This window comes from Equus quagga, chromosome 9 (assembly GCF_021613505.1).
Source record: "Equus quagga isolate Etosha38 chromosome 9, UCLA_HA_Equagga_1.0, whole genome shotgun sequence".
NCBI lineage: Eukaryota > Metazoa > Chordata > Mammalia > Perissodactyla > Equidae > Equus > Equus quagga.
Window position 1 is genome coordinate 18,164,529 of NC_060275.1, and position 243,793 is coordinate 18,408,321.

At 43.1% G+C, this 243,793-nt stretch overlaps 2 protein-coding genes, 1 long non-coding RNA gene, 1 other non-coding gene and 1 pseudogene across 13 annotated transcripts; 3 read left to right on the forward strand and 2 right to left on the reverse strand.

The window, feature by feature from the left end:
• Positions 1-16,023, forward strand: part of LOC124244965 (inositol hexakisphosphate kinase 2-like) — a 78,338-nt pseudogene extending 62,315 nt beyond the window's left edge.
• Positions 16,024-22,025: 6,002 nt separating this feature from the next.
• MALT1 (MALT1 paracaspase) lies at positions 22,026-83,448 on the reverse strand. Of its 3 annotated transcripts, XM_046671684.1 has the most exons (17): positions 82,999-83,447; positions 74,026-74,192; positions 63,772-63,893; positions 59,283-59,442; positions 57,356-57,534; positions 56,840-56,936; positions 55,991-56,023; positions 53,255-53,281; positions 51,045-51,077; positions 44,680-44,883; positions 36,701-36,878; positions 35,876-35,950; positions 35,410-35,537; positions 30,953-31,102; positions 28,761-28,918; positions 27,171-27,296; positions 22,026-26,085 (listed from the first exon to the last, which is right to left on the reverse strand). In XM_046671684.1, exons 1-17 carry the CDS (start codon positions 83,271-83,273, stop codon positions 25,645-25,647), a joined length of 2,553 nt encoding a protein of 850 aa, XP_046527640.1. In that variant the 5' UTR covers positions 83,274-83,447; the 3' UTR covers positions 22,026-25,644. The 3 variants fall into 3 exon arrangements, with proteins under 3 accessions (XP_046527640.1, XP_046527641.1, XP_046527642.1); XM_046671685.1 differs by lacking the exon at positions 55,991-56,023 and having other exon boundaries at positions 82,999-83,448; XM_046671686.1 differs by lacking the exon at positions 27,171-27,296 and having other exon boundaries at positions 82,999-83,448.
• Positions 83,449-88,908: 5,460 nt separating this feature from the next.
• On the forward strand, positions 88,909-89,010 carry LOC124245221 (U6 spliceosomal RNA). Its single transcript, XR_006890225.1, has one exon. It is a non-coding gene; the product is annotated as a U6 spliceosomal RNA (small nuclear RNA).
• A 23,085-nt stretch (positions 89,011-112,095) lies between these two features.
• Positions 112,096-228,823, forward strand: ALPK2 (alpha kinase 2). 7 transcript variants are annotated; one of them, XR_006890124.1, is made up of 14 exons: positions 112,096-112,517; positions 128,336-128,463; positions 131,679-131,796; positions 155,912-157,643; positions 191,604-195,021; positions 198,010-198,157; positions 202,727-202,854; positions 202,952-202,987; positions 205,610-205,884; positions 207,324-207,412; positions 209,337-209,554; positions 214,699-214,747; positions 220,287-220,679; positions 228,028-228,164. XR_006890124.1 is itself a non-coding variant. In XM_046671798.1 (13 exons), the coding sequence occupies exons 2-13, from the start codon at positions 128,340-128,342 to the stop codon at positions 228,242-228,244; spliced, it is 6,552 nt and encodes a 2,183-aa protein (XP_046527754.1). In that variant the 5' UTR covers positions 112,096-112,517; positions 128,336-128,339; the 3' UTR covers positions 228,245-228,823. The 7 variants fall into 7 exon arrangements, 3 of the variants coding, with proteins under 3 accessions (XP_046527754.1, XP_046527756.1, XP_046527755.1); XR_006890125.1 differs by lacking the exon at positions 220,287-220,679 and adding an exon at positions 209,834-209,876 and having other exon boundaries at positions 228,028-228,105; XM_046671798.1 differs by lacking the exon at positions 220,287-220,679 and having other exon boundaries at positions 228,028-228,823.
• LOC124244851 (uncharacterized) lies at positions 172,560-185,395 on the reverse strand. Of its 2 annotated transcripts, none has more exons than XR_006890128.1 (3): positions 185,191-185,395; positions 176,140-177,464; positions 172,560-174,855 (listed from the first exon to the last, which is right to left on the reverse strand). It is a non-coding gene; the product is annotated as an uncharacterized LOC124244851 (long non-coding RNA). The 2 variants fall into 2 exon arrangements; XR_006890129.1 differs by lacking the exon at positions 185,191-185,395 and adding an exon at positions 181,722-185,132.
• Positions 228,824-243,793: the final 14,970 nt, after the last annotated feature.

Genomic DNA, 243,793 nt, shown 5'->3' on the forward strand with positions numbered 1-243,793 from the left:
TGTCGGAGCACACCTCTATGTGTTTATTTGCAGCGCCCCAGCTGCAGGTAGAAGGTGATCTGATTCATATCCACCAACGTTTTCAGACAATGAGTCAGAACCAAACAAAATCGCATCTCTTGCTAGCGCGGCCAGTTCCTCCTTGATTCCAAGGGCCGGAGAGATCAGAATGATAAAGCCCGCTAGCGGCTGGCTTTGGTCCTCCCTTCCCGTGTTAGGGAAGCAAAACTGGTGGTCTCCCTTTTTGGGGGGTTTGTGGTTGAGGAGAGGGAAGTGGAGGTGGGGCAGAAGGGAGAGGTAGGACTCGGCCTGTGGCCGCCTGCTTTCTCCGGGCCAATGGGGAGCTGCCACCTCATGCTGGCCAGGCTCCCAGCCTCCTCTGAAGCCTGGAGATTAGGGCAATTTAATCCTTTGCTCCTCTCCTCTGGCTATTTCTGTGGGGAAGGGGGCTGGGCTGGCTCTTGTTCCCTCAGCAACAGGGCCTGGCCCGGCTCCATTGTGAGGAGGGCCCCAGCTGGGAAAAGCAGTGGGGGAAGGAAGGGAGGAGCCAGCCTTTCAGAGGTGGTGGGAGCTGGAGCCACCCAAGAGCCCTGGGTTCCAGAAAGGGAGGAGAAGCATTTAGGGTCCTCAGACCCTCGCTGGGAGGAGAAGGCCAGAGGAGGAGCCTGTGGGCATAGAAGAGCTCATTGTTTACTGCTGAAATTGAGGATGCCGCCAGACTTGGGGGAGGAGGTGTTAGAAAGAGGACCAGGGCTATCTCTCCCTTTGATGGAGAGGAGGAGGCCAATCCCAGACAGTCCTGCTTGGCGGCTGGTTCTGGCCTTCAGCCCTGAGTCCTCACACTTGGCATTTTCTGACAAGCCCTGTCAAAACGACTAAGTATTTGCTTAGCATTTCTCTTCTCAGAGCTCTTAAAGGCTTCTCCCTCTAAAGTCCCCTCTGGGGCAGGGATCTCCGACTGCTCCATCTTACGTCTCTAATTTGCTGTGGTCCTCTCTCCCTCTCCCCTCCACCTCTTTCATCTCTCCTTCTTCAGGTCCATCTCTCCCTGCCTGCCTTCTTCCCATTTACCTTTTCTTTCTTTCTTTTTTTTTTTTGAGGAAGATTAGCCCTGAGCTAAAATCTGCTGCCAATCCTCCTCTTTTTGCTGAGGAAGACTGGCCCTGATCTCACATCCATGTCCATCTTCCTCCACTTTATATGTGGGACGCCTACCACAGCATGGCTTGCCAAGTGGTGCCATGTCCCCACCTGGGATCCGAAACGGTGAACCCCTGGGCTGCTGAAGCAGAATGTGCGCACTTAACCGCTGCGCCACCGGGCTGGCCCCAAACTTTTATTTCTTCCACACACACATCCATTGCAAAAACAAAGGAAAATCTCCCATCCTCTTCCCAGTCTTGGTTTTCTGTCAGAATAATAAAAGTTCTGATGGCCTTGAGCAGGTCAATAAAACCATCCAGTCTTAAAGACATTAGCGAACTTTGTGAACCAGATTTGTGACACTTTAGAAAGGTTCTGTCACTAGAAATTTTTAGATGCCTCGGTTCTTAAAGATGTGAGCCTCCATTTCTAAAAACACAGCCACTTTGAAGCGACCACTTCTGACCATACCCAAGGAGTAAAATTGGTGTACTTTACAAACGTGATTTAATTAAGCCCCTTGAAAATAAAATAAATATCTTCTGGAGGGATATCTTGCTGTTTTTAGTGACTCCCATAACGCTGTTTCCTTAGGGACCGTTGTTTCCACCTGGAAAATGTCATGATATTAAGTGTCACACTGAAGAGAGTCGGTCACCCATTTGATGAGGTTTCTTTTTATTGTTGAATGCATCACCAACACAGAGGAACAATACCCAGGGTCCAGTGGAACAGAACACGTAAACCCAAATCTGACCCCTCCTAAGACCTACTCGCCTCACCCCCGCACAAATAAAAAGATCCCAGTTCATTTCTCACGGGGAGGATGGGGATCCCTGGACCAGCATCTTTCTTGCAACTACCAGCACAGCTTCCCTTAGACAATTCAGATCACCCACAAAGCACTTAACTTTCTTAGGCTTCACTTTAGACTTCTGCAAAACAGGGTTGTTGTGAGGGTTAAGACAATTCACGGACGTGGAACATTTAACACATGCCCAGGGCCCAGGAAGCAATAGTAATATTGTCTGACCTTTTTGCCTTGGGAATGTGCCTCCATCATCTCCACGGCGCACAATAAGCTAGTGCACAAGGACTGTTAACCTCAATTTACCCACGTAGAGATGGAAGCTCAGGCAGGGGCAATAACTTGCCCAGGGTCACCCAGCCAGTTAGATGGCGTAGTCAGGATTTGAACTCAAAGCACTCAGCAACACAGAAGCCCTTTCCAAAGCATCGCCCGCCTCTCCTGCATCGTGGCAGGAGTATAAATGGCTTGCCTGACCTGAGTCCCTGGAGGTTTGTTCTATGGAGAAAAGCCCATTATGTCAGTGCATCTGAAAACTGCTGGAGGCGGTCCTTTGGTGGATGGCTCGGAATGCCTATGAAGCAGGTGGAGAAAGGACCAGATCAATGAGTGCGATGTTTTTGCAGCTCCCGCTGAGGGCTTGCAGTCCTCACTGTACTGCCCGGGTTCTGGGCCGAGGCTGGAGTGTCGAGGCCTCCGGGGAGGCGGGTTTCCCCACGCTGGTGTGATTTCAGGGGAAGCAGAAACGTTCCCTCCGGCCGGGCACCGATCCTCTAGATCCAGACGGTCTGATACGACATGTGCCCGAAGAGCCAGCATCAAGGAATCATTCTTCTGAGGCCTTTACTCTCTAGAGTCTTCTTTTCAAATGAATATGCCCACCAGAAGGAAATCACCAGAACGATGGGGCCATCTTCCCGGAAAGCAATAAAGCACCGTCTCTCTGGGGTTGGGGGGCAATGGAGGGGTGTGTTAGAAAGAACAAGCAAGGGAGAGAATGGGGTAACGAGAGAGGCGCCAGGACCTCACAGGTCTTCCCAAGGCATCTTGGGAAATACCCTTGATTTGATCTTTGTTTTATGATCTCTGTTGGGTTTTCTTGTTCCTTTCTGCTAATTTTTGACCAAGTAGGGGGATGACTGAGAAGGAGAGGATGTGGTGAATGATGGAGGTTAAGGGACAACAGGAGTTGGCTGCCTAGCTGAGTGGGGGTGGGTGGATAAGACAGAAGTTGTCTCTCACCCTCAGCACACGTGTGTGCACACATATGCCACATGCCACCACCCCCCAACCCGCCCACCCCTGCTGCGTTTTTAGAGAATAACAGTGCCACCTGGTGGCTATTTACAGGCAAAGACCCCTCTAAACTTTGAAGAATAAATAACACGTTATGTTATTCTGTACTGTACTTATTTACTTTGGTTTCCCACAGCTGAAAGTCCCTTTTCTCCCTCTTGTCTTTTTCCCAGAAAATGAGCCAAACCCTAACTGTGCTTCTGAGAAGTGCTTTACAGCATTCCCGGTGGTACTCGGGGTGGGAGAAACAATACTCAGATAACAGCCTCCGAATGGAAGTCCAAATCCTCAGGGTCTTAATACCCTGGATTGAGCTTATTTGGGGAAGAAGCAGCAGGACTGAGGAGCAGAGGACGGTGAAGAAAAGTCTTGGTTTCAGGAATTGATTCCAGCTGCTGTCCCACACGGTGCAATTTTTTCTCTCTCAATTACCAGAAGAGCAGAGAACACTCATCAATAGCATCCATTTCTGCTTCTCTGAGCCAAGCGTGGTCTCTCCAGTAATGGCTCATCTCACTTTGCTATAAGGAAGAGACATGCCACCCATTTGCATCCCTGATTCCCTCCCTGTGCCAGGCCCTGCACATGGGGGGGTCCTTCCCACTGCTGGTAACATCAGGGTAGGTGCGGACCTGGGGCTTTGCTCCCACGAACTGAGGCCGCCCAGGTCACAGGTGATCTTTATCTCCCGAAATCGATGAGATCATGTACGTCAGGAGCGTAACTCACTGCCTGGTATATCATAAGTGTTCTGTAACAGCAGCTGTGAACGCACCTAACACGCATGGAACCATATATACGTATACAACTAGTAGCTTTGCCTAGGAAGCAGCACGAAATGTTAGTGCTTTGGGATTTATAAGGACTCATTACAAGGCATCAGGACTTCCAGCTGTGAGCTTTTTTATTTATGTAGGACTTCAAGGAGTTCTTCCCAAATGCTAAGTTGTGAATCCTCGCAAAATCCCTTAGAAGTGACTGGCCAGAAAAGGGAACGCGGGTGAACCATTAATCTGAGTAATGTGGCAGTAGAGTCAGGACAAGGAACAAGCAGTTCTTCAAACCAGCCCCCCCACCGCTGCCCCAAAGTCTGCAGCAGTAAAACTCTCTTGTAAACAACCTGGTTTTGTCTGTGAGTTCCAGGTAGACTCCTTATTTGCCCCAAGGCGGGGAAGGAATAAAGTTTTGAAAAATGATTCTGGGTTCATCTGTGAGCAGGACAACTAGGATGAGAGTGAGAGGGCTCACATTTTCCCTTCTGCTCGCCAACATTTGCACACAGGTGAGATCAGGCTAAGATGAGCATCAAGAGAGCCTGCAGGCGCGGGGCTTTGTGGGAAGGATCCGTCTCCCTGCCCTTTTCGGCTTCTGTTGGCCACCTGTGTTCCTTGGCTTGTTGCCCCTTCTTCCATCTTCAAAGAGCATCCCTCCCATCTCTGCTTCTGTCGTCACATCGCCTTCTCCTTTCATCTCTCCCTACATTCCTGTTACAAGGATCTTTGTGATGACATTCGCCCACCAGATAAGACAGGATAATCTCCCCATCTCAAGAGTCTTCATCGCATCAGCAAAACTCCTTTTGCCGTGTAACATTCCCACGTTCTGGGCATTAGGACGTGGACATCTTTGGGGGCCATTGTTCGGCCTCCCAGGCTGGGACATGGGCAGGGAGACTGAATGACACTGTGAGGAGAAACTTCTGTAATAAAATCTTTCCATAATGTCAGTTTCTCTAAGTCCGAGGACTGTGGAATATTTCAGCAATGAGTTGCCCATTGGAGTTCTGAAATGTGCGAACAGGAGCTGTGTTTCTTGATATATTCCCCACCTTGAGGGGAAGGGAGGTCATTGCTGTGACTCTTCTGAGCTAGGGGTGGTGAGATCCTGGAGCAGGATAAATTTCCTCCCCCAGAAAGTAGAGAAAGTCCTTGAAAGTCCAGCTACCAACCAGGCAGGCCACACGGGTTGACAGGGAGAGGCCCTTGGCCACGGCAGTCACGGAGAATGGAAAATGGATTTTATAACAAGCAAAGCACAGCGAGTTCTTTTTGACTGTCTCCAATGAGACCGTTTCTGGCTTTCACTTAGTAAGAAGAATCCTGATGGGAGCCACATACACCACATATAAGCATTTCCTTCTGCTTTTCAAGACAACCAGGTTCAGGGTCAGAGTTCTCAGCAGAGAAAGCTGCTCAGAATGCCATCAAGCTTACAGAGTCCCCCATTCAGCACCATTCAAAAGGAGTGCAGCCTCACCTCCCCCAGAGTCAAGACAATGAGGTGGCATCCACACGTCCCAGAACCTCCAAGATGGTCCTGGTCATAAATCTTCTGCCCTGTTGTCAGATCTTGCGGTAGATTCTAGAACCTGGTCTGAGCCTTGAGCACATGGGCGCCTTTGACTCTCCCTGTACCACAGCATAAACTGCTGCCCACACAGGCCCCCAGCACAGCACATTTATTGCTGCCCTTCTCTTCCAGTATTGTGGCTTCAAAGCCCCCAATGGGAGACTGCACAAAACACGGTCCCTTGGGTCGGCATTGAGGTTATGATGACCATCCCTCCCTCAGCCCTGCTGCTCAGTTCCGCAGGAGCCCCGATTTCCCACTATCCTTTCCCTTTGAAGAGTTTAGCTCCATGTACCAAGTTCTGGATAGCTCCAAGCCCCAAGGATAAGCACACTGCCCCTCTTCAAAGTTCTTAATTTTACAGAGCTCTTCCAATCCTTTGATTGTATCAGGGAGAAAAATCTTAATGTGGGGTGTATCGGATAGGAATCTGTTAGGCTGCAAAACACAGAAGACTTGACTAATACTGGGTTAAACGGTCGGGCCAGGTTTCTCAACCTTGGCACTATGGACATTTTGGGCCAGATAATTCTGTTGTAGGGGCTCTCTTGTGTATTGTAGGATGTTTTGTGGCATCTTTGGCTTCTAACCACGAAATCAGTGATTTTCAAGCGGGGGCAATTTTGTCCCCAGAGGACATTTGGCAATATCTGGAGACATTTTTGGTTGTCACAAGTTGGGGAAGAATAGGGTGGTACTACTGGAATCTAGTGAGCGGAGGTGAGGAATGCTGCTAAAATAGCCCACAATTCACAGGACCGCTCCCAACAACAAAGAATTATCTGGCCTCACATTTCAATAATGACGAGATTGAGAAACCCCGGTTTACAGAAAATAAAATGGGCATTTAAGTTGGTCCAATGAGATGGGAGAGAAAATCCCAAGAGAATGACATCTTCCCACAATAGAATTTGTATCCTATTCTCTCTGCTGATCAAGCCAGAAACAGTTCCTTTTAACTGATAATTCTGGGATGAGTTACACACTGGAGGCACTTCCTGGCAAGAGACTCAGAGGGGGCGTGGTGCAGGAGAGAGGGTGCACACTTCATTTTAGAGATGGCTCAGAAGCACGGCAGAGGGTTAACAGATGCGTGCACTACTAATTGGGAAAAGGGGCTGCAAAAATTCTAGAAGCCACCAAATGCAGCTGCATTTAGCAACATGAGCACTGAAGATATGCTGGAAAACAATACGAAACAAATATTGAAAGGACCAGACGCAGACACGCCCCACCGGAGGGAGACAGCAGGCAGGCCCGTCTCCATCCTCTCAGTCCCTTTTGCTGTTATGGATTTATTTTTTTAGTACCTAATATCTGTTGAAACACTTATAGCTCAAAGTACATTCAAATGTCACCCACGTGTACGTACAAATGAAAGCAGGCCTCCAGTACGAAAAATAATGAGCAGATAACAAAGGGAAAAAAGGAAGAGTGTGTGCATAAATGCCTCAGCTGCAAATCAATCAGGCCCTGGGCATGAAAGCTGTATTTTTTGTTCTATAAGTTTAGCTAGGTGATGAGGAATAAATAGATGTGGGCTGTCACCAATTGGAGCAGCTGCTGGTCCCTCCCCAGTGACAATGCAGTGGGCACAAGTTAAGGGGGAAGGTCAGATAGGGAGCCGGAGAAAGGAGAGGTTGATTAAAAGCACATTGTGCTCAGCTGCCTGGTGTACCTGAAATCATGTTGTTTTCAAACCTCTTTCTTTTCCACCTACCACTGGCTTGAAGTATAAGAGCCAATGTGCGTTGTAAAAAACCAGGTACAGGAAAATAGAAAATCATTCCTCAGTTCTTGTTCTACCTTTCTCTCTGTGCTTTCGGATCCGGGGATAACATGACCTCCCTGGCCAGGTGCTCTCAGGTTCAAGTTCCTTAAAGAGCTGGGCAGCAAAGAACGAAGGAGAAGAAGGGACAGGCTGAGGAAGGTCATCCACAAGCAGCACATCCCAAGACGTGTCAGAGTGTTAAAACATTCCGGACTGTCTTAGGTCCTTTGGTGACATTTTTTTTCTTTTTTTGCACAAAGGCCAAAACAGAGGGCATGCAGTGGAAAGAGGTGGATGGTTGGTGAGCACATGTGAATGCCCCTGTGGTTGCACTGATAACTCTTGTTAAAGGTTTTCGGTGGACATTTACCAATCAAAGTGGACAGATTTAGGGCAATTCTAGCTCATCAGGACTGGTGACTCTGACATTGTTCAAAGACGGGGAACTCACCCTTCCACCTGCTTCTGAGCCCCCGGGACAGGAACTCCTCCAGTCGATCTCATCGCTGCACCCCAGCACCCAGCACAGAGGTGGGTAAAGCTGTGGCTGTTAAGCCACGTCACGGAAGCCAGTCTGTGGGGTCCGAATCCAGGCTCCACCATTTACTTCCTCTGTGACCTTGAGCAAGTCAGCCAGGCCTCGGGGCTTTAGTTTCTTCCCCTGTAAAATGGGCATAATAAGAGCGCCTCCACCAAACAGGCCTGAGTGAGAGAAGCAGTAAGCACAGCGTCAGGCTCATAGCAGGTGCTGTCTGGCTATGAGCTGTTCTTAGCATAGGGGTTCAAGTTCTGTCTTGCTCAGCCTTCTAGCTCATTGAAGCCCAAATATCTAATGCATTTTACCGGTTAAAATTTTTTTGTCATAATTACTCATTGTTTTTCTTTTACATACTGTACAGATTGTTTTCAAAGTGATATTTCAGAGGACTTTGAATAGCCTTCCGTCCTGTTTCTGAACGTGGGCAGGGCTCCCTTTGGGGTTCTCAATACAATACAGATGAGCTGCAGGTGCTGTGTGGCCGGTGCATGGGGAAGGCGTGGGCGAAGATAGGCCCCAGATGTGCAGGATATAACACCTCCCCACCCTCCCCATGCCCCAGGGCAGAAGGGTCCGGGAAAGTTCGTGGCACACGACGGCCTGAAGAACCTCTCATGCCCACCTTGGGATTCCTTCCGCATTCTTCTCAGCGAAATCATCCCCAGGACTCTGCCTTTTCTTGGAGGTTCAGGGTATCTCTCTGTGCCTCAGATTCTGTACATGAGAAATCACAACAAAAATCTAGAGTGGGAACAGTGTGAGCGCACTTAATACCACTGAACTGGACAGTTAAAATGCTGAAGGTGGTCAATTTTATGTTATGTATATTTTACTGCCATTCAAATAATTAAAAAAATATAATTATTAAAAAGAAAGGAGGGACCTAAGACTTTCATTCACGATTGGCACCCAATTCCAAGAGGCTCAGTCTGGAGTCACGTCTTCTGGGGAGCCTTCTATACTCCTCCCGTGCGTGTCCTCCTGCTGTGTGGGTGGGTTTAGGAGCTCAGCCGCACTTGTGAGTTCCTTTGCTCCTGTGTCCTGACCCTTCCCAGGAGGGGCCCTGGGGGGGGGGGGGGCACTGTTGACAGTTCCTCAAAGCAGGAGCCTTCCTCAGAGGGTCCAGTGGCACGTGGCCATGCCCATGCCCGGGAGTGGCACTTCTTACGGATTCTGTGCCTTTTTTTTTTGTTAAATTTTTATTGAGTTAATGATAGTTTACAATCTTGTGAAATTTCAATTGTACATTATTGTTTGTCAGTGATGTTGTAGGTGCACCCCTTCACCCTTTGTGCCCACCCCCACCCCCCCTTTCCCCTGGTAGCCACTAATCTGTTCTCTTTGTCCACATGTTTAAATTCCTCATATGAGTGGAGTCATACAGAGATTGTCCTTCTCTATCTGGCTTATTTCACTTAACATAATTCCCTCAAGGTCCATCCATGCCATTACGAATGGGACGATTTTATTCTTTTTACGGCTGAGTAGTATTCCATTGTATATATATACACCATATCTTCTTTATCCAATCATCAGTTGCTGGGCACTTAGGTTGCTTCCACGTCTTGGCTGTTGTAAATAATGCTGCAGTGAACATTGGGGTGCATGGGACTTTTGGAATTGCTGACTTCAAGCTCTTTGGATCAGATTCTGTGCTTTTTGGCACCATGGTCGTGGGAGTGAGAGGACAGGAGAGGAGAGAGCAATGACCACTTGTAATGGCTTGCTCAAGGCTTGGCTGAGCCTGGCTGCCCCCACGCCACTCCTGCTATGCTAGCAGCCTTTCCTTCCACGTTCCCTCGGCTGTCCCTACCTTCCCTATGGCCACCCCTATCTTCTTCCCATCACTGAAGTAAGCCGTGGGCTGGATGGGGTGGCCCTGAGTGTGTGTGGAAGCTCCGGGTGGTAAATGCAGAATTGCCCCCTCAGTGTGTTCTTCCCATGGCAGATGGGGAAGGTGCCAATTGCCTCCCCACGCGGGAGGGCCAAGGGCAAACTCAAGCCTGCACTGCCCTCTGCTGGGAAGTCCAGCTCAAGGCTCCTCAGAACTTCTGGACCAGATGGAAAGCCAAGCCAACGCCCTGCCCAGCGAGTAGGGGCAGACCCGGGAGCACTCTGCAGAGCCGGCCGTCCTGAAAGCCGGGCCTTGAATGCCCACAGGGCCCCCTGCAGCTGCCCAACTGCTTCTCCTGCTCGGGTCCCAGGGCTGCTCACTGGGGTCTGACCCACCCTGTGCTGGTGCGGGCTGGCAGCATCCATAGCAAGCCCTTTCCAGGGGACCTGGATGAGCTAGCTCCCCTTCAGGCTAGGTGAGCTTCAACTCCCCCCGGAGCAGGGGTGGAGGGGGGTGCGACTCTGGCTTCTAGCCTCTCCGGGGGTGCGGCCTCACCCTGCTTGTCCCTCCAGGGTGTGCCCTGTCATCGGCTTGTCTTTCCACCATTGCCACATGCCCCATTTCTTTTCCAAAATGGAGTTGTAGGTGCCCTGTCCACTCTCAGTGCCGCCTCGTGGCACGAGTCTCTGAAGAGCTCGCCTGCCCCCAGGCCGTTCCCACCTGACCCGGCAGCCAGACTGAATGTCCAGAACGTTAACATGATGCTGCTCCGCCCCTGTCTGACCTCCTTCAAAGTCTGCCAACTGCCAAGACGATGATTACGAAACTTAGCGTGAAATACAAAGCCCTTCGCCGTCTGGTTCCTGCCTTCCTCTCTGTTTGACGTCAACACTACCTCCTCTTGCGTCTGCCATCTTCTTGTCACTCAAACAAGACCAGCATGGTCTCTGTGGCCACACGACTGGAATTCCTATACCAGCTTTACTATTGGCTAGCTGTTTGACCTTGTGGTTACCTCTCGCACCTCAATTTCCTCATCTATAAAATGGGGATGATAATAGAAAGCGCTTCATAGAGTTGTTGGTAACATATACAGGTCTATCTCGTTTTATTGGGCTCTGCTTTATTGTGCTTCACAGAAATTGCATTTTTTACAAGACCCTCCACCAGCAAAAAGATTACGACTCACTGAAGGCTCAGATGACGGTTAGCATTTTTCAGCAATATAGTATTTTTTAATGTTACGTGTATTTTTAAATTTTCATTTATTTTTTAAAAAAATTTTATTGAGGTCATATTGGCTTATATAATTGTGTAATTTCAGGTGTACGTTATTATGTTTCAGTTTCTATATAGACTGCATTGTGTTCCCCACCAAAAGTCTAGTTTTTATCTGTCACCATACATATGTGCCCCTTTATCCTTTTTGCCTATCCCCAACCCCCTTCCCCTCTGTAACCAGTGATCTGTTCTCCTCATCTGTTTGTCTTCCACATATGAGTGAAATCATACAGTGTTTGTCTTTCTCTGTCCAACTTATTTTGCTTAGCATAATACCTCAAGGTCCATCCATGTTGTCTCAAATGGCATGATTTTGTCTTTTTTATGGCTGAATAATATTGCATTATATATATATACTGCATCTTCTTTATCCATTCATTGATGGGCACTTGGGTTGCTTCCAGGTCTTGGCTATTGTGAATAATGCTGCAATGAATTTAGGGGTGCATAAATCTCTTTGAATTGTTGACTTCATGTTCTTTGGATAAATATCCAGTAGTGGGCTAGCTGGGTCATATGGTATTTCTATTTTTAAATTTTTGAGAAATCTCCATGCTGTTTTCCATAGTGACTGCACTGTAATAAAGTATTTTTTAATTAAGGTATGTCCATTTTTTTAGGCATGATGCTATGGCACACTTAGTAAACTACAGTATAGTGTAAACCACAACTTTTCTGTGCACTAAGAAACCAAAAAATTTGTGTGACTCACTTTATCGCAATATTCTCTTTATTGCGGTGGTCTGAAGCTGAACTCGCAATATCTCCAAGATGTGTTTGTAAACAACATAATATACATAAAGCACTTAGAACAGAATCTGGCACATAGTAGGCACGTTGTAAATGTCAGTCATTCTTTGTTGAAAATGTTGGCGAAGCCTTCCCCTTGACTCCATCTTCTATTGTCAATCTGATCACCTGAATATTCAGATGAGCAACTTAGCCGGCAACCTCAGATCAGTTCCTTGATCTCCTGATCTCCTGCACTCCAGTGACTTTCACTTCCAGTTCACCTAAGCCACCCACACTCGTGACAGCCCGGAAGTAGTCGGGACTTACAACTCTTCACAACTGTCTCCGAAGCCTTCGACTTTAGGACCTTGCCTTCTGACGGCAGCCACGCCTCCTTCCAGCTCTCTCAGCGCGCACTGCTTCTACATCCGCTTGTTTTCTTCCCAAGTTATCCAGGTTTTTGGTTCCTCTTTTTCCCTCAGCCCATCAGATGTTTCTAGCGTTTAGAAATTTGTCTGCTGAGTTTATACATTATTGATCATTTGAACTCTTACTAAGATCTTTAACTCTCTTGTACATTCATTCATTCACTCAGCAAACACCCGGGAGTGCCCTCTGTGGGTCAGGCACCGCCTCAGGCAGTGGGCACACGCGATCCCTGGCCTCAAAGCTTAGGGTCTAGTGGGAAGAGGCAAAAATACATTAGCAATCCTACACTTGCAAACTGAGAACAGAGCTAGGATGGAGAATAAAGAGGAGGCCTTGTTTAGAGGGGGTCTTCAGGGATGACAACAGAAAAGTAGTCATTGAATTTGACCAAATGGAGGCCACTGGTAACTTTGACAAGGACGGTTTCAGGAGAAAAGTGCTGGGATTTGAACATTTTAAGAGTTAATAAGGGGCTGGCCTCGTGGCCGAGTGGTTAAGTTCGCACGCTCTGCTGCAGGCGGCCCAGTGTTTCGTTGGTTCGAATCCTGGGCGCGGACATGGCACTGCTCATCAAGCCACACTGAGGTGGCGTCCCACATGCCACAACTAGAAGGACCCACAACTAAGAATATACAACTAGGTACTGGGGGCTTTGGGGAGAAAAAGCAAAAAATAAAGTCTTTAAAAAAAGAAAAAAAGAGTTAATGAAAGTGAAGCTGTAGAGGTGGTTCACACGGGATATTCCTCTGGTGACTTAGCGGGGGAAGCAGAGAAAATCGGAGATACTACAGCAGGTAGGACTGGCACCTCCTTCAAAAATTATGAAGAATTTGAAGATGGTGGGGCCGACCTGGTGGCGCAGCAGTTAAGCAGTTAAGCAGTTAAGTTCGCATGTTCTCGGTGGCCTTGGGTTCACTGGTTCGGATCCTGGGTGCGGACATGGCACCGCTTGGCAAGCCACGCTGTCGCAGGCATCTCACATATAAAGTGGAGGAAGATGGGCACAGATGTCAGCTCAGGGCCAGTCTTCCTCAGCAAAAAGAGGAGGATTGGCAGCAGATGTTAAAAAAAAAAAAAAAAAAGAATTTGAAGATGGTGAGAGTAGAGCATTAAAGCAAGCACTGGGACCTGTGCAACTGAAAGGTCACATGCCCATGAAGCTGGCCCTGACAGTGGGTTTGTATGCCAATGTGAATAAGTCGTTAGAAAGACAGATATTGATTATGTAAGAAAGAGGAGGATAATGAAAGACGTAAAATTTGGGGAGGAAAATAAGGAGACAGGACCCAGAGTATCTGGGGAGGGATTAGACAGGAGGAGGTTACGTCCTCCACAGTAACAGGAAGAAAGACAAATGTATGGTATGGATGCAGCTGATTCGGTAACACAGCTGTGACGGCTCCATCTTCTCAGTGATGGCTGGGGCAAGGTTTCCAGTCAAAACACAGAGGGGACAAGGAGGAGGAATGAGGGTCTTGGAAGAAAGAAAACGTGTGTGGAAGATGGTTGGGGTTGGAGTCTTGCCAGTTAAAAGAAAATGGAGGGAGGGTGGATCAAGGGAGTTATTGGTGAGAGTGGTAGAAAGATGAACCAAAGACTCCGGGTGAGACAAGAAAACAAGCTGTCAAGAGAGGCTGTGAATGAGCCTCTCTGAGAGGGGTCAGTGAGTTAGCAGCCTTGATCAGGTTGAATGGTTACTGTGGAAGGAACACTTGGGGAAGTGAGCAAAAGCATAGGCGTTTGCGATCAGAGAGGGCAAGGTTTAACTTCTGTGGTGACAAGGGCCAGGGTGGCTCCAGGGGGATGTGTGGTTAAGTTACACGAAATGGTCCCTGTTGATGAGGAAGTCAAGCAAAGGAGAGAAAAGTTGCTGGTCGGTCATCAACACAAAGTTGAATTTACCAAGAAAGATGAGAGGACACAGGGTGGAGCCTGAGACTTCTAGACCAGTGGTAAACTCTTCACTCTGTTTTCTGAGACTGGGGAAAGAACGCACTATTAAATTTTTTTCTTCTTCAAACGTATTTCTTCTTAAGTTTTGAGATTCCCTCCATTCACCCATTTTTGCTGAAATATCAAATAGCTCTGGGGCTGGAGGGGGCACACTTCTTTCTTTGGGCCAGGAGGGGGCGCAAGAGACTGCGACAGAAGTGTTGGAGCTAAAGGCAGGCTTCTGGGAAACAAAGTGGATTGGGCTCAGGATCCGCTCTGCCTCCTCTCCCATAACGTCCTTCCGAAGGCAGGCCGGGTGGGAGCCTGTCTGAGGGTTGGTTCACCTGTGCGCCGCCCTTCTGTATTAGTTTCTTAGGGCTGTCGTAACCAACTGCCACTAGCTTGGTGGCTTAAAATAACACAAATTTATTGTCTCACAGTTCTGGAGGCCAGAAATCCAAAATTAGTATTACTAGGCAGAAATTAAGGTCTTGGCAGGGCCATGCTCCCTTGGAAGGTTCTAGACTAGGAGAACTCTTTCTTGCCCCTTCAGCATGTGGTGGCTCCGGGTATTCCTTGGCACGTGGCTGCATCGCTCCCACCCTTGCCTCCATCTTCACATGTCCTTCTCTGTGTCCACGTCTTCTCCTCTTCCGTCTCTTATAAAGGCCATTGCCACTGGATTCAGGGCCCACCTAATCCGGGATGATTTTAAGTCCAAATCCTTAACTTAATTACATCTGCTAAGACCCTATTTCCAGATAAGGTCACAGTCACAGGTTCCTGGGGTTAGGAGAGAGAGATATATTTTGGGGGGCCACCATTCAACCCACTACACCTTTCTTTTCTCTCTAGTTTAATAACTCAGTGGGTGGTCCTCATTTTATTTTGGTGAAAATGTCAGTACAGTTACTTAGTTTTGACTATAGCCTGCCCGTGCCAAGGTCTTTATGTGTTACCTTATTTAATGCTCACAATACCTCTGTGGGGCAGACAGTACTGTTGACCCATGAGGAAACCGAGACATTCAGAGGTGAGCAAGCTGCAGAGCGGGCTTTGAACCCCAGGCAGCTGCCCTCTTCATCCCATGCTGCCTCTTCTTGGTAGGATCACATTTCTCCCGAGAAGGTTCGCGCAGTTCGAAGAAGATAGTTAGAAGAAGAATTTGAGGGGCTAAAGAAATCTGAAATCTTGTGCTACAGTGTAGAGAAAACGCCGAATGTCAGTTCCCAGCTTAAACACTCTGACCCTTGGAGCATGAAGTGTCCCCAGCAACAGTTACAGAGGGTGAAGGAGAATGAAACATCAGAACCAGTACGAATTTCTCTCACTGGAGAACCTGACTTCCCGCCACGGGGTGCCTTGTGCCCTGGACCTCTAGATGGGTACACGCCAGCATGGTGACCATGCATCCGAGGAGAAGGCACCAGCTGGATGCACCAATGCCAGCAGAGCACATTGTGGTCACTGGTGTGCACCTGTGTGTCATGCCGGTGTACCAGGCAGGCAGTGAGCAGCTCACGTTTGTGAACAAGTACCAAGGATGGAGGCTGTCAGTGGAGGGCTTCAAGGAGGCGCTGTTCCAGTTCTTCCACAATGGGCGCACCTGCGCCGTGAGCTCCTGGGCCCCGTGCTTGAGAAGCCGGTGGAGGTCAAGGCAGTGTTGCAGCGACAGGAGTCCTGCTGCTTCTACTCGAGCCCCCTGCTCGTCATCTACCAGCAAGGAGCTGCCTGAGGTGGCCCTGCACTCAGATGCTGAGGACTCGGAGGGCTTGTCAGAGGAGCTGGGTGACAGGTCTGCTGGTGCCTCCGCCTTCAAGAATAGAGGTTCTCTGAAATCCTCTCCTTTCAGGGGCTGTGTCACCAATTCCTGCAGGGGACTCTGCAGACTCCCAAGTCTTCCCACTTAAGAGTCCCAAGCATCTGAGGGTGGGATCAGAGCTTCCTCAGACTCAGACAGCAGCATTGACTGGGGGAACATTTTGCATGCTCTGGACCAGATGTGAAACTTGGAGGAACGGGTCCTGCAACTGCCCTTTCATCTCTCACAGCCCTTCTGTCCCCACTCAGATTGCATTTTTGGAGATAGGCCCAGGGAGCTTCGGCTCCAGGCTGCCTGGTGACCCCAGACCCTCTGACATCTGGTCAGTGAGCTCCCGCTCAGTGTGGGCCAACCTCAGTAGCCTCCCTTCACAGAGGCCTTTTGAAAGCCAGCTGCCCATGTTGCCCACCGGAAAACAGACATGCCTCCCTCCCACCTCTCGCCAGCAGGGGGCCGGCCGTGCAGCTCAGCTGAGCAGGACCTTGTGAACAGTCTTCCTTACCCTTCCTCACTACGTTATCTGTTGACTTTCTTTTCAGTCTATGGACAAAATCAATGCTATCTAATAACTGTGCGATTTCTGCAGCCCTCCACTCTCTCTGCTGGCTAGCCTCAGCTTGAGCCTTGGTTACCCTTGTTGGTCACATGCTGTCAACAAGAGTCAGGACTTGGAAATGAGGGAAATGGTAGCCCAAGAGTCACACCGTGACCTGGACACAGCGTGGGTCAGACCTGAGATGTGTTAAGTCAGCTGATGTGGTTAAAATGGCTCCCAGACCAGCAAGGCAAGTCTGCAAGCTGGTCAAATGTATACTACTGGGGAAGAAAAACCTCTGCCAGAACGGGCGTTGGCAGCCGATGTCGGCAGTGCCCTCTGGGTGCTGTCCAGGACAGAGCGACTCTGGCCTTGGAAGCGTTCCAGGCTCATTGGCAAGGCTGGCCGATGAGATGGATATTTGCGTCATCTTAGCCTGGCGTCCTTGACCACTACATTCATCCGAGTGCCCCCCCTTGTTCCCATCACACTTACAAAAACGCCTTTGACTGTGAACTGGCCTTCCACACAGGTGTGCTTCCAGGGAGGGCATGCACGCATGTGCTGACCCAGTGTACCACACCCCTGACCTTCTCCAACAAGCACACTTTGCCTTGCTGGGGGGCCTGTCACTGTGTGGCTCAAAACCGTGTGCCTCTCGGGACCACAACTAGGTCAGGTGACACCAAAATGTAAAATCAGGTTTTAAGAAACTTAATACCTTGTTAGCAATAACTGATTCAAATGGGAAGATATCAGATGGTGTCTTGCCTTGTTAATAACTCCTACCAGCAAGTCACATCTTGAATGACAGTTGATTTAAGGGCCAAGTTCTGTGCTCTTTGCCAAAACTGCTGGTCAGTACCCGCTCATATGGCCTTTACTTGTCATCAGCAGCTCAGACTGACTGGCCTCCTGAACTGCCCCCTTTAACGGGGAGGCGAGACGCCCTCACAGCACCATAGTCTTCCCAAGGTCACCCGGCTGGTATGAGGAATGGCTGTGTGTGTGAGGGCAGGATCCCCAAGCAATGGTGGGATCTAGTGAGAGAGGAGCCGAACTGTTGTTTTTGGCTTAGGATTTTTTTACGCAAACCGAAGCACTTGGAAAGGCAGTACGTAAAACAGATAAAAGCAGAGTTGCTCTCGATGAAACAGAGGTGGGGAGCCCCAGTCCCATCCTTCAAGCGAGCAGCTACTCTGAACAGTTTGAAAACCACTGGATTCTGGTGTGAGGCCAACTGTTAGAACAGGAAATTCGGGAGGGAAACAAAGCCACTTACCCAAGCTGGGGCACAGGACAGAGGACACCAAAGCCAGATGACAATGTCAGAACCCAAGTCTGGCGGCCAGGAGGATAGATGTACATACAAGATATATATTTAAAAAATTATCAGGGTTTAGGGAAGACACTAAATCTTTGTAATGTGGTAATGACCATTCTACACAAAGTTGGAAGTAGTAAAACTTACAAAAATAAAGTGGTCCCCCTTATCCGTGGGGGATACATTCCAAGACCCCCAGTGGATAAGGAAACCTCAGATGGTACCCCACCCTATATATACTGTTTTTTCTATACACACATACCTATGATAAAGTTTGATTTGTGAATTAGGCACAGTAAGAGATTAACAGCAATAACTAATAATAAAATAGAACAATTATAACAATATACTGTAATAAAAGTTACCATAGATCTTAGCAGCCTCAGCATACAATTTTTTTTCTTCCTTTGTTAAGTCGAGAACTTTCACTTTTTCACTTAAAGGAAACACATTATGGCTTCTCTTTGGCACATCTGAATTGCCAGCATCACTACTCTTGGGGTTTGGGGCCATTATGAGGGCCATTATGAGGTAAAATAAGGGTTACTTGAACACACGCACTGCAATACCACCATCTGATAACCAAGAGGGGTACTAAGTGACTAATAGGCAGATAGTGGGTAGAGTGTGGAGACCCTGGACAAAGGGAAGATTCATGTCCCAGGAGGGATGAAGCGGGACGAGCGAGATTTCACCACACTACTCAGAATGGCTTGCAATTTAAAACTTATGATTTACTTCTGGAATTTTCCATTTAATATTTTTGGATCTCGTTGATCACAGGTAATCAAAACCTAAGAAAGCGAAACTGCAGATAAGGTGGGGGACTACTGTATTGTAAAAATATATTTTTTTAGCACCTTTCCATGTCAGAACTCTACTAAGCATAATATAGCAACATTATTAACTTTAGGTCGACTCCTTTGGAAATTTTTGGAGCGTGATCTGTGACTTTCACACTTAAAGATAAATTACTTTCTCCTTTAAGAATAATGTTTTAATATTTTAAAATTCTTTTTAGAAGAATGAAATGTTAAGCCACATTATTAACACACTTTAAGTCATCAGAAATCACTGTTGGCTCTTTTTCTGCTGTGTTGGAAAAACACCGAGAGCAAGTTATCAAATTAAAGATGCCATTCCTTCTGTTTTCACAGTAGGATGGTTTCTTGCAAACTTCAATGACTTGTATCTCTTAGATATGATCTTTATTTAATACTCCACCAAATATGAGCATTTAATGTCATATCATTTTTGCATTGATTCATTATTCAACAATGATTGCGTGTCTTCATTATTGGCTAATAATCAGTAGCACTGTGGAAAAAATAATGGGCTCTGTTCTGGGTTCGAATCATCGTGCCTCTGCCACCTGCCAGTTGGGTTATCCAGGGTAAATTAATATCTTGGGTTAGCTTAACAATTTGTTCCTTCATCTGTAAATTGCGAGGCTAAGTTCAATGAGATTGTGTGCGCGACGCGTGTACCTACCACAGAGAGTGACATGCCCCACCCCAAAGGCTTATTTGCTTTCCTTCCTTTGCATAAACGTTTACAACATCTTAAGTTCCCATGTATTTATGCGGTAATAGTGATGAAGCACTTATTCCACTAAAAGAGTAGAAGCAAGCTCCATTTTAAAAAGTCAGGTTTGGGGTGGAACAGTGAATAGGAAGGGAAATAGTTTGCCCAGAAAGGTGTCAGTTTCTTGCAATATACACAAATTAATCCAAAATTATTTTTGAATACGTGATTAGTTTAAAACATTACTTGCAATTGTACACTTCTAGTCATGATGTAACGATAGGACCGGAATTACTCTCCAACCTCAAACCACCAGAAAGTCACCAAAATATCTGAAACAATAGTTTTTAGATATTGGACAAGGAGCACTGGACAGCCATCCCTGAGGGAAGGGAACACATAAGGTTAGCACCCTGGCTGCTGGTGTGCAGGATACAGTAGGGGAAGGTTCTGGATTCCCAAGTATCATCTTGATAGTTGTACTGTGGTTATGTAGGAGAATGTTCCTGTTTTCAGGTAATATACACAAGTATTTAAGGGCAAAAGGGTAACCTACTTTCGAACAGTTCAGGAAAAAAATGTCATATATATGTATGCAGATACACCTAAAAACACACATACATTTATGAGACAAAATGATAAAACATGGAAAAATGTTAACATTTACGGGATCAGGGTGAAGGAATATGGGACTTCTTTGTACTAGTTTTGCAACTTTTCTGTAACTTTGGAAATGTTTCAAAATTTAAAAATATTCAAAGTCTGGTGCTAGCAATTGATTAATGTTGGAATACTCAGCCAACCATTTCTACTACTTAAATACTGGTCAACTAAACTCAAACATGATGCAAAAAAGTGGGAATTACTTTAGATTTTTAGGAATTACTTCAGATTTACTTATTTTGTAACAGGCAGAATAAAAAGCACCTATGTCACAACTAGAAGGACCTGCAACTAAGATATACAACTATGTACCGGGGGGGGGGGGGGGGGGGGGGAAAAAAAAGTAGAAAAAAGAAAAAAAAAGAACATTTCCTCTGTGTGTTACTCGTGACATTAAAAAAAAACATGAAGTCCTGTGCATTTTTAAACTTGATTTCATTTACGAAAAATTAATGTATTCTAAAAGCAAATTTATTGAAGCTTAGCATATTTGCATTATACAATGTGTATATCTATATATTGAAAATTATATAATAGTTGTTCAGTTTATAAAAACAGGAACATACAGGTAAGCAAAGACAAATAATCCCACCAATCAGAGAGAAACCCTGCTAATCAATTGTTTTTGTGTGTTGATATAATGCACGTTATACATAACACTAACAAGTGGTGACATTAAATTTCCATGCTTTTTGAAAAGTGATTTTGGAATGAACAAAATTGAATTGCAATTTACTTTATAAGCCGATGCTACATTGCTAATGCTATTAAAGTACTTTGTAGGAAGTACCTTAATAACAAATAATACACCCTGTATGGTGGATGGACCGGTATGGTTTTGTGAAAGCCACATTTGAAGAACGACAATCCTTTTCAAAAAGCCGGCACTTTACAGGAATTATCTTCCTCGTCCTGCCAGCCCTGTAAAGTATTATAAGCTTCTGATGTTGTATCATCATCCCCATTTTACAGATAAAGAAATAGAAGCACAGACAAGTGAAATAACACACTTCAAGGCACACTATTTAGTGGTGAAAGCTGGAGTTGACTCAGACTCCTCCACCTCAGGAAAGTCAAACTTTGAGTCTGATGCTGAAATATTTTTAATGCTGTCAAATTGGGAAAAAATTACATACGTTTGTACAAATATTCACATATTCTGGGTATATTTTTCTTTACTAATATTTTATCAATATAAGAAAGTTATATAATGCACAGGAAAGTATTAAAAATATATTTTAGTTAGGCCTGGATAGAATTTGCAATGCCAAATGAGAAAAACAGGTTGAAATGCACAAAAATAATGTGTAAATTCTGAGTATTTGGCATCACTTAACAGTTAAAAGCAATGTTAGTATGTAAATACCATAGGAATGTCCAAACAACAGCAAAAACTTACAATTTATTAGGGCTTTTGTTAAAAAAATTTTATGTAAAAAAAATCCAGACATCCTCTTGATTTTAAATTTGTGCCAATCTATGTGTCAATTTATCAATTATCTGAGCTGTGGCTATATCACTGAATTTCCTGAGTCTGACAAGTCAAAAAGATTGTGATTACTGAAGAGACCACCTCATTGTCACTTCATGTGCAAGTCAGAGGTGTGGAAAGCCATAAATATTGGAGATGGAGGAAAAAGGAGAGGTCAAATGCACCGTTTCAGAGTCAGCATTCTTTAAAGACTTTCTTTCCTTGGCTGTGGCCCTCTATTTATTGGACCTGTTCCCCTCCGGATGGACATTTTAATGTTTTATATTCAAATGATCTCATGTCTCAAGATTTGATTATTCTTTTATTAGAAAACACGTAACTCATAATTGCTACTTTATAATTTTTTAAGTTACTTTCCAGAAAAACACCCCCTTCCTCAGAATCAAATATTTGGCTCTGGATTTAGGTGAGTCTTTACTATCCTAATCTCTTCTTCACATTGTAATTGGCGTCGACAGGTTACCTTTCTGAAATTCCACCGATGTATATAAATCCTATGCTAATATTACAAAGCAATTGGTGTAAGAGAGTCAAGCAAAACAAAAGCATGGCTGATAGAAAAGACAAAAACTGCACCATTCTCTTAGTTATTTTAAAAAACTTTAACAAATTATAAATATAATACATGCTTAGTTAAAAAAAATTCAAATATACAGAAGAATATAAAGTGAAAGGGCAAAGTCCCTTTACCCTACCTAACTTCTAGCCCCATCCTCTACAGCTGCACAGTCGAATATGGAAGCCACGAGCTATATATAACTGTTTAAACTAAAAACAAAATTAAAAAAAAAAATCCAGTTGCTCTCACTAGCTGTATTTCCATTGCTCAATGACCACATGGGGATACAGGCTACCATACTGGACAGTGCAGACAGAGAAAATTTCCATCATCAGAAAGTTCTTTGCACAGTCGATTGGTTACTGCAGAGGAGTGACCATAATTAAGAACTAGCATAGCCTTGTTATTATGAGTTCTTCATATATTCTGGCTATGAGTCCCTTTTCAGACATAATTTTCAAAGATTTTCTCCCATTCTGTGGGTTGTCTTTTCACTTTCTTGATGGTGTCCTTTAAAGCACAAAACTTCATTTTGATTAACTCCAATTTTTTCCCCCTTGTTGCTGCTTGCGCTTTTGGTGTTTCATCTAAGAAATCATTGCTAAGTCCAAAGTCACAAGGATTTACTTCTGTTTTCTTGTAAGCGTTTTATAATTTTAGCTCTTATATTCAGGTATATGACTCATTTTGAGTTAAAATTTGCATTGGTCTAAGATACAGGTCCTTTAGCATGTGGCTATCCAGTTGTCCTAGGACTATCTGTTGAAAAGACTACTCTTTCTCACTGAATGGTACTGGCATCCTCGTCAAAAATCAATTGATCATAAATGTATGGATTTCTGGACTCTCAATGGTATTTTTATATTCTGTCTATCCTTATGCCAGTACCAGACTATCTTGATTAGTGTAGCTTTGTAATAAGCTTTGAAATCTACTAAATGTGAGACTTCCAACTTTGTCCTTTTTCAAGATTGTTTTGGCTGGGGGTCCTTTGCATTTCTGTATGAATTTTATCATTTTGTCAATTTCTGCCCCAAAAAAGCCAGCTTGGATTTTGATGGGAATTGCATTGAATCTGTAGAACAGTTTGGGAAGCACGCCATCTTTAGAATGTTAAGTCTTCCAATCCACGAACGGAGATGTCTTTCCATTTATTTAGGTCTCCTTCAATTCCTTTCAACAATGTTTTATAGTTTTATTTTGTTCATCTTGATGCTACTGTAAATAGATCTTTTCAAAAATCTCAATTTCAGAATGTTTATTGCTAGTATAGAAATGAAACTGATTTTTGTATACTGATCTTGTATCTATCCTGCAACTGTGGAACTCATTTATTTGTCTTTAAATGAATTCCTTAGAATTTTCTACATGACAAGATCATGTCATCTGTGGATACACACAGTCTTCCTTCTTCTTTTCCAGTCTGGTTGCCCTTTACTTCCTTTTCTTGCCTAAGCTGGAACTCTAAGGACAATGTTGAGTAGAACTGGTGAGAGTGAGCATCCTTGTCTTATTCCTGATCTTAGGAGGAAAGTCTTCAGCATTCAGTGTGCCGCCATTAAGTAGGATGTTAGGTGTGGGCTTTTTGTAGAGGTCTTTTATCATCTTGAGGAAGTTCCCTTTTACTCCTAGTTTTTTGCGTATTTTTACCACGAAAGGGTGCTGAATTTTATCAAATGCTTTTTCTGCATCTATTAAGACAATGTGGTAATTATGGTAAATTTCTCCCTTATGAACATAGTACAGTTGATCCTCGTTATTCACGATTCTGTATTTGTGAATTTGCCAATTTGTAACATTTATTCGTAATCCCAAAATCAATACTTGCAGCACTTTTACGATCATTCACGGACATGAGCAGACTGGTGAAAATTTTGCGATCTCTGACGTGCGTGTTCTCAGCCGAGGTCAAACAAGGCAACGCTTTGCCTTTTTGTTTCAGCTCTCCCACAGAGACAACCGGAGGACGGAGAAGGCAGGGGGCAGGGCAGTGTAGTACAAGCAGCTCTGGGGCCAGTTGGATGGGATGGAATCCCAACTCTGTCACCTGTTAGTGGGGTGGCTTCAGGCAAGTCACTTAATACTTCTGAACCTCATTTTCTCTTTTTTAAGATAAAGAAAACAATCTACCAGGATAAGTTGTTTTTAGGATTTAAGATTATAATCTACTTGAGTTGTGTATATGTATAAATACACACACACTCACATTTCCCCTAGAAGCAATGGCTCTGTATTCACTAATTCAGTATTCATTGTGATACTACAGAACATAACTACTGTGAATAATGAGAATTATTTGCATATTACACTGATTTTTGGATGTTAAACCAACCTTGCATTCCTAGGATAAATCTCACTTGGTCATGGTGTACAATCCTTTTTATATGTTGCTGGATTCAGTTTGCTAGCATTTTGTTGATGATTTTTGTGTCTGTATTCATAACAGATATTGGTCTGTAGTTTTCTTGTGTCGTCTTTGTCTGGTTTTCTATCAGGGTAACATTGGCCTCGTAAGAAGAGTTGGGAAGTGTTCTCTCCTATTCTATTCTTGGGGAGAGTTTGCAAAGGACTGGTATTAATTCTTTAAATGTTTGTAGAATACAGCAGTGAAGCCATCTGGGCCTGGGATTTTCTTTGTGGGCTGTTTTAAAATTATTAATTCAATCTTTTTCTTTGTTATTGCCAGTTGCCTTTTTAACTTGCTTTTAGATAGAACCAAAGGTGATAACATTATCTCCTAAGGCTAGTAAAATTCAATAATAAAATACACATTATTAAGGAAGATGTGTCCAACATTTGTAAGATTCAGATAAGCAGCTACCAAGATTATCCAGTAGCAAAATTATCCTGCTGTCTAGCTTTAACATAGACAAACATTTCATCACCTGTTATGTACTTTAATGACCTTATGAACAAGAAATTCCGGCCTGTTCAACCTAAGATTTATATACAAACCTCCTAACTGACATTTGCAGTAAAGTCCTATAATCACAAAGTAAAGTTTGTACGTTTCTAGACTATACACAGATATGCATATTTACATATCTATCTTTAAATCTATCTACAAAAATAGTACTTGTTTCAGAACCTGTTGGGAAGGCAGTGAGTAGTGGAATAAACACCGGAATAGAAATCTGGAGGTCTCAGTTCTGTTGCCAGCTCTAACTTAAAGAAGATGCCTCAATCTGTTTCTCCCACTGATAAAATTAGGTTAAGCCTGATGATCACCAAGGTTCTTTCTCTGGTTCTAGAAATACAATGACTTATTCTACAATAATGCCATTCCCATTTTAATTACTTCAGAGTGGTCAAAATGAAAGCATTTTTGTTATATACACATAAACATATACACATCCATACTTAGAGAATACACCTCCATTCTTAGAGAATAAATCAACTAATTCACAAAATTTTAAAAGAGAAAGAAGAGGAGGAAGTCGTCTGTGGTTAAATAATATAATTCCAACATCTCAAAGTCCTGAGTTTGCCATGAAACAGCTGTTATTCATTCTCTCTATATATACATATTTGCTTTTTCACAATACCTCACTTTATATAAGTACTGTTGCATAGGAGGCATCGTAATTACCATGACTTTCAAAAACAAGCAGGTCACTTTTCAGAAATTCTGAGCCCATCAGAGAAACTGAATGGTATTTCATCAGTCGTCTCTACTGGCATATTACTTCTACCAAACTGACATGAATACTGATGGGTATGATGACTTGAAAGAAATACATCTGCAGTCCGGCTGCAACGACAACTGTCTGATGGCAGAATATTACTTGAGTTACCAAGATGTGAATGGTAAACACCATGGAATGAGTCTTGAGATGAATGATAACGTCCAGCTTCTGCTGAGGTGGCCGTAGAGCTCTGGTAAGGGCCGTTACACATGATACAAGTTTGAAAGCAAGTCTTCCTTCCTAAACCTCGATGAATGTCTAGTTTAGCAATGAGAGGTTTCCCGACATTCACTTCTTGCTTTTCCTCTACAGTATCTTCCAATCCTGAGTACTGATATGATAAACATACTGTGAAGATGAGATGCTCCTGAAAAGGTAAAGAAATAAGTTTGTTATTTTTATCAACTGTGAAAGTACATCAATCTTAAAATATTATTCATACACAAAAATACAGACAAAACCAAATAACAACAAAACTCCACTCTTGCTCCCCTTCTCCAGGTTCCAAACTTCAAGGCATCCTTTACACACCTTCCCTACACTAAGAAAGGCCTTCCTTTTCCCCTATTCAATACTTTGAATTAGTAGCATTCCAGTTCTTACTACTGAAAGTAGTCAAAATCATGGAGATCTTGTATTGTATTCCTGGTAAACGGTAGAAAGGTATTTTCCAAGCAGTGGGGCGTGGGGAACTCACCTTCCCTATTACTGGAGATGAAGAATGATTCTTTAACGAAACAAGAATCTGGCTTTACATTTAGGTCAAAGTTCAGCTGTTTTTAAAATACCATGAAACAATAATCCACAATCATAGGTGGAGAAGTATAATCGAAATAAGATAATGGACTGAATTTCAAAGATAGAAATAGACTGCCAGTAGACTGCTATGAACAGGGTGACAACAGGTTTACGTCTGTTGTCCTCGTGTAATTGTCAACAGTGCCCACTTCATTCCCCAAGTTTTGGCTGATACATTCTAACGTCATGCAGCTATAAATAAATTAAAAACTCAACTTTGACAAGGATATACCTTTATTAGAAAGCTCAACCATATAGAAGTAGTTTCTGATTTGTAAGTCAATGAGAAATGAAAAAAGATCAAAATAAATTCCAATTCTAATTTGCTAAGTTTTGTAGAAAGTCAGAAGTAGGTAATGATTATTTGAAAATGCTAAGATATCTAAAAGTAGACAATGCTCTCTCTCTCAAACTTCGCAACATGGAGAGTAATCACATACATTCTCTCGCAAAAATCCTCAGCCCAGGATCAGGGACAGAAGACGATATGAAAAGCGTCACTGGTAAGACTCACTGTACATCAGTTATCTCTGTGCTAATCCAATACTCAGTGAAGCAGCACATCTAGGGACTAATACAAGGTTCATGTGCCAAAATGAATTTCCACTTTCATGAAGTTTTCCATTAGTAGTTATGAACAGGGAAAGGAATCACCTTTAACTTTTGCAGTGAACTGAGTCTAGTATAGAGGCAATGCTTGGGAAGATCCTTTGATACTAAATAGCTGCCAGTTTCTTCAGGTGTCCCTTTATTTGCATCTTTTGGATCAATATCTAAGTCCTGTGAAAATCAGTAAACGTTATTAATGAAATCAGTGAAAGTCACAACATTGTCTATGACAATAAAACACCTTAGCATGTATTGCTCCCTCATGAATTCTGGCCTAAGTAGGTAATCTCTTATCTAGGACTAAAAAAACAATGAAAACAACATTCTAGAGTAATAATAGGAATTCTAAATTCTGTACTGATACACTTAAAAAGTTAGCTCTCAAAGGATAGTGACTTTCAAACTATGCCTAGAAACACTTCTTAACCTACTCGAGTTTCCTTTTAAGTTCCAGCCTCATTAGTGTTTTGATTCCTGGATTCTCTCTCTCCTCATTCATCACTTTTGGGAAGCTGCAGGAGGATTTATATGATTCGTATATTTAGGAAGAATAAATGGACATGTCAAAGGCAGCCCTTAACTTTTTCCTCTTTTAGAGCCAACCGGCCAAGAGCAGGAGGTCTGTTCTGCAGCTCGAGAGAGAAGCCTTCAGGCTCTGCCCTGCCCAGTGCCCAGGGAGGCCCATCCTGGTCCAGCGCTGCCATGACTGGTGGACAGACTTCTCTAATTCTGGGGTGCAGTGCTGGACCATTCGCTCTCACACTAAGCAATGTCCTCCATGAAGCCTCTATCAGCAGCAAAGGTCAAGTTTTGGATTTGTCCTACTCCTTGCTTCCTTCTCAATTTACACACCTAGGTAGGAAACAGGGGCAGTGTTTATTGACTTTTTTAGGCCAACACAAAGTACATATCCTAAGTGTTTGGAAAGAACAGAACTAGATTTCTATTCTTCCAATATACTACCACAACTAGACAAGACTTACACTATTGTAATAACTTATATTGGAAACAATAGTTTCTAAAAGAAAATTATTCTTGACATACGTAGAGCACATTTTATTCCTTCACTTTTGATACCCTATTTAGGGTAAGGGAAATTAAAGGCTTCTTTCCTGGGTGAACTTTAGACATTTCTAAATTTGACAAATTTAAGGTATTTTGGCAGTTAAGTTTTTAAATATTATGATAATATTAAATATGATTTAATTTAAATATTATGCTACCGAAATACAAATAAGTATTTCTATATATGTAATATATATATGTATACATATTTCCTTTTCTATTTACCATCAACAGTAAGTTTTCAAAAATTTAGTCTTTTTTTTTTTGAGGAAGATTAGCCCTGAGCTAACTACTGCCAATCCTCCTCTTTTTGCTGAGGAAGGCTGGCCCTGAGCTAACATCCGTGTCCATCTTCCTCTACTTTATATGTGGGACGCCTACCACAGCATGGCTTTTGCCAAGCGGTGCCGTGTCTGCACCTGGGATCTGAACTGGTGAACCCTGGGTTGCCAAGAAGCAGAACGTGCAAACTTAACCGCTGCGCCACTGGGCCAGCCCCCAAAAATTAAGTCTTTAATAAGTGAGGATATATCCTTACATTTACAATGAAAGAGAAAAGGAGAGACTTACAAGTGGAAAATCAGTAACATAGGCGTCGCACATCATTATATCAGGTGGTTTGTGGACTATACTTGTATAGATTATCATGACATTGGAAAACTCAGCTGCAAATCCTAACTGAATCTGAACGCCACATTGAAATTTAAGACACATACTTTCTGGAAGTTCTGAAAAAGAACAATAAGAACAACTTATAAATAACTATTTAAAAGGTGCTTGGTAAGTTTTCTGATAAGGAGCAAACAAATATTCTTTTTTTTTTAAAGATTGGCACCTGAGCTAACATCTGTTGCCAATCTATTTTCTTTTTTTTCCTCCTCCTTCTTCTCCCCAAAGCCTCCCAGTACACAGTTGTATATTCTAGTTTTAGGTCCTTCTGGTTGTGCTGTGTGGGACGCCGCCTCAGCATGGCTTGATGAGTGGTGCTAGGTCCGCGCCCAGGATCTGAACGGTGAAACCCTGGGCCACCAAACTGCAGCATGTGAACTTAACCACTCGGCCACGGGGCCGGCCCCCAAATATTCTTTATGGGGCAAAATACAGCTAGACCTTTTTCTTTTGCTTAAAAATGTTATATAACTAACATATTACTTAAAGACACACACACATACACATAGAAGGAAAGCTCAATATTCTGCTGGTCAAGCAAAAATCTTTCATTTACTGTTTTCTTCCAGTTCTTGTCCCTCTGCATATATAATTTGTACAGTGGTAATCAAAAGTATACATACAATTGTAGATGTATTTTCACTATTGCCTCAATCTTCATGAAAATAGTTTTTAATATAGCATAATGTCACTGAATAGTTTATTACCATTAACAGTTCTGATACTCTGGAATATCTATAATATTTCTGGGTTTTACTTTGTTTTTCTGTCATAGTCTTTACTTCTTACACATACCTAATGCTTTAGGACTGTTGGATACAGCTATTTGATAGTTCCTCACATGCGACAGTTTTCCATTTATACAGAATATAAATATACTAGTTTTACATAACATTTCCAAAACAAGGTAACTTAAATTTTTAAAATGTTTGCCTATTTGACAGGATTAAAAAAGGAAAGAATTATACCATCATAGTTTTAATTTTCTTTTTAATTGAGAGGATCTTCGTGTTTTTGTCTTATGATTTTGCATAAGCTCTTCATTATAAAAAATTGTCTACTTAGCAAATTTGTTACAAATACTTTCTATCTGACCTTTTAGTTTCATTTTGAAAAAGCTTTTGTTTACCGTTGATCTTTACCACTGTGATTTTGTTACTGTTGTTGTTTAGAGCATTTTTAAAGGAAAAAAATCAATTTCAATTACTTATTCGATTATTTGAAATGTCAAGATAATATATTTATGGCATTTTACATTTTAATTTACATGTTAATTTACCAAAAATATATCTCAGAGAACAGACTGTCATGAGAAAAACGATACTATATAGAAGTTCAACAAATACAATTAATTTTCAATTATCTATAATAGGGGATTGCCAGCATAAATATTTGGGACTCATAGAAAACTGAAAAATCTTTATTTCAGTTAATAAATCAAAGTTACTTTTTCACTAAATCACATAGAATTACCAAAGGCAATTAAGCTACAGATATGATTTCTACCTCACCTTCTTTTCTCTTGATCACTAACTCACTGCTTCAAGCGTCAGAATGCTTAGGAATTTCCGAGGGAATGCTAAGTAGTATTCATAAGCAAACAGTATTTGCTGACCACCAAGCTGTCTCTTTACATGTGTGATCTTATTCAGTAGCAACAACCCTATTAAGTAAAGTACTATTTCCTGTCCCCATTTTATAGGTAACAGGCTTATCGAGTGGTTGGGAGAGACAGGATCAGAACTCAGGCCTGTCTCATTTTGGAAACAGCACACTGCAACAGCTCTCAGACAGGAAGGTCTAAGGGACTACATGAGACAAATTAAAAATTATTTTAAAAATAGAATAATTTAGAAATGATTATATTTTAACTTTACCAATGGTAAAAATAACGGGTTAAATAATATGTCCAATATCAAATAAATCAGTGTAATATCTATAATGGAAACATTTTTTAGTCTTGGATTTGCCCAGGCTAAAATATTTTCACTACAAAATTGGGAGGAAGGTTGTATATTCAGGAGGAAAAAAAATTCATGATTTAATAAAAGTTTATTATAGAAAGACTTCACAAAAAATAGGCTGTACTGTACCATGTGCCTTGGCCCACTGTAGGTTCCGCACCAGAGACTCTGCAGAATATGCTGTTCCCTGTATTGGATCCGTCAGTGCTCTCTTTTCAGATAGGCTACTTCGAATCTCTAGAGCCTGTTTGCCTTTGGTAAGGTGACATTTACCCATATCTAAAAGATAAGAAGTGAATGTTATTTTTAAGACGAAAATCTTTTCATTAGGTTTCAAATATTAGGCCAAGAACTCCCCTACCAACCAGTTTATAGTCTCAATATCACTTATTCACCCAACAAATATTTACTAAGCACCTACTATGTGCTGGGCATGGTTCAAAGTGGTTGGAATATGGCAGTGAGCAAAGAGACAAAAATATTGGACCCGTTCATTTCCTAAGGTCCCTTTCTAGCTTTTATCTTCTATAATTCTCTTAATGAATCCCTAATATTCTAAGCCTTGAAGTTCACAAAGAGCTGAAAGTATATTTCTTTACTGAAAACGCAGCCATGATAATTTTACATCTATACTCTGTTGAGAAATATGTTCAGAGTAAACAAATGACTACACATCTATGAGAAAGTTAAAATAGCATGCTGTCTTTACCTCAGATTTATTTGATTTTTTTTTTTGTTTTGAGGAAGATTAGCCCTGAGCTAACATCCACTGCCAATCCTCCTCTTTTTGCTGAGGAAGATTGGCCCAGAGCTAACATCTGTGCCCATCTTCCTCTATTTTATATGTGGGATGCTGCCACAGAATGGCTTGATAAGCGGTCCATAGGTCCGCACCTGGGATCTGACCCCCCAAACCCTAGGATGCCAAAGCAGAGTGCGTGAACTTAACCACTATGCCACCAAGCTGGCCCCACCTCAGATTTAGTTTTAAAAAAGGAAATAATGTGTTAAAACCACCAAGACAGTTAAAGCATCACCACTGCCCTCCCCTAGCTTGAAGTAATCATTACCCAACGTACTGTGTATATTCCCATACATATTTTAATTTTTGCCCATGTGTAGGTAATAGTAAATAGTATGTGTCAATGTTTTAGGTTTTGAACTTAAAAATGCTATGTTATACACATGCTTCTGGGATGTGCTATTTTCAATCAACACGGCTTAGAGACAGACTTTGGAATATTGATAAATCTCAATTTAAATTTATAAAAACACTGTATGAATAAATTACAGTTTATGATCTTATTTCTGTACACATTATTAATAAATAATAAGTTAAACAATAATATCTGGTTTAGGGAAAGTAGTTATTTATTGGGAAAAAAGATAAAATTAAGAGTATCCGTTTTATTCAGAAAAAAGATTCCAAATGTGTTTGCCATCTTTCAACATTAGTGAGATTAGAGAGAGACAGAGATAGAAATACAGAGAGAGAGAAAGAGAGAGGGAGCGAGGAATGCAGCAATCGAGAGTTGAGTCTAAGTCGCATCAGCATGTTGGAGGTTGAGGAGGGAGGCTAAGGGTGGTGAGCGTGTGCTAAAATAACTATAGTCACGAGAGAGGAGACACAGAAATCGATGAAAAAAGATGAAAAAGGAAGATGAGTCAATCACAAAAAATCAATTAAAACAGGTACAAAAAGCCCACAATAAATGTAATTGAACTAAATTTTCTAGTTGAAATACAAAGATTATCAGATTGGATTTAAAAAATCCAGTTATTCTAAACGTGAAAACATTAGAAGCATTCCCTTTAAAATCAGAAATAAGGCAAGGATGTCTACACTAATACTTCTTTTTAATAATGTCCCAGAGGTCCTAGCTAGTATGACATTAAGAACATAGAATTCCTCTAAATCAATAAGCAAAGCAAAAACACGACCATACAAAAATGGACAAAAGACATAAACAGATTTTCACATAAGAAGATATAGATATTACCATTAAAAACATGAACAGATGTTCAAATCACTAATAGTCAGGAAAAGCCAAATCAAAACCACAGTGAAATACTATTTAACATCAATTGGCAAAAATGAAAATGTCTGACATAAGAAGTGATGGAGAGAGTGCAGATTTACATCATCTCTTGTACATTATGGGGGAGGGGGTAAGTATAGATTGGTGCAACCACTTTGCAAAACAGTTTGGCATTATCTCTTAAAATTGAACACCCAGATACTACAAATATTAGATTTATATAGCAAAGAAACTCTTTTTTTTGAGGAAGATTAGCCCTGAGCTAACATCTGCTGCCAATCCTCCTCTTTTTGCTGAGGAAGACTGGCCCTGAGCTCACATCTGTGCCCATCTTCCTCTACTTTATATGTGGGACGCCTACCACAGCATGGCTTGACAAGTGGTGTGCAGGTCCACGCCTGGGATCCGAACCAGGGAACCCCGGGCTGCTAAAGCGGAACGTGCACACTTAACTGCTGTGCCACCAGCCCAGCCCCCCAAAAAACTCTTGCATAGATACTCCAGGAGACATATAAGAGAACGTTACGATAGCATTGTTTACAATAGCAAAAAAGCAGCTGTAACTCAAATGCCCGCCAACAGGAGAGCAGTTGAAAAGCCTGTAGCACCTTTGCAAAGTAGAATATCACATAGCAGTCGAAATGAGTGAACTACAGCCACACAACAATATGGATCAAGCTTAGTAATATAATATAATTAAAAAAATTCAAGTCCCAAAAGACTACACAGAGCATAACTTTTTATAAAGTTAAGAACAACTAAAATAAAAATATACATATTCTTTGCAGATATATATATAAACTCAATAAAACTATGTAAGAAGCAAATCAAGGGAATGACAAACAAGATTTAGAATGATGGTTACCACATGAGGGGAGGCAGGGAAAGAGGTAGAGGGAACATATCCTTAGATTAGCTTACTGTTAACATCTTAGATTCACATCAAACATCCACTCACAACAAAAACTGTCAACGTTATGTTCAAAGGTAATTTCATGAAAAATAACTAACCTCACTAATTGAATAAATGTTTTTTTCTAGTAGGTCTTGGAGTTTATACAGCAAGATGGTTTTTGGGTATCTTAAATGCCATACTCTAAGAATTAGATAGGTAAGCATTTATTTTGCAATTTCAATCAACTTAATAATAAGGCTGTCCAGAGTAATACAAAAACCACAATCTAGGGTTATAGACAGACAGCTGCAGTCTCACAGCAGCAACGAATTTATTTCATACTTAGTTTCACTTGGATACAATTGAACCTGGAAAGGTGGTTTTTTCCCCCTCAACTCCTTGGCTTATGATCTCTGAATACCTTTTTTTCCTTGAGGACTTTTTAATTAAGTATTCCATAAGATATGAATATATCATAAAATACATAAAATAAAAATATATTAACATATCAATATATAATAAAATATAGATAAAATAAAAAATAATCCAGAAGTTCAAATATAAACTCAAAGCTCACACTGGGATGCTATCACTGACACAAGCTGGTATACATCATATATAGGGAAACTGGTGATTTTTATTAAGTTTTAAAATAGTTACATTATATTAAAAAAAATTACAATAAAACATTTTAGAGTTTCTGAAGCCCTTCATAGATCTCAGTTTGAAAATAACTGACATATTCCAAAGGCTTTATTTTTTTAAGCAGAAGAATCTTTTCTTCAAATGAGAGCTTAAACAGAAGCCCAATACGTAAAACAGATAAAAGCGGAACTTCTCTGGTTGAAGAAGCAGGTCAAAAGCCCTGGCGTCTATGTTAAATGGGAAAGTGGTGAAGTCAAGTGATCCAGCTAAAAGATCTGCACTGATAAAAACAGGAAAATAAGCAACTATGACTAGCAGCTGTTAATGAAAAACTCAGATACTTTGTACTCAAGGTGCCATCGTTGGAACATTCATGAAACTCCATTTTCTAGTGAGCTGGCTTGCAAAGGCAGTAGCTTCTTTCTGATATGGCTTATAAAATGTATTTCAAAAAACACACGTGAATCGATTGATGTAATATGTACTTATCACACCTGACGCAAGCACAGCATTATACTGGGCAGGCAAGGAAAGGAACGGAAAGAAATGGAAGACATGGTGTCAGACCTCTAGGGTCATGTCCTTAAAGTGGCATTTTAAAACCACTGACTAAGTTCATCAAGAAAAAAAATGAACCTAGCTTTTTCCACCAGCGTCTCAAAATTTCTGTTTCATCTACCTGATCCTGGGAAAGGATGCTCATCGAACAGTTGTTTTTGCAAATAAGTAGACTGGGCAGCAACAGGCACAGAAACAAGGTAAAGAGCTCTGAGGATAAACCTCATTTATTTCACATTCGTATCTGGTCAGCCTTGTAATTCAAGCAATGCTGCACAGATGACATGCAGCGAAGTCAACAGGGAAGGAGGGAATTAAACAGGAATGTTGCTGAACACTATATGAAAAAACAGTTTAATGAAATAAATACTAATTTCAAACCTGTGCAATAACAGTAGGAATAATTACCAAACAGAGAACCCTGAGAACCTTTCTCTTCTTTATTTTACCTTCTGCAACTTCATCCAGTAACACAGTAATTTTCTTGTCTTCTAATAATCTATCTTTTAAAAATTTCATGAAGATTCCATTTGCCAATCCAGAATGCTGGATTTCAAAAGCTTCTGCTCCTTGACACCTTAAAAACAGAAAAAGAAAGAAATTTTTAAAAAGCAAACACTTGCCACATGAGGCTTCTAAAAATACTAATGAGCTTCATTCACTCCCCTGTCTCTCACATGACATCCTAATTAAAGAGTTAATCTTTAAGCAAGAACCAAACACTTTGGCCCTTAGTAAAAAAAAAAAAAGGATGCCAAGATGTAAAGTCAGTTATTTAAAATTTTTTATCAAGAATATCAAGGAGGCAAATTTATGCCTGGATGTCTATGAATATTTCTAGGCCTCTAATCTACAATCAAAGAGAAGTCATGGAAAAATGAAGGAATCATCAACACAAACATAAGATTTTCTTACGTGGCATATCCAAACACAATATTGGCAGTGACTTTCAGTGCGTCCAAGATCGGAATGGTGTCATCGTAGTCATTTCTATTTAAAAGGTAGGAGGGGAGAAGGACAGACATAAATATGAATATAATACATAATGAAAAATATGACACTATTCTATTATACATAATTTAAAATTACAGATTCAAAATTCCTTTATCTAGTCAGTTACATATTTATCAAAAATAATCCAGGGCTCCTACACTGCTGCGACAGCAGACAGTCACCTCTTTTCTCTTGTCGGCTTTAAAGCTGGAGTTATGTTCGAACTCTGGCATTGGATTTTGGTTGGTAAATGCTCAGCAAGAAAAAAACTGTATATGTGAGAGGAATCATCATTGGTTCTATTCCTTAGTAACACATTGGCAGACAGACAAGATCCAAACCTTCAAAAGTCTGGCTCAGCTAAACTTTCTATGTCTGCCAGACCAGGACTGACCAGAGGGACCACAGCCCCAACTCTACGGGTGTTGTTTCTGTCACTTCCTGGGGGACAACTGCAGCGAATGTTAGAGGCATCTGAGGAGCTGTGTCTTTTGTAGTCTGAGCAAATACCCACGCCCCCTAGTTCCTCGCTTTTGTTCTACAGCAGATAGGAAAAAAGTTAAAATAATGAAATATGCATAGAGAAAATATATTTTCCTCTAGTTTCCTCTTAATCAGTTTCAATCTATAATCTAAAATTTACAAACTGAAGTGGTCTTAGCATTCACAGGTTTGCCTTAGATTTAATATTTCAAGGTTGGTATTTAACTCCAAGCAGCTTTGTTTAATAAAGATTAGACAGTTTACCTTTTCCTACACATATCCAACAAGAACACATTGAGTCCAGTTTCTTTTTCTTGCATTAATTTCAGTATATTCTGTACACAGAGGCAGTTTTCAGACCTATATGGATTTGGAGCATCAACAGGAACCATAAAGCTGTTCCCAAAGTTTTCATAACCATGCCCTGCATAATATAATAATCCTGAAAAGGAAAACAAGAGGTAAAAGTTAATTCTAAATTGCACTCTGAACACGTATGTAGCAACTCTTTTAAAAAAAAAACCATGACTTTTTTTTTTCTTTTGAGGAAGATTAGCCCTGAGCTAACATCTGCTGCCAATCCTCCTCTTCTTGCCAAGGAAGACTGGCCCTGAGCTAACATCCATGCCCATCTTTCTCTACTTTATACATGGGACACCTGCCACAGCAGTGCCATGTCCGCACCCGGGATCCGAACCAGGGAACCCTGGGCCGCCGAAGCAGAACGTGAGCACTTAACCGCTGCGCCACTGGGCCAGCCCCAATCATGACTTTTATTTCCTTCAAGTTAATGTGAGCTTATTTAAGAGATACCCAATTATAAGTACGGTCAATGTTAACTATATTTGCATTGAAGATTATTTTGGCAACAGTCTTCATTTAAGTATTGTATTTTAAACCAACTCTAGATGCTGTCCTGAAGTCTATTTTAATTCACAGAAGTAATACATTTGTAACCAATGATATAACATGGAATGCAATTTTATTTCATCATGTATAAAAAGAAAAGGGCTAAGGACTTTGCACACTCATCTGTCTCCTCCCCGAGACCAGGAGCTCCTTCAGGACAGGGGCAGCCTTACATTACCTGTGGATTCCTGGCACAGAGCAGGAGCTTAGTTAAGTATTCAACAGGTGAACAAATAAACACAATTCCGATGAAAAGTAACTGCAGTATCAAGTGTTTAAGAAATTCCATAGGCATTTCCATACGATATAAAGCAATGGTTATATAATATAAATGTAGCTTTTTCTAAGCAGAGAGGGGAAATCTGATTTCATGGATTATTTCTTCTTTTTGTTGTGAGATATAAATATTATCAATTTTCCATTTAGCATCTCTTAAATTAATAATCTAAAATTTGGGTTAGTTTTAAAGATTTTTTATTTTTCCTTTTTCTCCCCAAAGCCCCCCGGTACATAGTTGTGTATTTTTAGTAGTGGGTCCTTCTAGTTGTGGCATGTGGGATGCTCCCTCAGCATGGCCTGATGAATGATGCCATGTCCTCGCCCAGGATTCGAACTGGCGAAACCCTGGGCCGCTGAAGCGGAGTGCGCAAACTTAACCACTCAGCCACGGGGCCAGCCACGGGGCCAGCCCCGGGTTAGTTTTAGTATTAAAGAGATGAGTCATTATTTCTTTATTGAAAAATGATATTATAAAAACTGGACCAAACAACTCTAAATACTTTTGTGGAAAGAAGTTTGTTTTGGCTGTAAAAAATAATGATGAAAATAGTAGTTTGGGCTTCCTTAAAAAAATCTTTGATCGAAATACTTGTGAAGACACATTCCCTTAAGCATGCAATCTGTAGAGTGCACTAATTTTGCTCTCTCAATCTTCTGGATGTAATGACATCGTCATGTGCTATGCTACAGTTAACAGTAAAAGGCATTTAGATAGGGAACAAAAAGCCCTAATCCTTTGTAGCTATGGTCCCAACTCCTAGCAGACAACGCGGCCTTGAATACTAAAGAAAATGTGCTTCATTTGGCCCTAGAGGGCAGGATCCAAGTCTTCTCACTTTTCTTGAACTCCTATTAAAATAAGAAAAATGGTTCTTTCATACGTAACATTTCGGATAAAAAAATGACAAAATGGACACACCTATTAATTCAGTGTGGGTTTATTCTATACCTCGTGCCCTACGTATTATCATGTAGCTATGGAGGGAACGAAAAAGAAAAGGAAGACAAAGTTTCTGGCCCTGAGGATGCTGCAACTCATTCAGGCATGCTCATGTTGTTAGCTAAGCAACAAAGAAAGTCAGCATATGATTAAATACCATAAATCATGTGATTAGCGCAATCCTGTAGGAAATGAATAAACTGCAGAGAGGAGTATGAGTGTGAGGTAAAGTACTAACGGATGGTCTTGAGAGAACGGGTACAATCCAGAAAGGCAGAGAGAGTAAGGTATGTTATAGGCAGGCAGAACAGAAACAAACAAGGCTTGGACCTGAAGCTAACAGAAAGGAGACTAGCCTGGCAAGGAATTAAATTATCTTTGTAAATGAAAGTGAGAGCGCACATACAGGGAGCATTTTGAAAATCATGACACAGGGAGTGGGATTAATTCACTAAGCAATGAAGATCACGTAAGTGGAAAGACAACCCACAAGAAAACATTTGCAAATCCTCTAAGCACAACTTGTATCCAGAATATTAAGAACAACTCTTCAACTCAACAGTAAAAAGATCACTCAATTAGAAAATGAGAACTGAATAAACATTCAGAGGATATACAAATGGCAAATAAGCACACAAAAAGATGCTCAACATCATTAACCATTAGGGAAACGCAAAACAAAACAATGAGATATCACTTTGCACTTACTAGGACAGCTACAATCAAAAAGGCAGTAAGTGTTGGCAAGGATGTAGAGAAACTGGAACTATCTTACTTCTGGCAGGAATATACAATAGTGCAGGCACTTGGGAAAGTATTAGGCAGTTCCTCCAAAAGTTAAACTTAGAATTATCATATGACCCAGCAATTCTACTCCCAGGTATATACCCAAGAGAGCTGAAAACGTGTCCAGACAAGAGTGTGTGCCCAATGTTGACAGCAGCATTATTTCTAATACCCCCAAAAAAGGAAACAACCTAAACGTCCATCTGCTGGTGAATGAATAAACAAAATGTGGCATATCCACACAACGGAAGACTATCCAACCATAAAAATAATTGTACAACATGGACGAACCGTGAAAACATGCTAAGTGAAGGAAGCCAGACAGAAAAGGAGGCATCCAGAATGATTCCATTTCTATGCAATGTCTCAAATAGGCAAATCCATAGTGATGGAAAGTAGATTTTGCTGTTGCCAGGGGGTTAGGGTGAAGAGAACAGATATGGGGTTAAGGGACACGTGATTATGGATATGGGGTTTGCTAATGCATAATGGATTTGGGGATTCTTTTTGGGGTGATGAAAATGTTCTGGAATCAGGTGACTGATGCACAACTCTGTGAATATTCTAAAAACCACTGAATTGTACACTTTAAAAGAGTAAAATTTATACTCCTTTATCAAGTATTCAAAATATGATTCTATTCCTCATCAGTCTCTTTACTGCTTCTACAGCAAGATACGCTTATTTTTAACCTGCATGGCCCCGATCATGTTACTCTATCTCTTTTCCATCTACGCAAATCACAACCAATCCTCAAGGGTTATCTCAAGTTCGGAACTCTCCGCAAGCTGTCCCCGGTGTCTAGCTTTCTAACACACTTCAGTCTCTCCGACTGTGAAAGCCAGCAGCAGCACTCTTGAACACTTAACCACATACTGGCTTTTATTGACACTTTACAGTTCTATGACTATTTAATTTCTCTGATAAAAAGCGATCATAATAAAGACATTAATCTTATACATTTGTATCATACTTTCATGGTTTTCAAAGCACCTTCATATACATGATCTGATTTTAATTCATACAACAATTTTTAAATGATTTCTATCCCTATTTTATAGATGAGAAAATTAAATATAAAAAGATTAAATGATTTGCTTAAAATCATATAGCTGATAGGCGTTTGGACTCCATATATATAGCATTTGTTTTTCACATTATATAAAGGGACTTATAATTTTCTTAAGCATATGGATCATGGTTTTTCTGTACGTTTCTCAACACCTAGCATACTCCTTATCTAGGATATAGATATAATAGGAACTCAATAAATACTTATTGAATGCATTAAATTAACAATGCCAACTGATCAGGAGACAGGTAGATCTGGAGATCTTTCCATGAAGGGTGTGATTTTCAGTAGAAATGGTACCATTTCTACAAGTGATATTAGAGACAGCCAACCAGAAAGCTTGGGTGTTGCTTCCAGTGTATTACTTAACACGTCTGGCTCTGGCAGAACAACTTGGGAGAGGCAGCAACTGCGAGGGAAGGTTTAGCCTCCTTCATCCAGGGAAAGCTAAGTGTGGTCCACAACTGTAGTTGCTGAAATTAAGGCACTTATAAGCAAATGCCTTTTCTCCACCTCAAAATGATTTATGAAAAGCATAAGCATTTTGTATCAAAGTCTAAATGCAATATAATTAAGAAATTAAACATATGATGTGAAATAAACTAGACCAAATAGTATTTTAAAAATTCCATCTTGGGGCTGGCCTGGTGGCGCAGTGGTTAAGTGTGCACGTTCCGCTTCTCAGCGGCCTGGGGTTCGCCAGTTCAGATCCCAGGTGTGGATATGGCACTGCTTGGCATGCCATGCTGTGGTAGGCGTCCCACGTATAAAGTAGAGGAAGATGGGCACGGATGATAGCTCAGGGCCAGTCTTCCTCACCGAAAAGAGGAGGATTGGCAGCAGTTAGCTCAGGGCTAATCTTCCTCAAAAAAGAAAAAAAAAAATTCCATCTCTAGTACTGCTTATTAATTTAATAAGGACAAAAAGACAAAACAGATATCTTTATAAATGACGAAGGATTTAATGTGGTTAGAAATGTCATCCTATGAATGAGATCTTTAGGGAATTTTAGTTCTTGGGAACATGATTTCCAAGAATATAGTTTGTCACAGATATTTATTTTTGTCTACATAGAAAATAACTGTTTAAGTGGAAGACTCCCACTTGAGCTAAGCTGCAGTGTACCTAGAACAGTGACTGATCACAACATCCACCACCATCACTGCCATCGACCTACACCACTCTTACTGTGTGCCGGCACTGCTTGAAGAAAGTGCTTTAATTATACATTAGCTCATATAACCCTCCTAACACACACCTCATAACAGGGTGGGTAATACTATCATCTCCCTTTCACAGAGGTAAAAACTGAGACACTGAGAGGTTTAACAGTTTACCCAAATTCACGGACTAATAAGTGCTAGAACCAGAATTTGAATGCCGGCCAGATTAACCACTGTGTTATATTATATTGTCTCTTTATAATCTGCTGTGGCTTTCTAGTTAACTTTCCTCTCAGAAAATAAAAAACAAAAGTGTACTGGTTTTTCATGGCTTCACTAGACTATCACTTTAAAAACCCATTCTTTTTTTCAAATGAAGTCTTAGGCTGAACTTTAAAATACAAAAACTTATGAAAGCTAGGTTTCTTTCTGTTTTTGAGGCCTGAAGTAGAATGCTACCTAGTTCAAATTCCCCATTTAAAGATGAAGGAAAACTTGAATTCAGGAAGTTACAATAATAACAGCTACAATATTTTGAGCACTTTTAGTGTGTCAGGCACAAGGATAATTATTTTATCTTATTTATTCTGTAACTACCTTATTTAGTCTATCCATTTTATAAATCCTTTTTGGCTTAGAAAAGTGAAATAACTTGGTCATGGTCACACAGTCAGTGAGCAGAAATGCCAGAGCGTGAAAGCAGGCTAGCCTACTCCGAGGCCCACTGCTTAACCTCCAGGCTACACTGGACGGGATGACAACTCGAGAGGGTGGACGGCTCTGCCATACTCTGACCAGACTCCTCTAACATTCTTCCCCACAAAAGCACAGCTAAGCTGCAGCCAGCAATGGATGTAGAAAGGCACTGGGTGGGGTGGATATGAGGCCAAATTGCTACTCTCTATTGTAGCCATCTGTATAAGATAACTGGAAATCTTTATCCCTATTTATCTTCAAGGACATGTAGTATAAGTCAGTTATTTCTGTTCTTAGATCGTGTTTTTTTATGTGTATATATGTTTAAAAGTGTATTACTTATTTTCTGTTCCGTTGCAACTTTTGATTCTTTGATAAACCCACGGGCTATATAATATAAAAGGGCATAAACTTGAGTGCCTAAGTTTTCCATATCTAAAGTTGTTCATGCTGAAATTGCTATGCTCTGCCTCCACCTTCCTGCCGCCCCCAAGTACCACTAGTCACCTGGGCTATCAGCTGAGGTAAAGGCACAGGCCAGGAGAAACACCCTACTCCCTTCACTACCACACTTACATGTAATGTAGATGTGTCTGATGTTTGGGATATTCACAATACTTCAAAATATAATGCAGCCACCCTGTTAAGACATGAATCAGCAGGATTTTAAAAACCTTCCGGCTTTCTTAAGCTGCCAGTTGGCTTTAATATGCCCCTTTATTCCATATTCCAAGATGATGTTTTTATACTGGGGCAAAACTTCAGCATAAAGCTGAACTCTTCTCGTCACAACTTTTTTAATATTTCTGGTTGTCTACTTTGCAGGGGCGATGAAAAGTTCGGATTTAAAAAGCTAAACAAAAGATGTAAAGCCAAGGTGACAATGTCAGTAAGAAATGAGAATAAATAATCAAGTACATAATTCTTCATAAAATTCCCTCACTCCTAAAATACTTCAGCAATTCAAAAACCTAAATTGGTTAATACTTTTTCCTTTTACCTCATTACTTTTAGTGAAGTTTTAGAAGCTTATTCCTGCTTACGCCATCTAGGCACTTTAAAAACTAGATAAATTACATAATATAAAAATAATGAAACCACCACCTTATTCTAGACTAAAACTACAAACCAATTACCAAGGGGGCACATCTGTGTAGTCTCTCCTGTTTTCATCAAAAAAATGAATGGACTCACCCAGAGTCAGCACTCTATACACTCATAAGCAGGACTGTTATTATGACATCAACGTAATATTTGAAATCCCAAATTTGAGGTATTTACTTTGTTGACTTATTTGTGGGACAACAGTAATCCTTATTATTTAAGAGGAAACTCATTTAAATAAGATTTTGAGATTCTCTCCTATCCCATACACAGTCACGTGTTAAATCTTGAAAAAAACTGGTTTTCTTCCAGTAAAAATACTCCTTTAAGACCCATTAGCAATTCCATCAAGCTTGCCTCCTCATATCAATCTAATTATAAATAAACAACTAAATTTAGAAGTTATTGGAGTAAAATAATTTCAAAGATATAGAAGCCAAATAGATACTTTTTGTTTACCACTGGCATGCCTAACAATAGACCTGAAAATGTCACTTTCCTGGCAGTCAAATGTTATTGCACAATATCATGGTAAGCACAACCCTGTGAAATACGGCTCAAATGAGCTCAACAGCTGGCCTTCCCACATTTGTGGTTATACCCATTAAAAGAAATAAGTTACCAGAGAAATTACCTATTACTGACAGCATAATCTCTTTAAAAAATCTTTACCTTAAATGTAGTGTTCTTAACATATTTAGATGAAAGGAGGAGAAAAAGCATTAAAAATTTACAGTTACAATTTTTATGGAGGTCCATCTTTAGCTCTACCTGTATTGAACTTTAGTTCACAAATTGTTTTCATATGCCTCATTCACCAACATTACCTTGTTAAATTCTAGTTCCCACTAAAATACGAGGAAATATAATAGTGCAATAGTTAGAAAAAGGAAACAAACATACAGAATGTACATTCAGTTACAACCTTTTATACTCCAAACACACACACACACACAGTAGTAGTTTACATATTTGAGCAAACAATTTGCTATTTGGTCGAGCTTTACTATACTGTAGCTCTTGTCACTAAAAAACAAAATCACGTAAGATAGCTAAGGATTCTAACAAGGACAATATTGTTTTGACAAAATAAGAGACATGAAAGTAAAGACATTAAGCTAATTAGTTATTCACATGGATCTATGGAATGAAATTCCAATCTATCTTTTTTTATAAGAATAAAACTCTTCAACAACGTGTTTATTGTAGCTTCCTGATTTTTAACTCTTAATCTAACTTGTACCATGAAAAGAACAGTGAATAATTACAAAAACAAAGGTTATAAATATCTTACCATATACTCCTTTGTCTAAAAGTAGTAAAAATTCATCCACGGCATTACGCATCTCGTATTCGGTAAGATCCAACAATGAAACAACTTTGAAATCCAGCTGTCTTAACAAGTTGGTCAATTCATACACATCCACCAAAGGAGCTTTAAGCTTGGGGTGCTCCCAGTAATTCATATTTCCTATCAAAAGAGCAACCTTGTCCTTTGCTGTTAAAAAAACGGGGGAGAGGGATTTAAAGGCGGATATGAAGATTAAAATAAAACCTATGGAAACAGTATCATTATAATAAAAAGTATGCTTTACAAATAACATTTCATTATTATTTAATTTCACCTTTGAATTATCACTTTATGTAGCAGATCAATAGTCTCTACTGTATAGAGGCTAATAAATCAAACAACTGAAATTAAACTTATTGACACTTCTCAGAATCATGGAAAGGATACTCATTAGCTGTATATGAAGCAAAATCATAACTAATATTAAAGTAATTACTTTTATCGAACCACAACAAAAGTAAAGAATATAATATTCAGCTAGACTTGGAGAGCAAATTTAGCAAGGGATATTTGGAACTGCGTTCGCATTAAGTTAGGTTCTGTTTTGCTGACAAAGAAAGAGGCTAAAAACAAAAGAAATACCAAAAAGAAGGACAGAAGGAATTCGCATCAGACCAAGTCACGGGAATGCCAAAGAGAGAGAAGCAGGAACTGGGAAAGAACTGCATCTGGATGCGATCAGGTGATGTGCTGCCTCCTCTTAGGTTCTTTAAAAAAAATTTCTTCTGTTTGCGCGAGATGCAGCTACCTTAGGCATCTGTGAAGACTTTTTTTTTAAAGACTGGCACCTGAGCTAACAACTGTTGTCAATCTTCTTTTTTCTCTCTTCTTTCTGCTTTTTCTCCCCAAAGCCCCCCAGTACATAGTTGTATATCCTAGTTGTGAGTGCCTCTGGTTGTGCTATGTAGGACTCAGCCTCACCGTGGCCTGACGAGCGGTGCCATGTCCATGCCCAGGATCTGAACCAGCGAAACCCTGGGCCGCCGCAGCGGAGCGCGCGACCTTAACCACTCGGCCACAGGGCGGGCCCCCGTGAAGACTTTTTGAATGAGTATCTTAGTTTATTTTCTGACGTTTGTGCACTGAGACTTTGCTCAAAGATGCGTTCTCATACAAAGAACGTTCTGTTTTTAAGAGGCAAAAAGATCCACATGCATCCCTTAAAAAGTACTGGCTAGTTTAACCAGCTGTAGAGGTTGTCCAAAAACAGCTGGGGAAGGCTGGACACAGCTTAGTGCTTAAGAGGTTTTCAAAATTGCACCTTCGCTAATCCGGGGTGTGGTTAAAGGTTAAGGACTTGAGACTGTGCCATGACAATAGGAACCTGTTGTGATGTTTCCCCTGAGGACTGGCAGCGGGGCGTGTGCAGCACATGTTACGGTATAAATCCGTGATGGAGACACCAGGGAGCAGAGGAGAAGGCGGAACAAGAGCATCTGGCGGTTCCAGCCAACTGGCTGAAGAGCCACACTGGGGAGGACTGCAGGCCACCTTCCGATACAGGCCAGGGCTAGGTGACCAAGCTCTGTCACAAAGTGCTAAGCAGTTTATTTATGAATTATTATGAATACTATGCTTATGAAACTGAAACAAACACAAATAATCACAATGCTGACTTGTCTGCAGTATGTAATAGAACTTCAGATGTTTCAAATCATTCAACTGATTAAATTTCACCAAAAATCTCTTTGGTGAAATTTCTTCTCTTTCCACAGAACACTTACATCTAGCGTCAAACAGGTGTGGGGAAAAACTGGCACCAATTCAAAGAATGTGACTCTTTCAAAGTGGTAGAAAACCACACTTTGTGAAAAGTCTCAATACTTTTATGTCATGGTATCCTTATTCTATACTTATTATTTTTTTTTAGGAAGATTAGCCCTGAGCTAACATCTGCCGTCAATCCTCCTCTTTTTGCTGAGGATTGCTAATATCTGAGCTAACACCTGTGCCCATCTTCCTCTACTTTATATGTGGGATGCCTGCCACAGCATGGCTGGATAAGTAGTGCATAGGTCCACACCTGGGATCTGAACCGGTGAACCTTGGGCCACTGAAGTGGAACGTGCAAACTTAACTGCTGTGCCACTGGGATGGCCCTTCTATAGCTATATTTTTAAAGATTTCTTGAAAATTGCCTATTCTTATGTGTACACACACTTTAGAAAAAAATCAAATGATACTTATGCCACATTTCTAATTCAATGAATGTCACTTCAAGTCCTATACAAATGATAATCTCTTCTTTTACCCAAAAGAAAAGGCCAATTATCAAGACTATTTCATATATAAGGATTCAGACAGAAAGCTTCTGCTAAACTACCGTTAGTTCTAAAACAATGAAAAAGTTGAGAATATTCAGGATGGAATTTAGCTTCTTCTTTTGCCAACAGAACAGGACCTAATTTAATAGGAACCCAGTTCTAAACATCCTTGTTAAATTTGCTCTAGAAGTCGAGTTCAATATTATATTCTTTACTTTTGCTGCAGTTCAGTAAAAGTTGAGAATACTCAGGAAAGGAGGCAGTATAAAATTTAACACTGCTTGTGTCTCCCTTTTTTTAGAAGTTTCTTCTTAAATAAACTAGATATGTGGTCTTATACCAAGTACTCACTATATGCAAGACTGTTAGCTGGCTAACCCATGGAAGGAAAATTCTCAGTGCACATTTTCACAGGCCCATCAACCCCATCAGAATTCAGACCCGAGTGCAATATAGTGATGGACTCAGTTGAATCTACTTCTAAGTGAGGGGAAGTAAGAGAATGTGTCTCTGGCTTATACCAAATCATGGGCTTCCCACAGTTATCAGGTGGTAAAGTGTTTGCAAATCCTAGTGGGTTTTTTTGGTAGAATATTATCATAATTCAATTCTAATATATATCCTAGACTAAGTTTTACTGGCACAAAACAATTATAAAGAATATGATAGAAAAAAATCACTGGGGTCTTTGCAGAAAAAAAGCTAGTTGTCAAACTAAGCATGTTTCTGCTAATGCCAATTTTTTATCTATTTGGAAAGAACTCTTGGTATAGTTTACAGAATGCAAGGGTTCAACAACTTGAGAACTGTGTGGCTTAAAATGTATGTGTCAACAACTGACCATAACTCTTCAAAAATTTTTCCTCAATGATAATTTTTTTAAATTTAAATTTTATTTTTCGGTGAGGAAGATTGGCCTTGGGCTAACATCTGTGGCAATCTTCCTCTACTTTGTATGTGGGGTGCCGCCTCAGCATGCTTTGATGAGTACTGCAAGGTCTGTGTCCAGGATCTGAACCCATGAACCCCAGGCCACTGAAGCGGAGCACGCGAACTTAACCACTACACCACTGGGCCAGCTCCTCCAATGATAATTGGTTCCTTCTTCTTCTCCCCAAAGCCTCGTAGTAGATAGTTGTAGATCCTTCTGGTTGTGCTATGTGGGATGCCGCCTCAGCATGGCCTGATGAGCGGTGCCATGTCGCGCCCAGGATCCGAACTGGCAAAACCCTGGGCCGCTGAAGCAGAACACAGGAACTTGGCTACAGGGCCAGCCCCTTCAGTAATAATTTTTAATACCTAGTTCCTATGTCTTAGAGTATTTTCTGAGGTTTAATGGTAATAAAGATAATGGGTAAGTAAATCTTACCTTGCCCAATCTACTTGTAAAACAGTTTCTGAATGACAGGCGAACTGGGGTGGATTGAGAAGAGAGAAGCAGAGTGCAGTGGTCAAAATAAGAGATGACAGACTCATTCCAGGAGTTAGTTGTAAGAAAGGGAAAGGAAAAGTCAGACTTTAGAGAGACGACAGACAAAGAAACTGCAAAATCTGAAGTTGAGGAGATAAGAGTGAAGAATCAAAGGAAACTTCAAAACAGCAACTATATAAGCAATTTATGATGGTTTTCAAGTGATAAAATGGAAGAAATTTTCTGTAGAAAAACATTTACTGTAAGAGCCACCCACAATTTCTTGAACACAAACCATTTATTGGAAAAAAGAAACACAAACGCCAGTTGATTAAGCAATAGAATAAAAGCACTTCAGAAAGATATTTTAACTACACGATCCTAGACATCTTCCAAAGCTTAATGCCACGTATTCTTTAAAAACCGGTACAGCGTTACAGCATTAATTCCATGTCTAATCACTCTAATAGTGTGTTACTCATCTTATCTCACCCAAAATGAATTAATATTCACAAGTACCTGAAAAAGGGCCTGGCACCTATTAAGTGCTATATAAGTATTTGTTAAATAAAAAAATCTTTGGCTGTCTATCAAAATTGAATATTAGCATCAAATCTGGTTGAAAATAGTGTCTCTGTTGGTCTCATACCTAAACTCTTAAATCTCGTGGCCTACAAAATAAGTCCAAGTTCCTCAGTCCGGCAAACAAAGCCACTCCCACTCCAGTTCATGCATCCCTCTCCAGCTGCAGTAGAGGACAGCCCCCAGTGAACCACTGCATCCTTGCCCTCACCTAGTGTGGTCATCCTCACCCCAGCCCCCGGCCCCTACTCCCAAATCTGGGCTGCGCTATGATTCTCTCTGAACAACATAATGTGGCAAAACACTCTACAAGTTCTGGGTCTAAACCTCAAGAATACTGACAGCTTCCGGTTTTGGGATCCAGCTACCCACCATATAAAGAAATTTAGCCACATGGCAAGACCATGTGGGGAAGGAAGGGAGGGGAGAGGGAGGGAGAGTAAAGACCCAATGTTCACAAGAGGAAAACGGGAGCACATGCCCCTTTTAAAGGAACAGCCACTATTACTTTTCAAAAGAACCTAGAAATCTGAACTTTATATGATATCTGATCAGTGACAACTGAGTCTAATTGTTAAAAATTAGACCCCCACCCCCCAGGTTAGCCAGTTTGTGCCCTTTTTTCTATGGCTTGTAGCAAGCTCATGTACGCTACCCTTTGGTTTTAACTTCCATGTCTATGCTGACGATGCTCATTAACTGTATCTCCAATCCTGGCCTCTCCTTAGTGTTCCAGATCCATGTACACAACTGCTTGCTATGTATCTTCACCTAGATGTGACACAAATACCTCAAACTGGTTAGAGAGCAAACTGATGGTCATCTATCCTCTGAATCTTGCATTTGATTCTGTATTGTCTAACTCAATGGGCTCTATCACCATCCGCCCAGTAGTCCAAGTGAGAATCCTTGCAGACATGGTGATTCTTCTCTATTTTTTAAAAACGTTTTCTTTTCTTTTATTTATTTATTTTTTTTGGTGAGGAAGATTGACCCTGAGCTAACATCTGTTGCCAATCTTCCTCTTTTTGCTTGAGGAAGACTATCACTGAGCTAACATCTATGCCAGTCTTCCTCTATTTTTGTATGTGGGACACTGCCACAGCATGGTTTAATGAGCAGTATGTAGGTCCACGCCTGGGATAAACCCGCGAACCTTGGGCTGCTGATACAGAGTGCACAAACTCAACCACTGCACCACTTGGCCAGACCCTCTCTCTATTTTTTAGAACCTACAGCAAGGTGACAAAAACAGCTTACTGATTCCATCACCTAAAGACTTCCTGAATTTGTTCTTTATCTTCTGAATTCTCATTGGTACCACTCTAGTTTAGATTCCCATTATTTCTTACCAAGACTATTACAACAGTCTCTTAATTTTTCGCCTAACCAAAACATCCTCTCCTTCCAGTTTATTTTCTACACTGACACAAGACTGGTCTTTCAGAGAGACAAATCTCATTCACCCTCTATCAGAGTTCCCTTCCAATGGCTTGCCTGGGAAATGGGGCTCCTCCAGATCTGGTCTCACTCTGCTTCTCTAGCCTCATTCTCTTTATGCTTCAGAGCACTGTGTGTTACTTGCAGCTCCCCAAATTCAACAGGCTGTCTCATTCTCTACAACGCTGTACTTAGGATTTCATGTTCTCTCTGCCTGTAAGGCCCTTCTCCTATTCATCCTTCAAAACATAGAGCTGCTGTGGGCAATCTCCCTGCTTTTCCGTAATCTAACCCCACCAGGAGATAGTATTTCTCACTTCTATGCAACATACATGTTTCTTTCCGTTTATAGGTTTGTTTGCATGTTGCCAAAACAAAGAAATCACTCCACAGAAGCTGACTTGGTCCCAGAAACTGAATTCATAATCTCTTTAAGCCTCCTGTCCTATAATTTCTTTTACAAATATCCAAAATAAACCATTTGGTCTCAGTGTTATTCAAATATTTATAAAAGCTGTCAAATTAAAATGTCTTAAATCCCTTCACGATCACCATAAAAGAGTTATATACTATAATGATATTTTAATCAAGCATTTTAATGCTCTACTCACCCAAAGGCTGGTCAGCTGTTTGCTCTTTATTATCTATAAAAAGATAAAAATGCAGAAAAATTAAGACGTTATTATCCATGATTCAAATATCTTCAGGGTTAGAGATGTATGGAAGCAATGAACAGTAACAAGATAGAATATGTTTTCCAACAGCTAACTTACGATTTTAAGATTTTCAGATTCTTGATAAAAACATATACCTGGCTAGACAGAGTTGGAATCAGAGCAGGGGAACGTCTTTAGTAATTAATTGCCACGGCTGGGGGTAACCATCTTTAATGTGCTAGGTGCAAATTACAGTCTGCCTGCAGTGGGTGGTGGTAATAAGAAATCGCAGGAGTAGTTAACGTTCACTGAATGCCTGCCTGGCTCTGTTCTACGTGATTTAAATACATCTGATTGACATAGACCTCCCTTCACTCTATGAAGTTTGTACTACTGTTACCTCCATTACACAGAGAAGGACTCTGAGGCAGGGAGAGATTAAGTCACTTATCCAAAGCTATCAAGCTAGCAGATCTCATTCTACAGTCCACGCTTTTGTCATTGCCTACACATAAAACGAAACACCTCCCACCCCTGAGGACCACGAGGGAAGAAATGCGGGAGCTCAATCAGTAATGTGTCTACTCTCATAGACAGGGTAACTTTGCTTGCATTTTTAATAATTCATATGCTACTGAATGATGTCTATTAAAATTCTTTTTTTTTAAAACTCAAATTTTTTGGTGTTTCTGAATCTTGAGGAGTAAGGATATAATGAAAGAGAGGGCCAAGAAAATTTTAGAGCGTAGTGGTGGCTGTTTTCAAAGGTTTTCCTGAAATAACTTTTCACAACGTTCACTGAAGGGCGAGAAATAACAGACCAGTTTAGGAAAGGAGGATTCTAACCAGGCCAAGAGAAATCACCGGCTACGTGATAGGATGGTTCTCCTGCACCATGTAGGTCTGGAGTTTGAAGCACGTCTCACCAAGGCTTCCCCTGAGCTCGAGGTTGGTTCGGCAAAACCAATGTGGTGACAGTGGCCTCTGGTCTGCCTGATTTGCTTGTATGTCATCAGCACAGCCCAACCATCACTCACAATAGATTCTATTCACAAAACATGGGCAAGGAACTAAGCAAACCAGCTAGGGTGCTAAAATAATGAGAAATAACATGTTGAGAAATAAGAGGGCTCTCTATAAACACGAAATGATATAACTGCTTTCTGAATCTACTCCTGTAAGGTCTTATTTTCAGATATACTCACAGATCCCAACACTGCCTTTCAGATTCCTCTGTGTTTATGGAATCCTCACAATCAACACCTCTTTCATCTCAGTTAAGGCTTTCCCTTTAGCTTAGCTTGTTCAGAAATCTGTTCTGATTAAAACTGGCCAAAGAATGATGAATACCTCTGCCGGCTGTCAGTCTCTTAAAGGTCACTGACCAACTACTTATCTGTATAGCGCCAACTATTCCCACTAACACACCTTTTACTTCAGATAAAGACACCACTCAACTAGTTCATATGTTCCATGATTGAGCGACTCTGAACAAGGTCCCAGGGGTCTGGCGAGTTCAGAAACGTTACCTCTGTTACTGTTCAAAGACTTGTTTCTCATCATTTCAAATTAAATGGGCACTTGCCCCATTAACTGCCTTTTATGATATAGAATCATATACAGTGATAAAAAAAATTGATATTCTACATTATCTCAGTATACTTACTTTTCTATCCTTATAGTCTTACAATCTAGAATATCTTAAATATTTCCACCTGCATGAAATTGTACTTCATGTAAGTACTAATTTCAAGCCTAAATTATGATATTATTATTTTTGTTTTTTAAAGATTGGTACCTCAGCTAACATCTGTTTCCAATCTTCTTTTTTTCTTCTCTTCTTCTCCCCAAAGCCCCCCAGTACATAGTTGTATATTCTAGCTGTAGGTCCTTCTTGCTGTGCTATGTGGGATGCCACCTCAGCATGGCCTGATGAGCAGTCCTAGGTCCACACCCAGGATCTGAACTGGCAAAACCCTGTGCTGCCAAAGCAGAGCACGCAAACTTAACCACTTGGCCACGGGGCCGGCCCCTGTGATATTATTTTAATAAAGGAAAAAAGTAACTAGTACTACTATAGCAAAAGAATATCTACAGTATCTTTAACTTACTGTATTCAATAACTCAAAAGTCTAAAACTAATGTTTTACGTTTATATTACTCACCGGGATGCCCAAGATGATTTAACTCATCTAAAATGAAATGAGAAAATTGATTAGCTTTAAATAATCTAACTGCCAATTTATAGTAAATTGTAAGTAATAGTAAGTAAACTGTAATAGTGAATTGTACAATAATCAGTAAAACTAATCAAAGGAGTATTTGGTTTCGAGTTATTAAATGTTATAATGTTTCATCAGTTTAGAACTTTTCAAATGCCTTAAAGGAGAAGCCATGCAAATACTGAATGGGAAAGCACACTGTTGTGGATATCATTTAGGACTGCTTAGCTATTATTATCTTCATTAAATGGCAAAAAGCTAAATACACTGACTCATAATTTGTTCAAAGTTTTAGATATTCTGGTCAATTATGGGACAAAAACAGTTAAGGGAGAGGTCTGTCTGTGGCCTCAACTATAAACTTCTTGAAACTAATTAACAATCTCAAATGATCTTTTTTTAATAAACTTTTAACTTTAGAACAGTTTAAGATTTACAGAACTAATGTGACGACATTGCAGAGTTCCTCTATATACCCATACCCAGTTTCCCTATTTTTAACATGTCAGTAAAGTACATTGTCACAACCATTAATGTTCTTTTTTGTTCCAAGACCCCATTCAGGACACCACATTACATTTACTCGTGGCATCTTAGGCTCCTCTTCGTTGTGACAGTTTCTCAGACTTTCCTTGCTTTTTGATGACCTTGACGGTTTTGAGGTGTACTGGTGGGGTACTGTGTAGAATGTCTCTCAATTGGGATTTGCTGATGTTTTCCTCATAGTTAGACTGGTGTAACGTGTTTTTGGAGGTAAACTGGTTTCTGAATTGTTAACCTGTACCCTCTCGCTAAAGGACACATAAAATCATCTAAGCAAATATCCACGACATTATAGTCATCTATCTTTCCTTTACAAATCTTACGAAGATAAAAGTGAACAGTAACAATAAACTACAAATGTTATACTATTCCTAAGATGTTACGCAGAAACTTATTCTTCTACGTGATGTAAGATAACTCAGGAGAGGCATCAACTGGAGTACAGGGCGATGTACGATTTCTTCAGCCTTCTGTCGTACAGACGTCACTCATTTCCAGTTACTTAGGTCAGCACGTTGTTCTTCCTCCCCCTCTTCAGAGAGGTTGCTTTAGACATTCGTAATCCGTTAAGGTTTTTTGGTCATATTTTGCATTCCATCCTGGGATCCCCCCTCCTCTGACCTCCTACTAAACGATTTTTTTAAACTTGCTCACATGTATTCATCATTACAATGATCACAGAGAATAGTTTCACTGCCCTAAAAAATCCCCTGAGCTTCACCTATTCAATCCCCACCCTGTCCCGATGAAATATCTTTAATAAGAGACGTAAAATGAAATAGATAACATCATGTTCTACAAGTAAAAAACAATACGATGCAGGACACTGTTTACGGTATGTGTCAATCCACCAATTATAAAATGCCTCAACTTTGTAGACTTTTTTACAAAGAGAAGTTGCATCTAATTTTTCCCTCTGAAATTTTTGGAGTAGATAGTTTGATTTTCATCTCTAAGTGTTCTGAACAGATTTATTTGAAAATTATTATTTAGTAGTGTGTTCCCTACTGCAGAAATTATAGGGAGAATCTTGCAGGCAAAGAGTCAGCACAGCCAGTGGTAACTTACAAGCACCACCCTGAAAACAGCAATGCTAGTTTATGTTTATTCTTAGAAGTTGCCAAAGTTAGGAAGTTTTAAAAATCATGCAACTAGGCAAAAAAAAAGTAAGAGAATGAAGAAGAGTTTGGTTAGGATTTCTTCCCATAGCTTCCCTCATGTAGGGCCCAGAGATCACGGGACTGGAATCCTCTTATGCTAGAGAATTCCGGTTCAGGATAACGTGTTGGGATGAAAGCAGTAATTATAGTATTCAAAGTGCCACCATAATGATACGAAAGACAGGAAAACCAGGAAACCTAAGATTTAACATTATTTTCTTAATTCACCCAAGTAGAGCCTAAGGTTATATAATAGTTTAAAGAGGCAGAAATTGAAAAAATACTTTGCTATCCACAAACTTAATTTTGTAAAACAATGTGATATCATACTAAGGGAAAATAAGTTTTAAAATTTACTCAATACAACTCATGTACAATGCTTTGGTTAATTACAACAAATTAGTAGCTTATGCTGAAATAGATTTTCAGTTCTCTTTATACATTACGTAAAAGTGACATGGTAGATTAATCTACAGCCTTGTAGCTTCAAAAAATGGATCTTATCAATTTTATTTTAAAACAAAATATTTAATACTTGATAAAACAAGTTAAACAATAAATCTCCTGTGCTGAAACTTTTATAGAAACTACATTTGTGTTTGAGAGGCATATTATCATGGCTCAAGGATAGATAAAATAATCTAAACAACGATCCACGATGGTACAGACATCTATCTTTTTTATAAATTTTATGAAGATAAAAATTAACATTAACAATTGCAAATTCACTGTTGAGACGATGTTGTGCAGGAATTTTATTCTTATATGCAATAGCATATCAAGTGAAAATGAGTTATTTTAATAGTGTGTCAGTTTAATGGTCTGTGGCAATTTACAAGTCCTCAAAGACTAAGATACAATATCTTTCGATGAAAATTACTTCTAATAGCTAGTATTTTTTCCATCACTGCACTCTACCAATCCCAGAGGAACCAGCATGCAGGATATTTGGTTTCAAACCAAAGGATTACACTACCTTCAGTGCACTCCACTGCCTCATCTGTTCTTCCTTGTTCCAGAGAAAACAAATGTGAATATATTGTAATTCATGATCTTAGGAAGGGCAGCCATCAAGCAAACAGAGAGATAAATATCATAGAAATATGTTGGCAAACCAACATATGCATCAACATCTCCTACTATTAACATAACTATAAATGCATTACGCTGAAATAGAACAAACTCCCAAATTATGTACTTCATAATGGGGATTGTTGTGAATAATCATTCTTTCCTTTATATGTCTGTGATTTTCCTTTTTCTTTTTTTTTAGTGAGGAAGATTGGCCCTGAGCTAACATCTGTGCCAATTTTCCTCTATTTTGTATGTGGGAAACCACGACAACATGGCTTGATGAGCGAGCGGTGTGTAGGTCTGAGCCCAAGACCTGAACTGGCGAACCCTGGGCCACTGAAGCAGAGTGCACAAACTTAACCACTACACCCCTGGGCCAGCCCCTGTGATGTTTGTTTTTTAAAAATGTTTTACTAAAAATCTTTCCCCACTATATCAAGTTTTTTATAACTAAAGTTTTAAAAAATACATTTTTGCCATAAATGTTTAAATAAACTATAAAATTCAAAAATAACTAAAATGATCTAAATAAAACAATTTTTCCTGATTCTTTCCGCTCTTTGTATGTCAACCTAGATTATAAATTTTGTATGCATTCTCTCAAATTTCTAGATAAACAATATAACTCCTGATACTTACATCATTAAATAGAACGGGGTAACAAGTAGTAGAATTTCCATTGCTCAAACTTCTCATTTCATATAGCTTGTATTATACTCCATTTGTCAGAACACTGAGTAACACTGCTTACCTATGATGATTTCTACCTTCTTGCTATGTTGACTGTCTCGATCGTTATAAACATGACACCAATAGGTTCCTTGATGTTCCAAATCCACATAAGGCACCTACATCAACATCAAAACACACACATTTCCTCTTCAATTTTAATTTAAATTTGCTTGGAGAAAAAGTTATTTTGTATTTTAAAAAACTACAAAACAAAATTTCAGAAGGCTTTAGACATTCTTAGATCATTTCCATTCAATTAGGTTAAATAGTAGCAAGCAAATGATACAATGATTCTAATAACGGTGAGTTTGCTGCAATACTTAGTATAAGCCCTTAGATGTGGGCTGGCAGTATATTCTAGCACTTTTGCAAATATAAGAATCACTTAATATCAAGGAAGGAGGGACTTGAAACAACAATACTGAACACATTAAAAAACCCCAAAGAATATGAATTTTAATGTGCACCTTAATTTTCAATTATATTATTTATTTCACCTACTAACACAAAAAATAGCCCAAAACCAACTTCCTACCATATATAGCTTTTTCGTCTCATGCGTCAACGGTGATTCATTTTTGAACCACTGGTACTGAGGAATAGGGCTTCCAACAGCGACACACTGTAAGACCAAGGTGCTACCAGGCATCAGCTTTTGGGACCTTGGTTCAACACAGATTTGCAACTTAGATTCAGAGACGCCATCCAAGCTTCCTTAAAAGAAAAACATTGAACATAAATAAAATCTCTACGTTAAAATTTTTTTAATAATTTAAAAAATAAATGTTTTCAAGTTCACCTTTCATTGTTTTACAATCTTTAATAGCATCTCCCGAACTATGTTTCATAGAACTGTAGCACTTCTAAAAATATTAAGAGATGTTCTGTGGATAAAAGGATGCTGTGGACAAATAAGTTTAGAAAATTCTGGGTTAAACAAATTTAAACAGTTTTTGTTTTTTTTTTGAGGAAGATTAGCCCTGAGCTAACATCTGCTGCCAATCCTCCTCTTTTTGCTGAGGAAGACTGGCCTTGAGCTAACATCCATGCCCATCTTCCTCTACTTTATGTGTGGGATGCCTACCACAGCATGGTGTGCCAAGCGGTGCCATGTCCGCACCCGGCATCCGAACTGGTGAACCCCGGGCTGCCGAAGCAGAACGTTTGCACTTAACCGCTGCACCACCGGGCCAGGCCCTACACAGATTTTTTTATTGCAGGACTTCTCAGAGTTCTCAAAGTGTTAGTATGCATTGTGTATTTAAGAGGAGAAAATAGTTCCAGTGGTTTCCAAATGTGCCTGGTGGCAGAATCCTCTTGGTAAGGTGAAACAACTTATTAACATCTTGAAAGATATTCACGTTAAACACAGAAAGCTCTAAATTCTGCTGTTTAACATGACATTAAAATAAAGAATTTTGTTACTAGCACTGAATAAATACAGATAGGTTATCACTAGTATTTCTTCCCAATGCAGATATCAGAAAGCAGCATTTACTGAACACTCAATTGTTACTTTTTAAGTTCCTTGAGGACAGAGGGTTTGTCAATGTTACGCTATACGCACCAAGTCCCCATCACGAAACTCAAGGTCTAACACATTGCAGGTGATCAATAATATCTGTTGAATGAACAAGATTCCATTTATAAACATACTAAAGTTCATTACATGCACAGAAATATTCTAGAAAGATGTAAATAACTCTCTTAATTAATCATGACTATTTTTAGACTATTTAGGTGTAGGAAAAGCTAAATTGAGAGAGAAGAATGCAAGACAGACAGACCGGTAACAGAAAGTCTGTTTCCCTCCTATTCTTTCTGTCTGGCAAAAATGACAAAGAATATGGTTCTTGACTATGTGTATGAATAAATAAAATAGTATCTGATGGCTGCTCTTTAGAGTAGACTGTTTTTTTCCCTTGATCAATACTAGATATTGGACTAAAAAGATGGATGACAAAGAGCAGAAAATTAGTTTGATGAAATGCTTTATTGCAGAGAATGATACACAACATGCTCTTTCATGTCAACATCAAATCTAGAGCTTTTATTCCACAACACAATGTTTTAGGAATAATGCAATAGTTTGGGAGAAAAATATACAGTGTGGAAAGGAACTGAAAAGTGAGCAAGACTATCAGATTTTTTTCTCCTCGAAAACCAGAGACCACCACCTTCAAATCCACGAGAGAAGGCAAGTGCGAAGAGGTCAGCAGCAGGACCAGAGCAAGAAGGGTTCTGTGCCATCCTAAGGCGTCTGCACTTATACACAGACATCCACAGAGAGAGAATGACAGTGCATGGGATAAAAGCTTAACAATCGGTGACCTTATGTTGGGTGAAGTACATAGGTGAGCTTTTGGTGCTATTTTTAATACTGTGAAAGTAAAAGTAAACATTTAAACTAAAACAAAATAAGGCAATTTCCATCCCAACATTCAACTTAATTCATCACTTACCCCGGAAGCTTTCTGTGACTTCTGTGACATCACAAACATCCAGCTGTGACCATTGGCTGAATTCAAAGGTGAAGTGATTATTAACTCGACAGACGTAAAAGCCTGCATCTTTTACGTGCACTGTGTTAAAAATAAGTTCTGATGCATTTCCGTTTGGAATCTGTGATAGAATCAATAAGAGAACATGTGAATGATTCATCAAAACATGCCCTATAAAACGTGCTGTGCAAAATGTGTGATTTCTTTGGAGCTTTGAAAAGTATATCTTTTTTTCCAAGTTCTAAAGTATTTGTTACTTGAAACAAACAACATTTCGAGTAATTTAGGACTGCAGTCTTAGAAATCCAGTCTTTCAGAAATCCATTAACCAGAGTTAAGCTCTCTCCCATATAGCTTCCAAAAACTCACTAATAGAAAAGTACCTGTTGTCATTTAAAACTGTTCAATCGTTAGTATTTAAAGAATCTACAAGCGCAACATTTACGAGTTAAGTAGCCACATGCCATAACAAAGGCCATGAAGTGGAGAGGAGTGCACAGAAAGTGAGGCCTGACCAAATTAGCTGTGAGCACGTGAGCAAGTTACTCCACCTCAAGACTCTCTTTTCTCATCTGCAGAATTCTCTAAGAGGACAGACTCCTTATAGTCTGTCCGATAGTCTTCTTTCCAGGTCTGACAGAGAAGCGCTATGGAAAGCGTATCTGTGATGGAGGGAGCGGCCGGCTGGCCGAGGGTTTCCCGAGCTTCCCCCCGCCCCCAACCCGAGCTTTGGTCACATTATGGTTTCTTTCATCTTTGCTGCTCCCATCAGCACCACCCAACTCTGCCAAGAGGCTTAGTTAAGTGCCTCATATGAGCTCCCTTGCAAAGTACTTTAACAAGCTCACCCCTCTCCCTGTCCAAACCCCAACCAATTGAATTCAACTCTCTCCCCTCTCAGAACCTGCAGGAGAGCAAGAGCATTTTGTTGAAGATGTGACAACTGGGATGGGAGGCTGCACTGAGCACTGCCTGACAATCCTACCATGTTAATCTACTAAATTTGCTTTCCTACCATACTGTTAATGTCTCCTTTCTCTCTCCTCAAACCTCCTGCAATTCTACTTCTCTCAGCCATTGGCTTCAGATAGAAACTCTCCTCTTCCTGCCACCAAATCACAAAACTGTCTGTGTCTCTACCTACTTATAACCACTCTCTTCCCTCCTGTTAAAATGCAAAATGCATCTTCCTAACACAGGTTACTTGGGTTCAGGATCTATGAGGACCCATTGAGAACCCCAGAGTCGGTATGAAGATTAGTTCAAGCTGAAGACATTTGGGATTCAACAGACGTAGAAAGAAGCCTTCTCAGAGCTTCCCTTATCAGACTAAATGCAGAAACTTCTGGGAAATGAGGCTGCCATAAATTCCCTCTTCAGTGCAGCTTTTACTCCCAGGAAGGAGCCCAAGAGTAAACAGACCATAAATCCCCTCCCCAGGGGAGTTTTATGGCCGTGAGGAAGATGCAGAGACCACTCACACCTGCATGAACAAAGATTATCACAGACTTTCTTATCTCCTGTTTATTCTTCTGGAAAACCCTTGTATTTCCTAAAGAAAACCATTTGCTCTTCGCATAGAGGCCTCTTCTCCCTCATCCCTTTTCCCTACTAAGTTAGGTACATAAGCCTCTAACTTTAATCACTCATGGAGCTACTTCTTTTCTAAGTTTCCATATAAATAAACATTTTTCCTTGTTAATCTGTTATTTTGTCAGTAAATTCACAGACCCCCAAGGACTGACCATGAGGGTAGAGGAAAACATTTTTCTCTGACAATCCCATTCTCTCTGACCTTGCTCCTGGAATTTTCTCTCTGCTTTAGCATCTTTTTCTCTCTTATGTCGTATCACTCTCAAAAATATACTCTAGTGCCTTGTATCTTAAAAAAACAAAAACAAAAAAACAAACCTCTCTTGACCCACACCCACTTCTGAGCAGCAATGAAAACGATGACCACTCCTTTCTTCTTGAACTCCTTTCCCTTTTAGGCTCCACACCATCCTCTCCTGGTTCTTCTCCTCTCTCTCTTGCAGATTCTTCTTAGTCTCTCTTCTACTGGTTCCTCCTCCACGACAGAAACTTTCAATGTTGTCTCACCGGATATCCAAACCGACTAGCTGATTCATTTAGAAATCTAAAACTAAACTCTTGATTTTTCTCCCTAACTCGATTCCTCTCCCAAGCTTCAATACCTCAGTATGTAACACATCCCCAGATGCTTACGTAAAAAATCTAAGGGTCATCCTTGATGTCTCTTCCTTTTTCCTCATGCTTCCCATCGAATCTATCAGCTTTGGTTAACTCTACCTCTAAAATAAACTGACTTACACACTTTGATCCATTTCCAGTGCCACACTCTAGTCCACACAACCATGACCACTATTTCTAGTGTAGCACAGGCTTACATAACTTGGTCTTCTTGTTTTTCTCTTGCTTCCCTTTGAGCAGTAAACGTGTGTTTTAAAAACATAAATGCTATCCTGTTACTTCTCCTGCTTAAGACCTGTAGTGGCTTCTCACTTTACATCACCTTGTTTATTTTCCTCACAGAACTTAACTCAAACAATTATCTTTTTTTTTTTTTCTGAAGAAGATTAGCTCTGAGCCAACATCTGTGCCAATCTTCCTCTACTCTATATATGGGTCACCACCACAGCGTGGCTGATGAGTGGTGTAGGTCTGTGCCTGGGATCCAAACCCTCAAATCCAGACCGCCGAAGCAGAACACACCAAACTTAACCACTATGCCATGGGGACAGCCCCTCAAAGAATTATCTTATTTGTTTGTTGTCTCTCTCTCCCCACTGGAGGAGGCAGGCCCCTTGTGAGTCAGTGCTCCTTCATCATGGCCTTGAACGTGGCCTGGCACAAAACAGCTGCTCATCGCGTACTCGTTAAACGAGTATTTCTTAAAATAGACCCATGAACATACAAGTGGTTTGATAAAACTCAACTTGCTGAAGCTTTGAAGTCCATTACGACTCTCCAAACCTAAGATGTACTCCCCATCCTTTACATTTCTACTATTCTCAAATCAGGACATATTTCACAAATGATAATATAGTAAGTTTTCTCCATTACTTCTCCTTCAAAAGGCATTTACAAAAATGAAAGCAACTTTGCATTTGAGAAAATATGGTAAAAAACGTTAAGTCACCATCTCGTGGAAGCCTAGGCACAGAAAACACCTGTCTGCTAAATTCTCACGACCCCTGACAACAGGAACTCACATCGCTCATAACGACAGTCAGGGTTCCACAGGGCTGTCTGGCACCAAAGCCTAAATGAGCTCTTTTTAGTACAGTCCACAGCTGCTCTACTTTACCTGTGTGTGAGGGATGTGGACAAAAAACTGTATAAAACCACACACTTCTAAGGCACAGAGTGATCCCATTAAAGGAAAGATTGTAATCTTACAACAGCTCTTTACCTAGTTTCAGGTTTGCAAATGTAGCTTTAGCATCGAGTTGGGAAGAAAGCTTAGCTATCTGACTAACAGGTTGAAAACAAAATGGAGTTTTAAGGTGCGATCTAGGAGAGAAGGGGGCAAGGGGAGATGGATGAGGGAGAAGAGAGATGCCCACCAAAGTGGGACACGACACAGGCCAGCAACACCAGTGAGAAATCCTCAGTGACAGAGGGACTCAAAGAACTTTTTTTTTTTTTGAGGAAGATTAGCCCTGAGCTAACATATGCCACCAATCCTCCTCTTTTTGCTGAGGAAGACTGGCCCTGAGCTAACAACCATGCTCATCTCCCTCTACTGTATATGTGGGATGCCTGCCACAGCATGGCTTGCCAAGCGGTGCCACGTCCACACTTGGGATCCGGACTGGCAAGCCCCGGGCCACCGAAGCAGAACGTGCTCACTTGACCGCTGCGCCACCGGGCTGGCCCCTCAAAGACCGTTGGAGAAAGAGAATTCCAATATGCGATTTTAAATTATCTGTTGGCAGTGCAGGGATACAGTGCTTCCACAAGAGGAATAAATGCCCCCTGCCACCAACCTGAATTTTACTTTAGAATCTACCACAATAGCCGGAATCTTTTGATCTAATACAGTTATGTGGAATGCTTAAATAATACTGCAGTAGCCTTGAAAATCTTGTAATTAAAGATTTTAGTTGGAACATAATTTGTTGCAAAGGAGTTTGTATAAAGATGTTAAAATGTACTCGTGATGTTTCCTATTTGTTAACGCTGTCGGTCCAAGCTATTTTCCACAATTTTTAGAGTAGAGAACTGATTTTATTATTGCTTACAATTTTTTTGTAATATGATTTTGAAACTGTCTTACCAAAATAATTATTGGATACTTCGATAATAACACAGCAATGTCTATCAGATGAAAATTCCTAAAAGCACATTGAGGATAATAATGCTAATTAATTTTCTATCATCCTCTCTTCTTATGACAAAGGAATTAAAAGACATTTAAAAATATTACCTCTTTATTCATTTTGAACCATTGATACTGTACAAAAGGATGTCCAGTTGCCCGGCAACACAGTTTCACAAACTGTCCAGCCAAGACTGCCTTTGATTCTGGGTTTACGGTGATCTTTATTCCTTAAAAAAAAAAAAAAAAGTTAAAGTCACCGAAGAGGGGTTTTCCTTGTTTACATTTCTGAAACCAAAAAAAGAAGTATTTTGGAAATAACCTGCACGTTGATCCTTGTTATAAACCACCCATTCACATCTGCTTCCCCCATCAGATTATGAGTCTGAGAGTTCCAGGCTTTGTCAAACGAGGAGGAAAGACACTCACCTGTGGAAGACTTTGATCTACTGTACTTCCCACGATTGGGGGAGAAAACTGTTTGCCATATTTCTTCAATTCTCAGAAATATGTTTTCCACACTCTAACCCCTCTGAAATCAGGATGCCCCTTATAACAGATGTCTGCTAGGCAGCAGTCATAACATCGTTTCTCAGTGCCAGCTCTTGGAATACTTGGTCATCAATGCTCACATGGGTGGCACTTCAACTGAGTTAGCTGCACTCTTAGTAAGACAAGTGTTGAGTTGAAATGCCAACGAAAATGTCTTCAAAAGACACCTGAATTTCAATGCTGTGATTCAGCATTAAAATGAAAATTATTCTCTAAGCACAAAAGCACAGAAACAGAACAGCAGGATATAAATTTGATATACGTGACTACAAACATTTCTCACATATGACTATCAGCATCAAAACTTGGAAAACTTTTGACGGGAGCTTCAAAGAAAATCGTGGAGTCAATAACGGAATACCCTCCCCGACCCTCCCTCCGGCCTCTCAGTCACTCCATCTGGGGAAGGGAAGTCTGCTGCATGTCACCGGACACTCAGGACGCCCTGCGGAGAGGCCCAAGTGGTCAGGAAAGAAACTTGGGCCTCCTGCCTACAGCCATGTGAGTGAGCCACCTGAGAAGAGGGTCTTCAGACGGCTGCAGCCCTGGTCAACAGCCTGGCTGCCCCCTCATTAGGGGCCAAAACCTGAGCCCGAACCACCCAGCTGAGCCACTTCTGGATTCTTATCCTCAGGAACTGTGTGAGATAATAAACAGTTGTTGTTCTAAGCTTCTGGTTTTTGGGTAATTTGTTATGGAGCAACTGATAACTGACAGAAAAGAAACCAAAGTTAGGAAATTTTACATCTGCCAGGGCTGTAATACAAAAAACTGGGTTAGTTGGCTTTTAGAAAGGAAGGAGAAAAGATCATTCAAACTTACAAACCTTAATTCCCCACACCTAGTTTTATTTTCTTTCCTCATCTATCCTGCATATGATCTCATAACTATCTTTTTCCTCCATAACCAACCAATCCAAAGGAACAAAACAAGATTACAACTGAAGAGGAGTTAGTCTAAATAGCAGCAATCGTATTACAGCAAAGGTACTAAACTGTCTAGGAAAAAAATAGTCTATAAGGTAAAATAGGTGTGTGAAATCCATACCAAAAAGACACGAAATAAACCCCAAATCCAAAATAAGTAAACATTTATTGCATACCTACTACATTTCAGGGTCTGGAGAAACCCTAGAAAATCTTTAGTAAATCAAGTAGAGCCTCTTAAAAAAGAACTTAAAACTTTTGTCCAGGGAGAGCTTTCATATTTATTAATTCTTTATGTTGATTCCAAATCTGCACAGGATGGATGAGGTAAGAGTTTTCTGAATTCTGTAACACATGTTGGTAGGAAAGTACACGTGGAAGTCAGAAAATGGGATGAGCACTCTCACTTAAGCCAGCAAATTCACAACACTGTATTTTCATGCTCCCATATACCATTCCTCTGCCAGGAGAGACTGACATCGCAATTTTAAGATACAATGATTCTGATTTTCAAAGTTCAGGTGTGGTAAGAGGGAAAAAAGTTGCTATAACGAGAGAAGGGAACAGGTATAAATCTGAAAAACACAAGGGTTGTAGCCAATTCTGGCTTTAAAATGTGGCTGTGTCACAGCCATCTCAAACTCAACATGTCCCAAATCTCCCCAAACAAAATCCACTCCTCCACTTGACCCGCAGTCTTCTCCCTCTCAGAGCAGACAAACAGGTTTCCAGCCTACCCGACCTGTCCAGTTACTCAGGACAGAAACTCAGCAGCCATCCCAGAATCCCTCCTTCTCACTTGCTGATTCTCCACATGTAATTTATCTGCAAGTCCTGTCAGTTAAGCTTTTCCAAGTCTCACCACATTCAACGCCACGGTCTTCATCCAGGCCACTACCAGCTCTCAACTCAACTACTGCTACAGCCTGTGAACTGGTTTCCTTGCTTCCAACCAGCAGCCCAGATGTCTCTTTAAAACATAAATTAATCCACATCACTCCTCTGGTTAAAACCCTCTACAGGGGCTGGCCCCGTGGCCGAGTGGTTAAGTTCGCGCGCTCCGCTGCAGGCGGCCCAGTGTTTCGTTGGTTTGAATCCTGGGTGTGGACATGGCACTGCTCATCAAGCCACACTGTGGCAGCGTCCCACGTGCCACAACTAGAAGGACCCACAACGAAGAATATACAACTATGTACTGGGGGGCTTTGGGGAGAAAAAGGAAAAAAATAAAATCTTTAAAAAAAAAAAAAACAAAAAACCCTCTACAGACCTCCCACTGTACTCAGAATAAAACCCAAACTCCTCACACGGCCTACAAGGCCCTACCTGAACGGACCTGCCTGACCTCGGCCCCTACCATTCTCCTTGCTCACCATGCTCCAGCCACATTGGTCCCCTTTCCTGGGAAACTAAGCTATTTTCTGCCTTTCCATTTACTAGTCCTCTGCTGGATTTTCCCCGCAAGCCCCCACTGTTTCATGGCTGGCTCACTCTTTCTCATCATCTAGGTCTCCAGTTTCCCTGGGCAACATCTCTAAATTAGCCACTCCCCCACCCCCGGGTCTCTATTACATTCCCCTCACTTTGTGGTCTTCACTGTACGAATCATCTGAAATTCCTGTTTCTGATTGTCTGTCGCACCCACTAAAACAGAGGCTCTGTGAGAGCAAGCACCTTGTTTGTCTCAGTCACCAGTTTATAACCTACAATAGTGCCTGGCACGTGAGGATACAGTGGGTGTTCAACACGTATTTGTTGAATGAATATATATAATAATAATAAAAGTCACTTTAGCAGCAATTTACTGACTGCTTTATAAGTGTTAGCAATTTGGATCTCTAACCTTCAAAATAACCATATGAGTTAGATATTAATTAGACCTATATTACAATGAAGAAAATGAAATTAAGTAATTTGTAGGTGGTCACCCAAAATTACCTTGAGTAAACTGTTTAACCTCTCTGAGACTAATTTGTTTTCATTGTAAAATGGCAGAACTAGGGCGCAAACCTAGGTTTTCTTGGGCTTTAAAATCCTCATGCTTGTTAGCCCAGTGATTCTTTTTCTTTTCCCCTCCACCTTTATTGAGATATAACTGACAGAGGCCGGCCTGGTGGCACAGCAGTTAAGTGCGCACGTTCCGCTTCGGCGGCCCAGGGTTCACTGGTTTGGATCCCGGGTGCGGACATGGCACGGCTTGTCAAGCCATGCTGTGGTAGGCGTCCCAAATATAAAGTAGAGGAAGATGGGCTCGGATGTTAGCTCAGGGTCAGTCTTCCTCAGCAAAAAGAGGAGGATTGGCAGTAGATGTTAGCTCAGGGCTAATATTCCTCAAAAAAAAAAGATATAACTGACAAATAAAAACTGTATATATTGAGGGTGTACGGCATGATGATTTAATATACATGTAGGTTGTGAAATGATTACCACAATCAAGTTAATCAACACATCCATCACCTCACATAGTTATTTTCCAGTGATTCTTTTTCTTTTTAAGGATTTTATTTTTTCCTTTTTCTCCCCAAAGCCCCCTGGTACATAGCTGTGCATTTTTAGTTGTGGCTCCCTCCAGCTGTGGCACGTGGGACAGCATGGCTTGATGGGCAGTGCCATGTCCGCGTCGAGAATTCGAACCAGCGAAACCCTGGGCCGCTGAAGCAGAGCGCGCGAACTTAACAACTCAGCCACAAGGCCAGCCCCTCCAGTGCTTCTTAATGCGTCTCCCAATGCTAATCCCATCTTCTGCCACAGTGAGCCTCTCTTACTAGAGGGAGTGTATGGGGCAGAGTGCAGTGGCTTGCACCATGACAGTGCTTATAAAGTGACTGTGGCAAATGTTCTCTGCTATTATACAAAGAGACGAGACAGAGTGATGGAAAGTAAAAGGCTTCTTCCCTAGAGGGTCTTACAAAGGAATGAGCGACCTTTCTGGAAAGGGTCCATATGGCCAGGATGTTCTAAACGGCATCATTTGTGTGGGACACAGGACTAAAGGATTTTTAATGTACATTCAAATTCAGTTTATACATCTATCCTCTACCAACAACTCTAGTAGTCTAGTCTTCAGCCAGCAAGTACATAACACATATTTATCACTTATTGCTTCAAAGACTGAGAACTGAAAGGCAAAATGTGATTTGGAAACCACTCTTGGTGAGTAGTAAAGAAAAGAAGTCACAATACCTCCCATGTTTTAACCACACTCATTTCCTTCCTCCCACGTAGCGTTGTGTGACAGGGAACCATGGTCATCCTTTAACCACCCTCCTGCAGAGCCCACTAGTGAGAAGGTGCTGACAAAGGTAAGGAAAGAGCCTGGCATGGCGCTATGGAGGGCACACGTAGGCACACAAATAAAAGTTCTGTTTTAAAGGGTGAATGCACAGCTTCCTGGCAAACAAGCCTATTTTCAGATAACATCTGCAAAGAAGTCAAAGAGGTTACTTGATTTCCTGTAAGCTGGGGAGAATCTGACTAGGTATGATGGAACCTGAGGATTGCGCTTTCGACACACACCTATGCAGATCAACAAATACATGACATTAAACAATAAAACCAAAAACCCTGCTGGAACTACAAGACAGACAAATTAGGGACGATTCCTGACTTGACAAAAGGACTCATCATGGGCTCCCTTTAAGTTACTCTCTCTCGAAATGCACTTAAATATTGATGCAATTCACAAACAGCTTTTCCAGGAGATTTATTCCATACGTTCCAGTCCAGCTATCTTCAGAGACCACGAACCAAAAAATTTTTTCCATCAGCTTCCATCTAAAACTCTCCCTCAACATTATTCTGAAACTTTCTAAGTCATTGTTGAAAAGCGCCCATAGAGTCCCAGAATACCTTCCTCTTCCGCCAACAATCTCCCATTACACACCGAAGTATGTCCATGTTATGGTCCCTTTTACAACGTTCTACAACCAACGTACGTCCATGCAGTTTCTTCTTACATGTCAATTTACATGTGCACCTACTGTGGTTAACCCTAGCCTCCTCAGCATCCCATATTCTTCTACCTCGCCCAATGACCCTGCACACCCAGGCGCAGAAACACATTCCTTCACACCTCACTTACCACAGCCTTTCTCTCTCTCTACTTCCTCCTCATCCTTATTCCTAGCCATACCATCTTTGCCTCTTCATTTCTTGATATTTTCCTTTTGGGAATTTTTATTGCTCATGAAACAAGAAAAGTCCCTTATAAATAAGATCTAGTATTTGTGTACTTTTTAATTTGACAAGAAGAAAAAAACTGAAGTCCATGCATTAAACAGGCAGAAGAGGTAATCATCTATACTTAAGTTCCTCAAACAACCCAGAAATTTCCTAGAATTACGGAAATGACCTTGAGTTCAGGTCAGAGTCAGCAGACTTGGGTTCTAATCTACCTTTGTCAATAACCGTGACTCTGGCCAAATGATAACTTCCAGAAATCTCATTTTTCTACATATATATTTGCTCACATTTAAAATTTAAATGTTCATAATAGTACTGTTCTCTTCCTTCACGGAATTGTGAAGATAAAATGTGAAGTAAAGGTATTTTGGTTAAATTAAAAAATAACATTCAAAGATCTTTGCTCTTGTCTTAGAGATAATAAAAGTAATAAAAAATAAAATTGACATCAGAAACATAATGAGTGTGCCACAAAAGATTAAAGAAAAAAAGTAAAGTGATCTGAAAGAAAAAAGGGGTGGGGGGGGGGGGTGAATGGAAAAGATGCCCCGAGGATCTCACATGACTCTGCCGTAGCTGTCTGAGACAAACCGAGAGCAAAGCACCTACATGAAGAATGAAATAAAACAGCAACATCATAAAACTGGAGTTGGAAAGAACCTTAGGATTCACCTAAGGAAAACCACATAAAAATGTTAATGATCTCTATATATCCCCCACTGTCTAGCTTCTGCTTAACCAATTTCAGGTCAGGGCATTACTTCCTTGGCAACCATTTCATGATCTACATAACTCTAATTGATAAAGCCTATAAATCTGCACTCAAAACGTTTTCACTTAAGACAAAAGAAACAAAAGCATCTTGAACTGCACATTTGAGTCTATCTACACTTTTTTTTTTTTGAGGAAGATTAGCCCTGAACTAACTGCTGCCAATCCTCCTCTTTTTGCTGAGGAAGACTGGCCTTGAGCTAACATTCGTGCCCATCTTCCTCTACTTTATATGTGGGACGCCTACCACAGCATGGCTTGCCAAGCAATGCCATGTCTGCACCGGGGATCCGAACTGGTGAACCCCAGGCCGCTGAGGCGGAACGTGCGCACTTAACTGCTGCGCCACCGGGCCGCCCCCAGTCTATCTACATTTGCCAAGCACACAGATGCCAATATCAGTTGCTTTAGGGATCAGGGTTTTTGATCCTTTGATAAAAAAGTAATGGTCTAAAAAATTGTTATGAACTTCTGGTTCAAACAATTTCAGCAAATTCATTTAACATCTCCACCCCCGCCAATTCCCACTGAGATGACCAAAGGAATAAAAACAGGGAAACAATTAATCAGCGCTGGAAATGGGGATGCACATCATCCATGCATAAAAACTATAAGCAATTTCTCGAACATAAAACACAGGCAAAAGCAGACTGAGGGGCAAGCTGGCCAACACATGTGCTGTGGAAAAGCCCAGTTAGAGAGAAAGCAGAAGGTAAACCTCAATCCCATGGGGCTCCTTAAGAAAATACATTAGGTGTCACGGCCCATGGAGACCAAGAATTTGGGGGTGAGTTACCCTCAGCTTACAGCTCATGCTAGGTGAGGGACCACTGAAGCTGGCTCCTAATCAAGGGAATCATTCCAGTCAGAGATGGGGGGATGCTGCTCCAGCTACTTCTGGGCTATGAAAACAAATACATCAGTTTCTCAATAGCAGATGAAGTCCCTTCTACAGCCATCTCCTATGGCGATCTCTGGCTGTGATCCCACGTACAACTGAAATCTGGTAAAATAAGTCTACAGTTTCCCCTTCTCTCTACATTTAGGTCTGAAAGACCTGTACAGAGGTTCTCAGCATCCTTGACAGAACTCATCTTACTCACCCAAACCAGACTGCTTCATAAAGACAATTCGGAGAAAAGTCATTGGACTTTCTGTGGAATAAAACCTAATGTCCTCCTATGAAACTGCATTACTCAAACAGAAAGAAATATTAGAATAGTTCTATTTTGTATTTTCACCAAGATTCTGGAATACACCAAAAAGGAAAAACTAGAGATCAGATCAAACTTACTCTGTATATACTTGTTTTTATGATTGTATTGGATGTGATCATTTACAGGTTTGTCTCCTCTACTAGACTATGAACTCTAAACAGGCAGGAACTATGGTTTCAGTCATCTTTGAATTCACAGTACCAAGCACAACATCTTGAACAGCAAAGGTACTGGAATAAAATAAATGTTTATTGAATGAATGAGCAAAATCCCAAATTAAGTTGATTCTATCAGAGCTTACATTCTTAATTACAATGGTTTTTATTCTCAGTATCCTTATTAAAATATTAAAATTATTCTCTATAAGTCTTATATTTCCTTATTCTAATATCTGTAAATACAGTAAGTTTTAGATTACCCACATAAGATGCAGATAGAAAACTAACAGTAATTACTTCTTCCTGAAATTACTGAGCTTTATTAGATCCCAAAATATTTCCTCTTAAATCAGTAATTAACATTCAAGAAACAAGTGATTCCTACTGGATACTATATGGCTAATATGACATAAAACTTCACAGAAACAGTGCATAAGTGGTAACGTAGAAACTGCTTTCCTTTTCCTATTCTCCCCTCAAATGTGAAAAGGTCCCCGGGTACCTTTGAAAAAGCCTGTAGGCCAGATATCACGATGACCTGCACAGGGGAACACTGACAGTAAAGTGCTAATCCTACTATTTGGAGAAAAACACAAAGAGCAGAAATGGACTTTTCCAAAGAAGATTACTGACGTTTATTAGGATGGCACTGTATTCACTGCTGGATTGTCAAAAATCAAAATGTAAAATACTGTTTAAAATTTCAGGCAGATCGTTACACATATATATGTGACTCCATTTCAGTCAAGCCCAGTTTCGTATATGGGAAACTTTGACAAATCAGAAACTAGATCTCAGGCCAGTGATTGCACCACAGATCATGAGATGTGAGGCCTCTGCTCTTGTCCAGATGCAATTCAATTCCACACAGCATTATTCCACATAATTCTTACAACTCTGCGAGGTAGAGAACACTTAGGCTCATTTTATAGATTTGGTAACTGATGGTCAGAGTATTACGTGTAATTATTGACAAAGATAACGAGACATAAACATTCTATTTATTTCCCAGGGAGGTTTCTTAAGTTTTTAGAGGCTCTGGTATTCTATAAAGTTTGAGAACTGAGAAGTTAACTGAGTGCCCCGGACTGGCAGATTTCAGTCATCACAACTTCTGAGTACTATTCAAGGCACTGGGGATATAAAAACTAATAAATGTCACCTGAAGAAGTAGCTTACTAATTGGTGACAGACAACAATTTTCTCTAGACAGGATGTTCATTAGCAGCTGGTGATAGAAGTGTTAGAAGGATGTTCATTAGCAGCTAATGATACCTACCCCACACCTCTTGGTACAAAGAGGCACTGAGAAACTTAGGTCAAGCATCCAACACAGGATGTGACACAAAGGAGGCATTTTCAGGAGGTTTCTGGAAAGCTAACTCAACCCAACTCCACTCCCGGCTCTAAACCAGGCGAATCAGCACATTCCATCTCCCTGGCCACAGTGACAGGTGCAGGGACAGGCACGTGGCCAAAATTAGTTAACTAGAGTGAATCTTATGATTTTTGCTGGGTCAAAGATGAATGCAAGGAACAGCTAGTAGATATCTTGTGACAATGTAGAAAGTCAATCTCGGAAGAAAGATAATGACAGGAAAGGAAGAGCAAAAATGAAAAAAACCAACTCCTGGGGAACAGGGTTTCCCCTGCCTCTCTTGCAGCCCAACCTGTTTCAAGATTTTTCCATTAGGACGGCCAACATATTCCCTTTATTACGGCAATGTGAGGTGGGGTTTCTGGTACATGTAACTGATAGTACACCACTCCCCTGTGTCCCTAATTCCCCAACCCCAGAACTGACAAAGTTAAAAATAAGATCTGGATTATAATGTTAGGTTCCTCATGTTAACTTAAAAATATATCACAAACAATTTGTTATGTAATGAAAACTGCATCCATCACAACCATGTAAAATGAAAGCATCATGTCCTTAGTCTACGGCCCTCCGGATCTTCACTGGCTTCTTTGCTTCTACTGGGTCCTATAATGGCAAAGTGGACCCCTGAGAAAAGGCTGCAGTGCTGCTGTCATCAGGTGACTTAGAGGGTATGGTCTGTCCTGCCTGATACTACTTTAGTTGACCAACTCTATCTGTAGTTGTGGGGAGGAGGGACTGTTTCCAAGTCCTCACATCTGACCTTGGAAGTGAGAAACCTCACCCCATATTGGTATATTCAGGAAAAAATCATATGGTTAAGTCAACCAACACTTCAAAATCATCATGTTGGCAACTGTAATAAAGACATTCTTCTGTAGAACTACAACACCATTATCACACGATAACTCTCTAATATCGAACATGCAGGTTATATCTGAATTGTTCTACTTGTCCCCAAAATGTCTTCTGTAGCTGATTTTTTGAACCACAATCCAATCAATGCATTTTATTGTCTTTTTATGTGTTCTTTAGCCTTAAGCTGTGGAAAAAAATGAGATTCCAGACATTGACATTTTCTAAAAACATTTAACACAATTGATCTGGTCAAATGAGATATTTTCCTCTAAGTTTGCCTCCATGAACTCCTGGAGAACATACCCAAGAGAGAAACCTACCTGGGGGGCTGAGAAGCTGAAGAACTTCAGTGTGGTCCATAGCCTGCAGGAAGTCACTCAAGTCCGTGACCGTACAACCTTTTTCACCCATTAGCTTCAGTAAACATAGGCTCGGGCTTCCTTCAGGCTCCAAGACCTTAAGAGAACACTGTTCCAAGTCCAGGCCACTGGAAACAACAGATTTAATCCAAGTCAACAATTTTCTTCAATATATGCCTGCTGTATGTTTGGCACCATCATAGGTGTTGTAGGGAATAAACCACGAGTTGCTGAGTGATGAAAAACTGTTTACATTATGACTGCTACTGTCCTTTCCTCTTCCTCCTGCCACTACAGGGGATTCCTCTTTATTCCCTTTTCCAACTCAGCTCCGAATGACTACTAAATCAGGACAATGAGGGAAATCTCGAAACAGGATATGAGAAAAATTTGGCCTTGATATTGATAAAAATTTCCACCTTTAATTTCAGAATAGGGAATAGGAAAAACAGATAAATTACTCTTTCTTGTACTTACATAAAGTATAAGATGACTCAAAAAAGAGGCATCAATCTTTGAGACATACTGAAAAATGAAAAAAATTAACACAGTATTTTGTATTAACAAAGTAATGTCTACGTGTGTATTCACATGAAAAAACTAAGATACAGAACAGTTTATGTTCTGTATGATACTATTTTTATTAACAAGAATATATACGTGTTCTTATATAGGCAGAGTAACTTTGAAGAGACAGCCAAGAAGTTGGTAGCAGTGGTTGCACTAGAGAGAGGAGCCAAGGGAGCAGAGCTCACACCTGGATGATTCATTTTTCACTATAAATCCTTTCGTATCACTGAATTTTTTACTATGTGCACTGATTTTTGCAACAATTTTTCTAAAAAGACACTTAGTGCTGTTGACATTCAAAGTACTTCTAAGCACCTAGAAACACCCTAATGGGTGGGCAGGCAGACTACGGTCTGTGGGCCAAACGTGTCCAGTCGCCTGATTTTGCAAATAGTTTTGTTGGAACACAGCTATGCTCATTCATTTGCACATTTACACACGTATATGGCTGCTTTCCTGTTACGACAGCAGAGTTGAGTAGTTGCCCTGCAAAGCTGAAAACATTTACTATATGGCTCCTTACAGAAAAAGTTTGCTGACTCCTGCTCTAAAGAATCTTTACATTCTGTCTCATTCTCCTTTTGCTAAAACTATTCTCCTTTTTGTATTAGCATTTTCTTTTTTTTAAAGATTGGCACCTGAGCTAACATCTGTTGCCAATCTTCTTTTTTTCTTTTTTTCCTTCTTCTTCTGCGCCCCCGCCCCCGCCCCCGTACATAGTTGTATATTCTAGTTGTGAGTGCCTCTGGTTGTGCTATGTGGGACACCGCCTCAGCGTGGCCTGATGAGCGGTGCCATGTCCGGCCCAGGATCCAAACCCGTGAAACCCTGGGCCACTGGAGCCAAGCACGCGAACTTAACCACTTGGCCATGGGGCTGGCCCCTTTTGTATCAGTTTAACAGTATTTATCAATATTTAACATACATTGCAATTTCCTTTTCAGTGTGACTGTGCTCAGTAGTGATGTACAAAGTTAGAAAGACAGGTTAAGATCAGACTGTAGAAGGCCATAAACAATGGGACAAGGAAGGAGTATGGACTTCAACTGTTTCAGAGGAAGAGAAAGTATAAGTAAAAAATATTCAAAAGAAGAAAAAAAAATACAGTAAAATCAAGCAACCAAAACAATAAAAACCTTCCCAATGAGACCTAATAAACAACCAAGACCAAACAAAATCCAATGGTGCTCATCTCACAGACCAGAGGTTGGCAAACTGCTCCTGTAAAGTGCCAGAGAGGAAATATTTTAGGCTTTATGGGCCAGTCTCTGTCAGATATTCTTCTTTCTTGGTTTTTTTGTTGTTTTATAATTTTTAAAATATAAACACCATTCTTAGCTCATAAGCTGTATAAAAACAGGCAGTGGCCCAAACTTGGCCCATGGGCCATTGTTTGCAGACCCCTGTTGTATGTTTTGTTTGACACAATTTTGCCCTAAAACTGTGAGCTTTTCTTTCATAAGCATGTCTTCTCTACCCAACTAGATTACAGTACTCCTTGAAAACAGAAACCCCATCATATATATATATTTCTTATATATATTCTTCTTTCATGCTTACTTATGAGAAATATATATCTATTTCTTAATCCCTCAACGCCTAAAAATCTGTCTTGCCCATATTAATTACTCATACCTGAATTCCAATCAAAACTGAAGAGCCTGAAAGCCTGGGTAGGTGGAAGGGGACAAACACAAAGTACCACAGCCATGGCAGAGTCAAGGTCAACAAGCTTTCCTTTGACTTGAAATACTCTTAATCCACATTCATTTTGATCAGTTTTATTAAAAGGCTGCCATAGCACTTAGATAATGGTCACCCAAGATTCACACTTCTCCGATAAAGTTGGTTATCTCATAAAGAAAAAACTGTATCCAACCAAAACGATGTCACTAGTAATATCATCTATCTCATAGGATGGTTAGAATTAAATTAGATAATGCAAGTGAAAAGTACTTACCACAGTGCTCAGCAAATAATAAGTACTCAACAAAAGTTAGCTCTCATTATGCAACAAAATGAGGAGATATTAAAAGAATATTAAGGTTAATTTATTTTTTATTTTTTAAAGATTTTACTTTTTTCCTCTGTCTCCCAAAGCCCCCCGGTACATAGTTGTGTATTTTTTTTTTTAGTTGTGGGTCCTCCTAGTTGTGGCATGTGGGACACCGCCTCAGCGTGGCCTGATGAGCAGTGCCATGTCCATGCCCAGGATTCGAACTGGTGAAACCTTGGGCTGCCAAAGCAGAGAGCGGGAACTTAACCACTTGGCCATGGGGCCCGCCCCAAAGGTTCATTTCTTAATTATGCTTATTTCTGAAACTGTTTTAGCTTTTCCTTGAAAAAGTTTTTGAGTAGCTACTATTTTGGTAAGCTGATAATGTCCTCCAAGGTCCCCCAGTCACTATATTAACTAGGAATTCTTTTCTAAGTATCCTAATTAACCTTGTATATTCAATACTTTATTCTTGTTAAACGTGAATCATCATAATACAGAGGAACCATTCCCAATTCTGCACTGTAGACCAGTGGCAGCACAATCTGAAGTCCATGGTAAAATGATCAAAATAAGGACAATAAGACTGTCTTTTACTCTAAGATCGTCTTTCCTTCTTCTTCTTCTTCTTCTTTTTTTTTTTTGGTGAGGAAGATTGGCCCTGAGCGAACATCTGTTGTCAATTTTCCTCTTTTTTTCCCCCCTCTCCAAAGCCCCACTACATAGTTGTATACCCAAGTTGTAGGTCATTAGAGTTTTTCTATGTGGGATGCTGCCACAGCATGGCTTGATGAGCAGTGTGTAGGTCTGTGCCCAAGATCCAAACCAACGAATCCCAGGCCACTGAAGCAGAGTGCGTGAACTTAACCACTCAGCCATGGGGCTGGCCCCTCTTTCCTATTTTTTTTTAGTGTTAATCTGTCCTTTCTTTTATGAAATAACGGTGACTATGATGGTAGCTAAAACAAAAACTGAAGATGCCTGTTGGTCCTGTTTTGTAAAATTTTCTTGCACTAGTCCCTGTAATGCCCAGGTCAAGGAACCAGTATTACAGATAGTATAAGGAGTACCAACTTTTCAAATAATTAGAATATGAGATCTATAAAGACAAGGATGCTGTATGCTAAATATAGTTTTTACCAGGATCTGATACATGAAATTAAAAAGCCATCTTGGGGCTGTCCCCATGGCCAAGGGGTTAAGTTTGCGCGCTCTGCTGCAGGTGGCCCAGTGTTTCGTTGGTTTGAATCCTGGGCGCGGACATGGCACTGCTCATCAAACCACGCTGAGGCAGCGTCCCACATGCCACAACTAGAAGGACCCACAACGAAGAAAATACAACTATGTACTGGGGGGCTTTGGGGAGAAAAAGGAAAAAAATAAAATCTTTAAAAAGCCATCTTATCAAATGCAACCAAGTCATGCTTTAATTAAAGTTTACATTGACATAGAGAAAATGAAAAAGGAGTTGAACTTTTCCCCCCAAATGAAGAAAGATCAAATTGAAGCAGACATGATTTCTCTTCCAATAAAAGAGGCAGAGAAGAAAAACAAGACTCCCCTTCTCCTTTCCTTTCACTGATTTTCCGCATGGGCGCTGGCTTTCAGCCAAGATGGTGCTTATACATACCCAACTTTTATTTCTTTCCTTTTTTAGTTACATTCCTGTAAGATTATGCTTTGAAGTGGTTTCTACCAGCCCTAATTTAGAATTTCTGATCTAATTTAAAAGACTTACTGAAACAAAAAGACTTTACTTTTAAAAAAATACATCTATATTTATCTTTACTTTTAAGAATATATAATCAAATAGAACACGATACACCCTTTAGGGTACAAACCATGGCATGCTTTCAGGGTTCTCTGCTTTTCTTCTTGGTACATTTACTCTTTGGAATCTTTACTCATTAATTCAACAGCTACTTACTAATCACCTAAAATAGGCCAACCATTTTTCTTAGGTATTGAGGATACAGCAGCCAACAAAATAAAATTTCCTATCCTCCTGGATTTTTCTAGAGGAGAGGGACGGATATATATATACTGATATAGACAGACAGATAGATACACAGAGACAGAGAGAGGGAGATTTCTCTCTGTAGGTGGTATGTGTGTATCCATCCATCCAATGGTCATGAGTGCTTTGGAGAAAAACAAAGCAAAGCAGCGGTACAGGTAGCGTGGAGCAGATGCAGGGGTAACTGTGAATAATGTGATCAGAGAAGACCTCAGTGAGAAGGTGACTTTTAAGCAAACACTCAAAGAGGTGAAGGAGGAAGTCATGTGGTCATCTGTGGAGACCATTTCAGGCTGAGTAAACAGCAGGTACAAACACCCTACTGTGTTCAAGGAAAAACCAGAAAGCAAGTGTGACCAGAGTAGAGAGAGGGAGGGAGATAATAATAGCATATCACTGGTAGCTAAATGGTGTTTTCATGGCAAGACGGCAAAGTAGTTGGAGGGTTTTGAGCAGAGGAAGGACAAGACCTGACCTAATGTTCTAAAAGAATCATTCTTACTGCTATCTGGAGAAGAGACTGGAGGTGAGGGCAAAGCAGGTGGAAGAGAAGTCAGGCAGCTATTGGAACAGTCCAGGTTAGAGACAGTGGTGGTTTGCCCCAGTGTTGTAGCAGCGGAGGCTGGCTTCTAGATCTACACTGAAGGCACAGCACACAGGATCTGCTGATAAAACGCGTGTGGTGTATAAAAGTGGACTTAGGAATGCCTCTCAAGTTTTTGGCTTAGCAACTGGATGGATGCAGTTGCCACTCACTGAGACGCAGAAAACAGCAAGAAAAAGAGGTTCATGGAGGAAGAAGCTAAATTTTGGACATGTTCCGTTTCATTCAAAAGGAGATGGCAAACAGGCATCTACTCATAAGAATCCAGGGAGTTCAAAGCAAAGATATGGGCTGAAGATATGAGCTGAGAGTGATCAATCTAAATATATGTCAAGTTATGAGACTAAAAGATAACACCAAGAAGGAGATTAGGTGAAGAAGTGTAGATAAAGAGACACAAAGCCTGGGCCCTAGGGCACTCCAAAACTCAGAGACCTAAGAGATAGGGAGACAGAAGACCTAGAGACAGGAGGAAGCCTTTTGTTGCAACTTTTCACACTCGTTCTCATTCCTATCACAAAGTGCTTGAGGGCAGGATTTCTGCAGCTCAAAGGACACCTTCAATATAGTAGGTAGGCAATGACTGACTGTTTTCCTTGGTCCACGTTCCACAGCCTATTTCTAAGTTCTCTCCTTCATGGAAGTTAGACAGTATTAGAGCCCCTTGAAAGCTCTGTCATTTTTGGGGCTCTGATGTTCTATGCCACCAGAGAATTTACATAGCTTGGGTAAGACTCTCAGAACTGTGGCTATCTACAATGACAGCAAAGGGTGTTCAATATTAGGTCAGTGTGGAATGGAATTAGGGCTGAGTTTGTATTTAGGGCATTCCCATATGTCCATGGTTGTGGGAAACTAAACTATATGCAAGGATTTATTCTGAGTCATCAATAACCATCTGGAAACAAATTATTCTTAATCCCTGATAGACAGTTCAGAATCGATGTTTGTGGTGTATTTATTAAATTCTCATCTAGTTTGCAGAAAATGTATAGAGTCAGAAAAAAAGTGAAGAGAAACAGAATAGGCAACTTTTTGAGATTTCAGGGTGGTGAATCCAGCAACTCTGAGGAAAGCACTTCATACCTTCACGGGAAGTGTTATCCACTTGGACTCTCACACCGCAACTCCCAGGTCTGATACTAGAGAAAGCCTCCCTTAGGACCTTCTACCATCATAGATGCTCTTCTGTCATCAGTATTGAATAGTTTTAGAATAACTTTCTTTGTCTTAAGTAGAGTAAGCATGACCAGCTTACCTTGCCCCTTCTGTTGTCACTCTTGAGTCTCTAAGTTCTCAGTGCTAACCTCTATTATATCAGTTTACTTCTGATTTCAAAAGGTATATGAGCTTAACAGTCCCCAATTCTCCAACCTTCTGGGTTGCCCTCACACACTCCTTAACTAACCTACTCTGAACTAACCTTCACCATCTGAGGAGACTGGTGAAACTCCCTCTGTGTCTTATCAGACTTCCCACCCCGAAATTCCCAGATTCCACCACCCCATGCCCCTTGTTGTCTGTCACCTCAGGCTAGGCAACTTCCCTTCTCTCTATCCCGCCTTCACCAGAAATGTGGACTCAAACCTTTCCGTTAGTTTCGCAAACAAAGCAAACACCATTCTGTAGTCTTTAACAAAACGTGACTGAAGGCTTGGGGAGGAAAACTGAACACCTGATGTCAGGTATCCACTACTTCTAGATTCCAGCAGCCTCGCTTCTTCAGTGGCAGGGCCTTACTGACTTTTTTCTCTCTCCTTGATCACCAAATAGGAGTCTTTGCTCCCAGGGCCTCTTCAGGAAAGCCTAGACCCTTCCCTAACTAGAGTACTAACTCAGTTAATAATAAAACTCAGTTAATATCACAAATTAACCAATCACAGATCTGGTAATCTGAGCCCCTGCCTCCAAAAAGACAACTTTTTATATTATCATAAGTCTAGAAATTCAGAAATCTATGGGCCTAAAATAACAGTATTTTGGATTTTCTTTACACAGCCAAAAGCACAATGTGTTTTCCTAGAACAGAAAGAAAGTATGCCATTTGTCTGCTCAACTTTGCAAGTTTACCAATTCCTGATTCCATCCTCACATCATTATTCCTCTGTATGGCCAAATAATCCCAATTCTCTGAAACACAAGGTTGTTGTGAGGTAGATAAAGCGGATAATGCATGTAAACACTTAGTACACTGGTATACACTAAGTGCTTAGTAAAGGATTAAAACCCATTATTATTATTATTTACACCCAACATGGCAGTCAACACGTTGTTTGTGAATGTCCCACAATAACAGTCCATTACTAGATGAGCCGTTATGAATAGGAGTTAAAAATGTGTCATCTTTTTACCTTCTGGAACTTTTAGCAAATAACAGGCACTCAAGTTGTGAATGAATGAGTCCCCTGTCAATTCAAAGTATTTACAGAACTCTAAGATAGGTTCTATGCATAACATACAAAACCTTAAGTGATGGTTCCTGTTCTCAAGGAGTTCATAAAGATGTGTACAAATAATTATAGTATAAGACAAAGTCATAGGAGAAGCTAAAAAAACCGCTAAGGGGTTCAAAACAGACTGAATCATAACAATGGTATAGAATGGCGGGTGTAAGTGTGGTCTAGGAAGCACGAGTGCAGTTCCTGAGATCCTGTCACTCGATCTACAAGTCAGAGACGTTATTTATTTATTTCATTCGCTCTCTCGGGAGTGTATGTGGGAGCACCCAGTGTTGTACAACCTGTGACAGTGCAAGAGAGACTGAATGTAGAAGCACACAGAAGCAGCCAGCTCTCTGCAACTAAGCCAAGACGTTAAAGAGATTTTCAAAATGTCAAACAGTGCCACTTTTCTTTTTTTTTTTTTGTTTTGGAAATATTTGTTTTTCCAGAAAACACGTAATTTCTGTTAACATATAATGAGTTATTCTTTTCAGGTAATATTTTAAGAATTTCTCAGTTTTAATTTCTCACGTGGTAAATACCAGTATATATTATATGTATGTAATACATTTAAAGCCACATTAAAAACTCTCTGGGGTCCTCAATAATTCTTAAGAGTGTAAAGGAACCTGAGACCAAAAGTTCAAGCAGCGCTAGTACAGCGGTTCCAAGCACGGTAACAGGAAAACAGTTTTACTTATAGTTTAACGTTCACGGTGAAGTCAAGAAGAGAACTTGGTAAGCTGTTTCGACCGAGGAAGATGGTGAGTTAAGTTTGTCTTTCCCACCATCCTTCTCTCGCTGCATAAAAACCTTCACGAATTCCTGCACCCCAAAGCCTTCGCTTCCATTCTCTCTTTACCTGCACTTCTCTTTCCTAACCTTCCTAAGGCTTCCAGGTCTGTGCCCACATCCTGTTCTTCTGTATTTTAGTATTAAGTGCTTTGGAATTACTGCCCTATCATAACGGTCTCCAGATGGCTTTCCTTCTCTCCATATTCTCCTTGGTCAACCTGGACTTCTCTCTCTCAGCTCATCGGGAGGCGGGTAGGGAAGGGGTGTGAACGCCTGGGGTCCACTCCCGAGCCTCACGCCTTCCCAGGACCTTCCTGGGTTCAGGCTCTTCTCTAGATTATTCGCGTCCTTCCCTCTGCGCTCCCGCCACACCAGCGGCCCCTGCACCATCCCGCTTGCCCCCAACGCTCGCCAGTCCCTCCCACAACAGTGTCCACCGTCCCACCCGCGCGCCCCCCGCCAGGTCCGCCCCACGTGACCCCGCCCCGCCCCCGCGCCCCCGGCGCCTCACCTGAGCCGGAGGCGCCCCCGACTCGCGGCCACCTCGGCCAGCCTCCTCCAGCCGCGGCCCTCGGGCGCTCGGTCCAAGCTCCCGCTGAGCCTCCGCAGCAGCGGCTCCGGAAGGCGGTTGAGGGTCGCGCCGGCGGGGGCGGAGAGCGGCGGCCCCGAGGGCGCGGCCGGAGGCGGCTGCGAGGCCGGGGGCGGCGGGGCCTGCAGCAGCTCCCCGCACAGCGACGTGTCCCGCGCCGGCGACCCCGCGACGGCCGCCGCTACCGCCGGCCGCATCACGGGCCTCGGCTCCGCGCCCCTTCCGCTCGCCCCCTCGCTCGGCCCGGCGCCGCGGCGGCAGCGGCGGAAGGACAAATCGGGCGGCGCTGCACCGCACGGCCAGGAGGAAGCTCCGCTCCCCGCCCCGCCGAGACAGGTTTGCCAGGGGAAGCCGGGCCGGCCGGCCGCGCCAGCCGCGCCGAGGGGGCGGGGCCTCGGGCGGGGGCGGGGCCTCCCTGCGCGCGTGCGCGCGGCCGCGTGTCTCCCTCGTCCTCCCCGCTGCCGCCGGGCTCGCAGAGGCGCGCGCTTCAAACCCGGGGAGGTGGAGTCCTGGCCGAGCAGGAAGGGTCGGGTGGTTGCAGCTGGAGGAGGAAGCGGCGGAGGAACTACGCCCGGGCGGCTCCACTCCGGCGAGGAAGCCTGCGGCGTCGGGGCTTCCCAAGACTGCGAGAGGAGGATTGCCTCACGCCAAAAGAGAGGCGCACGCGGCTCTCCACTGCCGGCCCCCGGCCTGCTACTCCAGGGGCGCGTTCGGCTGACTCAGTGACTTGCGTGTGCCGGGCGACGCGAGGAGCACCCGCCGTGGGCAACCTCAGCGGAGGCTTCCTCTTTAGGGTTAGATGTCTATGGCATTGCTAGGGGAAGTGGTCCTAGAGATCCAGATACCTAATGGAACTTTCCCGAAATCTGTGCCTAGACTTTTTTTTTTTTTTTTGACTGGGCTGTGGTGTATTTAAACCTAATCAGATCTTGGAAATGATTGTTCTTCGCAGGAATCGTCTGGTTTCCTCCGAGTCGGACTGCCACCCACAATCTTCATAAATCAAAGCAGGCAGCCTAATAGAGGATGCCCACCCCTGGAAGGGTCCAGAATAGATGAAATAATAAATGCAGACTGCGCTTGAGCTCTCTCTCCCAATGTTAGCAATATCGAAGGCCATTGTCGCATTGAAAGCTGTAGGGACAAAAGCAAGTAAGCAGCTTATGAAAGGTGACCAGCCAGGAAGCGCCCAGACCCAGGCCTCCTGGCCGAATTTCTGTTGCCGTTACTTCTTTCATCACACAGGACTATGTGTGATGCTATGTGCTATTTTCTGTAGCAATAATTTGGACACCCAAATTCCAACTACCTGTTGGCGAGGTAGTCGCTCCATACAGTCTCTAGCACAAGCCGCCGCGTTCTAGCACAAGCAGCCGCTATGCTTTTTCATTCAGTGTAAGTTCAGAGTTCAGAATGCAGTATAACGGCTAAGAGCATGACCTTTGGGTCCAGAAAGATCTGCTGGATTCTAGTTTTATGATCTTGAATAAGTTACTTAATTTCTCTGCCTCATCTGTTAAAATGGGACTGAAAATATACTATATAGAGTTGTTACCAGAATTAAAGGAGTTGATGCATGTAAAGCACTTAACTCTGCTTGACACATAGTATCTATTACCCGTACAAATGCAAAAACTTGTTCATATTCAGTCTGACTTGTTAAGCCTTTCCCAATCACTTCTGATGTTTTCCTGTTTTGTCCTAAATCATGGAACAAATATTTTATGAGTCTAGTCCCTGCAGGTGCCAATTATGGAAATCAAGTCTTCTAGCCTTTATTGGTCTAATCTGGATCTGTCTTGTCTTCTAGTCTTTTAAAATTGAGATTCAACAGATGTCTTTTTTCTAAATCTACCATGTGCAACGTGTTGCTTATGCCGATTCTCAGATGTGCATAAGGGTTAAAACAGGTGCCTGTGTTGTACCCTGTGAGTATCCTTCCCAATTTGATTAGGTGCTGTTTTATCCAGTCCAGCTCAGCTGGGCACTGTGTTCACCCCTCCTCTCCTCTCCTCTGCTTCTCCTCCTACCCCTAGGCGGGTGCCTCCCTCATTTCTCTCTAGTCCTGGCCCTGTTTGCCGCCTCGCAGTTTTATAACCTATGCAGTCACCCCATCCACCAGTCTCCAACCTCTACCTTGGACTGACATTACATTTTATGACTGGACTTTTCCTACTCTCAATAAAATGTTAATATTTTTATTACATAATTTCACTCCTGCGGTTCTCTGGGCATAATGGTATAGAAAGAATGTGACCTTTAGAGTTAGCCCTGAATTTGAATCTTGATGCTGCCACTTGTTAGTGGTATGACCTAAGGCAAGTCACTTCACCTCTCAGCTTCAATTTCCACATCTGTAAAAAGTGGAAGATAGGGGCTGGCCCGGTGGCGCAGCGGTTAAATGCTCATGTTCCGCTTTGATGGCCCAGGGTTTGCCGGTTCGGTTCCAGGGTGCAGACATGGCACCGCTTGGCAAGCCATGCTGTGGTAGGTGTCCCACATATTAAGTAGAGGAAGATGGGCACGGATGTTAGCTCAGGGCCAGTCTTCCTCAGCAAAAAGAGGAGGATTGGCAGCAGATGTTAGCTCAGGGCTAATCTTCCTCAAAAAAAAAAAAAAGTGGAAGATAATAGTACGTGCTTCAAATACTTGTGAGAATTAAATGAGAGATGATATATGTGCATATATAAAGTGTCTGGGAGAAGAAGATGCAGCAGATAGTACTCTGAAAATTGCAATGTTAATTTTGGGAACAACATAATGAACCATAATCCAGCTTCCTTTTCTATATCAACCGTTATATTTATGTAAAGGAGGAGAAAAATAGAGTGGAGATCTGGCTTTTAAATGCCCCTTAAAAGTTCACGCATGTCTATAGCTAACATACTTGGGAGTTCTTCCTCATTAGTTGAGAGTGACACAAATCTTTGTGAATCCAGACAATCTGCAGGAAGTGTGTGGTTTTATTCTATGGAAATTCATTGATGTAATCTTCAGAACACTCACAAATCTGGAAACTGACTCATAGGTTTTTTCCTTTAGACAATTTGGCTATAGATGGTACTCTAGCTAAAAATGCCAGAACAACATATTATTTCATATCTAGACAGGTTTTCAAAGGCCCAGTACAGGAGAAAACTTGCAGGTCCTGGGATCTGTCTACAACAGAGGGAAATGAAACAGTAGTCTTGTGACTTACATGGCATTCCTTGTCTCTCACCCTTAGTCTGTGCCCAGCACCCTTCATGACCTCTGACTCAGCCTCTGTGTTGAGGCCACTCAGTCCACCCTCTTTCACAATGCTCTCCACATCCCTTGCAGGCCCTTCTTGCTGCCATCTCCCAAAAGATTAGGGGACTTTTCCCATTTTGATTTCAACTTTGAAATAGTAGCTAAGTGTTGCACTCATATTCCACACCTTTCCGTCATGACGAATCATCCATGGCAAAGACTACATTTACTTGTCTGAATTCACTCATTCATTCATTCATTTGTTAACAAATATTTATTGGATGCCTACCTTTTGCCAGACTCTCTTCCAAATACTGGTAAAGGATTGTTTTTATTTTTTTAGAGCAGTTTTAGGTTCACAGCAAAAGTGAAGTAAAGGCACAGAGATTTCCCATGTACCCTCTGCTCCCACACATGCACAACCTCTCCCATTATCCACATCCCCCACCAGAGTGGTACATTTGTTACAACTGATGAACCCACATTGACACATCATAATCCCCCCAAATCCATACTTTACGTTAGGGTTCACTTGTGGTGTTGAACATTCTATGGGTTTAGACAAATGTGTAATGACATGTATCCTCTATTATAGTCTCATATGGAGTATTTTCACTGCCCTAAAAGTCCTCTGTGTTTTGCCTGTTCATCCCCTATCTCTCCCAACCCTTTGCAACCACTGGTCTTTTTACTGTCTCCCTAGTTTTGCCTTTTCTAGAATGTCATACAGTTGGAATCATAAGGTATGTAGGCTTTTCAGATTGGCTTCTTTCACTTCATAATATGCATTTAAGTTTCCTCCATGTCTTTTCATGGCTTGATAGCTCATTTGTTTTTAGCGCTGAGTAATATTCCATTGTCTGGATGTACCACAGTTTATTTTTCCATTCACCCACTTGGACTTGGTTGCTTCCAGGTGTTGGCAATTATGAATAAAGCTGCTATAAACATCTCTGTGCAGATTTTTGCATGAACATCAGTTTTCAACTCTTTTGGGTAGATACCAAGAAGCGTAATTGCTGGATCATATGATAGGACTATGTTTAATTTTGTAAGAAACTACCAAACTGTCTCCCAAAGTGGCTGTACCCTTTTGCATTCCTACCAGCAATGGATGAGAATTCCTGTTGCTCCACAACCTTGCTAGCATTTGGTGTTGTCGGTGTTCAGAATTTTGAATGGTATAGTTTTTTTAAGAAAGTTAAAATCATGACTTTCAATGAATGGATGATGAACATGTGTCAAAGATTTTATTTAATACATTAGTGAACAAGGGAACTGGAAAGGTGTTGCAACCACTTCAAAGGAGAATCCAAAGATGAGATAAATATGTAAACCTAGCAAGATGCTGAATTGAATTAGCATAACAGACGCAAAACTGGCTTCTCCCATAGTGGAGGAGGAAAACAGATTGAACCTCCACCTGACAGAATTTATTTATTTATAATTAAGAATTATTTGTCTTACTATCAATTTTCTACAACTTCTACCTCTCAGAGTAGCAAAACAGCCCAAAGACAACGAAAGGCATAGATAACCCAGAGAGATGAGGAGTCAGAGACCCACAATTCAGTCTTTGTCAGGTTTTCCTTACAGTGCTTCGAGCACAAGGTTGACTAAATCCAATCTCTGCTTGAGGCAAGGAAACGGAGTGGTGAGTACTCTCTTGGCAGCAAGAAGGAAGTGTGAACATACTGAGGAGAAAGTACCGTGTGGAGGAGCAAGAGGAAAAAAATTCCTTGCATGCAAGGGAACTCCCATGAGGCTGTCAGTGGAGAGTTTAGCAATGCTTTCTGAGATGGAAGGCACTCTTATGCGCAAGACCCTCACACAGAGATCGTCAGCTTTCCTTCCTGTTCAAGAAAACATATCTGAGCACTAGCATTATGATAGGAATAATAGTAGGTGTCATGATAGATATGGCATTATGATAGGAAAAGTCTTAAATCAGGTCTAACTTGTTATCTACAAAGCAAATCATTCAGAAACTCTGATACTTGAAAGATCAATACTAACAAATCACTGGGGACACATTTCACCTGAAGGTAGGAACTGCAGTTGAGGTGATATTTCTCATGGCCGTGAGACTCTTTGTTGGCTTTTTCAAAAGGGTACTAACTATATTAATCCACCCAATAGTCTTTTGACTTTGTGGCAATAACGACAGCATTGGGCTTCAGTGCAATTTATGAAGAAAGTCATTCAATAATGTTTACCAACTACCAATCAGTACTCTATTAATGTAAGAGGGATGCTGGCCACAGTAGTGTCCCTCATCTTTGACTGCACGTAAGACTCCTATGAGGCTATATGGCAGGCTCACCATAAAGTTAAACATGCAGGGGCTGGCCTGGTGACAGTGACATACTGGTTAAGTTTGTGTGCTCCACTTTGGTGGCCCAGGGTTCACCTTTTCAGATCCTGGGCACAGACCTATGCACTGCTCATCAAGCCGTGCTGTGGAGGCATCCCACATACAAAATAGAGGAAGGCTGGCATGGATGTTAGGTCAGGGACAGTCTTCCTCAAACCAAAAAGGGAGGATTGGCAGCAGATGTTAGGTCAGGGCCAGTCTTCCTCAAACGCACAAAAAAGTTAAATATGCTTTGGTAACACATATACTAAAATTCGAACATACGGAGAAGATTAGCATGGCCCCTGCACAAGGATGATATGCAAATTCATGAAGCGTTCTGTATTTTTTTTTGTTTGGTATCTATATGAAATGATGGATATTAACTAAACTTACTGTGATAATCATTTCAAAATATATGTAAGTCAAGTCATTATGCTGTACTCTCTAAACTTATACAGTGCTGTACGTCAATTATATCTCAGTGAAACTGGAACAAAAAGTTAAACATAGAATTACCATATGATCTAGCAATCCCACTTCTGGGATTTTTGCATACCCCAAAAAATTGAAAGCAGGGACTCAAACAGATCCTTGTACACCAATGTTCACAGCAGCATTATTCACAATGCCCAAAGGGTGAAAGCAGCCCAAATGTCCATCATCCGATGAGTGGGTAAACCAAATATGCTATATACATACAATGGAATATTCTTCACCCTTCAAAAGGAAGTTCTCACACATGCTACAACATGGATGAACCTAGAAAGCATTATGCTAAGTGAAATGAACCATTCACAAAAGGATAAATACTGTTTGATGCCACTTATATGAGGTACCTAAAAGACACAAATTCATTCTACATACAAAAAGTAGAATAGAAGTTACTAGGGCCTGGAGGGAGAGGAGAATGGGGAGTTGTTGTTTAACGGAGGCAGTTTCTGTTTGGGATGATGAAAAAGTTCTGGAAACGTGTAGTGGCAGTGGTTGGAGAACATTGTGAATGTACTTAATGCCACTGAATTGTACACTTAAAAGTGGTTAAAATGGTAAATTTTACATTACATATAGTTTACCACATACAAAAAGGATCACCCCCAGGAAGCTTAAAAACATACTGATAACCTGGGCTGCAATCCCCAGAGACTCTGAATTTAATTGATCTGGGGTGGGTCCCAGGCAACAGTAGCTTTTCAAGTCCCTCCAGTGATTCTAATGTACAGCCGGGCTTAAGAAGAGATGCTTAGTCTCCAAGGGCTCTGTGGTCAGCCTTGACTGTACATTAGAATCATTTAGGGAGTTTTAAATTACACTGATGTCTGGGTCTCACACCCAAGATTCTTATTTAATTGGCTTGGAGATGCTGCCTGGTGACTGAGATTTTTTTCTCAGTTCCCCATCTGATTCTAATGGGTAAACCAAGGTGAGAACACTTGCTCTAGGGAGAGCCCATGATCTCTGCCTTTCATTCTACCTTTGGAGAACGAGTATTTCTGTGTGTCAATGATGGAATCAAGAGCATAGTGCAGGAGGGACTTCTGATGAGAATCAAAGTGCCAAATTCTCTAAGGCCACTTGATTCTTTCTCTTTGAGTCAGAATGTTAAAAATGGGAGAAGCAAAGAAGACCAGTAGAGGGCCCAGGAGAAAGAGGTGAAGATTGATCTGTAAAGCTTACTCATAAGGGAGAAAGGCTCTTTATTCTTCTTCTAGGCACCCAGCTCCTAGCACCTTCTAATATGAGCATTGCTCCCACCCTAGCCTCAATCTCCATTTGAATTCCTCTGCCTCCCCTGGAGGGGCTCAGAGCTGCCCTGGTCAAGCAGGGTTCCAAAGAGGCAGGGCTGTTAAGAGTATCCCAGTCAAGGGACTGTAGAGCTGATGCATGAAAAATTGGCCAGTTTACCTTTAAAGGATCATGGAGATGGTGGTCATACACCATCCCCAGATTGATCCTGACTGACTTCAGCCAATCTTTTATCCTTGGTATTTGTATTTCTGTTGTTCTGTATAAATCCTGGCTCATTCTGCTTATTAGGTCTTGTTGCATCCTGCTGTCTTATTTCGGAATACCCTGCTCTAACCCTAGGTCCTTGGAACCAAGGCAATTAGACCAGGGGTGATGTGGGCATTTAGATATGCAGCTGAAAGACACTGTGTGATCAGGGCAGTACCTAGACGACAGGAAGTATGAGAGAGCAGATGAGGCCAGCTCTGCTCTAGGCCTTGAGGTAAAGTAGTGGTTCCCCGTTAGTCTATGCCATCTCATGAAGGCAGAATCCACCATAAGGATTTTGGCTGATGACTAACCCCGTGGTAAAGAGAGTACATCTGCCTGCAATGTCTCTGCCATCCATCTATACATCCCTTAGGAGCCAAGCAGACATTGGCAAGGAGAGTTGGGATTCCAGATCCCGGCTAACTCTTCAGACAGCTGACAAGGGACACAAAATGTAAAATAGAACCATATTTTCTAGGAGCCTATGATCTTGTTGAGAAGACAAATTGTACAAACATGAAAAAGTGAAAAAGCAAGGTTTTGAACCTTAGGATTTCTGCATTTTTGGTGTATGTCATTCGGTAGTTCTCCAGAGGCTTTTATCGAAGACCTAGAGATGGACCAGGAGCAAAGAGAAATAACTTTCTAGGATTAGGAATGGTGGTTTCAGAGAGGTACAGGGATTTGACCAATGAAGGCATGATTATTTCCTGGGTAATAATGGTGTTATATTTTTTAAAAATGTGACAGCTATGACCATTGCCAGTTAATGACATTAACCTCTGCAGGTGGGCACACTCAGACAGAAAGGTGGTTAAATACATTTGTGCTGGCTCTGCTCTCTGCTTCCGGAGGTGACCTGCCCTTAGTTTCCTGGTGTTACTGATGCAGGAACCTTAGCAGACTCTTCACAAGATGTTATGTGCCAAGAACTGATTCAAAGCTCCTGATTGCTCGGGCTGTCCCTTCAGAGTCTGGGAATTCTTTGGCGTGGTACCCCAAGGACACATTTGGTGGGTCAGATTTGGGGTGTGGCCTAGACATTTTCTAAGTCCCCTAAATCCTAAGGTTCTGAGTGGGAAGGGCACTAGGTCCCAGAGGGAGGAGAGCACGTGATCAAAGACTAGCCATGGAGGATGATTCAGCAGCTTCAGGATTGTGGAATACTTTGAGTTAAGCAAATTAACACGTAAATAAGATTTATTTGTATAGGGCAGAGGAGCAATATTTAAATGACTGACAGTCCAAATTGTAACGTGTTAGTTATATGCTAAAATTAGATGTTGAGAATAAGTGTAGCTATTTCAGGAGAATGGACACAGTATTACATGAAAATGCAAATAATATTTATTTGTTAGGGAAAGGGGAGAAGAAGGTGCGTGTTTAGTTGATGAACAGTTTAATTAAGGCCTTTAAATATTAGTTATATGCTATCCTCATATGCTAATTATTACTTTGTTCGTAAAGCAATATCAATGAAAATTTCAAAACATTTTTGTAGGAGGCTAGTTGAAATTATGAGTAAAATGGCATTTATTTGAAATGTTCTATAAATTAAGCTTTTCCCTAAGTGACTTTAATGAATTTAATGAGTTTTTGCTGCATATAGATCAGCGCTCTGAAGCTCCTGGAAATTTTTATAATATCTTAATAAAGATAAGCGATAATTATTTCGTGATAATGAGAATAGCCTGACACAAGTACACGTGTAGTCACCCATTATAATCACCTATAATCATGGAATGTCAGCCCTAAAGAGCACCTTAGCTGACCTAAGCCAATACCTTCAATTTCAGATGAGAGCCCTGTGGCCTAGAGAGGTTTTCTGTCTCTTCTTGAATCTCTACCAAGGTAGCTCTCAACGTGTACCTGGACCAACAGCATCAGCTTTTTTAGAAATGCAAATTCTCAGGCCCCACCCCAAACCTACTGAATAGAAACTAGGGATGGGCCCAAGAATATGTGGCTTAACAAGCCTGCAGTTGATTCTGATCCATGCTAATGTTTGAGAACTTCTCCTGCACACTTTAGCTTTAAAATATCTCAGGGCAATAACTTCTCTTAGATCACTCTCAGCCACTAGAGAATTACTTCCTGTTTTACGTCTAAATTTATCTCCCTGAAGCTTTGAAGGGCGTGGCACACAACTTCACAAGAGTAGAGACATGTCTCTCCGTTCTTTTATGCGTAGCACTGCAGCGTGGGTCTCAGCAGAAGGGGAACCAAGCCCAGAGGGGGGATGAAGACAGAACTGGGGGTGGGCAGAGAGTGGGGAACAAGGGCTGATCTTCAGCCCCTCCCCATTACCATTATTTAATAATTTGATAATCCAAAATCTACTCCAAAGAGGAGCATGGCACAGTTTAGTTTGGGGTCTGAGTTTTTAAGACAAATAACACTGAATCAAGGGGGTACAGAAGGGGGAAAACTTAGGAGCTATGTAGTAGAGATAATGGGAGTCTTGGACACTGGCCAACATTGTTCCAGAAATTGTCTGAATAAAGCAAGATAGAATAGAGAAGGGTCCTGCCCTGTGGGAGCCAAGTATTGACTGACAATCTAAAAAGGGCTGCAGATCATTGGGTATAATTCAGGGCAGGAATCTACTGCTCCCTACCCACTCCTGCCATCCCAATGTTAGCGGAGAAATCAGAGATTCAGGATGCCAAGGTAGCCAGGTAGGTAGCTGACTGTTTCTGAGGTCTTCGTAATGCTGTTTGGAAGGACTGTGCAGTGGATGGTTACTGTTTTGTCTGCCTAGAGTAGCACTCTTCTCAGCAATATTGCTTCTCAATGCATGGTTCCATGAGAGCCCCAGTTTCTTTTTTGTTTTTTTTATTTTTATTTTTTTGTTTTGTTTTTGTTTTTTGTTTTTGTTGAGGTAACTTGGTTTATAACATTATGTAAATTTCAGGTGTACATCATTATATTTCGATTTCTGTGTAGATTACATCATGTTCACCACCATAGAGCCCCAGTTTCTTACCACTCTGCTTCCTGAGCTCAGTGATTGGCTACAGGTAGGCATATTCCCCAAGCTCGGCCAGTTCTGGGGATTTCTGACCTTCAACCAGATGAAGAGGGTCTCAGGTTAGCTCAAGTGGCAAAGCTGTGAAGTATGAATCTGAGCTGTTTGGTGGCTATGTCCCCACCGGCTATGTGGAAGAAGCTAGTCTGTAGTGGGAGAAAGTGACTGATGTGCTGAGAGGAGCAGAAACGAGAGATGGAGAAAGGATTGGTGTTGTTCCAGTCCCTGGTTGTGTTCATCTCTGAGGTCCAGCTCACATCCTCCTTTCCTGCAGTTCTGTTGTCCGAGCCAACAAATTCCCTTTTCATCTTCCCTCTTAGGTTTATTACCTGGGGACTGTGAATTACACAGACAAAAGACAGATTAACAAGAGAAAAGATTTATATTGACTGTACGTGGGAACCATCAAAGGAAGTAGCTCGCTCCTTAAACAGTTAAAGGGTTATATAACTAATTTAATAGAAGAAGGGGAGAGGGGAGAAAAGGCTTCTTAGGGAAGAACAAATAGGTTTCTCTAGGAAAGGCCAATGGGTTTTTAGGAGAACAGATGGGAGATAAGAAAGTTTGCGATAATGTTTGTCTATACAAATATGAGTGGTCTTTCCATCTTCTTCAGGGTCACAACACTCCCCTGGAGAAGGGATTTGGGGTGTCTTTTATTCACGTTCTCTATTCTGGGAGTAAACTTACCCTAAAGAGGAATTTATGGCAGCCTTATTTCCCAGAAGTGACTGCTTTTAGTCAGATAAGGGAAGCTCCCAGAAGGCTTTTTTTCTTTTTCATCTGTTGAATCTCAAATGTCTTCAGCTTAAAATAATCATTTTGCCAAAGTGGCATATTTTGGGGTGGCATACTTTGATCCCTTTCCTTGCCTAAGCCAATTCGTCCCCCTAGGTGTCACCGACTAGTTGCCCAGAGAAACTCAAGGGTGGGTTTGGAAGCATTTAACTGTTTTTCCCAATTTTTTTTCCTTTTGTTAAGTTAACGAGATGCAATCACCAACCACCCTGAGCCAGACCAAGCCTCCACAAGAGTCATGCTTATGACCTTTGCCTTGTGGTTAATGCTGAGATCTCTCCAGGAGGAGCTCAGGCCTTATTACCGTAACCTGCAGTGTATGTGGAAGCATGTTTTCCAACTGAGCCTGCACAAGTGAATACCCACCTATCCCTTTTGAATATTCAGCCCTCATCTGAAATAAAAGGTCCCTGCTTCCCTTTGCTCCAGGATGCCATGACTTTAGAAATGATTCCTCATGGTCTCCTATTTGCAGAAATTATACCTTACTTTGTGAGACAACTACTTCTGGTGGAGAGTCTGATTTAGCTCACCAGGAAGGAACCCACTTTGGTTTTGGTAACGTAGGTACTGTGTCTAACTTCACAACATCTTGCTGTAGATGCTTTAACTAGTAAAACACCCAGTAGAGGTTTTTAAAAATAATTCTTTTCTTTTCCAATTGGATAAACAAATCAATTCATACTATATTTTAGACTTCGTTTTTTTAAAGCAGTTTTAGGTTTACGACAAAATTGAGAGGAAGGTACATAGATTTCCCATATAACCCTGTTCCCACACATATATAGCCTCTCGCATTATCAACCTCACTCACCAGAATGGTACATGTGTTACAACCGATGAACCTACATTATCACATCAGAATCACCAAAAGTCCATAGTTTACCTTAAAATTCGGTCTTGGTGTTTTGCATTCTATGAGTTGAGATGAATGTATAATGACGTAAAGGAGGGAGACGTTTCCTCGACCCACTCTGGGTCCTTCTGACTAGAAACGAATTAAATTAACATGAGACGGAATAACAGGAGAAAATTAAACAAAGCTTTATAACATGTATACATGGGAGAGACTCAGGCAAACTGAGCAACTTGCCAAAATGGCAGAGGTTCTCATCTTAAATACCCTCCTCAGCTGCAAAGGAGGATGTTGGGGGTGGGGGAAGTCAGTTATGGGAGATTACCAGAGAAGCACAGTAAACAAGAGTAAGGTTATTATCCTTGCCTTCTGCATAGATAACAGTTTCTAGAGATAAGGTCATCCCCCTTTCTTCCTGGTGCAGAGAGGGAGCCACCTTTACTTACGGAGATTTCCTTTACAAATGTAACTGTCTCTTAACAAAGGGTAAATTCTACTTTTCAGAGTTTCTCTCATGTCTTCAGTTTTTAAAAGTAACCAGCCCAAAATAATCCTCGTGCTAAAGAGACATATCTTGGGGTAGCCAATTCCAATCCCCCACAATGACATATATCCATTATTATAATGTAATACAGAGTATTTTCACTGCCCTAAAAATCCTCTGTGCTCCACCTATTCATCCCCCTCACTCTCATCCTTGGCAACCACTGGTCTTTTTACTGTCTCCCTAGTTTTGCTTTTTCCAGAATGTCATATAGTTGGATTCATACAGTATGTAGGCTTTTCAGATTGGCTTCTTTCACTTGATAATAAGCATTTAAGGTTCCTCCATGTCTTTTCATGGCTTGATAGCTCATTTCTTTTTCACACTGAATAATATCCCATTGCCTGAATGTACCACAGTTTATTTATTCGCCTACTGAAGGACATCTTGGTTGCTTCCGAGTGTTGGCAATTATGAACGAAGCTGCTATAAACATCTGTGTGCAGGTTCATATGTGAACCTCAGTTTTCAACTCCTTTGGGCAAATGCCAAGGCGTGTGATTGCTGGATTGTACGGTGAGAGTATATTTAGTTTTATAAGAAACTGTCAAACTGTCTTCCAAAGTGGCTGTACCCTTTTGCATCCCTACCAGCAATGAATGAGAATTCCTCTTGCTCCACAACCTGGCCAAAATTTGGTACTGGCAGTCTTCCAGTTTTTGGCTCTTCTAATAGGTGTATAGTGGTTACTTTTTTGTATTATGTCATCTGTGTTGTAAATCCTGCCTTTAAGTGCTCTCGTGCCTCTTTAGAATGTGGTGTCTGTTTCAGGAGCCTCAGCTGAAAATTTCATTTTTAACATCACATTACATTTATGTTTCTTAGCTTGGCATTTTCAGAAGCTCATTAATGTCCACAAACTTGTAGATTTTAAAGCTCACACCTCTTCATTGTATATAACAATGCCTCGGGAGGGCTATTACCTTCCTCCCTCGAGAAGTGTTTCCCTTTATTGCTACCCTTCATTTACTGTCATTGAGCCAACACTGACTCTTTGCACATTCTTTAATCTCATGATGACTATGTGTTTAGAAAAATTTTCTTTTAGGAAAATTTTGCCAAAGAATTTTATCACTATAAATAATTTACATCCACTTATTTGCACAATATTAATCAATTATGCTTTCCTTTTTCTGGATACCATCTTACTATTCACTCTATGGATTGGTTATTATTGCATTTAGATGTTCCTACATTTTGTGACAGACGCCACCAAGGCTGTCCTCTGGAACTTTTTTTTTTTTTTTTGCATGCAAGTCGTATTGGCAGCTTGACGGCCTCTAGCTCAGGGTCATTTGTAACATCAGTTTGATCAATAGTAACTCACCTTCATTCCTAGCTGTCTTCAGAGCTCTTCAATGGATACTGCCTAATTCTGGTGACTTAATATTCTGGTGATTTGTCAAGTGAGTTCTAAATAGCTCCTGTTTAATTGAATGCTTTATATCTACTTACTTCAAAAGACATTTGGGGACAAGAATGTCCCTAAAATATGGAGTAAAGAAAGACTAAGGCAAAGAAAGTTTAAATGCTCTAATCGTTTCATTCCTGGATGCACATTTGCACTGCGTTTATCTAGTAAAAAATGTAATAACATGGACTCTAAGTTTTGACTGTAAACTTTTGGTTTCACACTGTTATGTTTCCTCCCTTTGTGGTTAGACACTGGGAGGGGATTTCCGGAGATGCAGGCTATATAGTTTGTTTCCCAAAATATTTTGCATTGTTTTGGGTGAGAGAGTATATTGCCTCCTCTGTAATACCTAGGTCTCAGAGAGCTGATATGACTGATAGCCATAATCACATGATCATAATTTGTCTCAGTGGTGAGGGGAGGTGCCTCTATCATGACACATTCTTTCATAAGAAAAGAAAAGTTTTAAAAAATATATTCTTTTCTAATTTGGTAAAATAAGCATAACATAAAATTTACCATTTTAACCATTTTTAAGTGTATAATTTGATGGTATTAAGTTCTCAGTGTTGTGCAACCATCACCACTATCTATGCCCAGAACTTTTTCGTCATCCCAAACAGAAACTCTGTATCCATTTAACAATAACTCTCTGTCTCCCCCTCCCCCAGGCCCTGGTAACCTCTGTTCTACTTTCTGTTTCTATGAATTTGCCCTGTTCTGTGTACCTTATGTAAGTGGGATCTTACAATGATTGTCCTTTTGCTTCTGGCTTCTTTCACTTAATGCTTTCTACGTTCATCCATGTTTTAGCATGTATCAGAATGTCATTCCTGTTTAGGGCTGAAGAATATTCCATTGTATGTATGTAGCACACTTGGTTTATCTACTGATTTGTCTTCATCTGATGATAGATATTTGGGCTGTTTCCACCTTTTGGTTATTGTGAATGATGCTGCTATAAATATTGGTATACAAGGATCTCTTTGGTTCCCACTTTCAATTCTTTCAGGTATTTACCTAGGAATGGAATCTTATGGTAATTTAACTTTTTGAAAAATGAAGAAAGGAAAACTTTCAAGGTATCATTTTTTCTTCACTAACCACAAGTTGGCTCTGCAGGCCTCAAATGTGATGTGACAGAATGTCTTAGAACACACCACTGCCATTTAGAACCATGAGGTTTGAGGTCATGGGTACACCCCCCACAGCCTGTGAAATGCTGTAGAAACTGGTTTGGTTTTCCTGGCACAGAACATGGTGGGGGGAGGCAATTCACTTTGGGGTATCTTGTCTGAACCCATGATATCTCTTTACAGAAGAACTCTGGTTCTTTTTCCAAGAGGACCCTGATTTTCAGGATAACTCCTAAACTAACACTGTATCCTTGGATTGATCCAGATTGGGGCCTTTACAGAACTGTACTAAATCCCAGAGTTGTTCCAGGCAAGACTAGAAAACCACTTACTTCTTCCTAAACTTCCTAAACATTCATCACCAAGTCCTGCCAACTTTTATTCCTCCTTACCTTTGATCCTATTTTCTTTCCACTTCTACTGCTACCATCTTGTTCAGGGTTACCCTCATCTTGCTGGTCTTCCCTCATTCACTCGTGTTCTTCACACTGTAGCCAGAGTCATCTTTTTGCAATTCAGATCTTATCTGATAATGTCACCAATAGGAATTTGGTGGAGGGGGACCAGGCAAGATGATTATAAAGTTAAGATGGAAAAGCAAACAGGTAATAACCAGGAAGCTTTTGGAAAACAAGAATAATGAGAAAGGACCAGCCCCATCAAATATCAAAATAGATTTTTTTTTTAAAGATTTTATTTTTTCCTTTTTCTCCCCAAAGCCCCCCAGTACACAGCTGTATACTCTTCGTTGTGGGTTCTTCTAGTTGTGGCACGTGGGACACCGCCTCAGCGTGGTTTGATGAGCAGCGCCATGTCTGCGCCCAGGACTCGAACCAACGAAACACTGGGCCGCCTGCAGCGGAGCGTGCGAACTTAACCACTCGGCCACGGGGCCAGCCCCTCAAAATAGATTTTAAAAGCCATAAGGACTGAAATGGTTTTACATCAGCACAGGCAGATGGATAAGCAGATCAATGGAACAGAATAAGGAACCATAAAAGAGACCCAAAATAGATGAGAACTTAAATTATAATGAAGATGGCATTTTGAATCAGTGGGGAAAATTTGATTTTGAATAATTGGGTGTTCAGACAAATGGGAAAAAAATTGTTTCCTTAACTCATTGCATCACACCAAAACAAGGTCCCAGTGTATCAAAGATTTGGATAAATTTTAAAAAAATGAAATCATAAAAATAAAATAGAATTCAGGAGAATGTCTTCATGCCTAGTATTCTCTGAAAAACTCCTACCACCATCGCTGATTTTAAGAATTCAGGCAACTCAAAGTATCAAAACAAATGGGTAACAAATGAGTTCAGAGAAGGGAGGTACAGGAGTGTTGGATTCGGAGCTGCCAGGAGGAGGGTGCCCCTTAAGTTGAGCCATGAAGGAGATGGAAAGACGGGTGTCAGCAAAGATACAATGGGAAAGATTAATATAGAGAGTTTGGGGGAAAATGAAGAGATGAGGTTAGTCGGGATGCAGAGTGCCTATAGGGGAAGAGCAGAGTTCAGTGAAAGCATTTCTACCTACGAGTCAAGCTATTATGGTCCTGGAAATGAGCTCTTGGATAGTCTAGCTTAAGGCGAGTGTAAAATATATTCTCTTTGACAAGTCTCTGAGGTGCTAATGACATATGCCACTGATTAAACTCTGATCCATACACATTACCAATGGCCTGAGGTGAGAGTATGGCTGAAACTGATAAGAAAGTTGAGGAATCTGGGCAGGATGAATGTCTGAATACAAGGCCTGCACCCTCCTTACAGAAGAGCAGAGTAATCTAGAAACAGGACCTACATTTTCCTCAGAATTTACTTCTGGGTTGACTTTCTTCATGGGACAACAGAAGACTCAGGAATGTCAGGCTGAGATGTTTTAGCTTTATCCCATTAATGATGGGGAATCAAAGAAGATTTATAATCAAGGGAGATATGAAAAACAACAGTGTTCCTAGAGGACTGGTCCGATGGTTGTCTGCTGGCAGCCTCAGTCGGTGGTATGGTGCTGGGAAGTGGTGGTGATGGTAGCAGACCCGGAATGAGGAGGCTGGTATGCTGTTGCTGTGGTCCCATCACTAGGGGGTGGGGGGAGTTGGGTAGAAAAAAATGGACTCAAAATATTGCTCATAAAAGAAATGAATATGGAGAAGTGCTTGTGTAACACACACATGTGTTAACTGGTTGTTATATTATCTTTATTGTTACTGCCACATGCAGCCACCCTTGCAGATCGAGATGATAGTTTTTCACCCCGGAAAGAAGTTCTCTTTTTGTCCTCAGGAAGACAGGTTTGGACAAAGTCTGAGAAAGAGGGCTGTGAAATATAAAGAGAAAGAAGGGCCGTGTTCTCAAGGCGTAGTCACAGATCCTCTCATGGGGGCAGCAAAGACGGGAATCTGCTGGGTTGGTAAAGCTCAGCCCGGAACTCAGCCTGCTGAATCTTACACCACGAAAGGGATCTGACTGCATGGAGCTGGGGCAGGACTTCGGAGTTCAGGAAAGGGAGAGAGGGCACTGGGGGTAGACAGCATTTCAGAAAATGGTGACAACTCCACTGAGGGAATCTCCTTTGTGAAATTTAGCTCCAGGTAAGGAACTTACACTTTTCCTGTTGATTTATCAGTTAGAATTGGTTGATCTCTTAATTGACCGTGTAACTGTAACAGTAAATCATAGGAACATGAAGCATAATATTTTGCCAAAAAACCTGATTTAAGATCAGGTGAGTTTTACTATGGTTTTAAAGTTAATGTTATTAATGCATGATCTTGGGCATTAAAGTCTTCAAGGCGACCTGACCAGCAGGTAACACGTGATGCGAGTTCAGGAGCTCTGCCTCCTGACCTTTGCAGAGCTCCTCAGACCGCACCATTTCCCCTGCCCGCCCCGTTTCCCCTGCCGCCTTTACATTCGTCAGAGGACAGGCTCATGAGCTGTCTTGTTACGTAAGGGAGCAGCATAATAACACTGTCACACGAGCAAGTGTCACACGAGGTGGCTGGTGAGAATTCTTATCTTAGACTTTTGGCTCTCTGGGTATCTGTCATGAGGAATATCATGTTCAGGAGGATTTATTCACTAGTATCTGCTTCTCAGGCTCATGGGAATTGAAGTCCGAAGTAATCATGCAAAGTCACAAGTTTACCAAGTAGGTCTTATGCTTTTTGATATCACTCAAAAAAGAAAGGTCAGATAAAAGGCATCCAGATTGGAAAGGAGGAAGTAAAGTTATCTCTGTTTGCAGGTGACCTGATCTGTAGATCTGATACGTAGCAAACCCTAAAGACTCCTCAAAAAAACTGTTAGAACTAATAAACGAATTCAGTGAAGTTGAAGGATACAAAATCAACATGCAAAGATCAGTTGAGTTTCTGTGCACCAAGAATGAACTATCTGAAAAGGAAATTATATCCCATTTATTATAAATCCCATTTATAATAGCACCAAAAGAATAAAATACTTAGAAATAAACTTTACCAAGGAGGTAAAAGACTTATACACTGAACACTATAAAACACTGATGAAAAAAAATTAAAGCAGACACAAATAAATGGAAAGACATCTTGGGTTCATGGATTAGAAGAATTAATACTGTTAAAATGTCCATACTACCCAAACAATCTACAAATTCACTGCAATCTCTATAAAAATCCTAAAGACATTTTTTATAGAAACAGAAAGAACAATCCTAAAATTCGTATGCACCCACAAAAGACCCCAAACAGTCAAAGCAAGCTTGAGAAAGAAGCACAAAGCTAGAGGCATCACACTTCCTGACTTCAAACTATATTACGAAGCTACAGTAATCAAAACAGTATGGTACTGGCATAAAAACAGACACATAGATCATTGGAACAGAATAGAGAGCCCAGAAAAACACCCGTGAATATACGGTTAACTAATTTTTGACTAGGGCACCAAGAACACACAATGAGGAAAGGACAGTCTCTTCAATAAACAGTGTTGGGGAAACTGGATATCCACATGTGAAAGAATGAAATTGGACCCTTATCTTTCACCATAGACAAAAAGTAACTCAAAATGGATTAAAGATTTGAATGTAAATCTGAAATTGTAAAACTAGAAGAAAACGTAGGGGAAAAGCTTCTTAACATTGATCTTGGCAATGATTTCTTGGCTATGACTCCAAAAGCACAGGCAACAAAAGCAAAAATACACAAGTGAGACTACTTCAAGCCAAAAAAGCTTCTGCACAGCAAAGGAAACACTCAACAGTGAAAAGGCAGCCTACAGAGTGGGAGAAAATATTTGCAAACAATGTATGTTTATACCTCAATAAAGCTGAAAAATAAGTAAAAATAATGAAGTACAAATAAAAATATATTTTTTAAAAAGGATAGGCAAGGGGGGGCTGGCCCCGTGGCCGAGTGGTTAAGTCTGTGTGCTCCGCTGCAGGCGGCCCAGTGTTTCGTTGGTTTGAATCCTGGGCACGGACATGGCACTGCTCATGAAACCACGCTGAGGCAGCGTCCCACATGCTACAACTAGAAGGACCTACAACGAGGAATATACAACTATGTACTGGGGGGCTTTGGGGAGAAAAAGGAAAAAATAAAATCTTTAAAAAAAAAAAGGATAGGCAAGGGATCCACTAACTGTTCTATTCTATTTTTTAAAAAGCTTTACTCAAATATAATTTACATAAAATAAACTTCTCCCATTGTTAGTGTACAATTCAACAATTTTTAGTATATTTATATTTGTGCAAACATTACCATAATCCAGTTTTAGAGCACTTCCATCATCCCAAAAAGTTTGTTCGTGTCCATTTGTAGCTAATCCCCTCTCCCACCCCCCCAGGAAACTACTGATAGGTTTTCTGTCTCTATAAATTTGCCTTTTAAAGACATTTCAGATAAATGGAATAATTCAATATATAGTCTTTTGCATCTAGCTTTTTTTACTTGGCATAATATTTTTGAGTTTCATTCAAGTTGTAAGATCTATCAGTTGTCCTTTCTTTTTTATTGTTGAACACTATTCAATTGTATGGACAGATGTACCATAATTTGTTTTATCCACTCACTGATTGACGGCCACTTGGATTGTTCCCAGCGTTTGGCATACAAGTTTCTGTTTGGACATGCATTTTCATTTCTCATAGGTAGATTCCTAGGAATGGAATTCCTAGGTCATGTGATAAGGATAGGTTTAATGTTTTAAGAAATTGCCAAACTGTTTTCCAAAGTGGCTGTACCATTTTACATTCCCACCAGCAATGTATGAGAGTGCCAGTTTCTTCACATCCTCATGGACACTTGGTATTGTCTGTCTTTTTTATTCTAGCCATCCACTGGGTGTGTAGTGGTATCTCACTGTGGTTTTAATTTGTATTTCCCTAATGACTAATGATGTTGAGCATCCTTTCATGTGCTTATTAGCCATTCGTATATTTTCTTTGGTGAAATGTCTATTCAAGTCTTTTTGCCCAGTTTTTTTTTAAGATTCTATTTGCCCCTTTTTTTCCTGTTTGTCTTTTTTTTTTTTTTTTTGGTGAGGAAGATTGTTACTGAGCTAACATCTGTGCTAATCTTCCTCTATTTTTGTATGTGAGATGCCGCCACAGCATGGCTTGATGAGCACTGTGTAGGTCTGTGCCCAGGATCCAAACCAGCAAACCCCAAGCCACCAGAGTGGAGAGTGCAAACTTAACCACTATGTCACCACGCCAGCTCCTGCCCAGTTTTTAACTGGGTTATTTGTCTTTCAATTGTTGAGTTTTAAGTGGTTTTTAAAAAAATATATATATCTTCTGGATACAAGTCCCTTATGAGATATATGATTTGCAAATATTTTCTCCCAGTCTGTGGTGTGTAATGTGATGTCTTTTGAAGTAATAGAATTTTTAATTTTGATGAAAGTCAATTTCCTAATTTTTGCTTTTATGGATCATGGTTTTGGTGTCATATATAGGAACTCTTTGTCTAACCCAAAGTCACGATTTTCTCCTATGTCTTCCTCTAGAAGTTTATAATTGTAGCACTCACATTTAGGTCTGTGATTCATGTGGAGTATGGTATGAGGTAAATTTCAAAGTTCAGATTTTTTGCGTATAGATATCCAATTGTCCCAGTACCACTTATTGAAAAGACAATCGTTTCCTTTATTGAATTATCTTGGTACCTTTGTCAAAAATCAATTAACGTAAATGTAAGGGTTTATTTCTGGACTCTCAATTCTGATACATCTATATAGACTACCCATCTGTATGATAGTGTGCCAATATTGCACTGTCTTGATTACTATGGTTTTTTGGTAAGTTTTAAAATTGGGTAGTGAAAGTCCTCCAACTTCGTTGTTCTTTTTCAAAATTGTTTTGGCTATTCTAATTCCATTGCATTTCCATATAAATTGTAGGATCCATATAAATGTAATATAAATATAAAATGTATTTAAATATTTTCTAAATATAAAATCCATAAAGTATATATAAATATAAGTATATAAATAAATATACATATATTTGTATATAATTTATAAATATAAAATACATAAAATATATATCCATAAAATCCATATAAATATAAAATCAACAAAAACCCACGTAAATTCCATATAAATTTTTGATAGGGCTTGTGTTGAATATATAGATAAATATGGGGAGAATTGCAACCTTGATAATACTGAATCTTCCAATCCATAAATGTGCAATGTCTCTCCATTTATTCAATCTTCTTTTATTTTTGTTTCAGTGTATTATAGTTTTCAGTATAGAAGTCTTCTTTTACATTTATTTCTAAGTATTTTATTCTTACCGATACTACTGTGAATGGAATTGTTTTCTTAATTTCACTTTTGAATTGTTGTTAGTATATAGAAATACAATTGATTCTTGTATATTAATTTATATTTTGTGACTTTGCTAACCTTGTTTATTCATTGTAGTGGTTTCTCTGTTTAATCCTTGGGATTGACTACATACAGGATCTTGTCACCTGTAAATGAAGTCTTACTCCCTCCTTTCCAATCTGAGGCTTTAATTTGAATGTTTTTTCTTTATTGCCCTGCCTAGAACCTCCTGTACACTGTTGAATAGATGCAGCAAGAATCACGTCCTTGCTTTTTCCCCGATGTTGGGGAAATAGTAATCCATCTTTCACTGTTAAGTAGAATATTCACTGTGGGTTTTTTGTTTTGTTTTGTAGATGTCCTTTAACAGGTTGAGGAAATTCCCTTCTATTTCTAGTTTGTGAGAGTTTTTATCATGAATGGATGTTACATTTTGTCAAATGTTTTTTCTGCCTCTACTGAGATGCTCATGTGGTTTTGTCTTTTATTCTATTAACGGTGTATTACGTTGATTGGCTTTCAGATGTTAAACCATCCTTGCATTAGTAGGGTAAATCCCAGTCAGTCGTGGTGTATAATCCTTTTCATATGTTGCTCATTTCAGTTTGGTAACATATTGTTAAAGGTTTTTGCATTTATGTTTTTGAAAGATGTTGGTCTTTGGTTTTATTTTCTTGTGATGTCTTTGGCTTTGGTAGAAGGGTAACACTGGGGGCACTCAGAGAGTTTCTATTGACTGCTTTTTTTCCTGTGTAAGAGTACATTGTCCTGGTTTTTTTGTATGTTTCATAATTTCTTGTTGAAAACTTGAAAAATTTTTTTTAAGATTGGCACCAGAGCTAACAACTGTTGCCAATCTTTTTTTTATTCTTCTCCCCAAAGTCCCCCAGGACATAGTTGTATGTTCTAGTTGTGAGTGCCTCTATTGTGCCGGGTGGGACACCCCCTCATCATGGCCGGATGAGTGGTACCACGTCTGCACCCAGGATCCAAACCTGCAAAACCCTGGGCCATTGAAACAGAGCGCATGAAGTGAATTATGTGGCCACAGGGCCGGCCTCAGAAATTGTAGATAATATATTGTGGTAACTCTGAATTGCAAACGTCCCCCCAACACCCAAGGCTGTTGTTGCTGTTTGGTGTCTTTGTTAGTTTAGTAACTTGCCTGACATAAATCTGTGAAATCTGTCTCCCCCAAAGTATGTGGACACAGATATTTCTGTTCGGTTTTCTTCAAATTTTTTTAAAGCTTGGCCTCCTGAGGGTCACCCCTGTGTCTGCACAGCTTAGTGGTCAGCTAATCCTTGGACAGAAGTTGTGCTCAAACACCCTGAGCCAGTTAAACTTTCACCTTCTGCCGATGGATCTGTGTGTGGGTAGGGGAGTGCATTCAAGTTTCAGCCACGTTCGATCTGCCCTCATGTTTAAGCTAGTAGAGCTGTTGGCCTTCGCTCATCTGCTGCCAAGAGTTACTTCCATTGATAACACTGCCGGGCGTAGGTGTTGTGCACTGCCCCAAATCCAGTGAGCCCCCTTTGACCGTGGCAGTGAAGCTAGTGCTCACAGCCTGCCCTGGCAGACCCTCTGTGACACTGGAGCAGGGCGGAGGAAATGGGAGCAGCTCCAGGCAAGAATGCCATAGAGACTCATTGTTAGTGCCCAAAGTTGAGACTTGTTCAATCATAAATGTTTCTCAAATTGTTGCATGCCTTTGGTTGATTTCTAGAGCGCTAAAATGGCTGTTTGTCTGTGCTGTCCATCTTTATAGTTGCTTCTGGGGGGAGAAGACTTTCCAGCCTCCTCATTCAGTCACAGCTAAAAGTCTTAACTCCCATTTTATTCTCTTTTTAATGGGGGAAAGAACGTAGAGTGTCCAATCAAAATCCTAACTATTATATGACTCTCTTCGTTGCAAAGGGTGGAAGCCTCTAAAGCAGCCAGGAAGCTGAGAGCCTTAGCTATCTGGGTTAAGGAAAAAGACACACACTGCTCTAGTATTTTAGCACAGACCAAGTAACATGAAAAAGAGGGAGCAGGGCTGGATTTGAACCCAACTTTACTCTCTACTCTGCCTGGAAGCAGTATGGGATAGTGGGTAAGCACCTGGAGGGATGGGGGCTTTATAAGCAAAGGAAGGAAACAAAGAAAAAGATAGTTTTCTTTTTCATTGTGGTTAAAAAAAATAACAAAAATTTGCCTGGTTAACCATTTTTAAGTGTGCAGTTCAGTAGCGTTAAGTATATTCACATTGTCGTGAAACAGATCTCCAGGACTTTTTCATCTTGCAAAACTGAAACTCTGTAGCCATTAAACAACAACCCCCCTTCCCCCTCAGATAGTTTTTATTAAGTAAAAATTCATAACTTCTATATATCAAAACTTCACAAATAAAAGGGCAAGCCACAAAGTAGAAGACAGAGCCCATCTACAGCAAATTCTACATGAAGTGCTTTTGTATGTGCCAAAGGAAAACGCTGGAATAGCAAAGTTGACTCAAAAAGTTGAAAAGATAATTCATAAAAGAAAAAAGGCCAATGAACCTAAAAAATAATATTTAACCTCATTAGTAGTCAAACAAATGTATATTAAAATACTAGTTTTGCTTCTCAGATTGGCAAAAAGATTTTCAACGACAGTGCTCAGTGCCAAGAGTTACTCTCTCAGGGTGACCGGCAGGCTCGTACCTGCTGGTAGAAACATAATGCAGTACAGCTGCTGGAGTTTTATTCGACACTATGTTTCAAAATCTTAAAATAGTCCTAACTTTTGACCTAGTAATGTCACTTTTAACATCCTGTCCTCAGGCAAGAGCAATGTGCCCAAAGATTTCTTTACGAGAATGTATATCACATCATTATTTATAAAAGCAAAAATGTATAAGCAATCCAGATATCTGACTGTAGAACACTGGCTACATAAAGTATAATGCATGCAAATGACAGAATTCCTGAAGAATTTTTAATGAGAGGCTCAAGCTAAGTGGAAAAAAACAAAAGAGCAGAAAAGAAAACTGTACGTATAAGCATGCATAAAGGGAAAATAAAAGGAGTAGAAGGGAATACACCAAAATGGTGGCTATCTCTGGGTGGCAGAAGATTTGAAATTTTCAAAATCAGAATATTAAACATTTTCAGTAGCGAGTATGAGTTTTCAGTAACAAGTATGTATTGCCCTTATAATCAGAAGAAAATTGTATAAAAGGGAAACTTTTAAAAAATACTTAGTATACATAACATATGGAAATATTTTTTAAAATTTAAATTTCCATACACTGTTCAACTAATTAATCTGACTTAGTATTTGTGAAATTGGACGTAGGGCTCAATATATAAATTTGTGAAAATTGGAATTTTGCTCCTCTTCTGAGAGTTGTAATACTTTTTTGTGGCTGTTTTTAAAATGCAACTGAAACACTGGAATAAATTGTGTAAGAATTTTATCTTGGAAGGTTGGATTTTTCTCTTCAGGTAGTTAGACTCTTACATTTAGTTAAATTGAATTTTAACCTGGTTTTGATACTTGTGGTTTTAGGAACCTGAACTTACTACTTCAGGAAGTATTACTGAATAGATTAATATAAGTATTACTATGACAGATTAACTATTTCTGTCAGGTGTTCTGTGAACCTAACTACCATTTATATATATGTGTGTATACATATCTTTTTTTTGCTGAGGAAGATTAGCCCTGAGCTAACATCTGTCAGTCTTCCTTTATTTTGTATGTGGGTCGCCGCCACAGCATGGCCATCAACGAGTGGTGTAGATCCATGCCTGGAACCGAACTTAGGCCACCAAAGTGGAGCATGCTGAACTTAACCACTAGGACATGGGGCCAGCCCCTACCATTTATAATTTTGATACACTGGCAGAAAATAAAATCCCAAATTCCAAACAACATTCATATGTTTGGAAAAGTCCCTGTCAGATACATGAATTCTGATAACATTGCTTTTTGTTGTTGTTGTTGAGGAAGATTGGCCCTGAGCTAACATCTATTGCCAATCTTCCTATTTTTGCTTGAGGAAGATTGTCCCTGAGCTAATGTGTGTGCCAGTCTTCCTCTATTTTTATGTGGGACGCTGCCATAGCATGGCTTAATGAGCAGTCTGTAGGTCTACGCCTGGGATACAAACCCATGAACCCCAGGCCACCAAAGCAGAGCATGTGAACTTAACCACTACGCCACAGGGCTGGCCCCCAACATTGCATTTTTAATTATTATTTTGCAAATATTTTTAATCTTCATAGTTTCACGAAGAATTTTATAAAAATCTGTTACCTGGGATGAAAACACTATGAGAGAATGGAGTCTTATTTACATCAATATTTCTTTCAACACTGTACTTGAGGGATAAAAATGCCTGCTGAGTCGCCCAACCTGAGTGACTGGCAGCCATTTAAAATACAGAGAACTGAATGAAGGTTGCAAAGGCCTGATTCAGGTCATGTCCACTGAGCAAGTTCCCACAGATAGTGCAGAAACTTTGAGAACCTGTGGACCCTGGATAGGGATGAATTGTGGAGAGGGGGAGAGTGAATTGATGCTCTCAGTGGTCGGGGGACCCTCTCCAAATGCTAACTGCTTCCTGCAGCAGGAGTGACCCGCTCAGTTCCAGCTTGGCCCAAGGACCCTGGCAGAAAACCTGATCTGACCTGACATGTGATTGGTACCAAGCCTCAGCCAAGAATGTGCTTGCTGGGAAGGGCATCCATCACTTGTACCATTAGACACAAACGTTTGAGGGCCTTCTGTGCCAAGAGGAATAAAAGGAGCAGATAAACCCCTCACGTAGCAGTCCAAGCCCAAGTTATGGGAGTGAAGAGCAGCTTAAGAACCATGAATTTGCTTTAAATATTCAGATGAGTTGGGAACTGACCACATCCCAGTCCTCTCTGAGCCTAGAGTGGCGGGTGAATCAATCAGCACCCATTCATTCCAGAAGCCAAGAAAATAGCAAAACCCAAAAGGCCTTTCAGAGAAGGAGTTAAAAAACGCGTGATGCAAACATATATTTCCAACTCTGCTTCTTAGATGGAAAAATCTCTTCACAAATGAAGTGGGTTTTTCCCCCTTCTCTTATAGCCTCAGAAAAAGAGATTTTTTAAAACACATTTTCTTAAATCCATACTAACTTGAAATGATGCTAAACATTTTCAAGTCTTTACTCTTAATCACAAAATCATGTATTTTTTGGTGCTATAAGAGGAGCACAAACACATACCCATCTGTGTCTCCTTAACATCTCTCCTTCTATCGTCTCCTTTGAACAATCACAGAAAATTCAGAATCGTGTCCTGGCATAATTGAATTGAATCCCCGGGGTCTCTGTTTCTGATTTTCTTCCATTCCTGCTCCACTAAACCTACAATTAAAACAGAAGTTCTGTGTCTGCAGGCTAATGAGACAAATAATAAAACACACACAGGCAAATCCATATGTTTGGTTTTTTTAATCCTCTGCTCCTTAACTTTATTTTGCTAGGAGATGAATGCCAGGAGTTGAGGGAGTTTATCTTTCAACTTGTTTGCGAGGAACAAAATTCAGTTTCATAATGAGCATCAACCGTTCCATGTAAGAACTCCCCGGCAGCCCTTCTTTCATGACCACATCACGTTTATCTACTGCATTGGGATGTGGGTTCCCTTTTGGCTTTATCCTATCCTGCTGCTGTGTGATAACATTTGTTTATTTTTTATCACCACACCTTCCTCTTCACGCTCCACCTAAAGTTATCTCCTTTGATCTGGAAAGATCCTCCGTGAAGAGGATCCAGCTTTAAACAAAACCAGCTGATGCCCACAGTAACCAAGGTTTGGTAATTTCTGCATTCTGTTGCATTTCATAGCCGTGTTCCCAAAGAGACAGTCATTATTTTAGAGTCTCTCAGCTTTCAATATCTTTCGTCTCATATGAAGATACAACTGAAAATCAGAACACACCAGCCACACACTTCTTGATATTTAATACATTTAGATCATTTTTCATCTGGTGAAAAATTTCATTCCATCAAGGTATGGTGATGTACATACTGTGCTGTGTAAAAGCAGTTTGCTTTTGAGGATTATAGTCCTACTACAGATTGAATATTTACAGTTATGTTGCTTTCAAAGTCACCCAGTCAGAGTTGCTAATTTTAGCCAGCTCCGTGAGTGAGTCTCATAAGAGGTTTCTTTCTAAGCTGTCGGTTTCCAGCTGTGGCACATTAAAATACTTTTCTAGAGAGGCAGCGTAGTCACAGAATGATACTTCTGGATTTTCTGTGTTCTTTCTTGGATTTGGACAAAATTAAATAAAAGAAATGCCCACGTTACAAAACCTACTTTGCCAACAGGAACAATTCTCGGCAATTTGAAGGAACAGGGCCCATGGTATTTCTTCTATGAATTTCTTCTGGTCTTCCTCTATTCTCTTTTTACGGCTGTAGCCAAAATAGGAAGAGAGAGAGAGACAGTGTGTGTACGTGCGTGTTGGGGTTGGGGGAGAGAAAGAGAGAGGTGGGGGGGCACCTCTGGGGGAAGTGGAGAGAGGAGGGTGGGTCCTGCCTTGCTGTGGCTTCTGCTTTTCTCAGAGAACTTCAGAGAATGACTGTAATACCAGTTCTAAACGAACAACATATGACTCTTATTTTCATCTCCCCTCCACCCCTCCACGGGTTTCCTATGTGTACTTCAAATGCCTGATACCCTTGGTATGACAACTGCTCGTGTTACTCTGGCCTCAATCACTTTATCAGGCAGCAAGATTTTTTTTGCTTTTCCAAGAGGCGAGCAACTAAACCTGAGGTCCTGCAGGGGCTTTGCAAAATGCTGCTCAGTCTCTTGAGCCATCAGTGACAGCTCGTCTGGGTTTCATCAGCTCACTGGGGCTGCATTTTACCAGGCGCCTTTGCCAAGGCCTCCCCGGCAGCGTCAACAAGTATTGCACCTACTGCAGAAAGCCCTCAAGTTTCATCACGGTGATGCTAAAAAATATTCTCCAGGCTTCAGCAATGACCTAGTTCATTCAAGGGCAGGGGAAAAAAAAAATGCTCTTCTTCCAGGACTCCCCTGAGCACGGAATTTTCCCTCTTAGGAAGATAGGAGCTTTTCTGGAAACAGACCCAACTGTGCTTTGACCCGTTCGTGGAAAAGACCCTGAACCCTGTAACTCCTCTGAATCCCCAGTCCCAGGAACAGGGACACCCAATCAATGCCTCACACACAGCCTGGGGAGCCCACAGCCGAGCCAGCCCTCCTATCACGTCTCTTGGACAAAAAGTATTGAAAAGTAAGTATCTAGACTTTGGTTTTTATATAAGGAATGGCTGTGCTTTAAATATGTAGTTGTTTACATTTTCTACGGTAGGGAACAAAGCAGATTCTTTCCTTATGAAATAGAACAAGGTAAAACAAGGAGGGACTATACAGCATATTTGGGTATGTAGGGTTTTAAAGTGGCCAAATTCTCATGTTTAATTTAGGTCCACTCTGACCCTTTTTGGAAATTTTTTTTTTAATGTCTGTTTATTTTGGCTTGACAATAATTTAAAAAGATTTCTTCCACATCATGGCTATTTCAACAATTAGGAAATAAAAATATGTAGGATGATTCAAAGGAGTAATTTGTAAAGACTTTGCAAAGTAACATGAAAAACTGAGTTACCTGTCCAGAGAATTCAGGCGCTGGACACTTTTGCCTGAAATATTTGAGTATTTTAATCAAAAGTTATTCCTTTTACTTGGATTATCTGGATGATTGAAAACCCCCGCTTTCTGAATGGACACAGCAGTATCTTGTCTGACAAGAGGAATGCAAGTTGCTGAAAAGCTATCGGGCATTTGCAAATGGCTGATGCAAGCATTTGTCGGGTCGTTAAAATAGATTTTCTTTCCTTTTCCTTTTTTTTAGTGTGGTAAGAACACTTAACATGAGATCTACCCTTTTAATAAATTTGTAAGTGTGCAATAGAGTATTATTAACTGTAGGCATGACGTTGTACTTGAGTTGTTAAATAGATTTTTTAAAAATTTAAGGCAAAAAGTCAACCCCCAAAATCCATCGATCAAATGGCACCACTGTCACGTTACGTTTTGGTGAACACATCCAAACTTCAAACCACTGATTATGGGTGTCAGTTACAGACATCTAGCAATCATTTAAAAATAGATAAAAGCAAGAACAGCATTTAGAGCTGCTTCTGCTCTAATTATTTCCCTTCTACAGCATTTTCCTTAAGTAAAGGTAGCCTTCAGTTTTGAAGATTAAATAACCAGGAATGTAAGAGACGTTTTATAACAGCATACCAGCTAAGGATAAATTGAACAAGTGTCTTTGCTGTGAGGCTTCCGAACTGAAACCCAGGATGTTTTGAGCTACCTTCTGCATGGATAAACTGACGAGTCTTGTATTGAAATGCACTGATGGTCAATACACATGTTCAGATCTTGGAAATCTGGATTTAAAACAAACTAAATGTATTTTAGCTCCCAAATTACATGGCCCTGTAAAGTTTCTGCAAAAAATTCACTCACAATTTGGGGAACATTTTTAGGCAGGGTGGAATTCCTATTTTCTTCACCTGCAAAGAACCCCCTCCCCCCCATTAATTAGTTTTTAACAGCCCCATGCACACTACACGCAGATATCAGCCTATGCAAGGAGTGTGCGGTGGAGCATCCTCGTCTGGGTGGAGGTGGGGGAAGCAGCGTGGGGCTGAGGAAGAAAGCCCAGACCCTGGAGTCAGATTTGGAGACAGTTTTCCAGCCTGTCTGAACTCCAGTGTTCTCATCTGTAAAATGAAGATAACAACATCCACTTTGACAAGATCAGTGGGGGGTTAGATGAGTGAATATGCCTGACGTACCATAGTTTCTTCACAAAGGCTGGTTCTTCCCATTGATTCATGAAAAAGCTGCTCTCTCTTTTTTTGCTAACACTTCGGAATGTCTTCATAATATACACTATTAAAGTAATAGACATTACTTTCATGTCGATTAAAGTAATACCCATTTTTGACATCAGTGCAATAATTAAACAAAAATAACATAGAAAATTAGATTCTTTTGAAGAAAATTTTGTACTTAAAAACAATGTGTTTGACAGCAAAGTGAAAAAGGATTATATTTTAGAATGCCTCTACAATAAATAAGAAAAATATTTTTGTCTGAAAATGATTGATGGTGTATTTATTATCTAAAAAGAGAGAGAGAGAGATTTATCAACGTCACCTGGTAATGCTTTTTAGCGCATATCAGTCTCATATTTAAATAGGAGTTTTCATGAGTCCATAGGAATGGAAGGCAAAGGTAAATCTATGCATAGAAGATGACGTCTGTGATTACTATGAAAGTAAGGCAGGAGCCCAGCCCTTCCTCAGAGATTATAGTTGAGCCGTGCATCTGGGTCCCTTTTTGCGTAGACACAGGCATGGTAGAGTGAGGGGGTAGGAGCGGGGTGAGAATGCTCTGAAATGGACTAGCCTTTGGGGGACGGGAGCTTTGTGGGCCATCTCAGGAGCCATGGCTGGCATCTCAAGGTCAGTGATGATGGTTCACGAACAGAGTGCTCCCTTGTCCTGGGGTGAGGGGGAGTCAGGCATGGAGGGATGGAGCAGGCAGGAATCATAAGCAGGGTTCACGGGACAGCTCTGAAGAATTTTATCAGTGTCTTTATTGCCCTGTTGTCTTTACTGAGATGCCCCACAGATTTTGCCCAGGCATATCAGAACATCTTGATAAATTCTTTGCTTGAGTTACTGACAGGTTCTCAAGGAACTCTGTTATTCTGGGCTTAATTCTGCCAAAAAGGAAATCTGGAAATTCAGAAATGTAAAGAAACTTGGGAGAAAATGATCATGTCATCTTAGGTTTGGTAAAAATGAAAGAATAAACACCCGAGCCACAAGAGGGAAAAGAACATGTAAAAATGTTTAGAGCCCTCATTGAGGTTTCTGCCAACGCACACCCACCCGGCACAGACCAAACTGACCAGGAGAATTTGGACATCGAGTTGAAGAGATGGACCCAGGTTGCGGAGACGTCAGTTCTGGATAGTTTACTTCTGAATACATAGCGCCCTACCCCTCCCAGGGCCACCTCCTCCATGGCTTCTGCCAGTACATCTGGGGCCGCACAGCTCAGCTTGATCTTCACTTGGTCTTCAATCCTGTTCTTAGATAACCAGGCTCATTCACTCCTCAGTCAGTAGTTTAAGACGTTCCTCTAGTCCAGTAGTTCTCAAACTTTAAAGTGCAACAGAATTTAGAAAGCTTGTTAAAACACAGCTTACTCAGTCCCACCCCCAGAGTTTCTGATTCTGAATGTCCCAAGAATTTGCACTTCTGACAAGTTCCCAGGATGCTGGTGGTGTGGTCCAGGGACCACACTCTGAGAAACACTGCTTTAGCCATTTCTTTGGCCTGTAATTCCTGAAGAAAACCTATTTGCACGTGTTCTTTTCAATTACTAAAATTGCCTACTTCTCAGGGATGCAGAAGGCACAACCACAAGATGCTAGAGCTGAGGAGAGCACAAAAGATAAACCCATCAGGTGTCCTTCGGGCAAACAGCTTGCAGTGGAGGGTGGGGGACTGGGTGTGGGGAGAACACACTGAGGCGAGTGGTCCATCATTTGGGAGGGGGCATTTTTTCCAGCTGAGGCTCTCAGGGGAGGTTTCAAGGACAAGCTAGCACTTGAGCTAGGGTTTGAAAACTGGTGGCATTTGAATATATAAAGATGGAAGGTGGTCCATCTGTGTAAAGGAAACAACAACAAAACATGGAAGGCAGAAAGAGCTACGATGAGAATAGAAATCAGAAATTCGTTTGGTTAGGCTACGTTTTCTACAGTTGTCCCTGGAACTTTCTAGGAGAAACATTCTTTGATTAAGCCATCTAATCGTAAATCCTTTACTTCTGTCTATAGCTTGGTGAAGGCATATCCGACATAGAGATCTGGAATAGAGGCCCTCTGGTAGGAATTTCAGGCACCATGGGCCAGGGAGGGGAAGGTATGGATGCTTCAGTATGCTTTCTAGATGTAACAATCAACTCAAACTGGCTTAAACAATAGCGGGGATTTATTGCTCACAGAACTGAGAAGTCCAGGCGTTTGGTCAGGTTCTCTGCATTCCTGGAGGCTGTTTTTCTCTGTGCTTTAGTTTCCACCTCACAGCCTCACTAGTTTTCTCTCAGTCTCATATGGCTATCAGCCACCCCTTGAGTCCACAGGCTTTCTTTTTCCCGTTTAGAGGACAGAGTAAAAGACCAAAGCTTTGCCCTGATTGGATCACTGCTCAGCTACTTTCTTGAGAGAGGCATGTGCTGATTGGCTTATACCTTGGTTAATGAACCAATCACCAGGCAAGAGTACTTGATCACTCTAGACCAATCAGAGTCCACTGTCCCCAGGCTCGAGTGATGGGAGTGGCGTGGAACGGAGTTAGGAGGACCATTGAAAGGGCTGCTTTAGGAGCTTTTGGATATTTTGGAGAAAGGCCGCTAAAGTCATACTATCTTTTCCCTTAGTCATAAGGTGAGCATGGGCAGTGTTCATACTTTAAAGATGTAGGGTGGGCCAAGTTAGAATATTCTCCCACAGAATGGTCCTGCCTTTGAATGGAATGGACGCTTGGATACAGAACTATTCCACTCCTACCCCGGCGCTTTTCGCTCGGTGTGGTGCGCCTTCTCTCTCAGGCACACTTCACCAAAAAAAAAGATTAGATACAGAAAGATTAAAAAAATTCTTCAGAAAACAAGGCAAGAGGAGGCAAAAATAAAGTTTTCTCCTAAGACCTTCAGACTGGCTGGGTTGAAGGATGATGGTGGAAGGTGGCGGAGGTAAGACTGACATTCTCCACAGCACCCTGTCCCTGGTCCTCAACTAGCTGACTTATTTGAGCCGGTTTACTTACTGAGAGGTGATTGGTTCCTCGTAGTAACTCCAGGCTCAGTTCATTACACCAGGGGAGGTCTTACTCTTGCCCACTACAGGGCTGGGAGTGGGACGGAAGAGAACCTGACATTTCCCAGGTACTCCACTATACTGACTGATGCCTGAAATTCCACAGGGTGTCGCCTCTTGGTCCCATTTAAAATAAACAGTCTCCAGTAAAGTATAACTCGGAGTTGCTCTGGGGTTTTTTGTTACAGGAAAAGCCAGCATGAGGACACAGGGAGCCAGGGACAATGTAGAGGAGAAGAAGAGGAACCAGAGGGAGGGTTTCTTCACTACACAGTGATGACCCTGATGACACATGCCTAGCTTGAATGCAACCATCAGCCCACCACATTCAACCTCAAATCAAAGTCATTTTAACCAGTTAATTCACGAAAGTTGGTCTCATTAACAACACTGTCATGCTCTGCATGTTTATAGCATTATGGTCTTTCCTCTCTTCCCTGTCTTTACCCTGAGAGAGGACAAGGACAAGATAGGCAGAGGAATGTATCCTTTCAACATAGTAAATTGAAAATCAGAATCAAGAATCCTGAACTCTACCACTAACAAGCTGTGTGACCTTGGAAAACTCTTTTTTTTTTTTTTTTTTTGAGGAAGATTAGCCGTGGGCTAACATCGGCTGCCAGTCCTCCTCTTTTTTGCTGAGGAAGACTGGCCCTGAGCTAACATCCATGCCCATCTTCCTCTACTTTATATGTGGGACACCTACCACACCAGCATGGCTTGCCAAGCCGTGCCATGTCCGTACCCGGGATCTGAACTGGCAAACCCTGGGCTCCCGATGCAGAACGTGTGCACTTAACTGCTGCACCAGTGGGCTGGCCCCATGGAAAACTCTTTTAACCTGCCTATGTTTCAGGGGCATTTTTCAATTGTAAAATCAGAGAAGGTACTAAACTCTCTCAAGGGTTTCATTTAACCTTGAGCTATTTTTTACCCTCCCTTAAAGAACTGGACACTGCCACAGATTTTAAATAGCAGAGGAGAGGAGTACCAGTAGGAAGACCCTATTCCACCTAAAAAAAAAAAAAAATTCAAAACAAATCCAGAGAGAGAGAGCAGCAGCTACTGCTCAGCATTCACCATATCCATGTGTCTGGGACTTGGAATTGCTCAATATTAATATTTTAAAATTATGGGGCTGGCCTGGTGGTGTAGTGGTTATGTTCGATATGCTCCGCTTCAGTGGCCTAAGGTTTGTGGGTTTAGGTCCTGGGCATGGAGCTACACCACTCATCATGCCATGCTGTGCCGGTGCCCCACATACCAAATAGAGGAAGACTGGCACAGGTGTTAGCTCGGGGACAATCTTATTAAATTGTATTTGTTTATTAGGTAACATTTATAAATTAAAAATATCCAAAAAGATGTGCAGAGACAATCACTATCTCAACTACGTCCACTCCTTTCCCAGGACACTCAGGCCTCCTCCCCAGGGGCAGCCAGGTTACCAGTTCCTTGTGTATTTCTAGAATCATTATGTGTATAAATAAACATATTCGAATATTTTTCATTTTTTGCTTATATAAGTGATAGTAGACTATATATTCTTCTATACTTTATTTCACTTAATAATATGTCTTGGAGATTATTCCATATCAGTGCATACAGAACTGCCTTATTCTTTTTTAATGCCCATTGCTGTTAAAAATAAAAAATCCCATTGTATAGATACACTGTAACCAGATGCCTATTGATGGACGTTGAGGTCACCTCCAGTCTTCTGCAATCACAAGCAATGCGGCAAGGAATCTTGTAGGTGCTTATTAAAAGTTTGTCTCCTGGCCTCTGTTTTAAGAATTAACTTTATTGAGGCATATTTTGCATATCGTGTAATGCACCCTTTCTAAGTGTTCGATTCAATGATGTTTTTAGTTAAATTTATCAAGTTGCACAACCATTGCCATAGATCAGTTTTAGAACATTTTCATGACCCCAAAAAGATCCCTCATGCACATTTATTGTTAACTTGTGTTCTCCCCACTGCCTCCACCTCCATCAACCACTAATCTACTTTTGGTCTCTAAAGCTTCTTTTGAACATTTCATATAAGTGGAGACATGCACTATGTGGTCTCTCGTGTCTAGCTTCTGTGACTGAACGTAAGGATAATGTTTCTGAGGTTCATCCGTGTTGTGCCGTGTATCCTAGTTTGCTTTTTTTGATTGCTCTGTAGTGTTCCACTGTATGACTGTACCACATTTTGTCTATCTAGTCAATAGTTGGACATTTAGGTTGTTTCCAATGGACATTTAGGTTATTTCCAATTTTGGGTTATTATGAATAATCTTGCTAAGAACATTTGTGTGCAAGTCTGTGTATGGATATATGTTTTCATTTCTCTTGGGTAGATACCTCAGAATGGAATTTCTGGGTCTTTTGGTACATTTTTCTTTAACTTATTAAGAAACTGCCAAACTGTTTTCCAGAGTGTCTGTACCATTTTGCATTCCCACCAGCCACGTAGGAGGGTTGTTTTTTTCCGTATCCTCGCCCACATTTCGCCATCTATTTTATTATAGCCATCCTAGCAGGTGTGAAATGCTATCTCATTGTGGTTTTAATTTGTATTTCCATAATGACTAATGATGCTGCGCATCTTTTTATGGGCTTATTTTCTGGCCTCTGTTTCTCATATATAACCCTAAAGTCATATCCAAGAAAGAGCACAATGCTTGAGCTTCAGCAAACCTGGACTCGTACCTCAGCCCTGCCACTTGCGGGCAGTGAAGAATTAGGTCTGTTATATCGACTCTTTCAAGTTACCTTAAACTTACAAGTCATTGTCTGTGAAACGGGAACGAACACTTACCTAGTAGTTCACTGTAAGAATTAAATGCAATAATGTCTATGAAGTGCCCAGCCTGGGGGCTGACATGGAGAAGGCACCCAAAACGTATTAGTTGTCTCCCTCCACCTCCCAAATTTTTAGACCCCATCTTTGGAGAGAGTACTTTCCCCTAAGTAACCTAGGGGCTGGGTGTTAAGTGACAGTAGGTGTGGCATCCAAATGTATAGTAACTCAGATGGCAAATTCAGGAACCCAACTGTCATTAGATTAGGCTGGGTAATCAGAACTAATCCCTCCTGTCCCCAGTGAGAAAGCGCTCTGACAGCTGGCTTTCCTGCCAGCTCCAGGAGAGCTGGTTACCCATTATCTGCATGTGGGCTGGGAGCCCTCCCTGTCCCCTTCCGTTGACAGCAACCTTCCTGCTGACAGCAGTCACGCCGCCAGCTATCTGTGCAGGGAAGATCAGCCAAAGTAAAACTTGGCCTCAGTTGAGGGCTTAAATGTTCAAAGAATTCTCCTCTAACCTCTTACCTGTTCTCCACCAGTTTGAGAGAAAGATATTTTTGTAATTTTGCTGACGTTAAACCCAAAGCACCTGATAGCAGCTAACACTTACGTAGTGCTTACTGTGCTGTACAGAAGAGCTTTATACAAAGGCACTTAATTTTCCTAAAAACCAAATGAGGTACATACTGCTGTTATCTTAGTTTTACCAATGAAGAAACCAAGGCAGAGAGAAGATAAGCCAGTACGTGGCAGAGCTAAGATTTGAACCCAGGAATCCAGGCCCTTAATTCTGCATTTTGGAGTATCTATCAAAATGTAATATGTGAATACTTCTTCATCCAGCAATTCTATTTCTTGGCATTTAGTCTAGAGACCCACTTATGGGCCCGAGGAGGCATGTGCCAGGATGTTTTCTGAGACAGATTCGTAAGTCTAAAAAACTCCAGCCAAGCTATATGTCATCAGTACAAGAACAGACAGATTAATTGTGCTATTGACGTGCTGTGCACTACTGATATCATCGAGCAGTTTTAAAAAAATGATGCAGCCTTTGATGGATTGGGTTGATGTTGTAAGACTGCCAAAACGTATGATTAAGTAAGATAAGCCAACTGTATGGCAAGTGTATATAATTTAATGCCATGCATACAACAAAATCATATATATATTTAGATGACTATATATGTAAATGATAGAAAAATGCCCAAAAGGATAGCAAACGCTTCCTCTTGGGAAGGTATTGAGATGGAAGGATAGTGCTTGTGGAAGATTTTACCTTTATGTGTATTTTTAAGAATATGAATGTATGCCTTTAGAATCTGCATAACTAAAGGTAAACAAAATTTTTAAAAAGAAAGCAACTTGCCCTGGATCACACAGCTAAAAAACAAAAACAAAAACCTGCAAATTTTGTGTCCTTTCCAGTTAATGTGTTCTCCCTCCAAGGTTGTCTGTGAACCCCCCCACAGCCCCCTCTGCTGATATCAGTAATTCAATCTTGGTTACCCATCTCTAGCAGAGAATGATAAATCTGTCTTCAGAAGTTCTCACCTTCAGAGAAGCCACGAAACATGAACCACAGCCTGACTTAACTGTCCTTTCCTTTATAGTCAGTGCCCCGTGCCTGGGCTATGTGGTGACTGAAAGGACTATGTGAGTCAAATAGTGTGTTCGTCAACCTTGTAACCTGTGGGGCTTCGCTGTCAGGAAGCAGTCACCTGGGGAGGAGTCATAGATGACACATAAGGTCTTTAATGTCACCCCGACTCTTGATAGCTTGACTTATCCTTTCTTCCCTTTCTAACCGTAGCAGAGGACCCTGGGAATTGGAACGGAAGGAGTCATGTCTTGTAAATTACTATTAGAGGCGAATATTATACCAGGAGAAAATTTTTTTTCCTTGAGGTATAATTGGCATACAGATCCTATTAGTTTCAGGTGTACATCATAGTGATTCGATATTTATAAACATTAAGAAATGACCACTACAATAGGTCTAGCTACCGTGCAAAGCTATTACAATATTATTGACTGTATTCCCTATGCTGTACATCACATCTGACTTATTTATTTTATAACTGAAAGTTTGTACCTCTTAATTCCCTTCACCTATTTTTCCTGCCCCCTACCATTCTGCACTCTGGTAACCACCAGTTTGTTTCCTGTATCTATGAGTCTGTTTCCGTTTTACTTTGTTTGTTCATTTGTTTTGCTTTTGAGATTCCACATATAAGTGAAATTACACAGGATTTGTCTTTCTCTGTCTGACTTATTTCAGTTGGCATAATACCTTCTAAGTCCACCCATGTTGTCACAAATGGCAAGACTTCTTTCTTTTTTTTATGGCTGAGTAATATTTCATTGTGTATATACGCCACATCTTCTTTGTCTCTTCGTCAATCGATGGACACTTAGGTTGCTTCCATGTCTTGACTATTGTAAATAATGCTGCAGCGAACGTAGGGGTGCGTATATCTCTTCGAATAAGTGTTTTCGTTTTCTTTGGATAAGTACCCAGAAGTAGAATTGCTGGATCCTATGGTAGTTCTATTTTAAATTTTTTTGGGAACAACCGTACTGTTTTTCCATAGTGGCAGCACCAATTGACATTTCCACTAACAGTGCACAAGGGTTCCCGTTTCTCCACATCCTCACCAACACTTGTTATTTTTTGCCTTTTTGATAATAGCCATTCTGACAGGTGTGAGGTGATATCTCATTGTGGTTTTGATTTGCATTTCCCTGATGATCAGTGATGTTGAGCATCTTTTCATGTGCCTGCTGGCCATCTGTATGTCTTCTTTGGAAAAATATCTATTCGAGTCCTTTGCCTATTTTTTTAATTGGGTTGTTGTTCTTTGGTATTAAGTTGTGTAAATTCTTTATATATTTTGGATATCAACCTCATATTGTGTGTGTGATTTGCAAATATCTTCTCCCATTCAGTAGATTGCCTTTTTGTTTGATGGTTTTCTTTGCTGTGTAAAAGCTTCTAGTTTGATGTAGTCCAATTTGTTTATTTTTGCTTTTGTTGTCCTTGCCTGAGGGGACTGGTCCAAAAAAATATTGCTAAGACTGATGTCAAAGAGCTGACTTCCTATGTTTTCTTCCAGGAGTTTTATGGTTTCAGGTCTTACATTCAAGTCTTTAATCTATTTTGAATTTACTTTTGTATATGATGTAAGGTAGTGGTCCAGTTTCATTCTTTTCGCATGTAGCTGTCCAGTTTCCCAACACCATTTATTGAAAAGAATGTCTTTTCCTCGTTGTATATTCTTGCCTCCTTTGTCAGAGATTAATTGACTATACATGCATGTATCGTTTATTTCTGGGCTCTCTCTTCTGTTCCATTGATCTATGTGTCTGTTTTCATGCCAATACCATACTGTTTTGATTACTATAGCTTTGTAGTATAGTTTAAAATCAGGAAGCATGATACTTCCAGCTTCTTTTTTCTTTCTCAAGATTGTTTTGGTCAGGAGAAATTTTTAGACATTAATTGGTATATCACTTTAAAAAAAAATCATTGTGGTAACCCATAGAAGAAAAGGAAATTGATGAAACAAGTGAAGTCTTTCCTTAGACTCTACTGATTTATCATCTTGGAAACCAATTATAACCGATTCTTCCTAGGTCATTTGCATACATTATTCTAATCCTTAGAACATTACCTTTTCCTCTTACAGATGAAGAAATAGGCTCAATACTGCAGCCAGGTAAGTGGCAGAGCTAGATGTAGATTTGTCCCTGGCAGGTAATGAGGCCTGGTTTTTGTCTTCAGTCCTGTTATAACTCCTGGTCAGGAGAGTTTTCTAGCCATGAGAACCTCTTCCTTGCCCCCCGCACCCCTCCACTAGTCTGGGTAAGTCTCCTAGGAATGTGGAGAGCCAGGGTAGTCATCCCTCTGTGCCAATAGCTGCTCCTAAGAAGGCTTGCAGATCAGCCATAAAAAGGACTGAAGTACTGACACATACTACAATGTGGATGAACCTTGAAAAATTATGGTAAGTGAAAGAAGCCAGTCACAAAGGACCACATATCATTTGATTCTGTTTAAAACAAATGTCCAGAATAGGGAAACCCATAGCGACAGAAAGTAGATTAGTGGTTGCCTGGGGCTGGTGTGTGTTGGGGGGTGGGGGTTATGGGAAGATGAGAAGGTGAAAGCCAAGGGGTGTAGGAGTCTTTTTGGGGGTGATGAGAATGTTCTAAAATTGATTGTGGTGATGGTTGCACAACTCTGAATATATTGAAAGCCATTGACATGTACACTTTAAATGGAAGAATTGTAAGGTATGTGAATTATATCTTATTAAAGCTGTTATAGAAAGGAGAAGCACTTCAGAGACTTGAGCATCACAGCTGATCAATGAGCCAGATGACCTAGTGTTTCCAACTTGAAGCTAGACCTTTTTTTTTTTAATAATTAGTGCTAACATTTATTGAGCATTTACTTTTGTGCCAGGCAATGTACTAAGAGCTTTACAGGCAATAACTCATTTAATCTTTGCAACAATCTATGAAGTATATGCAACTGTTATGCCTCCATTTTACAGATGAGGAAACTGAGGCACAGAGAGGTTGTGACATGCTGATTGAGCTCGTAAGGAGTGGAGTCAGAATTTGAACCTACAGTATCTGGGTCTAGAGCTCTTCATCACCTTTGCTATGCTGCCATTCAAAAATTATAAAAGGAAGGGTCAGGACTAGAGCTTCTCACTCCTGGCCCACTGCTTTTCTTTGATAATAAACTCTAACTATGCTCCATGTCCAAATCAATATACTAATTGAAAATACAAAATTTGTAAGTTACATGGTTCTTATCTTTGGGAAATTTACCAGACCAGCAATAAATACACAAAATATGTTTCTGTGCAGGATGATTCTAAATCTAATACTCTTTTCTCTGTCTCTTTATTTTTTTTCCTTTTCTTTCTTTGTTTCTCTCTCTCTCTTTCTTTCTAAAGCTGCGCTTTTATATGTTTGCCAAGCCTTGTTCCATATCTTGTATTGAGTCAAGGACAGTTGATGAAATTGTGAATACAATTTGCACTTCTAGTTGCAAAATGCCAACAAAAAATTAAAATTCTGGGGCCAGCCTCATTGCCTAGTGGTTAGGTTCAGCATGCTCTGCTTTGGCAGCCTGGGTTCCATTCCCGGGCTGTGGACCTCCACCACTTGGCAGTGGCCATGCTTGGTGGTGACCCACATGCAAAACAGAGGAAGACTGGCACAGATGTTAGCTCAGGGTGAATCTTCCTCAAGCACAAAAAGAGGAAGACTGGTAATGGATGTTAGGTCAGGACAAATCTTCCTCAGCAAATAAAAAAATTAATTAATTAAAAAATAAAATTGGACTTAGATTCTGTTCTTTCTGCCTTATGCTTACATTTAGCCCTAAAATTATTTGCTCAATAATCCTGAGAAATATCAACTTTTTGTCTCAAATCAAATCCACAGCTCTAGCTCCCATCACCAGCCTGAACCTCTAAAATAGGATGAGTAAATACACTGGTGTTAACAGAAAAGCTTTTTCTTTCTGCACATGTTCTGCAAGGCTGGGCCCACCTTTCCTCAGCAGTGAGAGGACAGCATGTCCCCACTCATTTTTCTTGGTTCTTCGTTTACTGTTGGACCCATACTCATTACGGTTTATTTATTTATTCATACAGTAATTCAACAATATTCACCAAGTTGTCTCTGAACATCTTCATTTTTGTGCAAGATGGCTATCATAAACTTGTCCTTTTGAATTTTTTTTTTAGATACTTCTTTCAATGTAGTTAAGAACAACTTTTCCGTTAGATATTACTGTGATTTCTAGGTGAATAACGAGTGTCAAAGCTGGCCTTTTTATACCAATTGGAACCCTCCAATTCCTCAACTACCACATGTACTTGTCGCTTAATCTGGAAAGAAGTTGTCTATTTGCCATCTTGCGGATGAATTTTCTTCCTGTTCTGTGCAACTAATTTACCAGCTACACTGAGAGGCGCTTACGATGCTTTTAAATATAACACATGTCAACCAAGGACCCTATGTGGTCCTATCTCTGCATAGTTGCATTTAAAAAGTCCTCTAACTAAAAATAATTGGAAATGCAACTCGAGTCTTTATTAAAGAATGTCAAAGGGTCCAATTCACAATCACAGAGAAAAATTTCTTAAAATCGTCTTTTCAATCTCTCTGGCTCAATAATTCTCCCCACATCCCTACAGCTCTTCAAACTTCTCTCCCAGGCCATGCATGTGCTCTGTCTCACGCCCATGCAGTTTTCTTCCTTTTTGATGCTAACATGTGACGTCTTCAACTTGACCGCTCTTTCTACCCATTAACCTGAACCTCAGGTCTCAGCGCAAAGTTGCTTCCTGCACACACTCTTCCTGAGAGGAGAAGGCGGGGTGCTCTCCTAATTTTTTTCACCCTGATATTCACAGAGCTCGGGTGTTTCACATGGGAACAGTTTGGGAATGCTTTTTTTGCTTTTGAGGACTGACCCTATTTCTAAACAGAACATCTGGAGGTTCAGGAAATGCTGTGGGAACAGCAGGAACAGCAGGAGAGGCCTCAGAGGGAAGGACGAGCAGGCACTCATAAGCAGGATTTTCCAAGGAACACGTCTACCGGCCAGGGCTGGCTGCGTGGGCCCACCATCTGTGCCTTCACACAGGCCCTGTGCCCAGAAGGGCCCCAGCGCTCAGTTTAATGCTCTGCTGTTGCCATCTTTAATAACTTAATCATATTTGAACAAGGAGCCCCTCATTTTCATCTTGACTCACGCCCTGCAAGTTGTGTAGCCAGCCCTGCAGCAGGGGCAGAGTCCTCAGATACTGACCACCTCCCGTCCCAATTCCCTCACCTTCTACTCACTTCCCACTCATTGGAAGGTTTTCAGGTGGTGGTGAAACCTTGAACTGTTGTCAGGAAACTTGTCCCTGGCACTCTGTCTCTCAAGGTATCTGAAACAACCTGGAAAAGTGGGAGGAAAGAAGGAGGAATTGGTCCTGAATGGCTTAGAAGCTGTTACGCCCATACGGAGGGGGGTTGCCGCTTCTACAAAAGTTGTGGCCATTGAGATCCAGCCTCTACCAGCAAGAGCTTAGCTCAGGCTTCTGTTTTAGGACCCTCAGCATCCCTGGATTCACCATTGCAGCTTCTAAGCGCCCCTCACCTGTTCATGCTAAATGTGTCCTACTGTGGTGTGGGCTTTCCTTTTCCTGAGCTTCCTGGTATACGAGAACTGCTCACCTATGAAAGAAGTGGGATCCTACTGTTTGGATAGAGCAAAATGTTATTTCCAGACTTGGGCTCCACAAAGGATAGATTTGGCAGTGTGGGGCTAGCACTGTACCCAGAGGATAGAGTGGAAAGGGTCCTCTGGGTTTAGACAGACCTGCGTTCTTAGGGCTGCCACACACCTGTGTGAGTTGTGCACTGCGCAGCTTCGGGAGTACCTTACACCCTGAAGGTGTCAGCCTGCACAGCTGTGAAGGGGATCCCAGAGCTGCAGCCACGTGAGCTGTGTGCTCCTGAGCAAGCTGTTGAACCTCTCTGAGCTTCATCTGTAAGATGTAGGAGGTATTGATAACCATTTAGGTAGTTTAGGAGACATTAAATGAAATGATATACCTGGTAACTAATCAAGAGTTTAATGCCTACTTGTATCTGTGAATACGTGCTTGCTCAAAAATGCTAGCCCAGTCACCGCCCTCCCTGGGGGAACCTGTCTGGTACTCGGAAGGAGCAGTGCTTTCCCAATTTCAAAGTATCTCCTGTTTGCATTTAGTCATCTCCTTTTCTTGGAGGCAAATATACATACACATATTTTTAACTCCAATATGAAAAGTCTTTAAGGAGAGAAAGAAAGAGATGAGAGGAGGTGGCACCAGCTACAGGCTCATGCAATTCTTCCCTCTCAATCTGTGCTCTGGCTGCCCTGCGATCTACCTCAGACGATGGGTCCTCAACTGGGGCTGCCCTCCCAGGGGACATTTGGCAATATCTGCAGACATTTTTGATTGTCGTGACTTTTGGGGAAGGCCGTTACTGGCAGCTAGTGGATCGAAGCCAGGGATGCTGCTAACCATCCTACAGTGCACATGACAGCCCCGCAACCAAGCACTGGGCCCAGAGGCCAGCAGTGCCGCAGGTGACAAAACTTGCCCCAGGGCTTCCAACCTCCCCACCAGCCTGAATGCCGACACCCGGCCTTCTGTAAGCCAGGAGAGCAACTCCATGCTCCCTCTCTCCTCAAGAGCCGTCAACCGACTGCGTGGTTTCTCGAATTCCTAGGAAAGTCAGAGAAGTGTCAGAACAAATGGTGATGCCTGGGGTTCTTATTTTTCAGATTCATGTGGCATGAAAGGATGGCCGACCCAGGAGGGCCCCAGAGGCCCACACTTTGTTTTTTATCTACTTTGCTTTCCCGGAAAGTTCCTGAGAAGTCAGACACTGTGCTTCGCTGCATAATATCTGGTAATGATCACCAGCTAATCGCCGTCTGAAATCTCCCTGCAGATCAGGGTTTTTGGCTCACAAAGGCATTATTAAAACATCATTTGGGAAAATCACCTGGGAAGTTAGTTCTGAGTAACCGATTGAGCAACTAAATCCTCTATAACTTTTTTCCAAAAGATTTCCTTGAGTCACTTCCTGGATGCATTTTAGTGGTCTTCCTCGTGTCACACTGTGGTTCTTGCTTAGGCAACTCCCACGCTGGTTATTTTTCAGATGATCCACTGTAAATTTCCTGTGGCACACAGGAATGGCGTGAGTAAAGTCACTTTAGGCAATTTATTGAACTCTTCTTCCCTCGCTCTTTTACTGATAGCCTCAGGCTGGCTAAACGTGTCTTCCGCTGCTTGCTCTCTTCAGTCGTGCTCATCCGCAAGGAAGGGGTTCTATCCAAGGCACAGGTGGAGGAAAAGCAGGGACTGGAATTTCCCTTGACTGGATAATAAACGGCCTACAGCTGAGCCAGAATTGGTGCCCTCCCCACCCCAGGGGTAAAAAGGGTTTGTTATTAAAAGAAAACAGGGGGCCGGCCCCGTGGCCGAGTGGTTAAGTCTGCGCACTCTGCTTCGATGGTCCAGGGTTTCACTGGTTCGGATCCTGGGCCTGGACATGGCACTGCTCATCCAAGCCACACTGAGGCGGCATCCCACATGCCACAACTAGAAGGACCCACAACCAAAAGTATACAACTACATAGCCGGGGGGGCTTTGGGGAGAAAAAGGGGAAAAATAAAATCTTTAAAGGAAAAACAAAGGAAAATAGAAGCAAAATAATCAGGTAGGGAAGTGGTATCTTGTACCTTGTAGGTTGCTTTCTTTCTTGGATTATGTCTCTACCCTCAAAAACATGGAGGCACCAGTGGTCTTTCCTGTGAACAGACAGAAAGCTCTTCTCCCCCGATCCCTTTTTCTAAGTCCAGATAGAAGAGCCAGCCTCTGAAATGGCTGTGTTTCCTTAGCAGGAGTCGTAATCAATTTTCGTCTTCAGTCTGGAAGCTGGGGTGTAGAACTGTGTACTCAGCCTCTCTGAGCCCAGAGCTGAGCCGCCGCGCCCTTTCTCAGTGTTGTCCATAGCCATTCAAATAGCGGGACAGGCACATAGCCACTATTGAGCCTTCAGAGCAGGACCCCATGACTCCCCAGGAAGGCCCAGTGTTTGGATGTTCCCTAAACTTGGCTACTGGTCCCCATATACATTAGCCAGATACTTGTGCAACATTCTGGAGGTGGCTTTCAATATGTGACTTGCAGGTAGGCTTAAAAAACAAGGGTAGGATTTTCAGGTGAGGTTTCCAGCAAGTGGAGGGAGAAAAGAAAACACCCACAAGGTACAAGATACCACTTCCCTATGCAAGTCTCATTTCTGGCTGATTATTCAGATCTATACCCCACAGAGGGAAAAAACGAGTCAGCCATTAAGAAACTGAGGGAATCAATCAGCCCTGATTAGTCTGAATGAGAAATTGGAGTCCAGGAGATGAGCAGGAGTTCCCCAGGCCCAGCTCATGCATTCTTTATAGACACTCTTCAAAAGACACATACACACAAAAAAAGGTGCAATTAAATGCTTCCTAAGAAGGAATCTAATAAAACTGACAAAGGGGGGCAGGCAGAAGTGAATTACGATCAGCAGCTTCCTTGATGGTTTTTCAGGGAAGCTCATATTTGGTGGTTTAGTCATTTGCCTGCAAGAGACTCAGCCAAGCAGCTGCCGGAGAAGGACGTGTCCTTGCCTGCAGCTCTGTCTGCTCCTGGCTCCGGGGAATGACTACTCAGGTGCCTACCTGGAGGAGGAGGCAAAGAGAACACCTCCAGTTACCACAGGGCACATTCATGGTGTTGGCACAGAGGTGGCCTAGCTGGGAGACCCAAAATGAGATGAGACAGGGGCTCTGAGCATCCTCGGGTCCCATCCGTGGTACATGTCTCAGAAAAACATGGAGTTCTTCTCTCAGTGGTCTCTGGGATTGCTTGTCAAAAATCATGTGATAAATAAGACAGAAACACAAGAATGTTCCTGGGATGGATTCAGAATGGTGTGTTGTTTCCAGATACCGGGCTTTCCTCCTGTATGTATGGCACATTTCGATACGTTTTTCAGTGACATGGAGGCTAGTGACAAAGCTCTTTGGGACACACTGGAAACTTTCCTGCCCTGTCACAAGAGGAAAAAACCCCCAAGGGGTAAATGGAATTCCTGGGGGATTTACCAGATTAGCCAATTAGCATCCCATCCGGTTAATGATCACCAGGCGAGGAAGATCCTCTTCTGAGGGAGAAAGCATAGGTCAATTTCTGTAATGACATCAGTCACATATGCACAGTACCAGCCTGGGAAACCTGCATTCCAGACTCCTTCATCCTCAGAAGATAGGACATTTGCTAATCCACATTGTTCGACCCTCTTTTGTACCACAATGTACACTCAACTCTGAGCACTGTTGCAGTTCTCCAAAAGGTGAAGCAACCCCCATGCAAATATGAAATGAACATTTCAAAGATGTTATTCAGTTCTTTAAATAAAGAGGGAACCAGAAAGTATTAAGACCTGGTCAAAGACTGTTTGAGGAATTTGATATTTATAGGCAGTTTAATAAAGGACTGTTAGGATAAGATTGCTGGGTTAGGTAAAACACTGGTTAGTGTCCTAAAGGGCAATAAACCATAACTACCGAGTTATCTTTTCTGCCAGACAGAGATTATTTACATCTCTGTTGGAAAAAAATCTGCAAGTTTACAAGTAACTTAACTAAATCTGGGAATTTTAATCAGTGGTAATCATTGAATGAAACAAAGTACATTCCCCTAGATAATTCTGAGGTGGATCCTTGTCCCCATTTGACATCAAAAGAGGATACTATCCACATTTTTGCCTTATTTCTAAGTTTTAGATAATTTTTCTTAATAGCTCCTTGAGATTAGGGACAACACTGTTCATTTTTTATGCTCCATCTCCACCCAGAGCAGCCCCACTGTAGGCACATAACATGCTCAGTAGTGCTTATTGAATGATGCCTTTGTATCTATCGATGAGAGGAAGATTTTCCAGTTTCCCCACTGACATATCACTCATGCTCATCCCTATTGCTTATTACCCATTCTTGTTCATAACTTTATGACTTTCTTTTCTAAAAATGCTTAACGTAATAATAATATTCTTATTTCTTTATCATCAGGTCAGCCCAAGCCAGAGGTAACTTGGTATAAGAATGGTCAAGCCATAGATGAGAGCGGCATTATTTCCAGTTATGAATCCTTTGAGAATCAGTATATTCACATGTTACATCTCTTTTGGTAAGTGGGTGAGCCTCTGTGGACTGTTTATTAGGACCCCTGTATTCTCTCCTATGCTGTTACTAGAGGTAAGGCCAAAAGATTGGCTCACGTTTGCTTTTAAAGTCCTAGTGTTAGATGTTATTGTTAGGCACCAGCAAAGGCATCAGCAGTGACTCTGCTGAGCTCTGCCTGGTAACTAGTCACACTCTCCTCATTTGCTGCCACTGATGGAATTACAACTTGATCTAGAATTTTATTCAAGGTGGTCCAGCTGTCTTCATTCATTAAATGAGCTTTTAATTTAATCTCATTCTCTCTGGAAAGTTAAGAAGCACAATAGGAGACATATATATGTATATATTTGTGGTGGTGGTGGTGGTGGTTAGTTTGTTTAAATTGGTGCTGGCAAACTTTTTCTAAAAAGGGCCAGATAGTAAATATTTTAGGCTTTGAAGGCCAGATGGTCTCTGTCACAACTTCTCAACTCTGCCATTGTAGTGCAAAAAACAGCCATAGATGATACCTTTTTTTTTTCTTAAAGCATCGCTGTGTGTTCCAATAAAACTTTATTTAGAGAAATAGGTGAGGGGCCAGATTTGGCCTGTGGGCTGTAGTTTACCAACTTCTGGTCTAGATGGTGAGATCCTTGAAGATCTACACTCTGTACTACTTTGTATGCTTTCCACCCTTGCCTCTGACCCTCTGATCACTCAATACATAATTTCTTGATTGATTCATTTTAGTCTCACGCTAAGTGAAAATACTGTACTCACTTTTTAGCCAGAAGAAAAAGCTTGATGTTTCTGGAAAAAGTATTCACTCCTGATGCAAGGACTAATGGTAGGGTAATATGATAATAGACATGATTGCATTTTTCTGCTTAGTAGTAAATGTGCTGGGTAGTAATGATCTTCGTAAGTTCTGACTTTTTATACCAGTAGTTCTGCACTGTAGCTGCCCATTAGCATTGCCTGGGGAGCTTTTAAAACCCACTAATGCTTTGCCTTCACCCTTGACTAGTTCATTCCAGACCCCAGGTGATTCCAACATGTTGCCCAAGATAGAAAATGCTTTACGTCCTAAAATATTCATCTGCAAAGTAGTTTGACATCTACCAGTGTGTTAAATGCTGGTTAGGAAAATGAATGGTATTTTGTGCAAATGCCCTTCAAAGATTAAGTTAGTTGCTAGTTACAACGTTAGTCTCAAATTTTCTTGCCATTATCAATACACCATAAACCACCAGATTAGTTCATAGTTCCCCAAAGAAAAGTACTTTCCTTTATCTACTGGAGTTTAGTTTTTGGGTCATTAAATCTGCATTCTTAGATAGTTGAAAGTTCCTATTTCTGTGTTTCCCGAGGGCTTTTTCTGGTTTAACACATCTAATCTGTAGTTCTGCTTTGAGGCCCAGAGCCCTGCTGCCATGTTGATCAACCTTCTGATCTTACCTCTTTCCTCAACCTGGCAGCACCCCTTCCCCCATCCTCCCTATGCTGTCCTGCTCACACTGTTCTAATCTCATTCATCTCATGAAACTGTGTGCCTTGGACAAATGAGACTGCGTGGAAGAGATTGATCCGCACTGTTGTGACCTTCACATTACCACAGGTCAAGTGTGCTTGGCAGGCAAGAGAAATGGAAAGCCAAGAAAGCATTCCAAAGGACAGAAACATCAATAATTACAGGAGGGTTTGTACTGTAGCGTGAAAAAAATGTTTTGGTTTTTTTTTTTTCCCCAGAAGATATGGGGGTTGAGAGAAGGGGAAGAAAATGCAAATAGATGTTTTCTACCTCAGAGTGACAGCAAGTTGTCACGACCACGTGTATAAAAGTGGGGAATTGTGGTCTCTTATGAACACAATGTAAAGAAAGGCAGCAAAGCAGCAAATAAAAATCTGTCGGGGAACCCACAGTTAGAGAGAGACACTCCTCTCCACAGCAGGGAGGCATCCTTTGGTGGTGACAATCATATCCCGCTGTGCTGAGGGACAGCAGAGATTACAAGTGAGGCAGGAGGGTGGGTCAGGGAAGTTGGGTGGATGGGGCAGGAGCGCCTGGGTTAGAGGGAGGGGCAAGCACCCCTCTGGCATTGGCTGGGCTGGAGGCCTGCCCTGCAGAGGGCCAGGTGAGGACAATGGCCAGGAGAAATGAATGCACAGTCACCATAAGCCAGTCTGCCCATGGTGTGTACAGGGTTGAACAGTATCCTCCCCAAAATTCATGTCTAGTCTACTGGAGGATAAGGTCCAGGCCCCCTGGACTCTGAGAAGGTGACCTTATTTGGAAATAGGGTCTTTGCAGATGTAATTAGGTGAACTAAGAGGAGATCATACTGAGTTAATATGGGCCCTAATCCAGTGACCAGTGTCCTTATATAAAGAGAAAACAGAGATACACACAGAGGGAAAACGACTGTGTGAAGACAGAGGCAGATTGGGGTGATACACCCGCAAGCCAAGAAATGCCAAGGATTGCCAGCCACACCAGAAGTTGGTAACGGCCAACTGAAGATTCCTTCCTAGTGCCTTCCCTGCCAACACCTTGGTTTTGGACTTCTAGCCTCCAGAACTGCAAAAGAATAAATTTCTGTTGTTTTATGCTACCCTCTTTATAGTAGTTTGTTACAGCAGCTCTAGAAAACTAATATGTGATGTGTCTGAGCATTCTAATTTTAAAAACTGTGCCGCCCTTCGCCTATATTGGCATAGAGCTGACCAACTTTATCTGATAACGTAGTGCTGGTTCCCAAGATAGAAGCTGAGTTCATCCCGGCCACCTGGGAGGCATCTATGGGTCAAGGGCAAAGAACATTTTTCCAACTCTACCACCAAAGTGGGTATTGATTACTCAAGATTTTGAAGGAAAAATCAATAAGAAGGTTTCCTGGGTCACTTGCGTTTTTGCCCCCAGGGGACGTTTGGCAATGGCTGGAGACGTTTTTGATTGTCTTGACCAGGGAGGGGTGCTACTGGCATCCAGTGGGTAGAGGCCAAGGATGCTGCTAAACATTCGACATTGCCCAGGGCAGTCTCCTACAACAAAGGACTCTCCAGTCTGAAAGGTCAATAGTGAGGAAGTTGAGAAACTTTCTAACAAACCACCACAAAACAGAGTGCTTGAAACAGCAGCAGGGGCTGGCCCTGTGGCCAAGTGGTTAAGTTTGTGTGCTCTGCTTTGGCGGCCCAGGGTTTCACCGGTTCGGATTCTGGGCACAGACCTAGCACTGCTCATCAAGCCGTGCTGAGGCAGCATCTCACATAGCAGAGTCAGAAGGACCTACAACTAGAATATACAACTATGCACTGGGGGGCTTTGGGAAGAAGAAGAAGAAGAAGAAGAAAGAAGATTGGCAACAGAGATTAGCTCAGCTGCCAGTCTTTAAAAAAAAAAAACGAAACAGCAGCAGCTCATTAATTTCTCATAATTCTGTGGCCTGGCTCTGGTTCCTCTGCTGCTTTGCCTGGCCCGCTCATGCTCACATGTCTCTTGAATCAGTCTGAGGATTGGCTGGGCTGGAAGGTCCCAGATGGCTTCACCAACAGGTCCAGCGGTTGTTGCTGGCTATTGGCTGAGCCACCTCCATTCTCCTCCACATTGGCTCTTATTCTCCAGTAGGCTAGAACGGGCTTCCTCCATACCATGGTCTCAGGGCAGCATTCCAGGATGATGGAGCTGCAAGTCTTCTTGAGCTCCACCACCACACCAATCCTACCACATTCTCTTGGCCAAAGCAAATCACAGAACCAGACCAGATTTAAGAGACAGGAAAATAGATGCCACGTCTTGAAGAGCAGAGTGGCAGTCACATTGCAATGGGACATGCGTAACTGGGTGAGACGAATTCTTGGCCAAATTTTGTAATCTACTACACTCTCCATCCATCCATCTAATACCTAATTAACCTTTTAAACCACCTATTCGGGAACCTTTTTATCTAGCTCAGAAAATTTTTTATGGGGGCTGGCCTGGTGACATAGTGGTTGTGTCTGCGTGCTCCGCTTCGGCAGCCCAGGGTTCACAGGTTCAGATCCCAGGTGCAGGATCTCCAGCCCCTTTCTTCTACCTGGAGGTCAAAGGTGGGTCTGGGAGTTCCAACCCTCTAATCATGCCTTGGTCTTTCTGGTAACCAGCCCCACTTCCGAAGCTATCTAGGGGGCCCCCCAACGCCCCCCCTTCCCCCGCCACCAGTCATCTCATTAGCATACAAAAGACACACTTATCACTCCAGAGATTCCTAGGGTTTTAGGAGCCATGTGCCAGGAAGCTGGGACAAGGACCAATTATTTATTTTTTATTACACCACACCAAGTATGTGCTAAGATAGAGGTAAAGAGAAGATATCTTGCAAGACCAGAGAAAGGGCAGCTAAGTCAGACTCTGCTGGGTGAGGGATGTGTCAGGGGCTAGGGGCTAGGACAGGGAAGTTTTCTCAGAAGAAGTGCTCCCAGCAATAAGCCTCGAAGGGCATGGCAGGAGTCCACCTGGAGAAGGTGGGTAGAGAGGGAGGAGAGGATAAGCCTGTTCCCTAGGGTGGGAACAGCCTCTGGGAGGAATTGCAGTGCATTCCGTCCCTGGCAGGGTAGGGAGGGCTCCCAGAGGAGGAGAACCTCAAGGTGAGAGAGACGAGACTGAAGGGCAGGCCGGGTCTGGACCCCAGGGGCCCCACGTGCCATAGTTAAGGGGTCTGCACCTTTATCCTGAAAACAATACCCAGTCTGTGAAGGAGTTTTGGGGCAGCAGAGGGTCATGGGAGGGGTCAAACATGAGTAACATTAGGCAGTAGAAGCCCTTTCCTTCTCCAATGTTGCCCACATGGCTACGCTTCCAAACTCGGATCCCATCCCTCCTGCTCACTTGCTGTTTGGGGGACAGGTGGAGCAGCTCGCCGTCCTCACCAGCATCAGGACCAGTCCCGCCTGCCCCGATCCCTTCTCCCTGAACACCCTCCCTCCCCCACTCCACTTCTCCAAGCCCACCCATCCTGCGGGGAGGAGCGCGAGCGCACGGATCCAGGGGCTTCATGGACAAGCCCTTGACCCCTGAAAATGGTTGCTCCATTCCGGAGTATATACCACCTCAGGAAGCTTCTGAATGCCTTCTATGAAACAGCAGTCAGCATTCACCTCGTGTTAGTTTTCCTCCTGTTATTCTTTTGTTTGGCTTCCATCTGTCTCCCCAGCTAGCCTGAAGCTCCATGAGACTGCTGTCTCTTCAGTTCCTAGACCGGCACCTAGAGTGACCGGCACATAGCTTGTGCTCAATAAATATCAGTTGCATAAAGTTAGTAACTTCTGCTTTGCTTATGTCCTTTCTTCTGTGTTGAAATGTAAACTCCTGGGGGCAGGGGCTGGGATTTCTATTGCTTCCTGTCTCCATGGCCTCATGTGTTTGTAAGTGATGATAAAATTCTCCAATTCCTTCCTCAAAACCCACACTTTTCCTGTTTTCGTGCTCTGTCGCTTATTAGCTGTGTGGCCTTGAACAAGTCAATTAACTTCTTTGTGCTTCAGTTTCTTGATTCATAAAACAAGTTTTTGTAGTGATTTAAATGAGATTGTTCATGCAAAACGATGAACAAAGTGTGCATTTAAGTGTGCAATAAATATTAGTTGTTAATCTCATTTTGCTGACCATGCCCTAAAAGCACTGTGTTCCCGGAATTACTCTGAAGGAATTACTCTGTCCTGGTTTATAATACCAGGTGTGTTCGGAGCCAGAATAATTTTATATGAATAGTTTTGAAAAGTGTTAGAATCAATGGAGAAGTTTCAAAGACCAGAAGGGAACGGATATTTAACAGGAGAGCTATAACCCAGACACAAGGGTTGAAGCTGTTTTTTTTTTATATACATGTTTCTACTGGAAACTCTGTTAGGATGGTTTTTAGAAGGTGGAATCTGGACTTGAGTGAAGTCTTGGCCTTCTCTGTTATTCCTCATGTCTGGGTGGACAGACAGACCCCAGGAGCCTTGGGACACTGTTATATTCCTGAAGCCACTTTGGTTTCTAGGAGGCAGAGTTGTCATAAGTCCTTATTGTGTGAGCAAAGACTTAGGCCCCTGGTGGCGCCATCAGCCTCTTTCTACACATGATCACCCAGGGAAACACAAACGCCTTGTCAAATGTCTGAAAAACTAATTGGGGTGGTGAATGAGGCTGAGCAAATGAGGACAGTCGTCCCTAGGTATCTGCAGGGGACTGGTTCCTGGAATGCCCTCGGATACGAAAATCCCCTGAGGCCCAAGTCCTTTATACTGTACTGTAAAATGCTGTAGCCCAAGGAATACAGTTGGCCCTCAGTATCTGCAGGTTTGGCATCCATCGATTCTACCAACCACAGATGGAAATCAACCCCTAATTGGTTGAATTTGCAGATACAAAACCTGTGGAAACAGAGGGCAAGCTGTATACGTGACTCAGTTAAAAATGTCTCCGTTCCTGAAAGAAATGCCTCAAGGCACACATCCTGCTAAAGGTACAGTTGTCACCATCAACTTTACTTACAAAGGACAAGAGATTATTTCCACCATTGAGAGCAAGGATCTGAAGGCAGGTTGTCTGGATTTAACTCCCAGATCTAACTCTTAGAAGCTGTGTCATCTCAGTCAAGTTACTTAACCCCTCTGAGCCTCAGTGTCCTCATCTACAGCATGAGGATGATGTAGGACCTGCTTTATAGGGTTGGCATGGGGATTAAATCAACACATGCAAAGAATTTAGAATATTCTATGACTAACAGTTATTTTGTGCAGCTTGAAGATGTTCCCCATACTGAACTATAATTTTGGAATTGGTTAAAAATAGGACAATTTGGAGGTAAGAAAGGTAGCTTAGTTTGGCAGCATTTTTCCTCTCTGCTCTTTCCCTCTTGGAGGATAAAATATAATTAACATGTTTGATGAAGGAATCATTGGGTAGAAATAAAGATGACTGAATCTTGCTATGTCTTGGCTAAGACAGAAGAGGCATTTCATCCAAGGTTGGAAAGCATTTTGTCAACTTCGACTTCCCGTGAGCTTAAGTAGGTGTAATAAGTCTTAAGATGACTCTCTGGCACCTGGAAGGCCTCTGTGTTCCCAGCATGGAGCCGAGGCGGGCTCTTTCGGCATTCTTCCTGAATGAATTCAGCAGGCACACATCGTGACCATTCCCTAGCCCACGCCTGGAGTGTTTCTTGAATGAGCCTCAAGGGTCTGACGAGAAGCTCCCATTTAGTCCCCAGGGTGATAGGTCCTTGCCGAGAATCCACTGCCCGTCATCATATTCTGATTTTGACTTTGTACATAAGTGTCTTGCAGGAGTGAATGGTGATTGGAGCCACACCGTGGGGTGTGCGGCTTTTCCTGTGTGCTCACTCATCTTTTCCTGGGGACTGGACTTGGGCTGCTGCTCCCACCATGATGCTGACTCTCAGGGCAGGGGGCAGGTGACAGATTGATCCAAGAGCCCATCCCAAGACCTTGGAGAGCTAAAAAAATGTGCACTGATCACTGGAAACTGACACGTTCTGAATGTCCCTGAAAATGTCACTCCACAGACACTTTCTGAGAACTTAGAGCAGACCAGGGACATCAGGGAAGTTCTTGGGCCAAATGGAGTTCAGTCTCAAATAGTAATCACAGAATCATGGTCAGACATTTCTGAGGATTGAAAAGATGGGGGTCTCTCTGATGTAGAAATCATAGCCTTATGACCAGCGATCATTTGACCAACTCCCTTTTTAAAGGTGAACATCATAAAGAACTTACTTGACAAAGGTGGACAGCTAGTTAGGACCAGAGCTGGAACCAAATCAGGCCTTGTGAGTCCCTTTGCTCCAGCTCTGGGGGGAGGGCAGTGGGGGCAGGACCAAGAACAAAGTTCAATTTAGCAACATGTATCTTTGTCCTGACCAGCCCAGCCCTATTTCTCTCTCTGGTACAGTCAGCCAAGGGCCTCCCATGAAATTTCCCTCCACCTTTGCCCCATTACGCCCAGAAGCCTCTCCTGCTCCTGCCTTCCACCCATCTCCTCTCCTTGCTCTGTCTTAGAGTTCTCTGTGAACTACGGCCTGTCTTGGACCCCATTCCTCCTCTCTCCCTGCCTCCAGGCTCCATCACTCTGCCTGCCTGGATTGCTGTCTCCAAAACAGAGATGCCACTTCCCTCTTCTAGAACCTACAAGGTTGGGCCAGTGCCAGCACCTTCAACCCCTCAGCTCCCAGGGTCAACCCAGGTCTCTCAGTTTGAGTGCTATTCATATGAGTGGGGAAGGCCGATACTCTGGATCTTTCCAGCACCCCCTCAAGACCACACATGAGCCCAGATGAACCCAAGAATGTGCTCAACCTATGAGAGGGGTTTGGACTTGGCATGGCCCATCTGACCCTCCCTGTATTAACGTGTTCAAAAATGCCATAGACTAGGGGGCTTAAAAGACAGAAATTTCTTCCTCACAGTTCTGGAGGCTGGAAGTCCAAGTTCAAGGTACTAGCATGGTGAGGGTCTGGTGAGGGCCGTCTTCCAGGCTTGTAGACAACTGCCTTCTCGCTGTGTCCTCACATGGCAAGAGAGAGAGAGAGAGCAAGCTTTCTGGTATCTCTTCTTCTAAGGGCACTAATCCCATCATGAAGGCCCTACTCTCATGACTTCACCTAACCCTAATCACCTCCCAAAGGCCCCATCTCCAAATACCATCACATTGGGCGTTAGGGCTTCAACATATAAATTTTAGGGGGACACAATTCAGTCTATAGGACTGCCCCAAATATGGAAGGGGTCCCAGCCATGTACAGGGACAGGCCTGGACCAGGCCAGTGGGAGTGTCCTGGGACCTATTGGTTAAGAACCAGAGATTTGCAGCATTCTGTGAGGCCATATGTGGGTACTTACGAGGGCTGGCTCCAGAGTCGTACTGCCCAGCTGCATATCTTGGCCCTCCCTCTTAATTGGGCATGTCATTTATCCTCTATCTGCTTCAGTTTCTATATCTGTAAAGTGGCAATAATAATAGTATCTACCTTGCAGGGTTGGGTGAAAATTAAATTAAATAATGCACTTCAGATTTTTAGAACAGAGCCTGGCACTTAGCAAATGCTGAGTAAATGGTAACTCTTTGTACCCTGAGGTCTTCTGTGTTTTGTTAGACACAGTTAGTCACTCTTAGTCATAAAAATTTGAAAATGGAATCAGGCAGTCTGCCCATTTCAGAGAAGATGGAGTCAAACAGATCTCTGGAATGAGAATCTTAATGCAGATTCTCAGGCTGGTGTAGTGTGACTACTCCTTATGTAGGTGTTAAGAAGCCAGGCTCAGGCCAAAGACGTGGACTCTGCCTGGGTTGGCAGCACAGACACAAGAGAGTATATGAAACTTGGGGCAATTGGTCCAGATCTTGAAGTGTTAACTCAGGTCTGAGCTGTTACAGAGCTCAAAGATGTTCATCAGGCCTAGTGTAGGCTCCCACAGGGTCTTTGCAACTGCTCTTCCTTCTACCTGGAATGTTCTCTCCCCAGAGAGCCCCATGGCTAGTTCTCTTACTTCCTTCAGGTTTCTGCTCAAAATCGCCTGATCACTGAGACCTTCTCTGACCAGCCGTCTAAAATGGCACCGCCTGACCCCAGCATGCACATAGCACATGACATAATGTGTGTATGTGTGCAAAGACACAGCTTTGTGTAGGTATAACTGACATACAATGAACTACACATATTTAAAATGTTCAATTTGGTAAGCTTTGACACACACCCCCCCATGAAACCATCACCACCATCAAGATAGCAAACCTATCTATCACCCTCCAAAGATTTCTCGTGCCCCTTTGCAATGCCACCTTTCTGCCCCTCTCTCCCTACCCATCCTCAAACAACAGTCCATCTGCTTTTGGTCACTGGAGACTAGTTTGTCTTTTCTAGAATTTTATATAAATGAGATCATAGAGCATGTACTCTTTTGTGTCTGGCTTCTTTCACTCCACATAATTTATCTTGAGAGTCATCATGTCATTTGGTGTGTCAGTAGTTCATTCCTTTCATGGCTGAACAGTGTTGCAGTGTTTCATTGTTTGGATTTACCAGAATTTGGTATTCTGTTCACCTGTTGATGGACACTTGGGCTGTTTCCAGTCATGATGTGTATTTATTCATATTTTTGTTTCCTGTGAGTCTCCCCCACCTGGACTGTAAGTTCCATGGGAGCAGAAACTTGTCAGATCTGTTCTCTGCGGGATGTCTCACACCCAGTGCAGTGCCTGTCTCTCAGGAGACATTCAGTGAAGATCTGTGGGGTGAATTACATGACGCATTCAGTGCTCTAGTTATATTTTTCACCGAGTCTTACCCTGAGGCGAGGAGAAAGAGCTGATGGGGTTCAGGACATGCTACCCCAAAATATGGCACCTTAGCATATTAAATATTTTAAGTTGAAGGAATTTTTAAAAAAATGGCAGAAACAGGAAGGTCACTCTGATCTCCCTCTCCCCTTGCCTTTCTTCCCTGGAATAGATCATAAAACTGCCACGTGAAGGCTGCCCTCCTTGTACTGGAAGGAGGAAGACCTTCTTGTCACCAGAGTTGAGAAACTGGGGGCCAAGAAATCTGTACAATCTAACCTTGTTCAGCTCACGCTTATCTTCCTAGTTCCTTCCCCACCATTTTCCTCCCTCTAGCCCAAACCCCATTTTCTTGTCAATTCTTCACAAATTTATTGTTTCTTTGTCTAAAAGGTTTAAAAGCTTCCTGTTGTGGTGACCTCTTCGGGTCTTTATTCTCTTGTAAAGGTGCTCATGTACATGTAAAAATTCAATAAAACTTATGTGCTTCTCTCCTGTTCTTCTGTCTCTGTCAGTTTAACTTTCAGACCCAGCCAGGGACCCTAACAGAGGCGAGGAAAACCCATTCCTCCCCTCCAAACCATTTCACGGGCAGCCATCTGAACGTGGGGAAATGATTTGATTTATTGTGGCTTCTTGGTGGTCCGCCTCCTAGTAGATGCTATACGGTATAAAGGGATTGTGAAGACAGGAAATAATTTGAAAAGGCCTCCTGCAGGAGCGGTAGGAGAAGGTCACCATGTCAGCAACTCCTGTCATCCATTGAACTCCAGGGAGCCTGAGCTTCTGGTCACTGCATGGCTGTCCCCTTTCTGTCCTTGTCATTCCCCATTCCCTGGGCTGCTGCTCCAGCAGGGGGGGATTCTTCCTCCTTGCCAGCCCTGACTGGCCTTCCCCCGACATGGGGCTGCTCCTCCAGGCACCCCGCCAACTCCTCGCTTTCCTGTCTCCTGCCAGTTGCTGCGTCTGCTCACCCAGCAGGCACCAGAAGATGGGAGGAGGCAGAGGCACCATGAGATGACCTGGTAAAGATGACAAAGAGGGACACAGCAGGCACCAAGGCCCTGACAACAGAGCAGCAGGCAAAGAGAAGCAATTAAACTGTGACGGGTTTCTCCCTGACCACAAGTCTCCCAGGCTGCTTTTGAGAGAGAAGTCCTTAGGTCTGGTTTTGTGCATTCTCCCTGCCTGGGTCCAGCAATTAGTTTTTTAAAAAAGCAAAATCAACTCGAACAGCCACAGAGTTGCGTGCAGGGGCAGCTTGCCAGGCATTTACTGGGAACTCAGCTCAAATTGAGCAGCAAGTCAAGTGACAGCTGATATTTTTCTGAGAATTTAATAGAAGGACTTTCATTCTTCGTAGAAATGTTGGAGTCAGAGTTGGAAGTGACTCTAAGACCTTGCCACTCTAAGTAGATTTCAGACCACCAGCAGCACCATCCCCTGGGAGCTTGTTAGAACGCCAGAATCCCAGCCCCTACCCCAGAACTAGCCAATCAGATTCTGCATTTTAACAAGATCACAGTCGATTTGTGCGCATATTCTGGGATTCTCCCGCTCCTGGGTATATATTACGCCTGGGGAACTCTTAAAAAGTACTGATGCTCAGGTCCCATTCCTAAGAAATATTGATTTAATTGGTCTAGTCCAATCCTTTTACTCTATAGATCATCCAAGGCCCGGAGAGATCATGGGACCCATCCAAGTTCTTAACAACTGGTTAGGAACAAAGCCAGGATTAGAAGCCAAGAGTTCTGTCTCCCAGGGCCCCTGGGTCCTATTGTATCACTCACTGCATCTCATTCTACCAGAGCTGTCCTCCAAAACAAAATCTATTAACGCATGTGCTGGAGTTTAACTCAAAAAGAAGTGATCATGAGGACTTCCTTCAAAAATGACTAATTGAGGCCCTGCTATATGGCAGGGACTGTTCGAGACCCTGGGGATCCAGCAGTGAGCACAGTAAAGTCCCCTGTCTCATGGATAGGGATAGAGGAGAATTGGCACATTAGACACACCAGCAAAACCAGTAAAGTGTCAGGCGAAAACGAATAAAGGAAGGCGAGGGACAGAAGGAGTGTCAGGGAGGGAGGTCTCTCTGATGAGGTGCTAGGAGCAGAGATGTGAAGGGCAAGAATTAGGGAGGGATGTGTTCTCATCAGAGGGAACGGCAAGGGCAGAAAGAAGGCCAGAGGTGGGTGCCTGCCAGGTCACTGTGGCTGGAGAAGAGGGAGAAAGTGGGGGGGTGGGGGTGGGAAGGTAGGGGAAGGGTCTTTTTTTTTCCTCTCCCCAAAGCCCCATCACCTAGTTGTATATTCTAGTTGTAGGTCTTTCTAATTCCTCTCTGTGGGATGCTGCCTCAGCATGGCTTGATGAGCGGTGCGTAGGTCCACACCCAGGATCCAACCGACCAACCCCGGGCCACCAAAGTAGAGCACGCAAGCTTAAGCACTGGGCCATGGGGCTGGCCTGGGGGGACAGTCTGAGAGGCAGGATTGTACGGTCCTATAGGCCACAATCCATGATCACAACTTTGGATCTCTGAATGAGATGGGGACACATAGGAGGGTTTTTAAATGGAGAAATAATCTTTTCCGGCTGTACTTTAAAAGGATGATGCTGGCCGCAGCATTGTGAATGTTCCGTCTATAGAACAGACAGGATGCAGTGGGGAGACCTGTGAGCCGAGATTAGAGTAATTCAGACAAGAGATGAGATGGCCCAATCCAGGATGGTCCTGGAGAAGGCGGCAAGAAGCTGCCAGGTTCTGGATTCATCTGACAGGAGTTGCTGTTGGACTGGATGTGGGAGGGGAGTGAAAGATGGACTCCAAGGTATGCCACCTGAGCAATGGGTAGAACGGAATTGTAATTTTTTGAGACAAGAAGCAGGTTTGGATAGGAAAGTCAAGAGTTTGGATTTGGGCATTCTGAGCATTTGATGAGCGAGCAACATCAGTCCTTTAGAATTCTAAATTCACTTACTTCTGTAACAGAATGCTGAGTCCTCTGGGCCAGTGTCTAGTGGTGTGTTATTCTCTGTCCCGCTCTCAAGATGCTATGTCTTTCATGCATTTACCATTTAATCTGGGAGTTTTCTATTGTTGCAATGTCCCTTGAGATTTCTGGAGACGTACTGGGACACTAAGCCAGCTTAGTGGCCTCCTGGGAGGTGGGAGGTGGGGACTGTATTCAATTACCCTTGAATTTTCTTTTGATAAGAGGGATCAGTTGTCTGTTATCTCAGCCTGATGGTAATAAGGCTGCAGGATTTTTTCCTTTCTGAAGTCAGTTTGCTCATTTCTTGTTCAAAGAAAGTCTGGTCGGTCTGCACTGCTCCCAGAGCTCAAAAGACTGTCAAAAGCTCAGCACTTTTGTGCCAAACAAGACCTGGGAAACCGTTCCCCCTACATGCCTAGGTGAAGACCCATCCTCTACTAGTTGGCAGCATGTGCCCAGGCAGACTTGCTGCTAAGTCTGTCCCTTAACCGCTATGCCGTCCTGGTTTTGCGATCTGCCTCTCCGATCTGCTCAGAAGCGCACTTGGGCCAAGAAGAAAAGTATGATTCCCCTGCAGGTCGCATGCATGCTGCATTCCTGAGCAGAATTCTACACCTTCCAACCCACAGCTCCTGGTCTTCAGGGCGCTCTCCCCACACACCAGCTTCGTTTCTTTACCGATCCTTACACATGACCTGCTCATTCCAGCACTGGGACATCTGCCCTGAATGCCCTCCCTACTCAGCCAAAGTTTAATCCTTCCCTGTTGGGCTCAAGTTGCACGCTCCTGGCTCCGTTCCCTGAAGATCCAGGCCACTGTGAACTTCCCTCTTCTAGCCACCACAAGAGCTCACTGCCTCCACTGTGCCTTTTGGAATTCAGTGACACTAGAGTTTGCAAATTGCGTACTGCTTCGTATTTAATACCTGAAAGTCGTATCTCGGCAAAATTGGCAGTTCCCCTAGGGAAAGAGTCAAGTCTTACGCCACCAATTGCTTGTCTCCCTTCTCGAGTCCCATGCAGTGCTGGGCATATATAGTTGTAGGTCCAACAGGACTTATAAGAGAATGGGGTTTTCCTGCTCAACCAGATGCCACAGGTCGTATCAGCTGTGGTGAGCGGGAGGGCTACAGCCTCACCCCCGGTACCCTGTGCAAATGTGGCGGGCATCTTACAGAATGATTTCCATCCCTCCCTAAGTGGCTGCTTTGACCTGCTTCCCAGTGAATTAGAGCCCGAGGTCCAAAGCCCTCAGTCTGGGATGGGAAATCGCCCACCATCTGGGCCCTGCCCACCTCCTGGTAGGTGACTGTTCCTCCTGATTTGCCTGGGCCAGCCTCAGTTTCCCTGGCATGGCCCCAGTTTCTGCCTGTGGTTTGGGGTAAGTCTTAGTAGCATCCCTTTTCACTCTCTGAAGTGTCCTCTTTAAACAGTAAATAATGCCATTGTGCTACCTTTCAGCCTGCCACTCCCCCAGGTTCCAAATAAAGGAAAGTTTATTGTTTCCTGGGGGGCCTGGAGCGGTTGTACCTCCTCCAGCCCTTTAGACTATTCCTTCTGCCTGGAATGATCAGAACCCCCACCCCAACCCCAGGCATACACCATCCTTCTTGCCAAATTCTACTGTGTGTTTCCTAGGCCAGCTACAGCTTTTATGTGCCCAGGAAGACTTCCCTCATTATCTTGCATCCCTCTCCTCTGAATCTCTGCAATTAGTTTGATTTTTAATGGCTCTTCACACGTACTGTCCTATACTGTAACTATTTGTATGGACCCCTCATTTCCTTTATTGCATGGGAAGCTCCTGAGGAAGGGCCTAGGAATTTAACATCTTTTCTGAATCTCCTCCACAGTGCCTTATATATGGTAGACATTTCTTATAATTCTTTTTTCAGCTGCGTAACTTAATTCAGTCGCGTCTTCTTTGGGCCTCAGTTCCAACATCTGTAAAATGAATCATCTCTGTATCAGTCAGGGTCTAATCAGGAAGACCATTTTCAAGCCTTAAATGCAGGGTTACACAGGGGATTGAGCCAAACGGGGCAGCAAGGTCACCCAGAGATCAGCATCAGCAGGAAGCCGCCATCTCCTCGGCTACAGAGACAAAGGGAGTGGGGAGGACTGCTAGTTCCCATCAGAGGGCAGGAGCTGGAACCCTGGTGGCCTGTCCTGTGGGACCTGGAGCTACAGGAGACGTGTAGCCTACTAGAAATAGCACCTGAGGCTGGCTTCTGCCCTATTCCCATCCTCCAGTCTTCTGCCTCTCTTGGTCAAATGCAGCAGGAAGCCAGCGGTCCTGGGAGCTGGGGAGGCGCAGCCTCAAGGAGTCAGCCCCGTGTGCAGAGCAGAGTGGGTAAGAGGCACACAGGCCCAGGAGCGGCACAGCTCCAGGGCCCCTGTCACCTCTTCAGACGTATGGTTCAGTAACTGTTTGGATAAGTCACTGAACAAATTGGTAAATATATGCGGAATCTCGTCAGTTTTGAAATGCATCTAGCTGTAGAAAATATGATCAAGCAATTCTGTGTGTCTCTAGGATTAGAATTCTTCTCTTTCTATAACAAACACAGCTTTGGGGCATGAAAAAAAACCGGAGCCTTTCTCATTCCTGTAGTTACTCTGAATAATTCAATAATGAAATTATTGACAGCAGCAGTTAGGCAAGTAATAAAATACAGACAACATAAGAAAACATGATGACCTTCACCTGGTGCTATGACTGTGGCAAGGACACGGATGTCATCACATAAGTATTTATTGAGCCGAGCCCCCTCCCCCTCCCTACCGCATGGGCAGGCAGGCAGGCTCAGAAAATGTGCAGCCCAAGCCAGTGGGGGAGGGGGGGGCGGGGGGACTTGGGAGGCCTCCCCACCCCCACATTCCTGGCTGATTGGGTGAAGACATGCTGACAGTTCCTTCCCAGATCTTGTTTTCTTCCACTGGAAGGTGGAATACATAATAAAATGAAATAATATCTGAATCTTGGAGAGGATTCCAACTCTCCCCGTAGCCAACAGTTTCAGCGTCCTCCCTTCTGAACCCTGTCTTCTGGGCGCCTGGTCAGATTGCATAGTTTGAATTTCAGTTATTTTAATATTGTTGGGAGAGTTTTTTGGGAGCAGGGGAGTGACCTCAGCAAGACAAAAAGGAGAAAAGCAGCAACACAGGCCAAGGCAATCTACTTTTCAGTCCACACGGACGTAACTGATTTCATTTGTGCCAGTAGAATCACCCACCTTCATCATGAATAAGTAGATGTATGAAGTAATGCACATGAGAACACAACACCTGTTAAGGTGTTATAATGATGAGGACGATTTAAAATGATGTCAGGGTTTTTTTGGTGAGGAAGACCTGCTCTGAGCTAACATCTGTTGCCAATCTTCCTCTTTTTGCTTGAGGAAGATTGCCATGGAGCAAACATCTGTACCAGTTTTCCTCTATTTTGTATGTGGGAGATTGCGGCTGAGCTAACCTCTGTGCCAGTCTTCCTCTGTTTTGTATGTGGGACTCCATCTCAGCATGGCTTGATGAGCGGTGTGTAGGTCCAAGCCCAGGATCTGAACCCAAAAGCCCCTGGCCTGCAAAGCAGAGCATGCAAACTTAACCACTGCACCACCAGGCCGGCCCCCAACGATGTCAGTTTTGATAGGTAGCTAGAGAAAAAAATAATGATTCCATATCTTCTTTTTGCGTTTCTAATATCCTCTTCCCCGACCCTTTGTCTTCCTAACCTTTTTTTTCTTTTTTTGAGGAAGATTAGCCCTGAGCTTAAATCTGCCACCAATCCTCCTCTTTTTCTTTTTGCTGAGGAAGATTGGCCCTGAGTGAACATCTGTGCACATCTTCCTCTATTTTATATGTGAGACACCTGCCACAGCCTGGCTTGATAAGCGGTGCGTAGGTCCACATCGGTGGGCCCCTGGCTACCAAAGTGGATCATGCAAACTTAACCACTGCACCACCAGGCTGGCCCCATTGTCTTCCTATTCTTGATAGGGTTACTAGTCCTGTGGATACTTGCCCTGTGCTCTTAGTTCTCAGTCACATTTAGAACCCTTGTTCCCAAAGCACAAAACCATCCTAAGTTGTAGGGATCCTGGGGAACTTCTAGGATTAGACCCCTAGCATTGATGGAACCAGCCTCCTCCTGCCCAAAATTACAACACGTGGACCCTTGTGTTGAGTATCAAATCAGAATCTCTGGAGAGTGGAGTCCAGATATAGGTCTTCTTTCTCTTTATAAATCAGGAAATTGAGGCCCAAAGAGATTAAGTCATCTGCCTAAGACAGCACATACACAATTGTACCAAGCAAAACAGTCAACCCTCCATGCTAGTGCCACCTTCCAGCGTCCAACGGCACTTCTCTGCCACGTGTTACGCTGCAAGAGAATGCTGAGAGCATTTTAAAGCTTCTCTTGGTGAATAGCTTTCATCAGTGGTTCTCAAAGTGTGGTCCATGGATCCTTGAGGGGGGGTCCCTAAAACTCTTCCAGAGGGTCCACAAGATCAAAACTATTATCACAAAAATACTCCAACCTTATTTGCCTCTTTCACTGTGTTGACATGTGACTGATGGTACAAAGCAATGGATGGTAAAACTGTTGGTGTCTTAGCATGAATTAAGGCAGTGGTCCCGAACTATATTAGTTGTCATAGAATTCTTCACTGATGTATAGTCACGGTTAAAAACAAACCAATAAACAAAAAGTTTTACTTAATAATGCCCTTGATGCATCAGTAAAAATTGTTAATTTTATTAAATCTTGTCAACTCACGTAAAAGCCATTTTAATACCCTGTGTAATGAAATGGGAAATATGTGCAGAGTGCCTCGGCTGGAGTTCCTTGAAATGATGGTCATCTTGAGGAAAAGTGCCTGTAGGATTGTTTAAGTTGCAAGCTGAACTAACCACTTTTTTCATGGAGTACAATTTTTAGTTGAAAGAACAAATGATGGTTATTCAGCCTTGGATGTTTGGCAGACATTTTGTCAAAGACGAAGAAAGTAGGCCTGCCACTTAAGGAAAAACTAAAAGTATCTGTTGCCAGTGATAAAAAATCCAAGCTTTCAAGCTATCATTGCAATCCCTCCTCTGAACTAGGGACTTCCAGTTTCTTTGAATATTCTTTTTGCCTCTCTCTTTCTCTCTTCCCCTTCTGGGACTCTCATTATGCCAATATTATAAGCTTGATGGTGTCCCAGAGGTCTCTGAGTCTCTGTTCATTTTTCTACGTTCTTTTTTCTTTCTGTTCCTTAGACTGGATAATCTCAATTATCGTCTTCAAGTTCTTTGATTCTTTATTCTGCCTGCTGAAATCTGCTGTTGAGCCCTCTGAATTTTCTATTTTGGTTATTGACTTTTCAACTTTAGAATTTCTATATGGTTCTTATTTATAATTTCTTTGTCTTTATTGAGACATTGTTCTCATGCTTTAGCTCTTTAGACATGGTTTCCTCTAGTTCTTTGAACATACTTAAGATAACTAATTTAAAGTCTTTGTCTAGCAAGTCTATGGGCAGTTTCAGCTGACTGCTTTTTTTCCTGTATGTGGACCATACTATATTCTTTCTTTGCATGTTCTGTAGTTTTGGTGAAAACTGGATGTTACAAACAATATAATATGGCAACACTGGAAATCAGTGTTGGATTTCAATGGAAGCAATGATTTCAGTGGAAATCAATATAATATGGCAACACTGGAAATCAAATGCCTTCTCAGGGCTTGTTATTTGTTTGTTTAGTGATTTTTGTGAACTAATTCTTTAAAATCTGTATTCTTTGTTGTTTGTGGGCACTGAAGTCTCTGCTCAGTTAGCTTAGTGGTCAACTAATGATTGGACAGAGATTTCCTCAGATGCCTAGAACCAGTAAGTCTCCCAGTTTTTGTTGAGGGGCGATGTGTGCAGGTTGGGGCATGCCTTTAGTGCTCAGCCAGGCAGTTGACAACTCTGCCTTAGCCTTCACTTCCTGCTAGCACAGAGCCTTAAGGTCAGTTAGAGGTGAGAGCTTAGTGTCTTCTCAGGTCTTTCCTGAGCATATGCACATCCCAGGACATGCTCACAGCCTCACACATGTGCATGGCCTTCTAGATGCCCGGGAATATGTCACAACTTTTCAGTGCCTCCCGTGGACACCTCATTCTTCACCTTTCCCTTTTGATCTTTCTGGTTAGCCTATTGTGTGCCTCAGTTGTCACCCACTGCCTCAGATAGCCATGATGTTAAACTATTGCCTCTGAATTTTTTTCTGATAAAGACCCCCAGGTAAAATGTTCACGCTAAGTGAGCTCTGAGTCAGATCACATAAAGACAGTCTTGTGAGTGGGACCTTCCAGAGAACCACCAGACAGGTCGAACAGTTACAGTTCCCTGGGAATGGGGCTGTGGAGTTGCTCCCACCCCTGTTCTGTCCCCTCCAGTGGCTGCCAGGCCCCTGGTTTTCACCGCGATTGTGGTCTCTTGGTTTACAACACTATCATGGAGCTGAGGATGGGGATAGGATGAGGGCAAGTTAAAATGCCAGAGAATTTGTTATTCTTACTGAGATTCAGTGATTTTCCATGAATAAATGCTCCCCAGATTGCTTTTGTTTAGTTTCCAGAGTTCTGAAGAAGTTGATTCAGACAAATCTTGCTGGTGTTTCTACTGCTTTTAAGGAGGAGAAAATTTCCAGAGGTCCTTATTTCACCAGTTTTACTGATACCCTTTGCCTTCTATTTCTCCCATGGAACTTAGCACAGAATTGACTTATATCATTATGATAAATTAGTATTCATATTATTTCCCTTACTAGAAATTTGGAAAACTTGTATTCTTCATCATAAACTTGGCAGTTTCCCAATGCTTCAAAATTGTATTAATGAATGTGATTTTTAAAAATATTGTATGATGAAATATATTAATATTTAGAAGATCTCATGAACTAAGTTTTTCCAAAATGACCAATACATGATGTTACAAAATCATCATGCATAAAAGATGCATGTAAAGTGCAACATGGACTAATAGATTTTATGTAACTAGTAGGGAAAGTTCATCAGTAAGGTTTCAGATTCCACATTGCGGCTAATCTTTGTGTAGTGTCAAAAAAGATTATCTGAAATCATATGAAAAGACTATAAAAATACTCCTTCCTTTTCCAGCTATATATCTGTGTGAGGCCAGATTTTTTTCATATACTTCAACCCAAACAAAGTATTGCATCGTATTGAATGCAAAAGCAGATACAAAAATCCAGCTGTCTTCCATTAAGCCTAAAGATACATGAAAAAATGTAAAGCACTACTTATGAAATTTTACTTTGTTTTGGAAAAGTAGAGGTATTTTTCATAAAAATATGTTATTTATGCTAACATGTAATAAGTTTATTTTTGTTGTTTTAAAATGAATAGATAGTTTTAAATTTTTCTTAGTTTTCATTTTAATATAAGTCTTGATAGATATAATTCCTATGAACAAACGCTCTTTGGAGTCCTCAATTATTTTTGAAAGTGTAAAGGGGTCCTTTTTCCAAAATGTTTCAGAACCTCTGGTTTGGACCAATCCAGGGGGTTCGAACTCAGAAGAAACCCCAACCTCTTAAGGTCACATGGTCCCTCTTTTCCTTTAACATGGAAATGATTAATTTAGAAAGAACCTGGAGTATTCAAGCAAGACTTTCACAACAAGGTGAAGGAATGTGGCTGCTTCCTTCAGCCAACAGGAAAGGTATGCAAGGAGGGAACACAATTAATTGTTCAGGGAATTTCTTCCAGGATGGTTTGCATTCCTGTCAGATCACTGTGGGGCACACAGCTTACTCTGCTAGCATCTTGCAGAGATTCTAAACCCAGACCCTACTCTCGCCATTTCAACTGCTACCACTGAAGACTCTTTGAACTTTGTACCATGCAACTCAGCACAGAAGTGACCTACAAGGTTCTCTGAGAAATTCATATTATGATATCTAATATTAGAAAAACAGTAGATTTTTAGTTGTTTTAGGGCTGAACATGATGTCCCTCACATCTCCTTGACTCTTCCTCAGCTCTTAACATAATATTGGTATATATTCTACACAAATTGTCACTTGACCCATCAAGGTGAAAACATAGGACAGAAACACTTATTTGCAAAAATGATCTATCTACACTCTGTCTTTTCCCTTCTCTGAATGTTAGTTTCCTAACAGGATAAACAGAGCTAGGCTTCAGAGTCAGAAGGCTCTCGTTTCCTGTCCTAGCTCCACCACTTACCAGCTTGGTCACTTTGGGGAAACTCTTCAACTTTTCTCAGCCTCAGTTCTGCACACAGGGATCGGCTAGCACATTGTTTAACAGCGGAAGCGTTCAACAAGTTCTGGGTCCCTTGCCCTATTTTTCTGCACTTCCTCTTTAGGATGCTTAGAGATAATTATCCAAGACATGTCAACCACAAACCATAACTCTCTCAAGGCGTTCATTAGCCAGTGAGAAGTTAATTATACTTAATCCAGTTTCTTTTCCTCTGTAGTGTACTTAGGATGACTTGTCAAATCTTATATCAGCTAAAACACATGTTCTATAAAATCATACATTACTAAATCATAACATTTTCCCATCTGTTTACTTAGTCATTCAGAAGTTAAATGTGTTTAGCCCAGTTATTTTCTCCATTCTTTTCTAAAATTCGTTTTGTTTTCCCTCCTTGATTCTTGAGAACCATCTCTGTTCCCCTCCTTTACTGATTTCTTACCTGGTTCTTTGTGCCTTTTGGCCTTATCTTCTTCTCTTCCTTTCTCATCTTTCCACACGGTCGTGGTACCTTCAGGGTAAGTGGTTTCTCTGGCAGAGGGATCATGGCCTGGATACATCAGGGATTTTCCAGTAGCCCCTGGTGCTGTTTTATGCTCCTTGTAAGCTCTTAACTGACGCCAAATCTCCGAGAACTAATGGGAAAAGGCATGAAGGGAAAGACATGCACAATCAAGGTGAAACTCAGGCAAAAATCACCTTTTTCCATCCTTCCTCAGTTTTAATTGAGAAGACCTAAGCCTAATTAATGATGAGAAGGATGAGGATGTCTCCAAGGGTGGGCCAAAGACAGTTTGTAACAGAATGTGTTTGGGATCTTTAAAAGCAGATTCTCAGGCCCCTTACCCACAGATTCTGGTTCAAGAATTTTAAATAGAGCTCCCTGCTGATTCTTCTGCACACTTCTTGGGAACCAGAGGTGACCTGGCCTTAGCACTTCCTCATCTTTTCCTTTTAATTATTGAGTTATATTTGACATACCACATTGTCTAAGTTTAAGGTGTACAACATATTGATTTGATACATTTATATTGCAATATGATTGCGATAGTAGAGTCAGCTAACACCTCTATCATATCATATCATTATCATTTTAGCACTTCCACATTCTTGTAGCATACATGTGCATAAAGTTTCTGCTTTGCAAAGCCCCTTCACATTGATTTTCTCATTTGATCCTCAGAATAACCTTGTGAAGTAGACAGGAGTCGGTACTGTTTCCCCCAAAAAGTTACCCTAAATTTCAGTCTCCCCATGCTGTTGGCCAAGACAAAGCTGGATATTAGCTATGGGTCGGGCTTGATGAACCTCAGCCACCCCTGAGTGGCTTCTACTTGGGATCGAGGTTACTAACAAAACAAGATATTAATGAAATTGGAATTAGTCTATGATTTCCAAAAATGAAGTCTATGTGAATGGGCACCCAATGATGAGGTCTTCTGAGCACATATGATCTCGAGGAGACAAGCGGGTCCCTCCAGTGAGAAAGAGCGAGGATAAGGAAGACTGTGTGTGTCGTAGCTGTGAGCATCTAACGCTGACCCTCCTCAGTTACATATTTGTTCACATTTTACACAGATCAGTCAATAAACATCTAAGCATCGCCATTAAGTCCAAGTCAGACCCACAGCTCCTGCCTTCTGAAAATGGTTGTCGACTTCTGAGCTGGATAATACATAGAGTGAGATCAGCAATGTTGCAATTACAATGAGGTCGAATGAGATCAATAAGAGTACAAATTATAAAGCAAGTGTAACAAATTTTTATTGGGACCGCAGAGCCTGGAGCAGGGTCCTAGTGGGAAAAGTCAGCAAAGCAGGTCAGGCTCCAGGCTCAGTGTGGCTCCAGTCAATAAAGGGAGGGTCCAAAGAGCACCATCCCTCCTGGAGCAGGGAGGGCAGGCTTGTTGTGATCCAGGATTCAGTTTCTTCCCTGCTGGGCCAAAGCAAACACCAGGCTTGGACTATGTAAGTCAGGATGGCATGTGGACACAGGTTTCCAGCCAGAGGGGCTCACAGACTGAGTTTTAGATCTAATAGTCATGTTAAATTACAGAGGAAATGGCACTATTCTTCAAACACATGATCCAATTAATTATCTTTACAGCCTCCTGGCAAGAACCGTGCCTTCTTAGCCTGGTCTTAGAAAGAGTGGTTGCTTACGCTGTTCCACTACGTGAAGTAGAATGCTTCGGTTATTTGTGTACAATATCTCACTCCAGAATATAGAGTGAGATTTTCAAATTCCTGTAACATAAAAATAACTTAAAAGGAGAGAAGAAGAAACTAGCATATAAAACGTTTCCCCCTTCATCTAAGTAATTCTCAGCATTTTCAGTGTGGGGTAAGATTGTGCAAAGTCTTAAGGGAAAATGCTGATTCCTGGAAACTGGTTGCCTCTGACCACAACCCCTTTGCCGGAGACACCACAGGTCTCCTTGAGTGTGCAATGCAAACCACGGCCATTTTCCGTGCGTGCCATGGTGTGAGAAATGTTGGCATGCACGTCCAGACATGGCAAGCTTACCTGTGTCTTCTCTTCATCCTAGCTGTACCAAAAATGACACTGCTGTTTATCAAGTCTCTGCTAAAAACTGTTTTGGAATGATCTGCTGTTCTGCTTCCATTGAAGTTGAGTGCTCGTTAGAGAACCTACAAGTCTCTCCTCACCCAGAAGATGACGGGGACACAGGTTGGAAACATGAAACAGAGACATCTGAGCAGGAAAGCACAAATCAACTTGGTGGGAAGGATCATCCTTATAAGGAAGAAGACAGCCCCTCCTCGGGTGCTCCCATGTCAGCTGATTCCCCTTCCTCCAAATTCAACTGTTTATGGTCACTCCAGTTATTGGCCAGTAATGATGTTAGTGCATCCAGTTCTGAAAATCCCTTGGATGTTAAAGGAACCGGGCAAACTGAAGCGGCTTATGATCCAAATAACACAGAGGACATTGCAGATGGATTACTTTTTCCTAATTCGAGTAATATTCCCGATAAACAAGATATACATTGCCAGAACACAGTGCATTCCAAAGTGTCAAGGTCAATGGATGGTGCCTTAAATGATGATGGCCCTAATGATGATGTCTTGATCTCCAGTCTTCAAAATCCTGAAGTACAGAAATGCATTAGCTTCAGCCTACCGCTGTCAGAGGCAGTCGCATCCATTTACCCAGGTGAGAGAGCCACGATCAACAAGCAACTCAGCCCACAGGTTTCCAGCAAAGACTCTGACAGTGACTATGAACTTTGCCCAGAGATAACCCTAACCTGCACCGAGGAGTTTTCAGATGATGACCTGGAGTATCTGGAATGTTCCGATGTTATGACGGATTACTTTAATGCAGTTTGGCAAAGGAACCTGCAGGGAACTGAGCATGTTTTTTTATTAGAAAGCGATGACGAAGAGATGGAATTCAGTGAGTGTTGCCTGGGTGGGTGTGAGCACCTCCTCAGTGAAATGGGTTGTGGGCCTCGGGTGTCAGATGACACTGGGCCTATGGATGCCACCACTGGCTTCTGTGGTTATCACTCACAACCCCAAGAAGTGGGGATAAGGAGAAGCGGAGCCACCACCCACAGTTCCTCATCCCTGCAAACAGGGATGACTCTGACTTTGGGACCTCACCAGGATGGAACGTCTACGGTGATGGACCGGGGGAGATATAAACTACCCATTGCTTCTGAGGCTGCTGAAAATGATTATCAAGGAGTTCAAGGAGAAACCAGAGACAGCAACCAAGGAGAGGAATTTGCCAGTGACAATCTGCTAAACACGGATAAAGCGGTGACAGAGACAGAGATGAAGCGCTTATCTGGTGAATTAGAAAAGTCAGGGATGAAGCAGTGTTTGAAGACCGTAGTGGAGAAACGAGTAGGGGAAGAGGATTTATTGAGCAAGAGAGGTTCAGAGAAACCTGCCAGGGTGAGGCGACCAGGAATTAAGGGAAAACCCAAGAAGCTGAACCCCAACGTGAAAGAAAGTGCAACAGAAGACACCCTTAATCTCCTCTATCCCAAAGAACCTGTTAAGCACCCACTAACCCAGGGTGATAAAAGAGCAAGTTCTCATGCCAAAGCAGAAGCGACTGGTCTGAATTTCCAGTTCCGTGCAGGAGAATGTGCTGTTTCAGCCGAAGCAGAGCAAGAAGCAAAAACCCCACAAACTACGCCAGGCTCACTCCCCAAAGAAGGGAACTCACCCTTCAAGGGAGGAGGGGTGCGGGTTAATAGGCTGTTTGAACTGAGCCGGGTTCCAGACTGGAGTGACCATCCTCAGGTAAGACTCCTCTTTTTGAAAATTACAAGATACAACTATTTGTATGTGTGTGTGTGTGTGTGTGTCTTCCTTCACTTCACATTCACGATCGCTGTGCCACCATGTAAATCAAAGTAAGTCCCCCAATACCGTCGGGATACTTGTGGAGAACAGCTGCTGCTGCTGCTGCTACTGCTGGGAAGGAAATCTGGTTTTGAAAAAAGGCCCAGATAAACCCTAAGCCATCCTAATTATAGCCCAAGACAGATAGAAGTAAGAGGCACTAATGGGATTCTGGACAGCTGGAAAAAGAAATCTGATATTTTGTCTACTGCCTGGGTTTTACCAGGGCATGTCACTATTCAGGAAGTTTTTCAAGCAAATGTTTTGGGTGTAGCCTCTAAAAGAAAAAAAAAAAAACATTCTTTTCAGTCATTTTTCGGGGGCACTTTGAAAATAGTAAGTGCTGTCTTTAATCAGAATTCATAGTTCATACGAAAAGACTTGTAGGATTTACTTAGTGATGCTGGAGAAAGTAGAAGTAGATTTTGCTGTGCTGGTGGGGCATTTTTGATTGTATGTGTATTTTATTTTGTTTTGTGTAGACCACACAGTATAAAAGAGACCAAGAAAATACTGCCAGGAAGTAAATTTATTTTACCCTATTACTGACTTGGGGGTGTATTTGAAAGAGATGGAATTGAATTAATGGGAATAATTAATGCACAGAGGATGTTGTGCTTGATATATGAATTTATTATAATCTTAATTTTAAAAGGTTCCAAATGGGCTTTGAAATGATGCTCTACTGTGGTCAAGATTTGATTTTTGTAATACATAAGGAAAGTTATTTGTTAATTATTTTTACTATACTTGTGTTCTCCCTTCCCCCAACTTTCTAGTGTGAACCTAGTATTGTTTTTATAGAAGACTAGATATACTCCAAAGAAAATAAAATATTGCAAAATGCACTCAAAGTTATTGAACTCTCTCTGTGAAAAAGTAAAAATTTAATACATTGATTTCCAAAGACCCAGTAATAAAATAGCCAATCTAAAAATCTCCAACTCTGAGGTAGCTTCTTTCTGAGTAGATTATCCTGTTCCACTGGCCAAATTAGCTATATAAATATAGCTACATTTATCCTTTACTTTTTGCAGAGAGCCAGCTTTATCCTAGTTGGTTAACACATGCCAGTTTGCTGATCACACACCAGTGGCCACAGATTCATGCCCAAGATAAGTTTATGGAGGTGGTTTGGCCAAATATTACTACAAAACTAAGTTACAACGTTAATTTTTTCATGTCAATGACTATAGCATTTCTTTTTCTATTCATAAAATGATCTTTTTGGCTCAGCTAAGTGCCTTTTTACAGTTGTTCATCCATGTTGAGAGTTTCACTGGGCAAATTACTTTATTAAAAGTTGCGGGGGTGGGGGTAGTTAAAGTGGCCAGAAAGGAGTATGGAGGGGAGGGGACTATTGACAATGTTAGTTTTAGACCCACCACTGTGGGAGGCAATTTCCAGCTCCCTCAACTGCCTAAAGGAAGGAGCCCCCTTTGTCACCCTCCGCTTGTGCCCTAACCCGAGTTCTGAGATTGAGAGTCCTGGTGACCAGCAAGCTCCCTTGTGTACTGGCAATGCAGCTATGTAAAATGGGCCATCTCTGAGACCAAGGTCGTGTGTCTTGTGCACATTCTTGTCTCTATCAAATTCTTATGGGACTCTTGCTTATACACTCACACCTTCATGAATGCACACTCACCTCACCAGATATCAGTTCAAGGTCCGACCTGCATTGTGTGGCACGCCTAAGGCAATTATCTCAGAGCTATGAACAAGACTTCTTAGCAAATTTGCATTCTGCAGGTAGTCGGACCACATCTCCCTTTGCTGCGCTCAGTAGCAGAGCCAACCTCTCCCTCGAGGGCCAACCAGAAACTTGAGTGGAAGCTGTCTATTCAAGAGCACTTCTGTGCAGCCTGAAGTTAGAGATAGGATCTCTGGATCTGTGGCGTTTATTTTCCCGGGACTAAAGCAGGGAAATTTTGCCACAGGGATAAGCAGCATCGTGAGTGCAAATTCTTTAACTCATGCAAAAAGTTACTAACTGTAGGAGAGGTCTGTGTTTCTCACACACATACACAGTATGGCCAAATTTACAGCAAATGGCTAAACATCATTGTAAATGTGACAAAAAGCATTGGGCCATCGAGAACTAAATCAAACTTTTTATAATACTGTTCAAAAGAAAGATTGGTGAGTCTTTTCATAACCAATTTAAAAGACATTTTAAATATTTATTCTCAGACATCTGAGGCTTGTGGGAGCTTAAAAATTTGAAATGGTTAAAAATCTTTGGTTGGGGGTAATATTAGTAAATTTGCCCGCTCTTGACTCTTGCCCGATTCACTTACCTTCAGGTGTCTTGTTGTAGAAACAGTGACCAGCAGCTTATCTTTAGTATGTTGTCTTCATCTGTATATTACTTTTAGCATTCTGAGAAAAATTCCGTGTCTCTAATTCTGCATTATAAGAACAAGGCTATATTGTAGAATACCTCTTGCCCAAACATATGTCTCCAGATGTATTTACTTCCTGTCTTCTTTTCCTTCTTTTACAATGCAAAGCCATCTTGTTCTGATTTGTCTTCAAATAGTACTTACTCAGGCTAGCACTGGAAAGCCCCCAACTTCTCTACATTTATGGAAGATTATAAAGTTAATCCCAGTTTGGGAGTGGAAAACCAAGAGGGTACCCCAGGCTAACTTGAATCTTCTTCAAGGGTCACAACACCAATCCTTCACCTTGGTTTTGATCTCACTTTCCTGATCCAACTCAGAGGCAAGACCTGACAATCCACCCATCTTAAGTTTCTCCGTAGCCACACTGGGGTAAGGTCATCCTCACTCTTAAATCAAAAGTGCTGTGTCTGTCCTTCTGCATAGCTGCCCAGCTTCACCCCAGAGCGATTTGCATTCCTCTTTGGGGTCATGGGGTCTCAAGTGGACAGTATGGAAATGTATTCTTAGGTTCTCATAGTTAAGAATCTTCCTGATCAGGAGTCAGCATTAAGCATAGATGGTGAGCTCCATGATGGCTGTGAGTCTGGTCACTGTATTCTGTCCACTGATATATCCCAAGTCCTTGGAAAGTGCTTGCCATATAAAGGCACTCAATAATTGAATGAATAAGTAGCCATACAGTACTAGATTAAATTCCAGGTATAGTCAGGTATGATTATAATGATCATTGGTCTCAACCACTTTATGGCCTTCATTGTCATAAGTACATTCTTTGGTTCCCTTCATATAACCAATTTTCCACTAGGAAACTGCTTCCCATTGCTCTTGTGGCCCTGAGAATGGGTTGGTTTGTGCTAAACTCTCCGCTCCTTGCTCTTGGGTTCCCTTGTGAATGCTGGTGATTCACACACAACCTTGGCCTTCTCAGTGCCTTATTAGCTCTCACAAATTGCTAACTAGACCCAGGAAGATCTGACTACATCTCCCTAGCATTCAAGACCTTCCACGATATTGCTTCCATCTACCTTTGAGAGGCAAAGCAGGCGGACACATGGATTTCCTCATCTGGAAAATGAAGCATTTTCTCAGACGTGGGGTTTTTTCCATCTTGTCTGGAATGCCCTCGATTGCTCAGCTTGTTGCCAGCTCAACTCATCTAGTCCTTCAAGGCCAAGATCCTGCGGGGTCCTTGAAGTTGCACCTCCCCCAAAGCACTTTCCTCATCCCTAGCTATGATTTCTCCTTCCAGAGTGACACAGCATTCTTTGTACATTTGTCGTGGGCTCCAGACCTGAGTTTGGTTCTGTCCTGTGGCTTTCTGTCTCTGGGACTCTGGGAAAAACTACTTAAGTTCTCCCAGCCCAGTGTCCTCATCTAAAACAGAAATAATAGTAATAATAATAATGCTTACCTCATAGAGTCTTGTGAGGATTAAAATCTTGCATGTAAAATGCTCAACACAGAACCTATTATGCAGTTAACATTTAATGAGAATTATCATTTGTAGTTTGTTTATTTACCTTACTACATTTGTCCTTTCTCCCCATATTAAAGACATACTGAGGGTTGGCTACAAGTGGTTTTGTACCTTTTTTTAATTGAAATTTTTATTGAGATAATTGTACATGCATGTACAGCTGTAGGAAGCAATTCAGAGAGATCGCGGTACACTTTGCCCAGGTTCCCCCAATGGTACCATTTTGTAAAACAACAGTATAATATCACAACCAAGATACTGACATTGATCCCATCTACTGATCTTATTCAGATTTTCTAATTTTGCTTATACTTGTGCGTGTGTATGTGTGTGTGTGTGTGTGCACATTAATATCTATAGAAATTTATCACCTGAGTAGGTTCATGTGATAAACGTAGTATGAAACTTCATGTTAATCTAAGTTCAGCCTAGTAACTAGGCAGGTGGTACAGTAACACACTAGAGTATATGGCAGCTTGAAATACGCATGGCCATCCAGTGACAGACAGGGCACACAGTAGGTCTCAAGTAAATATTATTTTTAAGCGTAGGAAAATATAAGCAGATAATCTAAACCTTCTTGCAATATAGTTTCATATCTGGGACAGAACAACCTGAGATTTGAATTCACTTGCATAATAAACTGCATCCTCCCCAAATAACAACTGTTAAAACTGACTCCAGAAGCCTGATAAGCCATCTCTCTGTTGATGACCGGAAGGGCAGAAGTTTATAATCGCTCATCTCTCAGCACGTGGCCGTCACGCCTCTTGTCAGCACCACTCCATGGCTGACCCAGGGAGTGACACAAACATTTGTTTTGTTTTTAATCAGAAAGCCCACTGTGCCACTTCTGCCGAATGCCAGTACTATAGAGGTGCAAGATGATTTAATACGCTGGCTCACTACACTAATTGGACTCAGCCAGGGTTAAGTAATCAATGGGAAGTCATTAGTACCTACAGCCTTGCTGTTCACAGTGCGCTCCACAGACCAGCTGGTCAAAATGCAGGATCGCAGCGCCCCCCCAGTCTTGCTGAATCAGAATCTGCGTTTTAATCCCATTCTTAGGGGATTTATATGCCCGCTGAAGTTCTGGACGCCCTTGTCTACAAGGAGGAGATCTTTCTTAGATTAGAAAAGAGGCTAAAGCAATGGTCTCAACCCTGGCTACATCTGGGAACATCTGGAACCTTGATACATTCTGATGCCTGAGTTCTGCCCCCAAAGATTCTGATGTAATTTGGTCTGTGGGGTAGCCTGGACGTTGGGGGTTTTAAAGCTCCCACGTGATTCTCTGACCCTCCAAGGCTGAGAATCTTAGCTGTGCTTTAGAACCATTCCTGGTATTTTCTAAATATACAGTTGCCCAGGCCCCACCCCCAGAGGTCCTGATTTCAGAAGTTCTAGGGCAGGGCTCAGGCTCCTGCGAACTAGAGCCCGCAGCAAGTAGAATGCAAGGGTGGCCTGGGGGTCTCCAGGTTCCAGACCCACAGACAGGCCCGCAGAGGCAATGGGTATTCTCTACGCATAAGACGTTTCTGCACTAGTACATTGTACGCATTCCTAAAACACCTCACATTCTGCAAAATCAAACACCTGAAAAATAAGGGCTTCTGGGGAAGATAGCATTCTTCACAGGTCACTTCATAAACAGGCCTTTTTACAACCAGAGACAAAAGCAGAAAATGTCTCCAGGAAGCTCACTTGGACCACCCAGGGACCACCCTGAGGTGGCGCAGGTTGGCCAACGGCTGTCATGGCAGATGCTAAAAATACGCAAGATAATTGAGTGGAAATGCTGGCAGCCCTGTAATTAGAGCAAGCTGGAGGGTGCTGAGGCCAGGAAGACAGAGAGGGTCTCTGGGAACGTGGGCCTGTGAGGTCAACCTGCCTCAGGCACTCAGGGCTGGAGCGTGCTTCTCAGGAGAGAGGAGGCCTGGGGCAGGCTTCATTTGTTATTTTATTAAAATGCAACTTGAAAGGGTCCCTGTTGCCAATGCAAAAGCTGAATTAAAGACTATTCCTTTCCTGCTTAAGATTCTGTAATTTACTCCAGCTATTTAGGGCCCAGTTGCTTAGGAAAAACTGCGTATAAACCAACGCAGCGTCTGGGTCATAATGACGTCATTCCCCAGTTAACCCATCTGCTAGGGCTAACTCATTACAGAACACGTGTTATAGTGCAGAGACAGCATCACCCCGCCTCCGTGAGGGCCCGCAGGTGTCCTTCTGCTCAGGTGCTCTGAGTCCTCGGGCAGAGCATCAAAGTGAGGGCCTGGATTATTTGTGTTGGAATCACCTGCAAAGGTGCATGTTTAAAAATAGAGATCTCTAAATTTTACCCCAGACCTTTTTTTGGGGGGGGAAGATTATCCCTCAACTAACATCTGCTGCCAATCCTCCTCTTTTTGCTGAGGAAGACTGGCCCTGAGCTAACATCCGTGCCCATCTTCCTCCACTTTCTATGTGGGACACCTACCACAGCAGGGCTTGACAAGCAGTGCCATGTCCGCATCCGGGATCCGAACCAGCGAACCCCCGGCTGCCGAAACGGAACGTGCTAACTTAACCCCTGTGCCATCGGGCTGGCCCCAAGACTTGCTGAATCTGCGCTTTTAATAAGCTCTCTAGGGGACAGTAAAATTTAAACCATGGGCTTAATTAGACTGAGACCTGGAGCGAATCCTACAATGTGAGGCGTTCCCATAAAGAATCAGAGGATTCTGGAAACAACAGGAAGTTTCGGGCTTGTCAAGTTTAACCTCTTCACCCTAAGAGGAAAAAAACCTCATGATTTGAATTTTTCTCTGCTTTCTAGTTGGCTCGCTATAAATGCGGCTTGTTCTTCACCTGTCCGGCCACTGAAATAAATACAGAGCCTGATTTATTGTAACTAATCCAGAACAGGTGTGCCATCTACAGCTGAGCTTTATTTTGAGGAGTAGTTCAGTGACAGGAATTTGGGTGGCAGCAGTGGAAGCTGGTGAGAGGAGGGTCATCTGGCTGCGAGGGTGGGTTTTAGTCACTGTAGCAGATCTCTCATCACTGCCTCAGGCGGGAGCTAATGCTGGAGACGTGCCTTAGTCGTCTTTTTTTTGCTGTGACTAAAAATGAACTTGCTTCGCTGAAATGAGATAGAAAAAATATTGGACTAACCAATTATCTATCAATGTAAATGATAAAGCTATGGTCATCAACACAGTGTGGGAGTACCCCAAATAGATCAATAGATAAACCAAACAGAGCACAGAATCAGACCCAAGAATATACTAGAATTTGGTTTATGATAGAAATAGCCTCTCGAGTTGTAGGGAAGAAACAAAATCTTCACCGCTGACAAAATTTGCCATCCATATGGGAAAAAAAATAAGGCCAGTACCTTAAAATGGACCCCAAATAAACTCCAGGTGGTTCTCTGAGTTAAATATAAGAAAATAAAACTGTAAACTACCAGAAAAAAATATTGGAAACTATTTTTATGACTTTGAAAACCATAAGATCTTGGGATACAAAGAACACCACCAAAAAAGAAATTGATAATTTTGACTACATCAACCATAAGCAAAATTAAATGAAAGTGACACACCAGGAGAAATATATAGAACATATGTAATAGACCAAGATTAATTTCCAAAGTATATGAAAAACAGATAAGAAAAATATTCCTAACTGAATTTTTAAAAAGTAAAAATAAATAAATATGAGGTTCATAAAGAGGCAATACGAATGTTTAATAAACATATGAGAAGTAAAACCTTATGAATAATTAGGAAAATATAAATTTTAAAAATATAACATCTTTCGGGGCTGGCCCCGTGGCCGAGTGGTTAAGTTCGCACGCTCCGCTGCAGGCGGCCCAGTGTTTCGTCGGTTCGAATCCTGGGCGCGGACATGGCACTGCTCGTCAGACCACGCTGAGGCAGCGTCCCACATGCCACAACTAGAGGAACCCACAACGAAAAATACACAACTATGTACCGGGGGGCTTTGGGGAGAAAAAGGAAAAAATAAAATCTTTAAAAAATATATATATATATATATATATAACATCTTTCATCCATAGATAGACAAAAAATTTAAAGGATGATAATATCAAATTGTTGAGATTGTGGAGAAATGGGTACATTGCCAGCAAGAGTGTCATTTGGTGATATCTTTTAAAATTAAAAAGGGTATTACCCATTAGGTAGTAATGTCACTTGTCAGTATCTGCTCTTGAGAAAAGCTTGCACATGGGCCCAAGGAGATATGTACCATAATGTGCATTGCAGAATTGTTTGTCTAAGGAAACTTTTATGCAAAAATGGCTAAATAAAGTGTGGCTTGTTCAAATGATGGACATCTCAAAACATAAAGTAGAGTGAGAAAGGTATATTGGACAATGACACATATGACATGATATCTTTATGCCCTCCCAAACCAACCCATAATAGTATATGTTATTTTTACATACATATATAAGTAAATGAAATTATTTTTTTTAAGTCTGGAAGGATTCACACCAAAATGATAATGGTGACTAACTCTGTGGAGGGAAATAGGAATCTTGCATTCGGAGGGATGATTAATAACATAATATTCTTAAAGGAAACTGTATTCATTTATTATATGTATTATTGAAAACTAATTTTTTTAAAAAGGAAAACAAACTGGAGCCTAGGAATCCTTGATTTTAGTCCTGGTTCTGTCATCGACGAGCCGTATGGCCTGGAGTCGTTTCTCCTCCTCTTTGGGGCTCTCTCCTCAGTGGGAACTGAAGGGTTAAACACGAAGTTCTGCTTACAAGGCACTAAAGTCTTGTGAATCTCTGATTTTACATCAGCCAACAAAATAAATATCAAATAAAGTGGAAGAAAATGTGGATCTTATGGTGAGGAAAGCCTTTCTAAGCATAAAAGGGAAAAAAATGGATAAATCAGAAATGTAAGAACTTTGCATATAAAAAACACCATAAACAGAATTTAAAAACAAATAGAAGCGTGGAAAGGTACTCGTGATGCATAGGCAAAGAAAACAATGTATGAAAATAGGCAAAGAAATCAAATAAGCAATTCATTAAAAAAGTACAATTATATAATAAACTTATCAACTTCCTCCCTTCTCTTCCCCGATTCCTTCCTTCCTTCCTCAATTTTCAAAGATTGTTTTTAAAGTGATAATACCTTGTGCTGAGAAAACTGTGAGGAAACAGGCTTTCTCCTACACTGCTGTGGAAGTACAAACTGGTACGAGCTTTCTGGACGGCAAATTGGCAACATTTACTAATACTTTTAAAATGCAAACTTAGGTCCAGTAATTAACCTAATAAAATGATCAGAGATCTAAACAGAGCTTGCTGGACAGTAATGTTCATTGCAGCATGATTTGTGATAATGAAACATTGGGAACATTCTAAATATTTAACAACGAGGCGGTGGGGGATGGTTGAATATTGTGGTACACAATTCTTTGGAACATTATGCAGCCATTAAATCATTTCAAAATATCTAAGGATGTGAGAAAATGCTTGTAAGCAAAGCAATATATATAATATATATGTCGTCTCTTCCCTTGAGAAACTGAGAATTTCATGAGAGAAAGATTAAGCTCTTTGCCTATGATCCCAGCATGGGGTCGTTGGCAGACCATAAGCTAAAGCCCTGGTCATTTTTCTCAGTTTAATGTCCTTACATCTCACTGCAATTCGAGCATAAATGAGTCAGTCTCAAAATTACTTATTTTACTCTTACCTAAGGTAGTTGACAGTAATTGGTGGTTTTAGAAAGGAAATGGCTCCTCTTCTAGCTACTTTACTAAATAAGTAAGCTCCATTCCATTTTTCCACAGGAAAAATAGTGTATATATTACAACTTTTCTAAATCCTTTAAGAGACTGTCCAAAATCCAGCAAGAGAATGTTTCTCTTATTGAGGAAATAGCATGATCATGAACATAGATGCTGAAAGTTAGATGCCAAGTAGAGGCCCCATAAGCATCCAAGAGACCTAAACATTAATATTAATATTGTTAAAAATGGAATTAATAAATATGGATAAAATTTCATTTCTTTGTCATTTCCTAGAACCATTTGTGGTAAGACTGTATTATGTGAGATGCCAAATTCCCCCAGAGGGAAATCCACTCTACAATGGTAAGCAAGGTGTTGAGGACTGAATGCTTGTGTTCCTCCAAATTCACATGTTAAAGCCCTTACTCTCGGTGTGATGGTGTTTAGAGGTGGGGTCTTTGGGAGATAATTAGGTTTAGATGAGTTTATGAGGATGGAGCCCCCATGATGGGATTAGTGTCCTTATAAGAAGAGGAAGAGAGACTGCAGCTCTCTCTCTGCCATGCAAAGACACGAGAAGGCAGCCATATGCAAGCCAGGAGGAGAACTCTCACTTGGAACTGAATTGGTTCTCCAGAACTATGAGAAATAAATTTCTTTTCTTTAAGCCCCGCAGTCCATGGTATTTGGTTATGGCAGTCCAAGCTAAGACATAAAGTCACCCTCAGAATTCACAGCCCCAGGTAGTTTGGGAGCCATTTGGCACACTAATGTAGTAAATTACTAAAAAGCATCCCTATAGTCTAAAACAGCTTCCATTTGTACCTCATCTATACCAGAGATTCACATATTCACTGGGAGGCTGTGAATTCTTATGAATGATGATATTGATATTTTTGTTTTCATTGCATGACACTTTAGTGAGGCATTTTTCTGAAATGAAATTGTTATTTACCAAAACTAAGTAATAAGTAACAAGTCCTACCAGTCAGTTATGTAGTTAGAAGCCCAAAGATGAACCTGTCTTAGAGGTACGCTTTCAGATCATCATCTCAACTTCTATACCTGGTCAAAAGTTTGCACCTATTGTAGGGAGAAACAGAAGTGTTGTCACCACCTGCAAAAGTAATACCCAATTACTAAGTGTTTGCATGTTCCAAGTACTATATTAATGCCCTACATTTGGTATGTCCTTTAATCCATATAACAAAATTGTGAGCTGGCCCACAAGGCTCAAAGAGGTTAGTTAAAATGCCCACAGTACATTTATTTTAAGTGACAAAACTGGAATTCAGATTCCCTAAGAAAATCAGATCAACACAGCACAAACTGAAGCTGGTGATTACGAGGGCCACTGAATTTTGACTGAGGGCAGAGTCAGAATCATTTAGGTAAAAGAACCCCAGTGATTGGCTCCAACATCCAGATTGTTGATGAAATTATCAAATTGTTCTGGCGGCAGATGCAGATGACGCCCTCCCCCATAGATCCTCGGTCCGCCTGGGTGCAGTTGCAGGTGAGGTGAAGGCAGTTGTCAGCACCCAACAGCTTCCCACTGCCTGAGGAGTTTCTTCATGACCTGGGAAGTTGTTTTTCCACACACGAGAGTGTAGCTGGAAGCAGGAAAACCTCAACCAATGGTGGGTAGGAGCTGGTAGATCATGTCTCAGTCTCCCCACCTTCCCGTGGAATGATTCTAAGGCTTGTGTCACACAGTTTCTTCGAGAGCCCCCGTGGGATCCGGCCCCTGTTGTCCACAGCAGCAACATGTTCATTAATGTCCTGGCTGCCTTCTCTTCCCTGTCTCACAGTCTTCTCTCTCCCTTCTTCCCGGGGTCACCTCCCAACTAAACTAACTGCATCCACGTTCTTGGCTCAGGGTCTGTTCTTTGAGGGGAACTCAAATTAAGACAATTTCCTAAAGCCTCCAGTTAAGCTTGAATCTCCCATCCCCTGGAACACTAGGGGCACTCTCTTTAAACGGTTGGCCCTGAAGGAGTCTGGCCCATTCTTTAAGGCTCAGGGTTCGAAAGTCACTTATTTCTCGATGCTTTCAGGATTCTAATCTCCACATGACCATCCAGTCCTGGTTCACTCCCTCTGCTGCAAGTCCTATAGCTCCTCATTTTACTGACTGTAGCATCTTTACTGTAAGTTACACTGGACCAGCTTGACAGTGTACTGATTTGTCTGCACTGCTAGATGGTAAATTCCTTATGGGCCAGTGGTGAACTTTATTGAGCACACACAGCAACAAATAAGAGCTCAATAAATGTTGAGTTGAACGTCAGCGTGTGATCTGATAAGCTCACTTGTGAAAGGGGATTTCCACTCAGCAAGTGTGACAAGAACTCCAGGAACTTTGTAAACCAAAATCATATGAAAAGATTGGAATTGTAATAATTCATTTTAAACTATACAAAGATATAAATAGGGAAAAGTAGTGTTTTAGTTTACTGGGGTTACCATAATGAAATACCACAGACTGGGGGGCTTAAACAACAGAAATTTATTTTCTCACAGTTCTGGAGGCTGGAAGTCCAAGATCAAGGGGTCGGCGGAGTGGGTTTCTTCTCAGGCCTTTCTCCTTGGCTTGCAATGGCCATCTTCTCACTGTGTTCACGTGGTCGTCTCTCTCTGGGAGCACGTGTCTCATGTATCTCTCTGTGTCCTAATCTCTTCTTATGACACCAACTACTTTGGATTAAGGCTCACCCTAATGCCCTCATTTTACCTTAATCACCTCTTTAAAGGCCCCTTCTCCACATGCAGTCACATTCTGAGGTCCTGTGGTTAGGGCTTCAATATATGACTTATAAGAGGTGGGGCACAATTCAGCCCATAACAAGTAGTTTATAAATCTCTCACTGACCATTTTGGGGCGTAAATTGAGAATTAGGATCTGGAAAGTCATCATTCAACTACCTCAAAACTCAAATTAGGAAAGTCCCACAATTCTAAAAAAGCAGATATGCTCAATTTCTTCTCCCTATGGAATGAGGGTGGCAGAATGCTGGCTGAGGGACCATCTAGCAGATTGCCCATGCCTGTTTAATACTATGGTAGGCAAAACAATTCCCCCCTGAAGATTAGCTCCATGCCCTAGTCCCTAGAACCTGTGAATATGTCACCCTACATGGCAAAAGAAACTTTGCAGATGTGATTAAATTAAGAGTTTTGAGATGGAGAGATTGCTCTGGATTATCCAGTGGTCCAAATGTAGTCACAGAGGTCCTTCTAAGTGAAAGAGGAAAGGAGGGGAGTCAGCGTCAGAGAGATTTGAAGATGCTATGCTGTTGGCTTTGAAGATGGAAGAAGGGGCCATGAGTCAAGGAATGCAGACAGCCTATAGCAGCTGGAAATGGCAAGGGAATTCTCCTCTAGGGGCTCCAGAAGGAATGCAGCCCTTCTGATACCTTGATTTCAGCCCAGTGAGATGCATGTTGGACTTCTGACTTCTAGAACTGTGAGATAAGAAGTTTGCATTGTTTTAAGTGACTAAGTTTATGGTAATTTGTTACAGCAGCCATAAGAAACTAATATAGATGGAAAGGGTGATTTAAAAACAAACTACCTCAAAGGTACTTCGGTGATATCCTTCTTCAGGTTTTTACTTCAGGCATCACAGAAGGAGCCCATTCATGATACAGGCTTTGCAAATTCCACTTGTCTCGGCTTAGAAAATATGATGTGGCCGAGAAAACAACAAGAAAAATGGCAATCTACCCAGAATGAGGCCAGCTTAATTTAAAGTAAGTATAACATTTTGGAACCCAGGAAGCCTCAGAGAGTAAGGACAGAGGCATGGACTCCACAGCTAATCTACTGGAGAACCCCTGGGCCCTTTCAGAGCTCTGCCTACCATGTCTCCAAGTCCACGAGGCTACCGGGGTCCGGAGGAGGTCCTGGCCCGTGAATACGTGTGTGTGGCTGGACTCTCGGAGAAAGCGTTCAGGGAAGGCCGCACCCAGAATGTACCGTCTAACCTCAGGGCAGTTGAAGAGGCGGAAATGGTGCAAAGGAGACAGGGAACCTCTGAGCAGGAAGCCTCTAGATCAGGGCTTCTCAAACTCAACACTGCTCACATTTGCGGCAGGATAATTCTTTGTTACGGGCAGCTGTCCTGTGCATTGTAGGATATTTAGCAGCGCCTCTGGACAGTAGCAATCTCTTCCTCTCCCCCCACCTTAGTTGCCAACCAAGAATATCTCTCCAGACATTGCCAAATGTCTCTCGGGTTGGGGTGGGGGGTAGCAAAAATCACCCCATGTTGATTAGCTCTGGCTAAATTCTGTACCTTCACCAGTGTCAGCTGGGCAAGAAACAGTTATGTCATCTAAATCAGCACTGTCCAATAGGAATTTAATGCAAGTCACATATGTAGTTTTTTGTAAGTGTCCACAAGTTGTGCAACCATCACCACTCTTTAATTCCAGAACATTTTTATCATCCCCAAAAGAAACCCACACTCATTAGCAATTACTTCTTATTCTTCTCTCCACCACACCCCCCACCTCCAGCCCCTGGCAAACCCTAATCTACTCTCTGTCTCTAGAAGATTGCCTATTCTTGACATTTCATATAAATGAAGTCATACAATATGTGGCTTTTGTGTGTCTGCCTCCTTTCACTTAGCATAATATTTTCAAGGGTCATCCATATCGGAGCATCTATTAATACTTCATTCCGTGCTATGGCTGAATAATATTATATTGTATAGATATACCACAGTTATTTTTATCCATTCATCAGTGGATGGCCGTTTGAGCTGTTTCCACTTTGTAGCTGTTATGGATCATGCAGTTATGAACATTTGTGTACAGGTTTTCACGTGGACACATGTTTTCAATTCTCTTGGGTGGAATTGCTGGGTAACTCTGTCTAACCTTTTGAAGAACCTCCATACTGTTTTTCAAAGTAGCTGCACTTTTCTACACTTCCACCAGCAGTGTATGAGGGTAAGCCACATAAGTAATTTTAATTTTGGGGGAAGCCACGTTTTAAAAAAAAGTTTCAAAGACACAGGTGAAGTAAACTTTAATAATATATTTTATTAACTCAATATAAGCAAAATATTATTTCAACATAGAATTCATGTAAAAGTTATTGAGATATTTTACATTCTTTTTTGTGGTATTTTTAAAATCCAGTGTGTATTTTACACTTACAGCATATCTCAATTTGGACGCTCACTATTTAGTGGAAATACTTGATCTGTATTGAGTTTCATGAAATTAACAGCTGAAAGAGTAGATTCACATACCCAAATTGTTCCAAACCTACTTAAAGTTTTTCCTAATTGAATCACACATGTCAGTTTTAAAGCTTATATGTAAATTAACTAAAATTCAATAAAATTTAAAATTCAATTCCTTCCTAGTTGCATTAGACACATTTCAAGCGGTCACTAGCCACATGTGGCTAAAGTCTTCTAGATTGGACAGCCCAGCTCTAAGTTATTTCTGCTGTAATTTTGATTTTTAAAAAGCGTGCTGCCCCAGGCCTCAGCCTTGGTTTTCTTTTCTCTTCTACAGCTGATCCAGGGACAAACTGTTATTTGCTCTCTCTTTTTTAAAAAATAGACTTTCTTTTTTAGAGGAGTTTTAGGTTCACAGCAAAATTGAGTGGGAGGTACAGAGCTCCCATACCCCTGCCCCCACACATGCACAGGGGTGCATTTGTTACAATCGATGAACCCACACTGACACGTCGTTATCACCCAGAGTCCATATCTTTGCATCAGGATTCACTCTTGGGGTTGTACATTTTATGAGTTTTGACAAATGTGAAATGACACATATCTACCATTGTAGTATGTAATTCTATTTTAGAGGAAAGGGTTGCTTCCTGTATGCCACGTATTCCCAGCCGAGGTCTACCAGTTTGGAACAAGTGGAAAACAGCAGCAATTGTCACCCCATCAGCCCCTCCAGCCTCCCAGTCCTCACCCCATGCAGACCTTATTTCTAATGACAAGTTCTAACTAACGCAGCCCCCCACTGCCAGGGCCTTGCTGTCCCAGTTGGCATCCTGGCAGCCCGGCTGCTTGTTGGGCAGGTTCCACTGTGTCTCTTGTATCACTTTAAAAACAGCATGCCACCCTGCCCCCAAGACATCTATTGGGTTACCATCAAGCTACAGGACAAAAGAGGGCACATTCTGGTTGTTTGGAGGTCATAGGTTATTGGGTTTGGAAAATCAGATGTGGAATAGAAAGCTGGGGAATGGGAGGAAAAAGGCTTTTCCTTTAAAAGTGTTTCTGTCTTGAGCTTTCATCATGAGAAGTCTAAGGGCTCAAGTCTGAAGGCGAAGAAACAGCATCCCCATCTCCCCAGAGGCAGGAAATCTACAGCCATTCCCTCCAGGATTCCTGAGCTTGTGTAGGATAGGGCTTCTCATACTCTACCGTGCACGTGGGGCGCTGGAGAGCTTGTCAGAACGCAGCTTCTGATTCCGCAGGTCTGGGGACGGGCCTGGGACCCTGCGTTTCTAACCAGCAACCAGGGACTTCTAGTGACCACACTTTGAGCAAGAAAGACTTAAGGCTTTCCCCAGAAAGTATTCAATGTGCCCCACCCTTCCCTTCCTCCTTCCTCCACAACATGCAATCTCCAGATAGCTAATAATAGCTGACATTTACCGAGAGTCAACCTGTGCCAGGGACTGTGCTAAGACTTCAGTGGGTTTGCTCATTTAATTATCTCAACAACCCAGTGAGATAAGTCCTATTGCTGTCTGGACTGTGGGTCAGGAGGTGGTGCCGCCTGGCTTTGAACGCGGTCTGCCTGACTCCACACCCTTGGCCCTAACCACGACATTACCTAACTTACTAATTTCATGTTAGGTCTGAGTTCCTTAACTTTCTTAGACCTAAAATAAACTCTGATAACTCTGATTGCCTCTGGGGAAGGGGACTGAGTGACCGGGTAGCAGGGGTAGGAGGACACTTGTCATTCTATATCCTTTCAGTGTATTCTTTGTGAATTTTGTACTCTGTGTATGTGTGTTTGTGTGTGTATTACCTATTCAAATAAATCAGTGAATGGTTTAAAAAAAATAGTTAAAAAAAAAAATAAGTCCATGGCCTTCATAGTTAGCACAATATACCAATAGCTGGACCAGTATCAGATCTGTTCTCGGGGCAAGGGGATCAGCTGTTTTCCTCCAAGCTGGACATTCAGCATCATTGCTGAGATGGTGAAGGTCCTTCAGGCTCCAGCCATATCCTTCCCATCCTCTGGGAATGTCCACAAGGCTGGCCTACAACTTCCCACCAGACGGTAATCGATACATTTGCCACCTGGTCGGTGAGGACTTTTCCAGAGCTGGTAGACTCGATAGTAACAATTCGATGAGCAGATGATGTTGGTAAAAATAGTGCTTCTCAAAGTCGCATGTGAGCATCCCTTCCCTTCAGACAGCGTTGCGTGGTCTGAATTCCATTGTGCTTATCTGTGCTCTTTTGTGACATCACACATTAACAAAGGTGTTAACAAAGGGAGAAAATAATGATATTAATCAAAAAATGGTTGGACTCAGCCACTGTGGGTATCCAGATGTGACTGGAACCTCAATGCTATCCCACTAACCTAATCCAATTGCTGTGCTCATAAAACTGTGAATTTTAACATATATTTTAAAGGGATGCAGATTAATTACCTCCAAATTCATATAGTGAGTGAATCTAACTGATAAGAAGAGTTTACAAGAAGAGGCTCTGACCTGACCAGTTTTCCCCAAACATATAAGCTTCTGATGTAATTAGTCATAATTAAAGTGTCCGTATTAGAGCATTAATTGGCTGAAGGGGACACAGTAGGGGAAGGCGAGGCCCAGTTTGGGTGGAACGTGGTGAGTATAGATGATAATATTAGGAAGGTTGAGACCAGAGCCTGGGGGTGGGGGAACTTATCACTGGCCTAAGGAATGGGAAGAGACCCAGCCAAGTGCCTGGCACATGGCAGAATGTTCCTGCCATGTTCAAAATACCTTTGGACACCTCCAACCAGCCCCCTCAAAAGCGCTAGTCCGAAATTCTCTTGCTTCTTACATATATGCAATAACCACGTGGTCCTTACCCTGTCCCTCTGACCGCTCTGCATATTGCCAAGAGAAGGGATTTAGGCATGTGGTGTGCACAACAAAACCCGGGGTCTTCACAAACACAGATGGCTGGAATAAAGCCCAGCCTAACACTTGAGTATAAAAAATATTACTATAACTCTGCCATTTTGAACCACACATTTGCGGACTGTGGGAAACACTCACCTGAGTCTTTGGAGGTCCTCATGCCCTGTTCTGCAGAATTGTGGAATCTGCCCACACACCAACAGTGGTGCTGTTGGTCTACTGGGGTCACTGATAAGAGGTGGCCATTGCTCTGGCCCACGTGACCTCAGATCTGGTGGCTCCTGCTCTTTCAACGCCACACTGGGGGCCTGATGGCCCATCTTGCAGGGTGCCACACAGCCATGTCCCCCAGGGCTCTTGCTGCCTCCCCAGCAAGAGCACTGACCTGGATGCTGGGAGCACAGACACCCCAGGTCCCTCCTTCCTGCCTTCACTCCCAGGCCAGCAGATCTTTCTCTCACCAGGGAAAGTCCATCTCTGGTCAGAATTCTCTTTCCGGGTCCTTGTTCATCCAAGAAATATTTATTGAACACTTACTATGTATCAGACCCTTTTCTATGTGCTGGGGATGCAACAGTGAGAAAAGCAAAGTCCCAGCCCTGAGGGTACTTACCTTCTATGGGGGGGAGACGGACGACAAACCAACAGCCGTGCCTGCAACATCAGTAGAGACAGATGCTCTATAGACAGACAAAGCAGCATCAGGAGTGAAGGCGGTGCTGCTTTAGGAGGGGTGTCAGGCCTCTGTGAATCTTCTAACTGTTCTGAAAATCCTCTAAATTCCCCTTAGATTTTAGACATTTTGATACCCAAGAGCTGAGAGTCTAGAACACAGGCTGGTGGTGTTTTTCACACCCCCACATCCCCCCCAAGGCAGTGAGGAATAACCTCTCCATCCACTTGACTAGAGAGAGAGCAAGAAGGAAATAGAAGGAGAAAAGCAGCTGTGGAGTAATATTCCTTTAACAGCAGGGTGACGGAAAGAGGAGTGAGGTGGTGTCACACCCGCTTCAGGGTCTCACTACGACCCTCCATCTCTCCATCTGGAATTTCTGAGTGGTGGTTCCACAGTTGCTCTCTTGCTGTCAGGAGGACCTATGGGGGTTGGAGTGGGCAGCACAAAGATTGAAGGAGAGCAGGGAAGTTTTGAGCTGCCGAATATGATAATTCCATGTTCAAACCTGGCCCTTATCATTGTTACTATACTGTGCTTTTCTGAGGTCCCAGAAGCTCAGATGAGTAGCTTGGAAAGATACTGACAGATCTGAACTTAGAGAAAGCCAAAAGTACAAAGCAGCAGCAGTGGCCCCAAGCCTGAACGAACTGCATTTACCCCAAAGGCTGCTACCTTACGCCCCAGCTTCTCTTCTCAGTTATCTTCATCAAGAGGGGCAAGAGCAGGAAAGACTGAAGAAGGAACAGAGGGAAGGTAGCAGCCAACTTCTCCTGGGGCCCATCAGATGTCATCTCCCTTCCTCGATTTTGAGTATCTTCTCTGCAAAAAGGCTCCGATCAGCCAAATCTCCGGTTTTCTGTGGTATTTGAAGGTTCCCGTCGTTTTAATGTGACAGATGCTAAGAGTACACCTGCAGGCCCTGCGACGTGCGTGTTGAGCTGGTGCTCCACCCATGGGGGACGGACTAGACTAGTTAAAACCCGCCAGCCAGATCTCTCAAGTTGCCACACCTCTGGGAAAAGGGAGGGCAAAGAAGCCTTTTAGCCCGTGACAGATCCAAAGGACCAATGGACGTGTCAGAGATACTCATCCTGAGGATCTTAGGGTCCTCAAGAGAAGCGGTGGCTGGAGACACTTGGCAGGCTGCTGGGAAAGGGGGCTCCACATCAGGTGGGAGCGGGAGCACCTCCAGGTCGGTGCACTCAGAGGTGGTGCAGTTCGTCTTATGATCAAGGCTGGAGGAGCAGAGTTCAGGATGTGGCCTGTGGTGACAGAGAGAAATGAACCACGGCACCCATCAGCTCCACTCCACCATGGTGTCTGGTGTTCCTCCCCAGGCCCCTGCAGTCAGAGACAGGAGTGACAGACATCTACTGTCACGACTCTGAACCCATCTGCACTTCCTGGCAGCCCTGAGCACACTGCCTTCACCTTTCCCCCAGATTCTTCTGCAGAACTTCAATGCATATAACTAAGTTGTACAGTAGCTCTGTTGTAGCCCAGAGATGATAGCTGAGCTAACACATGTTTATTAAGCACCTACTTAGTGTATCAAGTGTTATAGCAAGCAGGTGTCTCTATCCCTCGAAGAGCTTGTAGTGAAATTTCCTGAGCTGGAAACCTGAGAGTAGTGCTTGATGCCCTCCTCGTCTTCAACCCCTGTGTGTAACCAGTCCCCAAGGCCTGTCCATTCTGCCTCTGCAGTGTCTCCTGGGTCCGAATCTTCCTCTCTTTATTGGTTTCCAAGGGATGCCATACTAGATTATCACACTGGGTGGCTTAAGACAACAGAAATTTATTCTCTCACGGTTCTAAAGGGAGGAAGTCCGAAACCAAGGTGTCGGCAAGGCTAGTTCCTTCTGGAGGCTCTGAGGGAGAAGCCATTCCATGCCTCTCTCCTAGCCTCTGGGTGGTTGCTGGCAATGCTGGTAGCTGTGTCCTTCCAAACTCTGCCTCTGTGGTCACATGGCGCTCTTCCTGGGTGTCTCTGAGTCCAAATTTCCCTCTTCTTATAAAGACACCAGTCATTGGATTAGGGCCCACTCTAATCCAGTGTGACATCATCTCAACTTGATCACATCTGCAAATATTCTGTCTTCAAATAAGGTCACATGCACAGGTGCCAGGGGTTAGGACTTGAACATATCTTTTGGGGGACACGATTCAACCCACAACACTCTCCATCCCTCCAGCCGCTAATGTAGCAGCCTTCATAATCTTATCTGGATCATTGCAACAGGGTTATTTCTAGACTCCTTGGGCCCGTGTCTCGCTCTTCTAAGACGTTGTCCACAGGCTACTGCAACAATCTTCCTGAAACCTAAATCTAGGAATGTCATGCTCTTGTTTAAAACAATGGCAACCACGCTTTCCCAGCTCCTGGTAAACTTTGGCAGCCCTCTTGTTATAGGAGTAAATCTGAATACTATGCATGATGTGCAGGGCTCTCTATGACCAGGCTGTAGCCTCTCTCTATTTTGACTCCCTGCTTCCACCCTTCCCTTCCCATGCACCCCTCATCCTAGTCATCCTGGATGACTCAGCGCCTGCCCGCCCCAGTGCCTTTGTTCCTGCCGTTTCCTTTACCTTCTCTCCTTATAGAACATCTGCTAACCTCCTTCACCTTGTCTGCCTCCTTACAGAGAATATAGATTCCAAGAAGACAGAGTCTGGCTGGTGATGTTCTTTCCCTGGCAGCTAGGATGAGGCCTGGCACATAGAGAGCTTTCAACAAGTATTTGGGGTTTTTTTGAGGAAGGTTAGACCTAAGCTAATGTCGGCCGCCTATCCTCCTCTTTTTGCTGAGGGAGATTGGCCCTCAGCTAACATCCTTGCCCAACTTCCTCTACTTTGTGTGTGGGATGCCTGCCACAGCATGGCTTGATAAGCAGTGTGTAGGTCCGTACCCAGGATCGGAACCAGAGAACCACAGGCCGCTGAAGCAGAACATGTGCACTTAACTGCTACGCCGCCGGGCTGGCCCCAACAAGTATTTGTTGAAAAAAGTAATAAAGGAATTCATAAATGTAAATGCATAGGCAGCAAACAAATGGATTCTGGATCTTTCCCTGATAGCCCTTCTCCCCTCCCTGAAGGAGAATGAATTTCTCCCATAATGTTCTATTCCTACTCCTGCCAGCATTTACTGTGTATTATAGCTGTTTGTTGGCCCAGCTGGGCTGTTACTCTGTGAGCCACGTGGAGATGGATGCTGGGTCTGATTCATCTGTGAGTGCCCAGAACAAACGCGGTGCCTATCAATATTATTTGTTGAATTGAATGAAATCTAGTTAAAGAGGCAAGACAGAAACACGAAAAATCATATTCCCCCACCCCCTCCCTCTTACTGCCTCCACCGCACTTGCAGAGCTGAGTGGGGTGGGGGCGGGGCAGGAGGTAAAATCGCAAATTCTGTAAATTCCTCTTTCTGCTGATGTTTGAAAAATTATCTTTCTGAGTCAGCACAGGTATTTTGATACTGCATTGAGATTTCGGGCTTTTTTTTTTTTTAAGTGATGGTGTAAAAACAAGTGCTTTCACATTTACCATCAAACTGACAGTGTTGGGTAGGAAAATAACCATCATGAGACTGTTTACCCCTTCATCTTTTACATTTCTTGTTCAGGGTCTAAATCTGACAACAAACATAAGGAACTCCTCAGTCACCGCCCCTCCAGCAGCGGGTGGGAGGACATCCAGCTCAGGCACAGGCTGGTCTTTGTAATAATGTTCTGAAGTGGCTGACGTTGATTACAGGGTCTGGGAGACTGGGCTCCAGGGTGCCAGCCTTCGTGAAAGCAGGACAGTGACAAAGGATAGACTCTTGGTTGTACTGATTTCCACTCTCCCCACAGACTCGGCTTGCCCCAGAAGCAGCTCCAGAAGACAGCCGGCCTCCCTATAATTGTCCTGATGCTAGAATATTATTCTAAGGCTCTCTATTCTCAAGTCCACACCACCCAGTCAAGTGACAAAGCTTCACTGTTGAGGTTTGATGGCAAACCGGAGGCTGTGGGGAGGCAGGGCCAGTAGGACAGCTTGGGAAAAGAATGGGTTGCTGCAGCGGGTTGAATAGTGTCACCCCAAATTTATGTCTACTTGGATCCTCAGAATGTGACCTTATTTGGAACTAGTGTCTTTGTGTATGCAATTAGTTGAGATGAGGTCATGCTGGATTAGGGTGGGCCCTAAATCCAATGACCAGGGTCCTTTTAAGGAGAGGAGAGGACACAGAGACTCACACAGAAGGAAGATGGCCATGTGAAGAGAGAAGCAGAGATCGGAGATTCATCAGCAAACCAAGGAATGGCAAGGATTGCAGGAGCCTCCAGAAGCTGGAAAAGACAAGGAGGCGTTCTTTTCTAGAGCTTTCAGAGGAAGCACAGCCCTGGGGACACCTGAATTTCAAGCTTCTGACCTCCAGAACTGAGAGAATAAATGTGTGTTGTCACCGAGTTTGTGGTCATTTGTTTCCGCAGACCTAGGAAACTAATGCAGTTGCTGATGGTGTGTACAGGGAAATGTCAGAAAAACTTTTGGTTTTCCATTTCTGCCTCTAGGACCTTCTTTCAACGCTGCAGGGGACACTAGGGTCGCCTTGTGGGTGAGGCGGAGATGGTGATTAGGGTTGGACTGAGGAAAGCAAAGAGAGGAAGAGAAACAGTGTTTGTTTTTCTTTAAGCAGGACAATCTCTTTAAAGTTCAGCTTTGTTGTGAGAGGAGTTTTCTAAATTCCTTTCTTCTTATTAGATCAGAGAGTCTTATCTCTGTACAATCAGAAACCGGGAGTGTGTGAGAGAGTGGACAAGGGGACTCAACATCCCCTAGGAGATACTGGGACAAAAAAGCTGGCAGTGATAGTCAGGGCTGAGAGGTACATCCTGACTTCACCCCCGCCCCCATCTACCAGCGTGGGCAGCTAAGACACCAGCTTCCAGAGCAGCAGAGCAGTCCCTAAAGGACTGTTCCACTTATTGGTCAGAGGTAGCCTTAGTCAGAAAGGAACTTATTCTCCGCACAGCCTCCAAACGCTTACATGTGATTGGGAGCTCATGAGGAAGACAAGATCAGTTCCAGAGAAAAAATAAAGAGATTGCATTTACTCATGCATATGAGAAGTGATAGGGTGAATTTACGACCCAGCGTAAGTGCCAATATCAGCTCAGCATGTCTTTTGTTTTCCTAGCTCAAATCACTGCATTAAATCTCAGACATTTTCTTTCTTCCTTGGTTCTCAAAGTGTTCCCTCTACAACTTCAGCTTCTTGGAAGCTTCTTCGCGAATCTTTTTGTGTTCTTTCTGTGTTCTTTTTCCTTCCATCTCAAGAGGAAAGTTGATTTTGATGAATCCATCAAAAAAGGTCCCTGAATTTCCAGTCTAATCTGTACCATGCTCCTCCCCACTCTCCATCTTGCCCTTGATTTCCTTCATCTTCAAAGGATAGATGTTTTAAATTTAACCCTCCAGCTGCACATTGTAATTTTAGAATTCTGTGCCCACGGTCAGTTGGACATCCCCACCTTCAGTGGCTGGTGCCCACTGGTGCAATTATGCTGATGTCTTCCGGGCATTATCTATCTGGAACTTCAGTTGTTTGTGGTTAAAATAAGAGATGCTTCTCTCTTTCTGCTCAAAAGAGAACAGATGGCATCAGTTTGGATCTAAAGAAGACCAAGGCCAACCAAGCACCAAATTATTAATGATGAAGAAGAGTTATAGTTTAGTAGAAAATACATATTAACCAAAGCACAGGACCTTTGGGCAATTTTTCAGGTAGGAGAGCAATGTCTCCACAGAGAACTCGACAGAGAATGAGAAAAGAACCAGAAGCTGAAGAGGCAAAATCTTCCTGCCTGTTTTGACAAAGGGACACTGGACCAAGAGCAGACTGGATGGATGTTCACTCGTTTGACCTATTTTTTGAGCACCTACTATGTGCCTTTCTCCGAGTTGAACAAGACTAACCCTAACCCTGTCTTCCCTCTCATGGATCTCACTAGCCCAGGAAATTTTGTTTCTCCTGCTCAACGAAGCTGTCTCTGAATCTAACTAGGTAACTCTGCTGGGTAACTAGATGCTCCTAGAACTGTGCTCTCTAAGGGGATGTTTTCTGCTTAACTTCTAGTTAAGCCAAATCTGAGGGCATATAGCTAATAGCTATGTCCTGCTATTCACTATAAGAGACATATGCCATATCAGGGCTCTTCAAGCCCCAAGCCTGCATTTTCTCTTCACTTTTGGTAATGACCTTACGAGACAGGCGACCTGCCTATATTTATGTGTATATTCAGATTTTCCAAGTGCCAAATACCATCATTGCTGTACACTTTGAAGCCATGCTGAATAGGCAAAGTAGTAGTGTAGTCACCATGGCAAGTACTTCCTGTTTCTAAAGTTTACAAGAACTTGCTTTGTATAATGTATTATTGTCAGTGTAGTACCGTAATTGCTGTTACCTTGGTTCTGATTTTGCTCACACATTCTAGAAACTATAAAGAGCAATATTGATTTGAAAACACTCTTCTAGAACCTGACTAAGGTTTAATATTTTCCCCCTGGTTATCCCATCTGAAATCTGCAGAGAGGTTTCAGTCTGCGGTAAGTAAACACCATGCCTCTCACCCCCAGCTCTTGACCCTCATCAGGGATTCAGTCTGTGCTCCTGTGGCCTCTAAGGAGCAGATTGATGGGCTCAAGGGGGTCTGGAAGCCCCTGAAATTATACACAAAATTGTGCGGGTAAAACAAGATTTTCTGAGGAAAAGAAGCCATAACTTTCTTAAACCCCAAAAAGGATTAGCCAAGTTGGGGGCTGACAGCCACTGGTCTTCCATTGTGTGGCTGTGATGATTTTCATTGGCTTGGACTAGGTCTATGAGCCTCTAGAACTCTCCAGCATCAGCTTCAGGGCCCATATGCTGACACAGTGCTGTCTACCAAAAAGATGAGGCACTTACTGCACAGAGGAAGGGGCAGCAGCGATGAGGGAGGCAGGACTAGTGCTCGGAATCCACGGGTTCCGTGCCCCATGGTGACCCATCCTCCAGCCCACTGTCTCTTCCCTGGCCCTCTCTGAGGCCCCCAGTGGTTCATTCAGGATCTGTCTACGTATAGTGACATGCTGTGCCCTTTTTCCTAATGACTCTAATACTTAATAGAGAGGATTAGATCTAGAAGCCTTAGGAGTCAACGGAAAACCTGGTTGCAAATGGAAGGTGAGGTTTAAGCCCCATTTCAATGTTTGTGTTGTTTACATGGCAGCAGGTCATAGAACACCAGAGCCGTTGGGGCCAGGAGATCCTCTCCAACCCTCTCACTTTACTGTGGGAGAAACAGCCTCAGACAGATCCGGTGACTTCTCCAAAGCCATTTCCACGTAGCGCAGAACCAGGACCAAACCCTGGGTTTTCTGAGGTCTGCTCCTCTTTCCATCATCCTACTCCACTTTCCCTTCACCTCCTCATCCAAGTCCAGTCTCTTCAAGACACAGCAAGAAACCCGAAGACTACTTTGAAACACCTGGTGGAATTCAAGAAAAATTGCTGGCCTTCCCAACTCCATTTTTCTTATGCTTGCATATCTCCCGGTTTCACTTATGGACATTAAGTCTCTCTTTCTCATCTCCAAGCAAACTCCCAGATGCAGGAAAACAAGATGCCCACAGGCTAGGAAGACGGCTACTTTTCCGACCCATTGTACTTGGGAGCTTGCCACTAAGAGGCTGTCGTGTGTGTTGGAAGAGCTGGTATATTTCTCCCTAACATTACACAACCCAAAGTCCCAAAGGTATACACTTCCATGCCATTTTATAAACATTAACTGTCTTAACATATGTAGATGTGTTAAGTGCTGTATAGGGCCTGGTGATTGTTATTAGCAAACTACTACTTGTCACCGCACATCACCCGAGATGCCCAATAAACACGTAAAGCTCCTGTCTCATGGTCTAGTGCTCTTTCGTTCACACCATGCTACCAGGCAAAGATTCCACTTAGTGCACAGAGCCGCTTAGCCCCAGGAAAGTTGTTCTTCGTGGAAACCCAGTCCTCTCCCAGTAAGAGATCAAATTGGTATTTTACAAACTCTATGACTTTCCCAAGAAATCAGGACAGAATTATAACACCAGCTGGCTGAAGATTTCTTCTCTCCCAGGAGGGAATGGAATGAAGAAGAGCTGGTCAAATAGAGGTATTCAGGATCAGGTTTCAGGATTGGGGATTTTAGTTGGGTGTCCTCTTTATTATGTGTTATTTTAACATTCAAAGCCTTTAAAAGAAACTCCTTTCTGGGCAACCCAGCAACTCCTAAAAATAAACTCAAGTTCCTGAAATATTCTAGTTTGCCTTTAAGCTTTCTTTGGCTGGGGACTGGGCTATTTTCAGTTTCACAGCCCCAGGTGGTATGGATTTGATCTATCGAATGACGAACGACTTTATGACGCTGTGCCTGCAGTGAGAGCTCAGCAGATATTTAGGAAAGGTTAGCTGTGGGCGAGGCTACAGCAGCCCAGGGTGGTTGGGGAGTGGGGAAGGTCCCATTTAAAGATTCCTGGAACCACAAGGGGAAATTGATGATGTGTAGACAACCGTTGAAGGACATGGTGCTATTTATATTTAGTTCAGATAAGGAGGAAAGAACATTCAAAGAACATCAAAGAAGAAAAAGAAGTTAGAGAAAGAAAAGTATTCCATGGGAGGACATGTTGGCAGATGGAAGTGCTGCCCAGTGGAAGCAAGGAGCTAACTGACTTGATTCTCTTGGCCTTGGGTCATTGAATTTGGCCTTTAGAATCTCTGTCTCTCCTTCCGTGATCTATCCTCTCACATTTCCTCATTTTCCCTCCCCAACTCTATTTCAAGTTCACCTTGCCCTAGGCCCTTTTGATCCCTGGCATTTGACCAGCCCCTTGAGTTCCCTTTCCAGGAACCACACACCTTGCCCTTTGTGACACTGTCCCTCAAATCATTCCCTACCCAAAGCTGCCCAGTACCTTCAGAAGGGCTCCAGGTTGGATCTGACATGGCTTTGCCTTCATCCCTCAGCAATCTATTTTCCTCTTGTATCCATTAGGAATGCTTCTAGCTGCACTTAACAGAATAACCAACTCACAATGGCCTCAAACATAAGGAGCTCTATTGTTCGCTTCTTAAGAAGTCTGGAGGTAGAAGGTCTCTGTGTCGTGCCAGTGGCTCAAGGATGCCTGCATGCTCCCAAGTCCTTTCTCTCCTTCTGCTCCACCAGTCATAGTGTGTTGACTTTTTCGTCTCGTGCTGGTTGCCTCATGACTGGAAGGTGACAGCTGCAGCACCAGGCATCACATCTACATTAGAGGAAGAAAGAAGCAGGTAGGCAAGGTACCCACCAAATCCGTACCCTATATAAAGAGCAAAGCTTCCTCAGAAATCTCTTAGTGGAATACCCCTTACACCTCATTAGCCAGAACTGACCCCTTGACCCCGCCTAGCTACGCAAGAGGCTGGGAGGGTACGTGGTTTTCCAGCCTCTTTAATTGGAGGTAGCAAGGAAGAAGGGGATTGGAGATGCTGTTGAGTTAGTCAGCCAACAGCGTCTACCATATCTGCCTACTCTAACAAGTGGAGAAGGTTCCTGAGACCGCACTGAAATGTCCAAGAATTACTTAAGAATTGATACATATAACTTGAGTGCAACTGTAAGTGAACATAAGAGAGGCCATCTTATTACCCTAAATAACCCTTTCCTAGTTAAAGCCCTTCTTCCATGTGATCATTATAAATTGCTACACGCTTTCCTGATTTTCTGGCTCTAACCCTGTGCGCATACCCCTGCTGAGGTATTCTGATAGCTTTGTTAAAAATCTTCATAAATTTTCCCAGGGCATAAGAAGCCCTCTAAGAAGAAAGAACACCTGTAGGATATTCATCATCACTGACAAAAGAAAAGCACAATGAGGGACCCTAGAGTCCGTCATGCCCGAAGGCCAACATTTCTAAACTCCCTCCTTACTGCCCATTTTTCCTATGTAACTGCCTCAAGATTCTGTAATTAAGATGGGTTTTTGAGACATTAGTCACTCATCTTCCGATTGTGCTGGCTAATCGAATTAAAGCTTCCTTTCGCGATCCCCAGCTTGTTGTGATTAATTGGCTCAGATGGCGGCAAGCAGAGCCAGCCCATTGCCCAGTGTCGCAGCCTCTGGTTTTTGCACTGCAGAGATCTCATCCATTGAGCAGAAGAGGAGATTCGGTGGTGACCTTCCTTCCTCTCCTGGAGCAGTGCTGCTGGTTTAGTTCCGTCCATTTGGCAACCAGCACAACTTGTCAGGGATTGTTATTTATCTTTTCCCTGTACATCTTGTCTCTTCAGCTGGATTATAAGCTATTTGAGAAGAGGGATCTTAGCTCATACCACCTTCTATTGTTAGTGACTCAAATTAGTGTCATGCACTTTGCTGGCATCCAGGTCACTCTCATTAATGATGGAGTATAACCCTGAACATCACTGGCTGGACCAAGAGACAGCACACCTTTCCATGGGATCCATGGCAGACACACTTAGGAGGTGGAATTTCTAGAAAGGCCAACAGATGAAAACAGTGTGTTTGTAGAATCAGAGGCATATTGAGTAGAGATGGGGTTGGAAAATGCTGTGCAAGCGGAGTGTAAGTTGTCAAGCTTCATGCTGCTTTCAAAAACAAGTCTGGAAGTGTTACTAAATTTAATTTACCCTTTCCGCTCCTTGCGCTCATTCATATGTTTATTCATTCAAAATTAATTGAGCCCCCACTATGTGCTGAGGTTCTGGAAATTCAGAAATGCATAACGCAGAGTCCCTGCCCTTAGAGTTTGTGAGGGAGCTGACAAATAAACAAGTGGTCACGTTGCATGTAATAAGAACCATTATAGTCTTCTACCCAAAGTGTCTCTCGACAACTGATGCACCCTTCCGTAACGCTTGGTGATAACAGAATTCCATTAACTTTTTTCTTTTTTCTTTTTCCCCCCTTTTTTTTTTTTGAGGAAGATTAGCCCTGAGCTAACTACTGCCAGTCCTCCTCTTTTTGCTGAGGAAGACTGGCCCTGAGCTAACATCCATGCCCATCTTCCTCTACTTTATACGTGGGACGCCTACCACAGCATGGCTTTTTGCCAATCAGTGCCATATCCGCACCCGGAATCCAAACCAGCGAATCCCGGGCCGCCAGGAAGCAGAACTTGCAAACTTAACCACTGCACCACCAGGCCGGCCCTGTACCTTTTCTCTTTTAAAGTAAGCACGATGTGAAGCTTTCTCAGGACATTGTAGGAGGAAGAGGATGCCTGTCATTTTCAGCATCACTGGGGGGTTGGTGATATGGGTTTGTGGTCATCCCATAGAGCCTGTCCTGGCCACGGGGCCCACAACATGGTCCATCTGCGACCTTGTAGCCTTGGCCTAGTGGTAACCTTCCTGCAGCCCTCTCTGTGCAGAATCCAGAGCGCTGCGTGGCCTGCCCCCTCTGAAGGCCTCAGCCTATACCAACATCCAGACTCCACTCGTGGCCCCGTATACACAGGGCTGTTGTTCCCTCCCCTTCCTCTCAGCATGTGGCCCACCCACTCTGACGGCCTCGGCCTCTGCCCCAGCCAGTGCCCAGACTCCCGCTGAGATCCTGTGCACTCGGTGCTGACGCCTGCTTCCTGCCTTCCCTGGGCAGGGTGCTCTATTGCTTGCCCATCAATTCCAGATCAGGTCTGGCCTGGGTAAACCAGCAATCTTCTCTGCTATCTGGTGGCCTGATTGTACCTTCGTCAACCAGGTCTGAGCCCCTTCCAAGCTGTCCTTCCTTGGTACTCTCCCTCACCCTGGAGCACTGTAGATTTCCCTGTAGCTAATAGTTACTCTTCTATTACAGTTAACAATTCTTTATATTCAACTTCCCTTATTGAACCTGCTGTGTGGTTTCTATCTCCTGATTGGACCCAGGCTATTTACCTCATCAATAAAGAAGAGATGATGGTATCAGTATTTCAGATTTATTTTACCAGTCAAATGAGAAAGCCTATGTAAAACCCAGAGTACACTATTCTGCTCATTGGCATTGCTCAATTTTCTCTTTGCCTTAACCACTACTTTCTTTTTACACAGAACAAGGGAAACTGATGTCAGGGAGTGTCAGGCACTTGACAAGATGGTGCTGACATGCATGTGGTTAGCCTTGGAAGAGGAGACAGAGGTTCAGAGAGGCCAAAGAGGTTACCTGGTGTCATGCATGCAATATTGGATTGAGCTGAACTCAGATGGCCAGTCCTCTGAGTCCTCTCTCCATACACCACACTAGGCTTCCTCTTAGAGCCCCAGACCCTCCTTCTTTTCACCTGACTGAGAACAATTTTCCTATGTAACAAAATGACAAAACCTCCTGAGTCTAACCACTTACTCCATGATGACAAGAGCTGAGCAGGAGGAGAATCATTTGCTGGAGTTTTTTCATAATGACTTACCTAAGAGATCTCCTGAAAGAAAGGTCTGACTCATTTGCAAGGTACGAGTCTGTGGTTTTCCTTTCTCATGAGTCTGCCTCTGAACGAGACCTGAGGAGCCTGCCCTTGGATCTGATGCTGTAAGACTTGACAAGTATGGACTGGGCTGTTAAAGGCTCCACTTGGAGAAAATCCCATTGGTTAAAGTCAAATTTATGGAATTCCACAACAGCAGTGGACCAATCGTGTGGTTTGTTGCTTGAATATAACTTCCAAAAGGCCAGCAGTCCATGTTACATTCACTGATGCTTCCCCGGGGCTCAGAATAGAGCCCGGTAGAAAGTAGATGCACGGTATACGTTTGTCAAGTGGACAAATTTACATGGTGAAGGATTCTCCATATTTCTTGACATGTGGGACCTCACTCCGGTATTTGAAAGTAGGATTTTATTTAAAAGCAAGAGAGGGAAGGACCTTAATAGAAACATGGCTATTTTGTCAATCAAGGCCTGATACCATGGCTATGATGATATATTCCAATGACCAAACTCATTTTAGTCAAAGCTTACTTGTCCTGTGTTTCACCACTCCAGGTAATCGTCTCTTCTAGGTATCAGCCTATTACTCTTTGTATATGGTAGTAAGCAATAATGAGTGGGTACCATCCCAGTAAGCAACAGTGGCTTTTTAGCTGGAGCCCTTTGGAAAAAATTGTACACTGCCTGGCAGAGAATTCTGTGCATGGCAGCTACTCCATGAATGTCTGTTGGCACTGATGTTGTTGTGATGATGGCAAGATCTTAAAATAAAGGACTGACATAGGTAGTGGAAATTCAGGCAGGGGAGGAAGGCTCAAGAAAGGGTCGTGGTATTTTTAATTGGAAAGTCGCCTTACACATCTCAAATCGTGACCAGGAAGCTCCCCACACTGTCTCTGCTTAATAGTTCAGTATATTTGAGCTAGAGCTCGTTATAAAAAATCTGAACCAAAATAGCAAATGGAAAGTACATTCTCCACATGTGTCATGGATGTTCAGGTATAGAGGTGAAACCATATGCATATTAAACTCCTGAACTCTTTTTAAAAATCTTGCTTCCTATTTCACAGAAATTACCTTTCTTGTTTTCCCTTTTCCATTTTAATATGATGGGGGGAAAAGGGAGATATAGAAAGAGAGTAAATACATTTTTCTTTTTAGAAACACCAGCAGGTGAACCAGGAGTGCCCTTGTTTACGGTTAAAAGTCTGTTTTAAAATACAGTTGTCCCAAAGTCAGGAGCAGATGAAAGTCCAAACCATGCCAAATGTAGAGGTTTAATGGGTGAGGTGGGGTGGAGCTGTCTCAACTCGTGCGTGATTCATTCACTTACTCATTCTTCCACCAAGTGCTTATGGAGCACCCGCTGGGCGCTGACCACTGTGACAGACCTCAAAGACAGCGCAGAATGGGAGCTTCCTGCAGATGCCTGTGTTGTGTCCCCATCAGCTGGGAGACTCCCTCGTACATTGGAAGCATTCAATAAATGTTTCTTGAATCAGTGAGTGGTCTCTGTCCTCATGGAGTTCATAGCACAGGAAATTTCTTCTTAGTCAGTTAGCACTCTTACGCCAATAAATTCTAAGTTAATGAACATCAGGATAGCTTTAAGGAGAAAATGAGAGGTGAATCACTGACGGCCACAAGCAGCCTTGGGGATTGTGTGGAAAGGAGGGTGGTGACACGGTTGTCCTGTTTCCCAATGGCAGTGGGTAAAGGGATTGGCCGCAGGGCAGTAAGATGCATTCTCATAAGTGATTTATGCAAACGAGCCTCAGAACCCAGAGCTGCCCTGTGCGCAGGGACATTTCAGCTCTACTGTGTCAGGTGCTGGGAGAGAGACTCTATCTGCTGCCCTCTTTAAGCCCACTCATTGGCTCCTGCACATTTGAATGGGGCTGCCCCAGAGCAGGAGTCTTGGGGGCAAAGATGGAGTCGCTTGCCAAAATTTAGTAGCAATGCCCTTCTCCTTGGCTGGGCATAATTTTGATATGTATTGAAATAGTCAGTGAGATAAAAGTTTCAAGAGATGAAAATTTAGTCAGAGAGAGTGCTGCTTCCTTGAACAATATTCAGTGTCATAGAACATTCAGATTCATGATGGGTTCACACCTCACAATCCGCATTCCCTCCTCCCTCTCTTTCTCCCTCCCTCCCTTCCTTCCTTTCCTTCCTTCCACCATCCCTCCCTCCCTTTCTCTCTGTGTCTTTCTCTCTCTCTCTCTCTCTCTCTTTCATCCCCAAAACCTAAGCAGTCCTGAATCCCCTGCTCCTTGTAGACATGGTTTGCCTGCCACAGAGCATATGTTTTAAAGAGGGGGAGGCATTCCAAGATTTTATAACTTTCCTGGGACAGAAGTGATTGGCAGTGCTGATGACCAATCATATCCCCATTACTTTATTAGAGGCAGGTTCAAAAGACAGTCATCTCTCTGTTCTTTAGTAACATTTATTAACCAACAAGCTGTTATATTTAGGGAACAAAAATTGCTCATTGCTACTTTAAAGCGCTGCATATTTCATTTGTCATGATCGTGTGAAGTTTGTCTTTCTGATAAGATGCACACAAGCTCTTGTGACTTACTTTATCAAAATAGTTAACGTGCAATTTATCTCCCATCTTTTTTCCTGAGAGAGAGATAAAGAAATCGCTAAAAGATGATTGTCAGGGGGCTTTTGGCTTATAATGGGAAATTTGACCAAAGGTTTTCTGGAACATACAGTTGCTTACGTTTGTATTTCTCCAGGAAGTCTGTAACAGCTAGGGAGAGTTTGGGGATTCGTGTTGAGATTGCAATCATTTCTGCTGCTCTTCTTGCCCATTATTACAGTCATCAAGGATTAACGCTCTAGGGACTGCAATTATGCCCTGTTGTGGGCTCTCCCAGGAACAATTCTATTAATATCACTTTTCATCTTCCTAGGTGCAAATTCAGGAAACCATCAGGGAGAGAAGCCCTCTCAGCCGGATGCCAGCTTTCTCAGAGCCTGCCAGGGAGGAGCCTGCATTTACTGGGACCACAGAAAATTCCTTCCCCAACTTCGGAGGGATCCACAATCAAAAGGCACCATTGGCCCAATACCTGGAGGTAGAAATCTGTCCTCGAGGCCCACGGCATGGAGAAAACCAAGACAGAGAAGACAACGCACCCAGACAGTCTCGGGGAAAACGAGGACCTGAGCTGAGCATCCCAGAAGCCAATAATGCAACTATGTCCGCCTACGAGCTGTCAGCCCGCCTGCCCCAGGAGGGCAGAGCTGACCTCGTGGAGCCCGAGGTTCTCTCTGTTGCTTCCCCTGAATGTGCAAATACCGTCCCCACCCTGGAAACTGTGTGTGATGTGCCAAGGGACAGAGAAGCAATGTGTGCGAGGGAGCTTCTTGAAGCAGGTGAGCAAGAAACATGTGATACCATGGATTTTCCTGTTAGAGCCTCAGTTGATAAATATTTGCCTCAAGAAATTTGCCCCATGGACTTAGAGCTGGCAGAAGGTCAGAGCAAAGTATCTGATTTATGTTCTCCTGATGACAAGACACTGGATGTTCTTTTTCAGACACGAGGTTCTGAGCCTCCACAGGCTACTTGCGAAAGCAGCAACGACAGAAACTCGGCCGTGTCCCCTCTTTTTATCAGTACTTTCACCTGGAACATTTCACAGAAAGCCAGTGAAGGTGCCACAGGGGAAAGTCTAGCCGAGGTGGAGAATCCCACCTCCACATTGGCCTCCGTGGTACAGTCTGGCCAGGAGAAGCCGAGCCCCAGCTTCTCAGGAGGGCTTGAGGAAAGACAGCCTCTATCTTCTGAGAATAACTCTTTCGTGCGATTTAAAGAAGGAGATGACCAGAGGCCCTTTACCAGTGGCCCAGACACAACAGACACACCAGCTAGTCACAGCTCAATTGTGAAATTTCCTCAGGAGAGGCCGACAACAGTAATTGCTAATCTTGAGTGCCTTCAGGTGACCAGGGAGAGTGGGGACACATCAGCTGTTACCATTGCCACCAAAGTCCACACAGTCAAATACCTCCCTGTTTCAGTTGCTGGGAACAGCCACGCAGATGACCCAGGGGAGAGCTCACCTCAGGCACCAGATGAAAATATTTTCCAACTTCCTTCCAATGTATGTTTGGGTCATATTTTAAATGGTTCCACAACCGAATCTCCGGAAGAGCTCCTTTACTTGGCTCCCAGTGGACCAGGAGTCCACATCTGTGTTCCCCCATTCCCAGAGGGAGAGGGTTTCTGTAGCAATTCCCCTCTTCAGATTGATAACCAGTCTGGAGAGAAGGGCCGGACTGTGGACAGAGCAGACAGTAGGGGCCTTGAAGAGAATTTACAAGAAAAAGGAAGTGAAACAACACAGAGGGTCCAGCAGGAGAGCCTGCCCCACCAGGGTCCTCGTTCTGAAGATGATTTCCAAGAAAGTTTGCCCATGACCTCGGCTGCTCAAGGGGAAGTGAACCCAGTGCCCTCAGACCACTCATCAGCAAACTCCAGGGAGCAAAGAGGGCAGAGCCCAGGCCTGGGGACTAGCATGTCTGTGGTGGCAGAAGCTACTGTGGAAGAACATGGTCAGGCTCTGAGCAATGTTCCACCTCTCTCTAATATCCTCCTGGAGGAATCTAAAGAGAGCGGACCAGGACTTTGGGAAACAGGCAACAAGCTGAAGATTATAACTCTAGATGCTCCCATTCCAGAAGTCTGGCCATCAAAACAACTGACAGATTCTGAGTGCAAGGAGTTGCAAGCTGTTCCCATGATCCCTAACAGGATCTGGGCTGTTTCTGACGTTCTAAAGGCAGATGCTGCCATGCCTGAACTGTACCCCTCTGAAATTGCAGCTTCAGTTCACTATCCTCAGGCTGAGTCTGGCTCAGCCCTTGCTAATAACAGAAAAATCCATGAAAGTGAAGAGCCAGCCCGTCATGCACATTGGAGTTGTCTTTCTTCCCGATATTTGAGCCAAGCCAGACTCATGGAGTCGTCTGTGGACCCTGTAGATGAAAAGGAATTATGTGTCACAGATTTGCTATCAGAGGCTTCCAAAACTGGAGGGAAGAAAAATGATAACAATGTGAGTCAAAACCAAGAGGAAAACCAACTCAAGGTGGATCACCCTGCCTTCTTTAAACAGTTTCTGACCTGCCCTAAAATCCTAGAGTCCTCTGTAGATCCCATTGATGAAACAAGTGTGACGGAGTGTGCCAGGGCTGAAATAGCAGAGCCCTCTGAATCCACACTGGGTGTCATCAGAGAGGAGAGTAAATTGAATGATGGAAACATGAGCCAGAGAGTGAAAGTCCAACCTGCCATCTTACAAGCCCCATGCCCCCAGCAAAGTGGGGAAACCATTCCAAGTGAAAACAGCATCAACCAAAGCCAAGAAGACAGTGAGAGAGGGGAGGCTGAACAGAGTCAACATGACAGAGCGACAGCAGAAGTCCAACCAGCCATTTTGCAAGTCCCATGTTCTGACAAAGGTGGAGAAACAATTCCAAGTGGATACAGCAGAAGCCAAACACAAGAAGGCAGGGAGAGAGGCTTAGGGAAGGCCGAACAAAGTAAAAACAGCACAGCAGAATTTGTTTTCCCCACTTGGCCTCTTTCTAGCTGTCTTGAAGTAATGACTCATGCATCTGTTGGAGCTGATACTCACAGCTCCACAGGTCAAATTCATGACATCCCCAAGAATGATTTAGTTAAGCCCAGAAACCATCAATATGCATTTTCTGACTCAAAGGAAAGGGGAGCCTTTGAGAGTGAGTATGGGAAACATTTGCCCTCTCCTAGTGGTCTTACTCAGGTGCCCTTTACTTCCTCTCCTGAAGGAAACATCACAAACTTTTCAATAAGCCACAAAATTGAGGAACCTAAAATAGTGGAGCCCCAAATTGGGGAAACCAAACCCGCAAGTGCGCCTGGCTCCCCGGCAATGACTTTGGCATTCATTTCGGGAGAATGTGCATCAGATAAAGTGCCTAAGACGCTGCAGGACCCGTGTCAACAGGGCTGCACCCTGGGCCATGGGAGAAAGTCAAGAGAAGAGAAGCCCAGCCACATGGCAGACCAGACTGACAGATTCCCCCCAGCACCCCCAGCAGCGACTGGGTGGGAGGAAGTCAAGAGGAAGCAAGAAACCTCAGGAAGTGGACATCTAGCTGAAGGAGTAAAGAAGAAAATTCTGTCCAGGGTGGCTGCCCTGAGACTGAGATTGGAAGAGAAGGAAAACATCAAAAAGAGCTGGAGCTCTCTTAAAAAGATTCCTAAACTTGAAACATCAGTATCACCCACAGATGAGAAAAAAGACCCAAAAAGGTCACCTTGCCAAAGAGAAGGAAAAGGTGAGGCTCTGTTGCTTCCTGTCGTTGTTAAAGTTTGGGTTTGTTGACCAGATGTCAAGTTCCAGTGTCCTGCTGAGTCCTTTGCAATGAAGGTAAGTTTCCACTGGGTAAGTGTTGATGCTATGGCTGTGACCAAATGGCTTAGCATGTAGGCCCGTGGTTCTCAAACTTGAGTGACTTCAGAATCACCTGGAGGGTTTATTAAAACACAGATTGCTGGCCTTCAGCCCCAGAGTTTCTGATTCAACATGTGGGCTTGAGAAATTGCATTTCAAATAAGTTCCCAGGTAATCTGGGGGGAGAACCGCTGGTACAGGCTGCCTGTAGGTATGTTTAATTGCAGGAGCGTGATTAAGATGCCTTTCTGTTTAATATCCCTTAAAAAAATATTTTAAAAGATAAACAGAAGTGTTAATCAGTGTAGCTAATTAGTGTAATTAAATAGACCACATGCTAAGCAGGATTTACAGAAATAAACATTTAGGTACAATTTGGGAGTCTTCTCTTTAATCATTTATTTTCATTAAAAATGGCTTAATTGAACATTGGATTTTCTTCCAGATTTGAGTATAAAATTTCTTTCCAACTCACCCTCCCCATTACTGGAGTCTGAAGCCCCTTGGGGTCTCTGTTCCAGGTTCCAGACTCAGAGCCCTTGTAACTGCTGTCCCTTCTGCTTTGCCTGGGAAATCACTTCAGCCTCAAACTCCATCCCATAACCTGAATTTTAGCCTTTTTTATTTCAGAGCTCTTCTTTCCCTTCCCATGAAATCTGGTAGAAGTCAGAAGAGAAAATATTGCAACAAGGTAAAGTGGCCCACGTGTGCTGGAGCAGAACGCTATGGCGTTCACCCGAGTCCTCAGACCTCAGGGCGGGCGCTCATTACTCCCAGTCCAGCTCAGACGGGCCCTCAGCCTCTGGTGCAGAGAGAATTAAATACAAAACTGCCTTCCGAAGAGTTTGGAGGTATCCAACCAGGTTTCTAGTATATGTGTTGTAAAACATATTTAAAGAGAATGAAGCAATGTTTTAAAAGATCTCTCAAGTGGTTTCGGCCCAGAGGGAAACAGTCTATTTGGACATTTTGTGCATAGTTGTTCAAGTTACTGTGGGAGAAAGGACTCTGCAGAGGACCACGTGCAGTGGGAAGATTCCATCTCAGTCGTGGCACAGCCTCCCCATCGTGAAGGGCTGCAGCCTGGGAGCACAGCATTCTGGGAGGGTGGTGACCTGGTGGGGTAGGAGTAGGAGCAGGGAGGGGAGTGGGGATGACTTGGATGATTCTGAAAGAAAGAAAACAAAACAAGTGATGTTTTTTTTCTTGACATTCAAAGCTTAGTGCAGCCGAAGCTTTATGTTCACCAGGGGACTTCTCCATCTTTTCCCTCAGCGCTTGGCGGGAATATACACAGAAGATGAACTGAGCTGAGCTCCCAGGCCTCCTTTAGCTCCTTCATCTGCATTTCTACCTCTGTCTCACACAAACAGGGGTCCTTTCCAAAGCCCTGAGGCCTCTTGTCCAAGCCAGCTTCACATCTCTCAGAGACCCTCATTTTATGCTCCTCCCTCCGTGCCCCGCTTTTCTATGTTCAGAACTGACAATGGGTTGTGGATGGGGTTGGCAGTCTTAGGCACATTTCTGTATCTGCAAATCACCCATGAGGGCTGCCGCCACATAGTATTGGAAAGGCCCTCGAGGAAGTAAGTCCCAAATGAGGGGACGGGTAGCCCAAGCGTTTGAGACTGTGGGCCTGAATGCCTAGCCCAGCTAGCCAAGTAGGGCCAAAGGACCTGAAATGGGTTTTGCCATCAATAAGTACTTGGTATATTTTTTCTCTCTCTCGATTATGCGCTTGGATCCTGTAATATCATTAGTAGCCTCAGCTACTCAGTTACCCAAGTAGCCCATTGTTACCTCCTGGAAAGAAACTAAGCTTTAAAATATGCATTCTGTTATCCAAATGCTATTGGACCAGGGAGAGATGGGAGGCACAGTTAACGCACCAACTATTTCACGGTAGTGGAATTTGAGGCAACAGAGCAAAAGAGAGCATCAGTATTGATGACTTTTGGCTTGGCTGTGGCTTATAAAATATTTTGTGTTACCAAACTGCGGAGTTATGGAACTTGGTCTGTAATAGACTGACCCCCCATTTCCAGTAACCTCACTGCTTGCCAGATTATTCTGACCACTTGGCCGGGTCAGCCATCCTTGTCTTGTTCTAATGTCTATGCTGTCGCCCAGTGGCTGCCCCAAGTAATTACACATGTACCTGGCGTGCCAGGCTCTCATCCCTGATTTTAAAAGGCGATATTCAAAGGTCACAGCCTAACCCCCGGGAATCGTTTCCTTATTGCTCCCATTTCATCCAAGGAGATACTGCTCTTTTGCTAAGGAAACTGATGTCAGACATCACTGCAATACACTAGGATATCTTCAGCACAGACAGCTGAAATCAGAGAAAAGGTGGATGAATATTTTTCGGCAATTAACTTGCTGTTGAGTTGCCTTTTGCATCTGGGGGTTTAGCCACAATTACTACTTAGATAATCCAGATTTTATTCTACTCCCTAATCTCAGCTCTGATTTTGACCTGGACCATCTGGTGATCATTTAAAAGTATCTTTATTCTGCCCAGGTCCTACAGACTAGGCATCTATAACCGCCCTCCCCCATCTTAAAAAAAAAATGTTGCTAAAGTCCTATTTCACTTTGTGCATTACAGACCTCACTCACGGAGTTTTAAGTATGAACAGTGAGAGTTTTCTGTTAGGTTGATTGGTTCATTTTCCTACTGTTTAGGCAAGCCACACCTCCTCCCAGACACTTGGTTTCCTCATCCATAAATTGAGGGTAATAATTCTTATCCCTGTCTCTGGGGATTGTTGTGAGAATTAAATGTGATAAAATGAGAAAGTCTTTTGCCCACTGCAAAGCTCTTTGCAACTATCGTCGGAACACTGACCTGCAAATCTCGCGTTTCCAGCTCCGGTATTATTGAAGAAGATCCAAGCCGAGATGTTCCCTGACCACTCCGGAAATGTAAAATTAAGCTGCCAGTTTGCAGAGATTCATGAAGATTCTACTATCTGGTGGATGAAAGATTCCAAGTCAATAGCGGAAGTGCAGAGAAGGTGCGATATTTGCCCCAGTTACTTGTCACAGTTGTTGCTTGAGTATTTCACGACACAGTTCTAGAAGAAAATAACAAAATTATAGGAAGCAAAAAGGAAAATTGAAGCAGAAACTCCACACCCAAAATATCCAAGAAGAGTAAGTAATGGAAGACAGATGTCTGGACAGGGAAAATGGTAGAGGGTTCTTGCACTGGCTCTGTCACCATTGAGTTTTGTGGCCTTAGGAAAATATTGGAACCTTTCATTACATTTTTAATATCAAGGGAACGTGTCAAATCATTTTCTAGCCTGAGGTTGTGTGGTCCCGAGATTAAAGAGGAGCTCTCTTCTGCATGTCTGTGAATTTTGCTGTGTTCTCTGTTTCATAAATTTCCATTAACCTGATGAACCTCAAACACAGGTAAGAAAGTGAATCAAAAGGAAAAAATAATCCTTGAGATTATAGAAAAGTAGCAGCTATTGAGGGTGATACCAGCCATCTCTAAGAAGGAATAACGGGTTTATTTCGGGGCCCTAGGATATTAGAGGAGAGGAGAAGGAGGAGGGGAGAGAGATGAGAGTGAGAACCATTGCCAGGAATTCCCCGTGTGGAAGGAACCTGATGAATGGCTTCCTGAAGCCCCTTCTTGGCAATAAATTGAGGAGGGGTGGCTCATTCTAGAAACAAATCACCTGTTTAATGGAAACCAGCGTAACTCAAACAATCCTCAGAAGCTTCTTACTGCCGAAGGAGGTCCCAGTTCAGCTCCCTGAGTCACAAGAGGTGTTTCTACTCCCTTAATCTCGTCACGAGTAGACTACAAAAGTGAGAAAAATCTGAGCTTTCTATATAACTAAATCAAAGTTGTCTGCTTGGAACAGATGTCTGGAAATTATGTCCCAAAAGCAACTATGGAAGAGTTGAGCTATGGTTTCGTTTCCATAACATCGCTCCAGAAAATCCAACTGGATTGTGATGGATGTAATAGGCCCACTTTGCCTAAAATGTTGTCATCCCCCTGCTTGTCTTACATATGGCTTAGGGAGAATTATAATGGAGAATAAATGACTTGATTTTCAAGTCAAGGAGATCCCCCAGAGCTTTATAAAAAAGAAGTACTAATTATTCATTTGAAGTGCTTTCTGTAGCCGTCAGCCCAGAACAGTTAACTAGTGTTTTGCAGCCTTGCTGGAAGCTCAGAATTGGCAATTGAATCGTTCAGGTCCGTTTTCCATTCGAGGTGTCTTAAGAAAACGTAACCTCCTTCTAGGGAGCATATGTCATGAGTAAACATGCTATTTACTAATGACATGTGGCCAGGGCCTTTAAATTCTTAGTGATGTTTGCTTCCTTTCTTCTTGGCGACATTCCCTGGTCTAGGCACACACATTTGCCTTCTCACTGCGAAAATTCAGGAATGTTTGGGAGTCATAACTCCTTTGTATATTAAGAGATCATTTATATTATTTCAGGTGGGTTTTCAAGTGTTATCAAATTTCTTTCACCCTTAATTCCAGTTGAGTGTTTCCTTTTCATATCCCTCCAAGAAATATCTCATTGCCTTCTCAAGATAGAATTTTCAAAAATCTGAAATCTCTCAAACAAATATAATGGAAACACGTAGCAAAGATCTTCTTCGACTCATTAAGTAATGAAGAACCAGTAGGATGGTAAAGCTGTTCAAAGGAGCAGTTGAGGAATAGAGATTTATATCATCAATCTGACAAAAAAATGCTGAAATAAATTTACAGAAAGATACTTGGACAGATAATAAACGTCGGGGGTTATCTTTTCTCCTGGACAGAAAGCTTACAAGCTGTAACTTAAAAGCGTCTGAGGGGGTTCTGTTTAAGTGGTAGATGGTGATGACAAGCACGGGCGCATTCTCCTATAATTAAATCCTCTGTGGGTGAGCCCTTGAAACAGTGACATACAAAGGGAGATGCAATCATCCTTTCGCCTTTGTCCCCAGGTTTTGGATACTTTTCCTTAACAGGCTAAAGTGTGGAAATTAGGTGTCAGGACACTTTCTTGTGGCTGGGGCAAGGCGAATGTACTCTGAGGAAACCAAGAAGAAGGAAGTGGTAGCTTTCTCTGAGTGTTTGTATGATGGTGGTATGTCTTGACTCCATGAAGATCTCAAGTTGGCACACTCTGGTGCTACCCTGGCCAACAGTACCTTCTTGGTAACTAGCGTGCCCTGAGCCTTTGACAGAGCACTTGTCTCATGGAGTGATTGGCTGGAAGCTGAGCAATGTTTTGGAGCACAGGTCACATCATTCCTGCTGGACAGCCAGGGAGTAAAGAGCTGGCTGCCGTTGCAGGCAGCTTCTCATTGGTTGGCGATAGGAAGGACACCCCAAGGACTTCTCAGCCCAGACTGGAGGGGGACAGCGGGTGCTGCCCCCTACTGGCTCCCTGGGGCTGATGGTGGATAATGGGGTCCTCTGAGAAGTCCCCAGGTTAGGTACCCTCTCGCTTCAGCCAGTTTAGTTCTTGGCCATGTTATTCTGATCGCGTTCATGGCATGGCCTTCTTTTGTGCTTGTCTCCAGCTAAGCTCCCCTCCTGTTCAGCTCTTTCTGCATTTGTCCATTTCTTCCCCTAAAAGTAAAGAGATTTGTCCCTCACAGGGTAACAGGATGTGAAACTGAGCTTTTTCCCTATTGATTTAAGAAGATGCAAGATCACTTCTTTACACTTTCCACAGTTTAAGTTGGTATGTTCTGTTTGTGCATCTCCTCCCAGACTGGAAGGGCAAGCACTGTGCCTTTCTTTAATTTTACCATTGAATGCCTCAGTACGGGGCACACAGCTGCTAACCCACTCTGATGGTCCATGACCAGTCACTAGACTAGACCCTTTGCTGGAGCCTCACATGCCTGGTGCTGGTCACTCCTCATACTTCGAAGAGATGGTCTTGCTCTTTCCTCTTTCCCAGAGGAGGAAACTGAGGATGAGAGACTAGGTAACATGCCTGAGGTCAGCTCAGGATTTGAATCCAGGCCTGTCTGACTCCTAAATTATTCCTCCCAGAAAAAGGTCTTGGATGGGAGTAATAGGTCAAGACAGAAAAAAGTTCTGGGCCAAGTCATCAGAGAATCAGGGAATTTCTGGGTTGGGAGGAAGATGTTCATGAGACAATTCTAGTTCAGCAGCCAGCTGTTCTGGTGGAGCTCGACTGCTGTTTCAGGAACAGACATGCTGTGCTAATCAATGAGCCACTAGAGAAGGGCGTTGCACCAGCCCCTCTGTGACTCTCTTAAGACTTTCAGCCCTGTCAGGAAATCTTCCCCTTATAACTGGGCTTTCAATCGTGTGTTCAGGATGTGTTCAGAGGCCCCATCAATGGAAAAAGAATTATGATTTAGGGGACTTTGTTTTAAGTCACTGGTACATTCCAGAAGAGTCATGTATACATCAGAGACTTCAAGTTTATTGAAAAACCAACCACTAATGAACTCTTTTGTTGAATGTGCAACTGAGACAAACTCAAGACAAATGGACTTTGTTGTTGAGCTGTGAAATGAACCAAAAGTGAAACATACCCTGCACACACACAACTTGGTGAATGTTTAAACAAAATTCATTATATAGAACAAAACTAAAACAATATTTGAATATCGTTTTTTGGTTGCAAAGCAAGTTTTTTGTTTGAGACTTTGGACTAAAGATTGTGGCTTTACCCACAATTCCAGTTATCCCACATTTGAGAGCAGGAATCACAAATCACCTGGGGAGGCAGCTTAATGAAGGCAAGATGAGGGCTCCAGGCTCAGGCTATCTTGGTTTAAGTCCTGAGTCTACCTTTATCAGCGGTGTGACCTTAGGTCATTTGCTTAATCTTCCTCTCTGTGAACTGGGAATAGTAAGAGTACTTCTCTCATTAGATTGCTCTGAGGGTGACATGAAATAGACCTTTCAGTGATTAGCACAATGGCTGGTACATACCAAGCACTTGATGCACATTCGCTATCATCATCATCATCATCATCATCCTCATCACCTCTGCCCCCACCAGTTTTTCTATTCATAGCACAGTGCTTGGAACTTAATAATGGTGGGTGGGTGGATGGATGGACAGATGGATGGATGGTTGATATTCACTAGGGGAATGCATTATTTAAAAGAGTTTTCAGCCATGAGTCCTTATATACAGCAAAGACCTTCTTTCTCTTGTGTCTTACTGTGTCTGTGTTCAGATCTGGGTTTGGAATTTTTAGGTTTCCATCAAGCACACGACACCTGATCAGTAACATAATGGAGGTGAATTCTGATCAGAAATATTAACAACATCCTCCAGATTTCACAATTCCACTTCCTTGGTCTACTCATGGCAGTCAAAACTCCCAGACATTTCTGTGTATTAATATTGCATATTCGTTGAGGGTGTTAAACCAAAAATGTATTGATCGTCCTCTACAGATACATAAGTTATTTAAACCGCTTATCACCATCTTGTCCTTTAGCCAGCTCATTCTCTAAAAACATTAGGACAGGAGCATTAGCTTCTTTCTCCTTAAGTGTATTAGAAAAATGCAACTTCAGGATGATGATGCGTGCAAACCTTAATGTCCCCCATTGCAGTGCAGGAGACAACTCCACTGTGTCCTTGGCCATCGTTCAAGCCAGCCAGAAGGACCAGGGCATCTATTATTGCTGCATCAATAACAGTTATGGAAAAGTGACTGCTGAATTTAATCTCACCGCTGAAGGTAAACTTCAGCTTTTCACTTTCAAATGAAAAGCACTAGCCCCTACCACTTCCAAATGTTCATCTGTACTGAGGGCATTCTCTTCTTTGTCTTCTAGTTCTCCAACAACTTTCAAGTCACCAGGATATTAAAGGTAAGCCAGTCTGAGTTGGATGTTAGAAGAAATGGGAGAACCATAAGGCATGAGGTAGCTCCTGGAGTCAGTGGTAGAAGCAATATTCCCATGGACTCGTCTACCCAAGTAGGAGAGAGCCCAGGAATGACAGAGAAATGCATGACAGCTCAGGAGCTGTTTCAGCCTGATTGCAAGGCCTATTATAAGTGCATGAGGCCATGAATATCCAGAAGTGTATTCTTTATGAAAGAGATCAGACTGTAGCCGTGCACTTGTTGGGAACCTGTGGAGAGGGAGTTTGGGGTTAAACTTTTTCCTTTAAGCGTCAGACTTGCATTCAGCCCATCTGCATGGAGTTTTCAGCCTCTGGCACTTACACAGCCTGTTTTGTTTCTTCAATTTACTTTTCAGTTTGACTAGCTGAACAGATTCCCAAAGGGAGCCAGGTGTCTAGGAGAGCAACTCCATTCATTTGCATCTTAATAAAAGTGAAAGATGGGGTTTCATGCTTTCCTTTGACATTTGTGCACACCTGATGTAGCAGGAGCCTAACAGCTCCTCCTGAACACTCACGCTGCCGCTGGGCCACCCGCTGAGTACGTTTAATGGAGTCCATGCTCCTCATGGATTTCCTCTTAGGGAAAATTACCAGTCCCCACACTCGTGCCCACCCCCACCTAGAAGGGTGCTGGTAATTTTTTTTTTTTTTTTTTTTGAGGAAGATTAGCCCTGAGTTAACATCTGTGCCCATCTTCTTCTATTTAATATATGGGACGCCTGCTAAGAGCTGACTGTGGGCCTCTCTTCCCAGCTCCACATTCCTGTGACGTCGCACCAGCAGTTTAAAATTGGCCACAGTGAGAGTGTTTACACCATAGAAATTGGAAAACACTACAAAAACCAGGGCCTCCCCACCCCCCAGGCAGGTTGTTAAAAATTTACCAGCTGTGACAGGCACAAACTTCTTACTTTTAAGAGTAACTGAACTTTAGAAATGTTGAGACTTTGAAGGAAAACAGTATGAGTAAATATAGTTCATATTCACTGGGCTCTGCTGTATATACGTAAAACACTTCCTATATTCTTTAAGTGGTATTAGGGTCCAAATTTTCCAAATAAATTAATCATGTAACTAGAATTGACAAGATCTGGGTTATAGAGAAAGCATTCCCTCTCCATTTTGTTGTCTAATTTTTAAGTTTAACTTTAAAAAAAAAACTATACTCCTCTCAATAAATTAAAAAGAAAATTTCTGGTTCTATTCCTTAGGATGAAATCTGTGATACAACTCTCTCCTTAGAATTTATCTGAGAAAATATCCTATTTGCCTGCCTGTCTTCCTGCTGCCCCACCCGAATTCTCTCTAGAAACAGTGACAGGTCACTCTGCCGGAGGCTGCTGCTAGCCTTTGTGAAAAGTCTTGGAGCATCTTTCCACTAGCACCTTCGCCCACTTTTTCTATTTGAAAATCCCCCACCAGCCCCCTTTATTTCTTTCTGGCAATAAGTTGGCCTGGATCAATACCCTTTAAGAGTAGTTTTAGTCTCCTTGTACTTTTAATAGCTAGCATCAGTCATAGTCTGCTCTTAACACATATGATTTGAAAATATTTTTAAAAGGAGAGAAAAATATTTCTCTGAATATTCTAAATAAAAATGTGAAGTGGGATTTTCATTCTGATGGCTTTCTTCTTTTAAACATTCAGAAAGATGACAGTTTTCATTGACTTTAGGAGTGGAAGGTGTTTTTAAAAATCTTAACAATCGTATTTAATTGAAAGCCATCTTATTTTCTTCTCTGAACTCTGACTTGGTCGTCTCTAGTTTAAAATGGAACATTCTGATTGAATGCATGGTCATCTGAAACACGTGCAGAATCGACTCTGAAACAGCTGCTAGAAAACTCAAAAAATATTCTACTTTTTTTTTTTTTACAAATAATTCTACTTTTTTTCAATTTCTCTTCAAAGGCAGTTCTTTTTACTTATTTTGCTTCATTTTTTCGCCTATTATATCTATGACATGCATTCTCAACAGAGGCAGTATCATCCCCAAGAGGCAAAAATTGATTCTTGGGGAGGCAAAAAAAACGTATTCTTCTTGTGTGTAAAGCATGGATATACACACAGTACATGAACAGGTATACAGTACATCTGTGGTACTAGAATTTTATGGAGGACAGTTAGAAAAAAAGTCTAAGAGGCTCCTCACTGGGGGGCATAATGAAAAAAAGGTTGAGAAACATTCGTTTATCAGACTTTACCATTGGTCCTTCCTCCCTCCTCTGTACTTTATCTTCTCAACTTTTCTTTAATCACCTTGCATAGTTCTGCTTTTGTTTTCCAGATCCGTCTAAAATTCTTTTCCCAGTATCCCCAGTTTGGCTTCAACCAATCTTTTCCCCTTTCATCTGATCCACTAGGACCTCACACTGATCTTCCTACATCTCCTCAATGACCCGTCTCCCTGTCAGCACCCACCCATCTCATCTCTGAGCTATGCCTCTGTGAGGGGTTAAGTGTGGTTTCCCCTCCTAGGTTCTACAGGTCAACCTTGTCATTGTCCCTATGTGGGAACGTTTGTTACCCAAGGAGCAGGATTGGGGGATATTCTGTCTAATTAAAGTTGTGCTATGTTTTAGGATGTGAAGAGATTGAATTCAGCCAGCTCATCTTCAGAGAAGACTTCCTCAATGACAGCTACTTTGGGGGCCGCCTGCGCGGTCAAATTGCCACAGAGGAGCTGCACTTTGGGGAAGGCGTCCACCGGAAAGCCTTCCGCAGTAAAGTAATGCAGGGCCTCATGCCAGTCTTCAAGCCCGGCCATGCCTGCGTACTCAAGGTGCACAATGCCGTTGCCTACGGGACCAGAAACAACGATGAGCTCGTCCAGAGAAACTACAAACTCGCTGCCCAGGTGGGTCCACCTGCCCTAAAGGTGGCACTTGAAGTGTGAGAGGGACCCATGATAACCTGAGATGAAAATTAGACTCAGAATTAATGGGATTGTCTCCAAGAGGGTGTTTACTCCCTTTGGGATGTGGTTATAAGGGAGCCACTGGGTTAAGGCTAAATGCTGGGAGTCATGTCTCAGTTCTCAGGAGTAATTTCTTGGACTCAGCCTATGTCTGGAGGCACCTCATCAGTTCTGACCCGGGCTGGGATCGTTTCTGTTCCTAGGAAGCCCTATGAGATCCCTGGGCGTTTCTTGGATGCAGGATGACATGGAAAGTGGGGGTTCTAAGCTACACCAAATTCCAGGATTCCCAAGGACAGCTAAAATCAGAACCCGTTTCTGGAGTGTTTTGTTTTGTGGAGGAGGAGGTGGCTGGGGTGTATTCAGAAGGGTCAGCACTTGTCCTGTCCCGTCTTTCTGACTTTGGTTCAGTGTCAGCCCGTAAGCTATGGAGAGAGATTGACCCAAGCCTCTAGCTAAGTTCCCACCTCTCTGTGTTATTCAGTCACAGAACTCTGAGGCAAGAGGAGAGCATTAGCTTCTCTTCCTGCCTCCCCATCCCACTTTGGTCCGTGTATCTCACTTTTGACATTCGCACTGGCCAAGCTTCAGGAGAGCTGAGTCTAGCTCTCTCACGAACCAGGTGCCTTTTAAAAAGCATTACCTATAAAATGAATAGGTGTTCTCCGATGAATCTCTCAGGTGCCCTAAGCATTAGTTATCCATGATTCTCCCAGATGTGGCAATGTCACGTGGGACTTGGTGCTCATGAAGGTAGCCCCTCTTCTCCGAGTATAGGATTTTGCTAATTGTCTTCCTTTCTCCTCCAAATCCACCCTTCTTTTTTCTTTTCTTTCACTGAATATTCCTTCCATCTCAAGTATCATCTGGCCCAGTCATGGAAAATCCCCCAGCATCCAGACTCCTACTCAGAGAGGTCCTACTGAGTAGAAAGCAGAATCCAGTTTGCTTTTTCTAAGACAACAATCTTGGCAAAGTGTTCACTGTTTACAACTCAAATTACACCTTTGAAGAAGCACCTCAGGTAGGAGAACTCATGGAAAACCCAGCAGGCCCCAAGCTTACCTGACGTCCTGCCAAGGAACCAGCACCCTCAAGGGTAAACTTCAGCCATGCAGGTTCCAGAAATTTTATAGTTCAGGGACACTTGGCCCCAGAGACCACTTGGCCTTCAGCTGGATAGTTCCTTCAGGTCTCAGAGCTCTTCTGTAAGTGGCCAGCTCTAGGTTGTAATAATTTTTGGTTTTGTGTTCCCAACCAGGGGATAGGTTTGAGAATCCACTGGCTGGATCTATAATAGGAAATCTGATTAGCATTTCCAAGCAACTCTCTGAATTTCTTCTAATCACTTGGATTTCCTGTGTTTTCGGGTGATATAGGAATGCTATGTCCAAAATACGGCCAGACACTATGCCAAGATCTATGCTGCTGAAGCACAGCCTCTGGAAGGCTTTGGAGAAGTGCCAGAGTAAGTGTGTTCACCCTTTCTTGTATTACCACCCTTGACTGGTTGGGGGCCTGGAGGGATGAGAGGGTGAGAAGGACCAGTAGGACAAGCATGTCAATTGGTCTCTGTCTGTAAGCTCCATCAAGGCACACATGGCTGCTGTCCTCTGGTGACACATGGGTCACCAGAGGTTTACAGAAAGACACTTGATAAATAGTCTTCAAACAAATGTACGTATGTATAGATGGTTGGATGAATTCAATAAATGTATCCATCATGTTAAATAGAAAGGAAAAGGTATCTACTCTCATGGATGTTACATTGTCTAAACAATAAACAAATATAAGGGAACACAAGAATATCACAAAATGGTTCATCTCATGGTGAAAATAAAATATGGCGCTGTGTCAGGGAAGAGAGAACTGGGTGATCAGGAATAGAGAATCACGGTACCCACTTCCTGGAATCCTACAGAGATAAATTACACCGATTACTTTTATCCTCTTATTAACTAAATATTTGTTGACCCAAGGAGATTTTCGGATGTCTGGAGCTTGTGTTTACTGATCTCTTTATCTGGTTGAGATCATATGTGCATGCTTAAGTGGAAAGAGAAAGTGCTGTGTCAGTGCACATTGGAAATTTCAGACAGAACAGTCTGTCATTCATATATCAGTAAAATATGTCAAGGCGAGGAAAGAAGGGAGGAATTCTTGTCTACACCATCCCTGTTAGCTCACAAAATTGGAAAAATTCTCTCCCTGAGGTGGTATGTGGAGCATACTATGTATAAATTCTAATACTTTCTGCCCTTTGCCAAGAAATGCTTACATACTTATTTAGTCCACAAACGTTTCTCAGCAACTTCAAGACAGATTAACATAATGCAAAGAAAAAAACACTCAAATTGCCTCTGTGTTGAATACGCTAAGACAGCAACCCGGACCGAGTTGGGTCCCCTGTTATAAGAACTCCTCCTGCCCCGTTCTCTCTCTTCTCCAGCCCCCCTCCTCCCAGTCTCTGTCCTCTTAGCCTGTGCTCAAGGAGGAAGAGTCAACCCCGTGACCAGTCCACCACGCACAGAACCGCGGCACCCTCCTGCAGGGGCAGACCCAAGTTTTGTGTGGCTTGACTTGTACACAATTTGGGGCACTTTCTAAGGAAAAGAACACAAAATTATGAATATAAAGATTGGTCCAGGGACTTGGAAAGGTCTTGCACAAGTGAGGGTAAGGAGGGATAGGGATAAGGGTCCTCAAAAGGGCATCTGTGCCAGATCCCACGTTCATTGAATCAGAGGATTCTACACCAGAAAGACACACACACACACACACACACACACACACGGTGCCTACTCATCTCCTCTCCACTGCTTTATTTTTTCACATAGCACATAGTGCTGTACATTTACTTGATTATTGTCTGTCTCCTCCATTCAATGTAAGATCCTTGTGAGCAGAGCCTCTGTTTTCTTTACTGTTGTTTTCTGGAACTGCGTCTGGAAGAGTGTCTGATACATAGAAGCTACTGAATGAATATTTGTTGACTGAATGGAAGGAAAGAAAGAAAGATGGAGGGATAGCTGGAAAGATGGATCTGTGATGGATGGATAGGTGGGTTACAGTCACCAGTGACCAGTTATAGTTATAGTGGTTATAGTGACCAGTGGGTCATTGAGACATGACTATAATGAAGACATTCATTTCTACAGAGCAATTAAACCCCATCCCAAAGAGGAGTTTCTGATCAACTCTAGGAACAAATGACAAACAGAAACACAGCCTTTTACTCATGGAATAATCATTGGGGGTTTTTTAATTTAAATCTAACAGAACCCAGGGATTTATTCCGCAGCTCCCTGCTACTCCAGTGAGGGTAGAATGCCCCCAAAGTGTTTATTCCCATCAGGCAACATGATGTGTGCGCATGTTCTTGTCCCTTCCAGGATCATTCCCATTTTTCTTATCCATCGACCTGAGAACAACATCCCTTATGCAACAGTAGAGGAGGAGCTGATTGGAGAATTTGTGAAGTATTCCATCAGGGACGGGAAGGAAATAAACTTCTTGAGAAGAGAATCGGAGGCTGGTCAGAAGTGTTGTACCTTCCAGCACTGGGTATACCAGAAAACAAGTGGAGGCCTCCTAGTCACGGACATGCAGGGTGAGGAGAGCAGCTTGACCAGGGCTCCAAGGATGCTGTGGGCCTGGAATATTCCTGGGCATGGGGAGGGGAGGAGAAGGAGGGGTCTGCTGAGTCACTTTAAGCACCTTTGCCAGTAGGAAGTGTTCCTAATGTCTCATCAGAAACAAGGTGTGACAGAGGAGTCCTAAATGACCAGCCAAATGGAGGAATAAAGTACATTTTAATAATTCATGCCAATAACACCTTCCCATTACAACAGGTAACTAAAGATTGGCTTTATTGTTATATCCTCAACAGGCAAAATTCAGAAATATATATGAAAATCTGGATATACCAAAAGGTAAACTAAGATGACATAATTCATTTTTAATAAGTAAAAGAGTCTTTCACAGTTGCTTTAGTTTTTATCTCCCCTGGTAAATTTACAGCATTTTCAATTTATGTACAAATTGTTAGGAAACATTTGTCATATGAAGTGGGGATGTCATAAGTAGGTTTCCCATAGAGAAAGCCCTGAGACAAATTGTGATTTGGGGATTCCCCAAGACTGCCATCAGGTTCATTAACTTTCTGGAAGGCCCTGCAGAACTCAGAGAAGCCTTTACACTCATGGTTATGGTTTATTACAGTGAAAGGATACAGGCTCAAATCAGCAAAGGTAAGAGGCACACGGACAGAGTCAGGAGAGACCAGGTGGGAGCTCTCAGTTGTCCTCTCCTGTGGAGTCATGTGGACAGTACCTGCTTTTCCCAGCAATGAAGTGTGGCAATATGCATGGAGTGCTGTCAAGCAGGGAAGCTCGCCCGAGCCCTGGTGTTCAGAGTTTTTACTGGGGGGTCCATCACATAGGCGTGACCGACTGCCCATAAGGTTGACCTTAGTCTTTAGCCTCTGCAGAGATCAAGCTGATACCACATGGCCCAAGGTGCTAGGCAGACAAAGACACTCTCATCAGGCAGGACATTCCAATGGCTTAGAGGTTGCCTCCCAGGAGTTGGGCAAGTATTGAACCTTTATTTGGGCAAGGTTAATCCTTTACTGTTCACAAATGTTCAAGTACAAATATTTGGGAAGAGATCCCAGGAAACGTTGGTAGAAGAGCGGGGAAGTGTGACAGGAGAGGGGAGAACAGCCAATAAGCATAATACAGCCAGTTACCACCGTGGGCAGCTGAAGCTCACGTCTGCTGCGGGAACTCTGGGAGCCTGTGCAGAACACTCTTCTCAGAATTGTTGCACCCAAGGAGTGTGGCAGCAGGGGTGTTTATACCCCAATTCCCTTTAGGTTCCAGTGGCAGGCTGGTCCTGGTGGGGGCGTTAACTCCCTGCATTTGCCGCCTGCCACACGGGCAAGCCAAGCAGAGCAAAGCAGGCTCCTGTGCTCAGAGAAAGGCAAAGAAATGCTGGTGGTGGCACCTGGAGGTGGAGCCACTTGCACGGAAGTGGTTAGAGTGAGGGAAATGGGTGGGGCATCCACAGCTTCTGCCACAGGGGTTTTCTATTTCTTTTCCTTTCCAAATAATAATGTTGTTAAGAAAAATCTGAACTGTAATTATTTGCCTACTAAATGTCAGACACTGTCATCTACGAGAATCTCAAGCTCTATCTGTAGCGTGGTGGTGAAGAACAAGACTGCCTCTGGGTTCTAGTCCCTGCTCCTCCACTTCCTGGCTGTTAGCCTTGGGCAAGTTACTTCCCTCTCTGTGCCTCATACTTTCCATATGGAGTTGTTATGAGGATTAAATGAGATCATAAAACTTTTAGCACAGCATTGACACGTAACATGTGTTCCCTAGTTTTTTAATTTCTGTTTTGAAATAACCATAGACACAAGAAGTTACAAAAATGTACAGAGGTCCCTGTGTACCCTCTGCCCAGCTTCACATAATGATAGCATCTTACATAACTACAGCACGTTATCCAAACCAGGAGATTCACATTGGCACGATGTAATTAAGTAGACAAAGACCTTACTTAGATTTCGCCAGTTTTTGTATGCAGTCATTTTTTCCTATTATTTTATTTAATCTTCATAATAATCCTCCAGAGAAGATATTATGATCCCCTTTTTACAGATGGGAAAACAGAGGCCCAGAGGTGGTGATTTAATTGCCTGCTGTCACTCAGCTAATGAGCTGAGAGATCCAAGACTCCAACCCATGATTTCTGACTCCAAACCCCATGTTCTTTCCACTAAACCACAAACTTACAAATTGGCAAGAGATTTCCAAGTGTCTCTTGATGTTAAATGTTCCCATGAGGAACTCCTCGAGGGCCAGCTGGGAAGTGCAACATTACAGTTTGCAGACGGGGCCGATCTGCAGATTGAAGGTGGCCATATCTGCTCACTTTTTGAAGAGGCTTTGCTGCCACACACACAATATGGTCTTAACAGACAGCTTTCTATTCTAATTAGACCCCAGCTGTACAATTGTTGCTGCCCCCCCCATCTTTTCTCATTCCGAGTTAATTTTGCATTAAATATAATTCTTCTCCTGAAAAGCAGCACCCTGGAGCTTCCCACACAGCTGGGTTCTCTTCCAGGCACTACTTAACAACCGTAGTGGAATATCACATCTCTCTGTCAGTGATGTGTGCAGTTTAATGTGTCGGCGCGGTGTTCTATAGCCGTGTTTATTTACTCTCTGCTGCTGCTGGGAAAAACCTTTTTATTGTCATCGTCCTTGTGGCACAAGACAACACATCCATTCTCTAAACAATCTCCACGTTTTATAATTTTCCTGAGACACTGGAATTAGGATTAGAAAAGATGAACAAATCCAAACTCAACCATCACCTTCTCAAACTCTAAAAAGTCATCCCCTCCCTGGTTGCATTTGCTTGTTGACAGGATTGATGTGGGTCCTGCAGCTTTGAGAAGTAAAAGCTGCGCCTGTGATTGGCCCTAAGATCCTCACCCTGGTGAAACCACTAGGGTTTCTAAGAAGTGTCACCCCAAAGACCCAAGAACCCAAATTCTGGAGAATGAACTCCTAAAGCTACCTGCTTCCTTCCTTCCATCAGATAAGACCTGTAGCTGATGATTGTTCCCAATTCGGCTTAATAGCTGCACATTAGAATTTAAATTATTGTCCTGCAGAGACCCTTAATAACCTGGGAAATTATTAAACCGAGAGAGAAATTTCCTCTTAAAAATTATGTTCTGTTTTTCTAAACTGTAAGTGACAGCTGGTATTGTGAGAAGCAAGAAAAAGCAATTCCCCAAGTTCAAGGACGTTTCGCCAAATGACTTTTAAAAATTGGACTTCTGTGCAGCTTAGAGCTGTGATTTTTAAATACAACTTTCCACAAAACAAGATGTCCAAAGGGAGCTTTTGCAATTTGGTGTTTGGGGGTTTTTTTGAGCACGGTCCCTGTAATAAAAGCTATGTGAAGCATTTCTACGTATGTTCTAGTTGTTAGCAGCTTTGAAAGAATGAGATGAATTAGTTGCCAACTGTGAAAGGCTTTTACAATGCTCAGTGGCTCACCCAAAGGGCCATGTCTAATTTAGCTCACAGGTGCACTGCTGAAAACCAGGGCTCGTTGCTTCTGTCTGAATAGCCAGTCTGAATAGCAACATGGCCTGTTTTTTTGCCGTGTTCCAGGCAGACACTGCTGAATCAGAACATTAACGCTTTAGCTTCCCTTTTCTGGGCCTCAGAAAACAGTGCTCATAGGAGTAGAGACCCATGGGACTAGGTTGCCATCAAGTCTGACTCTCAGGGTTGGTTTTGCGGGGGATGCTCAGACTGGTTTCTTTGCTGCCAGGCCCATCACTTAGCAGGTCACCTGCTGGCTGAGGGGAATAGAGCAATCACAGCCTGGCCCAGATAGGACTAGAGTCAGGGGCAAGAGAGGAGGCAAGACCCGGGCCTGGCATCTGGCAGGTCCAGACACATGAGTGGGGTAGCCCCATGGACCCTGTGCCCGGCCATCAAAGGCCTGTCACTAGATTTCATGGGTGAGACTGAGTAGACGGCCACTGAATTGGAGCAAGTGCCCATAGCCAACAGCCGAGAGAGACAGGGGCAGAGCTGGTCCCTGGTGTGGCAAGGAGAATTCCAGAAAGGCCAGAGGCCATTCACACTCTGGGCGTCAGAGAAGTTTGCCTTCTTCCAGACCTGGCAGAGGTTAAGGCTGTAGAGTGAGATGGGGAGGCGGGCAGGGTGACAGAGGATGGCTCTTCTCTACTGCAGAAGGTGATGGCAAGCTTGCCCTTCCCGACCGAGCAAGACAGGAGGATTTCCCATTCTCTTTGCATCCTGATTCCTTAGCCACTCTCCTAATTGCTCCTGCTGGGGAGACAGAAGCAAAATGACTCCTGTGTGCCTGGGATTCTATCAGGAATGCCTGTGGCGCTTCGCCGAACCGGAGTGGGAAGCTCAGGAGCTATTTTGCTGTTTTGGTTTGGAAGTCCCCCACCCCCAATGGTTTAATGGATAGAGGTTAGGAAAAGCATCAAAGGGTTAGACCACGGGTGACACATGTAAACATCTCCAAGCCAATGGTTAAAAGTCAGCAACTCAGGAGTGTTTCCCTAGGTCTAAAGCCAACCCAGAAAATCTTCAGTCCTGGATCAGAAAACTGACTGTATGGAAATGGGAAATCACATATCTGGAGTTTGGCTTTGAACTGAGCAAATGCCATGTCAAACTTTCTCATGGATGGGTACCCCAACCCATGCCCATTCCACCTCCCACTGTAAGAGTTTCCACTATGAATGAAGAATGAGAAGCAGACCTAAGCCCAAATCAGAGCATTTCTGGGCAGAGAGTTCATGGGACGAGGGACAGGTCTCAGAGCCATTCATGGAGCAGCACCAGAGGGGGCGGTCAGGCAAGCAGAGGACATCATTTCTGGAGCCGCAAAGGGCTTGCATTGTCTGGGGCGGCAGGCTCACTTTCATGAGCCACAACTTCCCTGGACGGCTATGTCAGAGGCCTGCCCTCCCCATTATCATCCCAAAGAGCTGGATGCAAGTCTGAAAGCCTGTCGGGCTCCACAGAAAGAGGCCTCTGCTGATGAAAACAAGGAGGAACTTGTGTGTTTATGCAGGAAGGGAAATGAGGATGTGGCTGTCACTACCCCTCCCCTGAATAGATTGTCAGTCCTTTCTGAGGGGCTCCGTGTAAATTCTGCCTTTGTTCTCTCTTCCTATAGGTGTAGGGATGAAGTTAACTGACGTTGGCATAGCAACCCTGGCTAAAGGGTGAGTAGGAAACAAATCACGTGCATTTTATCATTCAACTCTGGGCTCCAAATATCTTCCAGGCAGATGCCGTTAGGCTGATGCTGGCAAAGCAGATTTCTTGTCCTAACTGGGCATGACAAATGTTCCTGGGATGAATTCAATTCACTTCTCTCACTTACATAAAATATTTACGGACTTTGTTCTCACAGGGAAGCACATTTATTTCCCAACTTTGAAACAAACAAGAACTCTGCAAACACATTTCAAGATTAATTACTAGCGGGAGTGTCATGGGGGGAGAAATGCCAGCATTATTGGGATTTCTTGTAACTATGAATGTTCCATTTTTCTACATTTAATATCTTCACTCTTACAAGCTTCTTTAAATATGTACTGTATATATCTTTTGCAATCCAGTGCAGTGAATTCAATTTGCATATTTTTAATGTATTTTTTTCCAAAAAAAGTACTTTAGGCTACTCCCAGACTTCCATGGTGATGATTCCAGGAGCAAATGGCTATGAAAGATTTGCGATTAGTTACTCTGGTCGTTGTCAATGGTTTTGTTTTCCTAATTTAGCATGGGATGTTGCTTTGCTCCATGTAGGGTATGTCCAGATGGCACTATAACGTTTACCGGGGTATCTCTTTAACACACTGTCCCTTCTCACTGCTTTGCTTGACCACCACTGGGGAGAAAGCAGGCTATTTGTAGGTCTTCATGAAAATAAAATTCTGGGTTGGGACCACCATTGCATTTGCCCACTGCTGCTGTTCCCAGGTACTGAAACCATTTATAGTGAAGAGGAAATAGTGGATCAGTGCCTTTTAAGAGGGATGGCTTATGTTTTAAAATGGAGGTTTTGTTATTGTTCAGATATGGTAAGGCCAAGAGATCAGGAGATGACTGCCATTGAAAAGATGGTTTGTTATGCACAGTTGCCAAGAGGAGGAGGCACTCCAGCACAGGGGGGAGCACCTGGTCAGTCAGGAGGCAGAAGGAGTGAGGGGAAAATGTGGTCAAGAGCCTTTCTTGTGGTTTCTGTGGGAAGCAATGCATGAGGCACGGTAAGCGAGCTCAAAATTGCCTAGTTTAAACCTTTTCAGCAGGCTCCAGAGTGTATGGATTGTCCCTAGTTGTCTGGTACCTGCCCTGGGGTGATTGGGGCAGTGGATAGTGGCCCGGGGTGTGAGACCCCAGTAGAGGCGGTGGTGGGAGTAGGTTCTGGATTGGTTAGTTCACCTATTAAAGGTATTCTAGAAGGCCAGGCATTTCCCACCTCTAGGAATTGGCTGTCTCAGGGAGGGGCAGTCCCTCCGGGGTCAGCAAGGCCCCAGACGTCAAAGCATCAGAAATACAGCAAAAGAATGGCATGATTAGTACAGCTTCCTGTCCTATGGCTGGGAACAGCTTATTTACATGGGCTTTCTGCTTATTTGAGACCATCGGCATCGGCAATGCTTTAACAAGTGTACTAATTTTCAACCTTAATGAAGGATGGAGAAAAGTAGAGGGAGTTGAAAAAAGTAGAAAGGGGACCACTCTTTCTTTTAACCTCCAGATTATAGGTCTGCTTCGCAAAGCTCTCGACGACTACATGAAGTTTCTGATTTGGTTTTAGAACTAAGATGAAATTTGGATATTCTCCTTCTCAAAAACGCTCAGGATAATAAAATTTTGTGCTGACCGGACCCCTAAATGTTGCATGAGTCAGGGAATTCGGTCACGGCCTTGGGCGTGAAGAGAGCATGTCAGGAGGGCATACGATGTAGCGGGGAGAAAGGGGGTTTTAGAGAGATTTGGGTTCAAATCTTGGTCCTGCCATTTCTGATTCTCCTGGTGTATCCTCGCTTCTTGTTGTTGCCCATGTGATGAAGAGGGTGAGCCTGCATCCTGGTTTGCCCAGAACGGTACCATTTCATGCCTGCTGTCCTGTTATCCCACCTAGTTCGACATTTGTCCTGGACATGTTTCCTCATTTAGAAGATAAATTACATCGTGCCCCTATTTATGAAGGGATTTCTCTGAATCCCAAAAGAATTTCCCAAGTAAAGCTTTTCTTTACAGACTCCACGTTCTCTGTGGGACATTGCAAATTCAGGCATCAGCCAGACCTGGTTCGAAGGCTGGGTTTTTGTCTTACCAGCTATGTGGGCCCATGATTTTAAGTTCTCGAAGCCACTGATCTACAGAATGGGGACACAGGGGTCATCTTGAGGATTCCCTCAGTTCATCTACATCCAGTTCCTGAAGCTGACCATGCGCTTGACAAAAATTGGTTTCCTTTCTCCCTCATGCCTCAGCCTGACACCAGAGTAGGCAAATTTCACACAGTTCTTTAGAACAACTTTCTATCAAAACAAAACAGAAACCTGCCCAAGAAGTTTCAAAAGCTAAGACAAGCTTAAGAGTGTCCTTATTTAAGACATCGTTTAAAAGCATCTTAACAGCTTCCAGGAACCCAGACCACATTTTTCTCCTAATTTAAAAAGAAATCCAATCCCTTGGTTTTGTTCTCAGCTTTAATGTGGCTTATCTGGCCTGGGACAGCTGCCCAAGACCCATTAGAAGAGCTGATGGCTGGAGACCAGTGCGGAATGTTGTCTATAAAGTGTTGCTCACTTGCTGCCTTCCCTCCTAGGAGGGTGGGGGAGGACGGAGTGGGAGAGAGGGGAATTCCGGTGTCTGAGAGCTTTGGAAGGCATTATCAGGTCACTTTGTCCACTGTTTCTTGGATTTTTTTTCTTTGAACTTTTCTTTAAGCTTTTCCTTTTAAGCCACAATTTTTTTTTTCAAAAAGAAAACAAAACATTTCTTAGAAGCCCAGTTTAAAAAATTGATGAAAGGGGGACCTCTGATCAGAGTGTCAGGGCTGGTTAGGAGATCTCTTTGGAGGCACCTGGAACCCCTCTGCTCTGGAGGGAAAACCAGCAGCCTTGTCCACCCTTCTCACGTCCCAAGTGAGGAGCGGAGGTGCAGGGAAGGGGACCCCAGCTCTCAGGCCCATGCTGCACCGCATAAGGTGCCCGAGGACAAGGGGCAGATCCTCAACATTTGGAGGCAAGAGGCGATTGAAGAAACTCTCCAGGGAAAGCTGAAACTGCAAAATGGAGCTCAAACAGTGGGAGAGATTTGGAAAGGGTTCAAATTCAAAGGCAGCTTGCAGACAGGCAGAGAAAAGTCCAGGTGCCAAGCAATCACAAGGAGGGGAGGAAAAGGTTGGGGAGCCATGCAGATGGCAGAGGGCTTTGGGAGAGGGGGAGAGAAGATCGATGGCTAAACATCATTAAGCGCATTCTCTTTATTCTTAACAAGCACCCCCTGTTCACCCCTGCTGGGAAAGGAGAGCTGTGCCTTCTGAAGCCTGGGGAGTGGATGCAGCCCGGAGAAGCTGTGCTCCGTGTAGGCAGCCTTACCCATGGTCTTTCAAAGGCATGAGAAAGAATGTAAGGGGTGGAGGGGAGAAACAATGAGGAGGCAAATCTGACTTACTTTAATAACAATTAATAATAACAATACTCTGTATTGTTTAAAACAGAAAGAAAAAAATCTCCCAAGTGTAGGGCCCCCTGTTCTTTGGCCAGCAGTGGTCAGGATCTTTTGTGAAAGGGGAACCATTGGGTCATTTAAAGGAAATATTCTCTATGTCTCAATCTGCACCATATATTTGGCTGCTGGCACTCCAGTGAATGCAACCTGTCTTATTCTCTTTTCTGATACAAACTGGACTCTTGCACAGGTTTCTGATTTGAAATTGCTCAGCCTTTTAGAGTTCTCTGAACGGGAGAAGGAAAAATGCCTGATTTTATCACTGGAGATTTGGAAATTTTACCAAACCAAACCAAAACCGGTGGAAACCAACACGTGCAGGGGAGCGAGTCATAGTGGGTCCTGCAAACACCCACCCCTTCCAAGCCAGCAGTTGAGTTTCTGAGGAGACAGCAGATTGCAATTTAGCCACCAGAGGGCACTAAAGCCAATACTTTTGCCCTTTATTTTCTCCCAGAAAAGCCCATTTCATGTCGCTGGATTGAAGTAGAACAAAGAAAAGTACCTGAGCAGATTTCTTCCCAGTCAGTAAACATTGAACCAAAATAGGAATGATATAAATAGCCACAAAAGATGGCCACCAGCTAGCATCGCCTTTCTAAAGAAAGATGAGGCGTAAGCATGCATAGCGTGCGTTAGGCGGCCCTGACATGGAAACCAAATTCAGGAGACCCTGGACAGAATCACCAAGGGCTTATTCCCTGCAAAGGGACAAATGTGAGGTGATAAAGACCCAAATACCAGGGCAGATGCTTGGGGAGGACCATTGCCTCAAGAAAGCAGGCTCTCTTGGCTTCCCTGTGCTCAGCTCAGTCCTGCAAGCCATAAACAAGAGGAAAGATCAAAATAAAAACCTGCCTTCGGGTCTTCCAGAAAAAAGGCTCTGCCCTCAGCGCCAAGAGCAGCCCAGTTTGGAGCCCCTGTGTGCCCATGAGCAGGTGCAGGGGCTAAAGCCACCCGGGATGCTGAAGCCAGCCACGAGCCCACCGTACTTGGAGAGGAAGGGCCGAAATGAACTTGTGGATGGAAAGAAATGGGATCTAATATTCAAGAAACACACCCCTAGAATAGGCTTGTGTGTGTATGTGTGTGTGTGGTGTGAATGTGTGTGGTATGTGTGTGGGGAAGGGTGTGGTGTGGGGAGGTGGTATGTCTATGTGTGTCTGTGGTGTGTGTGTGGGGTGGTATATATATGTGTGTGTGTGTGTGTGTGTGTGTGGTGTGTGTGTGGGGTGGTATATATGTGTGTGTGTGTGTGTGTGGTGTGTGTGGGGGGTGGCATGTGTGTGTGTGTGTCTGTGGTGTGTGTGTGGGGTGATATGTGTGTGTGTGTGTGTGTGTGGTGTGTGGGGGGGGTGATATGTGTATGTGTGTGGTGACTCTAGGCAGGCTATTTAATGCAATGCATGACTCTGCCGGGAGGGGAGGAAACAAAGAGACTTTGGAGCAGAATTTCCTGATGTCCTTGAAGTGCTTCTCACAGCAGGGCCCGGGCCACTGTAGAACCCAGACAGTCTAGCTGACTCACCGACACCAGGCTTTGAAGGACCAGTCTCACAGACCTAAGGGACTGAGAAAAGCACTTTTAGATCCCAAATTATCTACTTTCCCACACTGCCACCATTGTCACCTACCCTGGATGGCAGCCCACATCCCATTTTAATCTGATCGAGCCATTATGTAGTTCAGCTGGTTGGCCAGTGGCTGATTTATTTGGCCAGTCTTTGCCGTCAAGGAGGTCTAGAGGCCGTGAAGGGAACACTCACCATCGTCACAATTTTGGCAAGGCTGACACTATTAGCAATGCTCTTGGTGTGTGTTCAGAGTCTCCTGGGTCCAGGACTCAGCCAGGACACACCCCCTGGAATAGCATGGCAGTCTCCTGGCCTCTGCCTAAAAGTCTTGCAAATGACAGTTCTGTTGAAGTGACTGGAGTTGGGAGCCATGGAGCTCCTCCCCTTCCCCAACGCTACTTGCTAGTTATCCCCCTGCCCATTCTATCCCCAGGACCTGAGGGACTCACAGCCAGGCTCCTAGTCATTGGTCATCCAGCTCCAGAGATAAGTCTGAAAAGAAAGAACATCTGGAAAGGTTGATGGACTCGAGATCACCCCCTGCAGGAAAACCTGGTAGACGGCAGAAGGGAGATGAAAGAAGAGAAAGAAGTCATGGCCAAGAGAGCCAGGAGTCACAGAGAGCCTGAGAGGAGAGGACTGAGTGAAGACCAGAATTTTCCAGAAAAAAGATATCAATGCCTTCAGGAAGGTCTAAGCAAAAGGCAGTGAGGGGACCAGGATACGGGGATTGAAGAAGGAATGTTCTGCTAGGATGCTGTCAACTCAACAAATTTATCAATAGAAGACGAGAAAATGTCTAGAAGGTAGCCAGAAAATGGAAGGGGTGTGTGTGGGGTGTGTGTGTGTGCGTGTGTGTGTGAGCTAGAGTGCCTGTTTGAAGCCAAAGAGAAGGAGCCTGTGGAGAGGCAGAGAATGAGGGATAACTGTGGAGTGATGCTCCAAAAGGGTGGAAGCACCTCTCTGAGGATTTCAGGAACTGTCACATGAGGAAGGCCCCAGAGTCAGTGCTGTGCAATCCTGAACACGCTGGAATGGAGAGGGTGGCCTCTCCCCACCCTCACCCCGCCCCTGACATCGGACCAGATGCTCTTCTGAGTGGTAAAATCTGGGGAGAACGCTAATGCTCTTCTCTCGCCTTAACTGCCTGGCCCTGTGGCCCTTTAGGGCCTTTTTACTCTGCAGGTAAAATGAGAGTGGGCCTTTGGAATCAGAGCTCTGGGGCTCTAGGACAATGGATGAATCTTGGAGTGCCTATTTTATGGGGGTCTTGTCCCCAGTATTCCTTCCTTGGCTCTCTCTGTCCCCAGCTTCAGCTTCAGATGTTAGGGAAAGGACCGTGTGCTTCCTGCACATCCGTGGGACTGCGCTCATGGCCTGGAGCGTAGACTCGTAGATGACTGGCTCTCCTTCATCTCTCCAGGGCCCTCCCTTCTCTTCTCAGAGCTCACATAACAGAGACCCTCCTGGTTTTGAGGTGCCTTCAGAAGCAACGAGAGCAGGAGCCTTGCAAGCATGCAGGGCTTCTAAAACGCCCTTGCCAGCAGGACCAGAGAATCAGAGTTGTGGGTGTGCTCTGCCCTCCTCTCTTTATACCTCTAGCATTCTGCTTTTTTCCAGCCTGGGCAGATGTCAGGGAAGAAAGTGCCAGGGCTGGTTTCCATGGAGGCAGCCGGGGCTGTTGCTTACACCCAAGGGAGAGGCTGGCGATAAAGGCAGAGAGTGGGCAGGGAGAGCCGGGGGCCGTAAGCCAAGAGGAGCTGGGTTTGGTTCTAAGGGAGATGGAGCCATTTGAGCAGCTGTGTGACTATGACCTGACTCACACTCGGGATGGCCGTGGGAGACTGCCAGGACAAGGTGGCAGCAAGGATGACCACCAGGAGGCTACCACGATAGGCTGGGTGAGGGGTGGTGGTGGCTGGTAAGGGGTTCCCATGTTTGTGGGGGTGGGGTGCTAAAGTCACCTGTCCAAAAGGAGGAGGTCAGCTTGGAGACAACCTCAGAACACAACTTCTCTAGAAAACATAGACTCAGTTACGTTACAACATCCCCACCCCAAAGAGCTCAGTGGCTTTTACAGAAGCATTTTTTAAAGTGATTATGTGAAAGCAAGATTTCCATTGTCAGATAATTTGGAGAAACATAGATTGAATAAGTGTAGGAGGTTTCTTTAGTGTGAGACGTCAGAGGGTCTTTACAGAGCTGACGTGTATTTCAGATACCCACCGGGGCAAGGAAAAAGATTATATAGTATTTCTCACAGTACTTAGACCACAGAATTATGTTTTTTTTCACAGCACCTTGTGGGAGTTTTGCTCCTTTGAACATATTTTGGGAAACACTGACCCACAGGAAAAATTACATAGCATAGCTTACGAAGCCTTGCACAATTGTCCTCTAGCTTCGTCTCTCCTCAGAATGCCTGCTCTTGCTCAGAACGTCCTCTGAACCTTTGCCCATGCTGTTCCCTCTGCCAGATAAACCTGGAGCTGTCTCTCCTCTGTGAAACCTCCTTAGAACCCACCAGGCATTTAGAAAAATTGTATCCCCTGGTTTCCCATAGCTCTTTATCACAGCATGATGTAATTATATGTTGATGTGACTGTCCTCCCTACAAGATGGCCAGCTTCTGGAAAACAGCCACGTACTCTAGTAATCTTTTTTAGTCCCTTTATAATGTCTGCCATACAGCTGGTGCCCAATGAATGAAGAAATGAATGAACAGACATGAAGAAATGGAGGGTATTGATGGAAATGCAGGTATTACTGGATGGTTCCAGAGTGGGAGGCTCCCCAGAACCTCTTCTTTTACACATAGGTGACAGTCTGTTTTACCTGTTCATAAATCCAGCCCTGGATTTATTTTACACACAAACATACACGTACTTACACACTCACCCCCCCCAAACTAGGGGTTTATTTCAATTCCTCACCCTCATCCTCAACCTGAATTCTGTGTCCTTGTAGCCATTCCCTATACATTAAAATTTTCTTCAGAAAGAATAGCAAACTAAAACTTCTATTATAAATAGCTTCTGGCTTGCTTCTAAAAGGATTACCCAAGTGTGGAAATTCTCTATAGGTTTTTCTTGTCTCACCTAGTTTTCTCTAAGAGAGCCCTTTATTAAGCGAGTCAAGAACCTTGGTTTCTTCAGCACAGCCAGAGGTGGAAGTCTCTGCAGCTTCGCTGCACTCCCTCCCCTCTCCAGGTGTGTTTGGAGGCAAGAAATTGCACAGAGAAGCTGAGAGAAGCTGTGATAAGCTGAGAGAGAAGCTGGCTATGCTGTCAATTGGTGATTTTTGTAAGAATCTGAAAGACCGTAACGTCCATCATCAAGAAGAGAAGAAAGAGGAATAGTTTTTAAGCAAGAAATCAGCCTAGCATAGTTTCCAACACATAGTTGGTATTGGATAAATCTTTGTTGAGTGAGGGCAGGATTATGGAAATAGAGAGCTTCCTAGCTCCTCCCAAAGTGGCATGTTACAGAGTGATTTTATGATGTTGCATGACACAAATTTCAAAAGTGGAAGATACACCTGTGTTCCAGTTTAAGTATGAAGATGTTTCCAAAGTCAAACAGGGATGATTTGGGATCATTCACGCTATACTCTGTCTGCTTGCTACTCCAAGAGGGACCCCTGGACCAGTGGCATCAGCATCGGCTCAAAGCTTGTTGGTCATGCAGAACCTCAGACCATACCCCTCACCTCCTGAATCCAAACCAGCATTTTAACAAGATCCCTGGATAATTGATATGCTCCCATCTGAGGGGAAGATATTGAAGAAAATACTCCATTGGATGATGTTCAGTGGAATAAATGTGGTGTTCCACTTCTGGAGACAGTGAGAGAGGATGGATAGATTAACATGAAGCGATGGGCTAGAAAATTATACTAATTTGAGGTTAAGGATAAAAAGATCCAGTTAGTAAAATTCCACAGAGCTAAGGTTTCTAAAAACGGAAAGGCATGAAAAACTTCTCAAGTGCAGGCTTCTTTATTCTATTCTGTTAAGTTCCCAGGGCTGCCAGAACAGATTACCACAAATGAGGTGGCTTAAAAACAACAGAAATTTACTCTTTCGCAGTTCTGGAAACTAGAAGTCCAAAATCAAGGTGTCAGTAGGGTTGGTTCTTCTGGAGGCACTGAGGGAGAATGTATTCCATGCCCCTCTCCTCACTTCCGGAGGTAGCCGGCACTCCTGGGCTTGTAGATGCGGCACCCCAACCTCTGCCTCCGTCCTCACACCTTCTCCCCATGTGTATGTATCTTCTCCTCTTCTTACAAAGACACAGGCCATATTGGATTAAGGGTCCACTGTAACCCAATATAACTTCATCTTAACTAATTACATCTGCAATGACACTATTTACAAATAAGTCCACAGTCTGAGGTTCTGGGAAGGACATGACTTTTGGGGGGACACTATTCAACCCAGTATATGAGAGCTTGGTATGAGCGAACTCATGGCCCTTGAAAAATTCTGGATTAATTGAGGATGTTGCCCTATTTTCCTTCTAGGCAACAGCAATGGCTGTGAATTTGAGAGAACAAGAGATCAAATAGAAGCCCAGCATCCCTGGCTGAGACAGAAGCCAGATTGAGAAAGGAGAAAGATTTTTAATTCTGTAGATACTAGGTAACAAAACAAGTCTACACCTGAGATAGCCAGGGGAGGGAAGCTCCATATTCCCTGAGAGGCCAAGTTGAGGGTCCAAAATTAGACAGAGAGAGGAAGAGAAGTTCAGAAGTGTGATACGGAGACTGCCTGGGCCAAGATGAGCTAGCTATGGTGTGCATTCATTTGTTCCCTCATCCTTTATTGAAAAGCCTCTCCTGGCCAGTGTTCTAGGCATGGAATAGCATCCCGGGAGAGATGGAAGTCCGTGCAGAGAAGACATGCAGGCACACCCCAAATTCCACCAAGCAGCTCTGGTCCCCACAAAGACACAGAGAAGAGATTGGCGAGGTTTCTTCTCGTGGTGTGGAGAGGGTCAGGGAGGGCTCCCCAGAAACCCTTGAGCCGAGCTGAAGGGGGCTGGGGTCTGAGAAAGGGGCTCCCGGATTGTGCAAAGCTCCCTTCACTCTAGGTCTCACCATGCCCACGCACGGCCTTCTCTAGTGACACCCAGCTCCTGTCTCTGCTGCGAGACTCTGGCTTTCTGTGAGGACTCTAAAGAAAGAAGGACGTGGAGGAAAAGAGGGAGCCAGATTCCTGGGAACCTCCCAGGAGCTACTCCAGACGGCACCCCCTGCTGGCTGCCCAGAAGTCCTGCTCGTTTGTCCAAACTCAGCCTTTTCCCTTCTAGAGGGCGGGAACCATCACGTCAGGGCTCACTTGTTACACAGCATTGCATGCTTAAGAACTGACGAGCAAATTTTTCTGGGAGGTCGCAGTGTGAATTAGAGTTTTTCCTTTGCAGAGACTAAATGTCGTTCGAATGTGTAAAAGCCTCAAGGCAGCCTGAGACAGACGACCGTGGCTTGTTTCCCATGTGCTTAACCAGAGAGGCTGCCCCTGCCCGTGACCTTCTGACTTTGTCTGAGACTCTCAGGAGTCTGAGTGAGACAAGCAAGGCCTCCCTCCAGTAGAAGGACGGGATTAGGTTTTCCACCATGTCTGACAAACACGGGCCCAGGCGGCCTTGCATCCTGTTAGGGAGTGCTTGGGCATCCAGGAGACGCTGACATTTCAGCCTTTCTCGTGGTCTCCTATGGGAGAAGATAGAGATGTAAAGATGACGTGGTTGGCAGCGGAATTTTTTCTACCCTGCTAGATTCAACTCCTGTCTTAGGCTGACTTTTCTTCAACAAAGGAGGTTGGCTTTTAGCAACAGAGTCATTTTTCACAAGAAAATGGACTGTGGGCTCCAGGGGGCAGAGCCGATCCCTCACAGGAAGGAGGAGGGAGCAGCTGGATTCGTAACAAACAAGCTGCTTGCGGATGCTTTGGCTCCAGAGATGAAAGAAACCTTTCACGCCCTTCTTGAACAGCTTAAATCCCAGCTTGGATTTCACAGAGAAGACTGCAAAGTCCCAACCCATTCATTCCAAGTTTGTTGACCCGAATGGTCAAACTAGCAAATGAAGGAAGGCCAATTTCTTGAATCCTATTAGCTATAGATTCAGCATCATGCCAGCATCGCACACTTCTTTTTGCCAATTTCTATTTGGCCCTGTTCATCAGACATGGCCAGAACTCTCTCATATGCAGTGGGGCCAGTTTTATGGGCATGCACCCCACAGAGCCGCCTGCTCAGAAGGGCCCTGGGCTTATTCAATGCATGTTTTGCTGTTGTTGTCTTGAAAGTCTTAATGATTTTTGGACAGGAGCCCTTGTTTCTGTTTTGCACTGGGCCCTGCATATTATGTTGACAGTCCTGTACGCAAGGCGCACCCCCTGCCCCTTCCTTTTACCTGGAAAATCCCGTATCCTTCAATCTCAGCTTCAATATCCCTTCCACAGGAAGCCTCTGTCAGTTGCACCAGTTATAGTATTGATAATTACAATAATAACATGGCCAACGTTATTGAATGTCATGCACTGCGTGTCGTGCACTGACCTAGGTGGTTTGTATGGATTTTCTCCTTCCGTCCTCTCAGCAACCCTTTGACCAGCTTTCTTGGTGGATCTTGTTCATCTGCAGGTGGGTGGGGAGACTTGTCTGTTCAAGGCCACTAACCTACCGTGTTTGGGATGTGAAAACACAGTTGTTTACAGTTTGAACATGAAATGTCCCAACTAAAAGGAACAGCCCAGAGCTTCTCCCAGGCCAGTCAGCCTGGGCCCTCCTAGAGCCTGCCAGAGACAAAGGCCCAGATCCCTCCTCTTGGGGAGAAGGCGAGTGTCACAGGCGAGAGCTCTCCTGTAGGAAGAAGACTCAGAGGGCTGCGTCCTAATCTTGTCTCTGGCACCAACTCGCTTTGTTATCCTGGGCTGGTCCCACAACCACTCAGCCTAAATTCCTTTAACTGTAAATTGAAGGATCTAAACTAAATAATTTCTTCCTGCCCCAAAGTTCTAGAATTCTTTCCCAGAATCTCTGGGTGGGACAGGGTGGCTGTTGGATGACCAAGACATCTTCTAATTTTTATCAAGATGGTCCAGCACTAGTCACTATGACTAAAAGGAAAGGGGCAATAACCTGCTGGTGCATGGGAGCTGGAAGCACCTAGAACACTCATATAATCACAGGCCTTTGATCTTCACTGTGCAAGCCCATGGGTCTTTGCCTTAATTCCACAGGGTTTGTTTTTTCTATCAATAGTTGTGTCAACCATTTGGCCATCCTTGCCCAAAGTGTAGTAAATATATTTTCCATGCACCGTTAGTTTCCCCTTTTAAAACTGGTGAAGTGGGGGCTGGCCCTGTGGCTGAGTGATTAAGCTCACACGCTCCACTTTGGCAGCCCGGGTTTCGCCAGTTCAGATCCTAGGTGCAGACCTACGCACTGCTTTTTTGGCTTTTTTTCTTTTTCTTTTTCTCCCCAAAACCCCCCAGTACATAGTTGTATATTCTTCGTTGTGGGTCCTTCTAGTTGTGGCATGTGGGATGCTGCCTCAGCGTGGCTTGATGAGCAGTGCCATGTCCGCGTCCAGGATTCGAACCAACAAAACACTGGGCCACTTGCAGCGGAGCGCGCGAACTTAACCACTCGGCCACGGGGCCAGCCCCTACACACTGCTTATCAAGCCACGCTGTGGTGGCTTCCCACATAGCAGAACTAGAATGACCTACAACTAGAATACACAACTATGTACTGGGGCTTTGGGGAGAAAAACAAAAAAAAGAGGAAGATTGGCAACAGATCTTAGCTCAGGGCCAAACTTCCTCACCCAAAAATAAATAAATGAATAAAGCATAAAAAACTTTTTTAAAAACTGGTGACATGTCCTGTTTAAAAAAATTGTGTTTCGGGCTGGCCCCGTGGCTGGGTGGTTAAGTTTGCGCATTCCGCTGCAGGCGGCCCAGTGTTTCGTTGGTTCGAATCCTGGGCACAGACATGGCACTGCTCATCAAACCACGCTGAGGCAGCGTCCCACATGCCACAACTAGAAGGACCCACAACGAAGAATATACCGCTATGTACTGGGGGGGGCTTTGGGGAGAAAAAGGAAAAAAAAATAAAATCTTTAAAAAAAAAAATTGTGTTTCCTTCTACCCAAACGCACAGGTACAAAGGATTTAAAGGTAACTGCTCCATGACTTTCATCGATCAGTTTAAGGCACTGCACCAATGCAACAAGTATTGTAAAATGCTGGGGCTGACGTCGCTTCAAAACAACAACCAGAGACAGAAGAAGCCAAGTGTCGGGAAAAGCAAAATGCAGCCCAACTCCACCACAGGGAAGAAGATGGCACCCGGGACCCCAGCGCAAAGGAAAACCTAACGCCCCGTGTGAACTGACGGCCGCCGGCTAGCAGCGCGCAGTCTTGTGGGTGGAACTCTGCAAACCCCCAGGAGAGACGACGTGGGCTGCAGAGAGAGGTGTGACGGTCCTGTGCCCAGCTGCCTGTGCTCCAAGCCGCTTCTAAACCAGTCACCTGCTGTCTTCGCTGAAGTGATTGCAGAGCGGGATTTGTGACCAGACTTGCGGAGAGACTGAATCCACTGTCAGTCTCTAAGACAGTCCGTGTTGCTGTACACCTTTAGCGTTTTTACCGACCTCGCCTTATGTGTCTGCTGGTGTATTTGCGCGTGGTTGTGTTGCCAAGGATTTGGTGCTGAGCAGTGTCTGTCCGCAGCCAAAATTGTCCCCATCCTTATTCCCAACCTCAGGATCTCTAGACATATCCAACTGCCATAGAAACAGAAAACGTGAATTCCTTCATCGGGTCAAGTTGTCGCACTAGTGTCAAATGTGCTATTGTGGCTGGAGGTGGCTTCCGAAACGTAAGGCTATTGCCCATCCTTATTTACACATCCAGTTATAATGTTCTGTGTAATTAAATTCATATTTAAACAAAAAGTGTAAGATGCATATGTTAGCACAGACACTTGTTCTTTAGAATTTGTGCCCTATTTCACATTCCCCCAGGGTTACTAATTTTCTAATAAGTTTACTGGAGCACAAAATATTTGCGTCTGCGTTTTCCCCCATTCTTATATCACTATTTCGGTTTCATCAACTTTTTTAGAGCTTTGCGCTTTAAACCCAGGCTCCCTAAACCAGGGTTGACTCATGCTGGGTTACACGGGAAGATGCACGCATGTCCTGGCTGGGGCACAGCAGCTCACAGGGGTCCCGGCCCCTCCCACGCATTCCACGGGTGTCTCCTTAGGCTCAGAACCTCCTTCTCCAGCAGCTTGGGTCCCGCCCAGCTGTAGAGCTGAATGGCAGCAGGCGTTCACATCAGGCAAGAGGAAACGAGGTAAGGACAGCTCAGGGACTGTTTTACGCAGCACCCAAACTGTGAAAGAATGTTTCACGCCCCTCCAGTTTCTTGTTGTTATTGTCTGATTAATAGGCTATTTTTCAGAGCCGTTTTAGGTTTGCAGAAAAATGAGTGGAAAGTTGGAGCTTACCCTGTGCCCCCTTCCCCCACTCCATCGTTTCCCCTTTTATTACCGTCTTGCATTAGTGTGATACATTTGTTACAATTGATGAGCCAATATCGATACATTATGATTAATTAAAGCCCACAGTTTATGTGGTGGTTCACGCTTTATGCTGCACATTCTCTGAGTTTTGACACCCATAGAATGACATGTGTCCACCACCACAGTATCATACAGAATCATTTCACTGCCCTAAAAATCTGCTCTGCTCCACCCACACATCCCTCCTCGCCCCACGCCCCAACTCTTGGTAGCCGCTGATCATTTTACTGTCTCCATAGTTTTGCTTTTTCCAGGATGTCACATAGTTGGAATCCTACAGTGTGTGGCCTTTTCAGATAGTTGCTTTTTTTTTAAGGTGATTTCAGTGCCCCTCTGACCAGATCTGGGAGAATTGTTAGGCCCGCTCTGAGCAGCGCCATCAATGCCTCTCAAACTGAAAGGGCACATGAATCACTTGGGATCTTGTGAAAATACACTGACTCTGTAGGTCTAGGGTGGGGCCTGAGATCCTGCATTTCCAAGGGACCTCCATGCTGGCCAGGGACCACGCTTAGAGGGGGGTTTAGATCACGGGCAGCAGGGTGCTGAAATGCTCACAGGAGTGACCGGACGCTCCTAGAGTTCAAACAACCATCCGCTGGAGGAAGCACCCAGCTGGTGCTGGATTCCGGTATGTGAAGCGGCAGCTCGGTGACAGGACAGAAAGCCCGCCCGTGAGGTGCCCACCGCGGGCAGCACGGACAGGCCAGGACGATGCCCGCAGCCTCTCAGGGGCCATGGGCTTCAAGGGAAGACCCCTGGCTTCTTCTGCTTGAAAATACTCTTCTCCTCCGGCACAGAGTTTTGATAAAAAAGAGAACATCGATGAGATTTTTGTTTTGAAAAGAGATTTGAAAGGGAAAACACTTCAGCTAGTCACATCTCATCTTTTCAGAAAATCTGCCATCTCCAGCCTTTCTTCTGAAGCAATTCCCCTGGCTACAGATTATAAAATGCTTATTTTTCTACGAGGCAGCCTGTAGCCTGCTTTCCCCATAGCGATCCCACAGATGTATTTAGCAGTGGAGTTCTAGAAAGTCCCACAATAGCAAAAGATGCAGGGCACATTTTGATTGGAATTAGCAAATATGTGTGTATGTATATATATATATATATATATATATAATCAGAGTGGGTGTGACCAGAGCCCTTTCAATAGACCAGGGTACTTTCTTTGGTAATAATTTATAATTATAAAAATAATATCAACAAAAGTGTTAACAAATAAAAAAATGATAGAAAGGTACAAAATGCAAAGTCAAAGTGCATGATGACTCCACCCCTCTAGCTAGCCTTGAATTCCGACCTGGAGAGACAGTTGAAGGGAAAGGATTTTCCGCTCCCAGATTTTGCATTTTGCGGTCAGCCCACGGGGCGCCTTGCTTGGAGAGAGCTGTCCCTTCTCCCTTCACAGATGCTGTGATTTTTTTTTCCCAAAGTGCTCTTACTGTTTATTGTAATCGGATTCTTCCACTTAAAAACATCTGGAGGACGGGGGACAGGAGGGGCACCCGCAGTGGGATTTGTCCCAGCCAGGGCTCCCAGGAACGGCCTTGGTGAGGCTGTGTGGCCATCCGTCCAGCCACCCGAACTCTGACCCTCTGTTCTGAGATGAATTGCGGTTTTCCTTGCACAGTCAAACAGGGTGAGTGTGCAGTGGGCTCTCCTACACCACAGGTGTTGTTCTGGGGTCTCTGAAATGCCCACATTCGTTGCCGTGGTTTTAGCTCAGTCGGCAACATGTCCCATTTCTGTTGATTTTACCATGTGTCTCTGTAAGCGTGCGGTGTTAGATTTATAATCAGGTCAACCCAGACAGCCCAGACATGGAGCTAGGACAGCCTGGTGGACCGAGCTGGGGACTTTGTACCGATGCCTGCAGGGTGGCCATATGCATGTAAGAGTCTCTGTTTCCTAAAGGGCTCAACAGTGGAGGGAGCTCTGTGACAAGCAGATGACAAAAATAAATGAATGTCTCATTAAAATGGGCTTGTGTTTTCAGCAGCAGGTTTATCGCCATGAGAATAGCAGAAAGATGATGACTTCTTGCCAATGGGCGTCATGTTCTAGAGAGGTCTAGTTTTGGATGTGTGGCTGGCTGGCTTGTGTTAATATTTCATGGTTTCGTGATGTACCAGTGCCTCCCCAGCCGTGCTTCTGATAAGCCTCATAATAGCAGAGGGTTTCAATAGATCTAGATTAAAAAGAATGGCAAAAGAAGTAACAATTACTTTCTAATTATGAAGTGCTCCCTTTTCCAAATATACATAGCATTTTGTGCGTGTGTTGGGCATGTGTTCAACTGGATGCGGATGGGAGGAGCTGGCCACAGGCGACTCTGGCTCATTCCCTTGAGTGTGATCTGCTCCGCTGGACCATGTGTCTGAAAGGGAACAGACTGACATTTCTCCCCCATTTAGATCTGCAGATGCCACTTGGGCTTAAATAGTTTAAAAAAATCAAAGAGACACAAAAACATCTTCTGCCTCCCAGCATAGGATATATTTTCCAACTCTGCTGTAGCAGCCCTGAAATCCTCTGAGATCCTGCTTGTTCTGAAATCATTTTGTAAAGGTTGAACGGCAAAATGGTTGCCAGTTTCATCTGTGGGGTTATGTGAGCACAGACTTCAACTTTATGATGCGATGAACAAATATTTACAAATACTAATGGTACCACTAGATCAACAATTTAATTCTGTTTCTCATGAGAGGCCCAAATGGTTCCAAATAGAAATCGTCACAGAGGCTTTTTTCAAAAATCACATGTTCTTGATGGATATGCTCAAGAAAAGCCAGTCTGTAAGCTTCCATTTTAGGGCCCAGATGTATGAGAAGGAATTCTAACAGGATATCTCACCTCCATCTCCCTCTTCCTCCCATCTCCTCTTTCTCTAGCCACATCTATGTGGGATGATAAGGTAGTGGCTACTTTCCTCGGTGTCTGTATTGGATTCCTGGGGCTGTCATAACAAAGTACTGCAAACTTGGTGGCTTAAACAGTGGAAATGTATTGTCTCATGGTTCTGGAGGCTGGAGTCCTAGATCAAGATGTCGGCACGCCATGCTCCCTATAGGCTCTAAGGAATCATCTGTCCCAGGCCTCTCTCCTTGCTTCTAGTAGCTCCTTGACCCCTGGCAGCATAGCTCCAACCATCATGTGGCGTTCTCCTGGTGTGTGTCTGTGTCCCAATTTCCACTTTTTATGAAGACAAGTCATATTGGATTAGGGACCACCCTAATGACCTCATTTTTACTTGCTTAAGACTCTGTCTCCAAATAAGGTCGCATTCTGAGGTCCTGGGGGTTAGGACTTCAACACAGGACTTTTGGGGGAGACAATTCAACCCACACAGTGTCCTGCTCTTCCCACATCCACTTCCAGGTGGTTTGTTCAGGCTTGAAGTCCAGGCCAGAAGAGAGAAAGACTGTGTGTGCACTGGTCCTTCAGTGACTCCTTCTGGCCTCATGGTGGGAACCTGACCCACAGACTGTTCCCCAGTTCTCTTGGAGCCTATCCACACCTCCAGCCCCCACCCTTCCCCAAGATCATCATTTGGGTGCCTCAGTTCCCTCTCCTATAGTTTTAGAGGAATCTCTCCGTTTTCAAAACCTGGAAAGGTAGGCATTGTCATCTGTAGCCAGAGCTGTCGCCGAATCCCAGGACCCAGGGCAATGACTGTGCTGCCTTCTCCCTGCCCTGGCCCTCCCACGGTGTGCCCCCCACATCCTAACCAGGCAAACTGTCCTCGGTGCCCTCTGACTGACAACTGATTTCAAATCCTCTCCCCGCCTTGCGGTTCTCATCCCTGTCCCTCCCAGATGCTCCTGCGCTCACACCAGCTCCTACCGTGCTATGGGGTTGACATTTATTTTGTTAAATGTTCATCTCCCCCATTAGAATGGAAGCTCTGTGAGGACAGACATCTTCATCTCTTTTGTTTACTGATGTATCCCTAACACCAAGAAGTACCTGCTTAATAGCAGATGCTTACTATTTGTTGAATCAGTCATCATGTTCCCCCCATCCCAATGCCCGAATATGGTCCACGTTTCACAGTAGATACTTGTCTCAGACCAGGATTGGGATTGTAGCTGTTTTCTAGTTTCTCTGTGTATCAGATATACTTCCATACTGTTCATTTCAGCAAATTTCGGGATGAGGATTAGAGAAAACCCACTCTTTCCCAGTTATTTTATTTTTTATTCTTTGTTTATTGTGGTAACAGTGGTTTATAACATTATATAAGTTTCTGGTGTACATCGTTATATATTTCGATTTCTGTGTAGATTACAACATGTTCACCACCCAAAGACTAATTACAATCCATCCCCACACACGTGTGCCTAGTCATCCCCTTCCTCTTTCTCCCTCCCCCCTTCGCCTATGGTAACCACCAATCCAGTCTCTGTTGCTATGTGTTTGTTTGTCGTTGTTTTTATCTTTTACTTATGAGTGAGATCATACGGTATTTGGCTTTCTCCCTCTGACTTATTTCACTCAGCATAATGCCCTCAAGGTCCATCCATGTTGTCACAAGTGGCTGGATTTCATCATTTCTTATGGCTGAGTAGCATTCCATTGTGTATATATACCATATCTTCTTTATCCATTTGTCCCTTGATGGGCACCTACGTTGCTTCCAAGGCTTGGCTATTGTGAATAATGCTGCAATGAACATAGGGGTGCACATATCTTTACGCATTCATGTTTTCATGTTCTTTGGATAAATAACCCAGCAGTGGAATAGCTGGATCATATGGTAGTTCTATCCCTAATTTTTTGAGGAATCTCCATACTGTTTTCCCTAGTTTGCATTCCCACCAGCAGTGTATGAGAGTTCCCTTCGCTCCATATCCTCGCTAACACTTGTTGTTTCCTGTCTTGTTAGTTATAGCCATTCTGATGGGAGTGAGGTGATATCTCATTGTAGTTTTTATTCGCATTTCTCTGATAGTTAGTGATGTTGAGCATCTTTTCATGTGCCTGTTGGCTATCTATCTGATAAGGAGTTAATATCCCCTTTCCCCTAATGGAAGCCCTGTGCTAACTCACATGGGCTGCCCTCCTCTGACTTGAGTGCACTGAAGTCACCTCCCCTCTCATCGCTCAAGCCACTCTTCCAGCTCTGGCTGATTCTTTCCAGGGAAGCACTAGGTCCAGTCCTTGTCCCCACCCTGGTCCTGTTATCTCCTCCCACAGCCTCTTCCAGTCTTTACTCTCCCGGACCCTTTTCTGGTAGCCCCATTAGGAACTGGCGAAACCCCAGACTTACTCCCTTCTCCCTCTTTACCCATTGATTCCAGAATGACTAGGGAGCCCAGGACAGAAAGGTGGGATTAATCTGGGCAAGGCCACCTCCTTGCTTAATTCCAGGGGCTGCTATTCACAGAGGAGAAATGGGAATGCTGCCCCCTTGAGTTGAGCAGCAGGCCTGCTGTGAACTTTAGAATTGTCACACCCAAGCATATCTGTACACCGAGGACTCCCAAATGAGTATCTCTCTGAATTCCAGACCTGTCTATCCAACAGCCTATTTACCATGTCCATCTGAATTCCCAGGAGGAGTCTCGCCTAGTCTGTCCAACATCAAGCTCTGGACTTTCTCCCAGATCTGCTGCTCCCAGCCTTCCTCTTCTCAGACAATGGCAGCGCATCCCTCCAGCTAATCAAGCTCCACCACTGGCAGTTCTTGTCTCTTCTCTTTCTCTCATGCCGCACATCTAGTCCATTGTAAATCCTATTCCTCTTCCTTTAAATTTATCCAGAATCACCTCTACCCCTATCTCTTTTGACCAAGACACCATCATCACCCATCTAGTCTCTTAACTTGTCACCTTAGTTCCATCCTTGCCCCCACTTCAGGCTGCCTGAGGCAGAGCAGACAGAGCCATCCTGTTAAAACCAAATTCATCAGGTTCTGCTTGTCTTCTTAGAACCCCCCATGACTCCCACAGATTCCCGTCAGCCTCGGAGTAAAGGCCAAACTCATTACAAAGGCAGCGAGACCCTACACTATCTCCCAAATACCTCTTCCCTCATCTCTCTACTTGTTCACTCAGATCCAACAGCACTGGTCTTGTTATTCTAGGAATGCTTCTGCCTCAGGGCTTTTGCACCTTCTGTTCCCTCTGTCTAGAGTGTTCCTCTCCAGGTATCCACCACCCTCTTCAGGTCTCTGCTCAAAAGTCACCTTCTCGGGGAGTCCTTCCCTGACCACCCAAGTTAAATTTGCAAGCCTTCTCCCTGGTTCCCCTCATCCCCCTTCTGGGCTTATAGCCTTTATCACCATGTGACATAATGTACATTTTGCCATTTTAAAATTGTCTGTCTCCCCTACACCAGAACATAGGTTTCCCAAGAACAGGATTTTTTTTCTAGTTTATTCACTGCTGCATCCCAATACCTAGAAGATGCCTGGCACATAGAAGACCATGTGATAAACATTTGTTCAGGGGCCGGCCCAGTGCCTCAGCGGTTAAGTTCACACATTCCACTTCGGTGGCCCGGGGTTCACCAGTTCGGATGCCAGGTGCGGACATGGCACCACTTGTCAAGCCATGCTGTGGTAGGCGTCCCACATAGAAAGTAGAGGAAGATGGGCATGGATGTTAACTCTGGGCCAGTCTTCCTCAGCAAAAAGAGGAGGATTGGCAGCAGATGTTAGCTCAGGGCTAATCGTCCTCAAACAAAACAAAGCAAAACATTTGTTCACTGAACGAGTATCCCAGAGCCATCCATGCTGGTGCTCTCCTCTGGTGGAGAGGTCGGGCATCCTTATGTCTGTCAATCTGATATGACTACACTCTCTAGCTTCCATTGATGCCTTGGTGTGAGATTATTAGACCTGAGAACCTTCCAGGTTCTACAGCAGGAGGGTGAACAGTGAGGCATCTAGTCTCTGGACCAAACAGGCTGGGTCTCTAGTCTCCCTTCTAACACTGACCAGCTGTGTGGGCCTGGAGAGTGACTTAACCTCTGAACCCCAACTTCCTCATCTGATAAATGACTATAACCACCTACCTTCCAAGGATGTGAAAATTAATTTATGCATAAAAAATAACTGACCTGGAGCAGCATTCAATAAATATGAATCATGATTATAACTACTAAGCTTTTATATATTTTTTAGCTTGGGAAAGCCATTTATTTATAAATACCTAAATCTCATTCGTCATAGAGGGATGAGTTTCATAAGTCATTTTACTATTCACTAGGGGAAAATAGTAGAAGAAAATATCACCTAAAAATGACCTACTACTATAAACTAACTGTATTTTTCCATATTGTGGATATTAAGAAAAGAGAAGACTGAGAAGAAATCATGTCCTACAGTGGATTTATGTAATGTATTTTTTTCAGGGTTCAGTTTTCAAACGTCATTTCACATTGTTTTATGGGTTCTATGCTATTTAGCCCTTTTTAACCTCCGCCCCAGTCTCTCAAGGGGGCTCAGTAACCCGAGTTTTAGTAATTTTGCTGTATGTCTCTTAAAAACTCTCACTTTGGGGCATCAAGGACCCCTCGCTGCCTGAAGATGGCCCAGGAATTGCTAACAAGTCCATCCACATTATCTTCATGCTGTTTTTAGATTAAGCGCAGCTTTGATCAATAGCCCGTCCAGCTTCCAGTTCCTCTTTCATCTTCTTTCTTTCTGAACGAGGTGAATTTTGAGCAGGGCATAAAAGGAGGGAATGGATCAGCAGAGAGAAGACAGGAAGGTCGCCCCACGGGGAGACTCTCCAGAGCCAAGGTCCAGAAGCAAGCAGAGAAGAGCATCCTTGGGGGACAACAAGCCAATTTGCTTGGAAGCACAGGGGGTATTCCATTGAGTAAGGAAAGTGAAGGAGCAGGCTGGGGGCAAGATCAAGGCAGGGTCTTTGCTGATTGGCCAGGGATCCAGGCTTCATAAGGTACCAGAATAGCCCCCCTTGGTGACCTAGTGGTTAAGATTCGACACTCTTACCACCTCGGCCCAGGTTCATTCCCTGGTCAGGGAACCACACCACCCATCTGTCAGTTGTACTGTGGTGGCTGCGTGTTGCTTTGAGCTGAAAGCTCTGCCACTAGTATTTCAAATACCAGCAGGGTCGCCCATGGTGGACAGGTGTTAGCAGAGCTTCCAGACTAAGACAGACTAGGAAGAAGGACCAGGCCACTCACTTCTGAAAAAATTGGTCACGAAAACCCTGTGAATAGCAGCAGAACGCTGTCTGATAAAACCCCAGAAGATGAAAGGATGGCACACAAAGACCGGGTAGGGTGGGTCCCCTCTGCTGTACACAGGGTCCTGGGAATTGGAATCCACTCATTGGCACTAACAACAACAAGGCACTGGAAGCTGAGCCACAGACACAGCCTGAGCAGCTGGAACGTAGGGAGTGTAGTGCTTGCCCAGGAAGGAGGCAGGATGGAGGAGCGGAGAGCCAGGCACCTTACCCCATGAAGCATCTCTATTTTTCCAACAAACAGAAGAGGGCACTGGGAAAACAGAAAGACACCATGTCTAGAAGGGCTCGGAGGCAAGTCATGGGAATCCTGGAGCGACCCACAGGCGGAAGGGAGAAGCAAGAATAAGGCAGAAGGCAAATTAGGCTGATCCATTCCAGAATCCAGAAACTTCCTTCTCCAGGCAGATTGCCCCAGGGCTCTGCTGGGCAGGGGCCAACCCTGAACACAGGTCACCAAAGCCCCAAAGGAGAGGGGGAATGGTAGCAACTCGCTGAGGTGGGAAAATCCCAGCAGCCTCTGTGAGGCTGTGAATTTCAGCAGCAGGAGCCATTGTTTGCAGGCAGCCCAGCTATTTCTCAGAATCATCAGACCACAGAAAAGTTCACTGGAGGTAAGTGATTCACTAGGTACTGCTGTGGCTTCCCAGGAGGTCGTCCTGTTTTGTCATCATTTATGTCTGTATTCAGACATCCTGATAACAGTGCCTCATGATATGGTCTCGAGGATCGATACAGTCTTTACTATTGTTCCCCCGTCTGTGTTACAGGAAGCTAATTAATCAAACAAACCCCTCACGGCACCAGACTGAGCGTTTAAATAAACTGTGGTCCTGTGCCCATGAATCATCTTCCCCTTCTCTCCCTCCCACTGACAGACGTGAGATAAGGAAGAAACCAGCCCCCCCTCAAGCCTGGTTGCCCTCCCGCTTTCCTGTCCCCTGCCCTCAGGGATCCGCTTTCCAGAGTTCCAATTCCCTGGACATTCCATTCTCTTTATGTAGCAGCTGGGGTCCTGAAACCCCAAGCTTTCCCATCAAGTCCTATTTCAGCTATCCTGGGAAAAGCAGAGGGCTCTCTCTTTAGAAAACATCCTCCTACTTGGTCTGGATTTTGAGGTTCCAGTTGCCCTCATGTCTGGGGATACTGGGCATTATCTTTGATTCTTAGGCCAGTGTTTCCTAAAGAAGAATAATTTTTAAAAGGCAAATAAGGCATTTTTTTTCTGAATTACTGGAATAATCTCCTCAGTTTTTACCTTTCGTTGGATATTTTCCCAAAAACGTCTTCTCTTGGCTCTCTCCTTCTTATTTTTAGATCTCTACTGAAAAGTCACTTTCCTAGGAAACCCTCCCCAACCCACAAACCCAGTTGTTCTCGATCTTGGCTGGGCATTGGAATAGGAGGGAGCTTCGGAAAATACAAATGACAGGTCCCACCCTAGAGCGTCTGGTTGAATTGTTCTGGGGTGTAGCCTGGGCAGTGGGACTTTGGACTGACCTGTAATTACTTTGGGTGGTAGGGTATTGGTGCAACCCCACAGGGGACTGATCCATGTGGAACCCTTGCTTATATTCAAGTTTGCAGGGTGGTTTTTCCAAACCATCTAGCAATTCTGCAACACCAGCTAGGTGTCCTACAATTTAACTTAATTCTGATGCCACCTACCTGGAGATAGCATCAGATCTCACGGGTTAAGGGCTCAGTCCTTAAAGACCACCCTCCCCCCACTCCACCCACTTCAGATGCCAATAGCAAGTCCCGTTTGTCACATGTGCTTCTGACCAACTGTCTCTAGATGGGAGGTTCCCACAACTCACTCCATGGCTTCAAATAATTTGCTAGAGTGACTCACAGAACTCGAGAAACATTTTACTTCCCAGATTACCAGTTTATTGTGAAGGCATATAACTCAGGAACAGCCAGATGGAAGGGATGCATGGGGCAAGGTGTGGGAAAGGCTGTGGAGCTTCCATGCCCTCTCCCCGCATCCTCACGTGTTCACCAACCCAGAAGCTCTCCGGATCCCATCCCTTTGGGTTCTTATGGATGTCTGGGGAGGTGGGGGATTTGGGGGACTGAAGGGTTGGGAGATGGGCTGAAAGTTCCAACCCTCTAATCAGGTGGTCGGGCCCCCTGGCAACCAGTTCACATCCTTAGGTAACCTCAGGACTTTCCAAAAGTCACCTCAATAATGTAACAAAAGACATCTGTATCACTCTCATCAGTTAGGAAATTCCAAGAGTCTTAGGAGCTGTGTGCCAGGAAGTGGGACAAAGACCAAATGTATATTTCTTAATATACATCAGTATCACCGAGTGGCACATAGCTATGGAAAGAGCTTAACAGGAGTAATGTCCCCATCCCTGTGATCTTTCCCTGAGATTTGGTGGCACAAGTCACCAGCTCAGCGCACACAAGGACACTTCTCCTTGACTGCCTATCCTCAGCCAAGTCATCAAGCAGGTGCTCCAGGTCCAGCATTCTGGAAAAGGAAGGCAGTTACTTAGATACAGAACTTTCCAGGGAAGAAGCCTACACTCCAGCTTATTTTTCTGAAATTTCCAGTTCTACCGAATTATAAGTGGTACCGAAAACTTTAAGCACCACTTTCTAAAAGTGAGGAAGCATGTTCCTTGCTCATGGGTACAATAAGCCACTGCCCATGTGAGTTGACGTCAAGGGACCAAACACTCCTCTGTCACAAAACATTTTCTTCATCTGTTTGTCACGCACTCAGAAAGTCAACGTTTTGGGTGAAAATGTTGCATCTCAAGCAACAGTGTAGCTCGGTGGCCTGGGAGGACCATTCTTTCCTCTCTTCCTGTAGGTTCCTGGAAAGCATGGCCCTGGGCTGGTCATAGAATGGAATAATGCCCTCCTCCATTTGTAGGAGCTGGTAATTCTTCTAAATGTGGATTATGCTGTTGAAGCTTGACAACATTTCGAGAGGAGAGTCTTCCAAGCATCTGAATCCCCCTTTTCTCAAGGAGGAAACTGAATGTGGAGGAGACAGTCAGGGAGTTACCAGGGGTCATTCATGACTCCATGGCCGAGCCAACACCTGGAAGCAGATCACCCGACTCTCCTGGGTGTCTTATCCTTCGTTCCATCTTCCAGGAAGGTGTTTTTGGTGACACCAAAGATAAGGCCTAGCAATCTCCAGGAAGAATATCGATGCAAGGGCAGGGCATGCAAAAGAGATTCCCCAGACCATCTTGGTTGACCTCTCCATTTTGCTGGAGTCCCACTGTCACTACCTTTGAGCTAGCCTCCAGTGTCTCAGGCCTCGGTGCCTTGGGCATGTGTGTTCTCTTTGCACTGGGGTTGAGAAACAGAGAGCTTGCTGGGTGAGTCACCCCATTACTCAACATTGAATTTTCCACAAGACGTTTCACCAAATAACTTTAGTCTGTTCTATTTTATCTTTTTATCTTTATTGCATAACAGCTCAAGAGAACTGCCACAGTTCGCATAAATATACATATATATTTACCCCATGTATAGACACACACACACAATGAACAGTCCTAAATGCATAACATGTGAGTGGGCAAGTCAAAGGTCACTCTGCTTCTCCCAAAGGTGTGAGATGTCACTTTTCTCATTTTGTATAGAGCTGGGTGCCGGCCCAGACACCAGACACTCCTCATACTTAGCCCATGTTAGAGTCGGTTGGGGTTGGGGCTTCCACAGTATCCAGGGCCTGGCCTTTCATATCCTGACTCCAGCTCTGGCGGTCCAACCTCCATCTCTGAGGTGGGGGTTATTGTCACAGGTCACTGAAAGGGCAGGGGTATGTCCAAATGGTGCACTCGGGAAGGGGCTCAGCAAGTCTCAGGCATGGATGGACGTCTGGACATCCTCTCATGGACACTCCAGGGGCCTGAGCAGACAGCTGTCATGGAACTGTCACTCCACAGTCACCAGGAAACAGCTAAAGTAACTCCTAAAACTGTAACAAACTCAACTTTGTTGGCTCAGCCTCCAGGTGGCACCCTCCGCAGCGTCCCTCCTCCCCGAGGCCCCGTACTTCCAGCACCCTCCACACAAGACTCTCCAATGTCCTACCCCTTCCCCTCAACCGCTCCATGCCGCTCCACTCACCGCCCCACCGCCCCCTCTCCCTGGCCCTCTTCCCTGGGTGGGAAGAGAAAACTAAGCCTTGCTTCACTTTTGGTTCTGAAAAGCCTGTTTGGGGGAAAAGTATTAAAAACTATACTTTGTTTTCTGCTCCTTTTTCCCATTCTTACTACAACAATCCATTTCTCCTCGTGGCTCCATCATGTCTCTGCCTCCCCCGCTACCAGCACAGTCCAGATGAGGAAGGGAGAAGAAAGAAACGCTCTCTATATCCATTCTCTCTACCCAATATACCCTTCCCTCTTCTTCTTTAGAAACAGAACCCAAATTTTGTTCACAGTGGTAGGACAGCTAAGTTAAAATACTATATTTCCCAGACTCTCGCAGCTGAGGGTAGTCCTATGTCACAGTTCTGACCAATGCTCATCTAAGCACAAGTCTTGGTGGGGGTTGGGGGGGGGGGGGCTTCCAGAAGTGTTCTTTAAAGGAGATTGAGCTAGAGAGCTCAATCCTTTTTGCCCTTGATCCTTTAAGTTTTTTCTTCCTGGAACATGGTCTTGATAGTTGGAGCTTTAGTAATCATATTGTGACCATGAGGACAGGATAGAGCGGACACCCAGAAGGATCCAAATTGCTGAAGACATTGTGGAGCTGCTGCCCCATCCTAGGCTCTTTGCGTCCCAATTTTTTATTAAAAAAGAGAAAAATAAAGCTTCATTTTGTCTAAGTGACTTCTTACTTGATACATACCTATATGTAAGTTGTTCCTGCTTTAAAATAAAGTTGTTAAAATCATTCAAAATAGAGTGTCTTGCTGATACCTTGCTTTACTGCAGTGGTGCTCAATTTGGGCTGCACATTAGGGTCACCCAGTGTGTTTTAAGAATGTCAGTGCCTGGGTTCCCCCCCCCCCCCCCCCGCCCACCCCGAGATTCTTAGGTAATTGGCCTGGGCAGCGGGATTTTTAAAGCTCTCAGGGTGACCCTAATGTGCAGCCCAGGTGGGGAAGACTCTGCTGCTGTCTTTTCCAAGGCAGGAGTAATTGGTTGACTGATTCCCTCCGTTGCTCACTCATTAAACACTAATGAGCAGCACAGAGGATGGGCCTGTAGCCCAGAGGTTTGTCAGCATCACCTGGAGGGCCCTGTTCAAACACAGGTTGCCGGCCCCGCCTGGAGTTTCTGCTTTCATGAGTCTGGGCTGGGCCAGAGAACTCGCATTTCTAGCAAGCTCCCAGGCCATGTGGACGCTGCTGATGCTGCAGGTCAGGACCCACAGCTGTAACCAGGTGTGTTTTCTTTTGTCTCTGCCCTCTTCCTTTTGTGCCCTCTTGCTGCTCTGCCACCCCCTGGGCCTTGAGAGCTCTTTGGTTTGCGCTACTCTTGACCCTCTATTAAAAGCAGAGCAGACGCTTGTTCCCTTTTAAAGGACTTTTAGGCAGTACCACCCTAGAAGCTTATGTCAGGACTCTACGCTCCTCTTTTGTCTGCAAAACTTCCACTTGTCTTCCAAGTTTCCACTTAGATGTCACCTCCTCCAGGAAGTCTTCTTTGAGCCCCCAAGTCTATCCCTTCAGAGCCCCTGGTAGTTCTGTCTCGTCCTGCTTGGGTGCAGTTACCTCGTTAAATCTCTATCCTCCTAAAGACAGAACTGTGTTTTCTCTCTCTGTGCTCGGGACCTAGCACATGGCGGGTACTCAGCAAGTACTTTCCTGCACGAAGGAAGGCGGGTGGCTTCACGCAGGTTGGGCCTCTGCTCAAGGTGGGGATGAGCTGGGGTTGGTCACAGCTGAAGCCAGTGCAGGCAGGGGCCCCGCGTGGCCTCGTGACCTGAAGACGTCCCTCCCAAGCTCACGCCTGCTCTCTGGAGACCGCCCCTCCCTCCACCAGCTTCGGTCAAGTCCTCCGCGTGTTCTCCAGCTTTACGCCAAACTCTGCCCTTGTCTCTCTCTCCTTCACCCTCCGAACGCACTTTGCTTTCTGGAACAGTTGGCGTTATTTGACTTAGCGAGATTTGTCTCGCCAACC

Excerpts from the sequence above, each read along its gene's own strand:
- MALT1 (XM_046671684.1), bottom strand. The coding sequence starts at position 83,273 with ATGCGGCCGGCGGTAGCGGCGGCCGTCGCGGGGTCGCCGGCGCGGGAC. Across the intron at positions 74,193-82,998 it reads CGGGGGCGCCTCCGGCTCAG|TGGCCTGGACTTGGAACAGT; the intron begins GTGAGGCGCCGG and ends TGTTGTTTCCAG. Across the intron at positions 35,951-36,700 it reads TTGGATATGTGTAGGAAAAG|AAATGACTACGATGACACCA; the intron begins GTAAACTGTCTA and ends CCTTTTAAATAG.
- ALPK2 (XM_046671798.1), top strand. The coding sequence starts at position 128,340 with ATGTGGCATGAAAGGATGGCCGACCCAGGAGGGCCCCAGAGGCCCACA. Across the intron at positions 157,644-191,603 it reads ACTGGAGTGACCATCCTCAG|GTGCAAATTCAGGAAACCAT; the intron begins GTAAGACTCCTC and ends TCATCTTCCTAG. Across the intron at positions 202,855-202,951 it reads ATTTAATCTCACCGCTGAAG|TTCTCCAACAACTTTCAAGT; the intron begins GTAAACTTCAGC and ends TTTGTCTTCTAG.